Source organism: Nakaseomyces glabratus, chromosome L, assembly GCF_010111755.1.
Source record: "Nakaseomyces glabratus chromosome L, complete sequence".
Classification (NCBI taxonomy): Eukaryota; Fungi; Ascomycota; class Saccharomycetes; order Saccharomycetales; family Saccharomycetaceae; genus Nakaseomyces; species Nakaseomyces glabratus.
Genome location: NC_088962.1, coordinates 463,014 through 738,864, shown reverse-complemented (window position 1 = coordinate 738,864; position 275,851 = coordinate 463,014). Strand labels below are relative to the sequence as shown.

The 275,851-nt window shown below is 37.8% G+C and overlaps 114 protein-coding genes and 4 non-coding genes across 118 annotated transcripts in view; 59 read left to right on the top strand and 59 right to left on the bottom strand.

Moving 5' to 3' along the window:
* The window catches only part of MRX16 (Mrx16p), a gene marked incomplete at both ends in the record, with an annotated part of 1,680 nt that extends 1,252 nt beyond the window's left edge, over positions 1-428 (bottom strand). The window contains one exon of the mRNA XM_449055.1: positions 1-428. This exon is cut by the window's left edge and continues 1,252 nt beyond it. Within this exon, the coding sequence (XP_449055.1) occupies positions 1-428 (428 nt within the window).
* A 1,754-nt stretch (positions 429-2,182) lies between these two features.
* On the bottom strand, positions 2,183-2,851 carry GVI51_L06303 (uncharacterized protein; the record flags this gene model as incomplete). The annotated part of the gene is made up of 1 exon (XM_449054.1): positions 2,183-2,851. The coding sequence occupies one exon, from the start codon at positions 2,849-2,851 to the stop codon at positions 2,183-2,185; it is 669 nt and encodes a 222-aa protein (XP_449054.1).
* Positions 2,852-5,851: 3,000 nt separating this feature from the next.
* Positions 5,852-10,459, bottom strand: YCF1 (ATP-binding cassette glutathione S-conjugate transporter YCF1; the record flags this gene model as incomplete). The annotated part of the gene is made up of 1 exon (XM_449053.1): positions 5,852-10,459. One exon carries the CDS (start codon positions 10,457-10,459, stop codon positions 5,852-5,854), a length of 4,608 nt encoding a protein of 1,535 aa, XP_449053.1.
* A 1,056-nt stretch (positions 10,460-11,515) lies between these two features.
* tI(AAU)6 lies at positions 11,516-11,589 on the top strand. The gene has a single exon. It is a non-coding gene; the product is annotated as a tRNA-Ile (tRNA).
* Positions 11,590-11,922: 333 nt separating this feature from the next.
* Positions 11,923-12,129, top strand: SLO1 (Slo1p; the record flags this gene model as incomplete). Its single annotated transcript, XM_002999546.1, has 1 exon — positions 11,923-12,129. The coding sequence occupies one exon, from the start codon at positions 11,923-11,925 to the stop codon at positions 12,127-12,129; it is 207 nt and encodes a 68-aa protein (XP_002999592.1).
* Positions 12,130-12,718: 589 nt separating this feature from the next.
* Positions 12,719-14,152, top strand: TMS1 (Tms1p; the record flags this gene model as incomplete). The annotated part of the gene is made up of 1 exon (XM_449052.1): positions 12,719-14,152. The coding sequence occupies one exon, from the start codon at positions 12,719-12,721 to the stop codon at positions 14,150-14,152; it is 1,434 nt and encodes a 477-aa protein (XP_449052.1).
* A 171-nt stretch (positions 14,153-14,323) lies between these two features.
* STE5 (Ste5p) lies at positions 14,324-16,126 on the bottom strand (the record flags this gene model as incomplete). Its single annotated transcript, XM_449051.1, has 1 exon — positions 14,324-16,126. One exon carries the CDS (start codon positions 16,124-16,126, stop codon positions 14,324-14,326), a length of 1,803 nt encoding a protein of 600 aa, XP_449051.1.
* An 887-nt stretch (positions 16,127-17,013) lies between these two features.
* On the top strand, positions 17,014-18,780 carry ARX1 (putative hydrolase; the record flags this gene model as incomplete). Its single annotated transcript, XM_449050.1, has 1 exon — positions 17,014-18,780. The coding sequence occupies one exon, from the start codon at positions 17,014-17,016 to the stop codon at positions 18,778-18,780; it is 1,767 nt and encodes a 588-aa protein (XP_449050.1).
* A 295-nt stretch (positions 18,781-19,075) lies between these two features.
* On the bottom strand, positions 19,076-19,501 carry TVP15 (Tvp15p; the record flags this gene model as incomplete). The annotated part of the gene is made up of 1 exon (XM_449049.1): positions 19,076-19,501. The coding sequence occupies one exon, from the start codon at positions 19,499-19,501 to the stop codon at positions 19,076-19,078; it is 426 nt and encodes a 141-aa protein (XP_449049.1).
* Positions 19,502-20,425: 924 nt separating this feature from the next.
* BMH2 (14-3-3 family protein BMH2) lies at positions 20,426-21,175 on the bottom strand (the record flags this gene model as incomplete). Its single annotated transcript, XM_449048.1, has 1 exon — positions 20,426-21,175. The coding sequence occupies one exon, from the start codon at positions 21,173-21,175 to the stop codon at positions 20,426-20,428; it is 750 nt and encodes a 249-aa protein (XP_449048.1).
* Positions 21,176-22,100: 925 nt separating this feature from the next.
* Positions 22,101-22,367, top strand: GVI51_L06105 (uncharacterized protein; the record flags this gene model as incomplete). The annotated part of the gene is made up of 1 exon (XM_449047.1): positions 22,101-22,367. One exon carries the CDS (start codon positions 22,101-22,103, stop codon positions 22,365-22,367), a length of 267 nt encoding a protein of 88 aa, XP_449047.1.
* A 1,770-nt stretch (positions 22,368-24,137) lies between these two features.
* On the top strand, positions 24,138-25,583 carry GVI51_L06083 (KH domain-containing protein; the record flags this gene model as incomplete). The annotated part of the gene is made up of 1 exon (XM_449046.1): positions 24,138-25,583. One exon carries the CDS (start codon positions 24,138-24,140, stop codon positions 25,581-25,583), a length of 1,446 nt encoding a protein of 481 aa, XP_449046.1.
* Positions 25,584-26,268: 685 nt separating this feature from the next.
* On the top strand, positions 26,269-26,655 carry COX13 (cytochrome c oxidase subunit VIa; the record flags this gene model as incomplete). The annotated part of the gene is made up of 1 exon (XM_449045.1): positions 26,269-26,655. The coding sequence occupies one exon, from the start codon at positions 26,269-26,271 to the stop codon at positions 26,653-26,655; it is 387 nt and encodes a 128-aa protein (XP_449045.1).
* Positions 26,656-27,233: 578 nt separating this feature from the next.
* On the bottom strand, positions 27,234-28,721 carry CDC55 (protein phosphatase 2A regulatory subunit CDC55; the record flags this gene model as incomplete). The annotated part of the gene is made up of 1 exon (XM_449044.1): positions 27,234-28,721. The coding sequence occupies one exon, from the start codon at positions 28,719-28,721 to the stop codon at positions 27,234-27,236; it is 1,488 nt and encodes a 495-aa protein (XP_449044.1).
* An 810-nt stretch (positions 28,722-29,531) lies between these two features.
* COX4 (cytochrome c oxidase subunit IV) lies at positions 29,532-29,996 on the bottom strand (the record flags this gene model as incomplete). The annotated part of the gene is made up of 1 exon (XM_449043.1): positions 29,532-29,996. The coding sequence occupies one exon, from the start codon at positions 29,994-29,996 to the stop codon at positions 29,532-29,534; it is 465 nt and encodes a 154-aa protein (XP_449043.1).
* A 1,727-nt stretch (positions 29,997-31,723) lies between these two features.
* TPN1 (Tpn1p) lies at positions 31,724-33,619 on the bottom strand (the record flags this gene model as incomplete). Its single annotated transcript, XM_449042.1, has 1 exon — positions 31,724-33,619. One exon carries the CDS (start codon positions 33,617-33,619, stop codon positions 31,724-31,726), a length of 1,896 nt encoding a protein of 631 aa, XP_449042.1.
* Positions 33,620-34,873: 1,254 nt separating this feature from the next.
* Positions 34,874-36,052, bottom strand: GVI51_L05973 (putative hydroxyacid dehydrogenase; the record flags this gene model as incomplete). Its single annotated transcript, XM_449041.1, has 1 exon — positions 34,874-36,052. One exon carries the CDS (start codon positions 36,050-36,052, stop codon positions 34,874-34,876), a length of 1,179 nt encoding a protein of 392 aa, XP_449041.1.
* Positions 36,053-36,579: 527 nt separating this feature from the next.
* Positions 36,580-37,932, bottom strand: STR3 (cystathionine beta-lyase STR3; the record flags this gene model as incomplete). The annotated part of the gene is made up of 1 exon (XM_449040.1): positions 36,580-37,932. The coding sequence occupies one exon, from the start codon at positions 37,930-37,932 to the stop codon at positions 36,580-36,582; it is 1,353 nt and encodes a 450-aa protein (XP_449040.1).
* Positions 37,933-48,358: 10,426 nt separating this feature from the next.
* GVI51_L05929 (C2H2-type zinc finger protein) lies at positions 48,359-49,261 on the top strand (the record flags this gene model as incomplete). Its single annotated transcript, XM_449039.1, has 1 exon — positions 48,359-49,261. One exon carries the CDS (start codon positions 48,359-48,361, stop codon positions 49,259-49,261), a length of 903 nt encoding a protein of 300 aa, XP_449039.1.
* Positions 49,262-50,118: 857 nt separating this feature from the next.
* On the bottom strand, positions 50,119-50,937 carry MND1 (Mnd1p; the record flags this gene model as incomplete). Its single annotated transcript, XM_449038.1, has 2 exons — positions 50,119-50,784; positions 50,935-50,937. The coding sequence occupies 2 exons, from the start codon at positions 50,935-50,937 to the stop codon at positions 50,119-50,121; spliced, it is 669 nt and encodes a 222-aa protein (XP_449038.1).
* Positions 50,938-52,083: 1,146 nt separating this feature from the next.
* GTS1 (Gts1p) lies at positions 52,084-53,601 on the top strand (the record flags this gene model as incomplete). The annotated part of the gene is made up of 1 exon (XM_449037.1): positions 52,084-53,601. One exon carries the CDS (start codon positions 52,084-52,086, stop codon positions 53,599-53,601), a length of 1,518 nt encoding a protein of 505 aa, XP_449037.1.
* Positions 53,602-55,634: 2,033 nt separating this feature from the next.
* Positions 55,635-58,478, top strand: ATG1 (serine/threonine protein kinase ATG1; the record flags this gene model as incomplete). The annotated part of the gene is made up of 1 exon (XM_449036.2): positions 55,635-58,478. One exon carries the CDS (start codon positions 55,635-55,637, stop codon positions 58,476-58,478), a length of 2,844 nt encoding a protein of 947 aa, XP_449036.2.
* A 3,176-nt stretch (positions 58,479-61,654) lies between these two features.
* On the top strand, positions 61,655-62,032 carry GVI51_L05841 (uncharacterized protein; the record flags this gene model as incomplete). Its single annotated transcript, XM_449035.1, has 1 exon — positions 61,655-62,032. The coding sequence occupies one exon, from the start codon at positions 61,655-61,657 to the stop codon at positions 62,030-62,032; it is 378 nt and encodes a 125-aa protein (XP_449035.1).
* A 2,161-nt stretch (positions 62,033-64,193) lies between these two features.
* Positions 64,194-66,887, top strand: MPT5 (Mpt5p; the record flags this gene model as incomplete). Its single annotated transcript, XM_449034.1, has 1 exon — positions 64,194-66,887. One exon carries the CDS (start codon positions 64,194-64,196, stop codon positions 66,885-66,887), a length of 2,694 nt encoding a protein of 897 aa, XP_449034.1.
* Positions 66,888-67,483: 596 nt separating this feature from the next.
* GVI51_L05797 (uncharacterized protein) lies at positions 67,484-68,932 on the bottom strand (the record flags this gene model as incomplete). Its single annotated transcript, XM_449033.1, has 1 exon — positions 67,484-68,932. The coding sequence occupies one exon, from the start codon at positions 68,930-68,932 to the stop codon at positions 67,484-67,486; it is 1,449 nt and encodes a 482-aa protein (XP_449033.1).
* A 395-nt stretch (positions 68,933-69,327) lies between these two features.
* On the bottom strand, positions 69,328-70,359 carry SAE2 (ssDNA endodeoxyribonuclease SAE2; the record flags this gene model as incomplete). Its single annotated transcript, XM_449032.1, has 1 exon — positions 69,328-70,359. One exon carries the CDS (start codon positions 70,357-70,359, stop codon positions 69,328-69,330), a length of 1,032 nt encoding a protein of 343 aa, XP_449032.1.
* A 492-nt stretch (positions 70,360-70,851) lies between these two features.
* Positions 70,852-71,559, top strand: BUD13 (Bud13p; the record flags this gene model as incomplete). The annotated part of the gene is made up of 1 exon (XM_449031.1): positions 70,852-71,559. One exon carries the CDS (start codon positions 70,852-70,854, stop codon positions 71,557-71,559), a length of 708 nt encoding a protein of 235 aa, XP_449031.1.
* Positions 71,560-71,676: 117 nt separating this feature from the next.
* XRN1 (chromatin-binding exonuclease XRN1) lies at positions 71,677-76,245 on the bottom strand (the record flags this gene model as incomplete). The annotated part of the gene is made up of 1 exon (XM_449030.1): positions 71,677-76,245. One exon carries the CDS (start codon positions 76,243-76,245, stop codon positions 71,677-71,679), a length of 4,569 nt encoding a protein of 1,522 aa, XP_449030.1.
* Positions 76,246-77,280: 1,035 nt separating this feature from the next.
* Positions 77,281-78,795, top strand: NUP49 (FG-nucleoporin NUP49; the record flags this gene model as incomplete). Its single annotated transcript, XM_449029.1, has 1 exon — positions 77,281-78,795. One exon carries the CDS (start codon positions 77,281-77,283, stop codon positions 78,793-78,795), a length of 1,515 nt encoding a protein of 504 aa, XP_449029.1.
* Positions 78,796-79,020: 225 nt separating this feature from the next.
* On the bottom strand, positions 79,021-79,671 carry GVI51_L05687 (uncharacterized protein; the record flags this gene model as incomplete). Its single annotated transcript, XM_449028.1, has 1 exon — positions 79,021-79,671. The coding sequence occupies one exon, from the start codon at positions 79,669-79,671 to the stop codon at positions 79,021-79,023; it is 651 nt and encodes a 216-aa protein (XP_449028.1).
* Positions 79,672-91,962: 12,291 nt separating this feature from the next.
* On the top strand, positions 91,963-93,009 carry GVI51_L05665 (C2H2-type zinc finger protein; the record flags this gene model as incomplete). Its single annotated transcript, XM_449026.1, has 1 exon — positions 91,963-93,009. One exon carries the CDS (start codon positions 91,963-91,965, stop codon positions 93,007-93,009), a length of 1,047 nt encoding a protein of 348 aa, XP_449026.1.
* A 2,360-nt stretch (positions 93,010-95,369) lies between these two features.
* Positions 95,370-95,442, bottom strand: tK(CUU)10. Its single transcript has one exon. It is a non-coding gene; the product is annotated as a tRNA-Lys (tRNA).
* Positions 95,443-97,423: 1,981 nt separating this feature from the next.
* Positions 97,424-98,341, top strand: MRS3 (Fe(2+) transporter; the record flags this gene model as incomplete). Its single annotated transcript, XM_449025.1, has 1 exon — positions 97,424-98,341. The coding sequence occupies one exon, from the start codon at positions 97,424-97,426 to the stop codon at positions 98,339-98,341; it is 918 nt and encodes a 305-aa protein (XP_449025.1).
* Positions 98,342-98,820: 479 nt separating this feature from the next.
* GVI51_L05599 (uncharacterized protein) lies at positions 98,821-101,037 on the top strand (the record flags this gene model as incomplete). The annotated part of the gene is made up of 1 exon (XM_449024.1): positions 98,821-101,037. The coding sequence occupies one exon, from the start codon at positions 98,821-98,823 to the stop codon at positions 101,035-101,037; it is 2,217 nt and encodes a 738-aa protein (XP_449024.1).
* A 169-nt stretch (positions 101,038-101,206) lies between these two features.
* AIM23 (Aim23p) lies at positions 101,207-102,217 on the bottom strand (the record flags this gene model as incomplete). Its single annotated transcript, XM_449023.1, has 1 exon — positions 101,207-102,217. One exon carries the CDS (start codon positions 102,215-102,217, stop codon positions 101,207-101,209), a length of 1,011 nt encoding a protein of 336 aa, XP_449023.1.
* A 598-nt stretch (positions 102,218-102,815) lies between these two features.
* On the bottom strand, positions 102,816-109,451 carry URA2 (bifunctional carbamoylphosphate synthetase/aspartate transcarbamylase; the record flags this gene model as incomplete). The annotated part of the gene is made up of 1 exon (XM_449022.1): positions 102,816-109,451. One exon carries the CDS (start codon positions 109,449-109,451, stop codon positions 102,816-102,818), a length of 6,636 nt encoding a protein of 2,211 aa, XP_449022.1.
* Positions 109,452-111,358: 1,907 nt separating this feature from the next.
* On the bottom strand, positions 111,359-115,417 carry TRK1 (Trk1p; the record flags this gene model as incomplete). Its single annotated transcript, XM_449021.1, has 1 exon — positions 111,359-115,417. One exon carries the CDS (start codon positions 115,415-115,417, stop codon positions 111,359-111,361), a length of 4,059 nt encoding a protein of 1,352 aa, XP_449021.1.
* Positions 115,418-116,670: 1,253 nt separating this feature from the next.
* Positions 116,671-118,749, bottom strand: PBS2 (mitogen-activated protein kinase kinase PBS2; the record flags this gene model as incomplete). The annotated part of the gene is made up of 1 exon (XM_449020.2): positions 116,671-118,749. The coding sequence occupies one exon, from the start codon at positions 118,747-118,749 to the stop codon at positions 116,671-116,673; it is 2,079 nt and encodes a 692-aa protein (XP_449020.2).
* Positions 118,750-119,574: 825 nt separating this feature from the next.
* Positions 119,575-119,733, bottom strand: MCO6 (Mco6p; the record flags this gene model as incomplete). The annotated part of the gene is made up of 1 exon (XM_002999545.1): positions 119,575-119,733. The coding sequence occupies one exon, from the start codon at positions 119,731-119,733 to the stop codon at positions 119,575-119,577; it is 159 nt and encodes a 52-aa protein (XP_002999591.1).
* A 238-nt stretch (positions 119,734-119,971) lies between these two features.
* SPT10 (Spt10p) lies at positions 119,972-121,567 on the bottom strand (the record flags this gene model as incomplete). Its single annotated transcript, XM_449019.1, has 1 exon — positions 119,972-121,567. One exon carries the CDS (start codon positions 121,565-121,567, stop codon positions 119,972-119,974), a length of 1,596 nt encoding a protein of 531 aa, XP_449019.1.
* Positions 121,568-122,013: 446 nt separating this feature from the next.
* Positions 122,014-122,955, top strand: NIT2 (putative hydrolase; the record flags this gene model as incomplete). Its single annotated transcript, XM_449018.1, has 1 exon — positions 122,014-122,955. The coding sequence occupies one exon, from the start codon at positions 122,014-122,016 to the stop codon at positions 122,953-122,955; it is 942 nt and encodes a 313-aa protein (XP_449018.1).
* Positions 122,956-123,049: 94 nt separating this feature from the next.
* Positions 123,050-124,174, bottom strand: GCD14 (tRNA 1-methyladenosine methyltransferase subunit GCD14; the record flags this gene model as incomplete). The annotated part of the gene is made up of 1 exon (XM_449017.1): positions 123,050-124,174. One exon carries the CDS (start codon positions 124,172-124,174, stop codon positions 123,050-123,052), a length of 1,125 nt encoding a protein of 374 aa, XP_449017.1.
* Positions 124,175-124,635: 461 nt separating this feature from the next.
* LSM1 (Lsm1p) lies at positions 124,636-125,112 on the bottom strand (the record flags this gene model as incomplete). The annotated part of the gene is made up of 1 exon (XM_449016.1): positions 124,636-125,112. The coding sequence occupies one exon, from the start codon at positions 125,110-125,112 to the stop codon at positions 124,636-124,638; it is 477 nt and encodes a 158-aa protein (XP_449016.1).
* Positions 125,113-125,597: 485 nt separating this feature from the next.
* On the bottom strand, positions 125,598-126,926 carry MTC1 (DUF5427 domain-containing protein MTC1; the record flags this gene model as incomplete). The annotated part of the gene is made up of 1 exon (XM_449015.1): positions 125,598-126,926. One exon carries the CDS (start codon positions 126,924-126,926, stop codon positions 125,598-125,600), a length of 1,329 nt encoding a protein of 442 aa, XP_449015.1.
* A 306-nt stretch (positions 126,927-127,232) lies between these two features.
* ALB1 (Alb1p) lies at positions 127,233-127,721 on the top strand (the record flags this gene model as incomplete). The annotated part of the gene is made up of 1 exon (XM_449014.1): positions 127,233-127,721. The coding sequence occupies one exon, from the start codon at positions 127,233-127,235 to the stop codon at positions 127,719-127,721; it is 489 nt and encodes a 162-aa protein (XP_449014.1).
* A 512-nt stretch (positions 127,722-128,233) lies between these two features.
* On the bottom strand, positions 128,234-128,974 carry RPE1 (ribulose-phosphate 3-epimerase RPE1; the record flags this gene model as incomplete). Its single annotated transcript, XM_449013.1, has 1 exon — positions 128,234-128,974. One exon carries the CDS (start codon positions 128,972-128,974, stop codon positions 128,234-128,236), a length of 741 nt encoding a protein of 246 aa, XP_449013.1.
* A 629-nt stretch (positions 128,975-129,603) lies between these two features.
* Positions 129,604-130,524, top strand: PHO86 (Pho86p; the record flags this gene model as incomplete). Its single annotated transcript, XM_449012.1, has 1 exon — positions 129,604-130,524. The coding sequence occupies one exon, from the start codon at positions 129,604-129,606 to the stop codon at positions 130,522-130,524; it is 921 nt and encodes a 306-aa protein (XP_449012.1).
* Positions 130,525-131,111: 587 nt separating this feature from the next.
* NCA3 (SUN family protein NCA3) lies at positions 131,112-132,152 on the bottom strand (the record flags this gene model as incomplete). The annotated part of the gene is made up of 1 exon (XM_449011.1): positions 131,112-132,152. The coding sequence occupies one exon, from the start codon at positions 132,150-132,152 to the stop codon at positions 131,112-131,114; it is 1,041 nt and encodes a 346-aa protein (XP_449011.1).
* Positions 132,153-133,730: 1,578 nt separating this feature from the next.
* Positions 133,731-134,648, top strand: ASF1 (nucleosome assembly factor ASF1; the record flags this gene model as incomplete). Its single annotated transcript, XM_449010.1, has 1 exon — positions 133,731-134,648. The coding sequence occupies one exon, from the start codon at positions 133,731-133,733 to the stop codon at positions 134,646-134,648; it is 918 nt and encodes a 305-aa protein (XP_449010.1).
* Positions 134,649-134,997: 349 nt separating this feature from the next.
* On the bottom strand, positions 134,998-135,513 carry ARC19 (Arc19p; the record flags this gene model as incomplete). The annotated part of the gene is made up of 1 exon (XM_449009.1): positions 134,998-135,513. One exon carries the CDS (start codon positions 135,511-135,513, stop codon positions 134,998-135,000), a length of 516 nt encoding a protein of 171 aa, XP_449009.1.
* A 349-nt stretch (positions 135,514-135,862) lies between these two features.
* PRP40 (snoRNA-splicing protein PRP40) lies at positions 135,863-137,635 on the top strand (the record flags this gene model as incomplete). Its single annotated transcript, XM_449008.1, has 1 exon — positions 135,863-137,635. The coding sequence occupies one exon, from the start codon at positions 135,863-135,865 to the stop codon at positions 137,633-137,635; it is 1,773 nt and encodes a 590-aa protein (XP_449008.1).
* Positions 137,636-137,670: 35 nt separating this feature from the next.
* CCE1 (cruciform cutting endonuclease) lies at positions 137,671-138,666 on the bottom strand (the record flags this gene model as incomplete). Its single annotated transcript, XM_449007.1, has 1 exon — positions 137,671-138,666. The coding sequence occupies one exon, from the start codon at positions 138,664-138,666 to the stop codon at positions 137,671-137,673; it is 996 nt and encodes a 331-aa protein (XP_449007.1).
* Positions 138,667-138,964: 298 nt separating this feature from the next.
* Positions 138,965-139,279, top strand: GVI51_L05181 (uncharacterized protein; the record flags this gene model as incomplete). Its single annotated transcript, XM_449006.1, has 1 exon — positions 138,965-139,279. The coding sequence occupies one exon, from the start codon at positions 138,965-138,967 to the stop codon at positions 139,277-139,279; it is 315 nt and encodes a 104-aa protein (XP_449006.1).
* A 90-nt stretch (positions 139,280-139,369) lies between these two features.
* CAB3 (phosphopantothenoylcysteine decarboxylase complex subunit CAB3) lies at positions 139,370-141,004 on the top strand (the record flags this gene model as incomplete). Its single annotated transcript, XM_449005.1, has 1 exon — positions 139,370-141,004. The coding sequence occupies one exon, from the start codon at positions 139,370-139,372 to the stop codon at positions 141,002-141,004; it is 1,635 nt and encodes a 544-aa protein (XP_449005.1).
* Positions 141,005-141,425: 421 nt separating this feature from the next.
* On the bottom strand, positions 141,426-142,169 carry CYT2 (cytochrome c1 heme lyase CYT2; the record flags this gene model as incomplete). The annotated part of the gene is made up of 1 exon (XM_449004.1): positions 141,426-142,169. One exon carries the CDS (start codon positions 142,167-142,169, stop codon positions 141,426-141,428), a length of 744 nt encoding a protein of 247 aa, XP_449004.1.
* A 726-nt stretch (positions 142,170-142,895) lies between these two features.
* On the top strand, positions 142,896-143,312 carry SRX1 (sulfiredoxin; the record flags this gene model as incomplete). The annotated part of the gene is made up of 1 exon (XM_449003.1): positions 142,896-143,312. The coding sequence occupies one exon, from the start codon at positions 142,896-142,898 to the stop codon at positions 143,310-143,312; it is 417 nt and encodes a 138-aa protein (XP_449003.1).
* Positions 143,313-143,971: 659 nt separating this feature from the next.
* Positions 143,972-144,982, top strand: MDH1 (malate dehydrogenase MDH1; the record flags this gene model as incomplete). Its single annotated transcript, XM_449002.1, has 1 exon — positions 143,972-144,982. One exon carries the CDS (start codon positions 143,972-143,974, stop codon positions 144,980-144,982), a length of 1,011 nt encoding a protein of 336 aa, XP_449002.1.
* Positions 144,983-145,798: 816 nt separating this feature from the next.
* Positions 145,799-146,116, bottom strand: GVI51_L05071 (uncharacterized protein; the record flags this gene model as incomplete). Its single annotated transcript, XM_449000.1, has 1 exon — positions 145,799-146,116. The coding sequence occupies one exon, from the start codon at positions 146,114-146,116 to the stop codon at positions 145,799-145,801; it is 318 nt and encodes a 105-aa protein (XP_449000.1).
* Positions 146,117-146,529: 413 nt separating this feature from the next.
* RRP14 (ribosome biosynthesis protein RRP14) lies at positions 146,530-147,891 on the bottom strand (the record flags this gene model as incomplete). The annotated part of the gene is made up of 1 exon (XM_448999.1): positions 146,530-147,891. The coding sequence occupies one exon, from the start codon at positions 147,889-147,891 to the stop codon at positions 146,530-146,532; it is 1,362 nt and encodes a 453-aa protein (XP_448999.1).
* Positions 147,892-148,675: 784 nt separating this feature from the next.
* Positions 148,676-149,908, top strand: TEF4 (translation elongation factor EF1B gamma; the record flags this gene model as incomplete). The annotated part of the gene is made up of 1 exon (XM_448998.1): positions 148,676-149,908. One exon carries the CDS (start codon positions 148,676-148,678, stop codon positions 149,906-149,908), a length of 1,233 nt encoding a protein of 410 aa, XP_448998.1.
* Positions 149,909-150,428: 520 nt separating this feature from the next.
* On the top strand, positions 150,429-151,604 carry VMA5 (H(+)-transporting V1 sector ATPase subunit C; the record flags this gene model as incomplete). Its single annotated transcript, XM_448997.1, has 1 exon — positions 150,429-151,604. One exon carries the CDS (start codon positions 150,429-150,431, stop codon positions 151,602-151,604), a length of 1,176 nt encoding a protein of 391 aa, XP_448997.1.
* Positions 151,605-152,125: 521 nt separating this feature from the next.
* SMY1 (Smy1p) lies at positions 152,126-154,159 on the top strand (the record flags this gene model as incomplete). Its single annotated transcript, XM_448996.2, has 1 exon — positions 152,126-154,159. The coding sequence occupies one exon, from the start codon at positions 152,126-152,128 to the stop codon at positions 154,157-154,159; it is 2,034 nt and encodes a 677-aa protein (XP_448996.2).
* Positions 154,160-154,541: 382 nt separating this feature from the next.
* On the top strand, positions 154,542-155,705 carry PSG1 (Psg1p; the record flags this gene model as incomplete). The annotated part of the gene is made up of 1 exon (XM_448995.1): positions 154,542-155,705. One exon carries the CDS (start codon positions 154,542-154,544, stop codon positions 155,703-155,705), a length of 1,164 nt encoding a protein of 387 aa, XP_448995.1.
* A 245-nt stretch (positions 155,706-155,950) lies between these two features.
* Positions 155,951-157,378, bottom strand: AAN1 (Aan1p; the record flags this gene model as incomplete). The annotated part of the gene is made up of 1 exon (XM_448994.1): positions 155,951-157,378. The coding sequence occupies one exon, from the start codon at positions 157,376-157,378 to the stop codon at positions 155,951-155,953; it is 1,428 nt and encodes a 475-aa protein (XP_448994.1).
* Positions 157,379-157,864: 486 nt separating this feature from the next.
* Positions 157,865-159,406, bottom strand: MUD2 (Mud2p; the record flags this gene model as incomplete). The annotated part of the gene is made up of 1 exon (XM_448993.1): positions 157,865-159,406. The coding sequence occupies one exon, from the start codon at positions 159,404-159,406 to the stop codon at positions 157,865-157,867; it is 1,542 nt and encodes a 513-aa protein (XP_448993.1).
* A 475-nt stretch (positions 159,407-159,881) lies between these two features.
* Positions 159,882-162,296, top strand: STB6 (Stb6p; the record flags this gene model as incomplete). Its single annotated transcript, XM_448992.1, has 1 exon — positions 159,882-162,296. The coding sequence occupies one exon, from the start codon at positions 159,882-159,884 to the stop codon at positions 162,294-162,296; it is 2,415 nt and encodes an 804-aa protein (XP_448992.1).
* Positions 162,297-162,503: 207 nt separating this feature from the next.
* FAR3 (Far3p) lies at positions 162,504-163,112 on the bottom strand (the record flags this gene model as incomplete). The annotated part of the gene is made up of 1 exon (XM_448991.1): positions 162,504-163,112. The coding sequence occupies one exon, from the start codon at positions 163,110-163,112 to the stop codon at positions 162,504-162,506; it is 609 nt and encodes a 202-aa protein (XP_448991.1).
* Positions 163,113-163,520: 408 nt separating this feature from the next.
* On the bottom strand, positions 163,521-163,592 carry tR(UCU)7. The gene has a single exon. It is a non-coding gene; the product is annotated as a tRNA-Arg (tRNA).
* Positions 163,593-164,276: 684 nt separating this feature from the next.
* On the top strand, positions 164,277-166,694 carry ERB1 (ribosome biogenesis protein ERB1; the record flags this gene model as incomplete). The annotated part of the gene is made up of 1 exon (XM_448990.1): positions 164,277-166,694. One exon carries the CDS (start codon positions 164,277-164,279, stop codon positions 166,692-166,694), a length of 2,418 nt encoding a protein of 805 aa, XP_448990.1.
* A 501-nt stretch (positions 166,695-167,195) lies between these two features.
* GVI51_L04807 (uncharacterized protein) lies at positions 167,196-170,336 on the top strand (the record flags this gene model as incomplete). Its single annotated transcript, XM_448989.2, has 1 exon — positions 167,196-170,336. One exon carries the CDS (start codon positions 167,196-167,198, stop codon positions 170,334-170,336), a length of 3,141 nt encoding a protein of 1,046 aa, XP_448989.2.
* Positions 170,337-170,609: 273 nt separating this feature from the next.
* tH(GUG)6 lies at positions 170,610-170,681 on the bottom strand. Its single transcript has one exon. It is a non-coding gene; the product is annotated as a tRNA-His (tRNA).
* Positions 170,682-171,136: 455 nt separating this feature from the next.
* COG2 (Golgi transport complex subunit COG2) lies at positions 171,137-171,952 on the top strand (the record flags this gene model as incomplete). The annotated part of the gene is made up of 1 exon (XM_448988.1): positions 171,137-171,952. The coding sequence occupies one exon, from the start codon at positions 171,137-171,139 to the stop codon at positions 171,950-171,952; it is 816 nt and encodes a 271-aa protein (XP_448988.1).
* Positions 171,953-172,489: 537 nt separating this feature from the next.
* Positions 172,490-174,301, top strand: NUP57 (FG-nucleoporin NUP57; the record flags this gene model as incomplete). The annotated part of the gene is made up of 1 exon (XM_448987.1): positions 172,490-174,301. One exon carries the CDS (start codon positions 172,490-172,492, stop codon positions 174,299-174,301), a length of 1,812 nt encoding a protein of 603 aa, XP_448987.1.
* A 580-nt stretch (positions 174,302-174,881) lies between these two features.
* RPS23A (40S ribosomal protein uS12) lies at positions 174,882-176,095 on the bottom strand (the record flags this gene model as incomplete). Its single annotated transcript, XM_448986.1, has 2 exons — positions 174,882-175,254; positions 176,031-176,095. 2 exons carry the CDS (start codon positions 176,093-176,095, stop codon positions 174,882-174,884), a joined length of 438 nt encoding a protein of 145 aa, XP_448986.1.
* A 384-nt stretch (positions 176,096-176,479) lies between these two features.
* Positions 176,480-176,674, top strand: GVI51_L04697 (uncharacterized protein; the record flags this gene model as incomplete). The annotated part of the gene is made up of 1 exon (XM_002999544.1): positions 176,480-176,674. The coding sequence occupies one exon, from the start codon at positions 176,480-176,482 to the stop codon at positions 176,672-176,674; it is 195 nt and encodes a 64-aa protein (XP_002999590.1).
* A 29-nt stretch (positions 176,675-176,703) lies between these two features.
* On the top strand, positions 176,704-176,898 carry GVI51_L04675 (uncharacterized protein; the record flags this gene model as incomplete). The annotated part of the gene is made up of 1 exon (XM_002999543.1): positions 176,704-176,898. One exon carries the CDS (start codon positions 176,704-176,706, stop codon positions 176,896-176,898), a length of 195 nt encoding a protein of 64 aa, XP_002999589.1.
* Positions 176,899-177,528: 630 nt separating this feature from the next.
* On the top strand, positions 177,529-178,848 carry GVI51_L04653 (uncharacterized protein; the record flags this gene model as incomplete). Its single annotated transcript, XM_448985.1, has 1 exon — positions 177,529-178,848. The coding sequence occupies one exon, from the start codon at positions 177,529-177,531 to the stop codon at positions 178,846-178,848; it is 1,320 nt and encodes a 439-aa protein (XP_448985.1).
* Positions 178,849-179,218: 370 nt separating this feature from the next.
* SCD6 (Scd6p) lies at positions 179,219-180,244 on the bottom strand (the record flags this gene model as incomplete). Its single annotated transcript, XM_448984.1, has 1 exon — positions 179,219-180,244. One exon carries the CDS (start codon positions 180,242-180,244, stop codon positions 179,219-179,221), a length of 1,026 nt encoding a protein of 341 aa, XP_448984.1.
* A 571-nt stretch (positions 180,245-180,815) lies between these two features.
* On the bottom strand, positions 180,816-185,165 carry SPT6 (chromatin-remodeling histone chaperone SPT6; the record flags this gene model as incomplete). The annotated part of the gene is made up of 1 exon (XM_448983.1): positions 180,816-185,165. One exon carries the CDS (start codon positions 185,163-185,165, stop codon positions 180,816-180,818), a length of 4,350 nt encoding a protein of 1,449 aa, XP_448983.1.
* Positions 185,166-185,848: 683 nt separating this feature from the next.
* Positions 185,849-186,772, bottom strand: DAM1 (Dam1p; the record flags this gene model as incomplete). The annotated part of the gene is made up of 1 exon (XM_448982.1): positions 185,849-186,772. The coding sequence occupies one exon, from the start codon at positions 186,770-186,772 to the stop codon at positions 185,849-185,851; it is 924 nt and encodes a 307-aa protein (XP_448982.1).
* Positions 186,773-187,208: 436 nt separating this feature from the next.
* On the bottom strand, positions 187,209-188,333 carry SHY1 (cytochrome oxidase assembly protein SHY1; the record flags this gene model as incomplete). Its single annotated transcript, XM_448981.1, has 1 exon — positions 187,209-188,333. The coding sequence occupies one exon, from the start codon at positions 188,331-188,333 to the stop codon at positions 187,209-187,211; it is 1,125 nt and encodes a 374-aa protein (XP_448981.1).
* A 404-nt stretch (positions 188,334-188,737) lies between these two features.
* GVI51_L04543 (uncharacterized protein) lies at positions 188,738-189,997 on the bottom strand (the record flags this gene model as incomplete). The annotated part of the gene is made up of 1 exon (XM_448980.1): positions 188,738-189,997. The coding sequence occupies one exon, from the start codon at positions 189,995-189,997 to the stop codon at positions 188,738-188,740; it is 1,260 nt and encodes a 419-aa protein (XP_448980.1).
* A 626-nt stretch (positions 189,998-190,623) lies between these two features.
* CLD1 (carboxylic ester hydrolase) lies at positions 190,624-191,979 on the bottom strand (the record flags this gene model as incomplete). Its single annotated transcript, XM_448979.1, has 1 exon — positions 190,624-191,979. The coding sequence occupies one exon, from the start codon at positions 191,977-191,979 to the stop codon at positions 190,624-190,626; it is 1,356 nt and encodes a 451-aa protein (XP_448979.1).
* Positions 191,980-192,685: 706 nt separating this feature from the next.
* HEM15 (ferrochelatase HEM15) lies at positions 192,686-193,822 on the bottom strand (the record flags this gene model as incomplete). Its single annotated transcript, XM_448978.1, has 1 exon — positions 192,686-193,822. The coding sequence occupies one exon, from the start codon at positions 193,820-193,822 to the stop codon at positions 192,686-192,688; it is 1,137 nt and encodes a 378-aa protein (XP_448978.1).
* Positions 193,823-194,526: 704 nt separating this feature from the next.
* Positions 194,527-196,395, top strand: ALE1 (lysophospholipid acyltransferase; the record flags this gene model as incomplete). The annotated part of the gene is made up of 1 exon (XM_448977.1): positions 194,527-196,395. The coding sequence occupies one exon, from the start codon at positions 194,527-194,529 to the stop codon at positions 196,393-196,395; it is 1,869 nt and encodes a 622-aa protein (XP_448977.1).
* A 201-nt stretch (positions 196,396-196,596) lies between these two features.
* Positions 196,597-197,391, bottom strand: MED4 (Med4p; the record flags this gene model as incomplete). Its single annotated transcript, XM_448976.1, has 1 exon — positions 196,597-197,391. The coding sequence occupies one exon, from the start codon at positions 197,389-197,391 to the stop codon at positions 196,597-196,599; it is 795 nt and encodes a 264-aa protein (XP_448976.1).
* A 706-nt stretch (positions 197,392-198,097) lies between these two features.
* Positions 198,098-199,264, bottom strand: DCS2 (5'-(N(7)-methyl 5'-triphosphoguanosine)-(mRNA) diphosphatase; the record flags this gene model as incomplete). The annotated part of the gene is made up of 1 exon (XM_448975.1): positions 198,098-199,264. The coding sequence occupies one exon, from the start codon at positions 199,262-199,264 to the stop codon at positions 198,098-198,100; it is 1,167 nt and encodes a 388-aa protein (XP_448975.1).
* A 363-nt stretch (positions 199,265-199,627) lies between these two features.
* On the bottom strand, positions 199,628-202,225 carry YRM1 (Yrm1p; the record flags this gene model as incomplete). The annotated part of the gene is made up of 1 exon (XM_448974.1): positions 199,628-202,225. One exon carries the CDS (start codon positions 202,223-202,225, stop codon positions 199,628-199,630), a length of 2,598 nt encoding a protein of 865 aa, XP_448974.1.
* Positions 202,226-202,764: 539 nt separating this feature from the next.
* Positions 202,765-204,447, top strand: LCB4 (sphinganine kinase LCB4; the record flags this gene model as incomplete). The annotated part of the gene is made up of 1 exon (XM_448973.1): positions 202,765-204,447. The coding sequence occupies one exon, from the start codon at positions 202,765-202,767 to the stop codon at positions 204,445-204,447; it is 1,683 nt and encodes a 560-aa protein (XP_448973.1).
* A 259-nt stretch (positions 204,448-204,706) lies between these two features.
* Positions 204,707-207,094, bottom strand: GLN4 (glutamine--tRNA ligase; the record flags this gene model as incomplete). The annotated part of the gene is made up of 1 exon (XM_448972.1): positions 204,707-207,094. The coding sequence occupies one exon, from the start codon at positions 207,092-207,094 to the stop codon at positions 204,707-204,709; it is 2,388 nt and encodes a 795-aa protein (XP_448972.1).
* A 323-nt stretch (positions 207,095-207,417) lies between these two features.
* Positions 207,418-207,621, top strand: RPS28A (40S ribosomal protein eS28; the record flags this gene model as incomplete). Its single annotated transcript, XM_448971.1, has 1 exon — positions 207,418-207,621. One exon carries the CDS (start codon positions 207,418-207,420, stop codon positions 207,619-207,621), a length of 204 nt encoding a protein of 67 aa, XP_448971.1.
* A 470-nt stretch (positions 207,622-208,091) lies between these two features.
* SWT1 (mRNA-processing endoribonuclease) lies at positions 208,092-209,336 on the top strand (the record flags this gene model as incomplete). The annotated part of the gene is made up of 1 exon (XM_448970.1): positions 208,092-209,336. The coding sequence occupies one exon, from the start codon at positions 208,092-208,094 to the stop codon at positions 209,334-209,336; it is 1,245 nt and encodes a 414-aa protein (XP_448970.1).
* A 202-nt stretch (positions 209,337-209,538) lies between these two features.
* On the bottom strand, positions 209,539-211,890 carry SEY1 (dynamin-like GTPase SEY1; the record flags this gene model as incomplete). The annotated part of the gene is made up of 1 exon (XM_448969.1): positions 209,539-211,890. The coding sequence occupies one exon, from the start codon at positions 211,888-211,890 to the stop codon at positions 209,539-209,541; it is 2,352 nt and encodes a 783-aa protein (XP_448969.1).
* Positions 211,891-212,203: 313 nt separating this feature from the next.
* GET4 lies at positions 212,204-213,127 on the top strand (the record flags this gene model as incomplete). Its single annotated transcript, XM_448968.1, has 1 exon — positions 212,204-213,127. The coding sequence occupies one exon, from the start codon at positions 212,204-212,206 to the stop codon at positions 213,125-213,127; it is 924 nt and encodes a 307-aa protein (XP_448968.1).
* A 152-nt stretch (positions 213,128-213,279) lies between these two features.
* On the bottom strand, positions 213,280-213,810 carry DDP1 (polyphosphatase DDP1; the record flags this gene model as incomplete). Its single annotated transcript, XM_448967.1, has 1 exon — positions 213,280-213,810. The coding sequence occupies one exon, from the start codon at positions 213,808-213,810 to the stop codon at positions 213,280-213,282; it is 531 nt and encodes a 176-aa protein (XP_448967.1).
* Positions 213,811-214,459: 649 nt separating this feature from the next.
* On the top strand, positions 214,460-217,423 carry YRR1 (Yrr1p; the record flags this gene model as incomplete). Its single annotated transcript, XM_448966.1, has 1 exon — positions 214,460-217,423. One exon carries the CDS (start codon positions 214,460-214,462, stop codon positions 217,421-217,423), a length of 2,964 nt encoding a protein of 987 aa, XP_448966.1.
* A 1,178-nt stretch (positions 217,424-218,601) lies between these two features.
* On the top strand, positions 218,602-220,275 carry PNS1 (Pns1p; the record flags this gene model as incomplete). The annotated part of the gene is made up of 1 exon (XM_448965.1): positions 218,602-220,275. The coding sequence occupies one exon, from the start codon at positions 218,602-218,604 to the stop codon at positions 220,273-220,275; it is 1,674 nt and encodes a 557-aa protein (XP_448965.1).
* A 223-nt stretch (positions 220,276-220,498) lies between these two features.
* On the bottom strand, positions 220,499-223,390 carry MTR10 (mRNA transport regulator MTR10; the record flags this gene model as incomplete). The annotated part of the gene is made up of 1 exon (XM_448964.1): positions 220,499-223,390. The coding sequence occupies one exon, from the start codon at positions 223,388-223,390 to the stop codon at positions 220,499-220,501; it is 2,892 nt and encodes a 963-aa protein (XP_448964.1).
* A 462-nt stretch (positions 223,391-223,852) lies between these two features.
* Positions 223,853-224,137, top strand: SME1 (mRNA splicing protein SME1; the record flags this gene model as incomplete). The annotated part of the gene is made up of 1 exon (XM_002999542.1): positions 223,853-224,137. The coding sequence occupies one exon, from the start codon at positions 223,853-223,855 to the stop codon at positions 224,135-224,137; it is 285 nt and encodes a 94-aa protein (XP_002999588.1).
* Positions 224,138-224,354: 217 nt separating this feature from the next.
* On the bottom strand, positions 224,355-225,272 carry PET123 (mitochondrial 37S ribosomal protein PET123; the record flags this gene model as incomplete). The annotated part of the gene is made up of 1 exon (XM_448963.1): positions 224,355-225,272. The coding sequence occupies one exon, from the start codon at positions 225,270-225,272 to the stop codon at positions 224,355-224,357; it is 918 nt and encodes a 305-aa protein (XP_448963.1).
* A 659-nt stretch (positions 225,273-225,931) lies between these two features.
* Positions 225,932-226,717, top strand: PUP1 (proteasome core particle subunit beta 2; the record flags this gene model as incomplete). Its single annotated transcript, XM_448962.1, has 1 exon — positions 225,932-226,717. One exon carries the CDS (start codon positions 225,932-225,934, stop codon positions 226,715-226,717), a length of 786 nt encoding a protein of 261 aa, XP_448962.1.
* Positions 226,718-227,406: 689 nt separating this feature from the next.
* Positions 227,407-229,671, top strand: NFI1 (SUMO ligase NFI1; the record flags this gene model as incomplete). Its single annotated transcript, XM_448961.1, has 1 exon — positions 227,407-229,671. One exon carries the CDS (start codon positions 227,407-227,409, stop codon positions 229,669-229,671), a length of 2,265 nt encoding a protein of 754 aa, XP_448961.1.
* Positions 229,672-230,171: 500 nt separating this feature from the next.
* On the top strand, positions 230,172-231,515 carry ISN1 (IMP 5'-nucleotidase; the record flags this gene model as incomplete). The annotated part of the gene is made up of 1 exon (XM_448960.1): positions 230,172-231,515. The coding sequence occupies one exon, from the start codon at positions 230,172-230,174 to the stop codon at positions 231,513-231,515; it is 1,344 nt and encodes a 447-aa protein (XP_448960.1).
* A 972-nt stretch (positions 231,516-232,487) lies between these two features.
* On the top strand, positions 232,488-236,159 carry RPB2 (DNA-directed RNA polymerase II subunit RPB2; the record flags this gene model as incomplete). The annotated part of the gene is made up of 1 exon (XM_448959.1): positions 232,488-236,159. The coding sequence occupies one exon, from the start codon at positions 232,488-232,490 to the stop codon at positions 236,157-236,159; it is 3,672 nt and encodes a 1,223-aa protein (XP_448959.1).
* A 678-nt stretch (positions 236,160-236,837) lies between these two features.
* Positions 236,838-237,341, bottom strand: MRPL23 (mitochondrial 54S ribosomal protein uL13m; the record flags this gene model as incomplete). The annotated part of the gene is made up of 1 exon (XM_448958.1): positions 236,838-237,341. One exon carries the CDS (start codon positions 237,339-237,341, stop codon positions 236,838-236,840), a length of 504 nt encoding a protein of 167 aa, XP_448958.1.
* A 350-nt stretch (positions 237,342-237,691) lies between these two features.
* NRK1 (ribosylnicotinamide kinase) lies at positions 237,692-238,423 on the top strand (the record flags this gene model as incomplete). The annotated part of the gene is made up of 1 exon (XM_448957.1): positions 237,692-238,423. The coding sequence occupies one exon, from the start codon at positions 237,692-237,694 to the stop codon at positions 238,421-238,423; it is 732 nt and encodes a 243-aa protein (XP_448957.1).
* A 281-nt stretch (positions 238,424-238,704) lies between these two features.
* Positions 238,705-239,997, top strand: TEP1 (putative phosphatidylinositol-3,4,5-trisphosphate 3-phosphatase; the record flags this gene model as incomplete). Its single annotated transcript, XM_448956.1, has 1 exon — positions 238,705-239,997. One exon carries the CDS (start codon positions 238,705-238,707, stop codon positions 239,995-239,997), a length of 1,293 nt encoding a protein of 430 aa, XP_448956.1.
* Positions 239,998-240,518: 521 nt separating this feature from the next.
* On the top strand, positions 240,519-243,317 carry FAR11 (Far11p; the record flags this gene model as incomplete). The annotated part of the gene is made up of 1 exon (XM_448955.1): positions 240,519-243,317. One exon carries the CDS (start codon positions 240,519-240,521, stop codon positions 243,315-243,317), a length of 2,799 nt encoding a protein of 932 aa, XP_448955.1.
* A 552-nt stretch (positions 243,318-243,869) lies between these two features.
* SPC98 (Spc98p) lies at positions 243,870-246,359 on the top strand (the record flags this gene model as incomplete). Its single annotated transcript, XM_448954.1, has 1 exon — positions 243,870-246,359. One exon carries the CDS (start codon positions 243,870-243,872, stop codon positions 246,357-246,359), a length of 2,490 nt encoding a protein of 829 aa, XP_448954.1.
* Positions 246,360-246,734: 375 nt separating this feature from the next.
* On the top strand, positions 246,735-248,477 carry NAF1 (RNA-binding snoRNP assembly protein; the record flags this gene model as incomplete). Its single annotated transcript, XM_448953.1, has 1 exon — positions 246,735-248,477. One exon carries the CDS (start codon positions 246,735-246,737, stop codon positions 248,475-248,477), a length of 1,743 nt encoding a protein of 580 aa, XP_448953.1.
* Positions 248,478-248,955: 478 nt separating this feature from the next.
* Positions 248,956-251,895, top strand: NMA111 (Nma111p; the record flags this gene model as incomplete). Its single annotated transcript, XM_448952.1, has 1 exon — positions 248,956-251,895. The coding sequence occupies one exon, from the start codon at positions 248,956-248,958 to the stop codon at positions 251,893-251,895; it is 2,940 nt and encodes a 979-aa protein (XP_448952.1).
* A 313-nt stretch (positions 251,896-252,208) lies between these two features.
* On the bottom strand, positions 252,209-252,496 carry MRP35 (mitochondrial 54S ribosomal protein bL35m MRP35; the record flags this gene model as incomplete). The annotated part of the gene is made up of 1 exon (XM_448951.1): positions 252,209-252,496. The coding sequence occupies one exon, from the start codon at positions 252,494-252,496 to the stop codon at positions 252,209-252,211; it is 288 nt and encodes a 95-aa protein (XP_448951.1).
* Positions 252,497-253,011: 515 nt separating this feature from the next.
* Positions 253,012-254,775, bottom strand: TOM70 (protein channel TOM70; the record flags this gene model as incomplete). Its single annotated transcript, XM_448950.1, has 1 exon — positions 253,012-254,775. One exon carries the CDS (start codon positions 254,773-254,775, stop codon positions 253,012-253,014), a length of 1,764 nt encoding a protein of 587 aa, XP_448950.1.
* Positions 254,776-255,495: 720 nt separating this feature from the next.
* Positions 255,496-256,905, top strand: NCS2 (Ncs2p; the record flags this gene model as incomplete). The annotated part of the gene is made up of 1 exon (XM_448949.1): positions 255,496-256,905. The coding sequence occupies one exon, from the start codon at positions 255,496-255,498 to the stop codon at positions 256,903-256,905; it is 1,410 nt and encodes a 469-aa protein (XP_448949.1).
* A 125-nt stretch (positions 256,906-257,030) lies between these two features.
* On the bottom strand, positions 257,031-259,937 carry DCP2 (decapping enzyme complex catalytic subunit; the record flags this gene model as incomplete). The annotated part of the gene is made up of 1 exon (XM_448948.1): positions 257,031-259,937. One exon carries the CDS (start codon positions 259,935-259,937, stop codon positions 257,031-257,033), a length of 2,907 nt encoding a protein of 968 aa, XP_448948.1.
* A 2,683-nt stretch (positions 259,938-262,620) lies between these two features.
* On the top strand, positions 262,621-264,285 carry MLS1 (malate synthase MLS1; the record flags this gene model as incomplete). Its single annotated transcript, XM_448947.1, has 1 exon — positions 262,621-264,285. One exon carries the CDS (start codon positions 262,621-262,623, stop codon positions 264,283-264,285), a length of 1,665 nt encoding a protein of 554 aa, XP_448947.1.
* Positions 264,286-265,619: 1,334 nt separating this feature from the next.
* Positions 265,620-267,431, top strand: DMA2 (ubiquitin-conjugating protein DMA2; the record flags this gene model as incomplete). Its single annotated transcript, XM_448946.1, has 1 exon — positions 265,620-267,431. The coding sequence occupies one exon, from the start codon at positions 265,620-265,622 to the stop codon at positions 267,429-267,431; it is 1,812 nt and encodes a 603-aa protein (XP_448946.1).
* A 318-nt stretch (positions 267,432-267,749) lies between these two features.
* GVI51_L03751 (uncharacterized protein) lies at positions 267,750-269,663 on the bottom strand (the record flags this gene model as incomplete). The annotated part of the gene is made up of 1 exon (XM_448945.1): positions 267,750-269,663. One exon carries the CDS (start codon positions 269,661-269,663, stop codon positions 267,750-267,752), a length of 1,914 nt encoding a protein of 637 aa, XP_448945.1.
* Between the last annotated feature and the right edge of the window lie 6,188 nt (positions 269,664-275,851).

The following is a 275,851-nucleotide window of genomic DNA, read 5'->3' as shown; positions in this document are numbered from 1 at the left end:
AAGAGCATCGTGTATTGAACTTCGTCTTGGATTTCGATGAAGTAACCCTGTAGGTGCTGATATATGAGTTCGAATATGTCGGCTGATCTGTCAATAAATAGCACTTCATTGTCTGAGCCGTGGTAACTACCGCCAGATGGAGGACTGTTGGTGCTGTTTACAGAGGATGGGGAGAAGGCATTGTTATTGTTAGCTGCGGCGTTATTTGCGTTGTTACCTGCATTGTTATTATTAGAGGTTGCTCTGTTTGTCCTTTTCAGAAAGTAGTTGGTGAAAAAACTTGGTCCATCCGAATTCAAGGACGCACCACTAATCTTAAAGAGCTGCTTACCCACTTGTATTCTGTACATTTTTTCATGTGGTAATATCTCTGGGATATTGGGGTCAAACTGTTCAGGCGATAGAGCACTGCCAGATGTTACGCTCATGTTGTATTCTATGAATGAGTTTCTTTACAACGAGCACTAGTGCCTTAATAAATAGAACTATCCTTAAAAAATGGTAATGTCAACAAATATGATGAACAGAAAGATATGGAAAATTATTATCAGTTTGAAAACGACTGAAATACAATAACTAGAATGTGTAGACTTAGTAAATTCCCCGGAGTTTTATTCTCTTAACCTTCTATATGATATGCCTCGTAACCTAGTTTGATGGATTTTTTTTTTTCAGGTGGAATTAACAGCTGATGGCATACAAGTACAGTCTATGATGAGTCGAAGTAGTTTTAGTACGATTGTTTTTTGAGGGTATTATTCTAGAGAAAAGCTAGATAATAATTTAACAATATGCTTTAAGGCATTCTATGTATAAGAACGTAACCAGCATATGCCATTGTGAATTGTCTTTCCCATTATTAATTTTTTTCTATGTCATCTCTTCCTTCGCTGGTTTCTCTTTTTTTTCCCTGAGCTCGCCATAGTTAAAAAGGTGTTCAATGGGTATTAGAGACTAAACCCCGTGAGCAATTTGAGAACCATTGCCTGTGGCTGAATATAGCAAAGTTAGTAAAGCCATATATACCCTTGGGATGGAACTATAAGCTCACTAAGCTCTTAAAGCTAGCACCATTTTTTATGGTAACATAAGGTTTTTCGTTATGTTATTGGAATAGAAAAAATATGGGATGTAGTAGAATTGTTTTTGTTATTTTAAGAACATAGGGTATTTATTTGCGAAAGTATAAATGATATAGACAAGGGTAGTATTATTACTCCCTTCTCATTAAGAACTTGATTGAAACTATTCACATAACATTTTAATAGTCTTCGATAATACAAAGAAACAAAATATCAATTATCCATGATAAAACTTTATGTAAAAAAAAGATTTACTTAGATCAATCAATTCATTCTGAATGAATATCGAAGACTATTTAAAATTCAAAATAGAGTCGCTTGAGTAAAGGTTAACTTTATAGTGCACACCTTGTCCCCTTTGCAGCAATCCATTTTTTTAGAATGTCTTTTCTCAAAAATTTCCATGTCATCTATGTCTATCAGAAACCCTAGTAATGTAATGTTACAACTTTTCTCTTTATAAAAAAAACCCCCGGATAATAGAAAAATTTTCGAAAGTAGTGTGTGTAAGTGTTTCCTTTATTAAATTAAAAAAGCATAGAGTTCTTCGAAAGAGAAAATAGGTGACAGGAAAGAAAAGAAAATAAGCAACCAAAAGAAGAAGGGACACCAATAAAAGTTAGAAGCCTTAACAACTCTAAATTGGATTTAGAATAATCGTGGAAGTTCAATAAAGCAGATTGGAAAGATCAGTAAATCACTTTTTTCTACATTTCTTTTAGAAATTGTAATTCAGATCCACTTCGTGAGAAATGGATCTCAAAAGTGTTGAAAAAGAAAACAGTTTATCATTAATAACAGAATATTTTTTCTTTATATTAGAGTAATAAAAACCATAATGAATGCGACAGCCGTAAAATAAAAAATTTAGATATTAAGATCGTGATGAATAATAAAAACGATTCAAAATATAAATGGATCAAAACGAACTGTAAAAAAGAAGCGATATTCTTTTTACTTTTTTGTTGTTTTTTCTGTATACCATAGAATTATTGAATCAAAATGTGGGGTGTAAAAAATCAAAATACAGATTTTGATATTAAAGTTGGGAAAGGGTTAAAAAAGAATTTATCAAAAAGAAATTTTTTATTTTAAGTTGCTTACAACAACAAAGCGGCAGCACCGGCAATCAAAGCACCAGCAGCTGGTAGAGCCTTAGCGGCAGCACCAGTGTAAGAGGAGACAGCGTGGGTAGATGGAGCAGCCTTGGAAGAAGAAGTCAAAGTGGTGGTTTGAACGAACTTGGTGGTGGTGGTAGTGTCAGCCTTGGAAGATGGAGCTGGCTTAGCAGAAGATGGAGCTGGAGCTGGCTTAGCAGAAGATGGAGCTGGAGCTGGCTTAGCAGAAGATGGAGCTGGAGCTGGCTTAGCAGAAGATGGAGCTGGAGCTGGCTTAGCAGAAGATGGAGCTGGAGCTGGCTTGACAGTAGAGTTGGTAACTGGCTTTGGAGCTGGAGCTGGAGCTGGCTTAGCAGAAGATGGAGCTGGAGCTGGCTTAGCGGTGGTTGGAGCTGGAGCTGGCTTGGTGGTGTTGTGAACAGTGGTTTCAATTGGGCACCAGGTGGTGGTCAAAGTAACGACGTCGTTGACAGTAACGGTGGCAGTAGAAACCCAAGCTGGGGAGACCTTTTCGGAACAGATGTGTTCTTCACAGTCAGTGATGGTAACCAAAGTGGTGGTGTGTTGAGTAGCAGTAGCGGTGGTAACGTTAGCTTGAGCGGAAGCGACAGCGGCGACAGCAGCAACGGAAGCGACAGTAGAGAATTGCATTTCTGATTAGTATTAAGCGAATGTAAGGGTTATTTGTTTCTAGTTATAAAACTCGATGGTTCTTTTTTTCTTCTGTATAGGAAGGTAAGGATCAAATACTCTTGTTTTCTAAAATCCGAGATCTTTATATAGTTTTTTTTTTCCTTTTCTCTGGATAGAAATTTTTTTTTTGTCCTTTCCCTCCCGGGTATCTGAGTTTGTTTTGTTTTGTTTTGTTTTGCTTTGCTCATTGCTCATTGCTCAGTGCTTTTAGACTTTGTACTTTTGGTCTTTGGGCTTTTGGGCTTTTTGGGCTTTTTGGGCATTTCCCGCTGCGTGCTTCCTGCGCTTGTATCTTGCCATTTGGTTTGTATTGGTGTTGTGGTTTGTCCCTGGTTTTCCCAATTCCCAATTCCCAGTTGTTTATGTTTTTCTCGATTCTTCCTTTTTCATTTCCCATGGGTCAGATTAGATCTATACAGCGTCTTCTGTGTACTTTCTTTTTTTTCCCACCAGAATTTACTCTTTCTTCTATCCACTTTCCTTTCTTTTTTCTTGCTTTTGTCGGCTTTTGTGCGTCTATCCTCTGTGGGGGGATGGGAGTTATCGAGTTTCACTGCCTCTCCCCTTCTTGTCCCGCTCTTTCTCTTAGATTTCGAGTGTCTTTTTCCCAGTCGCACTGGCTTTTCAACACAGACAAGTGGAAGTAGCAGTATTGCATCTATTGCCGCGGGTTTTGTCTGTGTGTAGTTTTTTTGAACCTGTGCTATCTTCTTCCTCTGGAAGTACCGTTTCCCTGGCTTACCCTTTTGAAACTTGGGAATACACCCCGGCGAGGAGACAGAGGGCGTGTTTGTCTTGGTGCTGCGCTTCTTCTCTTCGAGTTCTTCAAGTTCTTCAACTTTCTTCTATTGTTAGCAAGCAACTTCCTTATCCAAAAAAAGAAGTCCTTTTCGCTCTTATCTTGTGCAGCTGTTTCTTCCCTGTGTATACACTGTGGCTGCAAAAACAAAATTCCTTCTTGTTTACCTTTCCCACTTTCTTTGTCCCGATTTGGCCTTTCCTCGGTTCGCTCTCCTGCTGCAACTCGCGTCGCTAACCCTTCGCCTATCTTTTCTTTTCCGTTGGGCACTATGGAAGTCAAAAACAAAAAGCGATACATACCAGTTCTACAATTCCTTTTTCTTCTCAGAAATGAAGGTAGCTGTATTTCTTAACCATGGCGAGGACTAGTTATTCCGTTTTTTCCTCTTTGGGACATTTGGGGGGGTGGAACGCACACTCTGATAACCCTCCACTCTTACATTTCTTACTGAACTACCAAATTTAGTATTGTTTTGGTAGTGTTAGTGAAAGAAAAGGGGAAGTGTGAGTGAAGAGATGCGGGAATGTTTCACTCTCTTTTCTTTCCTCTTCTATCCAACAATGAAGCTTGCCCTTCTTTTTTTGGTACCTTTCAGACCATTTTTCGATTGCTTTTGCGTCTGACTAGAGATTCTGAAGCAACCACGGATCTACGCAGGAAGAAATCCCACCCATATACTTTTTTGCCCAGAACGGGACGGAAGAGAGATCCACTAGCCCCTCCTATCCCCCCTCCCCTTCAGTTGAGCAGAATAACCTACGTACAACCTGAAAGCTGTTATTGTATGGAATCGAAATTCCACTTTTAGTTGCAAGATTTGTGATGCCTCATTGCACATCTCCCATACCTACATATTCTGAGTACTTCTCTGATCATGGAAGCAGAAGCTTACACAGCATATTCTAAGTAATCTACTTTCTTAGTATCATTCGTCATTTTTCGAGTTCTCTGTTATCAGTATCAACTCGCATATCCTCTAAGCCCTAGGCCCCCCCCTCCCCCCTCGATCCTTCCTTTGTTAAGGATTACCAAATGTTGAGTTTAATGTTACTCAGTGGAACACGCTCCTCGTTCTCAGATGTCTTTTGCCCCCCTACTATCCCAAATAGGAAATGGGTCGATACGTGGGAGACTACACGGTATCGTGCTCCTCTTGCGACGACTCTTGGCTCGCTGCCCCCCCCCAATGGTGGGGGCACCCGCAATTGCGTTTATAGGAGTCACGCTGGATATATCGATGTCCCACTGTACTCCCAATTAGGAAATGTCTTGTTTACCATTTTGTGAAGTCATGCCTCCTCGTGACATTCCTCTATGGCAGATGCCCTATTCTGTTCCATAGTCGTGTTTGATAGTGGTCGGGTGGGAGGTCAAGCGTCAAGCGTCAAGCGTCAAGCGTCGGGATAGAGTGACGATACCCAAGACTCACGTGGTAACCTCCGTAAACATAGGGGTCCTCTGTATATTTCCTAATCGAGTAAGACCAGCATGAAACTGGGAGTTGAATCCAGGACCAGCGGGGTGCAACAAACGCAACAAGAGTCATGATATACGTATTTTAAGTTTCTGCCCTTATGTCTTAATTAGGAATTGTGGCAACAGTAGATGCGGTGCAGAGAGAGAGTCACAACCCGCACAATCAGTGCCAACGTCTGTCTTACCCTTCGTAGCCTTTCAGGAGTCACCGGACATTTAGTGCCCACGTACGTACTATTGATCTTTTAATGTTTAGGTTTCTGTAGTGAGTGTTATATCGTTGCATTAGCCACGCAAAGGTACTAGTAAACAAATAAACATGTGGTGGTTTGTGATTGATAATTTTCATAAACAAAAACTTAATTAATATTAAGTGCCATTATTTACTGTTAATTCAGCGAACAATGGAATCTACTTTAAAGCAAACATAAACTATCTCCCGTCTCATACGGCTATTTGCTTTCCATGAGTGGTGCCTGTTCCTTGCTTTCCTTTCCACCATTGAACAGAAGTACCAAAGTGCTATCCCCAAGATAAACAATGGGAAGCATTGTTGTTAGCAATCTTTTGCCCTAAATAGGTAAATATTGGCATATATATTTGGTTTATTTTTTTAAAACTAATTAGTACATTTTTCTGCGTTGTTTCTATATATCATTTGCGGTATTATACACATTTCTTTAATGCTGCAAACCAGCTTCTTTACTCAATGAGTAGAAGATGGAGTTTGTGTTCTTCAGTAGAGCCTCTGGAGTGTCGAACTCTACAACTTTACCTTTGTCCAACACAATAATACGGTCATTGTCCATAATGGTGTTGATTCTGTGGGCAATAGTCAAGATTGTTCTGTCTTTGAAACTGGTACGTATAGTCTCTTGTATAACCTTGTCTGTCTCAACATCAACTGCAGCAGTGGCTTCATCAAGAACAAGAACCTTAGATGGAACTAACAGCGCTCTGGCTAGACACATTAGCTGTCTTTGACCAACACTCAGGTTACTACCACCCTCAGTCATCATAGTCATTAGACCATCACCACCCATCTGCATTATATGCTCCTTCAAGTGTGATAGCTCTAGCGCTCTCCATATATCGGCATCGGTGAACTGATTGGTTGGGTCAATGTTCTCACGGATTGTTCCTTCAAACACTTGCGAGTCCTGTGGGATAATAGACAGATGATGTCTCAAATCGTGTAAACCAATCTCGTTGATGTGGACACCATCAATTAGAATACCACCAGAAGTCGCTTCAATAATTCTAAATAGTGCCAAGGTCAATGACGATTTACCTGCACCAGTACGGCCAACGATACCGATCTTCTCCCTTGGCTTAATCTCCAAGTTGATATCCTTTAGAACATAGTCAAGATCCTCTCTGTAACGTGTGTAATAGTGCTCGAACTTAATTTCACCAGCGACTGGCCACTCCTTTGGAGGTCTATTGCTTTCGATAACAAGTGGTGCCTCACTCTTTAACTCACTGTATTCCTTGATTCTTTCTACAGAGACAATATTAGTTTCAACTTCAACAGTCATTCTAACAATCCAGTTCAATGTCTGTGTTATTTGTAGAGCATAACTTAGAGACAAACCGATCATACCAGCAGTCATTGTACCTGCTCTCAACTTGAAGATAGAAAGCGTGGCAGCACCCAAGATAATAACCGAACCGATAAATTCCAACCTGTAAGCTAACCAACGATTGGCATTGATAGATGGATAGAATGCACTCATGTTATTGTCAACACGACATTCATTAATATGTTCAAACCTCTTCTGTTGGCCATAGCCTCTAATGGTAGCAAGGCCACCAAGAGTTTCTTGGAAATGAGAAAAGATTGGAGATCTTGTCACAGATTCCAGACGACGTAGCTCTCTAGAGGTTCTTAGGTAGTATTGTTGATAGTAAATGTAGAATATACCAAGTGGCACGATAACAAAAACAAATTGCCATGTAGTGTAAGCAATAACACCGATAGTGAATAAAACCTTAACAGTGTTGACAAAGAATTGAGAGAAAGTTCTACCCAAAATTGAATCAACCTTGTAAATATCGTTGGAGAATCTGTTCAAGATACGACCAATTGGTGTAGTTTCAAAGAAAGACATTGGGGCTCTAAAAACAGCATTTGTCATTAGATTATGTAGATAGGTGGAGCCATGGATGGTACAGAAAATCCAGAGAATGACTGTTTGAATCAAAGTTGAGAATGCGGACCCTACACCTAAAGCAAAGTAGATTGCCAAGTAACGAATAGCATGTGGGTTATCTCCGTGGGCAGTATTAACTTCAGACCAGTGCTTCAACCAAATATTACCTGCAACAGACAAGAACATTGAAAGAATAATGAAAACAATGAAAACACATACGTATTTTGGATTACAGGCCTTAGCATATTCCAAATAAATGTTCCACTTGACTTTACCTTGTTCACGATGTTCCCTGGTATTCACGTTCTCCTCATCATCAAAATCAATACTGGTCAAAGTTGCATCACTAGCCTTTCTTAAACTACCGGCATCATTTTCGTTGTACACACACTTATCCAACTTCTTTAGCTCTTCAAGCTCATCTTCCAATGGAACAGTAGGTTCCTTATCACTGATTGAGACAGCAGAAGAACTAGATGTAATAGTGTCATCATTCTTGGATTCCTTGCGGCCAAATTCCTTCAAAAGTTTACCCAGTGCAGACTCCTCATCCTTTCTGCAATCAGCGTATGTGCCTTGTTGAGTGATTTCACCGTTTTCAAGTAACGTGATAGAATCAGCAGCAGATAACACTGATATTTTATTGGTGGCTAAAATTCTAGTTTTAGAGTGAAGCAAACCGTTTGGACCCAAGACGTGTTCAACCAAATGTCTGGAGACATGTTCATCAACAGCAGCCAGTGGATCATCCAACAAATATGTATCTGCTCTCGCATATACTGCTCTTGCTAAAGATAAACGAGCCTTTTGACCACCAGATAAAGAAATACCCTTTTCACCGACAAGAGTTTGATCACCATCAACTAATGTAGCCAAGTCTATTGTTAGTGCACACGCCTTAATTGTCTTTTCGTAAAACTCAGGGTCATACTTATGTCCAAACAAGACATTATCCCTCACAGTACCATTCATAATCCATGCCACTTGAGATACATATGCAACAGAACCATGAATTGTAGCAAATCCTTTAACTCTAAACAAATCACCAAGTAAAGATTGCAAAAATGCACTCTTACCACTTCCAACTTTACCAACAATACAAGAAAGTTCACCCTTCTTTGCTTGGTAGTTGATGTTCTTCAGAGCGACCTTATACTCAGGCTTACGTTTCCACAAGAAAGTAGCGTTGTCACCCACATTAACTGCAACATCACCAATCTCCTTAACCTTTGGCAAACGCTGAACTGCATCCTTTTGAAGTTCTTCGTTGGTCAAAAAGTTAAACAATCTGGATACAGAAACAGATGATTCAATGATGGCTGTAATCACATTTGGAATGACCATTAATGGGAATGATAACAAGTTGAACAGAGTCAAAGCAGGGAAAACTAAATCAGTTGTTAGAGCCTTGTCCTCAGTGTATACAAAAACAGCGAATGTAGAACATGAGACCAAAAATGGAACGATATTGAATTGGAAACTAGTACAAGCCATGTACACACCTAATTTTTTCAGATTTTTCAATTCCTTCTCGTTTCTAACATACTCCAGTTTTTCTTTATATGGTTGTTCCCAGGCATACAATTTCAATGACTTCATGTTGTTAAGGATTTCACTAATTACTCTAGTTCTTTCATCCTTGAACTTCATCTGAGATTTTTGAAGATTTTTCTGAATTTTCATTAGGAATGAGTTCACTGGAATCATAATAGTCAAAATCAGAACACCAACCCACATAGAATGACCTAAAAGCTTATATAAAGAAATCAAACACAATACAATTTGTAATGGACCAGACCAGATTAAGTGAATCCACTGTGTTAAATCTTGTAGTTTCTGAACATCCACACTCATTAAATTCACAATATCACCAGTAGAAGAGGTATTTGATGCTTCATTTGATAATACTAATGCCTTTTGATAGATAATAGAGGTTAAAGCACTCTTCACATTCATACCGGTATTAAAAGTGTTCAAGAAATATTGATGAAGAACTGAAGTTTGTGTGAAACCGACCAAAAACATCGAGACAGCAATGTAGAAACCCTTTACAATTGGAAGTTGCCTCTGCATATCCATCATAACATTCTCTTCTTCCCTTTCCTTGTTATACATCGTCACAAATCTGATCAAAATCTTCAATAGTTGTGGTTGTGTGAAGGCTAGAACATCATGAATAATCTTCAGGAAACCAGCTAATAACATCCTACCACCAAAGGTTCTTATCATAGCCCAAACCAGGGATGGATTGGCTTTATGTTTCAATTGGTTTTCCCATTGTGCATTCAGTTTTCCTGAAAGTTCTGTACTGTTAAAGCTCTCTGGCAACTTGTATAGGTCAGTTTCAGTTAGGTACTTTTCATAACCGGTCTTCATCAACCCACTCATCCATGTAAATGATATTCTTGAGAAAATGTTAGCTGTATCGTAAGGATTTTCCTTTCTTCTACTTACATGACCTTGAATATCATGTAGTGACTTCATTGGCTTACTTGGGAGGGCTTCCAGTAACAGAATTGCTAGCGCATTAATGGCCTGGAACATTGTTAGAATAAAGACCTTGTGGCCTAGTTCCCAACCTCCTTCATAGTTATGTCTCACAATAAAATTTAAAGTCTTCATCAAATTACCTGCAAAGGTGAACAACCAGTAGAAAAGAACAACACTGTTGGCCACTCTACATCTGTGATACTCAATCCAGTGCAGCGATACTGCTACGAATAGAGATAACAATGTCAAGGTGTATTGGGTAATAATTGTGTAATCAACAGTCTTTTGTTTGGGTATAGAGAGACTAGCCACTGCCAAAAATACAATTTGGAGTAAAACCAGGGCGATTCTTGAGATGATCAACCAATTTCTTCTGTACTTAATTCCTGGATGTTTCATAACACATAGTCTCCACAGATCTCTGGTACCAAATATGAGCATAAAGAGTGCAACTACATTAAGTAACACTCCATCTATGAAGCAAAGTGTAAAATCACCATAGAAAGAAATGGGACCAAAACCTTCCGGCGATTTGCACATTGTACAAGCCCAATCCAGCAGCGTACCATTATTCGTATGATTGTGGCCGCCATAGGTTGAATTAGAAGATAGCAGGTTATAACCCTGCATGGAAAAATGCTCCATTGTTAAAACCCAATAGGAATATATTAAGCTCTATGCTGTTTTTAAGCTTCTCCTTGCTGGAACAAAGATCCAACCGCACGCAATTGTTATTGTAATGTACCGCACTAATCCTTTCCGGCCTGTAATATTATTCTTCAGGGCCAATAAAGGGAACGCAATGAAAAGTGAAGAATCCAGCAATTGATAATTTGAATCAAATTAAGGTATATTGCAAATTACACTAAAATCTTGATATATGGAGTAGCCTATTACTTCTTTTTTTATTTTTTTGCAATCTATGAGTATATTATCTAACCACTTTATTTTCTACTCCTCCTATATATGGATTTCTACGGTCGAAGTATTTAATTAAAAAGAAGACTTCCAATCAGAGTTCTAATTGCTTAAATGCTCAAGTGAAATAGTTAATCCATCACTTTTGGGAATGGTAATTAGTAATGATAAATTGTGGGAAGTGATTACGAAGCTCATCGCCACTTTCTGATTGTCTCTTAACTTCGCCACACGAAAGAGACCTCATAGTTAAAGGTAACTACTACGCACCCATTCGATAAAGAGTGGAATTTCAATGGCAACTTGGAAAAGCTATTGAAGAGAAAAAGAAAAAAAATACATACAGTGGGATATTTCTCACTCTTCGGTCTCTGAACGGTTCAAGAGGTTATGCTGAAGAAAGGTTGGATTGAACTGTGGGAAGCACCTCTCACGCTGCTTAGTCAGCTGCTTTCTGCTTCAAAGTCAATTGCCACTAATGATTGGACTCTACACCTTTACAAGATAAACATTATATGCCAAATACTTACATGGACATCCCGACCAATTCCTGAAAATAATATGTGGTTTACCAAACAAGCACATATAAGTTCCTCGGCTGTCCTAGTTATCATATTAGTCCTCTTATAGAGATTTAACTTTGTAGACGGTCAACATCCCACTACCCACTACTGGTTCTTGAAAGCGCAATTGTACGATCTCACTCAATACGTTGTACATTCCGTGATTAAATACGCTCGTAATAGCTGATCTGTATGTTCCGAAAAACCATCAAATAACAATGGTCTCTTGGCCCAGTTGGTTAAGGCACCGTGCTAATAACGCGGGGATCAGCGGTTCGATCCCGCTAGAGACCATTTACTTTTTTTTTTGGGGACTCCGAGCCCTATTTTTTTGTCGTCCTTTGCCATCACTAAAGAAGAGCCCAGCGTTCAGTCGTTATTGATGCTTTTGGAACATCCTCTAGGGGTGTTTCTCTGGTAACTCTCGTATGTGAGATGAGCTGGGCTTCAAATTACAATTGAATGGGGTTGGCTTGTGCGTATAAGCAGAGGCTATGCTATGGCATTGCTGAAATAAATCATCACTGCTAAAATTGCAAAAGATAACTGTCATAACTCTGTTTTCAGTAGAGTATCTTTGGTGATCATTGAGGAGATAAAATAACAGCGAAAGTTATAGATTTTAAAATGGATAGTCAAGACACAACCAAGAGTAATTCTGAAATATCAAAGGAACAATACCAGGAGACTAAACTGCTTCGGGATACTCTGGATCTGCTTTGGAACAAGACGTTGGAGCAGCGGAAACTATGTAACCAGTTGGAACAAGAAAATGAGAACTTGAAGGATTACATAAATAATCTCATGACCTCAAGCAATGTCCTAGACAAGTGAAAAACTCCTACAAAGTTATGTGAATTTCTTACTATTATAACGAATACGAACCAAAGCTCCAAGATTGGTATGTGCTTATATCATTCAGGCATAATAAAACCAGGCTGACAAATAATAATTTGCAGTACTTCACACAGTAATTCATGATTATCAAGCATTACTAGTGGTTAATATACCAGGCTTGTGAAAAAAAAAGGGTTTACTCATGCTCGAACAACGCAATGCAGTGTCCAGATGTTTCTTACTGTGTTAGAATAGCTGATGAGCATGCCCTTAGAGTTACATATGACTATACTTTTATACTTGATGGCTATCGGCCCTTTGTTCGGATAAACCAAAGGGCGAAGTGATAAAGGTTAAGCCATACTTCAGGAAAAAAAATGCAAGTATGAAGGTCTGACTCTAGTAGTTTGGTAGTGTAGGCTATATAAATCTAAGCTATATAACGAATAATCAAAACAATAACACAACGAACTGATAAAACCAAAAGAGGACTATACTTCTATTTGATACTAATTAGCAACAACTTGACCTTAACTGAATTCAAAACATTTGTGAATTCATCGGTTTAATAAACAGTGTTTACAAAATGGGGGCCATTATTTCTCTTCCAATATCGGCTGCGAGCACCTTCACATTCTCAATGCTCAGTGGATGCTGCTTCAATTTGTTATCCAATATTGCTTCAAAAGTAGGCTCTTCTTCGCTAGGGGTGAGATTGCTCTATGCCATTTGGTTGTTAATGAACTCACTTCTGTCGTGGATTACACTCTCGGCAAACAAGTCGCTGCTATTCCCTGGCAAATCATGTACGAGCACAGGAGAATGTGGGTTTTTTACCGTGCACAGATTGAACTTTGCTCTCGGTATGCTACATTTGATCTTAGCCGGAGCCCTGATAAAAGTGAAAAGCACTAAAGATGCAAGAGCTACTATTCAAAATTCTTGGTGGTCATTGAAATTCCTGACTTACATCCTATTGATAGTGGCCTCATTCCTTATTCCAAATGAGTTTTACATATTCTTTTCTAAATGGGTATCTGTACCTAGTGGTGTAATATTCATTCTGGTTGGATTAATATTGCTGGTCGATTTTGCACATGAATGGGCTGAGACGTGTATCTTCCATGTAGAACAAGAAGATGAAAATTCAAATTTTTGGAAGAACTTTTTGGTGGCAGGAACGGCTTCCATGTATACAGGAGCTATCGCTATGACTATCGCTATGTATATCGTGTTTTGCAGAGATAACTGCAATATGAACAAAGTGGCGGTCAATATGAATTTAGTGCTGATTCTAATAACTTTAATAATTGCTATCCACCCAAGGGTACAACAATCTAACCCCAAGAGTGGGTTGGCACAGAGCAGTATGGTCGCATTCTACTGCACTTACCTAACAATGAGCGCAATGGCATCGGAACCTGATGATAAAATGTGTAATCCTTTGGTAAGGAGTAATGGTACTAGGAAAGCCAGTGTTATTTTAGGATCCTTGTTCACATTTGTTGCTATTGCTTATACTACTACAAGAGCTGCAGCAAATAGCGCGTTTCAAGGGTCAGCTGCTGAAGGACCCATCTACTTACCTGATGATATCGAATATGAAGGTTTAGGGGGACAATCTAGGAATCAATTAAGATATGAAGCTATTAAACAAGCGGTTGAAGAGGGATCACTTCCGGAAAGTGCTCTATATGATCATAGCTGGATGGGTGCCTCACCATCCCTAAATAATAGAAATGAAACAGAGTTAGATATTAATGATGATGAAGTTAATGGAACACAGTATAACTACTCACTTTTTCATGTAATATTCTTTTTGGCAACACAATGGATAGCAATTTTATTAACAATAAATGTTACACATGATGATGTTGGTAACTTCGTACCTGTCGGTAGAACATATTTTTATTCATGGGTCAAAATTGTTAGTGCATGGATATGTTACGGACTTTACAGCTGGACAGTGCTTGCTCCTGTCTTTATGCCTTACCGCTTTGATTACGAGGATTATTATTAGTTTTTTGAATAAATTTATGCAAGAAAAGTAATAAAACTACAATCTTTGGGTATACATAACTGACTATACTCTTTTGCTATTGCCTGACAAATTTCCAGCAGAACCTGGACCCCACTGAATTGGAGAATTACTCACATAAATACATTCATTGTTAATCCTACAATCATCATCCTAGATATTCTCTGACGAGTGGTTGCCGACATTAGTATACAAATGGTCATATTTGAAGGGTGATTCTATTTCTAACGTTGTAACTGAATCTGCTTCTAGACTATTTATATCATAAGAAGTTTCATATGATGTGTAATCGTCATCATAATCCAAGCTAAAAGTATGGCATAGCGCCTCTAATAAGTAATCCCAACTTTCAATTTCTACCAATTCACTTACGACGTCGGAATAGTCGTTATTAGAATATCCAACTTTAATCCGTATCTCATTTGGACGAAGCCGCCCTTTAGAAATTAGAGGACTAAAGTTTTTGAATAATATAGACGTTGTTTCCACCATTGCTGAATTTGACACAGCTACAATGGCCAAATTTTCTAATATTGAAGTGCCATAGACATGCGTCCTGATTGATGAAATCTCTAACCGGAATGGATTTTTTGGCTCTTCACCAGAAAGGAGTTGGTTATCAAGATTTAACCTGTCTATTGAATCCATTAATAACACCTCCCCAGTTGCGGATAAAATCACTAAGAAATACTCTGGATATTTCAATTTGAGAGCCATTAAAGTGTTTTTGATAACTTGCTTGATTTGATCTTTTTGATCTGTGATCTTTTGTTCATCAATCTGGATCAACAACAGTATATCTGATGGCTTTTCCTTTTTGATAGAAAGAACTGATGAAGTTATGGTATTATATGTACCCATTATGTCAGTTTCCATGCTGTTTCGTAAATAAAAACTTCTCCTAAGGATTATACTATTGTGCACCGAATTTATTGATCCCATCTCTATCAATCGATTGGAGTTGAATAGTCCCAAAATCGTACTTTCATTTTCGAAAATTTGCATCACAGGAAGCTCGAGACAATTTGAAGTGAAATATTTAGCATCAAACATTTGCTTTTTGTCATGAAAACCTCTCAACCAGTTTAGAAGTACCCCATTTTTTTCTGTTTCAATTTCGAACATTCTAAGTGTGGTATTTGATAGAGAAATTCTCAGCTTATTTCCAGTATAATCAGCTTTTCTAATCTGGCAGTTAATATAGTCTATCTTTTGATATTTCAAGTCAGCTCTGGAATTTTCTGTATGATACAGATGTATTGATTCTGCATGAATTTCTGAAAACTCATTGCATTTAATGGACTCTCTTTGGACTTGAACAATGGCCAATATGTTTTCAAACAAAAGACAAACAGCCAATTTTTTTTTGATGAATGGATAATAAGAAATTTCAAATTTATCGACCAAACGCAGTAATCCAAAATTGTGATCTAATTCCCATGGTGTGATGGTTGTGTATTCTTTACTTTGATTAATAAACCAATCGCTGAAAAAAGTTCTCAATAAATGAATAGGATACTCTTCTTTATTTTGAGAAGTGGAACTAGTATATTTCTGGTTGGAATGTTTATCAATTGATTTATGACTTGTTTCATGCACAGGACTATTCATTTTATTATTAACCAAATACTGTGATATGAGCGTATCTTTCAAGCAGTTTTCTTTTGGTATACATTCTTTCGCCCGGTTGTTGAACTTTTTACAATATTTACAGATAGGTAATGCTGTACTATTTACAAATAGCATCAAACAGTCCATATGACACATATGCCCACATTCCAACTCTATGACTTTCTCACCTCCTGACTTATATGCAATTGGTTCGTCACACAGTGTGCAAATGTGATTTATAAAAGAACGTTTATCGCTTCTAATAAACTTATATTCAACCTTTGCCTCAGGTGAAATCTCATGAGAAGAGACTTGCTTCTTTCGTAAATGGAATCTATGGAACATCAAAGGTTTTGACCACCAGTAAGGATATGGCGCTGATCAGTGTATTTCATCTACAAACATCAATAGACACAATTTACCAGTCTCAACAATTGGCCATTAAAGGAATCCAGCTTAATTGATTGATTTTTATACAAATCTACATTAGGACAGCCCCTTTTGTATGAACTAATACTTAGAAGTCTAAATTCGTATTGCGTTGGTTTGACCTCAAAATCAATCAAGAGCATTTAGGTTAAACTTGAAACAAGACATGCATAACTGCCATTCTAGTACCCCAATTCACTTGTCTATTCGCTTAGAGAAGATATAAATAGCCAGGACTGTAAGTAAGACAATGAACAATGTAATAGGCTGGGCTTCTATCTGATCACGTATGGAACTGATATGAATGTTTCACTATCAATTTAATAAGGGTATATAGACATACTAACAGCCAGGCTAAATATAGCCTGCTATTCAAAAAGGAAAAGAAAACATATTCAGGCGTTATATATAATAGACAGGCAGAATGCAATACTATATTATGCAGCTTATCTCAATATGGATTGATGTGGGATAAGTGGTATGATGATGCCCTATATTTAAATGAATATATCACTTTAGAATAGTGTATCATGTGGTTGAGTAAGATCAGTTCCTATTTTCTTGTAACTGCGGGTAACTTTTGAAAAAGTTTTCAAAAAATTTTAGGCGATGAGCTGAACTGGCGATGAGATGAGATGAGATGGGTATACTGTAGTTTCTGTAGCGTAACAGTTATACATTGAGGACTTCAATCTATGGGAGGTATAGCACTTTATTTTGTACTTATATAATTTCTAGATTTAATAGTAGCTTCACTGTATCAAGCCCATTAAAGACCAAGACATCTATCTTTACTTTGCAAAATGGATTTAGCTGTTTCAAATGAAGATTCTCAAATCTTATTAAAAGATAAGAATGTTCTACAAGAGACTGTTTTGGATAAATACAGAACAAGTGGACAGATCACACAAACTGCTTTGAAATTCGTCACTGACCTAATCAATGATGTTTACCACTACAAAAAAGTTCAAACTCCATTGAGTATCTCTGAACTGTGTTTGATGGCCGATTCTTTTATCGTGAACAGACTAGAACAATACTACAAACATAAGGTCAATGAAAGAGGTATTGCCTTACCAACTATGATCGATGTTGATGCAGTTGCTAGTGGTTGGTGCCCAGAAGTCGATGATACCGAAAACATCAAGAAATGGAACAACAACAGTGATGAGACGTCTCCTTTTGCCTCATCAATTACCGGTTACTTGAGACACGGTGACGTTGTGAAGATCTCCTTGGGTTGCCACATCGATGGTTACACATCTCAGGTCACCCATACTATGGTTATTTACCCAACTGACGAAACTAATACCAAACCAACCGGACCATTGCTGGGATCTAAGGCCGATGCTGTTGCTGCAAGCCATATTGCCTCTGAATCTGTTACTGCTCTATTAGCTTGTAGTTTAACTCCCGAAAAGCTACCACAGTCCTTGAGAAATGCCAACACTAACTCTGTCACTGGCCACCAGATCAGAAGTGTTGTTGACACCATAGCAAAAGCCTATAACTGTGCTGTGGTCCCAGGATCAAGGGTTAGAAGGATAAGGAGATTTTTAGCTGGCCAAAATGAAGGTATTGTTGCCGAGAAGGATTACAAGGGTGTTGTCTGGACTGAAGCTCATCAAGAAGCTAACTTACTAGCAAACACTGAAGTTCAAGATATTGTTGTGGCTAATAACCAAAATAAATTAGTGGCCTCATCTGCTATTCCATCAGATGATTTCTCAGTTGATGTTGGTGAAGTTTACTTAATTGATTTGAAGTTCTGCCCCCTCACTGACTGTCAAAAGAAAGGTTTAATAACTTTAGAGACTGTCGATTCTTACACAGGTAAATCTCATAAGAAAAACCAACTAATTGCAAGGTCTGGCGCCTATGTTAGAGACTATGCTCAAAGTTACACTCTAAAGTTAAAGACTGCCAGACAATTACTTACAAAAATTGACAAAAACGGTGTATACCCACTAAAATTGAGTCACTTGTCAACTGATTTTCCTCTAACTGAATTTACCGCAGAAGAATCAGATGCAGTTAAAAAGGATCTAAGATCTTTTAGATTGGGTATGAACGAAATCACAAACAACTTCCTATGTGTTGAAACACCAATTCAAGTGGCAAAGTGGGTGCCATGGGATCACATTTTAAACAGTACAAACAAGAATGGTGCTTTAAGTTATGATGCCTCCGCAGCATTGACACTACCAGGCCATGAGATACCGTTACCCAAGCTTGGTATTTCTGGTATAAAACTAAAATCCTTAATGAATTCAACCAATGAAGTCATGACACTACCTGTTGCACGTGAATGTAGCACAGTTATATTGTGTGGTAGCGATGTTAGTGTCAGCGGTAAACCAGAGCTGTTCAGACTAACTGGTGGTTCCAAAACAGCTCAACCAAGTTGGGTACACTCTGCCCGTGAATTAAACCCTGCTGACCCAGTCGTTCAAGGTATATTCAACCTAGCAGAACTATCAAAGGACAAGAGATTTGGTTTGACTATGAGAGAAACTCAACCAATGAAGAAGAATATCAACCTAGCTTCAGACACTACTATGGAAATGTAAAATCATCGCATTTGCATCAGAACCTGAAGCCAACTATCAAATATTTCTTACTATCCTTATATTCAGTCTAACTTCTTCTCAAACCAAGTGAAAGCTTTTAAATTCAAAAATTTAGCATCTATATATTAAGAATCATAAAGTAGATATTGTATAATAGTGAATCGGACATCGTTATTCAAAATTGATCATGAATTATATAGAGGAAATGCATCATTGACTATTGTCATTATATAATTACAAATATCGAGGTGAACGGTAACAATGCCAATTGATACATTATGAGAGAGTCCGTACCTTAGATAATGTCTTCCTCATCATCAATATCGTCATTGAGTGCAATAGATGCATTTTGACCCTTGAAGTTTTCTGGTTCATCAATTATGGAAGAGGCATGCAGGAATAGATAAACAAGCCCAGTTAGCATTAGGAGTACTGCATTCAGTTTATTAAATAGAGAACCGTACATTGTCATTGCACTAAGCAGCAGATATATTATAGCTCTCCCCAGGAAGCTGAAATATGTCGAAGCATACTTATACAGCTTTGGAGGTACACGGAACTCTAACCAAATAATAGGGATTGTTAACGCTAAGGCATACAGTCCTAATAGGAATAACCCAAATTGTTGGAAAACGTAAGACAGTTGACCAATTGCTGCCAATGAAGTAGTAGCTCCAAAGAATAAGTTAGAATACTTTATAAGTTTTTGCGGTAAATCCATAATGAGTAAGTGATATATTTGTCACTAATGCCTTTATACTAATCAATTTAACCAGTGTATTAAGTGAGACCAGCTCTCGCGTATACAATAGTGCTCAAAAAATGGAAGCTTTCACCAATTAATACTAACTTTAGCCTTGAGTTTGTTTTCAAACAATTCAATTGCGACCACTAGCACTATTTTGAACTGCCTGTGAATCTTTTCTCCTAGTAGCATTTCATGACTTCGAGGTCCCTTTTTCTTCTACGGAGGGGCTTTTATCGTACGGTAGCTTCGACCCTTTGAAGCATATAACGGTCTTTCAAGTCGATACCGATGATAAGCACACTATTTAGTATGGATTATCTCGGTAAAGGACTAGAAATACTTCATCGAATAAGATAGTTCTTGCATGGCAAAGTTTCTGTAGATCAATATATAGTTTGCTCTGATTGAAGCTTGCTTTCAAGGAAATACGTACAAATAGTAACTATAATAGGTAGAGAAACCATGCCCAATTAGTCCTTGATGTAGCCTCTTGAGGGGGGCCATAATGGGACCTCTCTTGATAATAATAACATAACTCTTTACTTTACGATGTAACTGATCTCTAAAAGGAGTTACTTACAAGTGTAGATCGTCACTTGATAGAAGTGAACAGAAAGCAGTATATCTACAGATTCCAACACAAATAATAGTAATGGCAGATACAAAACTGATGAGGAAGTCGAGTATAAAAGAAAGTTATAGTATTGTTATTTTTTTTATATCATTTATTTGCTACTTTCATATTATTTGCCTTTGAGCCTAGCTCAAAGAAGCGGGGGGGAATGGATGAGTTTTGTATATTTAAAGAGTTAATTTGTTTTTTTTTATTGTTTAAAATTGTAATTATAGAATTGAAGATAAAGTTTACACTTAGGAGGGGGTTTTGTGAAACAAATTTCACTTAGATTCTTCATTCTTTTGGTCATCGGCCTCAGACATGTCAGAAGTCCACAAGGTCAAGTTATCTCTTAGTAATTGCATGATCAAAGTACTGTCCTTGTAGGATTCTTCAGACAAAGTATCCAATTCTGCGATAGCGTCGTCGAAAGCCTGCTTGGCCAAATGGCAAGCCTTGTCTGGAGAGTTTTGGATCTCGTAGTAGAACACGGAGAAATTTAGAGCCAAACCCAATCTGATAGGGTGGGTTGGTGGCAATTCAGTGGTGGCGATTTCGGAGGCCTTTTGGTAAGCGTCTAGGGAGGCCTTGGTAGCGTTTTCTCTCACGTCGCCTTGGGAGAACTCAGCCAAGTAACGGTGGTAGTCACCTTTCATCTTGTAGTAGAAGACCTTAGACTCGCCGGAGGAGGCGGATGGGATCAAGTGCTTATCTAGCACCGACAAGATGTCGTCGGAGATCTTAGTTAGCTCTGCCTCGATCTTGGCACGGTAGTCCTTGATCAATTTGATTTGGTGTTCCGAGTTCTCTTTGCTCTCTTCTTTCTGCTCAATGGAAGAGACAATTCTCCAGGAAGCTCTGCGAGCACCAATAACGTTCTTGTATGCAACAGACAACAAGTTTCTCTCCTCGACACTCAACTCCTGTCCAGCAGAGGCAACATCCTTCATGTTCTCCACCATCTCCTCATATCTCTCGGCTTGCTCAGCCAACTTGGTCAAAAACACACTATCCTCACGGCTCAAAGACATTATTTACTTTTATTAATTCCTGGTTTTCCTAGCTATTATATGTTTAGAAGTTAGGTATATTAGTCCTCAATAATTACAGTTTCTTTAAAGAAGCCTTTTTAAAAGTAACAATGGTAATAAGGAGGAAGACACGATTATTTGTTGTAGTCAGTGAGGGGGGGGGTGGAAGATTGTTTATCCTCTCCCAATACAACGAAGCAACTTTTTCCTCCTTCAAAACAGTACATTAATACGATATCACATGTCTACCGTTATCAGTTATTGCCACCAAGAGTAAGAGGACTCTTTGCATGGTGATGTCATTTGAGTAGGCGTGTACATCATCCACATCCCTCTGCACACCTTCGTGTCCTAGGATTCCCCTCCTGTAGAAACTACCTTTCCCCTAGACAGAGCGGGACACCACGCTTGCAAGAGATCGATTGAATCAGCTTTCTCTGGTCCTTCTTCTTATTTCAAAATGACGTCATTCTTCTATTTCCTTCTCTATGCACTCCATACGTTTTGGCATGTCATGTGATGGTAAATGTACATACGCACGGCTTGAGGTTCCGGGTAACTCCATCTCTGCTGGGAGTAATTATACACGTAATACTCCTTTTGTTTCTCTGCTGTGTAGTGTGTAGTGTAGTGTAGTGTAGTGTAGTGTATGTGGCTACTCTTCTAATTGCAGGATTATTAATTCTTTTGGTACGTGTGTTTCTCTGCATTCTGGGTGAAATACCGGGCTTTCCTTCATGATCAAGTATAAAACCCTGTTCCCCCCCCTCCAAGTAGAAGAGGGCTTCCCTTTGATCTATATATAAGAGTCTATTTAGGAGATTATTACAACTATACAAAAGATTGCAAAGATCGCTAGAAGACTAGATTACAAAGATCGCTAGAAGACTAGATTGCAAGATCACATAACATTAGACTGTTTTAAATGTACAAGACTGGTAATAACGACACTACACACTCAACTGGGTCTTTCCTACAGAGTGCCCCAGTAGAGCTGACCACTTTGAAAGGTTACGAGGAGTTCATGGCTAAGCAAGAGAAGCACTACGGTAAGGAGAACATGGGTAAGATCACCACTATCTTGAAAGAAGAGCCCACAGAGCCAGGATACCTGCTTAGAGACGGTGAAGTCGTCGCCACTGTGCAAGGCGAGTTGAAAGCTCACCTGTTAAAGCAAACAGAAGGTATGTAAATGCCGCCTTTAACCGACCCCCCTCACATTCCCACATTCTTTGATCTTTCCTTTCATTCACCTTAACATTCATATTTGCCCAAAGAAGTTTTTTTTTTATTTAAATGTAGCTTTAGTTTTTCAAATAAAGAAACAAAATTGTTTACTATACAAAGATTTTACTATACCTATATACTTCAATTCTTTCCGCCATTTCCCTCTACTGTTTTCACTACCATCAAAGCAATCAATGAATATCCCTAATAATATGCACTTGCTTATTTTATAATGGGGACATAAGAAACGTTCGAAGCTCATCGCATAACCTGGGAAGTGGGGGGGGGATAGCACACGGAACGAGCCATGCAACATGGATCAGAATGACGAATTAAACACGTCGGCCTTTCCAAATCGCCTGTGCAATCCGCAATGAAAAGCCCAGGAAAATTTGTTAACGAAGAGGCCATCTCATGGGAAAAATCGATGCTCTCTAACTCTGAAACAAAATATTCGGTTAATACGTCAATGGCATTGCATTCTTCATAGGCTTTGCCATTAGGGACAAATATCCTCTATTTTTTTTTGATCTTACAAATTATTTCCAACACACTAAGAAACGTCAAGAGCATATTCAAGTATTCATTTCACTCAAGGAAGAAAACAGGCACTGACCTATAGTTAATGTGGCCACGCAAATCATAGTCTACCATCATTAATACTTTTATTCCCCAACCGTTTTAGCCTCTACTCCATTTGCAAATAGACTCTGATCTACACATCACCGACCAGTCCTACTGCCAAAACTTGCTTTTGAAACACCGGTGGCCTTTTCTCAAACAAGATTACATATTATTGTGGAAAGCTTACTCCCTTATTTGTTTTTGAGCACACTCAAATACTGCACTCAGGTTCGATAAAGTGCACCGAAGTTTACGTCCAGAGTTGCATTGATCTACTCCAGAAAGCACATCTACTCTATCTTCCTGCACTACAAGTATTCGCTTTTTTCTTTTTTTTAGGCGAAGATCAATATAAGTTTTGCAATTAAAAAATTTGCCCGTGCGGTTCTTTCTCCATATCTTGAAAAGCTTATATCCATTACAACTGGAAAACACCATTTTTTTTGATCTGTACGCATTTTTAGCTTTCATTGCGTATTACGTCTGGTCCTTAATAGTATAGAGATCGTGACACAGCTCCAGCAATACCCACAAATCAAATTAATAAACCGGATCAAGAAAAGCATAAACTATAAAACGCAAAAAATACTTTTGGTTTAAACAGGTGTACTTAATAGTTTTTTTCCCCTACACTGAAGCCTGGCCTTATTTTAAAACAAACCGCTCCCATTATAAGTGCAGTCCAGGGTTCAAAATACCTGTGCGAATAAAGCTTAATCGTAAAAGAAAAAAAGGCAAACTTATAGCCGTACTGTGGGGAATAAATAACACCTATAGGAAAGCACCGTGTTTCCCTACAAATCCTCAAAAACAAAATAAGCCCGAGGAACACTGCGTCAAACGTTGTAGTTATAGCAAAAATATTGACCAGAAAACATATCGTATCAATTTCTGGTATTTGCAATCAAGTAGACAAAACTATCCTAACAAACCGCGCTAGTTTTACGCCTTGGCCTTTAGTCTCGTACTATTCACAATAAACTCATTACAATCACACTCTTTCTTTTCTAGCCTAGTAGTCATAATAGCATCACAGAAAGAAAAAAGAAAAGAAAGATATTTTATCATTGAGAATTGAATCCGCACTATACTCTATATTTGTTGTACAGATATGGATCTTGAGTCTCAAGTGCGATTGAGGTGTCTTTACTCAAAGGAAGAGTTCTATGCACTAAAGATCATATACCCAGATTGGAGGAATAGGATCAATAATATACCAAAATTTGACAATAGATCAAGGACTGCCAAACCAAACAGTATACAGACAGCCAAGAGAAACCATGAAGTACCTAATGGTAATTCTGTTGTGAAGAAGAAGTTTGCTTCTGCTGTCACTGTGAAGAATACCAAAGAAGATGAGTATCTTCGTGACTATGTCATTACTTTAACTGGATCAATAAATGACGTGTCCTTGGGACTTCTAAATCTTCTTATAATGGTCAACAATCCTAAAGTTACAAGAATAATAGATTCTGTTGAAAAACCCTTTTTAAAAAGACTTTTAATAAGAGCAGATCCAACTTTCTTCAATAATGTCAATGATATCAAGAAATTGAGCTTTATAAGGATGCTGGTTTCAAATACAAATTTATCGAAGGTTCTGGGATCAGAAGGACACAGGATAGCCGACCTACGTGATAAATATGACCTGAGAATGAAAGCTTCAAAATATAAGCTCTCTCAAAGTACAGATCGTGTTTTCGAGATTGAAGGTCTCGCACAAAACATAATCGAAGCGCTTGTTGAAATTAACAATATTATTTTGAGAGAGAAAACGACGAATTCTGAACAGGTATCGCAGGTAGAATATGAACCTACCCCTATAAAGCCCAATAAGAAGAAGAAAAGATCCAAGAAGAAGACCAAGAAACCGAATGGTGATTCGATACAAGGTAAGAGCTCAACACAGGAAGGTGTTGATCGATCGGAGTCAAACTTATCCGAGAAGAAAAGAGATAACTCTAACCAAAATAAAAACGATACCGGTAGTGATAGCGCTAGTATGAGCAAGACCATAATATCCCCCAAGGAAGCACATGATCAGAACAATACACCTGAGTTGCAAACTTCTAATCATAGCAAACGTGCGGTATCTAATGAACAAACTCAAGAACATAATACACTACAGAAGGTGTCCTCACAAAGATCGCTTAACTCTAATCATTCAAGGAAGACCTCTGACTCATCTACAGCTTCAAAAACACTCTTATTACATACTTCTGGTACCGATACTATAATATCTTCAGATCAACAGATGTTTGTGGATATAATATTGATCCCCGAAGGCTATGTAGGCAGACTTGTTGGTAAAGGTGGTAGCAGGTTAGCCAATCTGCGGAAATTTACAAGGACCAAGATACTTATAGATGAACGAGGTAGTAAAGACGAGAGCAAGTATAGGAAATTCACTATCACTAGCTCCGACGAAAAGAATGTACAAAGAGCTAAAGCGCTACTACAGGCAAACCTGGTTGAAGAGCAAAGAAGGGACAGAGAAAAGCTTGAAAACAAGATCAAGAAACACCTTCTCAACGAAAACAATGAAGAACACTTGTAACAGTACAGAATAACCTTGCTATAGATAAGAGTAAAATAATTTTTTTTATAAGCCACTGGCTTTTACTAAAGTCACATTACTTTAGTTGACCAGTAGATAGTACAATATATTGCATACATTTTCTTTAAAATCAACTGTTTGACACGGGAAGCCGGGCAGCTATATATGATCCTTGACCACCTGAGCATTCATCAGAATATATAGCACAGGTATCCGAAATCAATACATACGACTTCTGATTTAATTCCGTCGTACGCGATTTACCGCAGTTTTCGGCTGAACAGCCCTATCCCACCCGCTTCGCATCCCAAGTTTTTCGTCTTCCCTCCGCTTCTCACCACTGTTTCTTAGTGGGTTTGCTATCGGCGAATGAGATGGAGTCCCTTCCTCGAGTCGCACCAGCTTAGGGATTGGACAATCCACAACGAAGTGATGGCCTAGCAAATAATCATCAATCTTTCACTTCAATGGGAACAATGTCTGACCTATTATGCACTGGGGATTCTTGCTAGTGGTTTCACCGATATACTAGACAGAGAACTGGGAAAAGGAAGAAGAAGAGGGAAAAAAAAAACCTTGAAGTAATATATAATCGAAATAAACAACATTTCTGGCACTATATTTCATTATTTGTAGTTAACAACTTCAGTATAACAGACAAACAAACGATACAAACTATTTAATAATGTACAGACAAGCTTTGAGAAGATACGCAACTTTACCACCACATGCTTTGAAGCCAGCATTCGGAAAGCCAAATGAAGCTGCCGCAAAGGCTTTCAAGCAATCTCTAGAGGCTACCGAAAAGCATGCTGTTGGCACCACCAGCGTATGGGTTAAGATTTCTTTATTCGTTGCTTTGCCAGCTATTGCTTTGACCGCCGTAAATACCTACTTTGTGGAGAAGGAGCACGCTGACCACAGGGAACATTTGAAACACGTCCCAGACAGCGAATGGCCAAGAGACTACGAATTCCAAAACATAAGATCGAAGCCATTCTTCTGGGGTAATGGTGACAAGACTTTGTTCTGGAACCCAGTTATCAACAGACATATTAACCACGATGAATAAATGAACTGACCATATTTACCAAAAATGATATATTACGTTTAACTAAATCTTACCATAACCAGGTTATGAGCTTTTATAAAAAGGCCTGGTCAGTTTTTTTTTCATAAGAGGCTAGTTTACTCATCCTGTTTCCCCATGATTCTTTATTTCAAATTCTATTTCTATTCTTAACAATTACATTATTTTTCTGTCACAGAAAGTACACATTCTAATTGATATTCAAATAAGATAACAAATATATTTATTCTTTATCCTCACAATCTAATCAATATTCAATTATACTATATAAGACCTTTATTTAGTAAAATACATTAACAACAAATGAAAAGACTTCTGGTATGTCAGTTTAAACTTATTAGTTAATATAACAAATAAACGATCATTCTGAAAGTGTCTAAAGAATGCCACTCTGAACAATGCTACAACTTTAGCCAAACTAGACAACTCAGTGCAAATAAGCTATGCGTCTCAATTATTTAATAAGGGAAAAGATCAATTATGTAAAGAATCACAAAAGATTATTAATAAGTCAAGGAAATTTTGTCAAACAAAAATGTCACCTAACAAAGCTATAAAAGTTACAATGCAGAAAATATGAATAAGTTATTTGTTGCTGCTATAGCAATGCTGTTCTCTTTAGGATGCCATGAGAAGTGTAATATACTCTTCTTAAAATCAATGTCATCATCCCATTCCTTGTTTTTTATTGCTGCGGAGCTATTCATAGATGCAAATCTCTTGTTCCTGAAGGCGGATTTGTCTGCTTGTAAAACTATCTCATCAGTGTGCTCATTATTGATAGCCTGGTCGCGTAACCCGCTGTTGTTGCTATCATTTCTTCTTGTTATCGAGTTCTTGCTCTTCTGTGTGTCGAATGGCCTCTCATTATTCTTCACTTGTGATTCTGTGCCCTTAGCTGAATCCTGCATAGCATCATCATAACTAGTAACAACATTAGGGTATATCATAAAGTTGTTATTGTATGAACCAGTCATAACACTAGAACTATCACCGCTAAAACAGACTTCGAATTTATCAAAAATAGCATCATTTTCATAAGTATCACTTAATCTTTCCTTTAGTTGATCGTGGATGTTTATTGTCTTAATTGGCTTTGTATCCATATTGATATCCCATATCTTTACAGTCAGGTAATCTCTTGAAGCAATGTATCTTCCGTTCGGACTAAACTTTATATCTGAAATAGAGGACGTTATTTCGGTAAAGAAGTTGTGATTCATTGGATCCAGGTATTCTTCGAATATTTTACTCTTATTATCACACAATGCATTTTGTCTCATATCACATAACTTGATGGTACCCTTCGAACTTGAATACATAAATAAGTTACACTGTTGTGGATGAAACTCAGCGCTTGTAATGACTTCTGTTAACTCTTCCATATTAGCTGGTTTGATATCAACGACGTTAAAACTTTGGTCCGGTATATCCAAATTCCATAGGTTGACTCTCAAATCATCTGCACTTATAAACGTCTCTTGGTCCGAGTTTGGAGATATGGAATTAATGTGATAAGTATGTGCATTACCGTAGATACGTTTTGGTGCGGCAGCAATTATCTTATCATGTTGGGACAATTGTGGAAGTTTCAAACTTTGCAACATCAAGGAGTTGTTGCTACTCAGGCCTGCACCCGATCTCCTCCTCGAGTTCTCTGACAGATTGTTGGATGACACTAGCTTGATGTTCTTCTCGTACACTTTCCACAACTTAATCGTCTTGTCATTGGTGCTTAGCAAGAAGTGCGACTTATTTGTGGGCTTCAACCACTTGATTTGATTTATCTTCTCCTCGATCTCCAGGGACTTCAAGTAATCGAATTCGGCATCGTGACTCTGGAACTCAGTCAGAAACTTGTACTCACAATGCTTGGTATCATTCCCCCGCTCAAACAGCACTACACGCCCACCACGATCACCAGTAGCCAGAAAATCACCAGTGTGATCGAACTCCACAGCAGTGATAATGTCCGCCTCCGTCACCACAATATCCGCCTTGTCACCGAAACACTGACTAAACTTGAAATCAAAATTATCCTGCGCCATTCTTTCTTTCTCTTTTGCTCTCTTGCTCTTAGCCCGCCTCAGTAAAGTCTATCTCTCTCTCTTTTCACAGAACTTTATCGTCCTTTGCCGGCTCTAATTTTTTTTTTTCTCCTACTCTGTAGAACCCAGGTGCTACAATCTGTATTCCACCTTGTACTTTACAAGTTCCACTAGCGGCTCTCTAACAACAACCTTAAATACTAAGCTTCCCAATCCCTTCCCTTACAAATAATTTTCTCCCAAAAGATTCCCTCGTTGTCTTTAAAAGCTTGTCGTCCTTTCCTTTAAACAAATTTTTTCTTGTCCCTCCCTTCTCGCCCTTTATTTTTCCCTTTGGGCTCTTCACACAGCAGACTGATGCCCTTATACTGATCTTGTGATGGGAGGAGGTCATGTGATTTACCATATATATACTAAAATGCATAGTTCTGTGCTACTCTATTCTGTTTGCAAAGGAATATTTGTATTCTTGTAGATATTAAATAGGAATAGGTAGATAAGTAGTTAAAAAATAAAATAGACAGTGGGTCTCAGGAAATAAAAAAAAGATAAAACTAACAGTGGGTTGTAAACATAAAAATAATACTTGAGAACACTCCTTGAAAACACTGTGTAAGTCTATCACTGCTGAGAAAGCACTTGCACAGTAATGTATGAAAGACAAATGGTTCATTAGAGTTGGATTTTGTAAATGACCAATGGAGGGAAAAAAAAAACACAAACACAAAATCCTTAGACATGAATAATAATATATAAATTTTCTCTTACTGGTGGCTCACCATCTAGTTCTTCTTTTCATGGGGTGTGGATTTAGTGGTGGTCGTGCTCGTTAGGGACACCGACTGGGTTCAACTTGTAGACGGAGCCACATTCCCAGCATCTTGCTACTTGATTCACGGTTGGCTTCAACCACATGATTGTGTGGGAACCAGCTGGGGAACCTGTGCAGCCGACGTAACGGTAGTCGTCATATGAGTCGACCACGATTGGGTCTTGCATGGTACCTTTCCTGGAGGCGTCTAATGGCTTGGTGTCGAAGACATCAATACCTTCTAGCTTACCCAAAAGTTCCAATCTGGCTAGACCGGTAGCTTGTTCCAGTTCAGTTGGAATCTCACCTTCTTTACCACCTGGACCCAGCAAACTCTCTGGACCGTTGACGTCTGCTAACGACTGTGCGGTCTTGGTCACTGGCTTACTGTTGAATAGTACACGGGATGTCCATAGGGATCTGGTTGCTGGTCTGGCAAATCTGAAAGTGCTGCGTAACATCATCTTTATCTTCTGTTAATCTATGTCTTGTAGTTGTTAAAGTACTGGGTTTTATTAATTCTAAATTGTTGGTTCAAGTTAGCAAAACTGAGAGGGGAAATGCAGTATTGCTCTTAATCTGAAATAAATAAATGAAAAAAAATCAGTCTTTGGAATGTTATTAAGTCCTTTCTCAGTATATTTGTGATATGTATGAAAACAACAAAATACTTGGAATATTATGGTAGCTTCTTCTGTTCTTGAAAATCTAATAGAGAAACACACTCTTTCTTGGGTTGAGAATATGCTCGTATTTTTCTTTCTTTTCCTTGTTCAGCAAGTACTTTGAAGAGTTAGATACTATCTAGAAATGGATGGTTAAAGTATAACGGAAACTAAATAAAAACTTATATAACAGCGACTTGATAGAAAAATATTCTGCTGAGATTAACCAAAAACATAAGAACAAAGCTTCATCTTTAACAATATATATATGTTTTACGTACTCTGCCAATGAGAGCTGAAGGATTCCCATACAATGAAAAGCTATGAAAAAAACAAAGAACGAACAAGATATCAAAATTAATTGGATGTCTGTTGTTGCAACAATGAAAACCAGTACTAAGTGTATCAAAGAAAGGACTACATATCTCCCTCAGTCAGCTCCTGGCACGTCTACTTTGCAAGGAAGGTTGTGTCTGTTCACTTCTACTGTCTAATTCGCTGAAATTTCTCCATCCCGCAAACGCAGCTCAGTTACATTACCCGAGAAATCCAGAGGACTGCTGAATGGCTAAACCAACTCACTACTGCGATTGCAATGGGCTTCCAGGCATGTAACTCCCAACACATCCCAAGGGTTAGTCTCTACCCTTCCACCCTCAGTGATAGACACCATTCTACCCAATAACTGTCGAGAGTTTCTTTGTCATTAGACAGACATTAGAGATAATCTTCCCAATGCCTCGAGAAAGTTGAACGGCCTTGTCGGTGATTAGCATTTTAGGAACTTTCAACATAACAGAATCCCCTACTACAAGACAAGTAGATATATCCTACACAAAGGAACACTAGTCCCTTCCCTACCTTTCTTCTGTGACTTAAACCAAATGGCAGAAGGTGCAGAGACTCCTCTCACAATGGGTGATGTACATGAAAATCCAGCTCTTCCGTTTTCATTGTTCTGATTGGTCAGTGATCATGTGATGCGATATTGACTAGTACAAGACGATATCGTAACTTTTGACAATCACATGCTCAATTTGACTCGGAAGCGATGATTTTGAGAATCACGTTACTTATGACTCTTATTTCTGCTATCGCTTTGTGAACGTACGCTCTTGCTACACTTGAGATAGCTATCATACACCGCAACATTGTAGATTCTGTGATATATACTATATCTTTTTTAATTTGCAAAACTGGGCGAAATAATACTAACATATTCAAGGATTTATCGATTTCCTTATAAAATAAAATACAATAATAGTTAAAAAATATTTTTAAAGTTTAATAATGTATAAGAATGTGCATTAGGCATAATTCCGAATATTTGATCTATAATAACAAAAACATGGAAAAGAAGTAATTAAATAATAACAAAGCAATGAAAGTTAGATGTAATGAGAAAAAAAATTTTTTAAGGGAAAGTAAAATTTAAATCTAACCTTAACGAAAACAAAAAAGAAGGGCAATGTTTTTTAATCCGTAATGTAAGTACGGCACAATTGCCAGAGTCATAGTGAATTAACTCATCTACCATATCTAACCAATTCCCAGTATCTGAGCCATGGGTACACAATACCGCTGAATCCCATACTTAGCCACATGGCAATATCACCACCATATGGTCCACCTAGCTTTCTGGCAATTGGACCAACCCAATAGGTTTGAGCCATACCAACAACAACACCGGCCACACCACATAGGAAAGCAAATGTGGCAGCGTAACCGTGAGTTAAAACATCTGGATTGTCCCATTCATCCCAATTGTATCTGTGCTTAGTGTGGATATGCTTACGCTTTAGAGTATGTATATTAGTAGCCTTTTCACGCATCTTCATCTTCTCTCTTAACACTTGTGCGGTCTTAGAAGTCGTACCCTTAAATTTCAGTTCAGTATCTGAGCCTGTATCCTCCTTATGCAATACATTGATCTCTTCTGAGGATTGGTCTGATAACTGATCCGGTGACTGCTGCAAAAACTCCGGAAATTCCTTAGTGTATAGGTGCAAGAAATATCTTCTAAAGATGACATTCTCTTCAAATAATAAGATGAAGTACATACTAATCCAATAACCGATCATAGGCAAGAAGTTACCCAAAATTGTAGCAAAGTGATTACGACCAACTAAAGCGCAAACCAGATAGACGATGGTACAAACAATACACCAAAACCAACGTGGGACTCTAGCAGCCCAAACTGCAGATAGTTGAATACCAAATGCCGCAGAGTATGTGTTAATAATATTGTTAGAGATCAAACTCAAAATCAAAACCACAACCAAGAACTTACCAAATCCGTTCCAGCGTGAGAAACCAGCCCACAATAGACCACCCATACCATGCGTGTCATACTCCTCACCGTATGGCTGGTAACTTTTAGCGATGGAGGCAAGCGTCAAACCAAGGATACCAACAAACGTAGTTGGAATTAATGTACCAGCCAAAGTCAGTAAGAACACTTGGTAATGTGGTGTGTCTTCTGGGAACAAGATATAATAATCAGCAGTGATAGAACCCCAAGTAGATGTGATACTGTAACACAGGGAAAAGAAACTGATCCAGTTACCCTTTATTGTCTTGCTAGGAACGTCGATTGGCTTGTATTCACGGACCAGGTAATCTCTGTTCCCGGAAGAGATGTATAGTAACAAGAAAGATGTCAAAACGGGGACACTGATGTAAGTCTCGATTCTCAGCACTTGCTTGATACCAAAAATGGCAACAACGAAAGAGCAAACTGTGACGATAACGATACCGACCCATAATGGCACTCTGTCATTGGAAATAGCTGCCAACATCTCACCACCAACAACTGAGTTGGTAACAGACCAACCCATAACACCAATGATAGCAGCCAATGCCACAAATTTCACAAACCACCAGCCGAACAAGTATCTTGCGGTGACCATTTGTCTACAACCAGATTGTGGACCCATAATCGAACAGTAAGCGGCTACCAGACAGCCAACAGTCACAGAGATCATAGAGGATGTTAGAGCTTGCTGGAAACTCAATTCAAATAGTAAAGGCCCCAGTAGGAAAGAAGACATTGATGACAAACCACCGGTGGCACTCAACCACAACCCTGCCACATGTAAGAATTGCTTCTTTGTACCACGCTCATATGGCGGAACTCTTTCAATACCCGATGTTTCAACACCGAAAGAGTCCAGCTTATCGGAGAGCCATAACAAGTAGGCCAAACCTTTCATGAATATGTTCAAATTGGGGTCATGTCTGTCCAAGTCGAATAGCTTCTTGTTTCTTCTGTTTGTACGGGAATCTGGATCTGTCTTATGTGTGCTGCGCTTCTCCAAGTCGTAATCACTGTTGTCTACAGACTGGACTTCAAATTGCTGTACCACATTTTGCAAGTCTTTGCTGTCTTCATTCTTTGAAGACCCCAACCCAGCATCAACCATCAGTAATTTGTCTTTTTTTTTTAAAAGATACTTTGGTCGGTGCTTCGAAATTTCAAGTCTCTGATGTTAGAAAGCAGTCCAATTATCTAGGTTAGTCGAATAATTAAAATCTACTTCGAAAAGGTGTGCTTTTAGATCAATCCAAACCAATCTAATTATCAATTTTTTTTTTTAGCTGGGCTACCGATGACTAAGATGAAAAAAAATTGCAACTGTGATGATGAAAAGTGCTAAAAATTAGAAATAGTGAAGAGATAAGTAAAACAGCATAAGTAAAGACTTCAATACCTTATTATATATAAGAATTTCTTGGTTTATTTCAGAAAGAAAAAAAAGGTTTTTCATTATAGATTAATACTGATGGCTGCAAATACAAATGCTACCTAGAGACCAGATGACACATACAACACGCTCTTGTCAGTATAGCTCTTTTCTAATCTCCAACACCGGATGAGGTGCCGTATCTAGGCTGCATTAGCCATTGAGTGCTTCCCAATACCGTTGCAATCAATACAAGACTCAACAGTCCAAATTACTCATTACTCGGTTGCCCATCACGGCGCTATCCCTTTGGGCTCATCGCCAGCTATCTGAAAAAAAAAACACCGAGAAGCGTTGTCTTAACTCCTCGCTGTCTTATCTATGGGTAGGCTGTCAATTGCGTTTTGGCATACAAATAAACTGTGGGTGTAAGGTGCCAGGTTTTGCAGCGTTGGGGGTTGTGCGTGTGTATGCTGTTCTGCGATGCCTGTGTCTTGCACAAAAGACACCACCACCTGTCTTAACGCTTTCACATTGACTCCTTCCCTCCTCACACCACTGCGATTACACATAAGAATATGGGAGAAGTCAAACTTCCATCTCTTTGCTGTCTCTTCCCCTCCCAAAAGACTATCAAGTTTAGCTTTGTTGAGAATGTCCAGGGCAGACACCTAAAGTGCTCTCTGCCAAGCAGAAGGAGCTTCACACACAAAACGTGGCAGCGTTGTGCTTTTACTTTGATTGTGGTACAGTTTCGTGTGATCTAATCGTACAATGATATATAAAAGATACTTTATGCATTATATGGCAATCTGTAGACATCCGCATAGAAGTATTTGAGTCATGGTGGGATGACTCGCATGCTAGTGAAAAAAGTTTTACTGTATCTATACCTTGAACCATGGAAGACCAATAACTGATTCTATTTCCACTATATATTTTTGAGCTAAAGTTTATAAACGGTTCATGGCTTTTATAAATAACCTAGCTGCACTATAGCACACGGCAATGGTTCTTGGCTTCCTCGCCGTTTATACATTTGATGATATTAGTCAATGCCAGTTCACAACTTTGTTCAAAGACTTGTCTTGTGGCACTGCCCAGGTGTGGAGTAATGGTGGTGTTATGGTGTGATTCACGTAGTAAGTCGTCTACAATCGGCTCCTTGGGGAAAACATCCACTGCCAAATGTCTGATCTTGTTCTGTTTCAACAGTTCGTCTATATACTCCATGTCAAGAATGAAGCCACGTCCCAAGTTCACCAAGATCAAATTATGCTCTTTACAATGACTTAGAAACTTCTCATTGATAAGGCCCTTCGTCTCTGGTGTGCCAGGTAAAGCTATCACTATGGCGTCAAACTGCTTCAACACCGGGAACAACAAATCCTCGTCCATGCTATGATATACCCACTCTGGGTGCTCCCGAATGAGTTGCTCATCCTTAGTTCGCTTGCAGTAATGGATCTCCATCCCCAACCCATATTGTAGCTTGAAAGCAATTCTTTTCCCAATACTACCAAACCCTAAAATCAATACTTTTTTACCTCTTGGTGATTCGACATAAAGTGGCACAGATGACCCATCATGTGCTTGTATCATGCCAAGCTCATGACCAAATGCAAACTTATGAGGCTTATTGGCAGCTATCTGTCTCGCTTGGATACTATGCCCGACATCTCTCAACAGTTTCTGCTGATATGAGAACTTTCTAAAGCCTTCGAGAACATGCCATAGCGCACAATCAGCTACATCGTTACCAACTTCCCCAAGCTGGAAGTCATCGATATATTCAGAGATGCCCTCCTCTTCGATATCGTCCTGATAGTTGTACAGCTGTATACCGTGATCCTCCAAGGCGTCAAGGTCAAGCGCATTATATCCACGAGAGCACACAGAAATACACTTCAATGTGTCCAATGGAAAGTCAGGATGCTCAATGATCTCTCGAGTCAGACCATGAATAGTGTGGAATGCTGGATATCCTGCATATATACCTGCAATATTATCCTCTTTGTGATCGTGCAAAAATTGCATGAACTTATCCTTGTCTTCCAAAATATGATAAAGCACGTTGAATTTACCCTTCACATAAGTGGACTGTAAGAGCTTGGATGCCTCATTTGGTGCAGCAATGAAGAGAATGCTAGGTAGTGAATTAGCTGAGGCCATTGTCCTGTATTAGCTACGCTGAAATCGAAGCAGATGTATATTACACATCCCTACGTGTTGAAAAAGAATGAATTGAACAATACAAATGAAACGTATATACAAGTAGGGCCCATTGAAGCTGTTAAATGAAAGTATACACAATATGTGTCAAATAGTTTCGATATCTTTATTACGATGCATCTTCTCGACGAGAACCCTCAATTTTAGATTTTCTTTCTTTTTTAAACACGCATTGTCACTATACTAGTCCAAAGACATAGCATAGGTTTGAATAATGTCTCTGATATGTATTATTAGAGTAATTACATGAATAGGTAGGCTCTTTAGTATTCCAAGGACGTTTTAAGAAAAGTAATTACTCTCTCTACAGTAAAAGTAGGGTCATATTAAGATCAGTAACATAATTGTTAACATTCTTCAAACATGCAAATCTAATAAAATATACGAGAATGACCTAATTACAGATGGCAATTTTGGTATCTATGCATTAATGAAAACTAATGAAAAACTACAATTTCCAACTTCTGTCAAAGCTTTGAGAGTCTTTGCTTTGCTAGTAGGTTTTTTTCAATATAATTTTGGTAACTAAAGAATTGATCGTAGACATTCTTATGTTCCAATTCACTGTAGATGAAATGCTCACCAATGTGACCGTTCAAATTGTTGATCAAGTATGTTCTTCCGTCATGCTTTTTAATTGTTATCACACCTGCCTCCACGAATGCTCCTAAGAGATCTTCTTGTAAGGCCTTTACATCTTCAATACCACAACAAAGACGAATCAGATCTTCTGGAAACTGTCTTTCTTTCCTCAGTTCTGGGTCAATAGATGCATGGGACATTAAACATGGCATGGAGATCAAAGAGTTTACACAGCCAAATGAAACAGTGACATTCCACAGTTTCAGTAGCTTTGAGGCAACGATTTTCTTTGATATTGGTATGGAGCCTGTTTGTAAACTGATAACTGCACCAGGGCCTTTGTTGAAACTTCTATGCAACTCATAATCTGGATGTGATTTTAGACCAATATATCTTGTCTTTAGATTGTTGTTGTTATTATGGGTTTTGAAACCACATCCTTCCTCCAACCAGTGACTGATGGCCAAGGCGTTCAATTGTTGTTTGTGCAGCCTAATTGACAATGTCTTTAAACCTCTAATTAATAACCATGAATCCATAGGATTTAACCCAGAACCTGTTGAATTGATCAGAAAGTATATCTTTTCTGCCAATAACTTATTCTTTGCTATTATCACACCGGCCATAATATCATGGTGACCATTTAGATATTTGGTTGCAGATTCATAAACCACATCTGCACCAAATTTTAATGGATTGCAATTTAGCCCACTCATCATGGTGTTGTCTATCACAATTAGGGTTTCTGGAGAGTACTTTCTGATAAATTTAATCAAATGAGGAATGTCTATAATTTTGCAAAGTGGGTTTGTTGGCGACTCAAGCACTATTATATCCACAATTGTCTTCTTTATAGTGACCAAGTCATAGAATTTGGCTTTAAAATTTTCTGTATGAGAGAGATCAAAATGCATAGTATCTATGGAAATCTTCAGAAGGTTTAGTAGTCTCTGAGTACCACCATAAAGGTCATCACCTGCAATAATGCAGTGATTGTTGGTCTCAGAAGGTAGAAAAGACCTCAGTACAACGTCTAGAGCAGTCATACCACTGGAAACAGCAAAAACGAAGTTTGGATCGATATCATCATATAGTTTGGCAACTTGTTGTTGCAGGAGCGTTCTCGTAGGGTTACCTGACCTGGAATAGTCATATTGGTTGTTTTCATTTTCTAGATCAACTTTAAAAGTAGTAGACAAGTATAGAGGCGCTACAGATGCACCATAATGCTGTGACATTGTTGTAGACTTTTCCAAATGGTTAGAACTAGCGGATTGTGGTTTTTATGTATCTTTAATTTGATAGTATTTAGGTCTCTGTCAAGCAACCAGAACAATATATTCTAATACTAATATTGCACATTTATATATGTGACAATAATTATATTTTCTCATAATAGCTATTGACTCATAGTTGCCAATCCACAGTTTATTATTTGTCTATACAGAAAAGGATTAGAATGAGCATTACATTCAAAATAACATCACTTACCGTCTTTTCCAATACATAACTACAATGAGTTAGACTCAATTTCGCAAGTCAGTAGGGTCTTCTTCTTCACTCAAGCTCAGCATCCTACATATGTGACTAAAATTGTCAACTTTTTTTAAGGGAGGTGTATCCCTTCCTCATCGCAAAAAAGCACATCCCACCACATACACACTTGTACACATTGCACAACCAAATAATATGTAAAATGTGATAGCGAACACGAGTGTAAGTGTGTGTTCAACTGTGAGCGTACTGAAGAACGTTATCATGGCAGATCATTTCTACAAGAGCAAATTATATTTACATCCTATCTATACAGTAGTGTAGTGTGTAAAACTTCCAACAATGAAATGAACAAGGTATGGAGCTCCAAACACAGTTTATCAGCACTGGTACCACGAAATGGGATATAGGATCTTAGTATCATTTGAGACTGAGAATCCTGAACAGAGAACATCGCTCCGAGTCCCCCCGCACACACACACACAATACACACATCATACAAATCAAGTTGAAATGCGATTGTAGATAGCTAGATAATCAAATTGTGCAGTATGTACACATCACACAGTAGTATCACAGCATACAATCCACAGCGTGAGATTGCAAACTCTTTCACATAAAAAACTGTGTACATAGTATACTCTCACCCCACTGCGAAGGAAAAAAAAAGAGTCATCCGTTGTGACAGAGACTTGCGCACAAAATCTCTACTATGATTTCGCCAATGACATTTCTTTCATCTCATTCACTCACGATTGAGCCGAATTTTGGCACATGCAATACGTTAAATATGATACCCAAGGTCTGACTAGGTAAAACAGAATTGGCGGTTTAACGCTTTGATATACTACCAGACCTCTATTCCATGCTTTGTGGATGATCATTACCATTTGGTCAACAAGATTTGAGGTACTAAAGAAATGCTATTGTGAGCCACATAACTTATCTTGATGTCTCTAAAGGATTCACTAAAAATATTGGCAAGAGGCTTAGGCTAGTGTAAAATGTGATTGTAACTGAATATTCACATGACGGAAAGATAAAAATAGCTCAATTAGGTACTCTAAGATGAATTGAAGGCTTATTCAACACACGCAATACATAAGCCTCTGAAAACGAGCATGAATTTTATTGCCTTGAGTCATTTGGCTTTGCTCTGCTCGAGAAATAACAAAAAGGGCCACTCATATATGCACACAGATTATCATGAAGAAAGAGGATCTCAAATCCATCTATCCATGCTTAATGCATTTGCTAGACAAATTCAATCGGTACCTTACATATATGATTTACGTTTTTAGTCTTTATATTTTACTCCCCTGCAGCTGTTTTTTGTCCTTTTGCTTAAAGAGTGTACCAAAATCTACGCTACAGGACATCTCACTGAAAAAGGCGGACATTCTAAAAAAATATTTAAAGTGCCCAAAAAACGAATCGAGTCCATCAAAGAAAGGACAATTTTTCTGCTAGATTGCATCCCAGACATTTCAGTTTATAATGGAATACCGATTGTGAATAATATGAGTGTTTTACCCAAAGGCCCTCAAATAAAGTAATAATTACATCACCGACTCTCTAGTTTTACAATGTACCAAGTCTTTACTTTAGCAAGTGGGCTTTAGATACTGCTCACACAAGCATATTTTGCATTGAGGGTGAACTACAGCACGATTATTACCTTGCAATTGACGCGACCATCCAGGTTATAAATACCTCCTGAATCAAATTTTTGCGTCATTCCATTATAAAGCACAGGGGTTATTCTTTCATGCACATTAAGGGCATAGAAGTCCATTACACCTCAATGATGATCACTTCAATGCGTTTTAACGCTATCCTTAAACACTATTAATGAGCTTTCAAGTAATTGCTCAGTAGTAGTTTTCTTTGATGCGCTACATACTAACTCTTTACCATATGATTATTATTTTTAAAACCCTTTTTAAAGCTTCTTATGATCAGTAGAACTATTCTGAGGAAAAACACATCCCTTTGGATTGCTTGACTTCTGGAAAATCAATTCTTTACCCAATATATATAAAAACAGAATAGGGTAGTGAGATGGTCCAGCGACTCTAAACTAGGCTTAATGGGCAAAGCAAAATTTTGCCATTTCATATTAAAATAAACTATACGTCTCTAGTTTATTATTTGGCTTTTAATACTCTGTTATCACAATTTTCCCAAACTCCTTAAAATCTATTAGAAATATTGACAAATTCTTGCCCTTATATCAATTAATCAATTCTAAGCTAAGGACTATTCGAAAGACTTAAATTATGATTCTCCTCTTGATAGCTGCTATCAGCAACATTTAATGCATAATGTGCTTTTTCTGCTTTGTTTATCAAATATTTACCACTTATTCTTGTTGGAAGATTAGAGTATATGCTTTCCCAATATTTATATAACTATAACTAACACTCTCACTTCAACAAATAAAAACATTAATGCTTCTCATAGTTACTCAATTACAGTTTGAGCTAAGAAACACTGCGCTTACCACTCTCTCATTTACACAATCACATATAAATGAATAACCTATTTGAGAGTCCCATCGCATGATTATTTGTAAACAGACTCTCTCCTCATCAGCCAGACATGAGCTATAGTCAAATATATACCTGATAGAAAAGTCGTTCTTAGGACTATACATCCTAAAACTATTTTATGATTATCTACAAAAGTGACGGCTTAAGTTGAAGCTTCTTACGTGTTGAGTAACGCAGTACCACGTACAACTACAAGTTTCGTAATTCACCTACAGCGATTCATCATTCAATGCCAATGACGTGATACCAAAAATTCATTAGTCCAGCATAAACACCTGTTTAAACGAAAGTCATAAGTGCTAACCATGCAATATCAAAATGTGAAAGATGTACCGAAAACATCACTGAGAAAGTACATCAGCGTGAACAGTGTTCAAAGTTAACAAAATTTTCAAGCTTGCTGCTCAGACGGCTGTGCAGCCGAGAGATGATTTCCATTGTTCTAATTTTTTACTTTCGTATATCAAAATTATGTAAAAATTACATTATATCGAGTCCCAACTTCAAAGGCACCACGACTGTACGAACAGAGATCAATGATGCTCAAAATCCTATTCCGGTTTCTCCAACAGCAATAATATCAATTGCTAGGTTCTGCCTCGTTGTCGTAGCATATTTTGTTCGTGATGCTAACGCTCTATAATTAGAGAAACCGGATAAGTTACATAATTTTTATATAAGAGAACATAGTTCAATAATATTGGACCTTGTTCTACGCAGGTAATAGATTCTTTTAAGGACATGCGCGTAAACATGGGAAAAGAGTGGTTGACTAGACTACAGTATTAAGTAATACAACTTTCACATTATACATGCATAACATACATTAACTCATCTAGGAAAGGGTCAGCTATTAATGTATTCTTGTTGGAAAGGGTCCATTTAGTTTTAATGATCAGTTTATTTCCAAATGTAATTCAGTGGAGGATCAAGAGTAGATTGGTCTAGAATCTTCTCATCATAATCGGCGTTTGAATAACTTTCGTATTATTACAAAAATTTACGAGTAATCTTAATTACTAAATATAGGAACATTTATAATGTCCAGATTCCTTGATTACTAGCAGTTTTGATTTCACTTATTGCTTGGTTGAGCTAAGAAAATAGGCTTATACCACATCTACATACGTAAGATTAACATAATAACGACGTTCAGCTCCATTTGAATCTTTTTGCCTTGCTCATTACATTTAGAAACATGAAATCAGAAGACAGTTCAATATGATCAACCACTCTTAGCTTGTCACACACAACAGAAAATGAAAAAAAAACCAAACTATAAGCCATGGCTAGTGAGATGGCCAAATCAATGCCGACCAAAACGTGTCTACTTCTGATAGTTGCGAGCAATGTGTAACAGACCCAGTCATAACTTACATTGTATATTAGGCTCTAGAGACCAATGTGAAAAGATTTGAAGAAGTAAGATACATTGAGTAAAGGTAAGCTAAGAAGAGTTGGCGGCTTTAATTTAACAGTAACACTATGCTAAAAACATACACAATGGCTATAGTTTAGAAACTGGATACCTTAGCAGGGAGACATGTACTTATATTACTTCTACTTCTACAATTAAATGCAAGTCCAATACAATATTCCATGACTTGGGATGTTCTCGCGTTTTTTTCCTATTTCATACAAGCACCTGAGCAAATATTCCTCCCGTTGACCTCATTGAGATAAAGTCAACAAGTGTCTCACACATATACCATTGGACGTGTCCCGAGCGGGTTATTCTGTGTACCGAACACCTTTGTGGTAGTAGACTAATAATATCTGGGCCGGCAATTTCCCTTAGAGCATGCCGTTGAGGTCAGAACAATCGTTTATTCTTACAAGTTTTTGTATCTTTGTATATAGAAGAGCAATGCGTGACATTTGGCAAATCGCCACACTAGTAAATTGAAATTTCCAGTAAACCGAAATCCACCGCAATTTATGACTCCATGTAACGCCATAAACGCACTAACACCAAGAGACTTCCACGCTAGGATGCGTTTTCCCAAAAATTTGAAATCGCGTTTCGACAGCAAGATTAATCGGCTTTTTTTCACTAGTAACAAATAGTGCACAACATATCATATGTACCCATAAGTATAATGACAAAGGTCTAGAAACTCTGAATATTTATAATGCACTTTCTTATAACCTTAAGCTAATGACCGATAAGATACAACTTAAACCATAAATCGTAACAACATTCTTTTTGAGAAAAACAAGCACCTCTTCACTCACTGAATTCCTACAACACACATCCCACTTCACTAAGAAGTTCGGCAGCATTATGAAAATTGACTGAAATATGGGACAATTAGGACATTAGAAAAGGCAAAGGAAACTACTGAGTAGACACTTACCAATACTTGACAAACAGGCACTGATGTAACAATGATATCATCATTAAGGTTAGTGAAGATCCATAGGAAAAAAACAAGAAAATCACGTAAAACTAATAATTACGTAGTGTACATTTGTCAGTAACTTTTCTTTAAGTTTTCTGCACTGAATTCTTACGAAAAAAGTCTGATTTACGAGATGAGGGTAAGCATCCCTTTTCAAAATAGGTATTGACAATCGACGCAGCAATGCTTGACAAAAATAAGCTTTTTCTTTTTGTGCTGTAAGAATCATTTGTGTGTGGGTTAGTGTGGGAGAAGGTTTTTCGTTTGTTCACAAACAAATGCTACAGGAAAACAAAAGTCACATAAGTCCTGAGCTATGCTGTTGTTTCTCTTGAAGTCCCAGGTAGTTTGTTTCCTCACATGAGGTTCTTTATTCACGGAGCTGCATTCCGAGATGTCCTACAATATGCCTTGAGAACAACGCGCTTGTCGCTTTTCTATGTTCCAGTAGACAATAAATATGCACATCCATACAAATAAGTTACTCCTCAAAATGCAAGAAACGTGGCAAAAAACAATAACCTAGTTACACAAAGTTTTAGAGGCTCTATATACGATGTGAATCAGATAAGATATCAAGCGATAAAAGATAGCATTCAATCTCAATAGTTTGGTCATAAAATTGTGAATGTAAGTGGAGATAGACATCCGATATAATGTAGGTTGGCTATTGTACAGCTCTTAACAGCTATAATGAGCATACACCATTTCCTGTACCTCACGAGTTAACAACGCGAATTTGATTTTGGGGTCACATTATTTCATTTTGGCTATTTATTACGTCAATGATCTTGAGAACTAATGATGCTATATTGGCTGACTTGAACCTCTAACCAATACCCTAACGTCTATTGATTCGATTCAAGTATGGTTTGTAGTTTTATTATTATCTCAAACCATTTTCATCTGGTGTAAAATATCAACAGAATGGGTATAGCTCATCCGGAAAACCCTCATTCAGTGAATTAGACAACTAGTTTGTATAAGGTTTTTCTTCTTACCGACTAGTATTGAACTGTAGTTGAGTTATTTTCTTACCTCTAAGTAGGTCAAAGACCATAGACATGCAAATTACCTCTTCCCGGCACACTTCTTTTTACCTCACGTTATGCAGTAGTACCGCGCACACAACCTTGTACCAACACCCAGTTGAAAAGTGGGCTCAATAACAATTCAGGATAGGGAGTCTAAACATAAAAGTGAAATGCCTAGTTTTTACTCATGTATACCATAGATAGTCAGAACAGATGCTACAAGATATGTGATCCCCTAAGCTTAAGCTTTAAGGATCTGTCTTACATTGCATAGAGTGCTGAAAAAAGGACAAGAATGGTCTAAATCAATAAGATTGGACAATTTTCATAAAAAACTTGAGCGTGAATCCCCCCGATTCACTAAGGAGATAGTAATTTCAGTTTCTTTGAAAAGAACCGTAGATACCTTACTGATCAATCATGAAACTAGTTTTCCTGCTATAGTGCTACTTGTATATTCGAGTTGCGTGGAACTTCTATTTTAATGATAAAGGTTAAACTTGTTCTGTGCATAATTTCTGTAGATACAATTGTCGCTTCCACTCTCTATTCTGTGTATAGCATAAGCTGGATGCGACCCTTACTTGTTAACTCATAGGATGAGGACAATGCAACCGATAAAATTCTACTACAAGAATAAAGAAGAAAAGAGGTACTCCCCCCAAGGTGTTAACGGTTTAACGTAGTGAAAACGTTCGAGAACCGTAAACGTTATAATGACGCCACATGCTTAATATTTTTTTTGTTCATGGACCCTTTCAAGTTGTAGTAGAATTCTTCCGCACGTAAACTGAGCTTGTTACATCGTGGAAAGAATTTAAACACCGTTCGTGGAGAAAAAGCCTATATTTTGGTAAAAAGAATAATATGATAGGACCGCCCCAGTCCCCGCGGATGCATGCAAGTGCAATGTGTATAAACGGAGCCCTGCGCTTTTTGCCTTGGCTTGAAGAGGAAAAATAGACACTCAATGATTTGTGGAAAGCAATGCGAAGAATGAAGTAATGAAGTTATGGCGAAGAAACGTATCCTGGAATGCACTTCTTGACACTTTAAAGGGCAAAAAACAGGTAAAAATAAATCTTGAACACTTTGGAAATACACAGAGCACACAGAATACAGCGTACAAATGTGCCCTACACTAAAAGCCCTCGTCCGTCTTCCCTCTTGCTTTTCTGTGCCGAAGCTTCTATACCAGCGACAGATCATCAACATATCCTGTCAGATGTGAGCACTACCCCTCTTTCTATGAACATCAACATTGACGAGACCTTGCCTACATTACCTAACTGAAGCCATTTTTTTAGTCAACAGAGCTGGCACCAAGTGCTCGAAAGGAAAGTCGCTTTGTGTCTTGGGTTTTTCACGGTTAAAAGCGACAGAAGAGGCAGCACACAATGGTTAGGGCCTCTCCCCCCCCTCCCAAGAGTAGTACAGACCAAAGAAGGGCCTATACGAAGAAAATAGTACAGCACTCATCCAAAGAGAGAAAAGCTGCGCAGACCAACGTGTACAAATGTAACATTTCCCATGTTATTACTGTGTTTAGTGTACAAGATTGCTTGGATTTACGTGAAGTACACCTGTAAAATTTATTTCAATTGCTCGCATTTTTGTCCAGCTCATCACGCGTGGAATTCTTCGAAGAGGAAAGCAAATATTTCCGCACAGCCCCATACTAAAAACAAGTTTCTCACCACCAGTGAGCGTTCTTTTCTTTTCACTGGAAAGAGCAACCTTACGAAATATGGACATAATATCGAGAAGAGATAGTTCACCCGTAAATTGAACTGAAGCATGGAACGAGGTAAAGCAGCATCTTTTTTTATCCATCCAATGCTCGTTCTGGCTAGTCTCTGTATGCGGGTGTGCATACCTACATAGGAATTGTATAGAGCCAGAACAGCCAAAGGGGATGAAGAGCGTGATTTTGAGCCATATATGTCAATATATTTTCTAATGCATTCAACATGTCAAGGTTTTAAGGAATATGATATGAAACCCTTTGTTTCAAAAAAATTTGTACTGACTGAAGTGTTGAAAATGAAAATAGAAACATGTTACGCCTGGCCTAAGTGCAAAATATTACAACAAAAAAAAAAAGGGTCGATCCTTCACGCCCAAAATTATATGTTGAAACCAAAAACACCAACATCTCAAATTGCGGACAAAAGAAACATGCATCTGTAGTTTTATTGGGAGAAAGACAGCCACTAAGGGAATTGAAAAACCCAAAAAAGAGTCCATCAAAATAGCTAACATCTAAGCTAATTCTTACAAAAACAAAGTACAAGTAGAGAATCAGAAAAAAAGCCAAAAGAAAAACCGGGAGAAAATCATTTAGAGCAGAGAAAGATTTGGTAATAATCACGGCAGGACCTGTAGAGAAGGGCTTTGTTTTTCTTTTCAAATGCAATGATCTCATCATCAGCTTGACTTACCTAAAATAGTACACGCAATAAAAAAACCAGCACAGAATATTCCGTAGAGTTAGAGTGACTGCTTGCAAAATGAAAGTCGAACGAAGTGGGGGGGGACTTCTAAAAGAAGAAAAAGGATTCAGAAAGTGGAGAACAAGATCGAGCAAGGGCTAGGGAAGTGCTTTTAGGTCAATCTTCCCTCTCTCTCTCTTGCGTATTTCCCTTTTAATACGAGGTGTTATTTTTATAGACGCTACGTAATATTCTGTGGAGCATCGACTGGCTCTCTTATTTTTTTGTCTTTCATCATATTTAAATTACTATCGTTCTCTGTACGCATCCAGTTCCGAAAGAAATAGCGTGATGAGATAATGCTGCCCTTCTCTATGAAAACGCAGTGTTCCTCAGAAGACCATGAACACCCAATTACGTATGACAGACCAAAAGCATCGGTAATATATCTTTGTAGGAAATCTCTGGAGAGAACTTCGAAGGAAAGCTTAAGATTGTTCCCTTTGCTAGGATTTTCCATTTCCACTCAAAAGCCAGAGAGCAAGGAAAGCAAGCCCAAAAACTGGAAGAAAAATAGCCATGAACGTTATGGGCCAGCTGTTTATTCTTCCATCTGGCTGTAAAAACTTTTCTGGCAAAAAAGAGAGCTCCTTTCTTTTTCTCTCCTCACTTGGGTAAAGAATGGTGCGAGGAAATAGCACAAATAGAAATTGAGATTTGCTAGTCTCCTCATTGTATTGATCTTCGCAAAAATAGCAAAGAAAAGAAGAATTCAAAATTAAAAGGAAAGTACGTGGATTTGTACTTCTTTTTTTCGGTTCTTCTGTTCTAATCTCGCACACAATATTAATAATTGTGTAATAGTTGAAGACAAAGAATTCTGTGCGAAAATCCTTATAATTTGTACAAAATTTGGTAATAATTGTAAGTCCTCTTTTCCCTTTGAACCTCTAGGATTAGTACACACATACACAAACTATACACACACAGACATACACAGACACACCAACACACATGCCGATTTTCTATTGATTTCACAGGAAACTTTAAAGAAAATAAGGAGCATCGAAAATGGGAAATGTAAGAAACACCAGTGAAAATAAACTATATGTGACTTGAAAAGATGTGTAATAGTAAAGGAAAGAAAATTTACGAAAATAAAACATATATATATTACACAAACATTTCAAGTTTTCCTCTCTTGATATTAAAGTTTCCTTTAGAAAAATTAATAATTTGTAACTGCAAAAATTGATAGATTACTTTATCCATAACCTATAAGGAAAACATACACTCCCTTTAAAAATTATCATTTTTTTTGATAGGCTTTTTTTTTTCTCGAAGACAATAGCGAATTCATACCGGGGATATCTGCCATTGTTAATCAACTCAATTTTACTTCACCATTGTTTTCCAAGTTTTGCGAATAATAAGTACTCTAAACTGGTGCAGATACTACTATATGCATCCTTATTGCATTCAACCTATAATAGCAAAAGATTAATCGAAGGTGAATACACTGAAACTGATCTTCCCACCTCCACTTTTAACCACTATTTCTATTCTAATATAAAAAGGAAAAACACACTCTAATTTGACTAATATTTTTTACTCCACTGTTATTTTTTTACCTATTAGTTCCGCTTATTATAATTTAATTTCGGTACTATATCATAAAAAAAATAAGTTGTATTCTAAGGTTCCGAAGTGATTTTTTATCGTCTAAGAAACAGAAATAATAAAAACAAATATGTCTACAGAATTAGATTTGCAAATGATGCTATTTGATCAATTTCTAAACAGTTCAGAAGCCACATTGGCCATTCAAGACACGAGTATTACGTCAGGGGATGAATACGAACAAGCGAAGGACTCATTTTCCTCACCTCCACTATTTGCATCAGACATGCTGGATATGTCGTCGCTAAATATGGACTTGTCCTCGACCGACACTACCGCTACAAACACAACTGTCACGACCCCAAGTCAAGACAATATACTATTTAATGAAAAGTTTCTGGAGTTCAATTTCACACAATTTGACTTCAGCAACAATAGCAACTATAAAAAGAACAGCTCCCTACAAAATGCAACACCTTCACCACTACATATAAATGAAGAGGTGAGCAGCCAAATTCAGAATGCTGATCCTATCGATCTGAATAATCTATTAAATTTGAACCCAGACATGTTTGTGCCTTCACCAACCTCGGGCTCGATGAACGCTTCACCTCTTTCCACTAACAACAACAGCAACAACTATGCGTCGAGTGCTGCCACACCGATCTCTAGCTTATCTAAGAAGAGATCAAAATCGCTAACGGCTACACAAAACAATAGAGGCTCCATTCCTAAAATTAGAGGTAGGAAGCCATCTCTGCTTTTTGATGACGCCAAAATCTTCAAGTGTGATATGTGCGAAAGACGATTTAAGAGACAAGAACACTTAAAGAGACATGTAAGCTCTTTACACATGGGGGAGCGCCCATACTCATGTGACATCTGTTTGAAGTCTTTCAGCAGAAGTGACAACCTTAATCAACACAAAAGAACACACAACAACCCACACCCAAATAAAAGACGTACTTCCTCTTCTGCAACAGCACCTGAGAAAACTACACCAGCTCACTCTAATGAAGATGACTTAAAATAGGCATTTGAATGAATTATTAAATCGTTTAAATGTTCTTTGTGTTTGCATCAATTGCTTCCAAATATTCAATCCTACATGAGGGAAAATCCTCAATACTGGTTTCACTTTTTTTTTTCAATATTTTTTTTTTTATTTCATCTATTCATTGGATATCAATGAATAATTGAAATATATTTAACAAATGGAGTACAATTATTCCTTTTATTGCTTCTCAGGGGACAACGTTTTTTACTTTTTTTATTTCAATTTTTTTGGGCTATTTTTTTCTTCTTTCAGTTTACTTTTAATTTGCAAAAATTATCAAAGATGGTTTGGTTATATTCATATTACTTATTGATACCTTACAGTACAATCAGTTCAAATTATGATGATCAAATGGTTACAATTTTATCGGAAATTTCAAAAAGCGCTTGCCACACTTTATTGTGCTGGCTCGCTGTTTTTTTAGACCTGAAGGTAGGGTCCTTCTCAATGCAGCTTATTGCTATATCATACTAAAAGTTTATTTATTAATAAATATTCGATTAGTAGCTTAAAACCTTTAATATATTAATTTTTTACTGTTCACACTATTCCAGTTATTACATTTTATAGATAAAAATATATCAGTGCAAAAATAAAAGTATTGGCTAACTTTAGATTAAGGTGCGCGATAGTATCACTAACAAACATAAAGAGATTCATAAAAAATGAATATATATGACATAGTATGCCTTAACGCGTATAAGAGCGATCTGCATTCAGCAAATGAACTAAAGTAGAGAATACATATGGAGTTAGTGCAGATATTTTAGCAAGGCGTATGTTAATAATCAGCATATAAACAAAAAAGTGATAGGGCCAACTTATTTTTGGCTTTACAATGCTATCATTTCATACTGTTGAAACTCACTGGGGATGGAAAGCTCCTGTCTTATCTGAGAAGACTCTAAACAACTTCTTTTGGATAAATACACAACGAGGAGTTCCATATTATCTGTTGCTATATCAATCATTGAGATGAGACTATTTATCTCCCTTTTTTTATCAATGATTTTATGTGAATCCCATCTTATATCCTCCAAATCCTCTAACTTTCTTTGTTTTTGTATTATCGCTTTTTCTAATAATCTTTTCGATTCTAGGAGTCTGTTTCTGTTAAAGTTTTCTCCATCCACTTCAAATTCTTCCTGTCTTGTAGTAGCAATAGTAATATTTAAGATATCATTCGTTGAATAGATCTCCCCCTGAATTTTTAATTTATCTGCTTTGAGATGTTCAGCGGCATTATAAATCTTGTTAACAACTTGATTTTTAAAGCACCAGTACACGTTAATTTGGCCGCATTTTTCACAGGAAATAACACCATCTTCTTCAATCATTGCAGTAACTAGCTCTTTAACAATTACTGGAGATACGCCAGCACACTTCTTTGGTATCAGTTTCTCCAAATCTTTCATGCTATAGAATGCGAAATCATCCTGGAAGAATTTGAGGATGGAAGCTTTTTTCTGCTCAATTGTAATAACTTGCCTCTTAGGAGCCTATTGAAAATCCATTTCTTTTCATTTCAAAAGATTGAAAAGTTTCATGAAATGAAAACTTTAAATTGGAGAAATGTGTTTTGTTTGGCTAAGTTAGTAAAGAACGGTTCTAAAAAGGGTAATCACATCTTCACGGATATAAACACATACCATATTGCACCACTACTAGTTTAATAGAGCCTCAGTTAAAAAATTCATCAAACATTAGCAGGGAAGAAAGCAGCCTTGCTCTTTTATCTGGAAACCTACCAGCCCGCCCAGCAGAGTATTAACAAAATACTATATAATAAATAACGAAACCTAAAAAAGTCACATGCTTGAGTAGAAGGCTACCTATCACGGCTGGTACGGCTCGAAAGCTGTTTTTATCAGAAATAGAGATCGAAATACAAAGAAGATATAAATGCTGCTGAGGCAAACGGTAGAGATGCTGGTAATGACCTGGATCTGTGGTTTTATCAAGAAATGGCCAGGGCTGTAACTGACTTACGCTGTGCCTCTCTTCCAAGGTGATAGGTTATATAATCTGCGTCTTTTTTACTCATTATCACTTCCAAAGATGACAGCCTGTATTATGTACTGAGGTGTTGTTCCCGTTCCAGTGGCAAGAATATTGAGAGTTTTTGCAAATTTGGTAAGTTCAGACGGAGATAGCGAGCAAAGGGGAATACACTCAAGCTCTGTCTGACTGACCTTGCGAGCTATGTGCTGCTCTCGGAGATGGTTCACAATACAACTCCTTTTTCTATCTTTCAAAAATATGCTAGGCTGACCCACACAGAGTGTATAAATAACGTAATTCCGTTCTTGGTTAGTAGTTGTCCGGTGGCCATCTCTTGTTCATATATCCTTGTAGAGTTTTGACTGCTCAATTGAGAGTAGATAAATCCTGGGTCCCACGAAGAAGGGAGAGGACTGAACGAAGCGTATATTGTTATTCTTCTGTAAGAAAAATTTACATACGTGGGATGCCTAGGGCAGAGGCGTCCCTAGTCTGTTGGGGGGGGGGGGGGGGAGAACGGAGGAAATCGAATCGCACTGCGTTAATGCGTGAATAAAGGGCAAACTTTATATCCTGGAGTTTTGACATCTACTGTAGTATATATATTGAATTCGTAATGACGCTTGTAAATCTTCTTTTGTGAAGTAAATCAAGGAACATACAGTTGCATGCACTGAACTTTTTTCCAAAATATTGGAGGAACAGAATTCGAACATATAGTTTAGAAGTGCATTGTGAAGCTTAAGGTCTAGGGCAGACATTATAGATACATCATAATAAAAAATAGCAACAAAGTAATGAGATTTAAGAGATCGGGTTCGAGGTCTGCTTTTGATGCGAATATTGATGGAGAACTGAAAGATATTGTCAATGCGCCTGAAAATGGCAATAGGTGTGGTGAGTGTGGCTCAGCCGTGCCCACATGGTGTTCTACAAACCTAGGCGTGTTCTTATGCGGCAGATGTGCTTCTGTTCATAGAAAGATTCTAGGGACTGACCCAGATGAGGAGAGTGGTATCTTCTCCAACGTGAAATCGTTGTCCATGGAGAGGTGGGAAGCGGAGGACATAGACTCTGTGGCCTCTTCTGGAGGTAATAAAGGAAACATGAGGAAATGGAACCCAAAGAATGAACCTTTTCCTTTCGATGGAGATGAGGATAAAAGTGCTGTCGAAAGATTTGTTAGAGAGAAATACATCATAGGTAAGTACAGAAACGATCAAATAATGCCCTCAGATTATGGGTCTCGGAGTAATGGTAGAAGAAAATCTACTGCTAGATTTGATAACGATGATTATGATGATTATGGTATGCCCCGTCATCGTAGTAGAAGCAGAAGTAGGAGTGTAAGTGGTCGCAGCCGCACCTCCTCATTTTATAGGAGTGGTTCTTCTGCCCATATCTCGGAGCATGATTTCGCTTATAGCAAATATGGTAGGGAACTAAGACAACTGCGGGAGTTAGGTTTTACAAACGAACAGAAAAATATTGATGCTATAACATATAGTCACGGGGATGTTAACGGTGCTCTTGATTATCTGAATAGACGCGAACAAGATCGGCCTCTATCAAGAGCAACAAGTAGATCCAACGTACACAGCCCTGTTAATAACATGTCAGGCTCTAGTAGTCAAATGGCCAGCAACCCACCATTGCCTTCAAGACCTCAGCAGACTGGTCCCAAGCCTGCCGTATTTGACGGTACTGGTGTGGTAAACCCCACATCACAACAGGAACCACAACCAGCCATATTTGATGGGTCAGTTCAGCAATATTATGACCCAGCTACAAACATGATTTATGTTGACCAGCAGCAGTACATGGCTGCAGTCCAAGGTCAAGGCCAACAATTCCAACAACAATCACAACCTCAAATGGGAATGCCTATACAACAGACAATAGGTGTACAACCAACAATGACCGGGATCGGATCTCAAGTACCGATGCAATTCAATGCCACTGGGTCAGTTAACATGATACCAACCCAGGTTCAAACTATGACTGGGAGTGTCCCAATGATGCAACCTGCTGGCATGCAAACCACTGGGTTTGCTCAGCAATCTGTTCAACCACAGATCGATAAGAATGCAATTATGAACCTGTATAGTAAGCCTGACCAGTACACAACACCTGTTGAAATAACGCCAAATACGCCACAGTACCAACAGGTTCTACAACAGCAGCAACTACAACAACAGCAATTACAACAACAGCAACTACAACAGCAGCAGTTACAACAACAGCAGTTACAGCAGCAGCAATTACAGCAGCAGCCTACTTATCCAAATCAATACAACCCGGGATTTTATATGTAGTTTTCATTTAGTAAATTACTATTAGCCTTATTCCCTCCACCCTCAAAAAAAAATAATATATATAAAAACTTTTAATAACTAATGTCAATCATATGTTAATATTCTATTCTAGGCACATTAAAACATGCTGTTTCTTAATTAATAGTTGAATTCTGATACGCTGATCGATAATCAAAACAGCATGTACGAAATGCATCATATGCACGGTATGAATTTGCACGGTGATATGGTGCGCTGTGTCGTAGTGAAATGCGAAAGCAACATTGTGCCCCTTAAAAACACGACATTCAAAAAGTGATTCTACTATGAGAAACTGATAAGAGAAGGAATCATTATCACGAAACGTAGAAACTTCTCCAAGTCCGCATGAGGCAAGTTACATGCGATTGCACCGATCAATAGAGCATTCCTTGTATCGTTGTGATAGATGTGAATGGTAGGTCTCTTTTTTGTTTGGCACCTACACCCTTGTCTCTTTCGCTTGCATGGGTTTTTGCACAGTGTCTTTGTGCCCTTGCTTGTTTCTGGGTTTCTGATTTCAGTTTCTTCTACTTCTTTGATGTACTTGTAAACCACGAGGTTTCCTAGAGAGGTTAGTGTGGCATATGCACCGATGACTCAATATCTCTCCCTGAACTATAGGATAGGAATGCCATTATCCTGCAGAAACAAGAGAGTACGTAGCTGGACCCGGTAGTTCATTATTTGCTAAGTCGTGTTGCCTCCGGAGTACAGTGATCCGCCCTTATTCTTGTGAAATCATCGAAACCAAAACTGCCTGTAGGATGGCACGATAGTGGGGCTATTTGAATGTGAACAGTAGAATGAACGAGTTTCAGTGAACAGTTTGTACAAAATAGTAACATATACGTTATGTCATTCTGAAAATTAGCAAGAACGCCACCATTGTAACCCTAGATCATTTTTGTTCTGTTTCTCTTCCCAGAAAATGCCTGTGAGTCAAACTCATGTTTCTCTCAATGCTGCTATCATTGTATTTTCCGATAAACCAAATAACAAAAGCACGCATACATAATAGAATATCATCTCAGAAGGGTGTATAACCTATTAAATAAAGGTGCCATCAAGTATATATACGTTTGCAAAAACAGATTAGACCAACCCCATCTGTTTATTTTCAAACGTAAAGCAGTAACGTGTATGTGAGAGTTAATACCGGAATAGTGTTTTCAGGGACAAGCGTGTTTGCTGAAGAGCCTAAAAAGGCAAATAAATAAGATAAATACGGTAAACTTTTTTATACACAACCTTTTGAGTAGTTCTGTTTACGATACTGGATTCGTTTTAGAGACACAACTTTGCTAGCTATTACACCAGGTACATATTATAAGGCTCATCGGCGTTCGTTTTCTCGCTCTACAAACTCTACTGGTTTGTTTTTCCGTGATAGAGCGAAAAGCGAAGATACGGCATTTCTAACATTTCAGGAACCCATCAGGTTAGCAGGTGTCAAAAACAGTTTTGAGAAGAGATAGCCGGTCAGACATATAAAAACTAAGAGCGTTTGAGTTTCAGTAAACGTGCCACTTTGATTATCAACGCGACTTTAATATTAAAGAAGTATCCCACAAAAGAGTTCGACGGAGAGCACGCTTAAGGACATCTCAAAAGAAAAAAAAAGGGTACTGCTCATAGTTAATATACATCATAGGTTTGGTGTTTGAGATTCAGTTTTGTTATTGATCTTTTAAAAAAGCACCCACAGAAAAATCAATAAATATCAATAAACATCATTGATCAAGGTAACCAAGACTTTAAGAAGACAGCTAGATATTGTATATGTGATTCTACTAAGAGCTCGATTACTACAGTGGCTTTTAATTAAAACACAGCATTCAGGAACATCTTACTGGCTTGATAGCAGCAGGAATTATATTGTTGTAAATAAAGTTGAAGGATTTTCATCCGCATACGAGAGGCAAGATATTGTTATCCAAAAGCAATATAGCATAAAGTTCACAATTTGAATTATAACGGATTTGCTAGTTAGGTCTTAAAAATTAGTACTCGAGATGAGCTCCCAAAAGATGGATAGATTTCGCATACAGGACGGTAAATATGTGGTCGAGAAAGAAATAGGGAAGGGATCCTTTGCCACCGTTTACCGAGGGCATGTTACAACTGATCCCAAAAGCCACATAGCGGTCAAAGCAGTGGCAAGAAGTAAATTAAAGAACAAAAAGCTTCTTGAAAATTTGGAGATAGAGATAGCCATTTTAAAAAAGATAAAGCATCCACATATAGTAGGTCTGATAGATTGTGAAAGAACTACCACTGACTTTTATTTGGTGATGGACTATTGTGCTTTAGGAGATCTAACATTTTTAATAAAAAAGAGAAAAGAATTAGAGAATAATCACCCATTGCTACAAACCGTTTTCAATAAATATCCACCTCCGAGCAAAGAGCATAACGGACTTAATAGGGCTTTCGTGGTATGCTACTTGCAACAGCTTGCATCAGCGCTAAAGTTTCTTCGGTCAAAAAATCTTGTCCATAGAGATATAAAACCCCAAAATCTGTTGCTGGCAACACCATTAACTAATTACCGTGACTCCAAAACTTTTCATGAGCTTGGGTATGTTGGGATATACAATCTGCCGATACTAAAGATAGCAGACTTTGGGTTTGCAAGATTTCTGCCAAGTACCTCACTTGCTGAAACCTTGTGTGGCTCTCCATTATATATGGCGCCAGAGATATTAAACTATCAGAAATATAATGCAAAAGCTGATCTCTGGTCTGTTGGAACTGTCCTATTTGAAATGTGTTGTGGTGTTCCACCTTTCACTGCTTCTAATCATTTGGAACTGTTCAAAAAAATCAAACGAGCACATGATGAAATTAATTTTCCCGAAGTTTGCGAAGTTGAGGATGGGTTAAAGGAGCTGATTTGCTCATTGTTAACTTTTGACCCTGCGAAGAGAATAGGGTTTGAAGAGTTTTTCAATAATAAAATTGTTACAGAGGATTTATCTCACTACGAAGTAGACGAAAATACAGAGCTTGAGTCGAAATCAAAAGACTTACAAGAAAGTAATATGTTTGTATCCGAGTTTTTAATAAAAAAACGAAATCAAAAGGGTGTATCCTCTAGGAAAGATACTGAATTTATTCCAAAATCTAAGCAGGAGCCAATGTTAGACCAAGCTTATAAGGATGAAACAGAAATGGAAACAGGAGTGAAGTATGGCGTTAATATTGCACCTGAAGTCTATCAAAATGAAATGATAGATCCAGAAAAACTTGCAGCAAAGCTGATTGCAGCAAAGCAACTCGGCAGTGATGAAAAATTAACAAACAAAAACATAAGCCATTTATTGAGTTCAAATTCATCTAGGGTTAATAAATTGGATAAAAGCAATCTCTCAGGAAAATCTGATTCCAGTCTAGATCGTGATTATGTTGTTGTTGAAAAAAAAGCAGTGGAGGTAAATTCATTGGCAGACGATCTTGCGCAGGCAAATGTCGGGAATAATGACGAAGCGGTAAAGGATCAAAATATTAAAACTTTAGAACAGCCGCATATTCAGGTTCATCAACCTCATAATGATATTCAAAATTTACAAAGAGCACCATCAACTACGAGTGGGGGAACAAGCTCGCGAAGAGCATCCCTAGTTGAAAGGAGACTATCTATTTCTTCTTTGAATCCTTCAAATGCGTTATCAAGAGCCCTTGGTCTTGCATCTACTAGGATTTTTGGATCCTCAGCACAAACCAACAAGAATCAAACTTCTAATTCCACGTCACCGAATTACACTCAACCTTTGCTAAACTCGCAAATTTTTTACGACCTTACTGAAAATCTGATTTTGCATACAGAAACATTGAATCAACCAGCACTTATTAATGTAGATCATGCCAAAGGAATTAATGAAGTGATAAGGATTTTAGAATCCCTTTCAGCTAAGGCATTTGTTGTGTATTCTTATGCCGAGGTAAAGTATGCTCAAATCATTCCTCTACCACAGGCGGTAATACGAGCCTCACCTGCGCTTCAATTTGAAAAGCGTTTAAGTGATGATAGTAATCCAGTCATTGATGAGGATTCCGATGAGGAGTTAGATGTTCAAAAAAATCTGTCTAACACTCTTCTTTCTGAGACAGTTAATACTAGATATAGGTTAAGAAATGACAGTAGCCGCAACAGTTATAACAAGAGAAACTCGTTTAATAAGGAGAGATTCTCCTTTTCTTCACAAGGCTCAAATAATTCTAAAAGAACGAACTCTTATTCATCAACTCTACTTCCAGCTGAAATTATTTCCATATCCAAAGAGGCAATTGTTTTGTATATGAAGGCATTACAGATTCTTGCGCAGTCTATGAAAATTACATCAAAGTGGTGGTATAGCTGTCAGGAAAAGATTTGTTCACTGAGGCTAAATATTCTTGTTCAATGGATCAGAGAAAAATTCAACGAATGCCTAGATAAAACAGACTTTTTAAGGATGAAACTGGAAGAATATGAGAATAGTAAGCCTGGAACGCATAATCAAAGTCCGAAGTCCAAAATTAGTAATGATTCAAATGAAGATAATGTAGCCGAGAAAGTATACCTTGAAAAATTGCTATATGATAGAGCTCTTGAAATATCCAAATATGCAGCCAACTTGGAGTTACAAGGTCAAAATCTGCACATATGTGAATTAGCATATGCGACAAGCTTATGGATGCTGACTATATCACTCGAAAACTCTCCCTATACAGACCAAGGAGAAGACGAATATGATGAATTTTTGAAAGATACCAACGATGTTCTAGATTCTGAGGATAAGATAATTATTGGAAAGTACATCAAAAGCATATCTCATAGACTGAAAATGTTACGCCAAAAAATGGCAAAATATTAAGATTCATCCAAAAGGGATGCATTAATTGGTTGTTTTACAATAACCTAAAAATAGACTTATTCTCTGATAATAGTTACTAGTTGTCAATTTTTTTGATCTTCGAATAATGCTATTTGAAAGCCCAATGTACATCCAATAGCGTATAAAGTAATTTCTAGCCTTTGACTAATCTATATATATAATTATCAAGGTATATAATGATATAAAAATTTTACGAATTCCATTTTTTAAAAGACGGAAAAAACAACATTAAGGCGTTTAAGTACGGTATTAAGCTCGTAACGTTACATAAAGACTGACCAAAACATGAAAGGTATGAGTTCTGAATGTTTCTTTGCCTACGACCACTTGATGACATACATACTCTATAATCCCAACTACTGTAGAATTATGAATTTAAAGTACAAGCGAAATAAGTAAAAGATTAAAAATATTCAATAGAAAAGTTATTTAAATACTTTTAACTAATAGTTCAAAGATAGTTATGACAAGGTCACCCATATCCTCAAACACTCCTTTAAGGTTTTAATAACTAGATATTTATCTGATTTTCAAATAGGCTGTAGTACTTAATTGTTATAGTAATAAAAAGATCTCTTTAAATACAATGATTTGAACTGATAATCCCAAAGGTATATACGTAAATCATTCAAAGATTCTTTTCTTTTTAATGCCGTTAAATCTCATGTACCGTATTAGATGTCCTCATGTGACTAAAGGGTTTGAAAATGAGTATTTATCTGGAACAATTGGACACTAATACATGATAATTGTGGTAATATTTTTTTCAAAACCTCTACGTCCAATGTCATACTACATATGATTAGGTTAACTCTCTCGTAACTAGTACAACTTTTGATATCAATAACAGTCATCCCAGAATACGCGTTAGTGGACGTACTTTGGTCGTGCTTGTAAACTTATAACTCCATAGGACACACAAATAATGTTTTAGTTTCGCTTGAATAAAAATATCAATCAAATTTATCTCATTCATATGTAAGATATTTTTGGGATTTTATGTTGAAATAAACCTTGTACCAATAAGTCAGTGCTTTTAAAAGATACCAAAGAGGTCAACACTAAAAGATTCGAATTAGCGACGTCTTATGCAAATTAATTCATCTTAAAATAATTCCACAAATTACTTTCAACCTACTCTGTCATCTATTTTGGGGTAAAATCTAATGAATCTCTCAATCAGCCGAATTATTATTGATTGTATATCACACTGTTAGTTGCCTGTGTTCCATATATTCCTATAAAAATAAAAAAACCATAATGTTACCAATTGTCCTTTGATTTTAGCTTTATAATTGTATACTTTTTAATGACAGTCCAAAACCCTCGTAATGTCTCTATATGTGACATAAAAAGCCTGGTACTATTTCCATCAAAAATTGCTGATCATGTTTCCAACAATAACAATACGGAAGTCATTGTGTATAATAGAAGTTTCTTAAAAATCATAGTTTAAAAATAAAGAACTCTTTTATGTCTGGTAGATTCAATGACCATAAGATCTGATCTTTAGTTGTTCTTTCTTATCATTGAATGTATTATTCTACATAAAATTTATAGAACTGTACTAAAATCAACCAAACCTTGATTTTTGAAAGTGCCTTTTTTACTAACCTAGTGAATTCTTTAGGTTCTTAAGCATTTAATAGGGTTAGGTTATTTTTTAGACCCTAAATTTAGCTGGCGTTAGGGTTAAATGACGTACATCATCTAACTGTAAACGAAATCATACACCTCTGTTTTCACACCTTTAATGATTCCATGAATAGCTCGGAGCAACACCTATAAAAATAGACAGGCCCATCATTAGGGCTTAACATTATATGATAAGACCTAACGACATGTACGAAACCAATAGCTTTGATCCTGGATTATATGGGTGGCTAATTACTGTAATGATCGGCTCTAGTGCAAGATAAGATACTACAATCAAAACACAAGTTTTCATCATCTTTGAGCAGAAAATGAATTGCTTTGAATTATTGCCAGGCGCAGCTACTGCGAAATAGTCATCTATAAGTAAAAATTAGAAATTTGTCCATACTTGCCAGATACAGAAATCACCTTCATCCAAAGAGAGTGACTTTAAAATGTGACATTTGTATTTGTATATATATATTACTGTTAAAGTTGCTCTTGCGTGTCAATTATTTGAGAATTTTGTCTATGATGCAGGGGCTTATTCGTATCATTTGATTTATAAGGGACTCCCCGCGGAAGCAATGCATACCCTCCCCTCATTTCCGTCGTTGGCCGGTCATTCCACATTAAGAACGGATACCGAAGATATACGTTGTCGTTCCGATTTACAGTTGTATGGGCTTAACTAGGCTATGAGGTTTATATTCCATACTTATAGCGACCAGCTCTTATACCGATATTATGATACTGTGCAGCTGTGGATGTACTCTTTAAGAATACTTTGCTGACTTTTCAAAGATTTCCAAAATTTTTTACATCACAATTGCGAATACCTTAATAATAATATACAGTCTATGAAACCATATAGTTGAATTCTTTTGTGTGGTAAACTTGTAAACCACATTATAGCACGGGATCAGACTACTCCACCCAGCACTGAGTATGAAAAACTGAAATTTTAATACTAAGAGCCATTAAAACCCTAAAGTTACTCCTGCAAGGCAGTGACTTGAAATTTTAGGGCTTCAAAAGTTTTTGCTCAACTCTCTCAGCAGCATTAGAATCATGCACCAGGGAGATCATTATTTCTAGGGTACGGTTAGCTTTCTATTTCCTACAAAAAGCTGTCCTTAACATGTGGTGGTAGAGCTTAAAGCTCAACAGCTACCCTTAGCAGTCTACTTTCTCAGCTGTAATGTGATATTAGGGCCATGTACATAAAAACTTTGTCCACAGTACTAATTGCACGCAAAAAAGTCCAGTTTTACTTTTTCTTTTCTTGTTGGGATAATATAGTATCTTTCTTTTTTTTCCTGTGCACTCCCTGAGAAAATTGGGAAGGAAAACTGTTTCCTGCGGACTCTCGTCATATTTTATTTTATTTCTTTGATTCCTTCCATACGGATCCTTCAGGAATCTTCACAATATGAATCAACTACTATTATTATGCTATTTTGTACACCTACACTTTCACATTTCAAAAAGCCCTCTCCCTCTTTGTTCGTTCACAAGCCATGGAAGTAAGTAGGAGATGCCGGAAGTTAGAAGAAAAAGGCGCATTAGTCCCTCCCACAACAGCACTTCCACTAACAATTACGCATTTGTGGATTACTTGGATCATTACTATGCTCCCACTATTAAAAGAAACGAGCCCTATTCAATTGAATAGGAGTGCTGAGAATACTAGGCATCAGCGAAAGGCTCTTCTTAACTGCTCTCGTCCACTAATGATTTTTTGGATAGTGTTAATTTTTTTCCGTTTGGTAGCAAGACCTAAAGTCCAGATATTTAATTTGACCCTCGCACCTATAGTTCCTATACAGTATCATTTCATATACGTAGTTTTGAAACGGTATGGCAGCCTCTTTATTTCGTCCTTGCTCGCTGCCTAGCCTTTTGATCTGTTTGGTACTCTGTGCTAGGGATGTCCCACCCACTGTTGGATCTTAGCCAACACGAATTTTATTTTTGTAGAATCTTGCTTTTTTTTCTCTTCTTGCTCAGACATTGGGAAAAGAGGTTTTTATTTGCCTTGGGTCTCTTTACATCTGATCATCCCGTTTTCAACCCTTGCCTCTATCTGCTAGCTTTGTGACCTTCTCTATCTGGGATTCCTCCCCCTTCCCTTCCATGCTTTTTCAAGACCTCCCACTCATTCTCTCCCTTACCTATTCTCCTAACCCTAACACAGCATCACATTTTATCATAGTTTCAGCTCAGTAGAATTATTCTGATCTCTGTCTATGAGGGCAAGCTCTTTAGGCCATCGATGCCAAAACTAATCTCACACTATTCGTACTGACAAAATTACTGGATTTAGTATATGCTCTGGCCCACAGCCAATTTCTCCCTCTCTTGCTCTCACAAAACTACTTATGAATTTCTTACTATTGCAATTACAAATGGATCCAGGTTTTTTCTTACTGTGCGGTATTATACTGTGCGCCCTATCCAATGATCCATCTATCCCAAATTTATATATGGCAAATATTGTAAAAGATCATTTATAAGAACTGTTTTAGTTACAAAACTATATACTTTCTTTCGTAGTATATATATTTTCACCCCAATTCATGAAAGTTCACTATCTGTTATGGAGATCATCATCGTTCTAAGAAAGTATTAGATTGAGATCATAAATTTAAAGAGTTACCATTAAGATATTTTCTGAAAAGGGAGGGTTATTCATTAGAGCTCTTCTAAGTTGAAGCTAATACCAAAAAAAAAAAACACAATTACAATCTAGTACTGGAAAGATATCTAACAACTCCTATTCACAAAAGATCTAACAAAAAAATCATTGAGAGAGTTAGGAAGTCTGACAAAAGTTTTATCTTTCCTTCTAACACACTTCTTCTATTGCCAATAGCTGAAGAAAAAAAGGTCCTAGGAGAATCAAGGAAGTAGGACAAAGATCATATTTTGCATACCGATACCTTTAGATCACTGTCTTATTCCGTCTGTAACTGATTTAAAATTCTCCGCTGCTTTTCATTAGTCTTTCTACCATACAACAACTGATTTGCAAGATTTGATCTACTTGCAGTTATATCTACTAAGAAGTTTACAATCGTTGGAATATAATCTACAGTGGGTCCGTTCGTGCCGTACTTGTCTCGATCGATTAACAACTTTTTTGTTGAAAGGACAGAAGCTATCAGGCCATAGTAATCAATTAACACAATATTTGCTATAGTGTTTTTGGTCTACAGATATTCATAGTTAGCCCAAGCCAAAACATTTTAAGTGAGCATTGAGTTCTTTTTTGATCATAACTTAATTGCCTTTGCTCTCCTGTATTTCAATTTGAATATCAATTATAAATTACACGATTTACGATCTAGCTAAGAATCGATAAATTAGAGTTGAATTCACAGTAAGGCGTAGTGACCCTAAATTAAAAAAGTTACATTGCTTCCTTCAAATTCTAAGTTTTACTTACATCCTCCTAGTTTTAAAATTAAATTATTCTTCAAAAATTTGCATTATTCGTGGCATTTGCACTTGTACTTTTCTTTGTTTCAATTACATTAAATCAACTCAACTTCTATAAATTGGGGTTTTTCGAACTATACGGCACTCTATTTGGTTTTATTATTTTTTTTAGTTTCTGAGATATTTCAAACCTAATATCACAGCGACTTATTACTGCATATTCCGTGTAACAACTACATTTTTCCAGTGAGAAGTTCATACAATTCGTTATTATTGGAGAATAATAATATTACTCGCTATAAAGTATCGAAAAGAACCAAGGCTATAGCTTTACTACAATTGACAACTTTTCAAATTCAGTCTGCTTCATTCAACTTCAAAAACAGTCTGATTGCTACTTGTTGTATTAGTCAGACACCTTTCGATATTTACAAGAGTTTATACTTAAAAGTCATCGAAGTTTTTTTAACATTTTCAAACTAACTCTACGAACAAGAGTTTAGAATATTATTTTATCACCACAGGCTTTGCTATTTTTGGTCAATTGACGCTAATAAAACCTGTAAGGTAATTATCATTTCTTGATCCACAAAATACACGTCGTAAACTATTAAAGGAATGTCGTCAAATCACCAACCTCATCTATCGATTAATTCGATACAATCCCTGATAGAACCGGTTACACCGCCTTCACTAGGACAGATGAACAATAAGAAAAATCATCAAAAAACGCACTCTTTAGATCTGTCGGTGTTTAATCAATTCATCACATCCAATACACCCATAGATTCATTAGGAACATCTAGCTCTTCAACTCAAACCTCTCCCTTAGGTTTACTTCAAAAAGATTTACAGCAAAAGCAACAATTACAAGGATATTCCCAAGCAGCGTCTCTCGGACTTTTGAATGGTCATTCCCATAATATAACACCAAACTTACCTCTGATTGATGAATTTGATATATCTTTTGATGTTACTAATGCTGTCGATAATTTAGCAGATAACTCAAATGTTCTAGAACCACATCTTAATTCAGTGGCCCCGGTAAACCAAGTTAATATAACTGTATCACCACTTGTACCTGAAATGGAATCAATGACACTTGCTGATAACAAAAAATTAAACAGTTCTAGTATGGATAAACAGAGAACCGTTTCACATAGCAGGCAAGGGAAGGATGAAAAAATGAAAGGTAAGAAAACGCCTCAAAATAATAGATCAAATAACCAAACTAAAGCCAAATATACCAATAAATTGAATGATGTAGAAACTGATTCAATTAATATGACAGATATATCAAATACACCACTTAAGGAGCTTGATTATGTTAAATTGGCAACAGATCAATTTGGGTGTAGGTTTTTGCAAAAGAAGTTGGAGACTCCGTCAGAATCAAATTTAGTCAGAGATCTTATGTATGATCAAATCAAACCTTATTTTCTTGAGCTCATTCTAGATCCGTTCGGAAACTATTTGATTCAAAAACTTTGTGATTTTCTAACTCCTGATCAAAGAACGGCTTTGATCGAGGCAATTTATCCTAATGTGTTCCAAATATCCATAAATCAATATGGTACGAGATCTCTTCAAAAAATTATCGACACTGTAGATGATGAACAGCAAATTAACCTGATTGTGAAGGGGTTTTCGAACGAATACACATCGATCAGACAAGTAGTCACACTGATCAACGATTTAAATGGGAACCATGTAATTCAAAAGTGTATTTTCAAGTTTCCTGCTTCCAAATTTGATTTTATTATTGCGGCCATCATTGATCAGAATAATATAATTGCTATCTCTACTCACAAACATGGCTGCTGTGTGCTACAGAAGCTTCTCAGTGTCTGTACTCTTCAACAAACTTTCAAAATATCTGTTAAGATTGTACAGTTTTTGCCAAATCTAATTAACGATCAGTTTGGTAATTACATTATCCAATTCCTGCTAGATATTGAAGAACTTGACTTCTATATGTTGGCTGAATTCTATAACAGACTTTCTGGGGAAATATGCCAATTGTCATGTTTAAAATTCTCTTCGAACGTAGTAGAGAAATTCATGAAAAAATTATTCTCAATCATTTCCAAGGTTATTGATTTGTACACCGAAAATACCGAAAAATATAGAAACTCTGGTGTGTTAGAGAGCTTGATTTTACCTCCTACTATAACAGAAGATATATTTAATGCCGCAGTGTGCATTTTGATAAAAATGGTTGATGTTTTTACTATGAAGCTGAATCTTCTTATTAGAGACAACTTTGGGAATTACGCTCTTCAAACATTACTTGATATCAAGAATTATGGAAAGATTATATCTTTCTATAGCACAATTAATAAAGAGAAGTTTCAATTGGAAAGTGACTTTAACAAGAATATCTGCAACAATTTGTCTCAACTTTCTACTGATTTTGGAAGTAAGATAAGCAACCTTGTCATACTGACCAAAGAATTGTTACCTAGCATTAAAACAACATCATATGCAAAGAAAATCAAGCTTAAAGTGAAAGCATATGCTGAGTTTACAGGGGTTCCTTTTACTGAACTAACATCTAAAAAGCAGTTACACTCAGATGCTCAAAGCTCAAAAACCCCACCAAACAATAGAAGTAACAGAGTTTACTCTTCAGATGTCAATAATATTGATAGCAAAAGTTCTGTCTACGCCAAACAACATGCCAGACATTATTCTTTACCATCCAACACATTCAATGGAAGATCTACAAATACCTTACCTAATACTCTCTACAATTATCCACCTCCAACTATGCTGCAAAATATGAATGAAAATCCATATAACAATGACATGTTTGGTAAGCAACATAATATTCAAAGTGCAACTGGGTATGGCTCAAATAGATATGTTGGTGGCCCCCTCTTAGGAAATATTTCCCAGTACCCTCAGATACCGTTTATACCACCAATTGAACAGTCTCAGCAAAATATCCCAACAAGCTTTAACACTATGACTCCTACAATCCCAGGCATGGTAGGTAGACAAGGAAGTTCATCACAATCCTCAGTTTATATGATGAATGATAATTGTGCCAGTGGAGGAAGTAGCAGCAGCACGTTATATCCTAATGGTATGATTGGGTCTTTTAGTGATGTAAACCCAAATCAACAGCCTGTTAGGTTCAAAGGTTCTGTTTATCCCTCCGAAGTTATAGATAATAGTCGCCAACAGCGAATCGTAAGTAGCCCTTATCCACAATACGGTTTTGCTAATGAAGCTTTGGGAAATCAAAAAAACTTTGGAAACACAAATGACAACAACGATGAAGCAAAGTTTGGTTTTGGCTTTCATTGAGAATTGATAAGAACATCTACAATTGTTGAACCTTCTACAGGACACAACAACCGCTAATCGTATGCAAAAAATGGTAGAAAATTCTATATTAAGGGTACGAAAATGCTACCCTGAGACACATATTGCTTTGCTTTATAGCAAAAACCGAACTTATAATTTGTTGAAACAACTTTTAATTAATCAAATTTGAAAAAAATGGTAGTTAATGGTATGTTGATGTATTTAAAGTAGCCACACACACATCGGAGATGTGGATAATGTAAAAAATGAAAAATACTAAAGAAAAGGGTTTGAGTTTTAGTTATAAATAAATTTTGAACCGTTGTATTCTAAGAGAGTTCTTTTTGTGAGCATTGGGATTCATGTGTATATTAATGAGGCACAGGAAGTAATTTTTTTTATGATGTATTACGATTATCGTGGAAATGATGATTTGCCTTGTATGGGAATTCTTTGTATTAAAAGTATTGATAGGTTATGTTGTATATTATTGTATAAAAAATAAATACATGTCAAAATGTAAAACCAAGATACAACATGAAGAACAATTAAGTCATATATGTTTACATCGACATCAATGTAGTTGAAAATTAAATCTATAACTTTACTATAATCATGCATGTCTGATTATGATGGCTGACTTTGGCAAAGACTTTAATTAATAATCTTTTAATGAAAATGCGATCATCTATATTTTTTTTGACATTCTGTTCCCCAATTTCGCCCACAATCTGAATAAGTTCGAATGGGGACGTAAAATATTTCTTATCAAGCAATGAGCTAAATTTGAGATTTGGCAAAATATGATGTGATTTATCATTGATGGGGGAATTACTGTCAAGTTTAAAAATTTCAAAATCAGGCTCTACTCTAACACCTCTTTTACATCCATATAATAAGATATTTTCGTGCTGATTTAGCAAAAATATTTCCGTACTTTGAGTTACATTTCGAAAGTGAGATTTAAGAGTTAGCATATGGGTTAGATTTGGCAATAAGGATTTGGTGTTAAGAGCAATTATGGTCTGCGAGTGATCCTTCTTATTAGTCAACCCTGAAACAAATATTATTCCATCTATATTAGTACTCAGCATTGACACTATTGTTATTAAATTCCCCGGACGGTCCCATGTCTGTACGCTCTTTGGCATAACTCCGTATTTGACTGAAAATATAAAGGAAGTCAAAATCCCATTTCTTGAGCCAGCATATATCCTATAAGTTTCGTTATCAATGGGATTGAATTTTACACATGTAATTTGACCTTTTAATCGCCAATAACTTCTTTCCTTTGGATATAAAGTTAATTTATTGTCAAAAGAGAAGTTCTCAGAAGACACAAAATGGAGCTTGTTTCCTAATAGATAAAATATGTGATTGGGGTCTAATAAGGTCACATATGTCATGTATTTGTTTTCTATTACTTTAGATCTAAAGTTAATAGTTTCATTTCTGTTCTGCACAGACCAGAATAGAATATTTTTTCCATGAGAGCCTACCATATGAACTAAAACTAAACCTAAATAGTATTGGCTTACTTCAAAATTTGCGAGGTCTATGGTAGATTCTTCTGTATCTTCGGGACGAAAAAGTAGAATAGCAGTATTTGGGGGTGAATCTATCCTAGTTTCTAAAATCTGACCAGCACTAGTAATGTATAACGTTTTAGTTCGATGTAGTCCATCTTCGATGTAATTAACGTCTTGAGCAGCAATGATCTTATCCGAATAGGGAAATGTGATATTATTTGTGCTCACAATAGATGCACTACTCTCACTCTGTTTGAATATTTGGCCTTTAGATAGCACATTATTATCCACCATATACCGAATTGATCTATCTTTCAAATATTCATCTTGAATCTTATAAGGATCTGTATAAGCTTTTTTGGATTGCTGACCCAATAAATTGACCTTCACATTGTTTAGCACATCCCGGCTATATTTGTTGCCACTCAATTCTATTGAAGCATTAATGCTATTAGTTATCTTAAAATATCTTCTCTTTTCTGTGTCATAAAAGTACCCAGGAAGTTCCACAGCCATAATATAGCGTAGTAGGTCTCTATTAGTACTGTTATGTTGTTAAGTCAGGAATGTGTTATAACCAAAATTCATGTCAATAAACTTATGCCACGCATTTGTCTTGAAACATTTAACAGTATCCTGTGGTTAAGTTCTACAACCACTTTTAACTCAAAGCCGTTACTTCTCTACAAGTTGATCATGATTTTGATGACACTATGAATTATGCATTGTGTTTGCTCATTGGCGAGATTCGAAGAAAATTGTCAACTTGAGTTCCAGGTACTTGATGTCACGTGATTATCGGTCGCTTGATTGCTTTCTATACTGTCTTATAATAAAAGGCACATTTGAGTTTGCAGGCCTATTCAATCATAATCATTTAATACTTGCAAAATTGCTCCATTTTAAGGGCATTATCTTGAAAAGATTTCGAGGCTTTCTTCTGTCCAATCGAAGTTACCATCATCAACAACATCATTCAATTCCCTTTTCTTGAATAAGAATTCTCTTTTCATAGGTGGGACCCTATTGTTGGTTGCTTCCAAGAACCTGTATAATGTTTTATCTCTTATAATACTTTGAGCTTTTGACTTGTCGTCAGCGCGTTCTTGTGTACTTGGGAAGTCTAGCCGACCATATCCTGGAGGTGAGGGTGACCTATTTCGCATGTTATCAAAATGGATGTTTCTCAACCTACCTTCATATTTAGCACATTCTATATCGCTTTCTTTCGCGTTATTAGTTTTATTCTCTATGAAATTGCTAACCTTCTTTTGAAACTTTTCAAAATCAATTTCATGTTTTTTTTTTGCAATTGCATTTGAATTTGGACAAAAATCTTCTAAAATCCAAGGTCGTTTTGAGAAAGGGTTTTTATTAAAATCTAATATAGATTGTTTATTATTTTGTACTTTATCATTATGATGAGACCACTTCCAATCATATTCTTTGATGTTTTCCAGGTCTAGTCTTCTTTTGAATGGAATAGTTTTTTCAATACTCAAGTGATCCCCACCATTGGCATGACATACTTCTTTAGGTAGCGGGTTGTCTGCCTTACTATCATTTGAAACCTGTGAAAATTTTAGCGGTGAACTAAATTCCGGTTTGATAGAGCTTTTTTCAAATTGGCTTTGTTTCTTGGCAGAGCCAACATCTTGGCTATCGAATTGTGTTAGGATAAAATCATCAGAATCTTGACTATCTTCTCTTTTCACTTGTAGAACAGTAACTAAATTTCCGTTTTTCGGCTTTCCATCTACTTTCCCTTCTTCTTGTATTTCATTTGGTAGTAATACTTCTTTAGGTTGATCCTCAGTTGACTTCAAATCGTTCGACGGATTGATGAGCCTTTCACGTAACGTCTTTGTGATAAAATCTTGCAAGTCAAGCAATTGCGTCACATTCATTGCGGTTACAGTTTTTATGATTTCATCGTTAGGCATGTTTGGTATATTGATATACTGAAAGAAGATGAATGACAGACAATCCGATTGTTTTTTTTAAAGCATCAATAATTTACCTTGACGTGTCAGTACTATATCGTTCTCTCTCTCTCTCTCTACTTGCATTCATTCAAGTTCCACACATTTACCGACCTTTTATTTATGAAAGGCTATTCATTGATGCCACAAGATATAATTTTGAACTCAAATGGCCGATGCAACGATTTATAGTCAAATCTAAATGACCATCAATGGTACTACACTTGTAGTTGTGAACCAATTCTTTCACAGATATCAATTTCGGGTCATCGAATTTTGGTGAAAAATTAATTGAATCAAATTGGAAACAATGGCGAACTGTAGCAATTGCGCAGTTGCTCATCTCATATATACCCCGGCTATGTTTGTACAGTTCTATAGATAAATAGCACCCGTTTATCAGATACATTATTCATACATTTCATTTTACAAGTGAACATATTTCTCATTATTATGTCACTGCATGACTATTTATTGAAGGAGTATGGGCCATCCGATAGGAAAAAGAAGAGTAAGAAAGTAGATAGTAAATCAACAGCTCAAAAACCAAATAATGAAGATGTCAATAGCAATGCTAATAATCCCTTGAGAGATAACTCTGAGAAATCCCTATGGTTAAGTCATGGTGTAAATAATATTCCTGGAGCACCGCTATCGGACAATTTGACGAATAAACAGAAGAATGGCATCAATATCGAACCACCTTCCAGAACAGTATTAGAACCAAAGACCCACAATATCGAGACAGTATTTAGAAATGCGCAGGGTCATAAGATAGATGTCGAAGCTAAAACGCTTGACAGTGACTCTGGCAAAAGAAATAGCCAAGAAGAAAGGATACGAATATTGAATATGGGCGAAATACAGCTAGCTGGGCTAGATGGTGTTTCAACTATCAGTAGTAAGTACACGGCTGAAATACGAGATAATGACCCAGCGACTGAGTTTGATCATAATAAAGGCGTGAATCATCAAAAGATATCACCTTTAGGTAGGAAGCTATACGCAGGTACTGCTACAGAAAATAGGTTTGGGATACTACCAGGTAATAAGTGGGATGGGGTTGATAGATCAAATGGTTATGAAAAAAAGTGGTTTAAAAGACAGGGCGAACTTGCGGAGTCAAAAATTCAAGAGTTTACTAATAGTGAAGACTATTAACATTCACAGAGCAAAGAAGCTGTAATCTTTTCACAGTAAATATACAAGCATCAAATGTAAAAATATATATAACATTACATATAAAAAAATAAACTGATCAAACAAGTATATCGTTGTTTAAAATTCAGCTCTAGTGTCAGGTTCATTTTTCTTAGATTCAAAACCTGAAGCTATTTTCTTACCAGGTTTTCTTGGCTTACCAGATGATTTTTTAGGCGCATTGGTGTCAGTTTTCCTGTTGGATTTCGACCCGAAATGGCCACTTTTATTCTCATTTCTACCAGAATTATTATCTTTGTTTCTTTGATCTGGCTTCCTTCTTACTGATTTCAATAAGTCTTTACTTCCTTCTTTATCAATTGCAATTGAAATGTTGCTGGTTGGTGGCAGAGGATTCATGTGCATGTTTGGATTCGCGAACTGAGGTGGAGGCATCATTCCATTTGGCATAGGTGGTCCTTGCATTGGAACACCCATCGGGAACATTGGAGGATTTGGTGGTACACCGTATGGAATCTGTCCATTAGGGACAAAATACGGTAGACTAACACCAGGGGCTGCACCAGTGTTGGACATTGGAATTATTGGATTACCGGTGCTTGAATCATACTGGTTTGTCACTGCACTATAAAGATTAGCTGCGTTGGCCAATGTAGGTTCGGCTTGGTTTTCGGTCAAATTTAGCTGTTCTATTTCGACAACTTCAGTGTTATTTTTGGCTTGAGGGTCCTTGAAAGATTTTTCAGATGTCTTTCGTTCAGTTGAATTTTTTTGAGTTTTGTCACCCTTCTTGATGTAGGACAATAATTCCTTGGCGGCAGGATCCTCAGGCTTTTCTCTTCTTGGTTGCTTTGCCTGCTTTGTCTCTGGCTTTGGCTTAGCATTGGTATTCTTCTGTTGTTTAGCAGATTTTGAATTATCAACTTGTGAAACCTTCTTTGAAGCCTTAGAATGGTATATAAATTGTCTGTTTGTAATATTCAATAGGAATGAGGCATCTAGACCGATACCACGCTTTGTCCTCAATCTTCCACCAAATTTGTTACCGGCAACTATTTCATGGTCAAAAAGAACTTGAATTGATAATGATAAACCTAATGTGGTGTATCCAACAACAGTACCCTTTGAAAACAAAGGCACTTTACCAGAGTCTTGTATATAAACTACACGATCACCCAAATCAAACTTTTGTGCTCTTAGTTGGGAGAATGAAACTCTTGGTGATAAAACAGCTTCCCTTGGAACCTTTGCAAGTTGTTTTGTCTCATGTTGCTCGATACTGCTAGAATATTTTTCAATGTAATCTTCACATGCCCTAATTGAAGCCTTTGTTAGCGAATTACTTTCCAATGATACAACCACAAAGTTTTCGGTACTGAACTTAATCCATTGTTTGATATCATCCAGCATACTCATAATAGCACGACTAGATAAATCAGGGAACAGGTCTTGCATAACTGGTATATCACCGGATGTCTTAGACAGTTTAGCAAAGAAAGCAGGAAACATTTCTCTGTACCTTTTAATTAAGGCAACAGCAACGTTGGAGTAATCCCAGCCCTTAATGTTCCTCCTAGCGTAGCCTAAAACTTTTTGGTGGCGAGCTTCAAACTTAATTGGAATTCCAACATTTACATGGCTACCATTACAATCGGTAACCAAAAACTTCGATGTAATCTTTGATAAAAATAGTGGATGTAGTTGCAATTCCTTACTTATAACGTATGAAGGATAATACTTTATCATACTTTCGTCCATTTTTAGTCTGTCTTTTCCTATGGTTGGTTCAGTTTTCAAAAACCTCTTTTTCACAGTTATCTTTAATCTACTTTCACTACTATATCCGTCAACAGTGGCTTCACCACCATAAGCATAATCACCAAGGAAAATCACCTTCGAATTGATTGGAAATTCTTTCTCAATTGGCTTTGGTGGACGCTCGATATATCTTTCATCATGGTTAGATACGTTTTCTACTACTAATTGCATTGGATAATAATCAGGTTGGGATGCATAGGTTTTAACGTATGCACCATTTGGTTTTCTTACCAAGCCGGTAACAGCCAAAACTTGAACAATGATGTCAATTTTTTTCAAAATCACAGCTTTCTGCTTACCATAACTTCTAAGCATGGAATTCTTAGTACTATTAAACTGTTTGCGCTCGTTGTTCTCAAGTGGTCTGGTAATGATTTTAACAGTATTTTTAGCTGGGTTTGGAATACATTCATGTATAGTTTCACCATCAGTGATTGATATTAGCTTAGATTCACGCAAATATGGCCATCTGGTATAGACAATTTTGTTTAAATATCTATCAGCAATGTCTTTCATGGTCAAGTTATTTTCCTTGTATATATCAGTTATTCTTAATACCATAGATTGCTGTCTAGATGGTTGTTGGAAAACATAACTTTCGTTATATTCCAGACTGTTGGTAAATGGCAAAGAATATAATGTTGGGAAACCAGCTAGTAATTGAGTCTTCAGTTTGGCATTTGGTAGAAGACCGTAACGAAATTGCTTACCTTCCATTGGTTTAGGTTGATATTCTAGTGCAACACAGTGATTATGTTGAATATCTGAGAAAATACCCTTCAGAGTTGTCCTATAGACATTATCCACTTGAGGATTGTACATGAAGGTAAGGTTCTTACCAAATGAGTTTCTTTGTTTCTCCTCAGGTGATAACTTTGCCAAGCAATGATTGGTTGCTTCAATCAACCTATTTTCATCAACAAATGGCAACAAAACCACGGCTTCCCAATCAGCTGTTTTACCGTTTTTATCTAACTGAACCTCAGATGGATAGAAATCCAAGATTGGTGATTTAGGATCATACATCAATGGTCTATAAGCAGCTGGAAGAAGATTCTTTGATCTCTCAGGTAAAACAGCCATCAGTTGTTGGAATGGGGTTAGTGGAGAACCTTGTTCAAATTTAATAATTTGATCTAGACCTTTAGCTAGGTCAGATATACGAGGTGCATAATGGAAATGGTAATACCAACTCCATGATGGACAACCCTGGTAATAATAGTACAAGACCCATTGCAAACCCTCCACATAGTTGTTTGCAATTTCTACGATCCTTTCAGGTTCATCTCTTTTAATGCCAAATTTGGACCTGTAATACTCCGCTTTCCAGTTTTCAAATCTTTCGTTGTAGATATCTTTTTCCTCTTCGAGCTCTTCTTTGTCTTCGACAATTATAGCACTCTGGTATTTCTTGATTGTCTTTCTTGTTTCATTAATCCTATTTTGACGCTGTTCATCAGTTTCTGAAGGATTAATAGCATCAATATCCAATTTTAAGGAGTACGTATCCTTAGATTTCGAATGTACTATAATTAGACCGAGATCTAAAGCGAATTTCTTCAAGAAATCCAAATTTTCTTTTAGGGTTTCAGTATCAACGCTCAAAGGTAATTGTGGAATATCAGAATCTTCCAAGTTAGCGGGAATTTCTTTATTGATTTCCTTTAATAGCCATGGCTTCACCATACCTACCAGTTTTTTTTGTTGCTTGATCAGTAGTTTCTTACCCATTCTCTGACGTTTCCTTTCACCTTCAAGAGAAATATTTTCCAATTGCTGATTGAACCATGCAACATCAATATCATCATTTTCAAAATTCATTAGCTCGAATTGAGATAGGTAATCTAGCCACACCTTCAATCTTTTGAAGTTAATTTGACCACGTTCATTAATATAGCCGTCAACATGTAGCAAAGCCTCCTTGAACGTCTGTAATAACACAGGGAAAGCACCTTTGTTCAAGTGTAAATCCGGTAAGTTTGGAAGGAAATCATTACCAATAACAAACATAACTAGAATAAAATCATCAAGAATATTTTCGAAATCAAATTCAAATTGTAAATCATCACCTATTTCCTTAAATTCTAATTCAAGATACTCTCTTAGCAAAGATAAATGGAGGAGGTAAAAATTTTGTTCTTCCAAGTTTTTATTCCTTGAATTATTTCTTCTACCAAAAGTGACTTCCTCTCTAAGCAAGGCAAAGTGTGGAGCGTGAGTGGATAAACCAAGCATGATCAGGTCTGCATCTAGACCATATATACAGTGCCTCGTGTTAACATCATAGTCTTCTTGTGCTGTGATGTTCCTAATGAAATCCATGATCTTGTGTTCACCTTCACCTGGAACTTCGTGGCCAGATAAAATGACTTCAATATCCCTCCAGTTAGCATCATTCGTTACCTTATCATGAATATAATAGTTCAAGTTCCGTGTCAATTGAGCCATAAATTCGGTACCTGGTGTGATACAATTTGAGTCAAAAGCGTCACCTTTTGGAATTTCTTCACCTTCATCCATAGCCTTCTGCAAAGCCTTCTCCGTATCCATAGCGGTTCTGAATCTTCTCGATCTCTGTTGATTCATCTTAGCTCTTGGAGCGACACCATCAATGGACATGTAGAACACTTTTTTTGGTTTGATCATCAGGAACAAATGGTCGATATATGTGAAAATTCTAGAGTACAATTCTTCGTCAGACATTTTCTGAGTAACACCTTCATCATCATTACCATGCGTACATGTGTGGATAAATGAATTCATATCTAAATACAAGTTGTCAAATTCCGGAATTTGAGTTCCTTCAATTAATTGAAGGATCATAGGCCATCTCTCAGAGATATACCTGAAAAACTTAGGAATACCCATTTCTTTATTCTTATCCTATTAATCCGCAGAAGTAAAAAAATATTGTTATATCCTTTCTTGTATAATAAAACAAGGCAGTATCAATTGAGAAAAAAAAAATAGCCCTCAGATAAAAATGAATGCTGATATTAGTCCCAATAGCAGATGTAAAAAGTATGAGAAAAAAGAATTACAACTAATCTCTCTTTCTCTTCTCCTTTTAATCACTGCAAATAATAAAAACCCTCGTGTAAATGATTAAAGAAGTTTCAACAGATTAATGAAAATCTTCTTTTAGCGTTCAGGGTGGTTTCGGAAGGAATGTAATTCAATTTATAAGCAGTAGTTAGCAAAAGAAAAAATATTCAACGACTGACTTTGGCGTTACTTCTATATTTCCTGTATTCCTTGCTACACTAATTCTTCGAATTGTTCAAGTTATCTCTTGTCCTTTCCATATTGTTTTTTTTTTGGTTTTCGTCTGTTTTTTTTTTTTTTTTCAAATTCCCCTTTGGCCACACAGATTGCCAAACTTGCGAAACTTCGAAGACAAGTGAAAAGGGACCCACAAGAAATGATGTTATACGTAATTGGTCATATGATATTTCGTATATATGTATTACATCACATGTTTATCGTATATTAGGATAGTAGTATATCTTAGTACGGCAATATCATATGGTGGTTCGTAGTATGCTACTTCTAGTTTCCTAATTTTTTTTTTTTCTTCGCAAAGAATTTCTGCCTTCATTCAGCTGTCACAATCCAGTTTCTACAATAATATGGGCATCACTCCCTCTGTTAATGTCATTGATTGCCATCATACACTACATATAAGCAAAAATTGTATTTCCTTAGATTTCTATGTTTCTAACGTTGTATATCCTGGTACAAATAAGTATAATAGTGTCTAAAAGGAACTAAGCGATCAGGCGTACTTTCACACTTTTCAGAATTCGGGATTTTGATTCGATTGTTTATTTGTGAGTTAGAAAGTACTTTCCCAATTGGTTTAATAACAGCTATAAGGATTACCCCTTCTTTGGTATACAGGATATGTTTGGGCTAAATAAACCTTCTACAGGGTTGTTTGGTAATAATAACGCCGGTGCGAACACCGGATCAGGGTTCGGTAGCAATGCTGGCCAGTCTAGTGGTGGAGGGCTTTTTGGAAGCACTTCTAATAATAACACCGGTTTGTTTGGTGGTGCAAACTCGAACAATATGGCGGGACAAAATAATACGACTACGGGAGGTGGACTATTTGGTAATTCCAATGCAACTGGTGCAGGTGGTGGTCTTTTTGGTAACAGTAACAGCAACACAACAGGCAATGCTGCCTCAAGTGGTGGACTCTTTGGCAATAATAATACAAACACAGCAACAGGGACAACCACGGGAGGCGGCTTGTTTGGAAACAACACAAGTACTGGAGGTCTATTTGGTACAAACAATAATGCTGGCAGTACATCGACTGGTGGAGGTCTCTTTGGTACAAACAATAATACTGGTAATACGTCAACTGGTGGAGGTTTATTTGGTGCTAGCAAACCAGCTACAGGAGGCCTTTTTGGTAATAACAGTAACAACACGGCCACTACGAATTCGGCAAGTACAGGCGGTGGCCTATTTGGTAATTCTTCTAACACTATGAATGCTACAGGAGGAATGGGTGGACTATTTGGGAATAAGCCTGCACAAGGAATAGGGTCCACTGGGACTAGTCTGTTTGGTAACAATCAGAATAGCGCTGGAACCACATCAGGTCTTGGTGGTGGTGGATTGTTTGGTTCAAAGCCCACCACAGGATCGAGTTTGTTTGGGGGTAATAGTAGTAATACAGGTTTTGGCTCCAACACTAATGGAGGTTTATTTGGTGCTGTTCAGCAACAGCAACAACCACAGAGTGCTTTGGAGAGCATCAATCAGCTGGCCATTACACCACTTACAAGGATATCTGACCTACCCCCTCAGATAAGGGCAGAAGTTGAACAATTAGATCAGTATATCCAAAAACAAGTACAAATATCGGAGCACTTGAAAGCAGATGATAAAGATCATGACGAACTGGTGTCGTCTATACCTAGAGACATAGCATATCTAACAAAGGTGCAATCAATGACTATGCAATCACTACAAATGGATTTAAAAAGAATTTCAAAGAGTAAAGAGCTCACTGACAACAATCTATCTGACACACAGATGTTTGCTATAATACTACAGCAAATTCTGACTCCTGGTTCCAAGATATCATCTCTTGAACTAGAGAAGTTTTTCCAAGCAAAGATTGCTATGTATCAAAGTAAACTGGACGATTATTTCAGAGTCTTGTCAGATATCGAGAGCGCTGTCAATGGTATACATTGTGATATTTTCGGTGGTTCACACGAGATCAGTGGATCGGATGGTTTGTCAAATAATGACAATGCTCAAGAAGATCTCTACGCTATGAAAACTGGTCTAAACGCTATCATATCCACCGTAATCGAAGAATTCAAACTGTTCATGAGCACAGCTGATCAAATTGCATCTTTGCATCAAAAAGTGAAACTTTTGACTAGTACCAAGTAGACCTCTCAATGTTCAATAGTGTAAACAATAATGCATTTCTGAATTATTAAACTAAGTATTCTGGTATATGGAATATTTAATTTTGTAATAATAATAAGATCCTTCCCTGAGTAATGGTGTTATATGGTCATACCACGATAAATATAACCCTTTTAAGTGATTGTTCAATCTACAGAAGAATTTGAGCCAAGAAAAGTAAATTCCAAATAATGGCAGTTGTCGTTACTATTTAAATTCAGATTTGAATAGCTCCAGCAATACGTTAAACATTTCCAATCGTAAAGATTTGACATGATCTGATTCTTTCAAGCCATAACTTTTGGGATCTATGAAAATTGAGTACAAAATATCCAATTGGTAATTCGTTTTTAAAGAATTGTGCTTATTGTTGTATGCATTCAGGAGCTGGGTCTGTAGAATTAGTATTGTGTCCAATATTTCAAAAAGCTTAGTCATATTGCCATTGTGATATTCGTACCACTCATTTTTATTAACAACTTCGGTTCCAACTAAATCTTTCGTTTGAGTTGTGTTATGGCTAAATTTACAAACAGGTGAGAATGTCATAGACTTTCTGAATTGACTAAACTGAAAGTCAAGCTGCTCAACATCATTAATATGTTCATAAAATGAATAAAAGCTTTTGATTAGGCTGTTTAAAAACGGTAGAAGGTAATGGACTATTTCACTGTTTTGTTTCATTGTGAAGGTAGTTGTAGTCGCAGTCGTTATCGATTCCCCAACAGATTTGCTCTCTATATGGGTAATTTCTGATTCAACCAAGCTTTCGTTGATATCATCTGTTGTTTTCAAAATTTCATCATTAAGGCATCGCAAGTGATGTAGCTGTTCTGTAAACGTTCTGGAATGAGCCATTTGGTAACTATCTAAAATTAATACATTAGTTGTTGATGTGGGCGCCGAAAATCAAATAGGATGGTTCCTAATAGTGGGAATGTTTTAAACTGTAATACAATTTTTAGCATGTCCTTTTTTTGTATAATATTTAGTTAAAACATTTTATACAGTTGTGTACAACAATCACAGTTAAGGACACAAAAACAAAGATATCATGGGCGGGTATCAAATTGAAATTTGAGAGAGCTAACTAATACTAAATTCATCTCATGTCAAATGAAGAAGTATACTTGAATTTGACACACCAGAGCTCTTCTAAATCCGTTTTTGTGATTAATGCTTGAATTGGGTCTAAGGATGAATACGATTTGTAATTTAAATAGCAAAGTTGATTTTTACGATAAGTATTACCATTTTACTTTTTAACTGAAGGTAACTATTGAACTTGTCTGAATGCGGCAATATACTTGTTCATACTAAAAACTACTTACTAAACAAAATTAATTTTACATTAGAGATTGCTGTTATATCAAGATAGATATATTAAACATTCAACGTTTTTTATCCGCGGAAAATAAAATAAAGTCTATATAATCACTATTTAATTGGGTAAGAAACATTCTTGTGCGACAAATACAAACTCGTTCCCTTCGGCTCATTGTTAATATCTTCTTGAAATAATTAAATAGCTATATATCAATATAAAAACCCCGCGGCCTATCAGTTTTGAATTTCCTCCTTTTATTTGATATGGGGACCCTCGTCATACAATTTTTTTTGTTCTACTACACAACTATTATTATCAATTTAACAATAATGAATTCAGTGAAACTGTTCCAAAAAATTGAATGACCAAGACAGTCGGTGTTTAATCATCGCACTCATCACAAATCGCATTACTATCTGCATATCGAAAGTCTCGACAAACTCATCTTTGCCTTTACTACATTCTCTAATACTCTCCATAGTTTAACTGAAATGTTTACGTCAGAGAATGAACTCTCCAAGATGCGGACATTTCCGATGTGAAAAATTCAGTCTTACTATTAGGGCGTGGATGATTACTGTAAATGGAAGTGTATCTCAATGTGGGTAACTTTGTATTTAGAATGCTGAGGTGTTTTGTGTCTTAAAATGGACTGCAATGTAAGAAATATAGCGAATAAACACATATAATTATTCTATTCAAAAGGTAATATTGTCCATGTGAGATGGTTTGTCTGAAAAGCGTACTAACCAATTTCGATGTGCTATTCAATTGCATGCCGAATAACACCAAGTTAGGAAAAGCAGGACCTCTCAAGGTTAACTTGAAGAATGTATCTTTGTAGCTTTACTCTAAACATAATGTTTGAAATTCATGGTGAACCATTAGAACTTGCGGCTTCGTTGACCTCTCTAGATTTTTGAAGTTGTTATTCATCGATATTCAAGTTTTAGAAAATAGATCAAAAGCTGCCAAAAAATGGTAATTCAGTTTTTATAGGTCTTTATTAATACTAAATATTCCATTGTTCATATTCATTAAGATAAGACTAAGGGTGTGTAGCGCTAAAGCCATTATTAGAGGTATAAAAGCTTTTACATGTACACACAATATAGAAAATGAACTGAGGTAAATTTACTTTCTGAACTATAAGTGATTTGCGGCCTTCACTACATCTCTATCAATAAAAACATGGTATACAAATTAGTAGTAATAGTAACTAATAGTATCATTTTTTGTCTGTAGTGGAACTTTTAATTCCAAGATCGTTCCATTGCTGTAGCATAGTCTAACAAGAAAGTGTTAAACACCAAACTAAATAGTAAAGCAGTTTTTTAGTGAGATGATGAAAAGAAAACTTGGCACTAATAATTGCACAATAACATAAAAACAATTATAAACTGTGTAAGAAACTTTACAGCTATTCCAAAAGAGTTAGTATTCATAATAGTATTAGTGTATTTGCATCCATCCAGGAAATTGATGGACTGTTCAGTATTGGAATAGCTATACGAGTTCGCTAAGTCGAATTAAATCAGGTAATGGCAGTTATTTTTAACAGTATTGAAATTTACTGAAGAGGGTGAACTTAAATAGTACTCAAACTTAGCATAAATTAGTTTAGAAATTTGGTAAAGTCGAAAATATACGCGATTTTCATCCCGCGTTCTAGACTATGTTAACATTCTAACTTATTATAGGATCATTACTTGTTCTATATTCTGTACGGTAACATGAGTATACATAAAACACCCATAGAATTCATGTCGGATTGAGAATTATGCCCGAAAAGATCATAGATTTACATAATATTTAGTAAAACTGTAAGTCGCATCATTCTGGTCAGTCTACGGTCATTCTTTCGTTGTGGTTTTCAAATTGGTAGATCCGTGAAGAGTTTCCGCAACTTCATGTGAAAAATAGATAATAGGAAAATCTTGAACAGCAAAAAAAATAGTAAATCAGTCTATTGTGTATTTATGGTTGGCCACCTGTGTCAAACAGAAAACGTCGCAGTAAGTGGGAAATAATAATATGGGTCCACGTTAGAGGTTTTGTACTTCTTACTCTTACTACATGTTAAAACTATATTTGCCAATTTTACTCGTTCATCCTTTGTATATTCTTGATTAGAAAAGAAGGTAGAGGATGAAACCTATTTGGCGGCTCATATTTACATAAATTTACAGAACAATCTCCCTAGGATGAAAAGTATAAAGATGAATTCAGGATAGCCCAATTATATCTTGTGAACTTAATGTTTATTCTTTGTTGAACATATTCAATGTTCTCGGATCAATGGTTGAATACTATACTGTGAAAATATCTCTCTTGAAAGCCGTCTAATTCAATACTAGAGCAAAAAACTAGCGTGATTTTTAGGTCAGCATTCATTTTGTTGTGAAATTAGTGTATAAGAATAACGAGATTAATATACATATGGATTTAGGATATATTGGTTATTATCTTCTATAGTTGTTCTTGGTAAAAGGTTTGCATGCAACAATACTACAGCTCTTCCTGATGTTGTTTACAATGAAACCGATGCTTCCTTGAGCAAATATTAAGCAGACTATTTGCGGTCTTATCTTTATTTTCAATTAGAAACTACAGGAGTTATAATTCCAAAAAACCCGAAGACAAAAAGAGAAAGATTAATGGTACAACAGTTCTTTTTGGTATTATCTAACCAGCTGTTTTATTTTATTGTAATCTGGATAGAGTGGGGGGGGGGTTAGAAGAGAAAATTCATGCTTCAACAAACTAACTGTAATTGGATATAATACTGCAGTACTGTTTCTGTTTAGCGATTGTAGTAAAACATCTGTAGTTCAAAACAGTAACATTTTTGTATGTTATTATCCTTATTTACAAAGTACTAATTAGGTTTTGAGTAACATAGTACCATAATTCCAAGTTACTTTGGGAATCACATGCTTTTAAAAAGTCTGTTCCAAATTCCTCGTAATTGTACGAAGGAAATGGTTTAATCTCATTATTTTATTTGAACATCGGTCTGAAATCTTCCGAATATGGAATTTGACAAGTAGTTGGAACTTACTAATATCCGCCTCACCTAATTTGTATCTACACTACGATAAAAGTACAGTAGTATCATTACATAGAAGTGAAGGTAAGGTATAGACATGCACAGATGAAATCATTGTCGGTTTTAATTTCAATTTCCGCTTGCGTATCAAAACCCTCAACTCGTTCTTTGCCAAGCATCGACGTATTGTAGTGAGAGAGAAAATCTCGGTTGGTATAATACACATTTTAAAAATAACTGTTATAAAACATTGTAGGGAATTCTTTTTCTATAAAGTGCTCGTAGAAGGATTAAAATCCCGCTCTGATTTGCGAGGTTGTTATTTTTACCTAGTTTAGCTCTCAGCTGCATTCACTCCACGGAAACAATTTAGGCAGGAACAGCGTACATCTAATGACCAGTATTTGGATATGTTACTGTGTGAGAGTTCATACTTCTTGTTTGCCAGTGTGCTCCCTATTGTTAGAAGGAGGGCCCAATTCCGGCATGAACATGAAAACTAAAAGTTCAGTTCTTCAGTTTACTATCATCTGTAAGATGGTAACAATAAGTTTTTTTAAACTCAAGTTAAAAAGTTGATTTAACATTATTATTTCGAAGTTCAACTTATATTCGATACTTGAAAACTGACAGTAACTAAAATTCAAAAGTCACCGCCATTTCATTTAATATGAACATTGAATACTCAATCGAGAACAACTGCACATAAAGTCGTGTTAGGCATATTATTCTATTTATTTTGTTTAGCTTTGAATTACTCCCTTAGTAAAAGTGTTCAAAGTCTCTTTAATTATCGTCAAATTTATCTCCAGAAATTCTTAGTTAACTATTTCAAAATAATAAGGTGAGAGATTATTGAATGGTTTCTGTAATTTCTGTGCCAGTATTGTCATTAATTCATTGCTCTAAAGGTTTGTTACTGTAATAGATATTTGTTAACATTTCTTATCGGGAAACCACTTAGTCATTGTTTGGCAAATGTAGTTCGGTTGTCAACGGTCCTAAACAGTTAGAGAATACGATCTGGACTAAAATAGATTCTACATACGGTCAACTCGATAGATAAATAATTTTAAGGGTCACAATAAAATTATATGGTATTTCTCTGAAGTTTATGTTGATTAAACAAGGAGCAACATGTTCTAGAGTTTGAGAGATTACAGTGCACTAACTACATTGGGGAATACTCATTAAAGCGCACGCTGCCATGAGTGTTATTGGAAATTTTAAGTTATTCTACAATAAATATACAGACGTTATTTGACGAATATAATACTGGCTCTAACACAGAAAGTGCTAGAATATCATATAATTTGCTCACTACGAAATGGGATTCCAATTAATTGAAATGATTCTATCATTTCTATATTGCAACGCAGAAAAGGTTTGTATGAGCGTTGCATAGAAATAATTTCGTTAAAATGTTAAAAATAGAAAGTGAGAATACTTTAAGCACATTCGAGAAATAAATGTTTTCGAAATCACTTGGTTTTAACTGATGGTAGTAAATAAAAGTTTTTTCTCACTTTTTGTTCCCAAAGACTATAGATTCTCAAGGAAGTAAAGTAGTAGTAGTAGTCCTTTGCAATATTTAATTTGGACAGTGTTATCGATTTTTCTTTTTGTTTAGCAAAAATCAATACTGTTTACATTATTGCAACAGTTGTTTTAAATATTCTGATATGAGAAGTTGTAAGTTCCTGAATTTTTTCTTTATTCTCATAAGTCTTCGGAACAAGACCCTTATGATAATTGTCTTAAGTTAGGTGGAAAGTGTGTGTAAATAAATTCAGTCTTTAAAAACAGTTTTAGCAATTCGTCCGGAGGATATTGTTTCAAAAAAGAAGATGGTGACAGCTTTTGCATGAAGTTATAGTAATTATTGAATAGTTAAGTGACCTTACTATTCGATGAAGTCTTTGTTACGGAAAGGAGAGCTATGGAATATGTTTCCATAAGTAGCCCATTAGTTACAAGGATCGATGTACTAGAAATCAGATGTTTCTCAATTGCAAAATAAAAAAGCTGAAAGAGGGCTATGAGAAATCAAACCATCTTTACAATTTTAATATTTTGTTGTAGAGTACATTATTCAAGAACTCTTGAAAATGGAAGCCACCATTAAAAAAGAAAGGGCAGGAATTTATATCGTATATTTTTAACTTGATGAGGCATTGCAGAGGAGAACTAATAATGTAACTCTTTCTTTATTGTCTAGCATTACAATTGAAAAAACAATTTTTGGTTCATTGTAAAATAATATTGTTGGTATCCTTAGTTGTTAAGTTAATCTGTAGCACTAGCAACTTTTGCATGTTCTGGTTAAATATACTTGCACAGGGCCATCTTCCTATTTTTACAAAATGAAGTTATGGTGGAATGTTACTGACTAAACCTAGTAGGAGAATGCCAGCAAATGTTATATATCCATCTTGTGAAATTGGGAAACGTTACAGTACAGGAACCTTGTATAATAAATTAGTAAAAGAAGAAGGCAAAATGGACAGAACTTTACCTGAGATAATATTCTAAGAAAACTGCGCAAAATCAATTTAGTAGGGATTGGACAATCTCGGTCCTGTCCTATAATGTCGGTGCTACTCTCATCGTAAACGTAATATATGTTCTTGCTTTCTGTTACGAACGAACTCTGAGAAACAGAACACTGCTCTGTATCATCCCTTAATATCTACTAGTATTTGTTTTCTTAACCTCTCATTGTTTTCTTAATCTCTAGTTGTTTTCTTAACCTCTCATTATTTCCTAACCTGAGATCGGGTGAGAGCGTATTTTTTAGGGTGGCTACACCAAAATTAAAGTCAAGAGTAAGTCAATCATTACTGACCCAATATAGAAATAGTGCCGTCATCAATAGTGCGGATATAGCATATGTGTCTTGAGAGAGAGGAGAAAGTTACAAAGTTTCTGAAACGATAATTTTGGCAATCCAATGTTATTGATTTAGCGCAAATTCTAATATATCGCTTCTATGCTAAGCGGTGATAGCATTAGTTTACCCGCGAACAGAAAAAATAACTCAAAGACGGCAAAAAATAGCTACTTTATTCGATCAATTCCCTCAAAAACGTTACTCTTAAAGAGAAAATTTCCTATTCTCAATGCTGAGGTAGCGAAACTTAATTGAAAAAAAAAAGCCCATCCCACCGCATCCCACGCTCTTGGTTATTCTGTCCCCGTTTTCTCAGCGTGCCTCAAGGGGTTTCTAACGACAACTGCACAACTGCGGTATGTGATACTCAGCTGTCAAAATTCGATTGACGAATTACGGATTCCAGCAAAAAAAAAAAATAGTAACGATGGACTTTAACCCACTCACGGTGGTAAACTTACAAACTCCTTGCAGCATCCGAGCAATAATATAAACGGCCAAAACCCCTACATTGTTTTCTATGTGAGACCCTGAGTAATCTGCCATCTAAACCTTTAGCCTTGTTTCCCTCCCTGAACCCCTCCCCCCACCCTCTCTCAATCCCTCCTACATGTTTCTCTGGGTAGTGTTTTCTTTCTTTTTTTTATTATTTAGTATCGTTTTTAATTAAATCAGTCCCTTTGCCCAGCATTGTATTTCATTTTATTTTATTTTTTTTCTGTTTTTTTTTTCACTTTCATGTCGCCCTTTTCTGCCGCATTAATTTCACGCACGGGTTTTTGGTATATCAAGCAAACTACAAGGTTTTTAACTCCTCTGTGGATATTATCTCTAGTAACTGCTACCTATATTGTTGTTCCCGAGTATTCATCCCTACTAAAAATACATTGGGTTTGCAGATGCTACCCATTGGTACTGCAGTTTCTCCTCATGATTTGGTGGGTGAAAACGATGTAATCTATTGTGAGAATACTAAGAATAATTGTTGTTCAGAGCTTTTCCTAGAACATCTCTATTTCAAAGGATCGGTGACCTATCTCTCTGCTTTCAATCGTGCCATAAAAAAAATAAAAAATACAAAGAACCAAAAGGATGCCATTTTGGTTATGCAAAGTTTTCATTGTGATTTTGGTATTTAAATTTTTGTGATTTATTTCGTTTCACAGGTTTTTATTATTCGATGGTTTTACAGTGAAAATTTGTTTTTGCTACGTAGTCAGCACTCTTTTCTTAGCAAATTGGCATCAGCTCTTTCTTAACAAGCGATTTTTGAACTTGTATAGTATTTAGCACAAATTTATGTCCACTTTTCTTTTTAGTGAACTGCACAAAGCTCACTGATCTTTTTGCAAGGTTTTGAGCAGAGATGATCCACCGGGGTCCCCTAGAACTTCTACTTGCCACCCATTAAAATAGCTCTATATCATTAGTTAATGGACTATGCAGTAAGGAGACGTAAAAAAAAACTCTTATGAAGTTACTGGGTAAGTTTAGTGTACCAGAGAGTCGCGGATTACTTTCTCTTATTATAACTTACATTTTGAGCTCTGAAGACTAAGCAGGACGGCCAAATGGAGAACAGAGTGGCACAATTATCAATAAAATCGTTTTGAATGTCAATTTTTTTGGCCGCGGGAGTACTGGTATCCATTACCCCTCTCCACTTTTAAATCTGTCTCCCTTTCATCCCCCCCCCATTGAAAATGACCACAAAAAATGAAAAAAGGATCATCAAAGTATGTATGAGCATTTGAAGAACGGGAGTCGGATGTATTTTGGCGATCCATTTTTTTTTTGATCACGGTGATATGAAATAGGGATAGACAACAAGAAATTCAGATAGTCTACAAATCTGCAATCCAACGTTTTATGTTTGAATTCGATCCGTGGTCTTTTTAAAGAGGTTGAGGGAGAATATGTATTAGTTACTATCGTTCTTCCTCATTAGTTACATGGTTTAAGATCTTTCTCTCCCAGAAATGTCAATAAACACTATGCTACTTGAAAGGGCAATAAAGAGGATTTATCTGATCGTTGGTCATTTATTTTATGTTATTATCCTTCTCTTTCTCCTCCCCCGTAGTAATTTTAAAGGGTAAATATATTAGTATGTTTTAGTTGATCAGTTTTGATTATCTATCCCACTTTTAGAGGTTCATTAGTTCCTTTCTTTTTCCATTTTGCCTTACGCACTTTACATCCATTTGATTATCTCCTTTCTAGCTCAGATAGAAACGTAGGGTAAAGAAGCATGCTGCATAACGTTCTGGAGATGTTGAGAGATGCTAGTTGCAAAAAAAAAAAAAAAACATCTCACCACTTCTTCATTTCGGTGACAATTCTCATAAACAGAGGATATGGATTTGAAATTGTACAATTGTTGCATTTCTAAGATAAAAAAAAGACATATCTCGTTAGTGCAATTGAAGTTGCTTTCTCCGGCGATACTGTTGCCATTTTGGTCCTGCCCGCTCTTCAACAGATTGGTAGCCACAATACTTTCTCTTTGTCTTTCGTACTTATCTAATATCCTTCAGATAATTTCCGTGCTTTAAACTACTTAACTCCTTCTAATGTTACTGCAGGCTGTTAAGGGGATATCCTTAAGTTTGGTTATCTTTATTGTGCTAATTTTTTTTACCAGTTGCTTTCTCTGTGTTCAAGTATCGTTCGGTAATCCCCAAAATCATTTCAATTATATTACTCTTAGAAACAGACGTAGTCTCCCTAAAATGTGTAAGCTAGTTCCTGAGGAAGCAAAGTGTTACAATGTCCAGGGTCACGTCAGTTCTTAGACTTTTTATTGTATATCACTGTGCGGAAATAGTTTCTTAAAAGACGAGTGCTTTTATTTTTTGCTTTTCTTTGCGTAAGTGATCTTCAGTTTTTACTTTTTCTTTTCTTCCCTACATCCGTTCCGAGGATATTCTCAATTTCATCCCACAATAACAGCCAGTAGAGAGGGTTGTGCTACCTTTTTTTTCCTCAAGTAGTTGTCCACTATACTTTGTTAGTAATATGACGTTTGCAAAAAAGCAAAAAGTGATATACGATATTTGGTATTTTCTATACGTCACATCATGGTTTCCTAAGATAGAAAGACAACACAAAGTATCAATCTCCTTTCTTACATCTACAATGATTTTTGTGTGGCGGTTTTATTTGTACGTCGCCTCCTTACAACCTCTGTTCATTGTTTAAACTGCACCCTCCCAGTGAAATGAGCGCAAAGATTAGCAGGAAACAAAGCAAATCAGCAATCAGAGATCAAGGCCAAGATAAGAGGAATCCGGTAGATGACAAACGATTACCTGCATTTCAAAACACACAGATGAAAAGATTGGTCTCTCCACTCGAAATACTATCTATTTTCTATGATCAGCTTTCTTTTTCTTTTTCTTTTTGTTCTTCAAGTTTCTAGTAGAATTCATGGATCTCTTCCTCACCTTGTTTAGTTTTTACTAACTACAACAAATGAATATTGAATTCAGAATTAATAGTTCTTACTATACAAGATGTTTTAGTATCGAATATAGACATAAAAAAATTCACAGATTGTGCTATCGATGGGGGAGTATAGGTTTAGGAATATACTTATCTTCCTATAACTCCTTGGTGGTCAATGTCGGTATTATTGTCACTTTCCATCTCTAGTTCTTTCTTGCTTTTTTGTTACTTTTTACTTTCTTAATATGCATATCCTAACTCTCCAGAGGATTTCTACTGAAAGCTGCGGTATTTTGTTCATCACACGTAGCAGTATCGCTACTACCATCTACCATTGCTTTTTTTTTTCTTCCTTAATTTTCTTCTCTATCCTGAAATATGGTCTTCCCTATTATTCCCAGTACCAAGATGTCAATTTTATTTTATTTATTTTTTTTTTGGTTTTTCTACTATCTTGTCTTCCTTTCATCAGTGACTTTTGTTTTTCTCCGTCGCTCGCTTTGCATTTGCAAGTATTTGAGGGATATGATTAGAAAAGAAAAGTTGTTGAATTGTTTCTATTTATTGCCTAACTACTCGTATTAGCCTCTCTAAGCTTTATTTTTGTTGGTCATCCTACATTTTCCTATCTTAACTGAACCTCGATGCTTTTCCTCTAGTGTTTGCTCTCTTCCTGCCTCTACGTTTCCCCTTTAGCCACCCCCCATCCTAAGAAAACGACGGAGAAACACGTTATATTTGAGAGAGAAACAATCAAAATTCCAAGAGACGCACAACCGCAGAAAAGGAATGGAAAATCGAGGAAGAGACCCATTAGACCTCTACGTATGTTTATGACCCCATGCTTACAACACTATTCCTCCACAGCAGTTTCTAGAGGATCAGCCTTTTTTTTTTAGATTCTGTTTCTCTAAGTCAAAAGAAAAAAGCAACAGGTGGTGAATATCTTTTTTTTTTGTATTTTCGTTACTCTTTTTTATTAGAGTGGCAAAGTCAAGTGTGCAGAGAAGATGGCGAGTGGCTATGTCTTACATAGTTCATCTCCCTTTAATTTTTTTGTATCCCTCGCACTCTTACCCAAAGCGAAGAGATGATCGATGCCCGTAGGTTCTTTCTCCACCACTTTCTAAATCTTGCGTGATAATCCTTGATCTCTCTTTTTTTTTGTTTGTTTTTCGCTCTTCTACTTTATTATCTTTGGGCCAATCTCCCTTGCAGTTTCTGTGTCAAAAGGTAGGGGGAGGTTATCTCCTATTGTAGTTCCCTGCACTGGCCTCTCTTAGCTGTCGTCCTTCCTCAATTTATTGTGGTTCTGTCTTAGTCATAATCTACCCTTGCCTCAAAAAGATTTATCCCCGTCCTCAGCAGAGAAGCATGCACATAACAAATTTCCCTTGCTCTCCCTCTATTGGATTCCTGCCCTAACGACTTCACTCAAAATAGATCGCTTCGGCATCCTCCATTACACACATCGGACCAGCATCCTCACAGAAAGCCGTACAAAAGTTGTGAAGGCTTCCCTTCCCTGTCCTCCTGTGCTAACTCAAAAACATCCCTCCCCATTACACAGCAGAGACAACTTAATGAGCTCTCACTTGGGAAGGGAGTTGGGTCAATAATTAGACGGACCATCCAAAATGGGGGATAAAAGATAAAACCCGATCTCACTGTAATGAGATCCTTTTAGGTATAATTGTAATTAAAACAGAATCACAACTATTTTAAAATTATTAAAAGAAAAGAAACGAATAAGAACATGAACATGAACATGAACATTAACAAGAACAAGAACAAGAACAAAGACAAAAGACACAATAATTTTTCTTTTTTTCCTAAATGAACTCTCTCTTCTCTATTCCACCGTTGCATAGTGGCGTAGAGACTGGGAACAGAGAAAATTCCTGGATTACGCTTTTTTTTAAATCGATATTCATCCAATTCCTTGAAGGAAACTTATTTTATTTTGGACAAGTAAATTGATTTGATTACTTATGGTCCAAGAAAAGGGAAAAAAAAATTAGTATATATTAGATAGAATAAGTCATGGTTTCTTTAAAAAAAAAAAGAGGAATACTTGTATTGTGTAGATTGTGAAAGATAGAAAAAAAAAAGATCTTGTTGCTGTAGTTATTTCTATTTTCTTTTGGATCTTGTTTTAGCGTCTTATTTTTTATTACTTATTGTTTCAAGCTATCAACGACCATACGCTGCTGTTATAATATACACGTTAAGAACCATTCACTGGCACTATAACAATATACATAACTAAAAAAAAAAATAATAATAATAATAATAATAAAGGGTAATAACACCAATCAAGAACAAAAAAGTTATACACTAGTCCTTTATATTTTATCAAGTACCTTTTGAGGAAAGGATTAGCATTTAATTATTCAATAAACAGAGGAACTTTAATAAAAAAAAAATATATTGGTAATGAACAACTACATGTTAATGCACCAGAACAATTATCAATACCCAGTGCAGGTTCAGACACCAGTTCCCATGCCAAATCATCAACACCAACAAGCTGGCGCAGCTCAGCCGGCAAACCATATATTACCACTTACTTCTAACGCTAATGCTGGGTACCACAACACAAATGTAGTAAACAGCCAAGAGAGGGGAAACATAACCTTACCACCTATCTCGTCGATTGTAGGAAACTGTGTCCCACCGCAAGCACAACAACAGGATGTGTGCGTCCAGGCTCACGTCGCCGAACCATACCCACAATACCAGAGCATTACGCATAACAATGGTATGATCAAAGGTGGTCAGCAATATCACTACTACGTTCCTCCACCAAGGGCGATCACACCATGTTTGTCTTCTCAGGGAAGTCCAAGCTTCTCACATTCAAACCTAGTCATGGTACCAAAGCTGGATAAGCAAACTAGCTACCTAAACGCCAACGGTACAGTGGTAATGGATCGTACACCATCAAATTACTCCAACAGCTCACTGGTGTCTTACAACTCCCAGAATGCAGAATCTCCAGGTATGACAACACCAATGTCTACACCACCTTCCGCATTCTCATCTAGATCAGCATCGGCATCCGGCATGCCTATGCCAACTGTATTTGAAGGGCGTACAACTGACATCAGTAGAACTGCCTCTACATCTCCAAAGACACCATCGCTACCGGACTCCTCAAAGAGTATAAGGAAGAGCACAGAAGGTATTAAGAAGAGCAAGAGCAAGAGCCAATCACCAAAGACAAAGTCGAAGGTTACACCAACAAGCATTACTGTTAGCGCCATTGATGAGCTCTCGAAACTGAGAAAACAATGTCCTGTCTGTGGCAAAGTTTGTTCACGACCATCAACACTAAAGACACACTACTTGATCCATACTGGTGACACTCCATTCAAGTGTCCATGGAAGGATTGTAAGAAGGCATTCAATGTCAAGAGTAATATGCTGAGACATTTGAAGTGTCATGAGAGGAAGAAACAAGCAAAAGCTCAGGCAGCCTGATTTACATCAGACTCCAAATTGTTACGAACATTATTTTTATTTTCATATTATTTTCTCAATTAATGTTGACCATTTTTTTTTAAAAGATCAAAATCAAACTACTCACAAACTAGACTAAACCTTACGATGCTTTTAAGTTGCTTTTCCCTTTCTACTGTTTGTATGTGGTATCTCTGCCAGCAGTTTTCTTCAATTTCCTTAATGTTTAGGTAATGGAACTTCGGATGGAAATATATTTAAGGAAACGCACTAGGTACTACAAAATCGGAAATGTTTAGGAACGCTGCTTAAACCAATATTATTAGTATATTTACTATCACTATCATATTCATTACTGTTCATTTCTTTGCTGTTTTGTTATATTCATTGAATTTTCTGCTTCATTATTATGCTGACGCTACTGGCTATCCACCAAGATTTAAAACGGCTATTTATTACAGCTCCAGTACTATAAAAACTTACGAACTTGTACACTCTTTGTTATTGCTTGAAGATAAGAGCATCTTCTAAGGCACTAAAAACTATAATATTTTATATTTTTTACTCCTATTTTGCCAATACTTATAGATAAATGACCCCAATATTTGTTATACGGTTACGTTAAGAGGTGGTTTCCAGCGTATATAGCGGAAACACTTCGAATTTTACGTCGCTCCCAATTAATTGTATTTAAACACATGCTATTATACTTCTGTAATTCTTCATAGTATTATAATATTTCTTCTCAAGATATATTCTACAATAGCAGTCAATAGATTATACCTGACTGTATAATGATGGTTATGTGACGAACTGTGACTGTGTCTTTATGATCTATTTCTTATTAATGGTAAGTACTCAATCTCACTTAAATGAAGAAAAATTTGCTATTCAAACAAAAAACAATTTCATCGATTTGTGAAATTTGGTTGATTGAACTCCCATGAATATTTGAAATCGAAGCTGAGCTATATAGTGTAATCACATATCTTGAGCTAAAAATAACTCTGGCTGCAATCAAACTATAACTTTTATCGCTCTTAAAGTTATCACATGGAAGAACGCCTGGTTTTATAAATTAATCAGTATCTTTATCGGGCCTAATGGTTACATAATCATTACAGCGTCGAAAGAGCATGTTACTTAGTCAACGCATGTACAGAGCAAAAAGGAATGGCAACTCTTGGCTCTTTCTGTAATGATGTTTATCCTTTATGCCGTTCATCATCTCCTTTACTTTCTTAGCAATATGTCCTGCCAAGCTCATTAGACAGTAGGATCTTCACCTCATTCTACTGAGAAACCTGAAGAATTTTTCTCCTTTTGCATTACAAATTTCTTTTGTTTAAAGCTGTTACGCCCGAAAAACATTTTTGTTAGCAAGTTTACCTTCCCAACAGAACGTTGCGCGGGCAGGGAAGCTGCGGAAGGAAACAGTTGCCTCACCAAAAGACAAAGGGAAAAAATGTTAATCGACTGGTGGACATTTTAAACTTATCGGTGATAGTAAATCAGTGACGTAGAGTTCGGTAAGTTTTAAGCTTTGAGTTTTGTGTTGTTGTGTGTTGAGCCGATATAACCCAAATACTAACTAAGTTTAGGACATCCTTATCTTAAAATAAGATAGCAGGTCTACTTTCTTCACATGATGGACAATATTGTTTAATCTAATTGTTATCACCTATCATCATTATTCTCCACTGACGTCCCCAACCACTAATTATGATACGGCTTGACAACATTGAGATTATAGCATATAATTCTAAAGAATGATGGGCTGGTATTATCGATTACAATATTCAAGTAACTTATAAAAATTTGTACAGGTCGAAAGACCTGTATTATGCTTTGTACAACATAAAAAGCCCTTTTAGAATGTAGTTGGATGATATCAAATGCCGGCGGACACTGGATTGTATCGAATAGGAGGTGGAGGTATTAATTAACACAATGGATGCAAACCTATTTTGCAAGTACATTGATCAGACTGAATTATAAGTTACAACTGGCACTTTTTTAAACTCATTTGATGATACAACTCCTATATAGTCGATACATGTTCTATTTGAGTCATAGCCGAGTATACAGAATAGAGATTGGGTCATATTTGAACTAGTTATCTATAAGGTATACACAGATGAAGCTCCTATCTAAGAGCTGAAGAGTGGGTCCATAAGATCTTTGGTATCATTCAAAGTCTGAAAGAACTATTATCAAAGTAAAAATCTTATGAGATGGTTGAACATAAATATTAAGAGAACTGTGTTGCTGGTATACTTGTTCAGTAGTGTGTATTATGAGACAGAGTAATGTTTCACTCAATGCGAGTAGCAACAACTTTGCACGAATCATTACTTCAATCAAGGCAAAAAAAATAAATAAGCCCTGTAGGGGGCTCGAACCCCTAACCTTATGATTAAGAGTCATACGCGCTACCGATTGCGCCAACAAGGCTTATTAATTGCGTTGTGATGTAAAATATAACTTGAGACCTTATTGACTGTATAAAAGTTTTTTGAAAATTTATTATCTTACGCAGAATATCTGGATGCTACCATATTTTTATTTGATTAGAATGCATTTTATTTTCAAAACTTTTCCCAATACATTTGTTTTCTTTGTCATTCCTAACAAAAGAAAAAGATGGTATTATAACGAGTTCCTTTGGCATACTTTAACCTTACTGGTTACTGCAACACCAAGATATTCCCAAAATAGTTCTATATACATTTAGACAGTATCTGTATTATGTAACTGTTATCATAGTAGTTCTAGGTACCTGCATATATCAAGTAAAGAGATTTACGTAATGCAGCGGAAGGAAAAAATTGAAAAACGTATGATTCACAATACGTCACAGACCTCCTCCTTAGCTGTGTGACGACATCGATATACAGTAGTCACAACAAGTTTTGCATTTAAGTTGACAGTTTTGTTGATTGCTCAGTATGCTTTACAAATGTGACATTGGCGCTATCCTGTCTTGACCGTTGAATTAGGTATACAGGCCAACTACACATTACTGTACTACAATACGAATTGATCACGGTACCCTCAAATAAGAGAATCTTCCTGATTAAAGTCACACACACCCAACACACAGTTAGTTTAGTTTCGAGGGCTTATTCAGACACCTGTACGACTTCCACCACACACCCCATATTCATATCCTTATACTACTAACGAGTCATTTCTTATCTCCTACAATGCTCCTACACAGTAAAGACGCCAGATGGGAGACACCCCCCCCCCCGTCTCTTCAAGATCCTTGCGCATTTTCCTTTAAAACATCTGCCAGATTTCTCAGGTGGACGACAAGTGTGTAGAGGATTTTAGCCAGAGAGAACTGGGTTTTCACACATCTACGGGCCGACTGCCAGCCTTGTTCTGCTCGGATTACAAAGATTTCAAGGGGTCCACATTTTATCTGCATCTCTACTCTGAGAGGGAAAACGGGATAATTTCCGAGATCAAGGGACATCCACTACAGTCATTTCTCTGCGAATATGTCGTCATACATATTTCATGGTAGTAGTTTTTCCTAAGTCTAGTACAGACTTTTCTGTGAAAGATCTTAAAACTTTCTGGTTTTCATAGTTTTCGCGGTAATTGTTCCGTTTTTCCGTTTTTCCGTTTTTCCATCTACTTGCGGAATACATGTCTGTGCAGGATTCTCTTCCACTGCAAAAGTAGCGACAGTAAAATTTCGTAGCGACTTTTTATTTTGGGTTTTTGCTGTTTTCCTACTAAAGGCCTCGAATCCCACTGGAATCCCAGATTTTGACTTCTAGACACCTGATCTGATTATTAATTGTACTATGTCTTTCAGCTTTTCAGCTACCAAACGATCAAATTCATCTTACATGTTGAAAAGGCAGACACCTCTTGCTGTCGATGTGAAATATACTTCCAACGCTATGCAATGGACACACTTCTCGATCCTCCATCCCCACACACACTATTGTATCCTCGTAGTACTCACAGTTATCTTTTTCTTATAATCGGTGATGATTTGGATATCCTCTCCCATCTCCATATTGAATTAGTAATACTAGTTCTCGGATATAGGAAGTGAAGTGAGCCACCCCTACTACCCCATACTTGTTAAAGTATATATATATATATATATATCGATATAGAGCATGTCCGTTTCAAGTTTTATATATTCATCAAGGATTAACTACATCGTTACAATTAGTCTCTTCTTTTATATCGTGAGCTTATAGAGTGCACCTAGAAATTAGTCATTACTTGTAAGAAGACTAAATTTTTTAATTGTTAAAGATAGGATAATATTCACTTTTTTAAACAAACTATAAGCCAGGGTTTGTATTGTTAACAGTCACCTGGGTATAATATTCTTTGCAAAAGCTTAACTTACTTAGAGAGCGAAAATCCTATAGAAACACAGGGATTACTACACAAAACACATTAAATGGAATCATCAGACGTTATAGATTATGAGGCTTTGCCTGATCATGCACCATTGGCACATCAACTTATGGCCGGTGCTTTTGCCGGTATAGCTGAGCACTCGGTTATATTCCCTCTCGATGCTCTGAAGACAAGACTTCAAGCAATGCACGCTATAAGCACAACCGGTGGCCAGCCTATCCCATCTACAATGCTAAGACAATTGTCTAGCATATCAGCACAAGAGGGTTCCATGGTCCTGTGGAAAGGTGTCCAATCTGTATTGCTGGGTGCTGGTCCTGCGCATGCTGTGTATTTCGCAACTTATGAGATGGTCAAATCATTCCTTATAGATGAAGCTACTAGTACTTCAAAATACCACTTCTTCAAGACCGCATTCTCCGGTGCAACAGCAACTATCGCAGCAGATGCTTTAATGAACCCATTTGATGTTATTAAACAGAGAATTCAGTTAAACACAAATATATCGGTGTGGGACACAGCCAAGAGAATATATTCCAAAGAAGGTTTCCAGGCTTTCTACTCATCATATCCTACAACTCTAGCTATAAATATACCGTTTGCTGCATTCAACTTCGGTATATATGACACAGCTACAAGGTATTTCAATCCAAGTGGTGTTTACAATCCCTTCATACATTGTTTATGTGGTGGTATCAGTGGTGCGGCATGTGCGGGGTTGACTACCCCATTGGACTGTATAAAGACGGCCTTACAAGTACGAGGCAGCGAAAAGGTGTCTATGGAGGTGTTTAAGCAAGCTGATACTTTCAAGAAGGCCACAAGAGCTATATATCAAGTTTATGGCTGGAGGGGTTTTTGGAGTGGTGTCAAACCAAGAATTTTGGCTAACATGCCTGCGACTGCCATTTCCTGGACTGCATATGAGTTCGCAAAGCACTTCTTGTTCCATTATTAGGCATATTGGTTTATTAAGTTGGACTTTGAAAGCGTCCCATGATAGACATTCTTAACTTAATCTTTTATTATAATTGATCACACAATCGTTTGCATGTGAAATACCTGCTCTTCATTAATTTTTTTCTATTATACTAAGCATAGGTTCTCGACAATAGGGGGCCCCCGAAAACTAGTTTAATGCGTTCGCTTTAATTTATTTTATATTATTAATTCCTGTTATTTAATTAATTCTTTATGTACATTAATTGGTAAAATACAAGTTGTCTCTGATCAATTTGGCATTATCTTTTACATTGACAATATTACTTGAGAGAGCGCAATTTTGAATCATCTGGGATGACGTCATTTCATTTTAGGCATAGAAAATTAAGGCTTGGGTACTTAATATGGGAGATGAGCTCTAATATCGATATTAAAAGGCATTGGGTTATTGTTAAACAGACCACTTAAAGAAAGCTGTACAGGCAGTAGCACAAAATGAGAGTAGTATACATTAACACTCTCATTCTTGTTACTTATTGTACCTTTAGTTATGCTGCTGGAGTTGGTAGTCATCTTACATTTCTTTTGAGAGTTATAAGTGATCCATCAGTTTTCGAAGAAACACAATTGAATATTAATTCTCAGTATTATTTTCCGTGGCTGAAGTCCGGTGCCTTTTTCCCAGATGCCTTGTATTCTTGTTCTTTGAATAACAAGAAATGGCATGATTTCGCAGAATATACCCATTGGTCACCATTTCTCGAACTCGCAATAAATTATTGGAGGGATACATATGGTGATAAGAAAAATGACATTATGTCTGAGGAATCACAGAAGCTGGCCGCTTTTTTGTTAGGTATATTCACTCATCAAGTGGTGGATGTTCCATGGCATGCATTAGGTGAAGGGTATAGAGATCATGGACTATTGAAAGTGCTAGCTGAACTGGAGTTTAATAGCGATCTGAACAAAGCACATTCATATTTAGATATTATAGGTGATTTTCTTATTATGGCAGATATGTTGGAAGGTGTTGATAATGAAGCCGACAATTTAATATGGAAGTTTTTCAACTCCTTAGATTGGGCGCTTCCATCACCTAGGGATATAAGCGCCCTGGTCTCATTATCTGGGTTTTCTGAAGTAGACATTAACTACAGGGATATAGAGAAATGTGTAACTCGTGGTATGACAGCCTTGAATAGCGAGGTCAGATTGATAGCTACAGATAAATTGCCATATCTCCTGCTGGCTTATAATTCCTCTCCGAAAGCAAGAGAGCTTATAAAGTATAATAAAGTTGGCGGGGAATTTGACTTAATATTGACATTAAAGCGCAAGGTCAAAGGTTTTTTAAGGAAGTTTAAAAACAATGAGATGGTTTCATATCTTGGAGATGGAGATACAGGATACGATTCTATTGATATAATAGAGAGAAGTATGCCCAACAGAGTTGTGCCTCTTCATAGTAAAAGTTTTGGCAGTTTCAAAAAGTATTGGATTGGTAGGAAAGACTCCCATTTGGGTGAGAATATGTTATTTGTTAAACTAAACGATACCAAATTTTACTTGATATCATGTTCCTCATTTACAGATCGTTATGGTCAGGTATATATAATACCTATCTGCAAGGATAATAAGCAGCTAATCTATGACTCAACAATTTCACCAGTGCTAAAAATTAAGGGTAGTTCTATAGGAAAAATTGAAATTTCATATAATGACTCTCACGCATTAATTGTAATAGATTCATTTTCCCGTGTTATTAAAATTTACCACTCCGCTAGTGAACATTATTCTTATCAAATTGATGATTGTGATATGAATAACCTGAAAATTGTTTCAATTATTTATGATAGATCTACAGATATGAATACAATATTTTTAGCGGACAAGCTCTATGGCAAAAATGAAAAAGGGAAGGTTATTTCTTTTGAGATTGATGGTTCAGGTAGACCAATAAAGAATACTGGTACTGGTAAAGTACTACTGCAAACAGTGATGGATCCATCCACTTTTAAGTTAGGAAACTATGTCCATACTGCATCATCTGTTCTTATTTCCGGGAAGTCTATGTATATTGCTGCAGCGGGGGCTGGTGTGGTCATGAGATGTCACGTAAGCGCTGTTCCTTTATCTGAAGAATCTTGTTCAATTGTCAATATCCCAAATAATCCTGAAAACTCCGATATTAGTGAAATTGTGCCTTTACCTTCAAGAATACATGGGGATTTTGGAAAGACATTGTTGTCAATTTTTCATCAAGATGAAATCTACATTCTGATTTCTCAGCCTCTACACAATTTTGTCCATGTTTACAAAGAAATTTTTGGAAATTTACGGTATCTAACAAAACTTACAGTTCCAATCAGGTTAGATGAGATACCGCAACTTGTTGGGTTTGGAACATCAATGGTTTTTGACAAAGTTGAAGGTGTTTTACATATTGCCTCACCTGGTATAAATGGCGGTAAAGGAGCTATTTGGACTGTTTCTTTTTCGGAGATTGTAGAGGCAGCTCATAGAAATACCATAGAGCTTAATCCCAATAATCATGTAAAATATACCAATCCGCTTTCATCTATCCATGCTCGTAGCTTTGGTTTTTCTTTAGCTTGGTGTGATGAAGGTCAGTTAGCAGTGGGGGTCCCAGAATTTGGATATAATAGCATAGGGTTGGAAGAAGTTGCAGGAGCTATTTTAATTTATTAATGCATTTTATACAGGAGAGCCTATATTTATTTAATCTATAATTCATCGGGTTTCAATGCCATATTAATTCATGTAATCTTATCTATGGAAGCAATTGAAATTTGCCCTTGTAATCGGCTAGAATATTTTTTAGTATATACAGAGTTCCAGTAACTTTTCTATTTACAAGTTAATCATCTTGCAGCTCCCTCTCTTTTTTTCTTTGTAATTTTTTATTTAGCTTTTCTATTCGTTGCTGCTTTTTTAGTTCTTTCAAAGATCTCTTATCAATACTGTCATCTTTATTTACTTTTGGAGTGAGTCTTATAATCATTTTACCGTTTGCTCTACCTTCAATAATAGGATCGGTAGATATATCAGAAACCAAGAGTTTTAATTGCTCAATTATTGATTCTCTCCTCTCAATCTCGGATGGTCTTAATCGTTTCTTAGAAGGAGGTTTTTCTTCTTCTACATTTTCAAAGTTTTCCATCCACTTAGAACCACCAAGGTCTTCTTTATCTGCTATATATAAATTAACTTTGTTTCCCTTTTTCAGCATCGACGTAATATCATGAGCCTTTTGTTTTGCTAGGTCATCCTCTTTTATACTCCACGAGATCTTGATGTGTTTAAGGTTGTCCTCGTTTGTTTTAGAATTTTCGAAGAACTTTCTTGGTAACAGACCCATCGATTTCAGCTCTTCTTCCTTCTTTTCTGCCAAATAGTCAGAGTATTTCTTTAGAGCTGTCTTAGTATCTACAAGTTTAACAAATGGTAGTTGTTCAGTTTCAGTATTAATGATATTAACAATGTTTATCCCATGTTGACTTAAATCAATTCCTTTAGCAAATTCCCTGATATTAGAGTCCTCAACTTTACCAGAAATTTGATTAAAAAACCTTATGTTACCTTTAGAGTTTGTCTCAAAAACCTTTGATAGCATGTGGTTAGCAGCTTCTTTTGCCCTTTCAGTACCTGAACTCCATCTAACAGCCATCGGTTTCTTTCGCCTCCGATTTTCACCGTTGTGGTGATGATCATATTTCTTTCTGTTCTTGATATTTGATTTCGCAGTGCCTCTCTTGAGCCAGGCATCAATTGCTATACCTGCATTTAATGCCGGTGATGCGCTATTGAGGCTTAGGAAACTGCTATGGAACTGTCGCACTGGCCTGCAGCACAATATTGATCTTATCATAGCAATAGAAGTAGAAAATTTGTGGCTGTTTGTAGTAATTCCACTCGCGTTGCAGCATTGTATAACCGAAATTACAACTGTACATGACTTTATTTTTTTGTACTTTTGCTACAATTTAAGGAAATTTTTCATGTTTAAGGCGCAAGGCAGACGGAAAGAATATGTCAGTTCCGAGATTCGAAAAAACTTTTAGATATTTGATATAATTAAAACAAATAAGAATGAATTGTAAGAAATATTAATTAAAATGAATATATTAAAATAAAATGCGAAATACTGTAAATTGTGTAATAGCTTGCGACATAAGCTTGATATTATATAATGAAAAGAAATACTAAATGATATTATATGATAATAATGATGGTGGTAGATAAATAAAAAGCAAATGTAATGATTGCTTCTGTGAGACTACATTATCTTAGCCATGACGACATAATTTCATTTCAAGGAAGACAAGGAAAAGACGGAGTGTGGTAGTATGTCTTTAGAATGTCTTACTAGTTAATTGAGATTTAGCGCATGCAACTAAGTAGTATTAGTCATTGTGTATGTCAATCATTGAGAGGCACTAACTAACTTATCTCTTGGTAAATCTAAATTAGTTATTGACACCAAGAACCATAGCTAACAAGGCCATTCTGACGTACAGACCATATTTCATTTCTCTAAAGTATGCAGCACGATGGTCATAGTCAACTTCTTCCTTAATTTCGTTTACACGAGGTAGAGGGTGCATAACGGCCATGTTTTGTTTGGCATGGGATAAGATCTTGTTGTCGACAATATAGAAGTCCTTTAGACGTTCGTATTCTTCAGTACTCTTGAATCTTTCTTCTTGCACACGAGTACAATACAAGACATCAGACTTGGAAATTATTTCTGGAGTCAAAGCAACACTCTCGACACCTAGTTGGCCCTTACTGTTCAATTCTTCTCTTAAAGATTCAGGAAGTCTTAACTCGGGAGGAGAGACAAGATTGATTCTGATTTGGTAATGCATTAGTAGACGACATAGAGAATGAACAGTTCTACCATGTTTCAAGTCACCCATAAATGTTACTGTGATACCATTAACTGTACCAATTTCTTCACGAATAGTAAACAGGTCAAGGAATGCCTGAGTAGGATGTTCACGAGAACCATTACCACCATTGATAATTGGTACTGGCGAGTATTTAGCGGCTATGTGAACTGACATCTCTTCAGAATGACGCATCACAATAGCATCAGTATAGCACGCTAATGTTCTAATAGTGTCTTGTAAGGTTTCACCCTTCTTTACCGATGATACATTTGGATTGATGTTCACAACTCTACCACCCAAACGTTCCATGGCGGCAATAAAAGAAGAGCATGTACGAGTGGATGGTTCATAGAAGATGGTTGTGATAATGTGACCCTTCATCAAGTCCAAAACACCTTCACGTGCAACAGCAGCTCTTAATTCCTGGGCAACAGCAAACAAAGCATGGAAATCAGCACGAGAGAATTGTTTGATAGATAAGATATGTCTACCCTGGAAAGGATTATTTCCTCTGATTAGGTTTTGTAGTGCACTTGGGGCAGTTAATTCTCTTGGAGGTTTAGAAGACATTAGTTTCTGCTGGATAGGAGCATCAGGGATGGAGTTTTCAGCAGAGTCTACATCCATTAGTTTGTCGTCATGAATTGTCATTCTTCTACCGGTAGATTGAATGGCTGGGGCATTCTCAACTGAAGCTTGAACCAATTCACTCTTCATTTTTAGGGTACCCTTGGGCTCTGTGGCAACAAGTTCACCACTTAAAACTAGTGTTTCATCATTCACAACAACTCTTTCAATACCACCTCTTAAGGAAGTGTTAGAATGAGGAGTCCATCTCTTCTTACTTGCAAAGGAGAAATCAAGATCTAATTCCACAAGAGAGTTTTGAGTTGGAATGTTGAATATTTTGGCTGGATTATCATGTAATTTTTCAACAATATCATCAACAGTTAGCTTACCTTCTTCAACAGCAGATAGTAATAATGGTAGAGCATCTTTGATACCTAAACCAACCTCAACCTTGTTGCCAGTTATTTCAGCCAATTGAGTAGGAACAGAGCCAATACTAAATGCATCAATAGCACTCAAATTCTTCCAGAAAAATTCTTGGTCTTCCTCAGTTGGTAAGAACATAGCTTCTGGCCATTGCTCCTGTGTAACAAATAGAGAGTACACATTAATGTCACAAGTGACCTTAGGATCTTTTTCTTTGACAGTCATAATCAAAGACAAGTCTTCCTTTTTGGAGACACCGGTTATATGAATTGAACGGTTCTGCAATGATGCTAACAAAAGAACAGAAGCTAGATCTGAGGTCTTGGCCTCAGTAATGACTTGCTTGTTAGAAGGCCAGTTACTTAGAAGCTCAGATATAGTTGAAACCTTGTTCTTCAATTCATGCAGAGGTAGGTATAAGGCATTTGCTTTATCAGCAGATTGTGCTATTTGTTGGGCGTTATGCGCAGTCCCAGCTATAGTAAATGCAAAGTCAGTGTGACAGCTATTATTTGAGACAGAGGTAGCTACTTTGATAGATGCTGCGTCATTGATAACAGGGCCCCTTGACGCTCTTGGCATAATTTGACAATATGAGAAACCAGATTCCAAGAATAAACGAGTAGTTTCCTTTAGTTCTGCAGGTCCTTCCACAACATTGGTAATGTTTGGTACATATGTGGTAATATTGATCAAACCAGGGATTGTTACAGTTCTATGAGAAGTTTGGGCATCACGTTCAGAAACATTTAAGGAAATGTTTTGTGCTAAAGCTTCGACTAGCAGCTTTGCACACTTAACGTTAGTAACCAAAGGAACAGAGTAATCAACAGCCATACGACGGGTTCTGTAACCTTTAGAAACATAAGACGCAGGACGACGGAATCTGTTTGCAGATGGGAGGTTGATATATAGATCGATTTCATTATTAGCCAAATGTTGAGTTAAGGAGTATTCTTTCTTTTCAGGTTCATCTTCATTCAAGACTTCTAAATACTGTACTGACAAACCATGTTCTGTCAAGAAATCAGCTGTACCAGCAGTGGCGAATAGTTTGTAACCCATATTATACAGCTTTTGAACAGAGGGCAATAATTCAATCTTTTCCTTGTAGGACCCGACTGATAACAAGATATTCTTCTTTGGTAGTTTAAATCCTGTTGCTAGTAAAGATTTTAGGTAAGCTTCGTGCTTTGAATGACCAAAAGTAGCAACTTCACCAGTGGATGCCATTTCAACACCCAAAACTGGATCAGCACCAGCCAATCTTGGGAAAGAGAATTGTGGTACCTTAACAGCAACATAGTCATCAGGTAGCTTTTCAACTGGGTATGGAGCAAAAGGCAAGCCCATGATGGCTTTTGTTGCAAGTTCGATCAAGTTTACGCCTACAACCTTAGAGATAAATGGGAAAGAACGTGAAGCACGCACATTACATTCGATGACCTTAATTTCATTGTCCTTAGCAATAAATTGAATGTTGTATGGACCTGTGATCTTCAGAGCTTTACCAATCTTTGCGGTAGCAACAACAATTCTGTCGACTGTTTCGGGTGCCAGATCTTGAGGTGGAACAATCAAGGTAGCATCACCTGAATGAACACCAGCGTTCTCAACGTGTTCGGAAACAACATGCATAACCAGTTCACCATTACGGGCAACCGCATCCATTTCGATTTCCTTAGCATTTTCAATATACTTCGTAATGACAACAGGATAATCACGAGAAACTTCTACAGCTTGGTTCAAGTAAGATTCCAAATCGTTCTTTGAGTAGACAGTGTTCATGGCAGCACCAGATAGCACGTATGAAGGACGGACTAAAACTGGGTAACCCACTTTCTCGGCAAAATCTTCAGCTTCATCCATTGAGGTTAGTTCTTTCCAAGCTGGTTGATCAACACCAATCTGATCCAACATACGTGAGAATTTGTAACGGTTTTCTGCAGAATCAATCATATCTGGAGAAGTACCTAGAATCTTTACATTTTCACGGTGCAATGACATGGCAATGTTATTGGAGGTTTGACCACCCATTGAAACAACAACACCGTTTGATGCTTCAGCTTCGTAGATATCCAAAACCCTTTCAAGGTTGATTGTTTCAAAGTAAAGCCTGTCAGCCTCGTCATAATCAGTTGAAACAGTTTCTGGGTTGTAGTTGATCATAATAGTCTTAATGTTGTTTGCGCGTAGTGTTCTTACCGCGGTAACAGCACACCAATCAAATTCAACTGAAGAACCAATACGGTATACACCAGAACCTAGAACCATAACACCATGGTCGTTAAATTCGACATCGTGCTCAGCAGCATTGTAAGTCATGTACAAATAATTTGTGTAAGCTGGGAACTCAGCAGCAACTGTGTCGATTTGCTTTACAAATGGAATTATACCATAGTCCTTTCTTAGACGACGGATAGCAACTTCGTTAGAACTAGTGAAAGAGGCAATTTGTCTATCATCAAAACCAAGTTGCTTAGCCTGTCTCAAAACAGTTGGGCTTAAACCCTCAATTCCGCCACATGAGCTGACCTTAGAGGCAAATTTAACCAGATCGTATAGCTTGTTCAAGAACCATTTGTCAATGTTGGTCATTTCCCATACCTTTTCAACTGAGTAACCCAACTTATCGAATGCGTTCGCAATAGCAAAAATACGTAAATCGGATGGATTTTGTAATTCGTAGTCGATGTCTATTTCTAGGTCGGTAGCATTGAAACCCAAATTAGAATACTCAGTTGATCTGATAGCTTTTTGGATGGCTTCTTCAAAGGTTCTACCAATACTCATAACCTCACCAACAGATTTCATAGAAGAAGACAACTCGGTGGATACTCTTGTAAATTTCTTCAAATCCCATCTTGGCATTTTAACAACACAGTAATCTAAGGAAGGTTCAAAACAAGCACAAGTAGACTTTGTGACGGAGTTTTTTACCTCATTCAAAGGAATATTCAAACCTAACTTGGCAGCTGTGTAAGCTAATGGGTAACCAGTTGCCTTAGAGGCAAGAGCAGAAGAACGAGATAAACGTGCATTAACTTCAATAATACAGTACTCTTTAGAGAACGGATTTAGGGCATATTGAATGTTACATTCACCAACAACACCCAAGTGTCTAATAACATTAACAGCAGTGGTTCTTAGCATATTGTAATCTTCATCAGAAAGAGTCTGGGATGGTGCAACAACGATAGAATCACCAGTGTGAATACCCAGAGGATCGAAGTTTTCCATGTTACAGACAGTGATACAGTTATCAAATGCATCACGAACAACTTCATATTCAACTTCTTTCCAACCCTTCATCGATCTTTCGACAAGAACTTGAGGAGAAGAAGCAAAAGCAACATTACATAGGTCAATCAATTCTTGTTCGTTGTTGGCAAAACCAGAACCTAAACCACCAAGTGCATAAGCGGCACGCACAATAACTGGGAATCCAATATCTTTGACAGCAGCCAAAGCTTCTTCTACAGAGTTTGCAGCCTGAGATTTGGCACACTTTTCATCGATTTCATCGATTGCATTAGCAAACAATTCACGATCTTCAGTAGTGATGATGGTATCAATTGGGGTACCTAAAACTTTAACACCTAAGCTTTCAAATTCATCCTTCATTTCGATACCGACAGATAAAGCTGTTTGACCACCGAAAGTAACGTAAATAGCGTCCGGCCTTTCATGAAGAATAACTTTTCTGACAAACTCGGCAGTGACAGGCAAGAAGTAAACTTTGTCGGCAAGACCCTTAGAGGTTTGAATGGTAGCAATATTTGGGTTAATCAATATAGTGTAGATACCTTCTTCCTTCAAGGCTTTGATGGCTTGAGAACCAGAGTAGTCAAATTCACCTGCTTGACCAATAGACAGACCACCAGAACCCAAAACCAAAACTTTCTTGGCTTCGACCCTAGGGTTTTCTTTTCTATTGTTCTCAATTTTTCCGCCTGGAAATTCAACTGGCTTCAAAACACCGGAATTCTTGTGTTCTAAAACGGCATTAATGAAGACGTCGAATAAAAATTCGGTATCTCTTGGACCTGGAGTAGATTCAGGGTGGAATTGCACCGAAAAATATGGTAACTCAGTGTGATAAATACCTTCATTAGAATCATCATTTGCGTTAACAAATAATGGTTTCCAACCTGGCGTTAGTGTATCAACATCAACAGCATAACCATGGTTTTGTGAAGTAATATAACAACGACCACTGATTGTAGAAGTACATGGAATATTGTGGCCACGGTTACCGAATTTCAATTTCAATGTTGAAGCACCAGAAGCTCTAGCCAAAAGTTGATGACCTAAACAAATACCAAAAATTGGAGTTTTCTTCTTCTCCAATGCCTTGGACAGTCTGTTTGCTAAATCATTCAACACAGATGGATCACCTGGACCATTAGAAATGAATAAACCATCGTAGTCTTCTTTTGTGAAATCGTAATCCCAAGGAACAACTAATAATTCCACACCTCTCTTGACGAAACACCTGATTTGGTTATATTTCATACCAACATCAATAGCAAGAATTCTAATAGTCTTACCATCCGCACCTTTTTTAACTTCAACGTATTTGTTGTCAGATGGTGGTGTGAAAAGTTTTGGTTCCTTCAAAGAAACCTTAGCAACCAAGTTTTCCACGTTAGGGTTGACCCATTCAGGGACATCAAATACGGATTTCCATGATTCAGAAGTAGCAACCTCTAGCTTGGCAGAAGCTTCCTGCAAAGCTAGTCTACCAAGCATGGAACCACAGTTTCTCAAGTGTTTGGTCAAAGCTCTGGTGTCAATACCATAGACGGCTGGGACACCTTCTCTCTTCAACCACTGTCCTAGAGAAGATTCTGCAAGGTAATGAGAGTAGTCTTCAGTATAATGAGAAATCACCAAACCTGCAACATGAATTCTGTTACTTTCAAAGTATCTTGGAAGAGATTCAATAAATTCGTCCCTCAAGTTGAAATCTGGGACACCATAATTACCGACTAAAGGGTAAGTAATGACTAAGATTTGACCTTCATAAGAAGGATCAGTGATGGACTCTGGGTAACCGACCATACCAGTTTGGAAAACCAATTCACCGGCAACTGGTTTCTCGGCACCAAAGGAGTAACCTTGTAAGGTGGTACCATCCTTTAATTCCAACGTTACTAGACGATCACCAGTGGTCTCCATAGGAGGAGTAATTGGTGCAACAGGAGTAGTCATAATTATTATATTCTTGTATGTTTTCCTTTTTTTTTATTCTTTTTGTATACTTGCAATAACTATCAGAAAACTAGGTCCTAATAGATTGTTGGATTTTGATTAACTTATTGTTTTTTACTACTTTTCTCTACCACCAGAAAAGAAGTTTGTGCAATAAGATTTTGTTTTTAATAGAAAGAGTAGTTTATCTTGATCGATAAAGTCTATTGATAATTGAAAGGCTTCTTATTTTGAATATAATCAGTCTTTAATAATGTCTGTATGAAAAGAATGTTAGTAAAAAGCTGGCCGAAAAAGAGAGAAAGTATCAGTTTTTCCTTCTAGTGTTTCCAACTATCAACCACACTTCCCAAGTTCCTACTATTTACAATACCAATCTCGACCCAGTATACCTGACAATATTCTCTTATAGTTGCAGATATAGTCTCAGAATATATATTCCAAATCCAGAGGTTACTCGATTGCCAATAATGCTGCTGATTATTGCTTTTTTTTTCAATTATAAGGTAGACTCTTCCTCGAGACAATGAAAAAGAAGCTACTAGCGAGAGAAAAAAGAAATTAGGGACCCTTTGATGATTATCTTCAGAAACCCCCGTACAACGGAGATGACTATCCACTCACATAGACGGTAATTTCGATTTGCTTGATTAGGACCAACGAAAGAGTCCCTCATTAAGGTCATTGTAGTTTAACGTTGTAATCGTTTTCAGGACGGTATAGTGGTTCGTGTGTACTTGCATTCAACCGTGGGGGTGGTGGGTAGCTAGAAATTGACCTTTGGTAAAACTTAAACTGGAAGGAAATGCAATAGAGTTAGAAATATAGTGAAAAATAGAAACATACTTTTTTTTCTTGTGAGCTATTGTGTAATAATGCGATAGCTTACAAGTGTTTGACCTGACAAGGAAGGATTTAAAAAAAGATATCTGCTGAGGAGTTGTATCCGAGTAAAGTAATTGTAATTGAATTCAAAGTAAGAAAAAACTTGATGTCGCCAATGTTTCTTCTATCCTAGTTGTCTATATGTATAGCTGTAGATACTTTCAAAAACTTCCTTATGAAACAGAGTCAAAATGGATGAGGTTTGCTTTGGTGTTATTATGCAAGAATAGGAAACAAGAAAAATACATAGAATAAGTGATAGAAAATAAAATAATAGTATACCTTCCAGTAACAACGAATAAAACAAGTAAACGATACTTCTTTTTAATTTTTGAATAGGAAATACAATAGAGTGAAATAACAATATGATAAAGAATTAGAACAGGTAAAAAATAGTTTCTTTTCTACCATTGACTAAAAGAGAATACTAAAAAGTTTGGAAACAAGGTCTAAACATCCTGATTATTTGACTAGTATTTATACATTTGAAAAAATCGATGAGCTCAGTCTGTTTTCTTTTTCCAACGGCGAATGAAAAATTTTCCGGCGGACAATTTCTTTAGAAAAGTGAAAAATTTTCATGCGAAGAGGGACAAACTACCATATATAGAAATTTGTCCTTTTCGTTGGAACCCTAAGTAAGACATTGTCAGTGTTTGTTAAGACTATTGAGTATCGGTGACATCATTCCATTAGTTGTAGTCGTACTGATGACTTCTGTTCTTGTTCCTGTATAGTCATCCATCTCATTGTAATGATGTCTTCATCTAATAGCCGCATAGTTACATAGTAGATTTCCTGAAAGCAATTGCGCTGTAGTATGGCTACTATTTCGGTTACTCTATTATAATATCGTACACACTTGAGTAGTCGGAACCAAATTTTTATAATTTGAGAGTAAAGTTAAAGAATATGCTATTTTTTTATTAGTGTATGCATGTTGGTATATAGTAGAAACGAAAAAATTTAACAAATGCTGTGTAAACTAGAAAGCGGCTCAAAAAACCAAATATTCGGGAAATTTATAACAATTTGCTTGGGTATAATAAACCTTTGCCACCTTTTTTGATATATTTGAAACTTTTCTTTGCTATTGATTTCTTCCTCTCGTCTTCGGGCCTTGGTTGATGCCTTGCATGTAGGCCTGCAGTCCGTTTTAACTTCAAATCTTCAATATGATCAATACGTTCAAGTCTGTCACTTGGTAATATAATGGCTCTGTCAAGAGTGTATGGCAGACCTCTGTTTCTTCCTCTAATTAGCATAGCAATGATCACAAGCTTAGAGAGAGTAGTAAATTGTCCTGACAGTGACTGCGAAGTATTTGGATATCCGAGAGATAGGCCGACAGTACCATAGGCACTCACGATCTCAAAGAGAATAGGAAACACATTAAATGCAGGTCTCGCAACGTCTTTAATCTTCCCGTTTTCACAAATACAGATAACAAAAAGACCTAAAAATAAAAACCATAAATCAAAGGATAATTGGCGCCGTAAATGTGCACCAATAAACGATTTAGATTTCTTTTCAGACACTCTTCTTTTCTTCTTTTTACCTTTGGAGGATTCTTTTTTGGCTGTCCTTTTTCTCTTCTTTGCTGAAGAGTTACTACCTCCTTCATTAGAAGAGCTTTCATCGCTATCATTTCTACCGCGTATGGATTTCGAATAATATTGTGAGTCTAGCGTTTCTTCGTCATCGTCGTTATCTCCATTTTTAGCTAATAGTTCTTCCTCCGAACTTAAATGGTCTTCATAATCTGAATCACTTGAGTCATCATCTTCTACATTCCCGTACAAACCCAAAGATTGCTCTTCGTAAACATTAGTTCTACGAATAGAAATAGCCAAAGGCAAAACAGACACGTACATCATAATCATATATGACACTTGCACTGCAGAATTAAGTTGGCTTAGATCGACAACAGAAAACCCAGCGGTTCTTGTGCTAACTGCTTGAAACAATCCCATTAAAACTCTATAACCTTTGGGATTCGGCTTCACAACGACATTATTAAAGTCCAGAATGATAAACAAAATCCAATCTGTAATGTTTAGACCTACCAAAATTCCAAATAACCACCATGTAGCGGTGCTAGGAAATAATAGCGTGAAACAACGACGAGGATGGTCCAGCAAGAAGGCCAGACTCTCCCTCAGTTGTGACAAATCTGACGATAAGTGATACATCACCCATATTATGAATCTCAATAATACAGGAAATCCAGTGTTACCTATAATTATGAACCAAATCATTACAATAAGTGGATAGGCTGCCCGATTGAAAGAGCTCATTGAATCAGGAGTTAGTGTCAAACCCAAGTCATTAAAAGCACTCATAGCTGTAAAAAAACCCCACCAACCTGGAGATACACCATCATCCCTTACAATATGTTTATATTTTGTCTTATGAGTAATCCAAGGAAGTAGCATTGTGAATGACATGATATGAAAGCCCAGGTAATAGATAACAAGAATTTTGCATAATAATTTAATCGATCTATATTCAACACCACCTAATTCTTCCTTCTGTGCTCTACTTAGATCGACAAATAAAGAATTACGTCCAACTGTAGGCTCCCAAGACAGATAGTTGGCACTCATTGTCCGAGAAAAAGGATGACGACTAAAATTGTAGTCATTATTAAAAGAAACGCCAAAATAGCCCTCCTCATTCATGTCGGGATCAATTTGGTAACCATCGTTGTAGTCAATCGTGTTATACCTGTCAATATTACCATTTCTAATGTCTTCGTTATCTTCATCATTAGACATCGTCCTTTGATGGCCCTCATTATGACTGTCAAAAACGGTGGGTAGTGTGTCCTCAAAATCAAATTTTTTATTCCATCCTAATTTTCTATTCTTCTTGTTTTTCCTGTGTTTTCTTTTCCAATTTTTGTATACCATTTTTTGGAAGTCAGGTTTTTGAGCTAACTTATTGAGATCCTCAGGTGTTATATTATCCATAGTCATCGCTCTCTCCATAGTAAGTCTTACCGGGTCAGGCTTTCTATCCTCAGTGTTGTTATATGATACAGTTTTGGATAGCCCATTGTAGTCAGAACTGGCTGGATTATTATCATCGTCATCACTCTCATTGTCTGCAAAGTAATCTTCACCGTTGTCTTGATTAGTCTCTTTCTGAGAACCTTTCTGCTTGTTCACATTTTTTATTGAAGGATTAAATGGCGATTCATTTTTCTCAAATGGTCCACTAGAAAGTCTCCTTTTAAGATTATGCCGTATCCGCTTACCTTTGGACAATTGCTTGAGAAATAAATTACTTGATGTTCTTTTATGTGCATTATGTGGTATGTTGGGTCTTGTGGCTTCCATAATATGAAAATTTTGTGTTCTTCTCTTCCTAGGAGGTTCTGTAATGTTGAATTGAATTTTCGGCTCACCTCCTTTGTTGGGAGTTCTAGCATTTCTATCATTTGTATTTTCACCATTACTTTCGGAATCATCGCTTGCAGCGTTCTCACTATTAATTGAATCGTTATTATGGCGTTCGATATTATCCTGTGTGATAGATGCTTCCGACTCATAATTTAGGTTCCGTTCCTGATCAGTTCTTCTTCTATATAAACGATTATTTCCACTTTGTATATCCTGAATTGAATCTGAATCTTCATTCACTTCTGTATTCTCATATTCATGGGAATCACCGTCAGAATAAGCATCATCTGAATCTAAGGGACTTACTTCCTCTGTTGATTGGGTTGCATTCTCACCCTCTAATCCTTCTTCAGAATTGTAATTACCAGCACTATTCAAGTCATCAGAAGAGTTATCATAATTCCTACCTGTAGGATGCTTATTTAGTTTGATTTTTCGAGAATTAGTGTAAGGAGAAAAATTTTCCTCTTCATCATTCTCATTCGGAAATGCATTCTCGCTAGAGGGCGATTGACTTCCACTTCTGCGACTTGGGCCTTGATTACCATGTTTATCCTTTACTTTCATTCCCATATTTATTTCATTTGCGTCTACATGTTTTGGACTTACTTCTTTGTCTGAAATTGAATGCACAGGTGTAAGTGCATTGTGACCCATTGACTGTGATTGTACAGTTGGTTTTATGTTCTGTCTATCTTGTGGTGAACCTATTACCAATGCTGGACCTTCCTCGTTATCATCTATATTAGAATGTTTATCCTGTAGCATCATAATTGAACGGTACATATCCTGAGGAGATATATCTCTCGACCTTCTCCTTTTAAACCGTTCTACGGGAACAGTAAGGTTTGGGTTTGAGTTAGGTATAGTGTAGTCAATTGGCTGCTCATATGGCGTTCTACTTTCACCATCTTCAAGAACAGACCCAGATGGTAGAGTTGAATTTAGTGATCTTGGACTAGCTGTTTTTTGAATTTTACTTGGACCAAGGCCTTTGAATGTTGGTAAACTGTTTTGTGTACTTTGGGAATCCATGGCGTCCTGTTGGCTCTCGATTGAGTTTTGTTCATCTCTATTAACAAACTCACCACTAAACAACTTCTCTTGGAAATTTGATCTTTGGGAATTTTCTTGATTTGATTTATGTATAGGTATAGTTGTATTCGTTCGTAGCCTAGAAAGAGTTCTCGCAGTTTTTTCTCTCTCTAAGATTGTTTTTGTCCTTCTCATTTTATAATTCCTCTTGGATGTATCTCTAATATTGTCAAAGTATCGCTCGAACCAATATAATCTCACAAATGCGAGTGTGCCGTGAATTGCAATGGGAGTGCAAAGACAGCATATAATGTATATTATCATCTGTTGATATAAAGTAAGTTCATTGATATTAACCGTATTCAAACCACCTTGAGTGGTAGCCCCAGCTGCCAAAAACAAAATATCGATATAACTGAAATTTTTAACAGGATAAAGTAAAATAGACGCCAGAATTGTCATGAATATTATGTAAAAATAATGGACAGCAATAAAATTGGGAAAGATATACTTTTGAATTGGCTTTACATGGTGGCCACTTTTTGCTATGAAATCTCTGAATTTATGACCAAAACTCTTGTTGTATGAGAAGTTGAATTGAGTAAGAGTTTGCACTCTACTCAGTCTTCGCCTCAGTTCCATATGATTCTTTTTATGCCTGCCTTAGATATTGCAAATATAATAATTAGAAAAAGTTTCTTCCCAGATTCTATCTGTTTTTGATATGGAAAGTCTTAGTTGAGATTAGTCAAAGAGCAAAACCTTAGGGATAATATCTATCGCTTAGTAAATCCTAATTGTTTTGTACCCGGAGGAAATTGGCTGAGATCTCAACTAATCGTTCTTGTATCTGAACAATAAAGAAGTGAGTTTGAAAACAAAAAGGTATCCACGACTTTTTGACTCTTGTGTATGGAATCCGTTTCCACAGAGATCAACTGCAAATGTAGACAAGAGGATGGAGAGCAGTGGGTGTCCTCTGCTAGATATTCACTCCCTCAACGACTCTTTAACTCAAAAGAATAACCTATTTAATTGTTATACTAAGACTTCCGATCAAGAAAATGGTATGGCATTAATATATTAAAATGTCATGTTCATTAAATTTGATAAATAGTAAATTACCCCGGTATGCCATCACTGGTTTTCACTTCGTCAGTTTTTTTGCAGTGCGATAAATTGTTTGTATCAATGGACCGAAAAATGTTGTTTATCACAGCACTAGTTGCTAACTGATGCGCATCGTGTTCCACACCAAAACATTAAAATAACAACAACTCGTATGGAAGTGATGCGATACTATCAGTGGACCAAGCCTCGTTATGACGTCTGTATACCTGTTGCTATTCATGCCTTGTGTGCCATCGTCAATGCATTTCTCTAACTCCTTATTGCTGATCAACTTCCATCAGTGGAAATCAATTATTGCTGAATATCAATTATCAGACTGCCCAAAAATTGCTGTAAAATGCTTACACAAGACCTATAATTTAAGGATAGCTAAATTCTTACTATGAGGTAAGATTGCCCTTCTAGTACAACCGAATTAAAAAAACAGTTGGAAATATGAATAGATTGCATGTATAAGTATAAAAAATTATAAAAAAAAATTGAACAAGGCATACATAAATTAAATAATTTCTCTGTGCTAAACAATGCTTTGATCATAATCAATAGTATGCACAAAAGATAAATGACATGATTATCGAGATACAAACATCTTTAGTTTGAAGTATAATCCATAAAACCACATGTATTTCGAACTTGATAGAACAATTTAATTGGAGTTGGTCAGCATACAAGCTAGTTGCTGATGTCCATGACTTGTCCCCTGTTCTATCACCTAGAATTGACCCTTTTGTAAATTTGTCTGTCGTTCGATAACTTACAGTTTATTACAAACCACCTTTATGCAATGCAGGTACTGTCCTGTGAAGACCGTCCTCACCCTTTTCAGCTAGTATTCTTTTCCGGATTTCTAATCTTTTAGTAATGTATGGCCCCATTTGGACGTCGATGCTACGATATTTTGCTAGCCATGGATGCTCATACAGATTAGAATAATTGGGTCTTCTATCAGGGATCTTTTGCAGACACAACGACACGAAGTCTTGGGCCTCATCACTGAACTTATCTGCTGGCAGTTTAGGGGGTGGTCCATCTACGATTGCACTTAGTTGCGAGAATATATTATCGAATGTTTCTGGAGGATAAGGATATCTACCTAATGCCATCTCTAGTATACTTAGACCCAATGACCATATGTCTGACTGCACTGTATATGTTCCTCTATCAGGGTTCAGAGATTTTATTCTCTCAGGAGCCATATATGATTGACAACCTATATTTGTCTTCGCTAAGGAAGCTACCAGATTACCAGAAACACCAAAATCACACAATTTCACAGTTCCTTGCTTGGCAGAACACAGAATGTTGGTTGGCTTTACGTCTCGATGTATCACGTTATGAACCTCTTTTAGCTCCCTCAAACCTTGAATGACAGCGTTAGTGATAAATGCAAGTTGTGGCTCATCAATACCACCCATTTCGGGGTTTTCATCGTATATTTTATCTAATGATCCACCATCCATATATTCCATGCACATATAAACAGCACCCTCTATAAAAAATGCACCATAGAAGTCCACGATAAATGGTGAGTTACATTTATGAAGCACTTCTAATTCCATTAAAATTTGCCTAAATTTAGACTCATCTAATTCAAGTCTAACTTCTTTCATTGCCATCAAAACATTATTTGGCTTATGTAAAACTTTTGACACAGTACCATAATTACCATGTCCCAGTTCCTCTATAAATTGAAGCTCATCAAGTGTTATCCTTGAACTAGAACCATTGCTAAAATCAATACCTCTTGAGGAAAGTGAAAGCTTACCAGCAAAATTTAAAGAGCCCGACTTAATATCCACATATCGCGAAAAGTTTGCAAACAGACCAGTACCATTAGAGTTGCTTTTTGGTTCAGTTCCTTCCGTATCCTGCTGATCATTAGCTGATGAAATAGATGTAGTTTGAACTGCGTTCACTAAGGAACCTGGATTTGACCTCTTACCCTCAGTGCTTCCGTTATTATTCTTTATGTGATTCTTATTTGATGGAGTGGCGGCAAATTCTTGATGAACAACCGGTTTCACTGATGAAGCTGCAGGAACTGTACTTGGCATAGATGCTGGCGCGTCACCTTTTGAAGGTAGTTTCAGTTTCATTCCACCGGGCGGTAATTTCAGACCTCTTCTTGAACTCAGACTTTGCATAGGTTTTGCTGGTATCACAGTATTATGAGGAATTTGGGGAGGTCTTGGTGCCTTTCTATTTGGATTAAAAGCAGGCATATTAGGAGCCGAGGCTGTTACTGCGGGACTTGTAGAACCATAAAGATTTTGCCCGTCATTTCTTCTTACATTGCCCCCCATAGCTTCCTTAAATCCTGGAACAGGTGAAATATTATTGAGTGGACCATCTGGTGCCTGTTGAGAAGCATTGCTAATCATATTGATTGTTTCCTGGGAAGGTGTAAGCGAGGAACTATTCTGACCCGGCAATGGCGGTAGTGGTTTATTTACAATTTTTTGAATCGCTGGTACTGGCTCGTCTTTCATAGATCCGAGGCTAGGAGAAGGATTTATACTTGTACCTACGTTTCCAATGTTCTCTTCCGAATCTCCTTTCCCCAAACTGCTAGACCTATGTAGACCTCTTTGTTCTTGGAATGCTTTCACACGCGCATGTAAAGAGGCATTTATGTTACTGTAGTTTGATGACATTGAACTAGCTCTTTTCACAGTACCATTATTGCCACTAGTGGGGGCAACACCAATACCTGATCCTCCACTTCTGCTAGTAGATTCTCCTCCCAGACTATGATTGCTGTCATTACTGCTCTTTCTGTCCAATCGCACCCTCTCCATTGCCTCATTAACACTCGCTACACTATGCCTGTTGACTCTATCCATCTTCTTAATAGGAGTCCCTCCGTGAATGAAAGTCAGCCCCTTTTATATACCAAAAGCAAATATCAGAAGACTTAACAACGGCAATAAAATGTATCTCACCACTTGAAAAGACCTGTATATTTCTACTTGTACTCTATCAAATGCAATATTGCAGGTACCTGTCAAAAAATACAAAAACCTGCGCCTCTTTATCTCCACTTCAAATGGGCAAAAAAAAATGTGTCAAACACTAAAACAATAACAATAGGAATTCGATAGACAATATCAATATATTAGTTTGGCAGGAATCAGTTAACTATTGCAAATCCTCAAATCAAAATAAATTCCAAAAGTTGATTAACAAAAAACGCTTTTCCAACCCCTTCTCGTCTCCTGCGTTTACTATTATTCTTGGCACTTGCCTAGGTTGATTATCAGTGACAGCTGAGACTAAAGATCAAATAAAAAACCTACTGCTTGTAACTGATTTGCCTTTCCCAAGTTTATATCCTTCCTATATCCTTTTTGGGCTTCAAGATTCTAGAAATTGCTCTAAAAACAATTTTTTTTTTGGCTTTCTAATTTCCTCTGTTTTGCCCGGCCCACCCCCCAGTGATTGCAATTACGTGATTTTGATTAAGAAGATGAGTATAGAGTATGTCGTTTGATAAATGTATAACAATATAAAAGGTTTGTTGAACCATGAAACCGATTGCTATGTAGTTATATACCTTGGGAGGCACTGCTCCAATGGATAAGAGTTAGCTGGGAAATAGAAATCAAACAGAACTGTGTATTAAAATCCTTTACATACTATACATTTATCGCTGTGCCACCTTTCATCTTTCACTGCAGATAGTTAGACTGGGCTGCTAACGAGATCACCACACAACTGCCTAGGAATCCCAAAAGCTGAAAGAATGCCCGTCTTGACAACTGTATTTGTCTTTTGGTCGAGTGGGAGTGTGTGAAAATGGCCCGTATCTGCTGGTAGAAAAAAATCATTGCCCTTTCTATTCCAATCGGTTACAACTCGTACAACTTACTATATAATAACTCAGCCAAATTATCACATAACAACCTTATAAAAACTTGTACTCTATGAACTGATTTCCCTTTATTATTCCTCTCGATGTCTAACACTCAGTAGCACATTGCACTCCGGGAATTTGAAAATTCTCTTGTGTCGTGTCGTGACATTCATGAAAAGTATATATTGTAGTACATCTTTATAAATGGGGTCCTAGTGATAGTAATGGTCTTCGTCGCGTTGTTCCTTTCGTACTATCTCTAGAGCGGCGATTACATTGTCTTCCAGACTGAGCATTGCCGCATCCATTATGTTGCTGTCGTCGTCTTTATGGGCAGCCATGTCTATGTCTTGCCTATGTAGAGACATTTCTCTGCCCTTGTGATCATGATCATCATGCATGTCGATATTTGGCACCGCTGTAGAGCTGTCAAGACCTATATTTGCAGCCAATTTCTCCGCCCATGTATTTGCCGTTAAGTTGAATACATTGTTGTCCGGTGGTGTAGGGTCCGGCAAGTGCTTATTCTCGAGTTTTTGAACATGGAGTTTCTGTTTCTTCGGCAGAGGTTCTTCTTCAATTTCAGGCTTGGAGGTCTTATCTACTACCTGTATCCTATGTGTTGGCAGCATGTGCGCTTGTGGCACATTTTCATCCTGCGTAACGACAACTCCCATACCATCAGGGTATCGTATCTTACATTTGGGACATTTAGCTATTACTTCTGTCACTGTATTTTTAATACCTTTCCAATGATACTTCTCTGCTATTTTTGTGGTAACTTTATTTATACCTTGGTGCTCTACTTGATGCGTCTCATACGCAATCTGATGTTGTCTGTCAGGCTCATATACAACTTCTTTACCACTACCATTCATCAACTTGTTATTCATTACTGAGTGAGATCGAGCACTAACTCTTAATCGGGCTTTCTCATTCCGATCGCAGTTTGCTGGATATGTGCCTGACTCTAGATAGTATTTTAACCTTTCATACTTCCCGATATCATCTGATTTTTGAGTATCTCTTAACATGTCAATACTTTTGGTGATATGTGTAAATTCTTTCCCATACATGAATGAGTCGACAGGAACATCAAACCCCTTCAATATACCGGATTCAGGCAATTTCCCAATTTTTCTAAAATTTAGATCCTCCAATATCCTTCTCATTCCAACATTGGTGCCATATATGAGTGGAAAAAACGATGAAGTATAACCAAGTAGTTTTGACCAGTCTATAAAGGTCTCTACCAGCGTTCTCCCAATACCTTTACCACGAATACCAGCGTTCACCAAAAACGTACCCGTAGCTACGTGCGCCGACCTACCTGGAAACGCTGATTGTAATGAGAATATACCTAAACATTGTTTCTCCCATTGTATATGCAAATTTAAGTTCTTACGCTCTTTTCGCCTCTTGTATTGCGGTGTAAATCTCATTAATTCCGAGTCACCTGGTCTATTTTTGCCGCCTGCCTTACCATTCGTTCTTGACTGCATACCATCCTCAGCACTGTAGTCAAGTTCTGGTATTTCTCCCAGAACCATGACACATATATGTCCTTCTGCAACAAACATCAGTTTCTCAAATTCATCGACTGTGAGCGTGTTATAAAATGGCAGACTGTCACCTTTCTCTATTTCCATGTTAAACTCTTCAACTAAAAAAGACATAAGGCCGTCAGGAATAAGCTTCGGTACACTTGGTATAGGATACATCGTAGCAATAGTCTCTCCATCCTTCAACAATATAGTCTTCGGTTGCAACGGGCTCTCGTGAGCATCAAAACTTTCCCCTCGAGCCATTTTCGAAGTTCGAAACGAAATCTCTTAATAATCCTGTCTTAATTAAGTTTTATAGTTCCCTTTCCTTGAAATATAAAAAAACTTCACACTATTACTTCAAATTCAGACGTCGATCTTCAAATTCAGACGTTGATCCAGCAGTAACCGTAAGTCAACTTGTATGCTAGCAACTTGCAACTCTTATTTGGCCTGCTATACTCAAGTAAGATAAGTATCTTCGAGTTCTTTACAACTTGCAATTCTTTATATTTTTAACTATCTAGAACTTATCATTTCATTCTACTGTAACACACCTTTCTAATAATGATTTTTTTATATTTCACGCGTATAAGAGCTCATCGCAAAACAATCGAGCTCCGGAAAACACTGAAGACAGCAACAATGCAAAACTCTCCATATATGAGGAGATCAATTTCCATATAAAATTCAGAGGTTAACCATTAGGTATGTCAGTCAAGATTGCTATAGGACAACTGTGCTCCTCTTCTCAGCATGCGCAGAATTTGTCTATAGTAGCGTCCTTAATAGAACGAGCCATCAAACTGGATGCTAGAGTAATATTCTTCCCTGAAGCCACTGATTACCTATCTCAAAACGCCACGCACTCAAGAGTTCTGGCTAAATCAAGTCCTACATTTGTAGATGATCTACAGCTAAAGATCAAGGACATTAATGAGAGATATAAATCGGAGAAGAGGGCTATAGATGTTTCCATAGGGGTACATCTTCCACCTTCCGAGCAGGATATATTGAAAGGTGACGACAGAGTTAAGAATGTTCTACTCTATATAGACAGCTCTGGGGTTATCAGATCTAGCTACACAAAGCTACACTTATTTGATGTTGATGTGCCAAACGGCCCAATCTTAAAAGAATCACAATCTGTTCAACCAGGAGACCAAATTCCTTCAATAATAGATACCCCTGCAGGGAAATTAGGGTGCTCCATTTGCTATGACATTAGATTTCCCGAACTTGCTCTAAGATTGAGGAGTATGGGGGCCCAAATATTATGTTATCCTAGTGCCTTTACAATGAAAACTGGTCAGGCCCACTGGGAACTGTTGGGTAGGGCTCGAGCTATAGATACACAGTGCTATGTAGTAATGCCAGGGCAATCTGGTACCCATAATGTAACTGAAGATACCTGGAGTAAAACTGCTGATTCCAAAACAAACCCCAATAGTGTAACTAGAATGTCCTGGGGCCACTCAATGATCATCAATCCATGGGGTGACGTGATTGCAAGAAGCGATGAAACAAACAATGAACCTCAGCTAGTCGTGTCCGATATTGATCTAAAATCAATGGAGAGAGTAAGGGTAAATATGCCGCTCTGGCAACAGAGAAGGTTGGATTTATTCGACAATAATTACTCAATCACATAACATCGCCCTAAGGAGATTCGATTTTTAAATGACAAATATATTTTAAATCCAAGTATTATTTTTTTAAACGATGCTAATCTAAATCTATATGCATTTAATTCTTGTCCAAGTTTTCATCCTCATTTCTCTTGATTTTGTATGCAAATGTTAAGTAAGAGGTGTGGGACTTTATTTCGGATTCTACTTTCGTGACTTCTTTCCATTGGAAGTTGGCATCACCTTCTTTCACTCTATAACCCTTACCAAATGGATTGAATTTCGATTTCTCAATTGACTTAGGTGGTAGCTCAGGCAAGTTCTTCTCATTAGCTTCAATTTTCTTTTCCAGCTCTTCCTCAGCTTTTTGACGTCTCTCTACCATTGCCAGTTTTCTCTTTTTTATATCTGACAGTCTTTCAAGAGCATCATCAAGACTTCTAACCATCTGTCTACGGCTCTCATATTGACGGCCTTGTATTTCGACCATTTCTACATTAAACCACCCATGCTTCTCCAAGACTTCTAGAGTTTTATCAACTTGTTCTATACATGGCGAGAAGCAACATAGCCCGACCTTTTCATCATTATCAATGACAGAGTCAATATGCGGTATAGCTTCCCAAGGAGCAGGTAAATCTAAGAAGATCACATCTGCCTTAATTTGTAACTGTTCCTCATCTGCTTTAAATTGATAAGATGTTTCATCCGTTTTTTTAATGGTGAAACCGTCTTTACACACATCTCTATGGGTAATAATAGTGTTCTTGTCTAGCAATCCATGCTCTTTAAATTCTTCTGTAGCTTGCTCGTATCTAACAGGATGAAATTCGTAGGAGTACAGTTGACCCACGCTTCTTGCAAATGCATGTGAGAAAGAACCGGAACCTGTTCCCGCCTCAATAACCCTAGAGTTTGGCGAACAATTCAACCTTTGCATAATATATGATGAGTCCGGAGTGTATACAATCTGCGTTCTATGAGGTAGAGACAAAGTCCAAAGCTCTGGAGAAGGTTGCATCACATGGACAAAGGCAAACTTCTTAGCAACTTTTGTTCTAATGGCTATTTGTGAACCATATGGCTTACCTATCATGTCCTTGTGAGGAAAAGAACCATATCTGGTATTGAATGTCTCATTGGCATTAATGGTGACAGGTTTGATATTATCCCTAGAGATCCATATCAAAGCTAAATCACCTTCTTGAATCAAGTCCTTATACTTGTCAAAAACTTCAACCATGGTATATCTTAATGTATAGTGGCAGCTTGACGGTATAATTATCTTATACAAACTCCGGTATCGATTCAAAAGTAGTATATTAGAGAAGTTCTCAAAGTTAAACACTGGGTGTATATATCAATTGCTTCATGCTAGTCATAAGGCGATGAGATGCGATGCGATGAGCTTGCAGGTTCATCGACATTTCCAAAATTTTTCAAATCACGAAAAACGTAAGAGTAAGAAGAATAATAAGCTTAACTCTGTTAAATCTCGAACTAGTTAGCTATTGGAAAGAAGCTAATATGGTACATTAATGCTTTGGGGTATATTGTAATCGTTATATTGAATTAAATGCGAACGATAATACTTATGATACAAAAAAAAGATAACGAGGTTGTAGAAAAAAAAATGATGACAAACTTAAAGTTTTTTATAAATGATCTTTTCTTGAACTGTGTTTTCCCAACATCATGCCACTATTAATACAAATCCTGCTTGTGGAAGTCATGGCTCAGACCATAACGAGCCAGCTCCTTGCCTGTAGCAAATTCTTCCTTACATCTTTTCTCTTCCTTCAGTTGCTTTAGCTTCTTGGCCTCTTCAAATGGTATACGTTTCAAGCTCTTCAAGGGTTCGTCTTCCTTGTCAATATCGACCTCTCCCAACATCACAACATTCTCACCACGAATCATGAAAATACCGCGATCCTCCTCAGCATATTCACCGTTCTCTTGCACATATATTCTCTCCACACAATCCTGTAGAATTAAGTTCGCATATTGGTCAAAGGTCCTTAGCACACCGAAGAACAGCTTACCGTCACGAAGAAGCACAAATATCTTGCGGTCAACTGAGCTCACGATAGCAGCTGTGGTAGTGAAGTTATACTGATCTAGGTACAAGTCAGCTTCACCTTCTGTAATCTTAGTCTTAGAGTCTTCCTTTTTCTCAGCCATTTCTAATCACGTAGCGTCTCTTATTGCATAAACTCGCTCCTCCTCTGCTTTAAGTAATGAACTTGAATTTAAATACAATAACCGATATAGCTTAAGTCAAGTCTACTACTTCCCAATTGGTTTATTTTACAGTCCATTGCTATTCCCAGCAACAGATTACTACCCGTCTATGATTTTCGAAGAAAGCCGCAGTTCAATCGGAAACTGACAGAAAATTAGAATACAAGAGTCGTAGCTTATGACAAGTATACGAAGATGGTAAATTGTAATGGATACTTCTCTTTTCAAGACTCATCTTTCCACTGGCAGTAGCTAATTTCACAATGACATTAGAATTTTATCTGAGACTATTATCATATATTGCTAAATACATTACATACAGCTTTTAATTTGCAAATTTATTAGAAGAAAAGAGCAGGTATTATAATATTTTATTGCCAGTAGCTGACTACTCGTTTGACTAAGTTTTGGTAGGTAGTATTAGTTTATAAGCCCATTCTCTTGATCACATATGTTTGAGCTAGAATACCCAGAGATAGACTCAAACCATCCTCAATCCAGTCCTTGACCCATTCACCTGGGTCAACGATGTCATCCTCCTCGTCCTCGTTGTCATCGCCCTTCTTAGATTCTTTGTTCTTCTTAGTCTCGCCTTCTAACCACTCAACCCAGCTTGTTGGGAAAGCTTGGGATCTTGTAATTGCGGTTATATCATTTGATATATCCTTTAATACAACGGTGAAGCTGAAGTTTCCGGCATGATGTGGATCTGTTACGATCATATCCTCCTTCGTGCTGTCGTTTTTGTCTGGGATAGCAACAGGTAGAATCGACACAAATATGTCACTAATTCTGTTTTCACTCTTTTCAGCAGAGGAGCCTTCTTCGCTTTCACCCTCAGCTTCCTTCTGTTGTCTTATGTATTCATCGTGTGCCTTGTTGAAAAGCTTGATTGAGTTGTCAATGTTCGCAAATGCCAGCTTCTCACCATCGCTAACTTTACCGCTAAATAGATTCAGCTTTATTTTTGGCTCAATAGCATCCTTCTCTTCATGTTCCCTCTTTTCAGGGTCAACCACTGTGCTAATGGAGTTGGATCTGTTTGGACGCCCCCATTCATCGACAAATATTCTTATTCCACCTTCCACTTGGGAGCTCATAACCTGGTCAAATCTATTCTCAATATGGTATTGTAAGGAAGGAAACTTCACAAGATCGTGCACCAGGTGAATCCTTAGTACTTCATCAGTTTCACCAACAACTATCTTTTGAATATTTCTGGCCAGGTCAGTGATGGTCTGTGTGTTAAGCTTGGAAGTAATGTCCAATTGCTCTTGCTGTATCCTATTTTTTATCTGAGAGGCATGCTCAGTGGTCTTAGACCACAAACTCGACACCGTTGCAGACCCAGCAGAGGACCACCAACTGGATATAGACGCGATAGGATCTGGATTAGTGCCTTGTTTGCTCGTTTCCTCATTAGCCTCAACCTTAGCATTACTAGCCTCTTCACTTTTCTCCTCAGTATCTTTCTTCACCGCTGGCGCCTCTTGTTTCGTTTCCGATTTGGCTTTGCCATCATTCGACTCTTGTGGATCCAGCTTCTTGGTCTCGGCCACTTTCTTCCCCTTCTTCGCACCAAGATCCATCTTACTCTTCTCCAACTCTTCTAGAAACTCAAACACATCCTCCTCATCTTTCTTCCCGGCACCCTTGGCCTTGCTCTTACCCTCAGCACCTTTCTTGTCCTCAGGCAACGAGTCCAGAAACTCAAACACCTCGTCTGCCTCAGTGGACTTGCGACTCTCAACCATAACGTATGAATCCAACGTGACTAATATTCTGTCGTCGTACCGCGTATTCCAGTACCAGTATACCGCTGACCTACACCAATTGACTCTATTGAAGTAAGACTATGAGTCCCAGTTATCCCTTGAACGTCGCGCCCAATTCCTTCCTGGTTGCTTCGTTCGTGGCACCTGACTGCCAACAAAAAAAATTGTTCGAAATTACAAAAATTTTCTTGCGATGAGCTTGCGATGAGCTGTGGTAGTTATAGAAAGCCCGGTGTAACTTGTTCATATTCACAGCAACAAACTACTACAAACAACTCAACGACAATGCCATCCAGAAACTCTATCAACAGGCCTAAGCTTACGGTTAACTTGAACCGCAAAAACAGCTCGATCAGCAAGAAGAGAGATCAAAGAGAGAGAGCTGGTCTATTGCAACCAGCTAGATCATCTGCTGACTCCAAGTCTGGTAAAGTGAAGTCTGTGCCACTGGACCTGTACTTTGAAGGCCAGAAGGACGATCACGCCAGTGCGAAGGGTATTACCAACAAGACTCTGTCCAAGAAGCGTGCCAAGAAGATCGAGAGAAACATCAAGTACGCCCAGCAGAGGAGACTTCTGACAGATGCCACTGCGAAGTTGGAAGCCGACATGGAGATTGATATTGACCAAAAAAAGACTAAGGATGCCAAGCCAAAGACCGCTCTGGAGCAAGTTAAGGAAGCCTTGTGGAACGCCGTCGAGGATACTTCAAACAGTGGCCTAATAATCGAGAACGGTCAAGGTACCGTACTTGGTGGACCTTACTTCCCATGAAGTTAATCTTTAAAGTTACAAAATCACATTTGTGAACTACCCATTTTTTCTTTTGATAGTCACGACTACAAATTACAAAAACGATATTCAACCCCCACATAACATTCATTTCTTATTGAATCAATCTCTTTTATTTTGCATTTGACAATCTGCCAACATTTTTATTATAATTCTGTTTCTGTTACTCTAGGATATTACCATTTTTTTTGTTGTGAATCTTATAGGAAATATAAAAATAGACATCTGTACATTAGTAACCCAAGCAAATAAATTATTCAGCTACATTTAGAAAAAAACAGGCCTTCTTTATAATATTGTTCGACTCTGTGTCTTACTATTAAATTGGCATAAATAGATTTATAAAGGGTCATTCTGGAAATAATCTTTATTTAAAATGTGAACTGGCTAGAAACACTGTCTAGAAGAGTAGCTCTTATTTATGGCGGATTAATTTGATGTCATGAGAATACTTCCACACAAATGGTTATAGTTTATTTTTGAATTTGTAGCATCTAGTGCTTGGTCTCATCACCTAAAATATGCTTTGCCTTCAACTCCTTTCTCACTTCTTCCTTCATGAAAGAAATAACCTCGTGTGGGTCAGAAGCCGTAAATACACTTGTACCAGCAACGATGACATTGGCACCGGCCTTGGCGGCCACACCGATAGTCTCTTTACCTAAACCACCATCGACTTGAATGTTCATGTGTGGGAATTTAGTTCTTAGGGCTTCAACCTTTGGCATCATGTCTGGCATGAACTTCTGGCCACCGAAACCTGGCTCAACGGTCATAACTAAGGCCATATCCAGGTATGGGGCCAATTCAAATAGAACGTCCACTGGGGTGCCTGGCTTGATGGCACAGGCGGCCTTGATACCGTTCTCCTTAATCAACTTCACCAACGATAGTGGATCTTTAGTGGCCTCGTAGTGGAATGTGAATTGATCAGCACCAGCCTTGGCGAAATCAGCAACCCATTTCTCTGGCTCCTCAACCATCATATGACAGTCGAAAAAGGCAGTGGGTCTAGCGACTTCTCCAGAAGCTTTCTCTTCCTCCTGTGATCTTGGCACGGCACGTCTTAGCGAGGTAACGATAGGCTGTCCCAGCGTAATATTAGGAACGAAATGACCATCCATAACATCGATGTGCAACCATTCAGCACCGGAGTTGATAACTCGGTGACACTCACAACCTAGATTGGCAAAATCAGACGCTAAAATACTTGGGGCAATAATAGGCTTAACCATCTTTCAACACACACTTACGTTTGTGTCCTGGAACAAGCCATTTTGCCAGGAGTACACTAACCTTCCAAGACCCAGATCCTTTTTATAGGGCAGAGCTGAAAGTTTTCGAGGTGATTTACAGCTTGAAGCGGTTTCTCCTTTTTTTTTGGAAATTTTTCAAAACTCGATATTTCTCGAGAGGTATAAGCAGATTGGGTCCAGTTGGTATGCTATAAAAGGAGTATTACATAGAGACAATGGGGGCAGTCACCTACACAAAGTACTGTTGTTACATCATTATTGAAAGCACTCTTGAAAACTTAGCTGCAGGTGAGATTACTGCCTGAGCCGGTGGGTAATACGGTTTGATCCTTGAGCTATAAGCAGACTGTACTTGCTATTTCTTGTGGAATGGATGTAAATATCGAACTGTACCTGAATTGGTGGTATTATATAATAACAAAGAGTCGAGAATTGCCATGACCTCATCCAACACGTGTTGGGTGTAAGGTCTCTCAAATTTATCTGTTAAACGAACCTGCGAAACCCATCGCAATTATATATACATATATATATGAACTGTACTTCAAGAACTATCTGGGAGGAAATCAGAAACATTAACAAATACCTACAATTACGACAAAGGCAGAATGGTTGGTGATTTGCGCAGAGCTGTTCCTCAGATAGATGCCACTTTGAACGCACCATTGGACAAGGATGCTCCACCTACGATATACGCTAGTTCGTTGACTCCGTCGATGGCCACTGCTGCGCTAAACTTGCCAGCTGATTTCTTGAAGCAGAAGCAAGGTTTGGCTAACAAGACATTGATCTGCCACCCCGTGGTTATATCGGCAATAGGGCTCTTTCTGTCCACGTACTTGGCCATCCAGATCAATGTTCCCAAGAACACTTCCAGTTCCATCGCAGGCTACTTGTACCAGATATTTCTGATGAACAAGAAGGAAGTCATCACAGCATTATTGTTCACTTTGATTGCAGCATCTTTCGTGTTCACACTGTTATCCAGAGTCTCCGATTTGTACTTCCGTGCTGTGATCGACAACGTTGTCGAATCCAAGGGTGAGCAACTATACGGTGTTAACTTGAATGACATCAGTGTGCTCACGAAGAAAGAAGTAGAGCAGAAACCAAAGGAGTTCCGTGAGAACTTGGAAAACACACACATCATTATCTACCGTGAAACTCCGATTGCTTTAGTGTCTATCGCAAAGAACAACGTGCTAAGCACAAAGGACTCCTTGGTGATGAGTATTTCCACCATCGGTAGTCGTCGTGTCTACATCAGAAGTGGTATCATTGAAGATTTGCTGGACTGGGCCATGATCCGCACCAGGAAAATCGGTGCTGCTGGAAACTACGGTAAGTCCATGAAAATCATTTGTGAGATTTACTCGTTCGACCAAGACATGAAGAAGATCCTTAAGTCGAAAGGTTTCGTCAAAGTACAAAGCGCCAGGATCAAGGAGAATCGTTTGCTAGGTGGACTGTTCGGGATTAAGAAAGAGCTGTGGGGGGTCCAGTTCCACTACGAGAAGAAGGATGAATGATTCGACAAACCTGAGAGACACCATCAAAATTTTCAAAAGCTGTCTATCACTGTGTGCGTTTTAGCCATTGACGCCGTTTGTATTTCTTTATATATAAAGTTGCATTTTAAGAGTTAAACCCTCAATATACAGAGCACGAATATAGAATTGTATAATAAAAGCATGAACATTTCGTACAGCGGACCTGGCATTCATGGCGTTAGATGTAGGGCTACATGATCTCAAAAGTGATTCATCACAATAAACAACTATTTTTATTTCAAAACTTGTTTATATATAAAAGGGTATTTACGAACTTTAATTTTCTTTTTGCATAGTTGAAACTTTGTACTACCGTCAGCACTGGGAGTTTGAAGTGCATAAAGAATTACGAGCCTCCTCACTTAAGGGCGCTCTAGCATATAGTAGAATAAAAACTAAAAGTAAAACCATTGCTATTGATATTAATGTCTTGTTATCAAATGTTATGGTGGTATCGTTAAGCCAGCAGGTATTAACCTGAAAAAAGTGGGAAAAAATGAAGTTTATCTCCGTGATCTATAATGTATAAGACAAAAGGAAAGATGGGACTGTCATGGCCAGCATGTCTAGTAGAAGATGAAGTTAGCGACACCTGACTTGACAGCGACGGTGCACCCGTCGGAGCCTGAGGAGAACTGGCCATTTTCGTAGACACACGTACCGCCGACATCGGCGCCGTCGGCACCTTCGATCTTGACGTTGAAGTTAGCAGCGCTGTTGCTGTTTGGATTCTTGGTGATGGACAAGTAAGTGACACCGTTGCTCTTACCGGAGCCGAAGATCAATGGAGCGTAGTTACCGTTGCCGCTGGCAGCATCACCCCAGACACAACCTTGCTCCTTGGAGACACCGGCGTTGTTGACGTAGTACTGAGCGGAGGTCTTCTTGCCTTGCCATTGGTAGTAAGAGTCACTGTCGATCACTGACATAGGCTGGCTAGAGCCGGCGTCCACGACAGTTGGGACGACCATGTTCTCAGAGCCCGGGTAGTCGGTTCTACATAGCGCGACAGACTTACCTAGGGTGTTCTTGGCGTTAGCGGATTGGATGTCCTGCTGACATAGGGAGTCAGCGTTGGTGTTGGTACGGTACAAGTAACCGTTCTTACACAGCAGACCACCGATGGCTTTACCGTCGGAAGGTTGTTCGGAAGGCCACTGGGTCTTGGAGTAACCGGGCTTACAAGCATAAGAGCAGTATAAGCCGTCGGAACAGGACTGGCCGTAGGAGCCGTCGAAGTTCATGACGGAGGCCCAGCCACCCAGGCCGACCCAGTCGACAGCGACAACGTTGTCCACGTTTGGGAACTGGGAGCATGGGATGGTACCGTCTTTGAAAGAACCGCTACCACCGTTGCTAGAGGAAGAGGAAGAGGAGGAGGAGGAGGAAGGCTGCAGAGTCTTTCTGGTAGAAGTGGCGACGCTGGATGGTTGGGCCTTAGTGGATGTCTTGACATCGAAACCGTTACCGTCATCGGCACCGACATACTCAACGACGGTGACCACATCGACGTCTCTCTTGATGGCGTGTCTGTCCTCATGGTCATGTTTAGGGGAAGGAGCGGCAGCGACCATGAAAGCGGCTAATAGAACACAGTTAAATTTCATAGTTAAAAGTATTGTAGCGAATAAAGGAGCGTATTAGTTTAAGTTAAAAAAAAACAGGATAGAAATGAATGACTATTGATTTATTTTTTTTTATTTTTGATCCAAAAATATGTTAGGTTTTGGTCTTGTTTATAACAATAAAAGGAGTGAATTGATTTAATTATATCTTTGGTATTTTCTATATAATGAATATATCTAGCAAGAATTGTTTCATTTGGAATTGGCTTCTTATATAAAAAAATATATAGCTAAGTATTCAGTTTATTCGACTGCAAAAAAAATATATATGTTCATTTCCTATGACTTGCGATAGACTAAAAAGAAAGATTATTTGTGTTAAGGTGCTGATTTGCTTTGCTTCATATAGGCAAAAAGAAAGGAAAGCGCTACAACCCAGAGCAAGGAAGTTCCAGACTCTTGCATCTTGTTACCCGGATGGGAATAAGTCGAACAAAAGCATAGAAGGCTGAGCAGCAAGATCTTTGATCCGGGCGATCGGGGCGGACATCTATATAGGCTTCCACCAACGCCACTCTCTGTCGACACCATGAAGCTGAATTCTTTGTGAGACAGTGAGAGACTGTGTCTCTTCACTGCGAAACGCTGCAAAACGCTTTTGACGTGCATCGAATCATCAGTGATTCACACAAGATTCCTTTTTTCATGCGCAACGGGATCTCTCTCGCCCTTCCCTAAGAGGAATGTAAGCAGCCTCCCCCACCTTGTTCTCGCCACCCCACCACTCATCATATCTTTCTTCTTTTGGGAAATTAAGAGGATGTGCTGCCCAAGTCATGAGAGACGGGTTTTTTCTTTTTTTTTTGGATTCTCTTTCTCTGATTCTAGAACCCCACTAAGACTTCCTAAAGCGGGAATCTTGGCTCTTCACTTCTAACTAATTATAGCGCTAACAACGCTAAACAATGAGATGAAGTTGAGCCACGTCAGCACTTGTGATAGGGTTCGCTACAAATATGCCCTGATTGGGTAAAACATCTACCTGTGCTACACACATGAAAGGGGGCTGGTAGATGCGACATACAGCCCAGAAAAAACAGCCAAAACCTGCACACCACACACACACCTGTCAATTATGTGTTGCATCTAATATAATCCATACACAGACACACCTACACCCCGGGTCTCAACTAAAGATGTAGACTTAAAACGTTAAAGCCGGGGGGAAAGCCCGTCTGGGAAAAGACAATTCACCTGATACACGTATAAAGTGTTGAACACTTTCAAAAATCACTTGGTACAAAACTATCATGTGTTCCCGTAGTCTTGGATATGTCTGTGTGTATATGTAGCCGGGTAATTCCCATTTTTAACTTGGCACCATTCACACAGTGGTGATGTGATGAACTTAAAGTACGAAAATGTCGTTTGGGAAGCCAAACTTAGACGCGTCTTACAAATGAAAATTGTTTTACTATTGAGACTTGCATCGCGTAAAGGGCATTAAGTTATATTAACTGTTATTGCACATAGGTATTTGCCATAAATAGGTTTTTAGCTATAAGACAGCAAGTTGCTTAATATACCGGATCTAGCAAGGAAGTAAGGACTAAGAAAAAAATGTCAATTGTATCGCTATTGGGTATAAAAGTGCTGAACAACCCGGCTAAGTTCACTGATCCTTACGAGTTTGAGATCACTTTCGAGTGTTTGGAGCCATTGAAGAATGATCTGGAGTGGAAACTGACCTACGTCGGGTCCTCGCGGTCGCTCGAGCACGACCAGGAGCTGGACTCTATCCTGGTGGGCCCCGTCCCTGTCGGTGTGAATAAGTTCGTGTTCACGGCGGACCCGCCTTCCGCTGAGCTGATCCCGGCCAGCGAGCTGGTCAGCGTTACTGTGATCCTGCTGAGCTGCTCTTACGACGGCAGGGAGTTTGTGAGAGTAGGCTACTATGTGAATAACGAGTATGACAGCGAAGAGCTGAGGGAGAACCCTCCACAGAAGGTGCAAGTGGACCACATCGTGAGAAACATATTGGCAGAGAAGCCAAGGGTGACGAGATTCAACATTGTATGGGATAATGAAAATGAAGCTGACATATACCCACCTGAGCAACCAGGCGTAGATGAAGAAGACGAGGCCGAGGAAGAAGAAGAAGAGGAAGAAGAAGAAGAAGAAGAAGAAGAGGCTGAAGACGAAGAAGAAGAAGTCGAAGTCGATGTAGACGGAGAAGTCGATCTGGAAAACGAAGATGACAAGACCGACAAAATAATAGATGGCGAAGAGGCAGAAGATGACGATGATGGCGAAGAGATCGGCGATGAAGAGGACGAGGATGATGAGGACGACGAAGAAGGTGACGCCCAGACGGAAACTGCCGCCCCAAATGATAAAACTACAGACACCGAAAAGGAAGTACGATTGCATGATAGAGATGAAGACGAAAAAGCTGATTCTTCAAAGAAGCTGAAAACTGAGAACGATACAGCAAAAGAGCCGGACACTGCTCCAACACCACAGGACTCTACCAATTAGGTTATAACTACTGTATAACCCACAGATGTAATTTTGCATAGGAACGATATAGACAAATCTTCTTAACACTACGCCTATCTTGTCATCGCAGGCTCACGAGATGCCATATAATTCGAACAGTTTCGTAGAGCACTTTTAGTTTAGAGAGCAGTACACACCGTCCCTGAACTGACATCGTTTCCAATTGAGTTGGATTCATCGTCTAGTTCTGCCTCCGGTAAATAAATAACTATAGTTATATTTATTCGTAGTTATTTGGTAAAAACAATCTTTTATATCATTATACAAGTCATACCACATAGGTGTGATATAACACAACACTGAGCATGTCAGAAACGGCTGCCCACTTTCAATATACAAATTCACTCAAGTATGCTTCAGCAACAAATCTTGCTCTAGCGTTCAAGAACAGCTTCATCTCACTGATCTCCTTGTCAACTTCTTCCATGAACTCAACAATGAAATCAACCAGCTTGTTGGTCTTCATAGATTCTGTGTGCTTGTTTGTAATCAAAAATGATATACTATATCCTGGAATTGGCACTCTTCTCAGAATGTAGAAAGCCTCTGCACGCTGTTCCAAGAATCTAGTGAACTTGTGCACCAGGATTTGTTCTATCTCATCTGCCTGCTTTACTTTCAAACTCACACGTACACTATTCACACTAGGCTCGATCAAAACTTGCTCGTGCTCATTACGAGAAATATGCATTGGCTGTAACAACAATTCAGCACTGGTGTTAGGTACCTCAACCTCAGGTCTGTTATGTCTTTCAACTTCCAAGGATGAGAAATCCGATAATGTTAATGCTGCTTGCAACGAGTAACGGACAGCGTTCAAGTAAGGACGTAATGACTGGGACATGGCTTTATGATATGATGGATTGGCAAATTATGAACACTGATGCTATTGAATAACTGCTTAAACAATTGTGTGGATTTAATCTACAAGAGTTGCTACTATTCTATGATCTCCCTTTCGGAAACTCCTTTAAAATTCCAACATTTCAAGAGAAGTCCCTTCAGACAACGTGAAAATTGAAAAATATCACATAGCTATTCTAAGTCAGCAAGAAGGTTTAGACCTCATCGGATACTTGATTTCAGCATTGAAGCATATATCTGAGCCAGTACTGTTACAGTTTATGCGTTTTATTGATCTTTTATAGCAGGCAATCCTATATTAGAGCATCCGGTATAGTTGGCAGTTATAGATGGCGGGCCAATGGAAAAAAGCCACGGATAGTAATGGGAAGGTGTACTATTACAATACCGTTACCAAGGAGTCTCGATGGGACAAACCTGTTGAGGATACAACAGACTTGAAACAGAAACTAAGAGATGCTGGCTGGAATGTTGCCAAGACCAAAGAAGGTAAAGTCTATTACTACAATGTGAAGACAAAAGAATCAAGATGGGATAATCCACTTGCGGAAAAGGCTACTGAAAAGAAAACTAAAACAGGTCAAATCAAGAAGACTACGATAGATCAAGTCAAGAACACAGCTAACACTAACGAGCATAGCAAAGGAAATACAGTTGCTTTAGCCACTACTAATAACACAGAAAAATACGCAAACACTTCCAAAATCTTAAACGTGAAAAGTCTAACGAAAGATGAAGCTGAAAAGGCCTTCATGGATATGCTATCAGAACACCAGGTGGATTCCTCTTGGTCTTTTCATAAAATGGTTGTCGATTTGGGCTTAAAAGATGAAAGGTTTTGGATAGTAGATGATGATCCGCTTTGGAAACAAAACATTTTGGACAAATATCTATCGAATAGATCAGAAGAGCAGTTAATTAAAGACCATGCTCAGGCAAGTAAGTTTTTGGAGGCATTTGGTAACTTACTAAAGAGCAATAAAAACATACATTATTACACTAGGTGGACAACGGTAAAAAAAATGCTCGCCAATGAATCGATATTTAAACATGCTGTAGTACCTGAGAAAGAGATGAAAAGAAAGTTTAACGATTACATAAGAAGACTAAGAGAAGAAAAGGATAAGAAAGATGAAAGTATTAAAGAATTAGCTTTAAGGGAGGTAAATGAATATCTGAGGAGCATATTGATAGCCCCACCAAATACCATTGAAAGTACAATCGAAGTTAAAATGACTTGGTCACAACTGCAACGTGAATACATCACAGGAAACAAAAGATTTGCTGCTAATAAACATTTTCGATTATTGTCACAGCATGATATTTTGAACCAATACATCGAATTAGTAAAAATAATTCAGGGTAACCTTGCATCGAAGGTGAGTGATATCGAGAAGAAGAACTATAGTAGAAATAGAATGGCAAGAGATCAATTTAAGGTGATGCTGAAGCAACCAAAGCTGGATATACGAGCTGACTCGAAGTGGTCCGAACTCTATCCCAAGATAAAATCCGAGAAAGCCTTTCTGCAACTAGTTGGTAGGAATGGATCATCACCATTAGATCTATTTTATGATTATACTAATGAGAAAAAAGCTGCTATTAATGGCTATGCTTCTGTTGCACAACAGATTTTAATTGATAATAGTTATGTTTGGGCAGGTATTGAAGACTCTACAAGGATATCAAAAAATATAACTGAATTTGAAAAGGCGAACTTTCAAAACATTTCTGGTATCATACACGAGGATGGCAAACTAGCTCTTTTAGATGAGAAGGACACACAGCTAGTTGTCAAACAGGCAATTGCTGTAAAATACGATACGGTGAAAGAAATAGAGCAGAGGAATTTGAACATGACAAGAATTAAAAAAAATAACTTGGTAGCACTTTTTCATCGAACTTTTGTTACCAAACCCGGTAGATTTGAAGACGCTGTTGCCATTATTCAGAATAAACCAGAATATAAAGCATTAGAAAATGAGCCTGATATAATCAAGGAATTATTCAGTTCGTTTGTGCCCAGTAAACAGCCGCAAGCTAATACTCAAAACTTAAGCCGAAAAAGAAAGGCCACTGCTTTAGTTCAGATGGATTACTGATTTACCATATCCTAAACGCATATCAATAAAAAAATTTACAGTATTTTAGGAATTTGTATATTTTTAATCAACTCCAGCACACCCGTTTCGAAGTCATTGAATGGCTTATTATCTATCTCGTAAACTAAGGTCTCATAATTATTCAGCCATTTTGACCACATCAAAGCGTGTAAGAATGAATCAGCTAGATCATCATCTTTCTTTGTGCCCAAGTTTGTATCGCTATTTTCAATCAGCGTATATAATTTCAAGTCGCTAGTTTTTTTATTTTGAGCCTTTGCTATCCTTCTTCTCCATATGCTTGTCAATTCCACGCCAAAATCCCAATCATCATGCACTGAATTACACAGAATATCACTAACTAGTGCTATCCTGTATTTCTTACTATTTTTATCAAGAATGAGTTCCTGGTACTTAGTATTTGAGCTTCCAACTGTAACCCAATAATTAACCATTCTCTGAGGGTCAGAAGAGATGATCTCATAGTCTTTAGTTCCACGTCCAGTTTCCTTAGCGTTTGCCAAAGTGGAGAAAAGAAGGTACTCCAAAATATTTGATCTAAGGACCGGCTCTAGAACAAACTTGGAGGACATTGACCGTGCTCTTTGTCTTTCAATGGCATAGAGTTGAGTGGCATACGGCAGCGCCAGCAGGTACTGTGACAACTTTGTGGCCAATCTCGAGAAATTCTCAGGGTTTAGTGCCAGCTTATCCCCATCCATGTGGCCATCCACAAACTTACTCTCGAGTTGAAACTTCTCCCACCCCACCAGCAGTGGCTTACGATCCTTTCTTAACTGCAGACTGCAATACGCGAAATTAGAGACTCCCGCATCGATTGCAGTAACCACTAGATCCCCGGCATCTCGTCGGCACCGCAACCTGTCCAGCACGGCACACTGACTAATAATACTGCTGATCCGCGCACTCTTGGTGGCTTCTATCCTAGCTCCCAGCAGCACCGATACATGCTTCAAGGTTGTGCTCTTCAGTGGTCTCAATACCCGCTCCGCCACTTCAGCGTTCATCATACATATCTGCCTCTGCACACCAATATAACCTGACAAGATTTCACCAGTTGTATTTATAATAAGATCACTGCAGCAATGTCCTATGACACACTATAATGGCGATGAGCAGCAGGCGATGAGCAGCAGGGCTATTTGCCCTAACAGAAAAATGTAAACAAAGGAAACGTGAAATCAGAGAAGAACCCTAAAACATACGAAATTCGCCAAAAAAAGAAAGAAAAATGGAAAAAAAGAAAGAGAGGAATTAGGGTTTAGGGCTAACTGACGCGGTCAAACCCTAATTATCGTTCACAAATATATGAAGCCACGTGATCACAGACATCCCATAACACGAATACATACTATCTGTGAAAGACAAAAAAAAGCCGAAAAAATCTCGGAAATTCCGTCAGTTTCCGGCACTTCCGCAGAGCAATGCCGCAGAGAAGCACCTCGTTCGGTGCCAACTGCACAACGTTTCTTGCCGAGACAACCGAATCCACACGGCAGGCAAGCTTCTAATGGGCGTGAAGCTATACAAACAATAAAAAATAAGGTAATAAAATGGGCATCGATGAGTAAGTTGTTGGCCCCGCTATATTGGTATTGCTGCCCAAAGAAACTGTGTATTTGAGTGTTTGGCAGTCTACTACTTGTGAGTTACATTTAGAATAAGCAGAAAGGAAAGGGTGTTTATAAGGTCATAGTAAAAGGGATTAGTACCATGGGGTCCGATGATGATAGGGATATGCGAAAGGATGTGCAGATGGAGCAAGTGCCTGTGTCGATACTGACCAACAAGTTACATATATCTGGTACTGGGCCTGTGCCCGTGCGTGACCTGCGGTCTTCAGAGAAGAAAGTTGGTGGCGGAATACTGAATACAAGCGCGAAGGAGAACAGCTCGGTGCCGATGGACAACGAGTTTCTCAGTCAGAACAAGAGTGTGGATGGGAACGGGCTGGTGTCTATGTCGTCTGGTGACGGGAGAGTGATCGGTTCTCGGAATATATCTTTCTCTTCGGGGATAATACAGTTTCCCAACGGTAACGATGACGGCGCATCGATCATTTCGGATGCTAACGGGATCACAGTGGAGCGGAAAGCTTCGATTACTTCACCAAAATCTACTATATCATTCACAGTTGATGAAAATGAAAAGACATCCCATCATAGGTATTCCATCTCTAGCAAGCCCGGGAAGTCCACGACATCCATAGACAGTTTAGCTATTGAGGGTAAGAACAACAGTATAGATGCAAAGGATTCGGTAAAAGGTAATACAAAGGATGAAGTTGAGGCCGTGCCCGAACAGAAAAACTCTATAGTGAATATGCCTGGTGACTTCATATTCTTTGAGTCTAGGAAGCATGAACATAATTCTAACGAGACAGATGGCAAAGAAAAGAGCTTGAAAAGTAAGAAAAGTGGCATTTCAGGTGCTAGCGGTTCAAAAGAGGTTATTGGATCCACTTCTGGCCCTCAAATTCCCTTTTCTGAGTATTTCCTAAGACAAGATGATAAGAAATTTCATATCCTTATAGGTGCTACTGGATCTGTTGCAACTATAAAGGTGCCCTTGATTATAGATAAGCTGCTCAAATTATACACACCAGATAAAATTTCGATACAACTAATTGTAACCAAGCCAGCTGAACATTTCTTGAATGGTTTAAAGATTTCTACCCATGTCAAGATCTGGAGAGAAGAGGATGTGTGGTCGGATTGCAAAAAGATGGGAGATATGATACTGCATCATGAACTTAGGAAATGGGCTGATATATTTCTGATAGTCCCATTGTCAGCTAACAGTCTAGCAAAAATTGCAAACGGTATCAGCAATAACTTACTAACAGCAGTACTGAGAGATTGGTCTCCTAATACACCAATATACGCAGCACCTGCAATGAATACTTTCATGTATATCAATCCCATGACCAAAAAACATCTCAATATACTAGCATCTGATATGCCATATATCACAGTCTTGAAGCCTGTCGAGAAAGTCCTAATTTGCGGCGATATTGGTATGGGTGGTATGAGAGAATGGTCCGATATAGTTGAAATTGTAAGGAAGAAGATTAATGAAATCAAAAAAGCTAGGGATGAGGATACTACAACACCAGAAAAAGATGAAGATGAAGACGAGGAGGAGGATGAAGATGAAGATGAAGATGAAGATGAGGATGAGGATGAGGATGATAGCTTTAGAAAGAATGAGACTGATTCAGAGGATGATGATGACGATGACGAAGAAGAAGAAGATGATGATGATGACGACGAAGATGATGAAGATGGGCATAATGTTGACAAAGATAGAATGATATTAAAAGAAGAATCTGAATCCAAACCTATATGAATATATTTTGTTCTGGAATGACTTGAATTTAATTGCCAGTTATGGCGTCTATGCATACAGATAATACCATTCAATTGTAATATTCGGGTGAATTCTAGCTTGTTTGTAATATTTTTTTCAAAACTACATGCATTTAATGAGCTACTCTAATAATTGACATCATTTATCTAGAGGATTCACCGATCAAAATTAATAGTAAATTTTTGCAAGCTTATACACTTTCTACTATTTAGAATATTGTAGTATAGTTGGAGAAGAAGCATATTTTGCCTCAAGATAGAGGATTTCTAAAATACTAGAGGTGTGTATTTTTCTCAGAGAATAAATATTTACATTTTTCTATACGTCAGGAATAAATTATAAACATCAATATGTATATACAAGTTGCAGCAAAGAGTTAGAAAGATCAGGGGGGGTCAGCTTATAAGAGACCTACACTTTTGAGTATTCTCATTTTGATACCTTCAAAAGAGTTTAGCTTTGGTCTGACGTCAAGATATATCTGCGGTTCAGTTGCAATATTGTCCTTGCTAGTCTTGACCTCCTCAGAGTAAAAGTCAATTACGTAGTCAACTGTCTTCCCACATCTATCTATTGTCCAATCGTGTCTGTCAAAAGGTTTAGCCATACCCAATATTGTGGACCTGAACCATGCCCTTGGGGTAAGTTTTTTTGACTGGCCTTTAAAGTTAGTCAATTTGATTCCACCGCAGCTGTCCCCTCCTAGACCATTCTCCCACATATTAATATATCTCCACACTCTTTCGTTAACATAATTATGTAATGGCACGATGGTCTTCATATCTTCAGGTTGGGGGTCCCAGTTCTTCCTTTTCATGGCGTCAAAAAACTGCTTTTCCGATGGATATACCCAGTTCCCCTCAGAACCTGTTCTGGGTATACTGCTGACATCACGCTCGGAAGCCAGACCGACGTCATTTGCCGCTTCCCCATGCTTCTTGCCTGATTTCAGCCATACATCCTTAGAATGGTCATCGACTGGACATTTAGGCTGATCCTGTTGCTGTGCTAGTTTCTGCTGTGCTAGTTTCTGCTGTGCTAGTTTCTGCTCTTGTTGAGCTTGCTGCGCTTGCTGGCTATGCTTCAGCCATACATCTCTTTGATCATGTGGAACTGGACACTTGGACTCATCTCCGTCTGTCATTGCTTCTTTGTCTTATAACTTATCACAGGCTACCTGTAATTACGTATAACTCCGCGCCGCTTTTAACTCTTGACCTTGCCGGTTTTTGGCACTGGTATGATTATGCAATCCCCGATTTACCAGAGTTTTGCCTTTATGCGATTTCCAACAAACTATTGTTCCTGGTGCACCGTTGAAGCCTTTTAGAAGTAACCATTAGTAGGGATTAGTACCCATTCAGATCGCAATCTGGAAATCATTCTAGAATCAATTATCACTTACTAAGGGAACCCGGATCGCCTGGTGGGTCTCGATTGTCATGGGGTTGATGATTAGGCTTTTTGACATTTTATTATTAATGTTATCTTTGGTAATGGAATGGGCCATGAGGAAAGTGGCCAGCAATGGGTGGAGGGTGCATGGTGGTGCAATATCCCAACTACAGTGTGCAAGAGACAATGGGGGAGGGGGGTCTTGCAGAAGTTCAAGTGAGAAGGTCCAGAGGGTGTAATTCATTACTTGAGCCCGGTTACTATATCTCAATTAGTTAAGTGCTAACCAGTAAATTGTAAACACTCTTATCAAGGGAATGTGTTTATTAGAAAAGTATATAAGGGCCCATCGGCATCGCGTATGTAGCTCTCTTGTGTATAGGCTACCTTGACAGAAAACAAAATCAACAACAAACTATAAGTACAAGTTGCAAATACAAGTTACAAATATAAATACAATTTACACCAGTTGAATATGTCGCTACAGAGTGGAAACCTACACAAAGTCTCCGAGATCCCATTGTCCCAGATCCACAGGCCTATTGTCCCAGTGCTGGACTACCAGAAGATCGATGCGATGGTGTCGACTATGAAGGGTAAGCCCATGGCCAGCAAGACGTGTTCCTTGGAAGGTGCCACTGAGCTCAACGGGCAGCTCCCACCCATCGATGTGATGTGCGTGCGTGAGAATGGCGAGAGCTATTACTTTGCGTTCGGTGGGTGCCACAGGTTCCAAGCCTACGACCGCCTGGCTCAGGAACAGAATGACCCACATATCCCAGTGAGGGCCAAGGTGTTGCCTGCCACAAGACACCAGTTGAAACTATATGTGGGTGAGTCGCTGGACACCATGTTCGAGAAAGCGGACATGCAAAGACAGCTCGAAGCCTGAAGCCTGAAGCCTGAAGCCTGAAACGTTTTTATGAATCTTTACGTCATTTTTTTTTTGTATGTGTTTTATGTCTAATGTTATGTACCAATAAGATTACAATGTTTAAGTCAGCGTTAACCATGTTATGCAACACACATCAAGTGCGTTGTGTTGCATACTGCAGCTATATTGCACTTCGATACAGGTATGAGCATATCATATTACGTATTTACCATTTATAACCCCGCCGTCGGTGTTATAACCAGATACCAACATACGATCCAGAACCTTGTACATAGTGACAATAACTCATCACGCACAACGTTTACGGTCTCATTGGTCAGAAGCCCTTGCCTCGAAGACCTCGAACTGCAGCGCTGACTAGAGAGCCCGCAGAGCCCGCAGAGCCTTTTGGTGTCAAAGGGGGGGGGATGTGAGCTACTTTGTGAAAAGCGCAGAAACTGCTGTACAGATGGGAGGGAATCGGTTCAATAAACCGCGCACTCCGACAAATCGGTGATTCTGCGGGCAGGGGGGACCTGTCCTTCACTGGTATAAATAGCTGGCAGTTCTTTCTTCTTTTCAGCGTAAGCGCTTATGTCTTTATGGTACTGATTTGTACTGCACTCATAGCATTACTCTACTAAAATATAGTCTAAAATAAAAAATAATTACACAGCATGTTGTCTAGAATTAGCAGAAGGGCATTTTCCTCTACACGTATCAATCCATACAAGGTTACAGTTCTCGGTGCCAATGGTGGTATTGGGCAGCCATTGTCGTTGCTGTTGAAGTTGAACCAGAAGGTTACTGATCTGAGGTTGTACGATCTTAGAGGTGCTCCTGGTGTTGCCAGTGACTTGTCGCACATCCCAACGAACTCTACTGTGAAGGGTTTCACTCCCGAGGAGGCCGATGGTTTGAAGAATGCTTTGAAGGACACCGACCTGGTGTTGATTCCTGCTGGTGTGCCTAGAAAGCCAGGTATGACTCGTGATGACTTGTTTGCCATCAATGCCGGTATCGTGCGTGACTTGGCCACCGCTGCTGCCGAGTCTGCTCCAAACGCTGCCATCCTGGTGATCTCTAACCCAGTTAACTCTACCGTGCCAATTGTCGCCGAGGTCTTGCAAAAGAAAGGTGTGTACAACCCTAAGAAGTTGTTCGGTGTCACCACATTGGACTCCATCAGAGCTTCCAGATTCATCTCCGAAGTTGTCGGCACTGACCCAACCCAGGAGAAAGTAAACGTTGTTGGTGGTCACTCTGGTATCACAATTATCCCACTTCTATCTCAGACCAAGTACGGTGATAAATTGGACAAGGACCAAAAGGACGCCTTGATCAAGAGAATCCAGTTCGGTGGTGACGAAGTCGTCAAGGCCAAGAACGGTGCTGGTTCCGCTACTCTATCCATGGCCCAGGCCGGTGCTTTGTTCGCCAACGCTGTCCTATCCGGTTTCGCCGGTGAACAAAACGTCGTCGAACCATCTTTCGTCGACTCCCCTCTATACAAGGGCGAAGGTATCGAGTTCTTTGCTTCCCCAGTTACTCTAGGAAAGGAAGGTGTTGTTAAGATCCACCCAATTGGTACCATCTCCGCTGAAGAGGAAGAGATGTTGGCCACTTGTAAGGAGACCTTGAAGAAGAACATCGAAAAGGGTATCAACTTCGTCAAGTCCAGCAATTAAGTCGGGATCATCACATGATAAATAATGATTAAAGGATGAATGGAATCCCTCTTCGATGTCTTTATGTCCTTCACAAGATCATAAACAGAATTTCGGACACTATTTATTTCTTTCATTTTGCTTGCATTTGCTTATAGCTGGCAGTACTAGATCGAATCATTTCTTATCCGTTCATCTTTTAGCTATTTGCCTGCTATTACACACAAAGAAACCCCATTTACAATCACATGCTTTTTTTAACTATTCATTTATTTCATTACTTTTTTTTGACTTTGAGAATTCCAATTTGTGTGTTACAGTGATTCAGACGACTTATGTTTATTGTGCTTGTTATTATTTACTATTTTATCGAGGTTTTCATCTCTTCGATTTTCTGTTACTAATAGATATTATTCATGTAATTATAGTCAATATTGACTACACATTTTTCCCTTTACTATTTTTTCCCATTGTTTAAATTTATTCTGCTTTATTATTTTAGAAAACCTCTTGTATGTAAATGAAGCATTACATTACATAGTTTATAAAGTAAATGCCAATATTCTGATAGCTTATCCTGTGTAAATGGTAGTAGGTTTTTGCTCATGTCTTACCCTCCCAACCTTGAGTCACCTTTTCATGACTAGAACAACCTAGCGAAACCGGATGTATATTTTTGAATGAGCGAAAAAATCGCAAAAATCAGAAAACCAGGCCATAAAATATTACACCATACAAAATTCACCAACATATATAAAAACCAGACTAATGTGTCAAATTACAGTTTATAATAAAAGACCATGATCTTAAATGTACATTAACTAATGTAGAACAGAATTATAAAATTGCAATATGACAGAAATCTTGCTGAAAGGAAAACTTGTCGACAATCACACACGTTGTGAGCATTGGCACTCGGAGCTCGACATCATCGCATTGAAATTTAAATGCTGCGAGACATTCTACCCATGCTATGAGTGTCATAAGGAATCTACAAGCCATGAAGTACTCCGCTATCATTCCAATACTGAAGAGAAAGTTGTCCTGTGTGGAAATTGTAACACTACAATGACGTTTGCTGAGTACAAGACAAGTAAGGAGCCTCTGCGATGCCCTTACTGTGAGTCTAAATTCAATCCTGGATGCAGTAATCATTATGACCTCTATTTTGAGTTCGATAAATAATTCTCATTGGCTTGGAAGCTCTATTTAGCATTTATGTAACTCCTTCGTTAATATAAAATGCAGGTTTATTTTTTAAGTATTTTGAATAATAGCTACAGAATTATTCTATTATAATTATCATAATGCCACCATTACCAAGGTGAATAAAAAAAATCTGATTTAACCCCAATGGCCTGATGTTGGTTTTCCGGAGAAATATAATCAAGCCAATAACAAATAGATTAAGTTTCAAATAAGTACACGCCTTTCAAAGATTATGCAGAAAAAAATCAAAAGTAACAAAATTTAGTGAGAGCAAAAAAAATGGCAATTGCTTGCTATGCGATTAAAATATTCAGCAAAATACCTGAAAATTATACCTTCGACTGGTAAAGATATTGTTTCTATTTCTTTTTGCCAGATTTTAGACGACCTTCAAAACCAGCTCTCTTTTTAGGAACAATAGAACCTGTGAATTTCCTCTTCATTTTCTGCTGCTTATTTTTCTTCTGACCCTTGTTTTGCTTCCTTATCTGCAAGTTTTCCTCTCTTCTCTTTTGCTTTTCTGCTATATTAGTTGCAACCGTTCTCTTTCTTTCTTGCCATTCTAGAGCAGATTTTCTTTTCTTGGCCTCCTTCCTTTTAAGTGCTTTCTTAAGAAGTTTCTCGTCGTCTTTTAGTCTTATACCTTCCGCTTGAAGCATAGCTTTTTGCCATTTTTCCTTTTCTTTTAGTTTGATTTGCTCTAGTTCATCTTTGTTTTGAATTTTGTTCTGTTTAGTTTCCAGTAGTTTTAAATGGGCTTTAATGTCGTTCTTTGCGGGTCCCTTCTTTTTACCGTTTGGCTGTTTCCTGAGCCTTTGCAAATCAGAGGTCGTTCTATCACCATCATCAAAGATAATATTTTGGAACATGACATCCTTGGCGGAGACACCATTCTTCTTTTGCTTCTTCTTTGGATTTTCTTCCAAGTCATCCTCGTTTTCCGATTCACTTGAGTGGTCTTCGTCGTCGTCGTCATCGTCGTCATCACTGTCACCACCATTTGCATGCTCAAGTTTCCTCTTCTTTCTGGCTTCTTCTCTTTTCCTCCTTTGCTCAAGGATGGCTTCTCTAGAACTAGCAGCACCTTGAACATTGGTACCTGGAGCTTTACGTTTCTCCTTTAAAGCTTGTATCTTCTGTTGAAGCTTGGATCTTAGCTCCTCAACATTTTTCAGTTTTTTAGCCTTCTCATTTGATTTCTTAGTAACTTCTTTAGTTGACTTTTCTCCATTTACTTCGTCATTATCATCTTCTCCTTCTTCAGCGTCCGCTGGCTCATCACGTTGTTCACGTTGCTTGTCGCCCAGTTTGATCTCATTACCTTCATCATCAAATATAACCTTTATGTCCTCATCTTCTTCATCCTCATCATCGTCTTCAGCTTCTTCTACCACCTCGCCTCCTAAGGCCTTGTGTTTGCCATCTACATCCGCTACCGGTTTCTTATTCAGCTTATTCAGCTTCGCACCAGGAAGCTCTACAGGAACAGCATTCTGCTCCCGCTTCTTCATCACATCCAAAGCGCTCGAGACCTCATCCCCCTGCTGTTCGGGGTCCAGCTTCTTCAACTTGTCATCGCGGACTTGCGACTTATCCTTCTTCTTCATCTTCCATTGGTCCTGCGTCTTCTCATCGTAATAGTACTTCGCAGGAATCAACGCCATCAGCCCATCAAAAGCCGACGAGTTCGCACGCAACCTCTCTTCTAGTAAATCACTCATGGTCGTCACCGTATTACCCTTCTGTTACAAATATACACCATATTAGCACTATATAACATAAATAATTTACATATATTATAGCTCATCGCGACTCCCACTCCAGTGCTCTCTAAGCTCATCACCGCCCCCACTGGGCTCATCGCTTTTTTTCACTTTTTTCACAGAAAATCGATGCCCTGCAAATTTTTCAGTTCATATATACGAAAAAGTCACATGATTATAAATAATACGCTTCCTTGTATATATACTAAGAAGTAAATACGCTACTTGGGATAGTATTCAGCATGTTATCATCTATTTTGTATTACCTATAGATAGTAGTTGGTCCGGCAGGGTTTTATTTGGGGATGTGTAATGTAACTAGGGAGGGGTGTTCAACGTTATCACCATTTCTCATGTGACTATGTCACTCATATGCTTCTATTGGTGTGAAATCAATTTTTATGGATTGAAATCACTACCCTGGCCATTAAACATCAGAGAGACGTCGATGCTCTTTCGGGTGGATGTTGCAACGTTTGCAGTCGATGCCCTTACTGTAGAGAAAATTTTTCCTATCATTTTTTGCAGTTTGTGCAATGAGTATTGTGTAATAACCTAGTAAAAAAAATCAAAAAAAGAAAGTTGGGTATTAGAAGTTTGTTAGAACCATTTGGGTTCTCCTAGTATATAATTTGCATGCATTTCTACCTTTAATTATTTTTTTTGTATACTATTTGTGTTAATTTGTGTGTTTTTAGTTGCATTTTCAGTCGGAACACTAAGCAAGCATACCAAGAAAAAAATGTCCCAAGGTAAATTGTTCATCTACAACACTCCAAGAGCCGCTCCTTCCAAGGCTATCATTGAGCACTTCAAGTTGGACTTCCAAGTTCTTGAAGATCCAAACGAATTGAAGGCCAAGTTCCCAAGACACAGAATCCCATCTTTGTTGCTAAAGAACGGTACTCAAATCACCGAGTCCATTGCCATTGTCAACTACTTGGTTAACCAAATCGATGACGAAAAGGTCAAGGCTGATTTGCTAGGTAAGAACGAGCTTGAGAAGGCTCAAGTCCTACAATGGTTGTCCATGACTACCGTTGACTTGTTCAACCACCTTGGTGCTTTGTACTTGACCTCCATCAAGAAGTTCGCTTACACCAAGCCATCCGTTGACTACCACTTCAGTTTGATCAACGAGGTTGCTGACTTCATGGAACAAAGATTGACCCACTACACTTACTTGGTCGATGAAAGAGCTACTTTGGCTGACGTCTACGCTTACTACATGTGTGTCTTGGCTTTCGGTCTAATCTTCGGCCCTGAATTCCCAAAGGCTCACCCAGCTCTAACTAGATGGTACAAGACTATGATGGACCACCCAATCATCAAGTCCTCTCCATCTCTTTTCCCAGCTTTCGCTGAGAAGGACATCGAATTGACTCCAAAGAAGGAAACTAAGAAGAAGGAAGAAAAGAAGACTGAGAAGAAGGCTGAAAAGAAGGAAGAAAAGCCAGCTGCTGAAGCTCCACAACAAGAAAAGAAGCCAAAGCACCCATTGGAAGCTCTTGGTAGATCCACTTTCGTCCTAGACGAATGGAAGAGAAAGTACTCCAACGAAGACACCAGACCAGTTGCTTTGCCATGGTTCTGGGAACACTACAACCCAGAAGAATACTCCTTGTGGAAGGTCGGTTACAAGTACAACGACGAATTGACCATGACTTTCATGTCCAACAACTTGGTCGGTGGTTTCTTCAACAGACTGTCCGCTTCCACTAAGTACATGTTCGGTTGTCTAGTTGTCTATGGTGAAAACAACAACAACGGTATCGTCGGTGCTGTCATGGTCAGAGGTCAAGACCACGTCCCAGCCTTCGACGTCGCCCCAGACTGGGAATCCTACGAATACACCAAGTTGGACCCAACTAAGGAAGAAGACAAGGAATTTGTCAACAACATGTGGGCTTGGGATAAGCCAGTTGTTGTCAACGGTGAATCTAAGGAAATCGCTGACGGTAAGGTTTTGAAATAAGCTAATTGACTTGGTTTAAGAGCATTTTCACTGGCTCCTTCCTTGTATAATGAACAATTTTCTATATCTTTTTACCATCCCCATATATATTATGTATGTCTAATACCGATTTTATGATATAACCTACGCGACCAACATTAATACAGATCCGAGGTAGCAGACATGTTATTGAAAAGTAGCTACTATTGAACTGTATACGCTGCAAACTATATGACTAATGTGAATATTAATTACACTTACTGTTGTAATGCCCATAGCTTAAGGATACGGTTAACTATGACGTGCGTCGTTATATTCCAACCAGGGCCCATTCAGCTCATAAAGGGTCAGGAAAAATATTGAAAAGAAGTGTAGATAGTGCCAATTATGGATGAATAAATCGTACTAAGCAAGTCAATTATTGCTAGATCGTATAGTTCTCAATAGAACTTTACTGAATTGGTTTTTGATACTAGTACAGGCATTATTCCCACTTCTCCTTTTCCGGTGCATAGGACTAGAAATCAACTACTATAAAGAAATGGCTACTGCGTTGTACACTGCTAATGATTTCTTTCTGGTGTCGTTGCCAGGAAATGCGAAGCCTGCTAGTGGTCAAGCTGATGTAGACACATGGCTGAAGAATAACTTACTTGGAGGCAGGACGTTCGTGTCTGATTTCAAGATACCTGAGTTTAAAATTGGTTCTCTGGACAATTTGCTAGTGGAGTCTGAGGACTTGAGTAAGATAGATAACCAGGTCGGGTCATCGGTTTCCAAGATTGTCGAAATTTTATCTGGTATGAATGAGGCATCTACTAACGATTATAAGACTATACCTATTAACAATATGCCGATTCCGGAGTATCTAGAACATTTTGAATGGCAAACAAGGAAATTCAAGCTTGATAAATCAATCAAGGAATTGATGAGCAATTTGTCAGACGAAGCATCACAGCTAGATCTTGATGTTAGAGCAACTTACACAAACTACACAAACGCAAAGTCCAATCTGGCTGCAGCAGAGAGAAAGAAGACAGGAGACTTGTCGGTAAGATCCCTACACGATATTGTTAAATCTGACGATTTCATCCTAGACTCTGAGTACTTGACCACTGTGTTAATTGCTGTACCAAAGAACTTGAAAGCCGATTTTGAGAAGACCTATGAGACTTTGAGTAAAAATGTAGTTCCGGGATCTGCTGGTATAATTGCAAAGGATGATGACTACATCTTGTACAATGTCCACCTATTCAAGAGAAATGCACAAGAATTTACCACGGCAGCCAGAGAGAAGAAGTTTATACCTAGAGAATTTAACTATAGCGAGGAGCTGATAGATCAATTGAAAAGGGAACATGATTCAGCAGCAAGTTTGGAACAATCTCTACGTATCCAATTGGTAAGATTAGCTAAGACAGCGTTCGTCGACGTATTCGTGATATGGTTCCACATCAAAGCCCTGCGTGTCTACGTGGAGTCTGTGTTGCGTTATGGGCTTCCTCCACATTTCATAATTAAGATCATCGCAGTACCCCCAAAGAATGTAACTAAATGTAAGCAAGAGCTAGTAGATGCGTTTGGATTCCTAGGTGGAAATGCTTTCGCTAGAGACAAGAAGGGTAAGATTAGCAAAGACGACACGTCCTTACACCAATACGCAAACTTGGTGGACGCAGATTATGAACCGTTTGTATTCTATCACATCAAATTGTAGTGATTTACCTCCCCATAGCTTAATTGCGTTTCTGGAGAACATTTCGTAACGCTACCTACCATAGTACATATAATAATCTAAAAGTACATACATAAATGGCAAAAGAACTCAACTTAATATAGTCTATCGCTACCTACCATCAAGCACTCCTACACTCAAACAGTCTCTCAACTTAACAATATATGTTTCATTTTTACAAGAAAATATGACAACAGTTGAACTTCGCTGGCGAGGAAAAATCGTTCACCAGCGAAGGTTTCCATAAAAAGTCAAAAATACGGGGGGAAGACATAAGTGAAAGTTGAAGTACAGTAAATCGCATTGTTTTGGTCAAAACTGTAGCCTCAATAGGTTTATATTTTAGATCGGTTTAGTTCCAAGTATAAATATCCCGTACCATTGCTGGTAATTGATACTTATAGTGAACCAGTGGCGAGTCGGCGGAGTGATTTACACTTAATAAGGGACATTGAATAAGTACTTACAGGGCCCGCATTGATACAAGATCATAGAGAGTTACGATGGTTATGCATTGGAGTTTGGGTTCTAAAGATACTGAAAGGCTTCCGTCGGATCTCATTTCGTTGACTGCGAAGCCTATTGAGCCAAGTCCAGTGACTGCAGTTGTAAGACTGGCCACTGCAAATAAGGAGAAGTTAGCAGAGTTAGAAAAACAGCGTAGCGCTGATACACAGGATGTGGTGAAACAGGTAAGGCATTTCACTTTACAAGAAAATAATACGATTATTCATTACCCGATTACCAATTTTGCAGATGAGAGCATATTCAACTTTGAAAAGGTGTACGACGTAGGAGTACCATTAGTAGACATTCACAAAAGTCTATCAGAATCTGTCTTGAAGGATATATATGATGGCTATGATGTGAGTATAATTAGTTATGGGGAAGCTGGAAGTGGTAAGTCGTTTACACTGTTTGGGAACGAAGATTCTGACGGTATTATTGCACTCACGTTTCAGGACATTATACAAAAAAAGAGAGAATTAGAGAAAGATCAGAATACAATAGTAAATATTCAAATTTCTGCTTTAGAAATCTCTTTGGAGAAGGTGTATGACATGTTACATTCTGCAGATGATAGGAAGCCGTTAAAGTCGCACCACGAAACTAAGAAGTTTGGGCTATATTACCAGGAAGCCAATAATGAATATATAAATAGTATCAAAGAGTTTGATAGAGTAATGAAACTGATACAGGATAATAAGGAAGCGTCTGAAAAGAAGATGGATAGTAAAAGATCGACTTCGCATGTTGTTATCAGATGCTCTGTTGAACAATTAGATAGAGTACACGGGACGATCACTTCATCGAATATAATGTTTGCGGATCTTTGCGGTTCTAACAGATTTGAAAAGGACGTGGACCAGAAGTTAGGTGTAGAGAATATAAAAAAGCTGAATCTCTCGATTTCCAACTTGGAAAGTGTGGTCAATTCTGTGCTTCAAAACCAACAGAAGAACCACCTATATATAGAAAACAAGTTGGTTCCAAGTGTTAATAGTTCAGATTTGCAGCGAGTACCATACAAGGACTCACAGTTAACTGGCTTAATACAAGAAGCTTTGGGTGGTAACTCTCGCACCCGTGTTGTGTTAAATTGTTTCGATGATAAATCGCACCATGAGGAGACTATCGCCACTCTACGATTTGGTGTTCAGTTGCAAAATATTCTAAATTTTGTAAGGGCAGACGTTACCGGTTTGAACTCCAAAAAGACGCTTGATCTTTTGATCGATAATATGAAGGTTATAGAAAATAATTATGATCAAAAGATAACCCTATTAGAATCTGAGCTTAATAAACTAGCGGACACTGTTAAGAAGGCAAAGGTGACTGAGGAGCTAGAAACCGAGATTGTAGAGAAGAATGATGAGATAAAGAAACTAAGAGAACAATTAGAGACGATGACACAGTTGTTCAATAACATTGATCCCAAGGAGTCTGAGGATACCAAAAAGATCATTCAAACTTTGATGGAGAAATGTGAAAGTGTTGCTCAGTTGCAACTAGAACTGGAGGGTCAATTGCATGAGAACTCTATCTTGAAAGGAGATGGCGAGATCAAAGACGCTAAGATACGAACATTGGAAACAATGAACTCCCGATTAGTCGAACAATTACAAAATCAAGAAAGTTCTACACAAGATATACTGAAGAGTAATGGTATTCTTAAGAAAGAACTCGAAGCGTTATCGAATATATCTAAGTCACAACAAGAAAAGATCAAGATTCTCGAAGCCAAACTAAGAGACTCTGTAGTGATTAGTTCTACTGAGAGCTCACCAAGGAAGGGATCGGTAAGTTCTTCCTCAATAAATACAATGTTGCCCATAGATGAGTCTGACGGCCAATCTAAATCGTGGGGGTTTGTATCATCTTCCTCGAAAACTGGCAACTTTTGGGGAGGTCGCAAAGTCTCTACTAGCAGCATGACCACAATTACTTCCCAGGATTCATTTCAACCAAAGCCGTTAAAGAAAGGGTTTAGTCTAAACACAGTCAAGCCAAAGAACGAACCTGAGGCCGGCTCGTAGGCCTGCCATGCGGCTCACTTCACCATCTCCACTACCAATATAATCTATAATGAACTAATATAGTCCAAAATAACACAATATAATAAGTAATCTGCACTGTTGGCTTCGAAGCTCATCGCATTTGAGTGGTGAACTGGAATGTTGACGTTTTCTGATCAGAAATTCGCTCAAAAGATCCTTCTTCTACGGAGTTTTCTTCGGTATTTGAGAGTGAAAAAAAAGTCAAAACAAAAGAAAAACAATAAAATCCTGAAATTCATAATCTGGTCGATTATCAAAGCTAGTTTTGGTACTTAGAAATAGGAGAAATAAGGATTGGTATTCTGTTAGTGAGCGCTTATTTCTCTATTGAATTTGTTAGGTTAGCAAGCCAAAAAGAACGATGTTAGAATTTGTGTCTTTTTTGCTGTCCCTGTTGCTATTGCAACCGGTTTTAGGTTACAGACCTGTAATCCATCCAAAGGAGAAGGAGACAACGTCTGAGGAACCAAAACCATGGATCCGTACAGTTTACTCGACTAAGGTTGAAATTGTTACACCTACGGTTATTGCTGGTGTTACATTTTCCGCCAAGCCATTGGCTACTCCTGATCCTTTACTGCCTTGGGTTTCTTTACAAAAGGATGGTAGACCAAAAACTATCAAGCCTGAAATCAAGAATGGGCATACCAGAAAGGGTCGCCCTGATTATTCCACCTACTTCAAGACCGCCACCATTCACAAATACACTTATGATGAACTGAAGGCTCATAATATGGATCCAAACGATGTTTATGAAGAAGAAGTCTGGTTGGATGAGGACGATACCTATGTATCCTTGAACCCCGTTATCAGATGTACTCCAAACCGTTATGTCAATAAGAAACAAGATATTGTTGAAGGTCCATTCTGTACTCCTAAGGAAAACTCCAGATTTAAAGTCGGTTCAACATATTTTGTCACTTGGTTTACGAAGTTCTTCGAAGAGCCTACCACAGGAAAAGTGGCTGATAAAGTTCGTCTACATATCTCATATGTTAAGGAAAAGGCCCGCGAGAAAGGTTATCACAGAAGAGCTCTTCCAGCCACTTTTTACACTTCTGAATGGTTCCATAATGTCGATGGTCTTTACGCTATTGAACCCGAAAACGATTGGTTAGGCAAAGAATATGAACGTCGTGTTGTTATCTCTATTCAACCAGACTATATTCCAGATGATGAGTTTGATCCTCTCGAGCACGGTGTATTACTTTATCTCATCAAGGGAACCAAGGTGGCCAAGAAGACCAAGGATGAACTGAGATTGGAAGATGCAGGTATCAGTGATGATACTTGGTACTATGTTGCTTTAACTATTCCAACATTAGTTGTTGTTGCCTTGGTATTCATGTACTTCTTTTTGTATCTGAATAAGGGTAACAGAGATTTCTCGGATATTACAATGCAGGAAATGAAAAAGAAGCACCGTGTTTTAGGTAAAATCTCTGATATGAAGGGATTCAAAAAGTTCAAGAATCATAAATACAGTGAGCTTCCAACCTTCCAAAAGACTGATAAACAGAGTTAGGTCTTTTTTGCATACTAAATACCCAACTAACTTACTTCACGATTTTCAATTTATTGCATTTGTAGTGACTTTGTTTATTTATGAATATATGATAAAATATCTACGCTCCATCGTTCTAAGCTTAAAGTTACTGCTTAGTAGCTTTGAATAATATATGAACAATATAATAATTTAATTTTATATGCAATAATTTAATTTTATATGCAATAATTTAAACTATAAATAGTGCAATTAATTGATATTCATTAAATCCATTTTTGTCGAGCAGCAACTTCGCAAATTTTTTCGAGTGTGATTACCCTAGGATCAGGTTTAAAACTCTGTCTGGCGGGTCCACTAGCACCATCAGTATCAGTGATGTATCTCTCTTCGAACTCATCATCTTCTGTATCTTCATGGCCGTTAACTTCCTCAATATAGTAAAAGAATGGTTCAAGAACAAGCATTATTTTCCAGAAATTATTCGTGCCGCAATTAGCAAATAATACATCCACTAGATTGGGTAGGTATTCAAGTTCGATATACTCTTCAGCACAACACACAAATTCATCTAATTCATAATCTTGTTCATCCGCTGATAACGTGGAGTACATTTCCGATAATAATGTCAACTCTTTGCTGATAGTTTTAGGGATATCTTGTCTAGCTTGCCATAGTAGCTTTTGTGCTCTTTGTAATCTCTCTTGTGCAACAACATTATCGGCGTTGTTGAGATTAATATTCTGCAAGTTTGCACTAAGTTCTTCAATCTCATCAGCAGCTTCTTTCTTCGTTTTTTCTTGGTCTTCTGAATTCTCCGTTTCTAGATCTTCCAATCCATTTGATTTGGGGAGGAAACCATTACGTTCACTTTTTTCCATCAGCTCATTATACTCATTGTATAATGAAATAATCTTCATCATTGGCTTATAAAGCTGTTGACAAACTTTCATTTCGGAATGTGGAACAATGACTTTCTCCAGATAATAATTTATTAAGCCTTCCATGAAATTGGCCCATATAGATGAAAATATGTAATTTTCATCATAGGTTTCCTCAGTGAATTCAAGGTTGATATTTTGTTGCATGATTTGTTCAGTTAAAGTTGGTAGTAGTTTCATTTTAGTTTTTTTATTGATTAATTTTTTTGTATCATCTTTTGATTTACCTGACGTAGCATTATCTATTTTCGATTTATTTTCCTCATTTTGACCTTCAGTCTGATCATTATTGCCTTCTGCTTCAGGACTTCCATCCTTCTCCGTATCTTTCTGATCTTTGTCGGCTTCATTTTTATCAAACCAATATTCGGGTCCTCCTCTTTCTGATAATGTTACCAATAGAAGGAATAATTTGATTTTGACCCATGGACTTAACATTTCGACAATCTCATCGCTTATTCTACTAACATCCTCGTTGATCTTCCTATGAATGCATCTAACAAATTTCTTGATGTAATGAGACTTCCTTAGTCCATATTTGAAATTAAGATATTCTATAGAGGTGATGGTATCATAAACAGTACCAGAAACAGCCATCTCTTTCACAAAATTAAACCGTGGTCTTCTTCTTCTGCTACGTCTCCTTCTCCTCTCTCCAATATTATCTCCTTTTGCGCCCGCACTTCCATCAGAAATTGGCTGGGCTGATTGTTCTGGACTATGGTTTGCATGTTCTGCTGTAGCAACGCTCATATCTGTTGTCAATGTTCACTAACTTATTCACCGTGTTATGATTATGAAGTAAATTGGAATGTCTAAATTGCACAGATTATATTATCTTATGCTCTGTAATCATAAATAGTTCAGCAATGCTTAGACTCTTAAAGTTATGGGCCTTCTTGACAAAGTTACTGTCTTGTTACTGCTTGAAACTGCTTTTAATAGGGCCCTCATTGCTATTTTTCAAAATTTCAGTTTCGCTGTGTGAGCGTGAAAAAGTAACAAAAAAAGTTGATGATATATGCAATAGATTTCAACAAATAGATGTAGTAATAATGTAAATGTTATAGTACATACACACCAACTTTGCATTTATATAGTAGCAAGAGGTAATTGCAATTGCAATGTAAATTATAGTATACAACAATCTTATTGATTCGATTTAGGTTATGTTTAATAACAAACTGTGCCTGCACTTTAAATGCGTTTGTCGTAATAACAATCCAGTAGTGATCCCTTTTACTCAATGTGTAGTCCAGGTGTCTCAATATCTGATTGCATAGCATAGGTTCCTAGAATAGTTCGGCCATTAAATTTTTTGCCTGAGAGTTCGTTTAGAGCACTAGTGGCATCGCCTTCGTTTTGAAACTTGATAAAAACAGTTCCGGCTAATTCTTTAATATGGTCAATGTTAATACGGTAGTCTACACTTGGTATAGCTACCTGCAATTCATAGTTTTCAAAGTTAAGTATCTCTTTTAGTGATTCCTTTAGTTCAGCTATATTTTTTTTCTCTTTCAGTTCCATAGGGTCTATGCAGTTTAACAATATTATTGTTTCATTCGGTTTCCTGCCTTCACTTGTAGCTAATTTTGGTAAGGTATCAAATTGCAGTTCTTCAATTGGTTGAAATAATCCCCTATTGTCGTTGATCTTATAAGTTTCAACACTCTGGCCGTTCAGTTTCCAATCAATAGTGGACTCAGAACCACTATTTTTGAGTAAAACCAATATAAGTTTGGTAAATTTAATATCATCATTATCGCTATCTTTATAAAATATTGGCTCCATGAAATCAAAGTCACCAGATTTTGGTGCTTTCAAGTTCGCGAGTATCTCTTGCTTTGTGCTTCCACCAGTTTCAACGTTCTCAACGCACAAGGTATCTTTGTTACATATTTTGTTGATTCTGTCATTTGTAGCAATGTAGTTTTCTGGTCTAGTAATTGTTATAGTCTGTTGTTCATTTAATTGACTGACGAGGAATTTGTGGCACGCTATAATTAAAGACGCTTGTTCTGGCTCTGAGGTCTCTAGGTGCAAAACTGCCTTGGACTCCAGTTCTTCTATATCATGAAAAGAAACAGGTTTCAAAAAAAAATCTTTGAGGAAGTCTTGAGACTCTAATAACTGTTCAATCTTTGTTAGCAAAAGCTTCTGCAACGTTATGATCTTTTCTATGTCTTGTTTCCCATCTATTTCAATAACAATGTGGCATGCAGCTCTGTTCTTTGTAATATTCCTGAAAATGGGGTCATCCAGGTTTGCTACCTTTTTGGTTTGATGGTGGGGTGGTTTGTGCACACTGTTGGGTTGTGGATTACCATTGTTATACCTATTTCTCTGGTTTTGGTTGGTGTATTGTTGTGGTTGGTTCTGGTACCTGTAGTTTTGGTTATGGTTTGGGTTCTGACCGTGGTTTTGCGTTTGTCTATATCCACCGTATTGATGGATAGGATTCCTTTGCGCATTCCTACTATATCTCTGGGTCTGGTAGTAGTCATCACGGCTCATATTATTGTTATACTGTGCCGCATTCTGGTAGTTTCCCCTCCTCTCGTTGCTATACCGCGTACTTCTCCCATGATCCTGTCGAGACATGTCAGAGCGACCACCCTTGTCCCGCTCCATCCGCGACTCACCAGTTCCACTCCCAGTACCAGCACCAGTTCCAGCACCGGTACCAGCACCAGTACCAGTTCCAGCACCAGAGGGCTTACCACCCATCGACTGAATGATCTTAGCTCGCAAATCTTCCAGCGTCTTCTCCGTCTCAGACATAGCCTCTACCACTCTCAAGCAATGCAAGTTTCTCAATAAAAAAAGAACAGCCCCAAGTTATCAGGGTCCCAACCTACAAAATACTTCTCTTGATGCCTTTGGCTAAGCCGTATTATGGTTTTCAGCCCAAGGACCGCTCGAGAGAACAGCAACAAAGTGACAATAGAAAAAAGCAATTCAAAAAATTGATGTATCTTGTACGGAATGTTCTGTGCAAGTGCAATCAAAGGAAAAATTTGCCAGATGCATCGTGCAGACCCTTCGAGGATACAATGGGGGGAACAGAATGACGTAATTTCTCTCAGTAAAATTTCTTGAAATCTGTAAATCGGAATCTTGCATCAAACAGGATTCTTTATTCTTGATTAGATATATAGGAGAGGTGGGAGGGCGTTCTAGCTGTTTGAATCGTGTTTTAGGTTTGTATTTTAGTCGGAGTTGGTAGCGGGTAATGGAATCTCAGACACTAGCGCCTATGGACGTGCGTGCGAAGTCCTACGAGAGTTTGCAGAGTCACAACTCGCTGACGTCGGAGGCCAAGCATGAGCTGGTGAGTTTCATCTTCCCTGACTGCAGGGCTCTTTACAAGTTACACATCGACCGGTGCCGTGAGCTGAACTACTCAGAGATTCAGCTGGAAGGCTTTGATATATACATTGTTGAGCAGTGGGCCGCTGTGCGGAAGCTTTCCACGCTGATAACCACGTACACTGGTAACTCTCAGGACTCTATATTTGCCGTGCGGGTGCTGCTTCCCAGGGAGCCCAGCCTGTGGCCCCCCGAATTCAAGGCTTACCATGACCAATTATTGAAATTCTGTAAGCCCATGGTGCGAGATAAAGGCATAGTCTTTGTTACAGAGCTGTCTACCATCCCGTCTAACCTGAATATACTGCACGTTGACACGGGTGACCAGCGGGAGGCGTGGAAGAACTTCAAAGTCAACTACGATCTTAAACGGTTACACTGTGGCGGAAGGTCAGCCCTGCTCTTGCGCGGTCCCTCCAGTGCTGCAGTGGGTAAATTCGCCCAGCTGTTTAAGATATCTATGGACCATTTCCCACAAGATAGTGCGCCAGGTTCAAGCGATACAACTCCACAGAATGGTGCCGCAGATAGCAGCCATCATAATGATAAGAAGACCCTGGGACAAGCACTGCATTTGGTGAAGATGGCTTCTCACTACGACCAACATATGTACTGTCCTGTCGCAGAACTAATAACCCTGGTACAGATATCTTTAAACTACTTCAACATGTTCGAAGGTTGCCCTTATAAAGATGGTTTACTATGTGAAGAAACGAAGAAAGCCATAGAAAATTGGTGGGATAGTTATGGTAAGATATATCTGGGTATTGAAAAACCTAAAAATGAGGCAATATTAGGACCCACTACTGTAGCGTCTTTGTTCAGCTTTGTGCTTTGTTGTTTCTTCAAACTAATGCTTGAAGATTGTATTTCCTCTAAGGATCCCTTTGATGAAGAAGAATTTTTCACTGGTATTTACACATTTCAAAAGAAGTACAATCTTGTCAGAGAAGAAGAGCGTACGTATCTCGATTTGCTGACTATACAAAAATTATTTGCTGTGACAAACAAAGAAACGAACAGAGATTTGTTTAAGTTCCACAAAGTGGTCAAATCTGCTGTTCATGACATTAAGGGTAACGGTAATTTTAGGCAGCTCTCAAATGATGTGTTAACAACCGATTTAGACAACCTTATCAAAAACGTACATTGTGGTTCTCTTGGCTGGCTCTGGAAAACCAAAAATGGAAAGAGAGATAATAGCTATCTCTGGAAGAGAAATGAGTTTGCTAATTTCACATATGAGAATGGTGATTTAGAGACAGAACTAGAGAAACAAACAGCATTATGCAAACAAAGAAGGGAGCTTAAAGAGGAGTTGAAGAAACAGAAAAAGGAGTCTGATATAATATTTGTGGAAGAAAGAGAGTGGATAGATGATGAAAAAATCCCAGATATACCACAAGTAACGGAAATCGCAAGTTCAAATGAATCTATATCGTCAATGTTATGCAATTATGATGTTGGAAAGTTTATGCGCATGAATGATACCAATCAAAGTTATAGAAATGAGTACTTCAGAAGGAATTCCTTTCCCTTCATGAAAGCTGAGACATATCAAAAATATCACACATTTGCTGTTGGATACGAACCTCTGGCTTCCGTGAGACACAGAGCTGGTTCAATAAGTTGTATTCAGGATGGATTAGAAGTATGGGACTTACCATTTGATTCATCGGCGGTTAAAATTGCTCGGGATATAATGAGAACTGAAAGATTAGAAGATCCAAATGGCCCTCAGCTGGAAAGCTTTTCAGAAAATGTGATTGAAGAGGATATCTGCTATGAAGATGAGGAGTTAATGAGAGAGTGTTCCAAGTTCAGTGATAAATTCAAATCGATATTGCAAGAGCATAAGACTTACTATTCAAATCTGAAAACGCTAGATGATGCTAAGTGGAAAGTCGGTCATGATCAAGCTTTACTAGAGAACGATATGGAAGAAATTAACTCTTTGAGTTCAAAACTGGCTTATAATGTTAAGGTTCTTGAAAGAAGAGTAAGAGATGTAGAGCGGAGCATAAATAGATTTCAAGATAAAATAAGCACAGTGCAGGATAGTATACTTGAAGGTGGTTGTGGAATTAAAGATTCGCTATTTGCGACTTGTGATGAGAAAGAATTGCAGGAGATTATATTGGGGATGATGAATAAAGAGAAAACTAAATATCAAGCTTTGTGTCTAAAGGTTATTAGCATGGAGGTATTTAGTCAGTTTAAGGATGATTTGATGGGATGGTGCAAATGGTTATTCGGCGAATTTTCTTTCCACAAAGGGATAAAGAAAAATGCCAATGATTAGGGACTTTTAGTCGACATACTCGATGAAGTATGATTTACTTTTTATAGATTAGGATCAATATGATATCCTATGTTTTGCTAATTTTATACATATTCAAATTATATGCTTATAGATTTTGTTTTAGAATATATTAAAGAATTACTCTGGTATATCATGCATAAGCAATCTTAAACACATACATTGACGATATGATTTAACTAACCTCAGCTATAAATCAAGTTTATACGTTTCCTTGATATGTTTGATTTTCTCCTTCACCTGTATGATATCAGGTAGATTACTAGGTAGTGTATCCCAATCTATCTCAGCATATAGCTTTTTGAATTTCTCCACCACCACCTCTGTATTGGTTCGAGAGCATTGTTCCCTAGCTTTCAGTAGTTCTGTACTATTCTTGAGTAGGTTTTCTCGTACTGTGAAGTTCTCATGCATGTATATCTCGTTATTTTGATCTCTAGCCAGTTTCTGCTCTATGATGAAGTTTCTGATGGATATTAGATGCTCATTTATGCTATTTACAAGAGCGATGATTCTCTTATTGATGTACTCCTGTTGCTCAATTTCATACATCAATTGGTAATTCTCTCTTATCAACTGCTCTGTTGTGGTGGGTTCTGATAATTTTTTATACGCATCTAGGGTCTCTTCACTAGGTCTTTGGCTGAACTCTTCATATGAAACTACAGATTGTTTAGATAACCGTTTCAATAACAGTTCTATTTTATCTGTCTCTTTCCTGCTATCTCGGCAACCAACGCTCAGGTTCTTCGCCAGCAAGTTCAAGTATTCGAAGTTATCATAGCTTCCTTCGTTCATCTGTGGAATTGGTTCTGGTTATACAGCTCTGGTAGCGGTATCCTGTACTAGTTGTTTGACTATTGGGTAGAATTATGTAACTGGTAAATTACTGAGATTTTTGTTTATATTCTTAGGCCGTATTTCAAAAGGGTACTCTGATTTATTTAATAGGTAATGCCTATCCTATAATTTTGGTGACCGTGTAGTCAACCTAAACATTAAAATGTTGGTAATTCCAATACAACAAACGATTGCCTGTCTTTGGAAATAAAAAAAATAAAAATTTCGAATCCCAGTCTTCAAACAATAAATTTAAGTTACGCAGTAATGGTATTGTTAGCTCATACCATCAATTAATATCGTTTGTAGCAGCGTGAGTGTAATGTTTATTAACATTACTACATTTAAGTAGGAAAAAAAAATAAGCACTCACGATGGGGGTCGAACCCATAATCTTCTGATTAGAAGTCAGACGCGTTGCCATTACGCCACGCGAGCTTACTATTTGTTGATGTTTGAACGAATCCTGTTAGTATCATATCAAACAGTGAATAATCATGTGATCTTACCACATAGTTGTATAACTCAACTTGATTCCAATATGGAGAGGCACTTTATCTCTAGTTCCCTTAACGGTAGAAGGCTATTACAAGAAAACAATCTAAGTAAATTGGTATATAGATACTTGAACCAATAAGATAAGGTGGGTAGCTATATTAGTATTTCTTGACATTTCTCCGTATAGTATTTATGCTATTGTGATCGATCCAAATGCAGTTTTATGGTTGTCATCAATAAAGTACATGGAAAAGCAGAAACATACACTTTCACACATCAATAAACACAATAAAATATGTAGTACACACATGTACAACATAAATATTCAAGACCTGATTGCCTAGTCAACTTTCTTTATGTAGCGAGGCCAGGTGCTCATACCCGCTGCTGAAATAAGGTACTTCCGGGTAAGTTTTGGAAAATTTTCTTGGAATTTTTTTTCAGAAAATTTCATTCAAAATTGAAAAATTTGCGATGAGCATCGCATATGCTGTGTGATAATAGTGAAAAGGTGAATGATTTATTATAAAACACATAGGTTGTTCACTGTTTTTGATTTTGTTTTTGGTTTTTCACAGTATATTGAGAGGCTAATTTGAAAGGAGTGACACACTACTTGGAAGAATGGTTAAGGGCAGGAAGAGCCAGAAGGCGGATAAAGTTACGAAGGCCAAGAAGAGAGTTGCTGATGAGGTCGACGAGTCAGAGTCAGAGCCTGAGTTGCAAGTCGAGGGACTAATAGATGCTGAGGCTGAGAGTGAGGATGATGAGTCCTTCGAATCTGCTGAAGAAAATGCTTCCGCTGAAGAGGACGAGGAGGATGAGGAGGATGAAGAGGACTCCGATGCGGAATTGAACAAGCTATTGGCTGAGGAAGAAGGCGATGATTCTGAAAGTGAGTACAATACATCTGACTTCTCTGAGGACGACACTAAATCAATGACCGATAAGCTATCAGGCGTTAAGTTGACTACAATTGCAGAGCCAATTATTAAAACTAAATTTTCTGATGGGACACCAAGAGTAATAAAACCAGAAATCAATCCAGTTTACGATAGCGATGACAGTGACATCGAATCGAAGAACACTATTGGTAATATCCCACTATCAGTCTACGATGAAATGCCACATATTGGTTACGACGTCAATGGTAAAAGAATCATGAGACCAGCCAGAGCCTCCGCTTTGGATCAACTGTTAGACACCATTGAGCTTCCTGAAGGATGGACTGGTCTGTTGGACAAGGAATCAGGTGCCAGTCTGAATATCAGTAAAGAAGAACTTGAATTGATCTCCAAAATACAAAGAAATGAGCAAACTGACGAAAGCACAAATCCATACGAACCATTGATTGATTGGTTTACTAGACATGAAGAAGTGATGCCTCTATCTGCTGCTCCAGAACCAAAGAGAAGATTTGTTCCATCCAAGAATGAAGCTAAGAGAATCATGAAGATTGTTAAGGCTATCAGAGAAGGCCGTATCATCCCACCTAAGAAAATGAAGGAATTAAGAGAGAAGGAAAAGAGTGAAGACTTCAATTACGATCTATGGGGTGACTCAACAGAAACAAATGATCACATAATGAACTTAAGAGCACCAAAGTTGCCTCCTCCAACAAATGAAGAAAGTTACAACCCACCCGCTGAATATCTACCAACAGAAGAAGAAATAAAGGAATGGGAAAATACTGAATATAGTGAAAGAGAGAGGAACTTTGTTCCTAAGAAGTATGATTCTTTAAGAAAGGTCCCAGGTTATACAGAATCTGTGAGAGAGAGATTCGAGAGATCTCTAGATCTTTACTTAGCACCAAGAATGCGTAAAAACAAGCTTAACATTGATCCTGAATCATTAATTCCTGAGTTACCATCTCCAAAGGACTTGAGACCATTCCCAATTCGCTGTTCCACCATCTATTCTGGTCATGAAGGTAAAATTCGTACATTATCCATCGATCCTACTGGTATTTGGCTTGCGACTGGGTCAGATGATGGTTCAGTAAGAATTTGGGAAATTTTAACAGGCAGAGAGGTTTATAGGGTTCAATTAGTGAATAAAGAAGATAATCCTGAAGATAACATACACAGTGTAGAGTGGAATCCAGATGGGTCTGTTGGTATATTAGCTGTTGCAGTCGGTAACAATATTTTCTTAATCGTCCCACCAATTTTTGGTTATGACATTGAGAATGCCGGTAAAGTTAGAATTGAGCATGGTTTTGGTTACGATACTTTCGGCTCAACAAAGAAAGCTAATCTAGAGGTTAATGGATCTGATTTAGAATCCGATGATGAAGCAGCAAATGCAAATACAGCCGTAAAGAAACAAGTTGCGCAATGGCATAAACCTACCCAGAGACAAATGGAACAAGATATCTGTATTGTCATTGTATGTAAGAAGCCTGTCAAGAAGCTATCATGGCATAGAAAGGGTGACTACTTCGTCACAGTTCAACCAGACTCTGGTAATACATCCGTATTGATCCATCAACTATCGAAGCATTTAACACAATCCCCTTTCAGAAAATCAAAGGGTATTATAATGGATGCCAAGTTCCATCCTTTCAAGCCGCAGCTATTTGTTTGTTCACAAAGATATGTTAGAATCTATGACTTATCACAACAAGTATTGGTCAAGAAACTTTTGCCAGGCGCTCGTTGGTTATCTAATATAGATATCCATCCAAGAGGTGACAACTTGATAGCATCCTCATATGATAAGAGAGTTCTATGGCATGATCTGGACTTGGCTGCTACCCCATATAAGACTCTGAGATACCACGATAAAGCCGTTAGAAGTACGACTTTCCACAAAAAACTACCACTATTCTGCTCTGCTGCAGATGATGGTTTCATCCATATCTTCCATGCTACAGTCTATGATGACATGATGAAAAACCCAATGATTGTGCCGTTAAAGAAACTAACAGGTCATAAAGTGCAAGGCCATCTGGGTGTTCTTGATACTATTTGGCATCCTAAGGAAGCTTGGTTATTCTCCGCTGGTGCTGATAACACAGCCAGAATGTGGACTACCTGAGAAGATAGAGACGGAAAAGGAACTTTTAAATTCTGCATATATATACTCTGCATAAGAAACAAGTCTATACATATTCAAATTATGTACAGCCCATCAAAATAGAAAACTGTATACTTAAAACTATTTCATTTTTAATGCAGTGCCAGGTCATGATGTCCCAACCCGATTTTTTTCACAGGGCATCGCATCGCATCGGAAAGAAAAACAACAAATTCTCAAAAGCTTTGAAATTTTTTTCATAATGTATAATTTTTGATCCTAACTATTGATGTTGCCATATTTGTTCTATTAAGAACCCTTAGATGACCAAATACTAAGCATATAGACAATTTCAGAGTTTATCTTATTTGAAAGATTCTTTGAATTTGTGCTCCTTGATTCGAAATCATAGAACAACAATTTCTTAGGAATTAAGAACAGTGACAGAAAAAGAACTATTGCACTTTATTTGAAAAAGTATAAGGCATTGTTTGCTAATCCTCTAAACAAAATTTAGCAAACATGTTCGGAAACACCAATTCTATGTTTGGGAACAACTCGCAAACGTTTGGTGCTGCAAATACTGGAATGAATAGTAATACTAATGCATTTGGCGCAAATAGCAATGCGTTTGGTACTTCTACACAAACTGGTTTTGGTAATAACACATCAAATGCTTTCAATACTGGTGCAAATACGGGTCTCAACGCCGGTGGAGGGTTATTTGGCTCTCAGAATACGCAAGGTAACACCGGAAATGCATTCAACCAGGGAAACACCGCTCAAAATAGCCCATTTGGTGCAGCGGGTGGCTCAAATAATACACCAGGATTCGGAATTAACTCAAACCAACCTCAAAATGTTTTTGGTGCCCAGAGTTCGCCCTTCGGCAATAGCAAACCAGTGGGTTCTACCGGTTTATTTGGAAGCCAACCAGCAAATACTAATAATGCCTTTGGTAATGCAAATTCTACCAATAACGCCTTTGGATCAACCAATAATATGCAAAACAATTCTCCATTTGGTACAAATTCTTTTGGAAATAATACAAGTAACACCAATACAGGTCTCTTTGGCCAACAGAACACTTCAGGTGGTGGATTGTTTGGTAATAACCAAAATCAAACTAATGCTTTTGGAGGTCCTCAAAACAATAACGCTAATAATTTCACGCAAAACAAGCCTGCCAACGCGTTTGGACAACCAAATACTATGAATAACGCTTTCGGCAATAATTCTACTGGTGGCCTGTTCGGTAGCACAGGGACGTCTTCGACTGGTGGATTATTTGGACAAAATGCTTCGAATTCTTTTGGAAATAATAACAGCACTACTACTGGTGGTGTATTTGGTCAAAATTCCAACCCAACTAATCAGTTTGGATCTCAAAACACCGGATTATTTGGATCTCAAAACAATCAACAACAGAGTGGATTATTTGGACAAAACCAACAAAACCAACAAAACCAACAAAACAGTACCGGACTCTTCGGATCAAATAATACCAGTAATGCAATGACAGGAGGTTTATTTGGTCAGAAACAACAGAGTAACACCAACACTTCAACAGGCCTGTTTGGACAACAAAACAAGCCAGCAACAGGTGGTTTATTTGGCCAGAGCAACTCAACGGGCCTTTTTGGAAACAGCAACCTCGGTAATAATACGCAATCCACTACCGGTGGCTTGTTTGGTACCTCTAATACAGCAAACAATGCTTTTGGCTCATCATCAACTCCAACAACTGGTCTTTTCGGGCAAAATAATAATCAAAATAACTCCAGTGGTTTGAATCAAAATGTGTTGCAAAATAATAATACACAAGGACAGAACAGTTTTGGACAAGCCACTAACACTGGCATTGGTTTTGGAAATAATACTGCGACTGGTTTTAACCAAAATCAACAAACCTCTACTTCTGGATTATTTGGTAACAAAACTCCAGCTAGCGGTGGAGGCGGATTATTTGGTACACAAAACACAACTAATGGCACGAACACTCTTTCTGGAGGTTTTGGAAACACTCAAGCAAATCAGGCATCCGGTTCATTATTCGGCAGTAAACCCCCTGGGTCGGCTAATACTTCGGGAACAACAGGCTTATTTGGAGCATCACAACAATCAGGTCAGACCTCGCAACCTGGAGGACTATTTGGATCTAAACCCACAGTGGGAGGTTTGGGAGCACCTCAAACCACCGGCACTTCTCTTTTTGGTCAAAACAATGCTCAATCAACACCCGGAGGATTGTTCGGTAATAAACAACCTACTGTAACTGGTGTTGGTAGTGCCAATACCACAACACCAACTGCAAATACACTCGGTACTGGATCTACATCATTATTTGGAAATAAATCTTCAACTGGTAGCACGGGAAGTACTTTTGGAAATTCATTAGGAAATAATACTTCTGCGACAACTTCCTCAACTGGAGGTCTTTTTGGTAGCAAATCTCAAAATAACAATAGTTCAATAGCTTTTGGAACTCAAACACCATCCACACTCGCACCTTCTACTGCACCGGCTCTAACATCCCTGAATCACAGTGCTCAAGCGCCTAACACTGTGAAAACAACTTCTCTTGGTACAGGATCTTCAATAAACACTACTAACCCAACTCTACCACTGGCCAACAGCACTAATAGTGAACAGAAGTTACCGAACTCACTAACTCAGCCAGTCAAAATTCCACCTTCAACCATGAAGGCAGCTTCCAAGAAGGATTCAAGCTTAACATCAGCTTACCGCTTAGCCCCAAGAGCCTTGTTTATGTCATCTGATGATAAGACGACCAGTACATTAAGAAGCCATTCTGCTAGCAAAGACAGCAAAAATAGTACAGAAATTACTCATTTGCCATTGGAAAACATAACAAATACTAGTAGATCACTAGGTGACCAACTTTTGTTCAACCCAGATAAAAAATCATTCAGAAGCTTGATTATAAAAAATAAAAAGGTCCCCGAGAAAATAGCAAATAGTGAATATAAGCGAATTACCTTCGAAGCAAAAAATAAGAATCAAGGTGTTGACGAGTCAGAATTAGAATCTCCAAGAAATGACACACCTTCTCCTTATGTTAACACGAGTGGAAGGATTAGCACACCGTCAAAAGCAATGGCTGCTATGGAATTTAATACAACATCTGTGAACAAGAGTAGTGCAATAGATTCTAACAATACCAAGAAAGAACAATTATCTGATGTAAATGATATTTCATTCACGGATCATGGCTATTACATTATTCCTTCACTTGATACCTTAAACGGAATGCCTTTAGTCGAGCTAAGAAGTGTGAATGGATTGGTTGTAGGCCATAAGGATTACGGTAAAGTTGAATTCTTAGAGCCTGTTGATTTGGTTAACGTTCCATTGAATAGCATCTGTGATAAACTTATTCACTTTGAACCAAAAACCTGCATTCTATATCCAAATTCTCCAATAAAACCAAAGAAAGGAGAGGGTATGAATGTGCCTGCCAAAATTACTTGTTTTGATTGCTTTCCTATAAATAAGTCAACAAGGGAACCTATTTTGGATGCCAACAGCACACTGCTCAAAAAACACATTGATAAACTGAAAAAAGTTCCCGGAACGAAATTTGTATCATATGAAGAAAAGACCGGTAAATATGTTTTTACTGTCGATGAACCAATATTATGAAACGAATTATGAAATGTTGTAAACCATCAAAATTGCATGACCATGTTACAATATCGCTACCTGGTTTCATTAATGCTTTAAAATATAGACATAATAAAATTGAGTAAGACACTGTAAAAATATAACACCTAGCATATAATAAGTAATAAATATACCTGCTTATCATCTGCTTATCATATTATTAACTTTTTATAACATCTATATGGATAAGAGGCTGACTATTATTTTCATTTATTGTTGAATATCATCTATTTGTAATGGATGCAAAAAAAATGCCATTTCCTAGAATCGAACCAGGGTTTCATCGGCCACAACGATGTGTACTAACCACTATACTAAAATGGCAAAGATGCTTATACATGACATTCCGGCCTTTGACTACCATATCTGATTAAGCATGAAACCTGAGCATTCATAAAAGTATTCTCAACCGCGCCACACAATAGCTACATAAACCAAATATATAATGTATCTAACTGCAATGATAGTTTTGAAACAACCGTAGAGACTCAACTAAGTCATATGCAAATTATTGCGACCTTTTTTTTTGTCACTGGAATCAGGACTTCAGCTGGATATCACGCAGGACAAGCCCAATGTCCATAAATCCGTAGCTTGACTCTATAATCTCATTGATATGGTAAGCTACTTGCACTATCTTATCATATTATGAGTATTTACATTGGAAGATATAATACTTATTACCAATTCGATTTAGATTAATTTTACTGTGTATTCTCAGGATACAAGAGGGATCAGCATTTAAAAATTGAGCATACTACTTCCATTAAAGTGCAAAGATGGGTCTGGATATAAACGATGCCGAGACTTTACGCAAAGATGAATTGGAATTACCAACTGTGACTGAAGTTTCACGGGACTTGTTTGCCGAGGAGACTGAAGGTATTCAGGATGTAAAGCTTAATCGAGATAGCACAATAGTCCCCTTCGATGTTGATCATTTCCTTATAAAGAATAATTTCCAATATATTTCATTGGACATGCTGACAAGGCAGCTGAAGGACCTGTCTGACGAAATGATGACTGTTTTACTAGACCGTGTCGCTGCGAATTATGACTCCTATCTCAATTTTTGCAAAGTATACCAAGGCGGAAATAACAATGACACATTGTTTGAGCTACAAAAGATTCTTCCCGACCTGGATAGTTTTATGAACCAGCTAAGGATTCTAACTGAGAAAGAGATGCCGAGAACCCAAGAGACTGTACAAGATACTCTCGATTACCTCGAGAAACTTGAGGAAATAAAAGCGTTGCTTAATAATCACATAACAATTTCCGAGGATATGACCGTTCTAAAACAACTAAGTAAATCTCTTCATACATTATGTGACACAGAACCACTAGAGGAAGAGTTATGCATTGCGGTAACGCAAAAACTATTTAGATTGTTCCAGAAGATTCACACATTGCTAGAGACACTTTCAGAACTAGACTCACAGTCTCTCCATCACATAAGGAACGACTTCCTAGGCATATCACAAGAGTTTCAAATATCCTTGAAACTGTTAACGGATATCACATTGCAACACACTACGGATTACCCTAAACTGGCGTCATTATTGACTGACATATTTCACCAAATAAAGATATAAACTACGCATTTGGACTGGTCAGAAATACTTCTTGAGAGATAGATTTGAAGTAGAAGTGAATATCTTATTAGCATTATATATATTATCTAATTATTATTATCCTAAACTCATTTACAACATTGTTAATAGCATTCACTGTGCCAACACCAATCAATATGTATATACATCACTAATAACGTCGAAGCAGTTGTAAAGTAAAATTTCTGGAGAGCTGATGACAATACAAAACAATTTTAGGTGAGATTCCTAAAGCTTAATGAGATTGGAAAAGAGGGCATCGCCATTGATCTAGCAGCTTCGGAAAGGGTCAATTGGAACATCTTAAACTAGCATACCAAACAACCTCTAACTGTTTCAGTTCCTATCAGAACAGTATAGCCATTTATCGCAGCAACAATTTCTGATTCTGTACTGTGAAAATTGCTTATAAGAGTGCCATCATTAGTGAGGAACTTAACTGAACAACAGTTGCAGTCATTTTTCATCTAGAAGAACGGGACTCTGAGATTTATTAAAGAATTTTAACCAATTTTCAAGATGTTTCAGATGAACAGAAGTAATACCGGTGGATTTGGGACACAAAACACCGGATCCACATCACTTTTTGGTCAAAATAACACAAACCAAGCTACTAGCGCATTATCGTTTGGCGCACAGAATAACCAACAGGCACAGGGAAATACTGGTGGTCTTTTTGGAACCCAACAGAACAATCAGCAACAACAACCAGGCGGTGGATTGTTTGGCCAAAACCAAAACCAAAACCAAAACCAAAACCAAAATCAACAGCCTGGTGGTGGTTTATTCGGTCAAAATCAGACTCAAAACCAAAACCAACAGCAAGCAGGAGGATTATTTGGCCAGAATAACCAGTCAGGTACAAGTGGCGGACTATTTGGAAGCTCATCATCCCAACCTCAACAAGGGTCTACTGGCCTCTTTGGTAACAAACCAGCTGGTAGTACCACTGGAGGACTATTTGGTCAATCACAGACACAACAAACACAACCTGGCCAGACAGGCGGTCTTTTTGGAAACAGTAACACCCAAACTGGTGCCACAAATACTACTGGCAGTTTGTTTGGTTCAAAGCCTGCTGCAAGTGGTGGCTTATTTGGTAATCAAGGAGCGAGTAATACAGCCCCTGCAGCTTCAGGTGGACTCTTTGGGAGTGCACCAACTGCGGCTTCAAACACTGGAGGTGGCCTTTTTGGAAATAATCAACAACCTGGTGCTTCTACATCTACTGGAGGAGGCCTTTTTGGATCAAAGCCTGCTGGTACTACAACATCCGGGGGGCTTTTTGGAGCAAAACCAACGGGCACATCCACTGGTGGCCTCTTTGGAAACACTGCAACCCAACCACAAACTTCTGGGGGCCTCTTTGGAAACAATAACCAACAAAACACATTTAGCGGTGGATCTTTGTCACAACCATCTTTTGGGCTATCAAATACAGCAACACAAGGTACGCTTGGGCAACAGTCATTGGTTCAACCCCAAAACCAACAGCCTCAATTGGCCGCACAACAATTACAATCCCAACAGCTCTCTCGTTATCCACAACTAATACAAGAGCAGATTTTAAAGTGTAAAGAATCATGGGATTCCAACTCTTATAAAACTAGCCTCAGATCTTTTGTTTACAATAAGGTGAATGAGACTGATGCGATCCTTTATACCAAACCAACTAATGTATCTCAGGAAGAATGGGACAAGGCGATTGAGAACAAACCAAGTTCAGACTTGATTCCTATCCAAGTATTTGGATTTGAAGGCTTGAACAATAGAAATCAAATACAGGTCGAAAATGTTGCACAAGCTCGGGTAATACTGAATCAAATTCTTGATAAAACCAAACAACTGCAACAGAGCCATAGCTTTGAAACCTCGGCTAGAATAATGAAAGTACAGGCGCGGAATGCTCAGATAGAGAAAAGAATATTGAAATTAGGAACCCAATTGGCTATACTAAAGAACAGAAGGTTACCATTAACTATTTCGGAAGAGAAAATGTGGGGTCAATTCCAGGAATTACTGAAATCTAGTAACGACCCTGCCGGACTTGGTAAGACCAATGAACTATGGGCAAGACTAGCTGTCTTGAGAGAACGTGCTAAGACAATCTCGGAGCAACTAGATAGCAAGTTGGTAATAATAGGTGAGAACGGCGGTCAAACAGGAAAGCCAAGCGCATCAGGCGATAATAATAGAGTGTCAGACGAAGTTTACGATAGAATTGACAAGATTGCCGAGATATTAAAGAACCAACAATCAGGTATTGCATACCTGAATGATGTACTCGAGAAAGATAACAAAGCACTTGATTCTGTCGTAGAGCTAAAGTAATAGACGTTTACGAATTATATATCATAGTAGTATAACTAACACGTTTTACTGGTTAACCTACACTTTTTGATAGTTTTATAAAATTTTGCATTTTCACTTTTTTGTATATATGTACTAGCTTCAACGCCATCTTACAAGCTCTTAATTATATCAGGAAGGTATTCCCGTCCTAAGCGAGAACATGTTTGATGTACGAATAGATGCATCTGTTATTGTAATATTATGTATGCCCATATGGAGCTCTTTTCATGTGTATATGATCAACAAACACATCACTAAACAAAAATGTAACCCTACTTATGTCAGAACATGAAAGATCCATAAGATGATCGGCATTTAATTTAAGAAATTTGAAAATTGTTATGATACACACTTCTTTTATATTTAGTTTTAAGTACAAAGAAACGTTATTTTTGATAATAGAGTATATTTTTTGTATAAATTTTTTTATTATGTTCAATAACAAAAAGAACTTATTATATTATTTGTGAGATGCGTAAAAAAAACCTGTAAATAATTTTTTTTTGAGAAAAGATGACAGAAAAAGTATTTTTTTGATATATCCTTTTGTCGAGATAACTTAGGATCTTGGCTTTTCCTTCTTCTCCTTCCACAAAGCCAACAAGGAGACACCAGAGACCTTGACGACCTTGAATCTAACACCTGGAATATCACCCTTAGCCTTACCCTTTCTACCGAAACCAGCCAACAAGACTTCGTCGTTTTCGTCAACAAAGTTCAAACAACCATCGTTTGGAACGAAAGCGGTAACCTTCTTACCGTTCTTGATCAATTGGACTCTGACACACTTTCTAATGGCGGAGTTTGGTTGCTTGGATTCAATACCTAGCTTTTCCAAAACAATACCCTTAGCGTGGGAAGAACCACCGAATGGAGAGGACTTGAAGGCAGTACCCAAAAGTCTCTTCTTATAGTTGTTTTCGGCCCAACGGCTACACGAATAGGAGGTTTTTCATTATACTACTGTATTAATACTACTTCAACAATCCCAACCCATATTCACATCCATTCAAGGTTACTAATCTATCTAGATAAGACTTTCATATTTGGAAATAGTTCATGAAACGGCAATCAAATTGTCTTACAATAAATATAGTTTGCTGCAACACAAAAAGAAACATCCAAGTGTAACACTTCGTGGTATTAACATCTATAACAAATAAAGATGCCTTTCGCTTAATGTAACTGCAGTAACACATATCAATCCGAAACAACTACTCAAATATCCTGTAACAGATGTTTGATATCTCGTCCGTTTGCTTATCCAATCCATAGAAAGGTCTCAACTGTAGAAAAGTAAATTCAGATGCTTGAAATGGGAGTATTATTGAAATTATAATTAGTACACTAATGGTAGTGAATAACAAAAACACAATTACTGTTAGTATTAAAATCCTAATAATTTTGTTGGAGGTGAAAATACTGGAGGGCTGGAAATAATGCAAATGTAAAAATAGATCATAGTTCTCAAGCTTATATCTCGACAAATCAAAGCAGTTCCTCTATCATCCTTGATACTGCCATTCGATTCTCTTATTTGCAAACTTAATCATAACACTATCTTTGATTTTTTATTGCTACGACGAGACAGTCCAAGCATATCAAGATAGATTTGCTACCATAAAATCTCATGAACTGAACTAGTTACCATTGCCTTGTATTTCCTTCCTCCTCAGGCCGCTGATCGCTTAATATTCAAATAACATACTTGTTTCTTCTGTGGACACGTAACTTTCTTGCAGAGTTCAAACCTCTTGGCTTACCCTTACCCATTGTTGTCTATAGTCTTATCGATGTACTCTTTATGAATTGAAAATGACCCAAATACAAACTCAAAATGTAATATACTGTTTTAAATAATAACTAAGATGAAATTATGTTATAGTGTTCTAGCTGAAAAAAAAAAATTGAACGAAGTGTAACCCATTCAATGATGCCTGCCATCTGTGGGAGCATTACGCACACAATGAGCAATGTGTGGAACCCATCAGTACCCCCACCTGTAGATAGAGCTCTTCTCCCTGTCCCTGTCCTACAGGAAGCCCACTTCGAAGCTCTCACTAGGGAGTGTTGACTTAGGCTGGCAGAGATCGTTCTGCACCGGGACTGGCCAGCCTAGACAGAGTTACTGGCCCTAATGGGCTGGATTGTAGAAGGATGGGAATAGAAGGATCACAAGGTTCAGGCCAGAGAAAGGAACTGGCCTGCCCAGCCAATGCCTCTCTACCAGGAAGTTCACTACTGACTATCCCAAGCACACTGGGCCCCTACCACAAGCCAGTGCTGCATGGGATGGGGACAGAGGTATCGCACTGTAAGGCCCTTCGCTTCTTTCGTTCAGAAGTTGGATAGAAGATCCCCTACACTGACCACGTAGGGCCATGAAACAGACCCACGACGACACCCAGTGCCTTGCTTACTCAGGTGAGGATAACCGTACCATTGCCATGCTACTGTCACTGGCGTTTGGAAGGGTACCAGGTGGGGATTTCACTGCCCACCTACTGTACATTGTGTCACCCCCAAGGGGAGGTTCTCCCCGACGCGCAACAAAACGCCTCCGCCACAAAAGATAAACCACAACCAGATAATATGCCTAAAGATCACGATATGTCTGGATGTTGTAAAAGATGTACGGGTGTAGATTTGAAAAGCACAAGTCACAAAATCTAAGTAATAGAGTACGGTTAGCAAAATTTATAATAAACATGTGATACATCAGAAGACACGATATTTTCATCGAGTCTTCCCTACTAATCTGCCACTGGGGATAAGGTACAGAGCATTAGTAAAGTCCTTATGGTCCTATTTCAAACAACCTTTACCGAACCAACTGTGTAGGACAACTACAGTACATTAGTCTATGGGTATACATTTATAAATATATTCTACTGTTAAGGCTTGGTGCACCTTGTGTTGGATAAAGCGCAAACAGAGTCCACCTGATTACCTGCGTAAGATGTACATCACAATTAAATAAAACGTAAATTTTTAAGGGTTAAGTGCCTCTGCAGGAGTTTTAGTGGGCATCACCTATTTCTTAAGAACTTTCTGTCAATAATTAGCCAAAAAAAATGAGTGTCTATGAATGCTCATCGCATCGTTACTTTACAACTTGGCTCAATTACTGCTTATAAAATTTAGAAAGCCAAAGCTGCACCCTTGAGACTATAGAAATCAACAGTGAAAATCTTCAACTATCAGCGATGTCGCCGGACTACACCAAATTACTAGTAGCAAGATACCTGGAGGAGAATGGATTCACCAATACGCTTAGTGCTTTCCTTGATGAGACAGACTTATCTCTGGTAGACTTGAACAATGTAGCATTGAGTGGTGAACGGATGAAGTTGACAGAATTGGTGAAGGATAGAATCAAGTTCGATGAGCAATTGCTATTGAAGAAGGAGCGTAATCGTGCCGATAATGAGTTCCCTCTTACAAAATGGAATTATAGGAACACCTTTAAATGTGAAGAGTTGGAGCAATCAAAGTCTTTGCCCGTCACAGCAAAACTTGTCTTGCTACCAACGAAGGAACTTTACTTGCTTATATCAAAGGCCAACAAGACAACTACAGTAATGAAGTTCAGCTCTGACTGTAAATGGGAATCCAATAACATCATACAGCATGATAACATCTGCAAAGAAATTGGATATTTTGAAGGTACTAATTGCTGCTACTTTATTAGCATAGATGGGAAACTGGTAACATATGATATTCTGAACACGACAATGTTGCAGACCTTCCCACTCAATACAAGAATGGTATCACATGCTAAAATAATACCGTCAAACATTAAGGGCAGATGGTATCTTTCATATTGTGGATTAGACTCTAAATTGAGAGTTGCAGAAATCATACTCAAACAGGATGATACTTTTGACTTAAATATTCTGAACCAGGTCCAATTACTATCCAAGTGTACCGCAATAGAAGCCACATTACATCCAGAGACTGGTGACCCAGTAATATTTGTATCTAGGTTTGAATACTCATCCATTTTAGTATTTTGCATGACACAGGCCAATACAATATTACATTTAAGTAACATAGCACTCAATGATGCACAGTTCATGTCCCATTCATTCCATGGACTTGACATGACTATCAATGAAAATGCTTCAAACCCCAAAAAGAGCCAGATTGTAGTGGCAACATCACACACACCTTTTATGAGACTAATAGTAATCAACTTGGGGGATATTTGGAAGGAAATACCTTCGATGCTTTCTGAAGAAACATTCACCTCATACAATAGTATCATTTTAAATATGCTGACCAATATTCCGCAAGATTCATACTCTCAACCCATTCTTGAATGGTCTGATAGAGAAAAGGGTTTAATAGTAGGATCAAATGATGGATTATACGCAGTTGATTTGAGCAAAAATGACAGCTGGCAATTGTCTACTTATTTTGCTAACCGCCGTATAAAGCTTCTGACTAGTGATCATAGGGGCCTTTTAGTGGTCGGCACTGCAGATAAAGCACTATTTTCGTGCAGTTTTGTAAAAATGAGTTGAGTAAAACGAGTCCCTCAGTTGCTAGCAAATTTGCTTAAGCAAAACTTTATTTATGAATTAATATTATATTCTTGCTATAAAAAGTGAAAAAAAAATAGAATTTATATATGTAGGTGACAAACCAGACAACGAAGATTATAAACTTTATCCATATTCAGAAACATCGAGGAAAAAGTATAAGATGTTACCAAACTAAAACGTAAAGTACCTCGCAACAATCATCCTATCCTCAAAATTATTACACGAATAACTCCCTGCCAGGGAAATGATTTAGATCAAATTCCAGTTTGACCATATTTTTAAGTATTGTACAGTGATGACTAAACGAAAGGTGTTAATAATAGTACTTTTAGATTAACCTTTATCGTGATTAAAATTCCAATTTCTCATTATGAGCATTTGAGGCAGCCTGGAATTGGTTGAAATGCTGGCGGTTTTGATAATTATCGTGACCGTAATTATTGAAAGAACCTCTACCTCCTCTGCCGCGCCCTCTGCCGCGACCTCTACCTCTACCTCTACCACCTCTACCACCTCTGCCGTTCTGGAATCTAGGTCTTACTGAAGCTTGGCCAAATGTGTCCAAATTTAGTTCCTTCTCTTCACTCCATCTCATATTTGTATTTTCCTCAGCGGATGTGGATATAGAATCGAAGAAGGATGACTTCTTGTCGTAAAATTTATCTTGGTCAGGCAACTCAGGTTTTTCTTCAAGAACTTCTTCTTCAGTCTTACTGAATTTGGCATTGTTGGTTGCAAAATCAAAGTCACTGTCTGGGATTTCAACTTTATGTGGGGCAGCATGCTGATGAGATGGCTTTCTATGTTGCTGTCTGGAACCTTGAGATGATTTGTTGAAGTCATCAGAATTAGCATTACCAGATTGAGTCGAGGAAGCAATGCTGTCACTAAATGTTGCTGTACCAACAGCAGTGCTATCAGAAGCTGATGGTGCATAGACACCATATCCTGACACAGCAGCTGGTACATCAGGCTTAGGTGCCTGTTGTGCCTGTTGTTGTGGAACAGGGGCTTGGTCAGATGGTGTCTGAGCCGGGAAGGAACCCTCATTTGCATTTGAGTTAGGCTCAACTTGCTGCTGTTGCTGCTGTTGTAACACATGTGGTGGCGGCATAACAGGCTGAACTTCATGCAATTTAACTTCTAAGATGCTCAAATCCTTCACATCGTTACCGTTGAACTTAACCGATTGGTAGACAGTAGGATTTGGGTAAACCTCATCGGGACCCCAGTTCTTACGACCCTCAGTACCAAAACAGCGCACCTCATTCAAAGTAACAGTACCCTTTTCAGAGTCAATGTTCTGTAACAAACCGACATACCTGTTATCAGTGACAGAGATCAACGAAATGGTCTTACCAAAATATTGAGACATCCTTTTCTTTTATCTATCAGTCTAGTTCCTGATTTACAACAAATCTCTTATATTTTTAACTAATTCGTCTTTTGCCTTCAAGCAAGTCTTGTCTCTTCTTCAGATACTTCTCCGAAACAATAAACTACCAAAACTTGTACCTCTTAAAAACAAAACCAGTCACACTAACGAGATATTAAGCGCCCAGATGTTACTTTATTGTTGGTAAGCTACTGAAGACCCAAACTAGTGGCCTCCCATTCAGGTACTATCTTGCTCATTTATGCAATCATAGGCTTCCCTGGTGGGGCGACGCAGGAAAGTTTCAAGCTGCTTGCAAATTGCTGAAAATCTAGAGATACCATCATACGACGTGTACATTTCTTCCAAGAGTGATAGTATCTCTTAGAGCTGGTATCACTTGAGCAATGGAAATTGGCATATCGTTATCACAAATGGTAATGTATTAATATATAGTTTTTTTTTACTTAAAGAAAAAGGGAATGAGTGTTTCTATATTACAAGCTGTTAGATTTTAGTCTTCCAGCTGATGGGGAAATAGGAAAAGCGAAATTTAAAAGAAATTTTAAAATTATCTGTAACCTGATCTGTTTCTTGTATTGCTTGATTTCAACAACGTCTTGAAACCATTACACAGTTGGATGACAGTTGGATAGTTATAGTTGACCAAGAAGAAACCAGTGTGGGTTAGTTTGACATTCCAAATGTATAACTTACTCTCTGCGTTCAACTTGAAGATCAAGTAGAACCAGCCTGGATTCTCATAGTTCAAGCTGAAGTAGTAGACTGATTTCTTTGGGTTAACCTTTGAGTAATCCTCAATAAACTTAACTACTTCCTTCTTGGTACCTGCCTTGAACTTTTCATTAGAGGTTAGCTCGTTCAGTAGTCTAATCTTGTTTTGTAAATATTCAACGATAATTTGATCGAGATCGTGGTATCTTTGGCCTTCGACAACCAAGACTTTACCCAGGGCAAGTGGATTTTCCTTTTCCAGTTCTTGAATATCAACATGCTGGAACAAGTCTTTATCAAGTTTCCAAGTAATAGCCAAATGATCATCACCCCTACTCGATTGTCTGATGACGAAATCACCCCTTTCTTTACTTCTCAAATAATCCTCGGCTTGCTTACCATTGAATGGGAAGTAGTATGGATGGTTGATAACTCTATGTGTTCTCTTAGCTCTTGATTCTGCCATAGTTACCTTCTTTTCTTCTTCAGAGTCCTCCAATTCTTGCTTCAAGTCCCAGATAGCCGGATCTTTACTGTACGTCAATGGATTATATTCATTCTTGACATCATGCTCAAGTAAAGATACTTCAGCAGTAATGTTTGGATAATCAATGAAAATAACCTTTGCTGGGTAAGTTTTATTCAACTCATAAATTTCATTTGGAGGCCTGCGTACTTGAGCACCCAAATGTCTTTGTGCATTAACAATACATTCCACCTCCGAGTTAGTGACACAGACAATATCATTATGCCAGAATCTCTCCACCCTGACTGGTATAACGCAACCCTTGAATAATGTTTTATCAGTTTCACCAGTCAATGAGCTGAAAACTTCTTCGCTTTGCATAATATGGAAATCATTTCTTAGCTCTTCGAATCCATCTAGTAATTCCAAGACAATAGTGTTTAAATTATTCAGCTTCCTTTGTCCAGTATTCTTTTCTAACTCTTCAGCGTATGATTCTAAGTTCAAAGATTCTAATTTACTCCTACGATTTGGATCCTCACGCAAGAACTCAATGAATTCACTCATTGTGCCATTTTCTTCCTTTTCTGCAATTGTATCTGGATCATATTCTAATGCATCTGCAGCAACCTTGGTAGCTAAGTGATAATCTTCGGGATGAATTCTAGTACTATCAAGCTGATCATGCTCTAGATCCTCATATCTCTGCCTCTTCTTACTCCATGATATATACAAGAAACCTGCCGAATTCATGAAAATGACCTTATGAAGAATGTTATGAGTAATTAATTGCTGACGGGCTAAAAGTGGCTCATTTAGTCTCTGTAGTGATTCAAGGAAATCAATAGCCTTACGCTTACCAAAACCTGACACAAATCTTAAAACCGAAGCATAATATGAGTTATCTGTGGCCTTATTCACTTCGACACCAACCAAATTAACGATATCTACAAATGCTGTTTCTATGGCTCTGTTCAAGTACTCTGGAGATAAAAACGATTGGAAAGGATGTATAGAAAGTGATTTTAACTCTTCTGGAGACAGGTTAGCGTATTCCATTAAAGGTGAGTGCATGTACCTTGCCAGTGCAATACAGTACTTAACGTATGGTGGTTTGTTAGGGAATTCCTGAGCGGCCCTCTCAGAGTTTTGATATCTAATAGCGATCTCATCCTCAACATATATTATTGGTATGTGTGTTCCTTTTGAGTCAACCAAATTCTTCTTATGAATAACTTCGATAAGTTTTTTAAATAATTTTTGAGTTTTAGGGTTAGGACCATTAATACCAATTGCAGTAATTTGACATGTTTGAACAATATCTTCGAATACTTCTTCGAATTTATCTGGATTAGACCTATCAAACGGATTTTCAGTAATCTTGAAATCTCTTACGAATTCGCCCTTCCGGTTGACATAAGCCGCTATAATAGCATCAGAGCCAAATCTACCTTGACCACAGGTTAGTGTCAAAATTTTTGGTAGTTTTGGATCTTTCAAATCTGGAACATAAGGCGCTTGATCTAGTTTAGTCATAAATTTATGGCGAACAACTTTGCAGACTAGCTTTTGACATGTTTTTTCTAAATCATCCTTGATTTCTTGAGCAATGTCATTGAAGATTTTTTCAATAGCTTGTGTAAAGGCAGCTTTACGGAAGTTGTTCCACTCGATGGCGAGATCAGAAGTGTTCGTTGTTTCTAATGCAATTTGGAATAAATGGTCAACATATTGTTTTTGAGAGGACATATGAAGTTTTAAAGTCATCAAATTCAATGACTCAGCTTCCAACATCTTCAAGAAAATTTCCGGTTCACGACGGAAATGCAGAGGCGTTCTGTTAATTGCATATTTTATATCCTCATAAAGAGAACCTCTTTGAATTTCCCTCTTACCTTTAGTAGTTAAAACTACATCAACCAAATAATATCTGTAAAAATCGGCTCTCACTTTTTCTCTCACTTTGGTGTTCTTTGAAATTTCCCAAGAGTAATACTTCTGTATCGTATCCATTGCCAACTTAATGTTCGACAGAAATACTTGAAGATCACCGGCATTCTCATTCAAAACCAGTTCAATAAGTTCCAGTGGTTTCAAAGCTTCATGGTCCTTAGGGATGTGAATTTGATGCTGAGAGCTAATATTGTTACCAATTTGATCTGCTGAAACTCCTACTGCTTCGATAACTTTGTACAAAGCGCTACTCTTAAATTTCTCATAATTGGAGTTTTTCAAATGCTTCTTTCCCGATTTATCAGATTCCTTTTGCAAGTTGTCATTAATCTCCTGTGCATATTTAAATTCAAGATAATTATAGATATCTTGTAAGGAATTTAACTCTGCAACAGATCCAGTACTTTGATTTTTAAAGTACTCGTCAACAAGAGGGTCACTAATACCAAGCTCGCTGTAAAATCTCTTCACATAATCTCTCTTATTGATAATACTTTGGAACTCAATATCAAGGTGAACAATCTCCCATAAGTCGTCCTCAGTTAGAAGAAAACCATCACGTTCTCTAGAAGAAATGTAGTTCCTACGGTAAGCATATATGAATGGAACTTCAAGGTTTTCCTTAGTAATAAACTTGATTGCGTTTCCTACAGCTTCCTTAAACTCAGTAAGATCATAATCAGCAGAGAAATTCTTGTCAACAGCAATTTTCTCACTTATCCAATTCTTCTCAAGTTCTTGGTCGTTATCACTTAAATTACCATGATTTACTAGGCCTGATCTTAGTTCTTGATACCTTTCAGGTATATCTGTTTTACGGATTAGCATATCTTCATCAGTCATCAAGTTTTTTTTCAGATCTTGTAAATCATAGATATCTTGTAAACTGATTTTCTTCTTTGAACTCTTGGTCATTCCTGTTTCCTCATCAAATTCCTCAGACTGTTCATTGATATCACCACCTTCAAGCTCCTCATTTTCGATTTCTAGCGCCCAATCATAATCATGGCCGTCACCAAAAACGTCGTACATTTCATCAATCTTATCAGATGAAAGACCTGTGATCTTAGTTGGAGCTTTCATTCTTTGCTCTCTCATCATTTTTCTCTCGAGCAACCTCTGTTGACGGGTTTCCTCATCCTCATCGGAGAATTCATCTTCTTCAATGAAGTCATCTAACTCGTCTAACATACCTGATTTACGGTTATCACCTTGATGATTCGATTCACCTCTATCGTATTCACGAGAACCTCTAGATCTTTCACGATTTTCTTCATCATATGGCTCCTCATCTTCATCATCAGAGAAGAAGTCATTCAAACGTGATGATTCTTTCTCTTGACTAGATTCTTGCTCTCTATCTGCAGCGCCAGATTCAACTTCATCTCCTACTCTTTTCAATCTTTTTAGTTTTCCTCCACTCGAACCTTCAGTGGTAGGGCGTTTGACACCAGCATTTTCCATTAACAGGTCCAAATCATCCTCAGAAAGCCTATCATCCTCTTCTTCTCTTGCCCTTCTCTTATGTCTCCTCTTTTTCTTTTTGTCAGCTACATTTTCGTCATCCTCATCCTCATCTTCGTCTTCATCATTTACAATAAAACCTTCACTAATCTTTCTAGCTTCATCTTCATCGTCCTCCTCCTCTTCTTCCGATGAATCAAAGACATCTTCTCCTTCTTCTTCATCACTTGGAGCTCCTGAACCCATGCCATTGATTATTTCATTCTTTTCCTCTCTCAGAGAGGCGCTCTCTTGGTCACTCATGCTCCTCCAACTAGCCAAATAATTCTCTCTGGGTTTATGTTAGCAAACTATCGAGGAATTGGAATTGCTGTAGATTATCTCCTTTCTTATTTTCCTTACAGCTATGTTGGAAATAACCGTCGAACAAAAAAGATCTGAGCAAGAAAACTGAATCAAAATCACCAATTCTTTCGGGAATCAATGAAAGAACAGTCTCAATTTCAGAACAAAGCTATCGAGTTCTTGCGCCTTATCAATCCTCCAACAAAAAAACTGATATATAGTCGGAATTCAATACAGTCAATAGTATATAAATTTGAGCTTGATATTGGGCCTTGTTTTCCAACTTTCCAGCATTTTTTTTCTTTCTTTAAAAGACAAATTTTGTCAAAATATTTACCCGGCTATTAGAACACTAGCGACATATTTACAGTGATACATGAAAGAACAAGGTATGTCTTGCTCATACATGAAGTTTAACTAATGCTTAATAGTATATTGGTCAGTATCTAAATAATATATTAGCTTCAATCCTATGCAAATTATAATATTACAATTTCCATCCCTATTCTGATACAAGTCCAGTATTTATGAAAGGGAGGGTTCATTTCTTTTTTTTGTTGTGTGTACCTTTTCTTAGAGATGCTATATTAAATGCCAATGTACTTGTCTTACTGCAATTGGCATGTTCTCATATATATATCTCACTTGAAAGGCGGCCTCTTTTTCACTACCCTGTTCGGTATGCCAGTGGTTGAGTGTCTCGTAGTGCGCTGTTGCTCAAACATATTTCTGCCGCTCACCACTCTTGCGGCACCACCACCCAACGATACTCTTCCCATCTGTATACCTTGTTGTTTCTTCCTATCATATGCGTCTGAAGTTGAAGCAATGCTATTACGTATCGTGTGCAGAATTGATTTTCTTCTTAGTCGACTCTTTGGATCGTTATTGGAACTGCCATTTGCAAATAGCTGCATATCTTTACTGTTAGCAGGATTTGAAACAAATGATGCCTCACTATTGGTGTCCTCATCCGCTTCTCTTTTATCATCGTAGACTGGTGGGTTTTCCCTGTTAAATTTGTGCAAGTTTTCGTCATTGAGTGCATTTCTTGGTCTTCTTACATTTGGTTTTTGAAAGATAGGTTGGCTTATACCGCTAGGCTTCTTCATCTTCTCATCTGACGTTTGTGCATTTGGCTTTTCTCTTAGTGAATTTAATCGGCTCTTCAGTTTACTTTTCTCTGCACTTAATTCTTCGATTTCATTCATTAACCTAATCTCCTTATCAAACCGTGTTGGCGCATTAGGGAACTCAACACACCACGAATTACACATCAAACCGTATAATAGGGAACCAAAAGATTCATTCAGATCAACTAGATTATCATGAATGAAGTTAAGTCGCGTCATATTGCTGTCCAAGGTAACCACAGAGTCAGTAAGATCTTTGATCTGTGGCAGCAAATATTCCCTGAGAACATCATTCTTCAGGACCATATTATCGTCATTAAATGACTCAGCATCTGCCATAGAGGATCTCCGAGATCCAGGGTTGCTACTCATCGACAACTTATATTCCGTTGCAGATCGCACACCATCTTCTTTTCTAATATCTTGACTCATATCACCAATCTACCCTCGCAATTACAACTCTCAGAGATAGGTAGTGAGGAACTATTTAACAATAGTTATTGTCAAATCCAACGCAAATATTGTACAATACTTTAACCATCTGTAAAAAGATGCCATAACCATGGCGATTGTGACCTTATTTGTTTATTTGCGCTCTTCTATTACTGCGAAAATGTGGTAAATGCAGTATATAGTGACATACGAGCTTGTAACCAGTAGTTAAGAAGTCTATAGGATGATTCTTCTTAATAAGAGTACACATCTATTATTCCATTTTATTTGATTGAATATCTAATTTATATTGAGAGATGGCGGTTTCGTTTTCCCAAACTTTCTCATAATTACTCTCTCTGGGAAAGAGCTCTATTTACATAATATGATTGAAAGAAAACCAAGAAATTTGTTCGGACTTGGAAAATTACCTCTTTTACATGTACTTTTTAGCATGCTTTAGTTTATCACTCTTCAACTGGTCTGGTGCTATGGCAGTACCTTTATTGTATTTCCTCAGGGCAACAATTAAAAAGATAGAACTTAATAGTGAAAGACCATACCAAGTGACCAGGTACTGCAAATGATTGTTTCTTAGATCTATTTTTGGTTGCTTTCCGATAGGTACACCTGCTCTGGCAAATTGTAATTCGTCAAACTCTTTCTCAAATGTTGGCCGTTTAACTGGTTGTTTCACGGGTTGTTTATCAGCTTCATTTTTTTGCCAAAACTTCCAAGATGACTTACCATTACTAGCTGTACTTTGCTCATCGTTTGTATCCCAATGGTGATCTTTCATATCGTATAGGGCTTGGAAGTGGATGGGTGTACAGCCCACTTTTGCAGCCATGTCGTAAATGTCAGCCACCTGCCATAACCTCGACTGCTTATCCTCTTGCTCCCATTGTAAACTGCCTCTCTCCTTAGGTGGTCTAATCAAACAAACAACTTCAACATTGTTCCCTTCAGGCATAGATAAATGGTGAAGGGTTCTATTCTCAGGTGGTACTTTCTCTTCTGCTATCCACCCTCTTTCGATTAGTAATTTTTCCCCAGTATCGTTTCTGATAAATGGTGTAATTAGATAATATCCCTTATGACCATTTCTAACTCTAGGTCCCACAAACATCTCCTGTTCATGTAAGAACTTACCCTTCAATAAAACTTTACGATATTCCCAGTCTTCGCACATATCGACAGTAAAATTCTTGGGGAGTTTTATGGGGTCATAAGTAAGTTTCGTTTCACATTCCGCTATCAGTTGTGTTTTCCATGCTAATCTCTTCAATTGCCATGTCCCTAGTCCAAACGCAATTACAGGCATTGCGATCATCAAGCCTAAGGCAATCTTTTTCCCCAGTGTACTCTTGTTTTGGGATTCCTCATTGGGTGTTTTTTCTGTCTTAATGGGCTTCCAGTCTACAGTAGAAGTAATCAATCCCCTCGATAACAGCAATTTATGACTGATCCCATTCACAACTCTGTAGTTGGATTGCCCTGATGTGTTTAACAAGTTGCAGAACCTTCTCGAAGGTATCCTTAGATATAAACTCAATGCCATCTTTGATCTTTTATACCAAATGTATCGACCTAATTAGCGATTGGCTCGACGCTTGATCTGAACCCTATGATATACAGCGGCGATTAATATTTCTAACAAAATCAGGATGACTCAGCAGTTGGGACTAAGATGACTAGCAATATAGCACTCCCATACGTTTTCTTGACATATTTCAGCAATAAAATGAGGGATAGGTATCCTACATAACGTCTAAAATGATAATATTAATTGACTAGTATAACAAAATATCTGATCGGTTCCATTAGTATGCACTTAACTCGGTTATTGCAGGTGTTGTAAGGGGATTATTGCAATAATAAATAAATTTATATAAAATGACTTTACATGTATGTTATTAGGATCGTAAAACAGAAGAGAAATTGTGAAGCACAGATAATGTTGTTCTAAAACCAGCAGAATTTTGTGTTGTTATCCCATCTTACCAACTCTGGATGAATACCATGTGGAGGCCTGACTGCACTCAAGGATCCGTTGCTCAGGAAAGTCTTGGACTCGTGCTTACTCATATTCTCTAGTACAGTAAATAACTCAGGGAATTTGTTTGCGGGAATCTCCTCATCCCAGAATTCTAATTTGGTCAAGCCAAACTTCTTTGCTTCTTTTATGGCTTCCCCAAATAGGATTTTAGCTATATCATCGGCATTTTGCTGTCTATCTTCAGGAATGTAGATCTTAGTTATGATTAGTTCGTTTCCATTCCAACTGTGGTGCCAAATAATATGAGCATCTTTATACTCACCATCAGTAATAGCGTAGCCGTACCGTAGATCATCAACGGTAAATGGAGACTTCTTCTTCTCAAGTAACTTGCTGAAAATGAAAATATCACGGTCTTCGAACCACTTGAAGATGTCGATGTCAGCATCTACTGTGAATGTGAAACCTTCTGGATTATCTTTCGCTAATCTTACCAATGAATTCTTGAATTGCTTGCTTTGTAAGTCGATCATATCAGTGTAGTCATCGTACTTGAACATTCTTCCAGCTGTTGGAGTCACAGTCGCAGTTTTACAGTACTCTTCATTTAATGTGTCAAGTCCTGGAATGTCATGAATTGGAACGTGCTTACTGACATAGCCCATCTTGGAGTAATATTCACCAACTTCACTGTACAGATTGATTACCATGTTACGAACCAATGTTCTAGATAGCTCATGAGTAATTGTACTAGCTTTGTCATAGATGTCATCATAGTAGCTATTCAATTTCTCAATCATTATCTTTGCGTAGCCTTTCCCTCTGTACTCAATTGGTGTAAAAACACCACCAATACAAATTGTGAGAGAGGGCTCAATTTTGCCTTTACTGTTGGGGGTAATACAACTACCTAGTCTGTTCAAAGTCTCGCATCTAGAGACAATTTGAGACATCTTGTCGGTACTTGGCAAAGAAGTATCCTTCAACACAAAGTACTTAATTCCAAGTAAATTATGTGATTCTGGAAAACGCTTAGCATATTCGGACCCTGAAGTGTATTTTGTGCAAATATCGCTAGAGCCTAGTACAAGTTCTCTATCGACATACTCGTCATTCGTTAATACACCCTTCCAGGCTTCACTGTTTACATGTAATGTGAATCTGATAACCTCTGGGTCGAAAACTTCCTCGAAGATAAGGTTAGGTGGATGCGATTGAACAGTCATAACTTAAGCGTACAATAAATCAATGGAATACCAGTGCAGGTTGATTCACGAGAATGATGATTACTTTAAACTACAACAATGGATATATATTAGCACAATGATGAATGGCCATGAACTAGCTACCTTTTATATAGCATGTGTGAGTAATAATGAGCTCGAATAAAAAAGAAAGAAAATAGCTTGTGTGCATCGGAGGACAAGCTATCCCTTCATTAGATTTCGAAGGTGTTGGAATAAAGTATCCAAGCTTAAAATTTATGGTGAATTCCTATGGAATTATTTTTATTCAACGATAGGATCATTGAAGCAAAACTAGAATTTTTCACAAGCTCATCGCAGTGATATGTGTCAAAATGAAAAAAGTTGCAAACAATGCAATCCTTTTGGGAGGCCCTCCAGGTAATTCTAAGAGTGGTAGAACCTCTGACCCCCCACACTTAAATACGTAATCCCCTTGGAATAATTGCACTTCATTAACAAAACATGAATATATTATAACTTTTATGAATATTAACTTAATATGTATAGCATACCGCAGGAGAAAAATGGGGTTTAGAGGATATAGTCCTTTAAAAAAAAAAAAAGAAACAACGTACAAATCCAATGCGTTGCAATGAGAATATTGCTTACTGCAAAGATTTCATTTCGTCAATCAACAATGAATTGAACATGGGGTAGTTATCAAAATAGAGGTGATGTCCCGATTCTGGAATTGTCACCACTCTACTTTTCTTGCGATTGTTCATAAGGAAATCTTTTGTGACCCTCTCTGCTCCATGGATATCCATCCAATCATTTGCACCGTAAACCCACACCCATTCACAAGAGCTGTTTTTGATACCTGCATTATCGATGCCAAATTTATTGGCATCACTGGAAAATAAACTATTCTCCAAAGGTGACCTGGGGTCTCCTCCGCACTCGAGAACAAAACTGAGGAGGTACTCCCCCGAGCCCTTCATATTGAATATGGCAAATGAATATCTGTGCAATTTTTCAAATTGCTCATAATTATTCTCTTTATTCAATAATATCGGTTTAAATCTTCTGTAGGTCCAGCCTGAAGTAATCTTAGAACCTAATATTCCTGTCTTTCTTACCAGCACAAATGGTGAAATGTTGCGATCCCATAGCTTTGTGTACCACCAAGGCACCTTCTTTATTTTTAGTTTGATTTCCTCTTTCCCAGAGGAAATATCTTCAGTGATATTGTTGTTAATACTATACTGACTTCGTGAGATACCAGCAGGCGAACACATTACCATCTTTTTCACTGAGTCTGGGTATTTATTCAAATAGAAAGCCATAAGATATGCACCCATTGAGTGAGCCATCACGATATTATCAGATTTATCAAATCCTCTTTTCTCAAACAAAGTTCGTAGCCTACTTATAAACCAGTCGCACACCACTGATGTATCATCTCTTGGGAACTGGAAAGGAAAATCCATTCTTGACGAGAAGCCATAACCGGGCAGATCAATAGCATGTATAGACCAAGAATCATCCAGCAATGGTAGGTGTTCATAATTTTTCAAATAGAAACCAAGCCCAGCCCCATATCCGTGTACAAAAATCAGTCTTTTCCTCTTCTTATTCGGGTCCACATTCGCAGGTTCAATAACAAGCTCATTGATATAGTTGCCATCACTATCTATCTCAGTTTTCCTCAAATATGCTCTTTTGTTGTAACCTGTCCTTTCAAAGAAAGGCAACGTTCGGAGCAACTCCAACTGCATTAAGTCAACATTACTGTGAAAGGTAGCGTAATCACGCTTTGACTCAGCTAATGAGCGAGGAAATAATCTCGGCAGGTCCCTCACAATCTCATATAGTGGCTTTGCAGTAGGGGCAGTAGCATGTATAATAGCACTTCCATCTTTACCTACAACCTCAGAACTCTTTTCACCCAATGAGGATAACCTCAGCAACTTGCTAGCAACATTTCTAAAAGATCTTTTCCCAAACTTTGAAATCGACATGTAAATAACAAATGTATTTTTAAATTACACTCAATATTTTTAACCAATAAGTAGACTTAGTCCCTATGACAGGTGCATGAGCTATTCCTAGGCAACCTGAAATAATTTGTATCTTTGACGCAATGAAACAAGGCCAGTCTTAGAACCAAACAAAAGGTATGGAACACGATCGCTATTACAAACCTCTTCTACTGCATACAGTCGGTGTCAAAGAAACAATAATGGATGACTTATGTACCGGTTTCTATAGTACCTGACTCAAGTTGATTTTTGGTTCCTGAAAATTCCTTCAGCTATCGGACTTTATCATTATTGCGGGGGTGAAAAGCCGAGCGAGAAAGATGATAGGCCATCGCTAAGGTAACCATGAGGCAGTTGATATATGCCGATAATAGAGTCTTGCGAAGGTGTTGTATATTTAAAAAATAATTATAATCCTGAATATCGAAAGGTAAAGGAGAGGCTGTGATCTATAATCATCATTTTATAAAGTTGGGTTAGTCATCTTTAATAAATATTATTGAAATAAATAAATATATACGTTAAAATATTGAGAAAGAAAATCAGAATATTAGATTGTAACTCTATCAGATGGATAGAATCTACCAGTTCTGTTGTAATACTCATCTCTATCAATAAATAAAATAGTCTGAAAAATAAAATAGCGTCGAATGAAAAGAATAAAAATTCGTTAGCGGGTCATCAATTAGTTTTGCTTACCAAACATCTTTGAGAAATCGGTAACCGGGTCGTTAGACTTCCCTAGTTTAAAATCTAGTGGTAATTGCTTAGAATACAACTGGTTACTCTTGAGATGGTCCTTGACTAGATCGGCCATACCTTTAATAAATACAGGACTTCCGTTCAATGATTCACATCTTCTAAACTTGTCCTTATACTTGGATTCGCCGATGACCTCCTTACCAATTTCATATAGAGTCTCGATGTGGTCAGATGTGAAAGCAATAGGGATAAATATAACACCTTCAGCTCTTTCGCCCAAGTACTCAGCCATCTGTGCAGTCTGGGCACCCAACCAAGGCTTTGGACCCACTTGTGATTGCCAGGTAAGTCTATAAGGGTTGCAGAAGTTCAATTTCTCCATAACCTTTTGAACTGTGGCGCCTACTTCTTGTGGGTATGCATCACCTGTGTTCACCACGTCCATAGGCAAAGAGTGAGCTGAAAACAAGAGCACAACCTTGTCTCTAATATCCTTTGGATAAGTCTCAAGAGACTTCTTGATATTTTCAGCAAATGCAGTGGTTAGACCGTCATTGGTTGGCCATCTGTCAATGCATGACCAGTTAACTTTTCTCTCAGGATCAAGTTTCTTGATCTGCCTCCATAACTCGTTAATAGAAGAACCAGTGGTAGAATAGGAAAATTGAGGGTACTGGGAGAATGCTACAGCCCTAGTAACACCATCTTGCAACATCTGCTTGTAGGTTTCATCAGTGAGCGGTCTTGCATAGCGGAAGGCTACATATGGCTTGTGAGGGGCAGTGTCGGGACATGTCTCATCTAAGATCTTGCAAACCTCCGCAGCTTGGTACTCTGACCACTTACGGATAGGCGAACCGCCACCAATCTCCTTGTATTGCTTCTCGATCTTGGGAGTACGGAACTTCGCAATGTACTTGGCAATCTGAGGCTGGTATTTCTTACTTATGGGAATCAAATCGTTATCGGCAAACAATTCATACAGGAAGTCGTGTGTCTCCTCAATAGTAGAGGGCCCACCCATGTTCATAAGCACAATACCAGTGGTGCGTCTGCTACATGTATGTGAAAAGTGTCTGACAAATCCAAGTCCAGGTCTAGCTATCGATTTCATGATCATTGAAGTCTGTTTCGGTATGTGATAGCTCCTGCACTTGTAAGAATTTATTCTGCAATGACAGTTTAGCAAGCTACTAGTTTATATACTCTGCATCCTTCTCTTTCTTGCCCCATGAAATGCTCCAAGAAATGCAGCTGTGCCTTATACGTCAAATAATTTTTCACTTCGAGGAGGTCTCTAATTACTAAGAGTGACATTTACGAGGGTCTCGTCTAGACTTCGCATCCCAGTTCATTTTATTGCAAAAGGGCCCTTGACATACCGATGACGTTAACTCTACTGATGACGTTAACCTCCTTATACAAATACAACGGGTCATTTAATTAGCGCAAAGTTCAAGACAGGAAAGTACCCTGTGAGAGTCTTGCCCTTGTAGTCACTTATCTTTCGCACTTCGGTAGAAGAATGGAGTGGGGAAGTTCAGCGTGTAATAATCAAAATCAATAATGCATATAATATAACTGTAATCTGAATCAAACCTGTGAGATGCTAATATCTTGTTAAATATATCTCTGCCAAATAATTTTGGTACCCATTTCTATAAGCTCAACAGATTCCAATTGGATCAACAAAGCGACGCCCGAAAATTCAACTGTGACTTTCCTGGCAGACATTTATAAATACCAGACCACAATGATGTGATTTTAGCAGCTGTTTTTGACACTGGAAATCAGCCCAGCGCCGAAGATCAGATAATCACAACTATGTATAATCCCATTGATGCTGGTATTCTGCGGATTTCGCAGACATATGGCGTTGATGACTTTATGATCAGGTTCGCGCTGTGCCTGCTAGGTTCATTCCCTTTGAATGCGGTGCTGAAGAGATTGCCTAATGACAAGAAAAACCTGAAGTGTGTGTATATCATTAGCATGTGTATGCTGTACTTGGTCGGTATCATGAACTTGATAGGTGGAGTAAGGACGCTGCTGATCAGCTCCCTATTCACCTATGCGACTTCTAGGTTTTACAAGTCTAGTCTGATGCCTCATTTGGTGTTTGTGTTTGTAATGGGTCACTTAGCATTGAACCACTCCTACATACAATTCTTTGTGGAGAAAGCACCTGGCCAGAACTCTGTTGACATTACCAGCGCCCAAATGGTTCTAGCTATGAAATTGACATCTTTCGCATGGTCGTATTACGATGGTACGTATCTAAAGGACCATAGCTATGAAGAGTTGTCTAGCTACCAGAAGTCGAAAGCGATCAGAAAACACCCCAGTCTATTGAGATTTATGGCTTACACGTTCTTCTACTCTACAATCCTAACAGGCCCAAGTTTTGAATACGCTGATTTCGAAAGCTGGCTAGATTGTGAAATGTTTCATGACTTACCAGACCAAAAACAAGGAAGTAATAAGTACTATAGAACAATTCCAAAAAACGGTACTTTGGCAGGCTGGAAAGTTATCCAAGGTATATTTTGGATTGTATTGAGTACCTTAGGACCAAAATATTTCCCAGTTTCATACGTACTAAACAGAGAAACATTCATGAAGCGCTCTTTCATATACAGAATTCATTACATGTCTTTACTAGGTTTCATTCAAAGACTCAAATATTACGCTGCCTGGACAATAGCCGAAGGCGCATGCATTCTTTGTGGATTAGGATACAACGGCTATGACCCAAAGACTAAAAAGATCAAATGGAATAGGGTTCAAAATATTGATGTATACCACGTTGAGTTTGCTCAAAGTACAAAGGAATGCCTAGAGGCCTGGAATATGAATACAAATAAATGGCTGAAATACTATATCTATCTACGTGTGGCGAAGAAGGGGAAGAAACCAGGTTTCCGTTCTACTTTATTTACATTCCTAACATCAGCATTCTGGCATGGAACTAGACCTGGCTATTATATGACTTTTGCAACAGGTGCCCTATATCAAACATGTGGTAAATTCTACAGAAGAAATTTCAGACCAATTTTTCTGCAAGCAGATGGTAAAACAGCTGCTGCATCAAAATGGCTGTATGATTTGATTTGCTTTTATGTTATCAAGTTGTCATTCGGATATCTAGTTATCCCATTCATAATCTTAGATTTTAAAACTTCAATGCAAGCATGGAGTACAGTCTACTTTTACGGTCATATTATTGTTGCTTTGTCCTTCTTTGCCTTTAGAGGTCCTTATGCTAAGAAGGTGGTAAATGCATGCAAATCATTGCAACCACTGCAAGTAGAAGCCAAGCAACAAAAAGAGGTCGAAAAGAAGATTGCTGCCTCTTCTGGAACTTTGGGTGATATCTTGAAAGAAAAGCATGCCTACGAAGAAACCAGGCAAAAATCAGAGGAACCTTCCATCACTTTGGGTATTCCTACAATCGATATCCAGGACGGCCAATGGTCTAATGCCAAACACGAATGGGAAGAATTCCAAAAGGATTACTTTGAATGGAGGGAACAAAAAGGTCTTGAAATAGAAGAAGAAAACTTAACAAAAGCCTTCCAAAAGTTCAAAGAAGAATTAGTAGGTGCAAAGGATGACTCAGGTCAAAGACTAAGACGTATGAGTTTCAGTGATTATTCCACTGATGCTTTAGTCCAAGAAAAGGAAAATAAGTAAAAGCATACAGTTTCATCAATGACAACCATCAATATATGAGATAAAAAGATTGCCCTCAAGAAGTACAACAGAGCATAGTTGATAAAATAGTATATATATGTAAATAATTGATGTAAATTGCTATATGAACACCACGAATTTCATTCCACGCCCGTCTGCATTGGAATCTGAACGTCATATATGAACGGTTCAATCGAATAACTAAAACTCATCTGGATTAAATAAATCTAAATCAGAGTCCATGGCTTCATCTTCATCCTCTCCAGCATTCTTATCTTCGTCACCTTCAGCGTCATTGGCATTTGCACCGAAGACAAATGAATCATCTTCCTTTTTATCATCTTGCCGTATTTCACCCTCAGCACCCTCAGCATCTTTCACAATATTCTTATCCTCATTGGCTGTGCTGCCATCTTCTTCACCATCCTCCTGTCCTGGTAGTTTTGTAAGTTCCTTGCCATGTAATGAAGCCATGGCCAACATACCTTTTCTCAAAGCATCTTCTGCAGGCCAGATAAAATTGTTAGGACCAATTGTACCTTTATCGAATGTAGGCGGTATTTTCGTAAATTTGGCCAGCTTCGTTGCATACTCCAACAGTACGTTAGATTTTATCTTTTCGCGCTGCTTTAGAATCATCTTCTTTTCAAACTCTACTTCTTCCAATAGCGGCAAAGCATTTAAATCATCATGACACTCATTCAGAATTGATAGTATATTTTTGGTTTGTTGGTCGACCTTTGATATTTCGTCGTCCAATGTCCTTAGCCTCGTGAACACAGAATCATATTGAGGTAACAGGTCCAGCGTGCTGTACAGTTTCTTATCGGCTTCTATCAGTTGCTTACCAATTTCCAGCTGTGGTTTAAAATTATCAACACTATCCACTAGTTTTGTCAGTGCCTCCTCATACAAACACAGATCAGAATATAGCTGCACTTTGTCCAGTTCCTGCTCACTTATGGTGCCACTGTTCGATTCTGCCACGAGCGACATACTTGTATATCCACCTTGTCTATAATATATTGCACTACCAAGTGCGCTGAAAACTATGATATAGAGTCAATTGCTTTGCTAAACTTCTATAGTTGACTCAACCAGTCCTGTTAACTCTGTCTTTAGCATGACCTGCAGTGTCTGTCTTATTTTTTCGAGAAATTATCAAGAGCTGCTTTCCGGGTGAGACAATTTTCAGAGAACAATGATGATTGCCAAGTAGGTAGTATAACGGATGCAGTATAACCATCCGGCAGATATATGAGGTATATGAAATAGAATCTATTAATATATACTTGACTAAAGAAGAGGAGGAAAATTGTAAATAGAGAAAGAGTAAAATCCGTAGAAGGGTCGTGAATTATATAAGGTTAAGATCGTCTTTAAGATGGTAATTACAGACCTATCAAAACGGTGAGTGACACTCGTAACATTATGACTTCGAAAACAAGAGTAACCAGACTAATGTTTCGGGAAAAGCCATCCCATATGCCGAGCAGTGGGAATACTAGTATGTTGTGCTGGAATAGGAAAAATAAAATGGAATGAATAAGATAATTAGGAAAAAAAAAAAGGGTAAACGAATTTATATCATAAGGTGGGATTTGGCAACGTCACTTATATCAGGCATAAAATAAATATCCCAATCTATTGGCGTGTATGTTCAAGAAACATATCATGCCTTCAAGGCCGATATGCTAGCAATTCACTGAATTGCATTACTGATGCTTCTAGGGATTCTTGGAATACCGTCTTCTTTCAACTGATTATCCAGTTCTCTGTCAAAGCCGTGTCTCCACAAGGAATGGTTTTCACCAATGACGTAAGTCAAGTCTCTGTTCATGTAGCCCTCTGGACCCAAGTAGTTCAAAGTTTCAATAATGTCATCCAGCAACACTGTCTTACCTTGACCCATTTCTTCGCCAATACCTGGGTGCTTAACGTTAACAATATGAACATGGAAATGGTAGAAAGAAGGGTGGTAATGGACGAATATTCTCAACTCATCGGGGCGAATGGAGTAATTGAAGCACGCTGGCACGATTGTCCTCAATGTTGTATTCAGCTTCTTCAACCATTCCTGATGAGAGGAGTTCAAGTCTCTCAACGACTTGATGTCCTCCCTGTAGACTATTGCCATCAAGTACAATGCGTCCAGGTTGACACCGTCCCATTTCATATCTGGGAAGATCAGGAACCCGTCCTCATCGTGCGGATCCAAATGCTTGTAGACAATCCTGTGGTCCTCGGCACCGTTGTACAGGATATTGTTCACCCACTTCATCATCTCGCTCGTAGTCATCTTCTTGATGTAAGGTATGACGTATTTCTTGTACATCTCGGGGGTCTCCCTGACCATATGCAATTCCTGCTGGTCGTAACGCCTGATGTGGATATTTGTCGCCGGGTATATCAGATTCAACTTCGCCGTGGGATTCTTCTGCAAGTGCTGCTTGATGACAGACAAACCCCAGTAGTAGATATCATTCGAGCTGATCTCTTGCACACCTTCAATACCCGTCAGGCAGGAGTACTGGTTCTCCCTGTGGTAGAAAACGGGCGTGCTCCTCCCGTCCGCAGAGGGCCTCCTGACCGTCTCCTCAAACATGAAATGCGTCTTCTCACAGGTCAAAATCGCATCCTCCCCGCCAATCTTCCCAAGCAAAGAGATCTTCTTCGTCTGTGGATCGCTGTCAAGCACACGCTCAAACCGAAACTCGTTAATCAGCTTCGCCAGATTCTTAGACCCAGCATCGGGAACCCACTTCTCCTCCTCAACCTCAATCGTGGGAACGCCCCCGGCCTCCTGCCGAAATATCTTGTTCTTGTAAACCTCCGAAGAGCTAGGTGGTGTATTCATAGCTGTAGGCATCTAGTTATATCGCTGACCTCTAGCCGCCCAAACAAGTACCATCCAGATTCCTTCCCCCCCACCAGAAACCACCGCCTTTATATACTCTTCCTCCAAAACGGTTTACGCCCTTTTCCAGGTTCCCCTTAATCCCCCTGCGAACTAATAAATTAAATTATAAAAAACCCCTTGGGAATCTCCGTTGTACGGCTGTTTCTTAGTAATTACGTATCCAATAACGTTAATGCATGTGAGCTTCTGCGTAGTATGGCATATATAGTATTATTCTTATATTATACTGGTGTTATATTATATTAAATTTGCATGGTATGTGGTTCTGTAGTGTAACTGTGCTTTTTAAACGTAAAATGTATGCATGTAAACTCACTCAAACAAGGTGTTGTAGTCTATGCGGTCGACTATGTCCGGGAAGCCCGAGTTGTAGTTGGTCCAGAACTCGTCTGCTAGCATCTGCGCGAGCTTGTTTGAGTTTTCGTCCTCTGGCTCTGTGCTGTCCATGTCCAGGAACGAGTCCGCGGCGATGTCAACGTTCGGCACGTTGAGTATCTCGTCCGCGTACATGCTGCTGATGTCTGAGCCGGCGATGCTGCCGTTGGCACTCTTGTCCCTCGTGATCACGGGCGACACCATAGACAGCGGGGTCTCGACGTCCATTATACGCGACGGACACCCGTTGCCCTGCATACCAACACTCGTTCCCTGGCTGGTCCCCTGGCTGGTCCCGGAGCTGTGCGTTCTCGTCGACGCGCCGCTGCCGTTAGTCGATCCCTCATGTGCATGTGCCATATGTGTGTGCGGTTGCACTTGCGTTTGCTGCGCTTGCTGTGGTTGCACTTGCTGTGGTTCATGTTGTATCTGAGCTGGAGGTGCCATCGAGCCAGACGTGGCAGCGACACCGTTCTCCATCTCTTCCAGCGGGATCCACACATCCTCCGCTTTGGTACGGTACTCGATGATCTTGGCAAGCAACGTCCTGTTCACACGCTCCAGCGCCAAACTGACGATGAAGGTGTGCGACCGCACAACGACTTCCATCATACCTTTGCTGGCGTTGCCGTTGTGCCACCTGTCAAATAGATCAGAGTACACTCTGAACGAGCTGATCAAGGAGATGTTGCGTCCCGGCGCCACTCGCAGCGTCGTCAGATCATGCTGGTCAATGTCCTTCAGCTCTTTCTTCAGGAACTTACCTCTCTCAAATAACGTCAGCTTGTAATACAACATCGCACAGAACAGGGTGATGGCCTTCTGGAACAACGTGTTTGTAGCTGAAAGCGAAAAGGACAGGTATGGTGTTATGTATTTCGATGTTCCCACAGCATCCGGATAGTAGTGGAGATCCTGCGTGTAGCAATATAAGGTCAAATTGACTACCATAGAGACACCAATCAAACTTTGCTGCAAGATGTTATTCTTCAACTCCAATGACCTCTCCTTGGTCACAATAAACCTCAAGGAATAATAGGTGATCGATAAATTCATGGCCAAAGTCAGCACACGGTAATCAGAGGCAGATTGCGCATCAATACCTTCATAGGTAGTGTATCTGTACAACTCTGGAAACTCCTTCTCAATATATTGTGCAATATCTTCAGAGTATTGCACCAGATTAGGAATAACCCTCCTATTATAAATACCATGGATATGCCTTCTGGCTATCTTCAACAGCCTCTTTAGTTTCCAATAATAACTCCCAGGCTTATCAGTATCATTGTCAAGGACACTTGGTAAACTATCGTCTAATAAATCTCTGTTAATTAAGAGCGGCCTACCAACATGCAGGGATGTGTTAACATCAGCGTAAATGACCCATATCCACAAGTTTTCCATGGCCTTCATACTGCCGATACTGGCCTCTTGACCTTCATAAATAGAATGATTCAAATGCAAACCTATGTTAGTGGCTGAAGTGCACAACGTATCCACAAGATTTAGCATATGAATCTCATCACCGCAAGGGGCGTAAAGCTCTCTATAGTAATATCTGAGTAAAAGGAACTGTGTACGTTCCAGGTATAGAATTTTTGAAGTAGTAGTACCCGATAGCGCGATGTGGAACCTCTGAATAGCAATAGGAACTCCTTCATTATAGTGCTGGAGACAGACAATCATAACGATGACTGCCATCTTATAAAAGTTTCTCTTCTGAGAAACCTTTACACCTGCTATCCGTCTTTCCTTTCCATCATTAATGTATTCACCAGGTTCAAATTCTTGATAAAAATCGTTCATAACTTTGCTGAAGTCCAGCGTAGAGCTTATTTCATGAAATAATGTATTGTCGAAGAACTGTTGAATCGCTCTGCGGGTTGCCTCATATGATGGCAACGCCGCCACTGCTTGAGTGAATAATGACCTCGTGTCACCAAGTTCAAACTCACCATCTATGACTTCTAATTCCTTTAATACAGACAATTTATTCTTGGACTTCCATTTGTTTCGCTCTTCTTTGACCTTGGCGTACAATTGTTTGAATCGATCTAAGAAATCCTGACTTTGAAGACGTATATATGTTCTGCTCGATGTAGGGCCATACAATATCTTCCTCCCAGATCCCTTGGATTGTAAAAAGAATATATCAGCAACAGGGTTCACCACGCTGTTTTCCTGATGGCTAATCTTGGCGGCTGTATCTGGATCAACCGCCTGCAAGGCCTTCTCCAACTCTTCTACTTTCTTCAACAGCGTCAAATTCGGCACAGAATCAAAAACCTCTTCCAACTTTACTTTTCGGGTGTCCACAGTGTCCTCATATATACAAGTACTGAACTTCCTGCTCACACAGGTTGAACACATCGGTCTAGCATTATCACACTTAAGCTTCCGTCTCCTACAAAAAGCACACGTCCGTATAACTTTCTTCTTCACCCTCTTACTCCTCTTCTTCACATTCCCATTTAGGATAGACTTTGTGTCCACACTGGGCTCCACGCTTTGCCCCTCAGAAGTGCTCACCAACATCTTATCCGCAGCCACTCTATCTCAATGTAAGTGGCAATTTAAAAATCAACCAACAGCCTCTTTAAATAATCACCTCCTAGCCATAAAGTCCAAGCCGCCTTCTCTCTCTCTCTCCAATAATGACCTTATCAATCCAGTGATAGCTGTCCCTATAGGCTGAAAAGTGGAAAATTTAGCTCATCGCAACCATAGAAAGCAAGAGTTTATCTGAAAATTAGACTAAATTTAGACCAGGAAAGTGTAAAAAGTAATCAAGAGGATGCTGCAATTCCGACTCAACTAATTAGCAACGAAGTAGAGCCCTCAGAAGTCAGGGTCCGGTAATCAGTGGAGATGGCTTCCCCGGAGCTTGTCCCTGGATTGCCCTGATGGTTGCTCAATTGGGCCTCTGCCACGCAAGTGCTATGTTAGCTGATCAGCTGGTACTGTTGTATGTAATCATAACAATATTTCAAGAGTAAGCATCCCAACTTATATTTTGGCAGTGGGTCACAGTTCTGTTTCGGAGTATTAATAGGAGACGTGTTGCCAGTAGCGTTATGAGACATGAAGTTGCTGTGAGGGCCACAGTCACTGATGCCGGTATAAAGATTAAGTCTCAGACCAGAGGGTTTTGCTGTCCTGAAGTGGTTCATAAACCACAGGGGTTATCCTCCATTCTCGGTGGGTGTTTCTTATCTTGCTGTGCACCGTTGGGAGTCAATGACGCAGAACTCTCTTTAGACCCGGACAATTCCACCTTCTCCATGGATGAGGACATCGCTGAAGCACCGACAGTTTCCGATACTATTCCCTTTGGCAGGATTCTGGGTGCCCGCTACAGGGATTCAAGCGCTAATTCACAGACTCACGAAACTGAGGGGTTGCTGCACGGTATAGGGCATCAACGGTACATTGACTTGACTTACGCATGCATGAAGGACCACCATGTGGTTCCTTGCACAGTGCCGTTACAGATTGATTATGTACCAATGGCTCATGAGAACCCAGACTTGGTGGAATTGATAATAGAGAAAAGTTATCAAAATGTCAAGAGAAATAGATCAATTCTTGTCATAATTAATCCACACGGTGGTAAAGGCAAAGCAATGCATATATTCAAAAAGAGAATTGAACCAATATTGATCGCTAGTGAATGCTCCTTTGAATTAATGGAGACTAAGTACTCCAGGCATGCAACTGATATTGCACGAGAGATAGACCTAGAGGAATTCGACACTATTGCTTGCGCTTCAGGGGATGGTGTACCATATGAAGTTATTAACGGATTATACATGAGAGAAGATAAAGTGGATGCTTTTAATAAAATTACAGTAACACAATTGCCTTGTGGATCAGGTAACGCCATGAGTATATCTTGTCATTGGACAGACAACCCATCGTTTGCCGCGCTATGCCTTGTGAAGTCTGTCGAGTCCAGGATTGATTTAATGCTATGTACTCAACCTGACTCCGAAGATCCTGAACCTAAATTGTCGTTTCTAAGCCAAACATATGGTGTGATCGCTGAATCTGATATTAATACTGAGTTTATAAGATGGATGGGCCCTCTAAGGTTTGACATTGGCGTGGCATTTAACGTTCTACAGAAGAAATGCTATCCATGCGATATCTATGTAAAATATGCGGCTCAATCCAAAAGAGAACTGTCTGTACATTACACCAAAAATAAAACCACACAATATTTGGAGTTCGAAAATCTCATTACAGAAACGGATACTGAGAGCTCCGATTCTGGTATACCGGTGGAGAATATTACAGAAGAAAATCTCAGGATCAAGTATCCTGTTGAAGATGGCATCCCTAATGATTGGGTCAAACTTGATGACGAAATAGGTAATAATTTGTCAGTTTTTTACACTGGAAAGATGCCTTACGTAGCTGCAAACACAAAGTTCTTCCCCGCCGCACTACCAGCGGATGGTACATTCGATATGATCATAATGAAAGCCAACTTACCTGTTGCTAAATCCTTTCCTATATTGTTGTCGATTGATAAAGGAGAGCATGTTCTCGATTCAGAAGTTATTCACAGTAAAGTTTTGGCCTATAAGATTATTCCAAAGATAGAAAACAGTCTAATCTCAATAGATGGTGAGAGATTCCCTTGTAAACCACTACAGGTTGAAGTATTACCAAAGCTGTGTAAAACATTACTGAGGAATGGTAAATATATTGATACTGACTTCGATATGCTATGTGCTGATACGAAACTACCATAAAGATGCACATAAGAATCTACACTGGCTCCCCATTTTACATATTCTAGCATGATACTCCCTATTTGAGTTCCACTACATACATTCCTTTTATATTGGGCTGATTTAAATTTCCTTTATGCACGACATATTAGATTTACTGAACAAATATATTTAACGCATGTATATATACAGAGTAGTCTAAATTATAGTCTATACTTAACATGATCATATTTATGCAATAGTACGTTACTCGTAATGCTAGCTTATATTACAAGACTAATTATTTAGTGTTGTCTTTTAGGGAGACAATTCTATTTAGAATGATCTTATCATCAGTGCTCTCCTTGTCAAGAGTGAAGTAACCAACTCTCATAGCCTGGAATCTACAAATTTCCTTTCCGGACTTATCTTCTTTAACATAAAATTCAGAATTCTTAACGGAATCAACAACCCATGGGGAGTTCTTGATAACGTGGTCGAAATTATGTTCAATGACAGACTTATCATAAATGACCTCACTTTCAGGGTTGATGTCTTTCAAATAACCATCTGGATGAGCGGATGGATTTTCAGACTTGAAGAGTTGGTTATAAACTCTGGTTTCAGAAACACGTACTGGGGAGTTGTACTTCTTGGAGATAGGAACCCATTGGATGTAAGTTCTTGGCTTCACTGGCTTGTCTTCATTATCGTACTTAACATGAATTCTAGTGATCTTACCATCAGCATCCTTCTCAACACTCTTGAAAGAAACAGTGTATGGAACTTTAATCAAACCAACCGGTTGGTTTGGAGTAAGTCTGAAGAATTCCTTGTCTTCTGTATTTTCGGAGAAATCTGCCCTTTCAATGTAAAACTTATTAGTGAATGGGACATTTCTGTCACCGAATTCTTTGGTACCAGCTCTGTATGGAATAGTAACAAGTTCTTCATAGTCCTCTGGTAGGTTTTCAACAACGACCTCAATTGGATCAAGAATCATCATCAATCTTGGAGTAGAATCTTCCAAGTACTTTCTGATTGCGCTCTCAAATCTAACAACTTGAATATTGGTTGTGCTTGTTGTGACACCAAGTGTATTGATGAAAGATAAGATTGCACCTGGTGGAACACCACGTCTACGAATGGCTTCCAAAGTAAATAATCTTGGGTCATCCCAACCTCTAACGAAATGTTCATCAACAAGCTTAGCAATCTTACGCTTGGATAAAACCGTACCGGTGATGTTTAGACGACCATACTCTCTCTGTGCTGGTCTAAAGACGTGAACCTGGTCACATAGCCATTCATAACTCTCCCTCGATAAGTAAAATTCAGTAGTACATAGAGAGTGTGTGATGTTTTCGAAAGAATCAACCAAACAGTGTGTGAAATCGTATGTTGGGTAAATCTTCCATTTGGTACCAGTTCTTGGATGTGGAGCGTTTAGCACTCTGTAGGCAATCAAATCCCACATCTGTGGAGATGGAGATTCTAGGTTTTGCTTCATTCTCAGAATAGCTTCACCTGGCTTGTACTTACCATCTCTCATAGCTCTGAATTCTTCCAAGTTCTTTTCTACACTCTGATCTCTGTGTTTGCAGGCATGTCTTTCACCACCTGGAGTACCATCCTCTTTGATACCACGACCACGCTTGATTTCTTCAGCAGTACAGTGACAAACGTAACCCTTGCCATTCTTTATTAAAACCTCAGCCAATTCGTACAGCTTATCGAAGTAATCACTGGAGTACGTAACCTTCCATGGCTTAAAGCCCAGCCACGAAACCATTCTCTTAATGGACTCAAAGTACTCTGGGGCTTCAGCTTCTGGATTGGTATCGTCAAATCTCAAGTAGCACACACCGTCGTGGTACTTGGCGTAACCGAAGTTGACCATGATAGCCTTGGAATGACCGATATGTAAGTAACCATTTGGCTCAGGTGGGAATCTGGTGTGGACTTTGCCACCAGTGGCTTTCAAGTGTTCTGCCATCAACTCAGGGTAAGCTTGTGGGTTCTCACCGACTTTGTGCAGGTCACCTAGGAAACCTTCAGTGAACATGGTTCTCTTCTCACCCTTTGAATCAGAGCTCTTGTCGCCACTGTCATCCTTCTTGGCATTCTTCTTTGCCTTAGGCTGCTTCTTGACCACATCTCTCTCGTCCTTAGGACCAATGGCCTTCAGGATCTCTTCATCAATGATAGGCTTGAACAAACGTGGTTCAGCCCACTTCAACTCTGGCATCTTCTTGACATCCGCCATGATCCCTGGCACAAGCTTGTATCTCTGCTCTTCAATCTTGCTCTTGTTGCTCTCGATATACTCCACAACTTTGCGTCTGACATCCTCCTCGCCGACATGCACACCAATACCAGCCTCGGCGGCCAGCGTCTCCTGGTCCACATCCGGGTGTGCCACCACATACTTGAACGCAGCGTCTATCTGCAAGTTGGTCTTGATACCACCGTTCACAACATTCTCCACAACCAGAGCAGTGCTCACCTCACCGGCATCCTTCCGCTTGGCCAGTAGCGTCGCAAACTGGTGCAATATAGCCCTCTGCGTCTTGTCCAACTCCCCGACCTGGACCTCGCCCAAAAGCTTCTCCAACTCACTCAGAATCTTCTGATTCTTGGTAATCTCCTTGATCTTCGCCTCCTCGTACCCAAACTTCTCCAAAGACATCGCTGATGCCCCTGTATCCAAGCCAAAGACAACAGCTACCACCCCAAATAGTCCCAACAACTACAGTTAATGCCCTAATAAGCCCATCTCATCGACCCGCCAAATTTTTTTTTTGGGAAATTTTTCAGACACAACTGACGAAACCGACGCAAACTTTTTTCAATTGGGAAAAAGTATATAAAGCGATGCGTTCGCTGGAAGTGAAAAATTTTACTTTCTCATGGGCGGTACAAGACGCCGTCCTCTAACTGATCTTCTTTGACACCGCCAAGGAAATATTTGTTAGACACTTGACAATAGATTAAAAGAAAAGGAACGAAAAGATGGATAACAAGACTCCTGTTACTTTGGCCAGAGTTATTAAGGTTCTAGGTAGAACTGGCTCTCGTGGTGGTGTTACCCAGGTCCGTGTTGAGTTCTTGGAAGACACCTCTCGTACCATTGTCAGAAACGTCAAGGGTCCAGTTAGAGAGAACGACATCTTGGTTCTAATGGAATCCGAACGTGAAGCTCGTCGTTTGCGTTAAGAATGGGAACTGGGTCCACGTCAGTTTCTTCTATGTATGGGGAGATCTTTGCTCCGCGTTCTATGTGTTCTATGTGTTTTATGTGTTCTACGTGTTCTGCTTTCCTTTTAATGGTTATGGCCTACTGGGATCTCTGCTTTTGGATGGCGGGCTGAATGGGTAAAGAAGAAAGGGGAGGTCTTGCGAATGACGCTCTAGCATTCTTCTTCTTTATATTCGCCGCACAACCTCGATTACATACCTGGCATCCCAAGTGATGGAAAAGGACAAAACACACTATACAAACTAATTTTTTTAATTTATATATATTAGAAATGCATGTAACTGTATAAGGACGTACTTAACAATCGATATCTTCCCCATCCCACAATTCCCATTTTTCAGCTCATACCAAACTAGCAAGGTATTTCACTACAATAGCTGAAATTTGATACAAAACCGGCCACAAAGTAGTCTCAGGACAACACCAAATGCTCAAGTCAAAACACGGCAATGCTAAGTACACAGTTGCAGATATAGAGAGGCAAGCAGGCCTCGAGCCCACACCACAAAACAGACAAGAGAGGCAGGGACCTGAAAGGCAGGGACCTGAAAGGCAGGGACCTGCTACACCACACCCAGAGGACAATGCTGTACCAGAACAACTTATACTTGATACAGATGGCGACCAGGACTTCGAGATGTCTGATGTGGTAAGTGAAGTTCAAATAGAGTCCATTTCTAACTACTTGGCCGAACAAAGAATGGCTGTTGACCCCATATCACCGCAGAGCTACACTATTCCACAGTCGATGCTCAGCGAACAGGATGTTTCTACCGACAAGACCGTGTTTGTAGTGGACACCAATTTCCTGATATCCCATCTGAATACATTAGAAGAGCTGAGGAAGCTTGCTGGCCAGTTCAATCACATTATAGTAGCGCCTATCACCACCGTGAGAGAACTGGATGGTCTGAAACTGGCGTCTGACAAGAGTATTGCCAAGCTTGCAAGACACGCTAACGAATGGCTGTTTAAGAATTTGGGTGATAGATCATCTGGGCTGGTAGGCCAAAGATTAAAGGAGCGTATTAACCCAAGTGCCTCGAAAGATGACGCTATCTTAGACTGCTGCCTTTATCTACAACAGAAGCTTAATCACAAACTTGTAATCCTTTTATCGAATGACAAAAACTTGTGTGCGAAAGCACTAAGCGAAGGTATGTTGACAGTATCATACAGACCAGGTATGACAGCACAATTGATCTCTCAAATGGCTTACTCAGAAAGCATCTCCCTTGGAAATGCTACCCCGTCCCCTCAATTCTCTAAATTGGACTTTCATGAAGTGGCTAATAAGATATTTAATGATATACAGGCAATGGTGATTACAATCGTAGACCACATTATGAATAAATCATATGGCGAAGATATAATAGCAATAAATTATGACCCTAAGAACATGAAAGACTTGAATGACGTTGCAAGAGTAATATCAAAATTCTGGTTGTCCGTATTTTCCGATTATTTTGATAGAAACTCAATGAGAAAAGAGGATTGGAAAGAATTGCCAAGTCAAATGGTAACAGTACCTAACAGTAGCTCAGATTTGAACACTTTTCTTGGTTTTTGGGAAGGAATTCTTTTAAAGCTGAACAGAGATCTTGGTGAAAATGACCAACATGTTGTGCAAGCTGCAATAGCTGAATGGAAACAATATATAGACTTGGTCTAGATTAAAGCATGCATAGATGCAAGTAGAGTTGTAATCGAAATGGTACTAGAAACAAACCGTGGTTAATAACGTTCATTGATAAATATGATATAGAACCTGTATATGGCTAAACTAGAACAACCTTATAAAAATTTACGAATTTTGCATAGTGCCTAATATATTCGTAAGCATTATTTTCAGATATTGTCTTAAATGATTTTAATTAGTCAGAGTCCTCGTTCCCTGAACTAGAACTGTTTTTACTCAAATCTTGTAATTCTATCTCCTCCTCAACTTTCGCGGTTTTCTTCAATTCATGCTCTTCAAGAACAAATTGTCTTAGTTTTTCCTTAATAGTGGTTCTGCTCTCTCCTAATGCAGTGTTAACCACATTCATTACTGGACCCCACAAACCAAATTTTTGAATGAAATAAAATGACACTATGGACAGCAAGGCAAGAGTGACAAATAATGGATTCCTAATGACAATCATGAATTCATTCCATCCCAACACTACTATAACAGCATAAATCCATATAGGAATATGAGTAGAAGAAGTTACAATTGATCTCTTGCAATCTAATACAGTAACGTTTATTTGTCTTCTAAACTGTTGTTGTACCTTTTCCTTTTGCGTTTCATTAAGAATATGAGCAAATCGATTACTGTGATAAACATCGTGGCTGTCATCATAAATCAAACCTTCGTTTGGCTCATCTTCAAATGCATCAGGGATAACTTCAGTACCATCAGTCTTAACAGCAAGAGTTAAGATATCTAGTATCTCTAATGCATGCTCTTTGGCTACTCTGAAGGATTGATCAATCTCATCTTCGTTCTTCCATAACCTAGGAACATCATTAGAATCATATCTGAACTTGGATTCAAATCTATCTCTGAGAAGACTAACAATAGTATCTTCCTTCAAATAATCATGTACAACAGTTTCTAGCAACGTCCATGCAAATGCTCTTATAGCATGGTATTGCTTCTTGTTTTCATCTTCTGACAAACCCATTTTGAACTCATATTCTCCTTCACCAGTAGCAAACCTAGATAAGGTCTTCTTCATAATATTTTCAAAAGTGTCAGTAACTTTGTCCCACAGATCAGGAGTAGGTTTCGATAATAATTCAATTTCTTCATCCTTTATCCTTAAAGTAAGTTGCTTCTTTATTTTCGAAAGAAGTGCGTTCAGTTCTGACTCTCTTAACTGCAATTTCTTTTCGTGAACATCTGCGGCAAATTTTAATTCAAAGTCTTTAATTTTAGTTAAAAGATCCTTTGAAAAAAATTCAGTTATAGCCGCATCAAACTCAGCCTCAATGTCTTTGAATAGCTTTAAATACCTGTCTTCAAATGGAAGCTTTATGTTTTCTTTTTCTTTCATACCATTCTCCAATTTAGTGAGCAATACTGCAGTTAGCATATCCAAGTATTTCGATGCAGTTGTGAAAAGCCTTTCGTTCACTTTATCAACAAGCTCGATTCTCTTCTCTTCGTAAACAGCTTTCGCATATCTTGAAGCATGCTCATCATATTCTCCCAAGCACTCATCCTTTATTTTCTTCAAATACGAAACTAGCTCAGTTTTATCATTGATGCGTTTCTCAGTCTCTGTTTCATATTCCTCTGTAAACTTAGCATATGCCTCATTTGCAATATCTTCAGTTTTAAATCTGGCTACCAGTATTTGTTGTGTTGGTAAATCCAAATCCCTGTTATTTTCTATTTGCTCCCAGCACTGTTCGGCATACATGTTCCAACCATCAATAGGTAACTTGTGGTGGTAATTTGGTTTCAAGAGATACTCATTAGATTCGGAATCAATAAAAGAATCACCTAAAGACTTGACGTCATCATAAAATTGCTCTTCCTGTAGCAACTTATGGCCCAAACCTTTAAACTCCAGATCAAAGAAATCGTATAACGTAGTTTCCTCACATCCAGTAGGTTTATTCAGTTCACTCCAAATTTGTTCTAGTTCAGTGATCAAAGATTCTTGTAAGCTCTTCAATGGTGTGACACCAACATGGTCTCTTATGACAAACAATAGTAAAACTTTGTGGTCATTACCACGCTTGCCAAATAACGATAGGTTGACCTCAAAAACAGTCTTCAGGAGACCCATGTTATTGCCTTGGTATAGACCAATTTGCTGTTCCCACATATTTACAATCAGAACTTCAGATACAGAGATGGCGAATAGCGCCGCTTTCCTTTCAAAATCCTGATCCTCACCTCTTTCGGCACCATCAGAACCTTCCACATCCAATATGAAATAGTCAGAATCAGTATCAGTGGTGGACTTGTGGTTATTGACATTCTGCGTATGTGCAAGCCAAATACCCTTAGTGGTCTGCTGTCTCTTAACCTGCGCATCCATAGTGTCAAACTGAGTATTGAAAAGTATATTTAACAGAGTCGACTTACCACTCGATTGAGATCCAAACACTGAAATTACATGGTAGTTAAACCCAACATCCCTAGTGCCAACACATTGCTTGAAATACTCAAGACTCTCCTTATTGTATTCTTTGTTAACGTCTATCAACTGAATTGCTTGAGACGTCATAGTGCTAGTTGATCGTAAGCCTACTACCAATTTAGCTCCACCAAGGTATAAATTGCAGCTAGTATTTCTTCCCACTATAAGTTGTTCAAATGAAGGTTCGTCCCGCTATATTGTTTGTTTCCTTAATATTCGTTTATGGCCTGTTCGCTGAGTTTTGTTTTCGCCCGTTAAGCTGGAGCTCCCACAGCGAACCGATGAAAAATCACTAAAACTCAAAAACGTATTTGAAGCCTATTCTGATTGTTCAACTATTTAAAAACTGGTCTACCAATACAACAATTCAGTGCAAACTTTACTACACAGACTTTCGAAAATGGATTCAGCTGTAGGTGCGAAATTGGCGAAGACCCTACAAAGATTTGAGAGCAGGATTGCTGCAGGTGACTACTACGAGGCGCACCAGACTCTGAGGACCATTGCTAACCGTTATGTGAGAAGCAAGTCCTATGACCATGCCATTGAGCTGATTAATCAAGGTGCTCTCTCATTTCTGAAGGCTAAGCAAGGTGGGTCTGCTTCTGATCTAATCTTTTACCTGTTAGAGGTCTACGATGTGGCCGATATCAAAGTCTCCGAAACTTCTGTGGGTAGATTGGCACAGTTGCTAGTTCTTGTCGATGATCAGGAGCCTAACTTGAAAGATATTGTCACTGGTATGAACAACTGGTCCATCAAACACAGTGAATTCAAGTTTGGCGATCCTACTCTGCATAATGTAATTGGTAATAAGCTCGTTGCAGGAGGACTTGTATATGAAGCCGAAAGATATTATATGCTGGGAACACATGAGTCAGTAGGGAAGTATGTTGACTTATTGTGGAGTTGGTTTACACAGGCAAACGACAATAGTTCTGTAGCTGATTATTTCAGCAGGTTAGTGATGAACTACTTATTTATACAGAACATTGCTTATGCCTACGAAGCAAAGGAACTGTTCTTGAAGAAATTTATTGACCACGTATCACCAAAAGTACAAACAGTTGACAAGAACAGTTTTAAACTGAACTATTTTAATGATTACTCCGATCTAAACTTCCTACAATTATTATTACTTACATGCCAAACAGGGAACAAAGACCTTTTCCAAAACTTGAAAGAGCATTACTCTGAATCAGCAAGTAAGTATAAGAATGAGTTATCTTACTTAGGACAAGAATATTTTGGCATCACTGCGCCAAAGCAATCCAATTTCTTGCAAGATATGATGTCTGGATTCCTTGGTGGTCCAGGTAAATAAGCCATAAATGGCACAACAGAACACCTTTCGTCGCATTTCTCTTTGTATAGATTAAACTTATAATTCCAGAATAGTATTACTAATTTTTTTTAAAAGTATAGACATTTTAAGTGCCATCTCAACAAGCGGCTCATAAAACCCTAATGATATTGTTAATCCTTGATGATGCTAGACCTTGTGAGAGCCTCCAGGAGTTCTGGTCTCTTTGCCTCTACTAGATTCTGTTTAGCCTCACGGTATGTAAACAGCTTGCGATCTCGTTTATGCATCTCTGGAAAATTGTCCTCTAGTTTTCCTATTATCAATTCATAGAAATGAAATTCCGACCTAGGCGGATTCTTGTTCACTTCGGCATCGCTCTTCGCCCTTTCAAAAGTAGCTCTGTCCATCGTCTTAGCCTTTGGTGGTCTCATATCCTTTACTACACCCAGCGAGGAAACTATCTCCCCGGTACACCCTGCTTCTTCCCAGGTTTCACGGATCGCAGTCTGTTTATAGTCTGGCTCATCAGTTTCAATACCACCTTTAGGAAGTATCCACTTATTTCTGTTGGCAGAAGAGCTGATCATAAGAACATGATGTCTATCACTCGTCAAACACACACAGCCCGCAACCAGCCTAGCACCATCTTCACCATAGACCTGGTTAGCACGACCGCTTCTGGCCTCCATTGACAGAGACATTTGGGTAATTAAGGATACGTCTAGCTGGAGCTTCAACGAACTTTTGATGACAGTTAGAATCGGGAGCCAGGTCGCATATAATACTCAATTGGGCTCACTATATAACCATATACCATGACCTTCATGAGCGTTGCGATCCATTCAAACGATTATGGAGCTTGTTTAATTTTCTACTGCTGCTTCACAAAATCACACTTCTTTGCATCTGCTTCCTTGGAAACACTAAGCCGAACGTTACCTGCAGTATTTGTTACATTCTAATAACAAGCTTTTGACTCTTTTTGGGATACTACCTTTTCTTCTTCAGTGTGCCCCCCTTCTCCCATTCAAGCCCAAGTCCCAGAGTATCTCCATACAAGTCACACCACTGTAGAAAGACCTGACATGTTCCTTTTTTACTACTGAAGTATGAAAGCACAGGAGCCACTTGTAAGTTCCTTGACGTTGTTGATCCCTTCTGGTGCACAAACTCACCAGTTTCCACTAGGATTTTCACATTCAAACCTTTTTATAATTAATTTTTTTCTTACTGGACTTGATAATCTTCTCTGCAGCTGTGTAATATTATGCAAGAAAATTAATATATAAGTAGGGTCTCAACTAATATACTCTGTTGTGAAGGAGCAAGAGGAAGTGTAGAAGCACAAGGATGTCGACTAGTCCGCCAGTGGAAGAAGAGCCTGTGCAGTCGCCCCGCGACAATGACAAAAACTCAGACTGCAAGCGTCCCAAGAAGCGGTTTAAGCCCTTGAAGTCGTGTGCTTTCTGCAGGAAGCGGAAGTTGAAGTGTGATAAGCAGAAGCCGCGGTGCTCTTCCTGTGCGAGGAGGAACTTGCCCGTGTGTGTATACATTGAGAATGCGTTTACTGCTGAGATGGTACAAAACGGTACTGTCTCTAGCTTACAGCTCCTGGAGAGGATACGAACGTTGGAAAAACAATTAGCGGATAAGGAGACGAAGAATATGCTGAAGAGTATAAACGAGTCACGATCTAATGACTACGGTCTTAATATGATGAGCGACGCATCTAAATCTCCCTTGGGCATTCCAGGAAGTATAGATACTTTGTCGCCAGACAGTGTTTCTGGTAGGTCTTCATACTCCGTGAATCCGTACCTAAATCATAGCTACTTGCAGGCCAAGAGTTATGGTAGAGTGACCCTATATGGGCCTACATCGCTACGAACATACATCTTAAATCAGAACTCTGATTTCGCAAAAAAATATCAATCATTATGGGTAAAAATCAAGGAGGAAAGACAAAAATACAAGAAGAAGCATGAAATTTCTCTGTTAAGAGAGCTCAAAACTGTAGAGACATTGCCAATCAGTGATCATGGCTCTCTTTTGGCTGATATATGTAAAGAACTACCTTCCTATGCTCAAATAGCACAGATTGTTTCTTCTTTCTTTGACACCGAAGAAACAAATGAACTTAATCAGATATTGGATAAACAGAAGGTTATGAAGGATTTTGCTGATTATTTTATCACAGGAAATAGAAAGAATGATGATGGTGAGCTATTAATTGAAAAGCTTGTTCCAGATAACAAGTACAATTTATACAAACTTGGGATCATCCTCATGATTTTGTGCATAAAGCATTTTTTTGAAGAAATGCCAGCTTCTATTGAGAAGTATTTTATCTTCATTGCAGGGTTAACCTCAGGGAAAACAATGTATATTGAAAAGGCTCAGTTTCTGGTAATGTATTGCTACTACAGAACAATTTACTCATCTAGAGGAGATACAACACATTTATTAAATCTTTTGTTTTCTCTTACAGGATTGGTTCAGACATTGGCGCTAAATACTGATCTGGAACATACTTACGGAAATATGCAAAACTTGGTTGGAAGCATTGACAGCCTTAAAAAACTGTACGTATGGATACTATATCTTGATTATTGGGTCTGTTTTGAAGCGGGACGACCCTTACTTTTGCAATATAAACCAAATGAATTGAAGCAAATCAAACCGTCAAAAAATCAATATGATTCTTATTATAAGCGCATGATTGGCTTTTTATCATTAGCAAGACCAATGATGAATGTGTTATTTAATTCTGCTGTTGATCCGCCACTAAATGCATATTGTAAACTGATTTATCAGTTTATAGAAGATGAATTTAGATCCATAGGTAACTGTCGAAATTTGTCACTAGTTGAAAGCTTTCCATTAAATGACCTAAGAGTTTTAACATTGGCATTGGCAACGCTAGAAACCTTCTACTCAATGAGAATTAAATATAGAAATGAAGATGACGTCGATTTGAAGGATGATAGTGTTCATTGTTTAACTGTGTCACTATCTCTGACAATAAGCTTGCTTGTACGATGCTTCAATATTGATAAAATCAAAAACAAAGAATTTTTTAGTCCGAATTGCCCTCATTTACCTCCTTATATGGCACTATCAATTTCAATATCTAATAATTTATTTGCTCGGTCCATTTCAATTTTATCAGTGTTCTTATACTTCAAAGTAACATTGTTTGAAGATAATCCACGGCTACTATCCCGACCAGAGGAAGTAGGTTTTGTAAGCCCAGGTTTGAGACGAGGCAAAGGTAAGTCAATTTCAGTATTACATGCATTTCAAGAATATTCTGATGTGTTTGATAATTTCCTAAGTATGGAAAATAATTCAATGAAAAATATCATGTTAAGATCCTATATCTTTTTCATTCAAATCTCTTTGGAGAAGGTTAATCGTAAAATTATTGATAAAGTTATCGAATATAGGAAGAAAACTGAAGAAACTATGTTAAGGAATGAAACTCGTCCAACAGCAAACGAGTATGTCAAAGACAATGCGGTAATGCATGATTCGGCAACCTTAAATCAATCAATAACAACGGGAAGTAATGAACTTAATAATTCGAAGGTAATGCTTCCCTCAATTGTTGGAAAAGATTATAATAATAATACATATTATAAGCAGGGAATGCCAAATATCATGGGTCAAAATACGAATGCCAATGTTGGCCAATACGTTACCAATAGATTTCCTAATAATATAGATCAGGTGGATATGATGTCAAACGTATATCAATCTGCAATGCTATCACCCAATAACGGCTCACCGTATCCACGATCTCCTTCTGTGCATAGCCCATATAATGGGAGACTTCCTGGGGCACAAGGCGATGGATACCGTCAATATGAACAATCCACTAGAAATATCCAATATGAGGCGTATCCAAGTCAAATGCAACTCCCTAATCGTACCATCCCACAAATCGCCGATCGTTCTCCATATTCCCTATCTTCCCACTCAGGTGTGGGTAGTCCTCAGGCAATAATTCCTACGGTAAAATACACTCAAGAACCAAAATCCATCGGCTTACCACCACTAGCTTATAAGAACGACAGCCCGTTTGGTGAACGTCCGAAACCACCTAGCTTAGACAAGTATGATGAAGCACAATTCCCAAGCGGGCATGCGATGGCAAAGGGAATCCCAATAGCCAATATTGCCAATCCAGCGCAAATGCCTAAAGTAATGTCAACTAACCCATTATCTCAGGCCATGGCAGAGGAGTTCTGGCAGAACTACAACCTTGGATGGGAGAAACTTGTCAGCCAGACAGACCCCAGCTCATTCATCTAGTAGTTAATGCATCCCAATTAAACAGAAAAAAATACAGTTACGTCCACGTCACACGACTTAATAGATATCTTACAAATAATATAATTTAATCACGCATAATGGCATGCATTTAACGTGCCATAAAATATATAGAAATGCATATACGCAAAGAACATATTACCTAATAGTTTTTAATTAGTGCCGAGTAGAGCTACAGGCAAGCGATTTGCTTACAGCACAAAGTTTGCCGCCAAGAATCATTTCCAATTTGCCTTACTTCTTCAGAAAAGCTCGTAGGCATATATTTTCTGTTTTTCATTTGCACAATTAAAGGTCTGGAACTCGATTAAGTTTCGTGGATTTTTATTAAGTTTATCTTGTCCACCCGTGCTACGCATGGCCATCCCCTTCTGTGTTCCTCTTAGGGTTGGGATCTGGTACGTAGTGACGCAACAGAAGTGCCAAGTAGCGGAGATGAAAGGCCCTCTAACCCAATTCCCTTAAAAATGCCCAGAACCCCCAGCAGAAACCAAATTTGTAGGAGATTGTGATCCGAAAGCTAAGATTCCCCCGTAGTAACTTTATAGCTTCTCTGCATCCGTGTATTGCCCCTCCTTCTTCCGCAATATTATCCCAGCACACAAACAGCGCACAACAGAAAGAGCCAACAATGAAGTACGGACTTCCCGTAGCCCTTAGGCAAGTGGAAGCCAAATGAAGAAAGTCTTCTCAATTAGAGGGAACAGATAGCAGGCCACTGTACGGGGAGTTGTGTGTCGCTGCTAAATTATATAAATTGAATTAATGAAATTACTGTGGGCGTCCTAACATAATGACGTAGTATATCTCTTCTATATCAGTTGCTCAGTAACAACAACCGCAGGGGCAACACAAATTAAATTAGATTAAATTAAATTAGTATTCATAATTTTAGAATGTCCGTGAAGGCAGTATTAGGAATTTAAGGGTTTAAAGTGTCTTTGATTAAATTTTTTAAAATTAGCAGTAGTAGGCACAATAATATGGATTTTGTGGGAGACCAAGTAGTCAAGTTGTGGATAATAAAGAGATGTCCGGGGAGTATATATAACAGGAATAGGACAAGTAAAATAAAAACGATTGATAAAAAATACTAATTTCTTTTGTGTATTTTTATGTAACCGAGAAAGTCGCAAACAACAGTATATAAATAAAACTCGATGTCGACAGAAAAACAGTATCAACCACAACAGCCTCCACCGGCTTACACAGGACAAGGACCAGATAATGGCAACGCATATGGCTACCCTGAAAGTTATGGGAAAACCGAGACACATTCTGGGGACTCCTGTTCTGGAGACACTTCTATGAATCCTCAACAGCAAGGGCAGCAGTACCAATTCAGAAAAGACGATGAATTTTACAATTTGAACCATGAGGGAGCAGGTGCACCAATAGGCTCATACGCGGAGGTATTTCCTACAGAAGATAACAACAAGCCAAAATTTAACGACTGGCCATTCATTATTGTGTTCCTTTTAACCTTGTGTGGGTTTATTGTAGTCGCCTCTCTAACACTTCGAGCATGGTCTCAAACTTATTCTTCAACAGGTTCCGGAATCTATCATGATTTTGACACAGGTACGCTGAATACTAACTCTGTGATTCTATTGGTATTCTCTGTGGTCATTGCGATCTTCTTTGCCTTCATAGGTATCGTACTTTGCAGAGCTTATCCAAAATTCTTCATTTATGCAGGTATGATAGTCAATATTTTGGCTGCATTGGGAACCGCTATAATGTATATGTCCCTAAAATATTGGTCTGCCGGTATAGTATTCTTAATTTTCACATTTATGACTGCATGGTGTTACTGGGGTATGAGATCCAGAATTCCACTAACAGTTGCCATTCTAAGGGTAATAGTCTTAGCAATGAAGAATTGCCCCCAGTCCTTATTTGTTTCATTCTTTGGTACTATTGTGGCCTCTGCGTTTGCCATGCTATTCTCAACTGTTGTCGTTGCAACATATATGAAATACGATCCAAGTAATACAAACTCTGGTTGTAACGTATCCGGTGGTGATTGTTCACATGCAAAGTTGATTGGTGTGTTGGTAGTGGTCTTCTTTTGTGGGTACTATATTTCAGAAGTTATTCGTAATGTCATGCACTGTACTGTTTCTGGTGTGTTTGGATCTTGGTATTATAGATACAAATCTGACCAAGGAATGCCAAAGTGGCCAGCTATGGGAGCTTTCAAACGTGCTATGACATACTCATTTGGATCGATTTGTTTTGGGTCTTTGATTGTTTCGATTATCGAAACATTTAGACAGCTACTGCAATTGGGTAAACAAGCGGCAATTGCAAGTACTGACAATGCGAATTGGATTAGAATAATATTTTGGTTAATTGACATGTTAGTAGGTTTTATTCAATGGATTGCCCAGTATTTCAACCACTATGCCTACTGTATAATTGCACTTTATGGTAAACCATATTTGAAAGCGGCAAAACAAACCTGGTATATGTTCAGAGAGAAGGGTATTGACGCATTAATTAATGACAACTTAGTTAATGTAGCTCTTGGATTTTACTCCCTATTTGCAAGTTACATGTCCTGTTTGTTTGCATTCCTCTACTTACGTTTCACTAAGCCAGGTTACAATTCAGACGGAGACTTTAACGCGCCATTGATGGCTTTCGCATTTGTGATTGCTTTGCAATTGACAAACATAGCAAATGAAACGATCAGATCCGGCTGTGCTACATTCTTCACAGCACTTGGCCATGACCCCGAGGTATTCCAAGCTCAGTATCCAGATCGCTTTGATGAAATATTCAGGAGTTATCCACAAGTTTTGAATAAACTTACCCATCAAGATGTCTAGACATTTCGACCTTCTAGTAAATCATTAATAATTTTATTTCATTGATATATATTCACATGCCTAATATTTTAATTAATTTTCCACAAACAAATATATTATAATAAGTTTTATTTATTATATCAAAAAGAGTGATTTGAATTAAATATTCTCAAAAACTTAAAATGCTATAATTCTTACCAGATATCAATTCACTTTTTCTGAAGCGTCATTCCCAGTTTAAATCTTATCCTAATCTAGAATTTACATTCTTTCTCAAATACCATTCTACAAAGAATCTCACTCCTTCTCTCACTTTTCTGAAATCCCTTCTATTTAATCCACGAACGACTTCGGTCAATAATCTTTCCTTTTCCTTCAGATCAACGTTACCAAGAGTTAGGCATGCATGTTCTAGCCATCCGACTATTACATCAGGTTGGTTATTACTGCCCTCAAACGCCAACCTGAGACATTTCACAATAGTGCTTATTGCGTCTGAATGAGCACTTGAATCAAATTTGTAAATAATTCCCACAAAAAATGAATCTATTAGTGTGGAACCATTCTTAACAATTACAGTCTCAAGAATGCTCTTTCGCCATTCGTCTGGAACAAGTTCAATAGCCAGTGTAGAAATGGGTGGAGTCTTGAAGCCCCAGGAAATCAGATCATCAATGAAACGAATAATTAAAATATACGTGTCATACTGTTCAATATTTGTTAAGCTCAATTCAGCAACCTTGAGAATTTGTTGTATCAATTCTGTTGAGAAAATGAAATTTTCTGGGTAAAACATCAGCAAGTCAGATATCATAGAGAAAAAATCCATAACCAAATCATGATAATTTTTTAATTCTCTCTGATTAATTTTATTGAAGTTGACCATAAACGTTTGACATTGTGATAGAGCAAAATTCCATACTGAATCTTTCAATTGTGGGCTAACCGGGAAAGATTCGTCATCTCCAAAAATAACAATCACAGAACCAGAGCACCAAAGATATGAGCCAAATCCAGTAGAAGAATAACCCTGGACTAGAACTTCAGCAACAGAAGGCAAAATAGATTCACAGAAGATATGATAATTTTCAAACAGTCTCCTTAAAAACTTACTCGTTCTTTCGGCAATCTGCTCGTCGGTTAGTGCACCATGCTCAATCAGAAGTGATCTTAGTGTTGTCCATATTAATTCTATTTGTGGTAAGAGTGGATCAGCACCTTGAGCAGGATAGTGGAATTTGGGTTTCAGTTCTTCAAATAAGGCATACAATAGGTCGATTTGGTCAGCAATCAATCTACTAAATTCACTTGGATTTTGTTTCCATTTTGGAATTAAGGAGTTTGTCTTATTTAAATTCTGGTCAAGAAGCTTCTGGAACGTAGTAATCAATATGGGCCCATCTTGCTTATTTATAACAGCACTTAAACCTTGGCATAACTCAAATTGAGACTCTATGTCAATTGACTCTTGGACGTTAAAGAAGAATTCTATCAGTTGGTCAACAAAAGAGCTCAGTAATTCGGCACAGTCAGAACAAAAATACATTAAAGCATGAGCAGAGGCTGGTATTAATTCTTTGTCACCTGCACTTGCCTGTTGGAATCCATTTAGAATATATTGTATTTGTAGTTCCAGTGTTTCTGGGTGTTTTGAAGTCCATTCCGTGTACCTACCAAGAACTAATGTGGATGCATAACGAACTTTTGGGTGTTCTGGTAGTGTACATATTATTTGCATGATTTGAGGAAGTAGTTTATTTTCCGTTAAAGATATTTCTTGAGCCATTGTTCTCATAGAAAATAAGGGTGCTTCAATATATTGCCAGCTTGAATTAGAAGAGATTGCAATATTCAAAGCGTCAAGCGGCTGTGTTAGGGCCTTGGAGGTCCCTACGACAGCAGTACAGTCTTTCAGAACATCACCCATATGGTATCTAAAATCCTTGAACTTGTCTTCTTCTTCTTTTGAAGAAAATTGCTCATCAGGGTACCTCAAATGTAGAATGATCCCATTTATTAAGTCTAAGTATAAGTCTGTGTATGCAAGTTTGGACTTCTGATATCTGGGCAAAACCAAATTTTGTCTAAGAGTAAACCAAAATTGAAAGGTGTAAGCAACCACATCAAGATCTGTATTTTTGCATGAAAGCAAAAGTATTACCTTAACTAAAGGTCTGAAAATTTCTGGAGACTTTGATACAAATACAGACCACGCTTCACCTGCTTCTACAAACAAACGCGTTAGTCCTTCGAGTAGATCCGGATCCCAGCTATCATTATCAGCTGAGACAGATTCCAAATCTGGAAGCAGCTTCTGCTGTAATTCTATCAACTTTTCATACAATGCTAAAACCATTTGATCATTTGATGCATCTCTGCTTTCTTTTAGCACAACACACAGGCAATCGACCGCGGCGTCAAATATATCAGGATGATCTTCATTACCATTCAGTAAAGCATCAAAAATTAGGTTCATTAATGGTGTAACGCTTACCAACTGATCAACTGAAAACTCAAAGGACCAAGAACTTATGCACTTTAATACATGATCCAATTTGATATTAGAGTTTCCAGATCTAATATTTTCAGCACAAGTAATCAAGAACTGTAAAACATCTTGTGCAATTGTGTTAATCAGCTCATGTATGCGTGAATTGAATTCATCCTCGGTTAATGGTGTGGAATCTATATCTAGCGTTTCTTCTGGTAAAACTCTCAAAAACCCTAACAATGCTACGGGATATGGGTTTAGCACAGTGATTATTTCTTGAATTGGGTTCTTCCAGTTCAAATATTGGATAGACAATCTAGCCAACGCGACGTTTAATTGTGTAATAACTAGATTATTGTTATGGGAAGTTAGCATCTGAAGTACTGAATCCTTGAAACTTGACAGGTTGTCTCCAAGTTGTGTCAGATCATATGTAACCTTGTTTCTAAGTGTCTGCGCAGCAAAGATTTGTAGTTCCAAAGATTGCTCTGTAGAGTTATTATTCAATATATCGTGACATATCATCCATGCTTCTGAGGATCTTTGAAACTGCTCCAAATATTGCAAAGCTTTGTTCTTCTCATCCTGACTATTATTAGATGATATACATTGTAGTGCCCCAACGACGTTGTTCACTGTTGCCATTGTCGAAAAAACTAGGCGATGAGCTTGTCTGTTATGAATCTTCTATCAATTCTTCAATTCATAAAACCTTCAGTGGGAAGTGTGCTCCTTTGAGTTAACAAGTTTGGCACGCACAGTAGGGAGATGTAGTATAGTAATAGAGTTACTAATATGGTTCTTCGTCGCAATTGTTGGACTAATTGTAACACTTTTTTAGTGTTTGTAACAATATATAGTATTCAATTTCTGTAAATTTTTCAGAATTTTTCAGTTTCTGTGAGCTAGGTTGAAGTGTGATAAAATAGTTAAAAATTGCAAGTAACTAGGATTGTAATCCATTTGATGGGCATCTTAATTTGTTGCAACTGGCTACGTAGTAACTCTCAGACAAGAAAGTGAACAAGTTGGTGGTAAACTATATAGCAGCCGAGAAATTGGTATTGAATTGAGAGATAGGCAATCTATATAACGTGAAGGAGCGTAATGTCCGGCAAAAGTAAAGGTAAGGCTATTGTTCCACCTATAAATTGTATATTCAACCATTTACAGCAACAAACACCTGTGACATTTTGGTTATATGAACAGGTTGGGATTAGGATACGGGGCACTATTCGCGGGTTTGATGAGTTTATGAATGTTGTTATTGATGACGCTGTGGAAGTGCCGATTGAGGCGAAGTCGGGTAGAGAGCTTGTTGATCAAGGCACTAAACTGGGTAGGATTTTATTGAAAGGTGACAATATAACACTTATAACACCGATAGAGTGAAATAGCGCCTGCTGGCGGTAATGTTTGTATATTAGAATATAAAAAAATAATATCTATTTTTCAGAAAGAATAAAGGAATCAGTATATTAATATGAAAGTGCAGTGTGACTATTTACAAAATAAAAGGACTTATAGTAATCAGCAGTGTATGAATTGATATGCGGGTTACTAGTTTTTTTTACAGTTGTCATCCATTTTAGCCTCATCGAGATAATTATTACAAGTCAATTTTAGAGCTGTTTTTCTGTTGTTCCAGTTGAACTTCAAGATTTTCCTTAGCCTTAGTATGTAGTCTGTTTAGTTCACCACTAATGAAATCTTGTACCATGGGTAATCCTACTTCGGATGTGTCATTCCTGGTGTTTGTACCGAAGAATAGATCCTGAGCAAATGCATTATTACCCTTAGTGATGGAGTTCTTAGGTAGCGATTTGATGGAGTCAAAGCTTGATGTTGCAGTTCTGGTGGAGAAAACGTTTTCAATAGTTGCCAATAATTGTTCCTCCGTTGTGATGAATTCACTGGACATGTGATACAGATTCAACAGCTTCTTCAACTTGTTTTCTTGGATCCGCAGTTCCTGTGTTTCTCTGTTATACCTACGTTTCATCTCAAGCAATTCTTTCTCTTCTGGTGTTCGGTCCCTCATTAGTTTTCCTGAAACCATTTCATTCAATGAAGGTATGGTTAGGTCACTTGACCTGGGTTCGTTTAATTCCTCCATTTCACGCTGTCTCTGTTCCTGTACCAACTGCTCGCGTTTCTGGATGAGCTCATGCATCTTAATCAGCCTTTCTTCCTCTTTCCTGAAGGATTCTGCAAGATACTGCCTTCTTAGCTCAGCTTTATTCAGTTTATCCTTAGCCTGTTGCGATCTGGCCTCTGTATCTTTACTAGGAGTGCGGACAGTGCTATCGATCAATTTCTCGACATCGACAAATTCCACCGGTGGAGAAATTCTATGAGAACCACGAGGTTGCAGCACACCAGCCGCGTACCCTACACCTTTCATACCCTTTGGCTTAGGTTTCTTCAATTCATCCAGCAGGTATTTCTGGCCAGTGGTTGGCTTCTTCAGTATCTGTCTCGTCACTGGAAGAGTACCACTCTTCCTATACACACCTTTGCCACTCATTGTCACAAGTATATGCGCTTGGCTTGTTATTATCGAAAAGGTGCACCAAATAGTCTCCCAATTTTAGGAGCTTGCCAAAATAGTCCTGATCAAAACTTGCTATTGAAAGATTACAGTTTCTGAATCTTCGAAGAGGGAATCCCGACTTGGTTCTCGTGATTGTCACTAAGGGAATGATATGATATTTAACCCATAATACCATATGGCTATCAATGTTGCTGATTCCCCTAGGCAAGGTACTGATATATATTGACAGGAGTCTCTGAACTTTGTACTATTATTACAGTGATCTTTCAGTAGGCAGTATCCCACTTTTGGGTCATGATTAAGAAAGTATCTGGCCTCCAAAGTTACAAGCTACCGCGTAGGCATCCGTATCTCTGTTATGCACATCCACAATAGGCACCAACTGAATGTACGTGGACTGGCAGCAGGATTATACAACTACAACGAAATACTATGGTAATATTGGCGAACTGGTTATACTATTCACCTTTGGGCTTAGAGATCACATGGTACGTTATGGTGGCAATAAGGAGGAGTGGAATTTCCCCTTCGAAGCGCAGAGTAGATGAATATAAAGAGGATGAGCGTTGGTAGTCAATTGGAGGGGGTTGTCTGGCAAAGATGGAGTCAGGGCAAGTGAACACGAGGCTAAGATGGCAGGTTTATCTTTTGACAATTACCAGAGGAATGCTCATGTGAGCAAAGTTTCAGGTGCTGATGTGAAGGCTACTTCTACAGGTACTACTATTGTTGGTGTTAAGTTTGCTGGTGGTGTAGTTATTGCTGCGGATACGCGTTCAACGCAGGGACCAATTGTCGCGGACAAGAATTGTGCGAAGCTGCACAGGATATCTCCACGTATATGGTGTGCAGGTGCAGGTACAGCCGCTGACACTGAGGCGGTCACACAGCTGATCGGGTCGAATATCGAGCTGCACTCGCTGTACACCAACCGTTCACCTCGTGTTGTGTCGGCTCTGCAGATGTTGAAGCAGCATTTGTTCAAATACCAAGGCCATATTGGTGCATACTTGATTGTGGCTGGTGTGGACCCTACTGGTGCACATCTGTTCTCCATACATGCGCACGGTTCCACCGACGTGGGTTACTATCAGTCTCTAGGGTCTGGTTCGCTGGCGGCCATGGCAGTTCTTGAATCACATTGGAAACCAGACATGACAAAGGAAGAGGCTATCCAGCTGGCCGCAGATGCCATCGAGGCCGGTATCTGGAACGACTTGGGTTCAGGTTCTAATGTAGATGTGTGTGTGATGGAGATAGGTAAGGACGCTGAGTATCTAAGGAACTACAGAACTCCAAACGTCAGAGAGGCCAAACAGAAATCTTATAAGTTCGAAAGAGGTACCACTGCAGTGCTAAAAGAAAGCATAGTGACGATTTGCGACATTGAAGAGCACGCCGTAGATATTACCGCCTGATGAATTTCTATGATCCACTTTGAATCTAAAGACATATAAAAATTTAAAAAATAAATGGTGGGAAGGATTCCATTTTCTGCATTGAACATCCTTTGTTGATCGATTAGTTTATCAACCCGAATGATTGAATTTTCTAGATATAGAGTATTGGGCATGTACAACAGCAAGGTATTTTGCCAAAGAAGTATAAGAGTATATACTCTCAAAATAAATTACGAAAAGACTAAAATTATATTTCCACTGTACCATATTCTTAAAGCATGTCTTTAGGATATAAATTTAAATATCAAGTAATTTTTATAAGACACGACAAAATAGTGTTAGTCGTTACATAGGCATTGTTGCCACTTACAATAACTAATCGTAAGACTACATTTTTTTCATCCTCTTTCTTATTCTGCGACAGCAACTTCAAGCTCTCTTTTCTTTAATCTGATCGAATGTGCGTAAACTGAAAAAAATTGATCGAAATCATCTAAATTGTGCAAAATGCAGCTTTTGTACCTGAAATCCTTTGGACCATAATAGATTCTTGGAGCATTTTAAGCAATATTCTCAAGAGGCATTATATTGTCGGCACTGATTCAGTGGCTGTAGAAGCATGGCTAGTAGTTGTTAAGAATATTGGAATTTATATTAGGTAAACGGAAGCAATATAGAGTATTTGGAATATTATAGAGGTAACGGAGATGGCGACGTCTGGTGGTTTGCAACGGGAGATGGAGGATGCAGCTAATTCGATAGAATCTCTCCGAGTGAGTGATTTGAAAGCTATCTGTAGGAGTATCTCCTTGGGCGTCACCGGTAGAAAGGTGGAGTTACAAGATAGAATTAAACAGTTTATAAAGCAATCTATGGCAAAAGGTCACATAGATCCATGGAGACCTAAAGCAATAAAAATATTAGCGCAGAAGGCAATATTAAATGAAGACTTGCCTCAGTATGAGCAACTGTGGTTGTCGCTGAGGACAGGTGCTTTTGCACATCCTGTTGCGACTGGTCACGCTCCGGCGGAAACCTTAGGAAGAGGAGCTACTAACATAATGGGTGCGAGTGCAGTACGACCTAGTGATGTCAATCCATATCAGATCAGCGCTAGTCATACTGCTGCGACTCGCAGCACTACTGCTAAGAGTCGGAACCCGAATTTAAAAGATCCATTTACATGTCGTGCATCTATATTCTACAAGATAAAGAAGATGATACCTGGATCGGGACTAAGATTGAAACAACATAACGGTCGAGAGAGAAAGATTACCAGTTTCAAACTAAATGCGTCTGATTATGATTATATAAAGCAAAATCCGAATCATAAAGTATATTTGTTCTGTGGATTATTTGCATCACTGGAGTCAGGTGGTGATAAATCCATTGAGTTCCCACTCCCGAATGAGATAACTATTAACAACACTGTTCTAAGGGAAAACTTGAAAGGTCTTAAAAATAAAAAAGGTACTGTTAAACCGGTTGATATCACTGAACATATTCGTCCTGCTGGTCAGCATAATGTGTTGGAGATAATATATGTTTATGCAAAGGTGGATTACTACATGTATTGTTGCACTGTAGAAGAGAAGACGCCTGAATTTCTAATTGATTCGATTAAAGATAGACAAGTAATACCAAAACTAGAAACGCTACAGTATATTGATAAAATGATGAATGATGAAGATGACGAGTTTGTAACAACATCTACAATTATGAGTCTACAATGTCCAATATCTTATACAAGGATGAAACTGCCTGTAAAAACAAGAAAATGTGATCATTTACAATGCTTCGATGCTTATTGGTTTCTACATTCACAAAAACAAGTACCAACATGGGAATGCCCAGTGTGCTCAAAGGAAGTTGATTTGAATTCACTTGCAACGTCAGAATATGTACTAGAGATTTTGAAAAACACAGATGATGAGGTGGAACAAGTAGAAATTTCAGCTGATGGGTCGTGGAAACCAATTCAAGAGGAAGAAGAAGATCATCGACCTCAGTCTGGTGCTGTAGGAATGAAAAGGTCAGCAAGTGATAACGATGAAGATGAGAATCTATTACATCCAAAAAAGAAACATACTGAAGAGCCGGTTGTGATAAGTCTTGACAGTTCTGATGAAGAGGACCTTCCATTAAACGAGACAATTAGAGCAAACTCTACAAGGGATTCGGAGACTAATCGGTTACCTAACGAATCCGTTTCCAGAAGTTCTACAGTATCTAATAGCAATTCTGTTGTAATGAACGGTGACTCTGTTCTTCCTGGCACAGAGATAGGACAAACATCAGGTGATGATAGTGCCAGAACTACCACAGGCAATCATATTAATAGCACGGTTATTGAAAATACGACTGTTAGTAATGGGGAAGACGTAACTGTAACCGCTCTAGCATCTAACCAACCACAAACTCCTGTGTCAGAGCCTCCTGTTGTGAATAATGTTGCCGGTAGTACTTCTGGGGACTCTGTGGGGTCTTCGCCTCCAAGGAGAGCCTCTAGACTTGAGAGAAGGGGTTCGGTCATTTCCACAACGGAAAACCTCTTAGGATTATCCGGCTCACCAGTACAACTAAATAGTATTACTACTAGCACACAGGATCAAACAGAAACAACACAGCAGGCCAAAGATACAGAGCAAGAAAAAACTCACCAACAAAAAGCTAACAAGTCGATATCAGCGCCAACTCCAACAACAGAACCTAGTCCAGCACTTCGTGATATACCAGTTGTTGAGAGGAACATATTTAGCAAGAGAACAAATGAACCTCAGTTAGTCTCTCCATTCATACCAAAGAAACCCTATGCATATCTAGCAAGAAGAAGACAACAACCTCCGGCAGCATCCCAGCCAGAAAAAATGAACACCTCCAGTTCCAGCACGGGACCATCTGCAAGCTTTAATTCATCCACGCATGCATCTACCTCGGTATCAGATATAATAGATCTCACCTCAGATGATTAATGGCAAACGGTAGACTTGTTCAGGCATATGAAAGAAAGTCAATATCCACAACAAAGATAAACCTGATCTTTTGTAACAATCACGAAATTCTACACTTGAAAGATGTACTCATTCATGTTCTCTAAATAATGAACGTAATAGTGTAGTTTGCATATAGAAATAGCATTAAATTACAAATGTTAATGTACTAATTTAGACCGCGGACAATGCTATATATAAAGGAAGCCTTATTTGAACAAACGTACATTGCTCGTTATTCAAAATCATACTTTACGTAAGTGGGGAGGGGCCATTTCTCCCCTTAATCATCCTTAATCTACGTAGATCACAAGAAGTGCATATTACGGCTAGCAATATCGAATACCTAATGCTTGGCGATCAAAAGTAGTTTATACAGCGTTTATGCATTGATTCAACAGTACATTAGGTTGCAAATTGTTCAGTTTTGATTGGACGGTATTTAGGTTGAGATAGCGAAGTAAGCAAGCAAAGCATATAAGATGTCATCGAGGTATAGAGTTGAATATCATTTGAAAAGCCATCGTAAGGATGGGTTCATTGACTGGATTAAAGGTTTATTGGCAGCACCATTTGTGTTGCATGCTGTCTCACATGATGGTGATGATAATGATGAATTGGCCACTACTCAGCGTGTGAGATCGCAGTACGCAGAGATTTTCAAAGACATTGAATCTCTGGTTTCTGATAAGATCTTATTTGATGAGAGAAACGACCAATATAGACAATATATTGAATCCAATGACGTTGAAGAAGTCATTCCACTTGGTCAACCAAGGTTGGACTTGCTGGTACCTACAATCGGTACTTTTTTCACTCAGTTGCCTTTGGAAAAGGCATTCTTATGGGAAGACGCTAGAAAAGCTATCTCTTCTAGAAGAATGGTAGCACCTAGCTTTAATGATATCCGTCACATTCTTAATACGGCACAAGTGTTCCATTTCATCAAGCAGCGTAAATTAAAGAGCAAAGACCAATTGAGAATGTGTACATTCGATGGTGACGTTACACTTTATGAAGATGGTGGTTCAATTGTAAATACTAATCCAGTTATCCCGTTATTGGTTAAGCTATTAAGTGAAGGTGTGTGTATTGGTATTGTCACAGCAGCTGGTTATGATGAGGCAAAGACATATGAAAGTAGACTAAACGGGTTGATTACCGCTCTAAATGGATCAGATCTACCATATGCCAAAAAAAGAAACTTATGTGTTATGGGTGGTGAATCAAACTATCTCTTTAGATACTATGAAGATGGTGAAAGTTTTGGATTTGAAGCCATCGATAAGGAGGGGTGGTTACTACCTCGCATGTGTACATGGTCTCAAGATGATCTCACTCAAACATTAGACTTCGCCGAAAAAACTTTATACAGGTTAAAGAAAAGGTTGAATTTGCCGGAGGAGGCTATTATCATGAGGAAGGCCAGGGCTGTTGGTATCGTCCCAGGTCATTTCAAGGATCCTGAGACTGGCAATATGGTTAAGATACAGCTAGATAGGGAGCAATTAGAAGAAGTGGTTCTGACTCTGCAAAACTCACTTGAAGGATTTGCACCTGCACAAAGAATTCAGTACAGTTGTTTTGATGGTGGTAGCGATGTTTGGTGTGACATTGGTGGTAAAGATTTAGGTGTGAGAGCACTTCAGCATTACTATGATCCAGAAAATCCAATAAAGCCCTCACAGACACTACACGTTGGTGACCAATTTGCTCCAGTTGGATCGGCAAATGACTTCAAAGCTAGACTTGCTGGTTGCACTCTGTGGATTTCCTCACCAAAGGAAACTGTTGAATACTTGCGCCGCCTGATTCATGATGAGTAATATTTATCATACATATATGGCGTCTGATAATATAATATTGTATATATGATGACTTTTGTAATACGAGTACTAATTTTAAGAGATACTAGCTAAGTGAAGCCAAATTTTATGTTTTGTGCACAAAATCTCATATTAAGTCTCACAAAGTGTACTTATCAGTGGTATAGAAGATTCAGTCAAGTTGTGTCATAGTACTACAAATATTGATCACTATGCATGAAACGTATGAATACACTAATTTGCTCCTATAGTCTTCCGTAAACAGAGGTAGTACCAGCATAGCATTTAGCTTTGTATACACCTATTTAATGTGGATCTCCTTTATCACAATATTAATCAATCAAAATAGCTACAGAAATCACTGATTTATTGTAATATTGTAACATCTGTATTTTGGGAAATAAAAGGATACCATTTAAATACTAAATATATTTGAATGGTATATACGCTAGCCGTATTACCATCTCCGTCGTATTATCATCATCCCACACGTTAAACTTGAGCACTGTCTCGCAAAAATTTTTGAATGAAGACAATGAAAAACAAGCAAAATAGGAAGCTGAAAGAGAGACTTTGTCAAATTTAGTTTTAGATTGTATTCCTTGAAACTTAGCGGCACGAAGAGATTCCAGGAGATAAACCCACTAGTTATTCAGTAAAAATATCGGTTGGGACCATACATTCTTTTGTTTTATCTCTCCGTCCTGAATACATCGTTGGCTTGCCTGTTCAAAAGAGAAGGAAAAACAGAAAGAAAAATTTGCCTCTCAGCTTTCCACTCGGATTATTAAAGTATTTGAGCCATTAAATTCCCATAATAGTGGTTAGATCCAATATTTGATTGCTTATACATTGACTTTGTCGATTTTATCGAATTTATTTTATTGAAGACAGTGTCATTTATCAGTTGCTTCTTTTAGAAGAAAATAAAAAACAGAACAAAACTTAAAAGCAACTCGAAAGAAATCAATCATGTCAGCCGACAACGAAGACTATTATGATGAAGATCCTTATGGATTTGAGGAAGAGAATGCCCCAATCACAGCAGAGGATACTTGGGCAGTCATCTCTGCTTTCTTCAGAGAGAAAGGTCTGGTGTCACAACAGTTGGATTCATTCAACCAATTTGTTGATTATACTCTACAGGATATTATCTCAGAGGATTCCACTTTGATTTTGGAACAATTAGCCCAACATACCACTGAACAAGATAACATTAGTAGAAAATATGAAATAAGTTTTGGTAAGATATACGTTACGAAACCTATGGTGAACGAATCTGATGGTGTTACACACGCATTATATCCACAAGAAGCAAGACTGAGAAACCTGACATACTCTTCTGGTTTGTTTGTAGATGTTACTAAGAGAACTTACGAAGCAGTGGATGTCCCTGGTAGAGATTTAAACTATCAACTAATTGCCGAAGAATCTGAAGAGGACAGTGAGAGTGGTAAAGTCTTTATTGGCCGTCTACCAATCATGTTGAGGTCCAAGAATTGTTATTTAAGTGATGCCACCGAATCTGATCTATATAAATTAAAGGAGTGTCCATTTGATATGGGAGGGTACTTTATTATCAATGGTTCCGAGAAAGTTTTAATCGCACAAGAACGTTCTGCAGGTAACATTGTTCAAGTTTTCAAGAAAGCAGCCCCATCTCCAATATCACATGTTGCCGAAATCAGATCTGCTCTTGAAAAGGGTTCCAGATTTATCAGTACATTGCAAGTTAAACTGTATGGTCGTGAAAGCAGTTCAGCTCGTACCATTAAAGCAACTCTTCCATACATTAAGCAGGATATCCCAATCGTTATCATTTTTAGAGCACTAGGTATTATTCCGGATGGTGAAATTTTAGAACATATTTGTTACGATGTCAATGATTGGCAAATGCTGGAAATGTTAAAGCCATGTGTAGAAGATGGTTTTGTTATTCAAGATCGTGAAACAGCTCTTGATTTCATTGGTCGTCGTGGTACTGCGTTGGGTATCAAGAAAGAAAAGAGAATTCAATACGCCAAAGACATTTTGCAAAAGGAATTTCTACCTCATATTACCCAGTTAGAAGGTTTTGAGTCCAGAAAAGCCTTTTTCTTGGGTTACATGATTAATAGACTGCTATTATGTGCTCTTGACCGTAAAGATCAAGATGATCGTGACCATTTCGGTAAGAAGAGATTAGACTTAGCAGGTCCATTACTTGCCCAGCTTTTCAAGACGCTGTTCAGGAAACTAACCAAAGATATCTTCCGTTACATGCAGAGAACAGTCGAAGAAGCCAATGATTTCAACATGAAATTAGCTATTAATGCGAAGACCATCACGTCAGGTCTTAAGTATGCTTTGGCTACTGGTAATTGGGGTGAACAAAAGAAAGCTATGTCTTCAAGAGCCGGTGTGTCACAAGTTTTGAATCGTTATACATATTCCTCAACACTATCACATTTAAGAAGAACAAATACACCTATAGGTCGTGATGGTAAACTGGCAAAGCCACGTCAACTTCACAACACTCATTGGGGTTTGGTTTGTCCCGCCGAGACTCCTGAAGGTCAAGCTTGTGGTCTAGTGAAGAACTTATCACTTATGTCTTGTATCTCTGTTGGTGCCGACCCTATGCCTATTATCACATTTTTAAGCGAATGGGGTATGGAACCTTTGGAAGATTATGTTCCACATCAATCTCCGGATGCCACTAGAGTGTTTGTTAATGGTGTCTGGCACGGTGTTCACAGAAACCCTGCTAGATTAATGGAAACACTAAGAACACTAAGAAGAAAGGGTGATATCAATCCAGAAGTTTCTATGATCAGAGATATTAGAGAACAGGAATTGAAAATTTTTACCGATGCCGGTAGGGTATATAGACCATTGTTTATTGTTGAAGATGACGAAGAATTAGGTCGTAAGGAATTGAAAGTTAGAAAAGGTCATGTCGCCAAGTTAATGGCTACTGAATACCAAGATATTGAGGGTGGATTTGAGGACGCTGAAGATTACACATGGTCTTCCCTATTAAACGAAGGTCTTGTAGAGTATATTGATGCCGAAGAAGAAGAATCTATTTTGATTGCCATGCAACCAGAAGATCTTGAACCAACTGCAGTTGAGCAAGATATACCTAAAGAAAATGTCGATCTTGCTAAACGTATTAAGGTCACTCATCATGCCACAACATTCACCCACTGTGAAATCCATCCATCAATGATCCTTGGTGTCGCAGCATCTATTATTCCATTCCCTGATCACAATCAATCTCCTCGTAATACTTACCAATCTGCGATGGGTAAGCAAGCTATGGGTGTCTTCTTAACAAACTACAATTTCCGTATGGATACTATGGCTAACATTCTATATTACCCTCAGAAACCATTAGGTACTACTCGTGCAATGGAATACCTAAAATTCAGAGAATTGCCTGCCGGTCAGAACGCTATTGTTGCCATTGCATGTTATTCGGGGTATAACCAAGAAGATTCCATGATTATGAACCAATCATCTATTGACCGTGGTTTATTTAGATCTCTGTTCTTTAGATCGTATATGGATCAAGAGAAAAAATATGGTATGTCCATTACTGAAACTTTTGAGAAACCTCAACGTACTAATACATTAAGAATGAAGCATGGTACATACGATAAGTTAGATGAAGATGGTTTGATTGCACCAGGTGTCAGAGTGTCTGGAGAAGATATAATTATCGGTAAGACAACACCTATTGCACCGGATGAAGAAGAACTAGGTCAAAGAACTGCTTACCATTCGAAGAGAGATGCTTCTACTCCTTTGAGAAGTACAGAAAATGGTATTGTCGATCAAGTTCTAATAACAACGAACCAAGATGGTCTTAAGTTTGTCAAAGTACGTGTTAGAACAACTAAGGTTCCTCAGATTGGTGACAAGTTTGCTTCTCGTCACGGTCAAAAGGGTACAATCGGTATAACTTACAGAAGAGAAGACATGCCTTTTACAGCCGAAGGTATTGTCCCTGATCTGATTATCAATCCACACGCTATTCCATCTCGTATGACTGTGGCGCACTTGATTGAATGTTTACTAAGTAAAGTTGCTGCATTGTCTGGTAATGAAGGTGATGCTTCTCCTTTTACTGATATTACTGTTGAAGGTATTTCCAAACTACTAAGAGAACACGGCTACCAATCTCGTGGTTTCGAAGTCATGTATAATGGTCACACTGGTAAGAAGTTGATGGCTCAAATTTTCTTTGGCCCAACATACTATCAGCGTTTGAGACACATGGTCGACGATAAGATTCATGCCAGAGCTCGTGGTCCTATGCAAGTACTAACTAGACAACCAGTAGAAGGTAGATCAAGAGATGGTGGTCTAAGATTCGGTGAAATGGAACGTGACTGTATGATCGCTCATGGTGCCGCAGCTTTCTTGAAGGAAAGATTAATGGAAGCTTCCGATGCTTTCAGAGTACATATCTGTGGTATTTGTGGTTTGATGTCTGTTATTGCAAAACTAAACCATAATCAATTTGAATGTAAGGGTTGTGACAATAAGATCGATATCTACCAAATTCATATACCATATGCTGCCAAATTACTATTTCAAGAATTGATGGCTATGAATATCACACCTCGTCTCTACACCGACCGCTCAAGAGATTTTTAATCAAGGTAAGTGATATTAACCAGAGGATATGGCATAATTCTCTAAATTTTAACTTATGATTACCACATTTAAAACATCATTTAATACCTTATCAGGCTACCACAACGTCCTGAAGACTGCATAGAATTTTGATAGATGCATTTGCATGCTCGCAATAGTACATATATACCCTCATAACACCGAGTTGCTTACATCACTATCAAAAACATTACTGATGAGCTATTTCAGGAGTTGAAACTATAACAGTTTTTACTCATCTTTACTCCAAATGACCCGTATATTTAATATATTAGCTCAAAACGATATTGCGCCGTTTCAAGTATTATTTGGAAAGAAGTTCCAGTCTGTTAAAGCATGAACTAGATTTATCTGTCTGCTTAATATTTTCTATATAATTTCATTATAGAAACTTATTCTGTAATATAACGAAAAAATCAATAATATCATTACTTAAGATCTGGGTTTCACCAAATTATCTAATAAGCAAAATCATAATCATTTTATATATGTACAAGTTTATTTAAATGATGGAGGAACACCCAAAGAATGTGAGAAAAAGACCTCATTTTTATTTAAGCTTGGTGTAATCACACCTTTCTTTGTTGGTGATATCAAATTGGAATATGTTAGGATGGTATATCAACAATAAGAGTATATCATAAGTCTGGCTTATCATTATCAAGCTTCTTGTGAAACCTGTGTACGCTCTTGCCTAGATTCTATTAATTTCTGCACCTTTGGCTGTTTCAAGGCATATGCAGTAAAATTGTCACCGTAAGGATGCTCAGCACCATCAAATACTTTCAGTCTTGCTAGTCTTACTTTTCTAAGTCTATTTTTGGGTAACATACCAGATACAGCTTTCTTCAAAAGTTCACCGTAGCCTTTATTCTCAGCCATGGTCTTCATTGTTGTTAACTTTAAATTACCTGGTTTAGTTGAATGCGACCAATAAGTCTTTTGCTCAAACTTCTTACCAGTTATACGCACTTTCTGACAATTAGTCACAACAACGTAATCACCACAATCCTGAGATGGATGATATACTGGCTTGTGCTTACCTATAAGTGTCACCGCGATAGAAGAGGCAACCCTACCTAATGTTCTCTTATCCTTAGCCAAATCAACATGGTGCCATAGCCTGGCAAACGCTAGCCCTGTGTGTCCAACTTTCTGAGACATAGTCCTAACTTATCTTATTACCTTAGTATGAGCAGTAGAAATATGACGTATCCCAAGCAGCAGCACAGCTATGTTCGATGCTATTCTTATATGGGTAATTCATTACAGTTCACACACTTAATGTATTGAATAGCACTTAGTCGTTGTCTTCGAGGGCCATCCTAATGCTAAGAAACATCGAGGACTTACTAATCGTTACATATGATTTTGATTTTTCAAGTTATAGAGAAGAACAAAAGTAGCCAGTTTTACATAATTCAAACGGGACCTATGAGATTACTTTATACTACATTTGAATAGTTCAGATTTTTTTGTTCAGTTAATTATAAGAGACTACTGCATTTTAAATCATGACAAATTCCGACTCCACACAGGTTGTATTGGTAAGTTTGAGTGGGTGTTCAAGTAGTGGGAAGACCACGATAGCGAAGCTGTTGGCCCGAATTGTGCCTGATTTGACTTTGATTCATGAGGATGATTTCTTCAAGCATGACAAGGATATTCCTGTCAACAGTAAATATGGCATTCAGGACTGGGATTGTGTTGGTGCCTTAGACTTTGATTCATTCAGAGCAGAGTTAGATAATATACGACACACTGGCAGAATTGATGCAAAGCTTATACACAACAATAATGTTGATAGCTTAGATAAGTTTAATCTAAATGAGGCGTCTTTACAACCTATCAGAGAAAAGTTTGAGTCACTACCTGACAATCTAAGGATCGTTTTAGTCGATGGGTTTTTAATATACCACGATAAGAGTGTAGCTTCTAAGTTTGACGTCAGGTTATTGATACGTGCTCCTTATGAGACATTAAAGAAAAGGCGAGCAGCTAGACCTGGATATCAGACATTGGACTCCTTTTGGGTAGACCCACCATACTATTTTGATGATTTTGTATACAAGAACTATAAAGAGGCCCATGCACATCTTTTTATCGATAATAATGTGGAGGGGCAATTGAAGTATGAGCTAAATGATTCTATCAAGGACTTCAATAATGATGAGGATGTGCAAATATCAACTGCTCTCACCTGGGTATCAGATCAAATCGTTAACTACTGTTCGAGTCTTAGATAAGAGCTCTTAACTATAACCGCTAGCATATCTCTGAATCATAAACATTCTTAACTAGGCTTATCTAGTAATTTAATTTGACCGTTTACACATAGAGCAAATGCCACCCACTTCACTGCTCTGTTTTCTTTCACAATAATATTCTTTGTGGCAGATTGTCATAGGGCGGTTCATGCGCCTGCTTTTTGTTCCCAATTATCAAAAAGGAAATAATATCATGACACGTTACTTTATTTCCGCAAATCAAGTGTTAGATTGAAATATGAATTTGGTACTAGCACCAAATGCCGACGATCAATCGTAGCACTGATTATACCATTCGTGGTCCTATGGGAAATTTGCATCTCAATCCTAAAAAGTTTGTGAGAACACTTTATGCTATTCCCTTCAATGTTGAGAATAGCAGTTCTGAATCATCTTTAGACATTTCTTACATCACTCCTAACCTATTAGTTTGCTCATATCCTGTTACCAAGTATCCAAAATTGCTTTACCGTAATGGTTTGGATGAAATTGTTGAATATTTGAATAAACACCACGGAAAGGGAACTTGGAAAATATTTAACTTCAAAGTCGAAAAGAACGGTTCTGACTATGACGATATTGACATTAAAAATGCTGATGATAAGACATTATATTTTCCAAATTACCAAAGGCCAAGCTCAACAAGCTGTAGGGGACAAAGAACCACAACTTTAAATGGGATTAATTCTCTAATCTGTAGGAAGGGATGGTTGGATCATTGCCCTCCACCATTTCTGTTATTACAGGAAATAATCGATGACATGAATCTACATATTTCGCAATCTGAAAGCAATGTCGCTATTCTTCATTGTCGTATGGGGAAAGGAAGATCAGGAACAATCAGCATTGCTTACATGATGAAATACATGAACTGTCCATTCGAAGAGGCCAAAGAACTCTTTATGGAAAAACGATTTAGAATGGGATTAAGCAAAGGGGTGACTATTAACTCTCAAATTAGATACATAAGATATCATGAATTGTCTCTGTACTACGGTATAAATTGCAATAGCATGATAGTAGATCAAATAAAGATGTCACGGTTCCAACTTGAGTCCATAACGCTGCAAGCAATGTCGGGAATACTCTTCTCTCATCCGTATTATACTGCCGTGAAGATTTCAAAGTATAATAATAACAGAGACGGCTTAATAGACCTTATTTCAGTGCAAACACCCGAACAAGTATCAACCACCAAGGCATTATATTTTAAGAATAGTAAGAATATTACCATAGATATCAATGTGCCTGTTGAAGTGAGTGATATCAAAATAGAATTTTCACTAGTAGCTCGATCCCATGCAATGTCTCACAGAATAACCACATTAGCATCAAACTCGAATTGCTGGCTCAACCTTTACTGGGAAACAGTGAGATGTAGTAAGACAAACTCAACAAATAACTTCTTACTGAATGAACTGCGCCATGAACAAAACAATGGCCTGAAATTTATTTTTATAATCCGTTGGAATGAATTAGATGGCACTTCTGGAACCCGGAGTAAAGGCTTACGCCTCTTCTCATCGTGCATTCTGAAATGGTCTTTATTGTGACAGTAAAACCACAATACCTGTAAACTGATATTTCTTATACCAATGTTATGTCTTTTCTATAGGTTTATTTCATGAATAAACACTTTCAAGAGTTTATTTCACTAATAGTATATGTAACTGCGATTGTCTTGAGATTGCACAAACAACTAAAGAGATATATAATTACCATTAAAACATACTCATGCTTTAAGGTATGCCTCTTGAATAAGAACCAGATTCGCTAAACTTCAGCATCTAACCTTTATAATAGTATATCTGAATTCTAACTTTTTTCATGTTAAAGCTGCTAAAATCACTTTCGCAGGAATTATAGATCAGAAGATACAAGGTGCCAAAATCTGAAGTAAAATCGCTTTAAATTACAGATTCGGTTGGCTACTCTGAACTAACGGGAACCACTTTAGTCTTTTATACTGGTTCTTTCAAGGAGCACACTCTGTGTAGCGTATACATATTACTTTAATTATACTCGCTATCGGTGTTCAGCTGCTAACTGTGGCAGTTTAAATATACACACTAATATGACAAAGAAGGCTAAGGTGCATCTACTAGATCGAGATAGTGAAGCAATTGGAAGATCACAGTCCCTGGAAGATCTCAAGTATGCAAGGAAAACTGGCGGAACTGATACATCTTTTCAGCATTTTATAGATGATATACCTACTGAAAACAGGGGAGCATCAAGTTACCCATCTTCACCTCGAGCTAAAGGTGCTATAGACAAAGGAATATCAGATTTAGATAAAATGCTGAGGAAAAAGCTTGATATTGTGAGTTCGGTTCTTAATGTACACAATGAGGAGAGTTCAATCAGTAATTTAGAAAATGCCAATCGATCACCTTATTTAAACAGGTCCCTAATAGATACTGATTTGTCAAATATCGAATTAAGTCCGTTAGATTTCGGTCAGTACAATTCTAATCCTATATCTGGCGATCAGTTTGGCGACTCTGACTCAATTGATGATGACAATGATGATGAAGAATTTCAGAATGTTGACGAAATCGACGGACCTATAGTATCTAATCCATCGAGTGATTCCGACTCAGATTCTGAGATTATAGACTACAATATGCCTGTCAATGCTGCATACAGAAGAAGTTTAGAAGAATGTGCTGAAAAGATTACCAATGAATGTGGATTCAAACCAAGTCTTCAGCCAAGAGTTGAGTGGTACCTGGAGGATTCAATTAGTTTGGATGATGAGATATCCGACTGGTTTACGTTAGCCGACTATTCCAGTTTTACACATATACACAATGCATTTATTAAGCATATTAACAATGCCGAGGCTTTTCTAACTGACGAAACTATAGCTCAATTACACATTCAAAAACTACTCAGTAATATGAATGATAATGATGAATCTATCGTCATGTGCGTTGCGTACATTTCATTTGGCTTATTTGCTTTTGTTGAAGGAAAAGACGATCATTTGAAATATATTAAAAGGAATAATATGCTCCTGGCTGAACACCTTCCAGAAATACTTAAAAAATTTATAGAAATTGCAGATTGCTGTAAAGACTCCTCCACTAATTTAAATTGTTATTCGAAGTCACTTTTGTATTTGTCTTCGGTAATATACTTGATAACATTGCAATGCATAGTATTTAGGTGCAACAAAGAACAACAACATATTGTGGACAAAGTCATAGGTAACTTTGATGATGCAGGCATACTTAGTTACTTAACAAAATATATCGAAGCTTGGCGCTGGAACAGTCGTCTATCAATGAGAATAAGAAATATAATAATGCTTCTTTCAAAAGTTATACTACTCCAGTTTGGTGATATTAGGACTTATAAGAAAACCAAAAAAGACCTTTACAAATATCATGGCTTGAGAAAAATAGAAAATCGAAAAAACAAATGGACAATATCACCCTTACAATACGAGGCGTTCACCTCGGATATTGTCACAAGATACCCGTCCTGTAAACTACCTACTACTAATCTGCCAAAGGAGTTTGACAAATCGAATTCGCTTTCACAATTTTTAGAAATCCCAAGACCAAAATCTAAGAATGCTATAAATATTACTCTCAATGTTCCAGAACAACATATTGCCACACCTGCTCCTTCACCGCCTTCATCACCTCAACTCCTACATTTTAATGAAACATCAAAAGGTAGGAAATCGTTTCAAACAAATCTACTGTACCCTTGCTTATACCCATCAGACAACGAAGAGGATATTGATGAGTTAGATAGGCGTTTACACTCAGAGCTTACTCCGAAACAGACCTCTGAATCAAAAATACCATTCAGCATTGAAGAAGCCGCAACAATTCTGGCGGAAAATTTACAAATTAAATTGACTACAAAACAACTTTGGCATGAGAGAGATCTTTTTATGGCAACGGAGCGTGGATGGGAGGAGGATAATCTTACCGATCCTTATGATTATTCATCACTTACCGGTACAGCTAATGAATCCCTGAAGAGAATGATTCGGGTGGATAATTTTTACAAAGAATGCTTTACAAGTTTAAACTCTTTAGTGTTTGTCCTGTTACAGACCATTGAACTAAACTTAACTAACCAATTTACCTCCAACGCTGAAGATGTAGATGAGAATACTCTGCTTCCCCAATTGGAATTAACTAAGGCTAAGGAAAGCTCACTGAAGAGCTCTGTTGAGCTATTGTTCATGCTTATGAAGTGGTTTAAGTTAAGCCACATTTTGAAATTTGAACAACTAGGTGTGATATTGTATGATTCACAATTCATAAATATCTGTAGTGCAGTACTAGGCAAATACTCTGACATCTATGGGGACAGGATTTTCAATAGAATAATAACATCGAATAAATCGTTTTGGTCTGAGTGTTCAAAATATAATTTTGAATACAAGAACTCCTTTAGATATGTTCATCAGGTACAGAAGGCGGTGAATCTTGATTTTTTGCCATCGCTGGCATACTTGCTGCGGATTCTCCAGAAAGTAGTTGGAAACAAAACACAGAGAATCAAAGAACTACCCCAATCTATTGGAACCATAGTTAAAAAATACTATCACATCTTCAATCTGGATATTTATCACCCGCTCCTTAAAATCATCAAAGAACTAACTCCATTCAAGAACAAACGTTGGAAATCTGAACATATGGAGCTAATTTCAGGAGTATTCCTTTACGAAAAGTTGGAACTAATAGATAACTGGGTAGCTGGTAAGGACATCACTGGCGAATTAAGTGATGCATATGGACAAGAAATTGCCTTAAGAGCCCTGCTACAATTTTATAACTTCGAACATTACCAAGTAGCGATGGAAGATCTAGGTTATCAAAAGAAAAATAATTCAATCGCTAGTTAGGAGAATTTCATGCACATACCATATTAGCAGTAGTATAAATCCAATTTAGAGGATAGCTCATCCTAATATAACTTTTGCATTTTTCTAATTCTATAATTTCATATTTCAGGTATTCCTAATATTACAATCTTACTCGTTAATCTAGTGTGTGTTCTGCTCATTATTCACGATACTTCTTTTTGTGTGTCGCGTAAAATCAGGAAATGTTAGCTCTTGACGAAATGGTAAACAAATGGATCGGGATCAGTGAGATGAGCCATGCATTTTTAGCTAATTGAGCACCACAGTTACGGTAACAGTCGACCAGCGGCAATCACCATAGAATAAGCAAACATATCATTGACCAGAACCTTTCTGTTATTATTGAAGGTCTCTCACATTTGAGCATAACTCGGTTCACTTGTATTGTATGACCATATTCATATCACAAATAGGATTTTAAAGGTACCCCGATAGCCCTAGCTTGGATTTAAATTTTGTCACTATTGAAAGTATAATAGTAGAGGGTCCAATTACTCATTTGAATTATATTTGGTGAATCAGCATTGTTGCATGGAATTGGGAAATAGCTTGTCTCTGCTACTGGAGACATATTTACCTCCAGAGTTTCCTGACACTGTCATACAGCTATTTGCAAAAGATGTTTTGTTTTTACTATCATCACCCTATAAGAATAAACAACAGCTGAGTAAATTAATTGAAAACTTTCAATCAAAAATACCAGTAACCCTTCGGCATAGAAATACATTGCCAAAACTATTATCATCTTTGGAACCATTATTTTCCATGTCAAATGAACAAGAGATGCTCAATTATGTAAATGAGTTACAAATGGAATACTCAGATAATCCTAATGATCAATTTATATTAAACAGGCTCAACATCAGTCCATATGATGGAAACCTGAATATGGGCAGGCCTGGAAGTCAATATTCCGAATCCTTTGAAAACCTTGATCGCTATTCCGAAAGGTCAATGCTATCTTCTCAAGCTTACAATAATATAGGAAAATCTCCTAACAGATTACCATTAAGATCTTTATTAGAACCTTACATGAAAAACATGATAGATGAGCAGGAAATCATGAAATCAATACCATTTGTTCTGCTAGGTACTACATCTGAACTATTTGATATTGAATATGACAAAATAATCATACCGTCTAACATCCCGAATTCTGAAAGTGGTATTCTTCATTTGATTTTTGAAGCTGGACTTTTGTACAAAGAGCTAGGGAATTTGTGCGATAAATATAGACGAATGCCAATATCTCCAATGAAGAAAGCATTCATAATAGCAGTGGGATCGGAACTGAATACATACAACGGTTTAATAAATCAACTTGCATCAAATGATAAAATAAGTACGAACAATGGTGTCTATGTTTCCATTTATGATAGCATTAATAAGCTAAGAGTCTTCTATTCTATCATGCTAAAATTTGAGGGTTTGACTGGAGATCAACTGCTATCTTTGTTAGAACAACTGCGACACCATGGTGACTTAACAATAGAAAACATAGCAGACAAACTGTTTAGCACATTGCTAACTTTGTACTACGACTATTTGTCTCAGTGGCTTACATTAGGATCGATAGACAATACTAATAATGAACTCTTTATCGAAGTAGAGCAAGAAAATACAGATGGTGAAGTAATCTTTAAATTGAATACAGATAAGATTCCTTCATTTCTAACATACATGCAAGCGAGACAGATATTCGTAATTGGTAAATCTTACATTTTTGTCCAAAAATACTGTAAGGAACTTGAATACTCCAATGAATTTTCGAACAGATACAAACAAATATACGACGGTCTTAGAAAGAACGGCATATCCATCGAATTTATTGAAGCAGTTAATACACAGTTTAAAGAAATTGTTAGTTACATTGATACCATTATATGCACAAAGTTTCATTATCATGATGTTTTGAAGACGCTAAGAAATATTCTTTTAATGGGTAGAGGAGATCTGATCAATACATTAATAACAAAATTAAGTTCAGCACTAACCTCCTCATCAGATCTACTTTCTGACTATTCTTTGACAAGGATTCTTCAAGAATCAGTACAACAATCGTCTTTAAGAAGCTTAATTAATCGTGGTGACAACAACTATATTATAAACAAGTTAGATGCACGTCTCCTCGATCTGGGCCACGGCGCCATAGGTTGGGATGTTTTTACCTTAGACTTCATTGTCGATAGGCCATTGTCATTTGTACTGAATGTTAATCGTACCAATGGCAGAAAGGAATACTTAAGAATATTTAACTTTTTATGGAAGTTGAAAAAGAATCAATTCTATTTCGAAAAGGAGTCTAAGCGGACAAAAGAAATTTTGCGAACATTTAGAAAGTTTCCTGAATTCAGTCCTGTAATGGGAGATATCACGAAACACATATCAAAATGCTCAATTCTTCTGACGCAGTTGCAAATATTTCACACAAAATTAGACAATTACTACCTTCAATATGTCATTAATGAAAGATATCTGGATTTAGAAAATGAATTAAGTGTGATATTTGACAAAGAAAAAACTGACAATATCAAGGTGAAGATCAATAAACATGGTGAGAAAAGGGTAAATGGAGTATTGAAGCCGGATATTAATATTCTTAACGAAGGAAGAAAGCACCTAGGTAATCAAAATCTTCGGGACATTGAGCAGTTAGATAACACTCATAATCAATTCCTTGGAAGGATTTTGGCACACAAATTATTATCGACAAATTCCGGAAACAATCTTGGAGAACGCTCTAACAAACCATACCCAGCAACTGTGATTGTAATATTGAACAGCATTGCTGAGTTTCTTGTAAAGTACAACGAATTAAATGAAATTTCATACAAGATCTATATGCAATTAAGTTTGGAGCATCATCCAGAAATATCTGTACATCTTCAAAGCCTAGTCCACACAATCAAATTGTTGTCCAAACAGTACAGTCATTGTAAGGAGCAGATTTCTACACTTTGTGATGACTTAAGGGCGGATGGAGACGAGGAACTAATGAGATTGAGTAGGCATTTACGTTGATACAACTATGCTCTCTATCATTTGAACCGGTTTTTATTTCCTTTTTTGAGATCCATACAATTTTGCATTGTGATATTGCCTGACATTGTACCAAATATAAATTTTCAACTATCTCATATATAAGTTGAGTTGTAATAATAATATTGTCATTATAAGTGTATATACTATCTATTCGGGCTTTTTGCACTTAAAATTTTCAGTACACAGATATTTTGCGAAAAGACGAAAATCTGTCTAAATAATTTTAACATGCTCATCGCAAATTTTAGAATCAATAAATTTGACGTAGATAGTTGACATAGACCTCGCATATTGATTATACAGGACTAACTAGAAGTCTGGCAGCTTGGTTAAACATAACAGGAGAAGCTAAGAATGTCAGAAGATCTATTTACAAAGGCGTTACAGAATCCTGATGAAAAGGTAGATGGGCATCTAAGCGATGACATACGCATCGAGTCGAAGAGTGAAAACATAACCAAGCTCGAAGAAAAGCTTGATAATGCAACCGAACAAGAGAATGATAATGTAAGCGTGGAGGAGTCTCCAACTTTCAACAGCAAACTACATGAGAATGATCATGGACTGGAAACGGAACAGTCGGATGAGAAAACAGAGAATACAGAGGTCACTCTCAATAAAGACGAAACAACAATAAGTAGTACTAACAGGGGTGAAATAGAACAGAATATTACATCATCTGCTGAGAAACCTACTGAAGATCAACAACAAGAAGTAAGCGATCATTCTCAAGAAGACTCAAACTCAAATTTGAACGAAGACTCTGACACCTCAAGTTTAGACTCGTCATCATCACAATCATCATCATCATCATCTGATGAAGAAGACATAAACGTAGATGTTGAGAATGAGTCTGACCTTGAAGATAATGGCACATCTGCCCCAATTGTTTCCAAAAATGAAGTTTTGGAAGATCAGACTGCCGATCTACCAGAATCTTATGTGATCGATGAAAAAACTAACATTTCATCCATAGGTACCGTAAAATCAGTTCTAGACAATAACCTAATTATAACAGCAGATATATCAGGCGAAAAGCGTGTTTTAGAGGAAGGTTCAATTTTTTGCTTAGAAGATAGGACCCCATTGGGCGTTTTAAGAGAAGTATTTGGCCCACTACAAGCTCCTTTTTATAGAGTTGGTGTGTCTGAATCGTACAAGAAAAACAATGATTTAAAGTCTCTAATAGGAATAAAAGTTTTTATTGTCCTGAAAGATGTTCATTGGATAGACACTTTTCAAATCAAAATGATTAAAGGAACCGATGCTTCAAATATGTTTGATGAGGAGTTGCCAGAAGAAGAACAAGAGTTTTCTGATGATGAGAAGGAAGCAATGTATAAGAAGCAAAAGAAACAAAAGAAAAGAAAACCAGAAAAGACAGGAAGAGCCGACACAAATGACAGTAATACTAAAAAAGTTAGGAGCGATAATTTCCCTGTTGTTCAGAAAATGAGACCACCTATTGGTATGTCTAGGCCAAAGAATTATACCTCAAGAAGCTCAAGAGAGAAGACGAAAATATTGGATTATGATGACGGCAATGCCTCAATTAGATCTCACGCAGTTGATCAAAGCAAGGGTGTGCAGGTGTCGCAGCTTCAACCTTCGATCAATCTACCAAGCACTTCTTCTTATATCCCTCCAAATGATGGAAACTTTCACAATCCATCCGGTTTTCCAACTGGAAATCCAACTGGATTTATACCAAACATGCCCCAAAATCAATTTATACCTCCAGTATTTCCATACCCAACCAACTTCAACCCTCAATACAGTCAATATAATGCTCCACCAATGCAGGGTTCATTTCCCAATTTTCAACCACAACCAATGTCTTCTCAAGGCATGTATCCTCCACCAACAAACAATGGCTACCCTTATCTACCAAACATGCCTTTCAATGGCCAGCAACAATTCCAAAACCAGCAACAAATAATGCAGCAAAACCCGCAGTCATATCAATCCTCACAACAAGCATATCAATTACACCAACTTTTAATGCAACAGCAACAGTCACCTCATCACACAGAACAAAATCAGGGACAATCAAACAGCCCTACAAATCAAGGCAATCAATCATTCTTTCATCAGTAAATAACTATAATCATTGGGTGAAAATGCATCTAACACAAACTATAAACTACAATTTGAACATTGACTCAGGCCCTTATTTTTTTATGATTTTTATAGCATACTGTTTCATTCTAATGTAAGAGCTTGATATGATATACATAGGATTGAGCTCTACTTGAGATTTGTAATAGATAATTTGGAGACCCCATATTTATATATATTTATATATATATATATATATATTGACATTAACAAATTGCATATGTAAAAAGAAAATCAGCATTTCCTATGCGATGAGCATGTCCCAAAACGGAAAAATCTTAAAATTTTCAAAAGTCAAAAAACCATGAACCTGATGGTGATCATAATGCAGAGTGCCCCATCATACAATGATATGAGTTATAGAAGTACAATATTTCTCGTAAAATTCTATAGATACTTTCTAATTATTGCATCTTTCCCATTTTACTTAAAAAAGAGATAATTAAAATAACCAGCCATGACTATTATGAACGAGGGCAAGAAACGAAGCCATTCCTCCAGTTCAGATGACCATTTAGCTAAAAGACAATACGTTGAGCATGGAAATGAATGTATAATGGCTGATGAAGATATAGACACGGCTATCTTTGAAGATGGAATAAAGAACAATATGCAGTGGCAAGATACTATCTCTAAAGTTGTCAAAGCTGTTGTATCCATTCACTTTGCTCAAGTGGCGCCGTTCGATTGCGATCCCGCACTTGTGTCTGAGGCAACGGGCTTTGTTGTTGACTCAGAGTTAGGTATTATTTTGACAAATAGACATGTTGTTGGAGCTGGTCCATTTGTGGGCTATGTAGTTTTTGATAATCATGAAGAATGTGACGTTATTCCTATTTACAGAGACCCTGTGCACGATTTTGGTTTCCTGAAATTTGATCCTAAGAAGATTAAATACACCAAAATACATGCCCTTGAATTAAAACCATCTTTGGCCAAAGTTGGTTCAGAAATCAGAGTTGTTGGTAATGATGCTGGTGAGAAGCTAAGTATTTTAGCTGGTTTCATTAGCAGAATTGATAGAAATGCACCAGATTATGGTGAACTAACTTATAATGATTTCAACACAGAATATATTCAAGCTGCTGCTTCTGCTTCTGGTGGGTCTAGTGGTTCCCCTGTCGTTAATGTTGATGGTTATGCCGTTGCACTACAAGCCGGAGGGTCTACTGAGGCTTCAACTGACTTCTTTCTTCCGCTGGATAGAATCCTCCGTGCTCTTAAATGTATACAAGCCGATCAACCTATCACTAGGGGTACTATTCAAACTCAATGGTTATTGAAACCATATGATGAATGTAAGAGATTGGGTCTGACACCTGAACACGAGTCTACGTCTAGGGCTTTATTCCCTGATAGAATTGGATTATTAGTGGCAGAAACTATTTTAAGAGAGGGTCCATCGGATGGCAAAATTAAAGAAGGTGATATTTTAATTGCTATAAATGGCCAGAGAATATCCACATTTATTCAAGTTGATGATATTCTAGACTCAAATGTTGGTAACAACGTTGAGTTTACTGTTCAAAGAGGCGGTACTGACATCAATGTGACTTGTACAATTGGCGATTTACATGCCATCACACCATCAAAATATGTCGAAGTATGTGGCGCTACTTTCAATGAGTTGTCTTATCAAATGGCAAGATTCTATGCTCTACCAATCAGAGGTGTATTTTTGAGTAGTGCCTCAGGATCATTTAATTTTGATAATAAAGAAAAGATAGGCTGGATTGTAGACTCAGTAAACTATCAAGACACACCAAATCTTGACGCATTTGTTGAAGTTATGAAAACAATCCCTGATAAATCAAGAGTGACTGTGAGATATCACCATTTGACTGATCAACACTCTCCTAATGTTACTTCTATCTATATTGATCGTCACTGGTGTAGTGAGTTCAGAATATATGAGCGTAATGATAAAACTGGTATTTGGGACTACACTAATGTTGCTGATCCTATTTCTGAAGAACCTTTGAAACCACACACAGCCAAATTTATACCAATACCTTCCACTAATCCTGAAATTGCCAAACTTTCCAGCTCCTTATGTATGGTTCATACTGTTGCAGCTATTCCAATTGATTCCCTTTCTGCCGAAACTTTAAAAACCTCAGGTTTAATTATTGATGCCGAACAGGGTTATGTAATTGTTTCTAGAAGAGCAGTTCCACATGATTGTTTAGATGTATTTGTCACTATTGCGGATTCTATCGTCATACCAGCTACCATTGAATTTCTACACCCAATGCAAAACTATGCTATTGTGAAATACGATCCAAATCTAGTAAAGGCACCAGTGGTAACTCCAAAGCTTTCGAATAGAAGGATGAAAAGGGGCGAAAGCGCACAATTTATTGGTTATACACATAATAATAGATTGATAACCTCTGAAACATCTGTGACGGATATTTCCTCCGTCAGTATTCCAAGTAACTTAATACCAAGATATAGAGCTACCAACCTAGAAGCTATTTCTATTGATAGTAACATTAGCCCTAGATGCAATTTTGGTATTATGACAGATCAAGATGGTACAGTCAGAGCTCTATGGCTATCCTTCCTCGGCGAAAGACAAGAAAACAAAGAAAAGGTATATTTGATGGGGCTAGATATCATGGATTGTAAGAATGTTATCAATATATTAAAGTCAGGGAAGAAACCTCAAGTTCATATAATTGATGCTGGTTTTGGGTCTATCTCTATATTGCATGCCAGAATTAGAGGTGTTCCTGAGGAATGGATCCAAAAAATGGAAGCCGAGTCTAATAATAGACTCCAGTTCATTACCGTCTCCAGAGTTTCATACACCGAAGAAACAGTTAAATTACAGACAGGTGATGTTATATTATCTGTTAATGATAAACTTGTTACTGAAATGGATCAGTTATCAGGTATCGTTCATGCTTCTGATGAAAATATCGACTCCCATGTCTTACATTTCAAGGTTGTCAGAGATGGTAAAATAGTCGATTTAGACATGAAAACAGTTCAAGTAGATGAGACTGACCAGATTGTTATCTTTGCTGGTTGTATACTTCAAAAGCCTCATCATGCGGTAAGACAAGCTATGTCTGACATTCCAAAGGGGGTGTATTGTACATTTAGGGGAGAATCTTCACCAGCCATTCAGTATGGTATATCAGCCACTAATTTCATTACTCATGTTAATGAAATCCCAACTCCTGACCTTGATAAATTTTTAGAGGTAGTACGCCAAATACCCGATAACACATACTGTAAGATCCGGATGATGACCTTTGATAATGTGCCTTTTGCTATTTCACTAAAAACAAATTACCATTACTTCCCAACCGCTGAATTGAAGAAGAATAAGGACACAGGAAAATGGATTGAGAAAGAATATAATAACTCCCAAGAGATCCCCAAATAATTCTACTGCATAACAGTTGTGTAATGAATATAAGTGGCATTTACATTTGGTCACCCAAATTTCATTTACATAGCTATTAATATTAATTTCATTTAATTTAATCATTAGATATTTATAGTAATGAATTTTGATTGTTTATACGCAAATATTTACTAATTCTTGCTAATGCTTGCATAGTTACTGTTATATATACATGAGATATGACAAAGCCTAATTATTTAAATGCTTTTTTGTAGTATTGACTGGAATATCGATAAACTTATCGATAAACTTATCAAATAACTGTCTTTCGTGAAACCAATTCAAGACAGTTTTATTTATAAGGCATTAGCCTTCTCAAACGTTTCATTTGTGTAGGATGAGCATCAGTTCTACCTGTAAGACTTTTTAAAGACCGATGTGACCACCCAATATTACCATGCTTTCTACCTGCAATACCCCTCTTGAAACCAGTACTAGTTTGACGCCATCTTTTTAAAGCACCCCTATGAGTCTTCATCAGCGTTCTGCAAAATACCATTCCAAAAGAAGATACCCCCATAGTTTTCATACTCAACAATCGAGATGTGCACGCTGTTATAGCATTATTGAATAGAGTCATTGTAAAAGTTGATCGTCGCTTTTTCTCCAAATTAAAGAAGAAATCTAGAAGTTAAAGATAGGATATAACGTGTGATATATTTATCCTTCAAAAGTATTAAGCTCAAGGTTCTCTAAATATTAGGTACTAACAGCACTACACTTCCCTACAATTTGTATTCCACCTCTATTATGATGATTTAAAACAACTTAGCGTTCAAGGCAGATTCCTACTTTTCGTAAAACGAGATTGATATGCTAGAGGATTAATATTCTTCAAATGCAACTGCGATTTATTGTTATGTACAAAAATAATATTTACAGAGATAAACAAAGTCAAATAAATGTATTTGTATTCCAAACTCTTCAGAAGGCAAGCAGTTAAATATCTCAAATCATTTAACAAATTATTATAATAACAACCTAATAATTTGGGTATGAAAGGATGCCTGAATATTGCAAAATTAGTGTCTTTATCATAATGTGTGGGCATAAGTAGATAAATAAGAGTAGAGTCTGGTTTAGGAGCTCGCTTATTCAAAATCCTTGTCCACCATTACGACGAATTTCATCCAAAGCTTTCATGGTTTTGGCTTGTAACCTTTCATCCGCCCTAACTCTCATTTGAACTTTGGTAGCTTCAGCAAAAGTAGTTGCCTGGAGCTTCTCATCCAATGTTCTACATAATATAGCAGCTTCTTCAAACAGACGAATAGCATCATCTAAGTCTTCTTGTTGTAATTTGCATTGAGCTAGGCCCATCTTCGCCTTTTCGGAACGTGGGTCTTCATTGTTAGCTTGTTCAAATAGATCGTCAGCTTCAATGAAGTTCTCCACTGTAGGATATTTCAGTAATGTGGTGGCCTTACCAACCAATGGTGCTATACCGACATGAATGTTTTCTGATTTACTTTCTAGTTCAATTGCCTTGTCATATTCAGCAGCCGCCTTCTCGATTTCTCCCTTATCGGAGAGAATCTCAGCAAAGAAATTAGGGACTTCTGGTGCATCAGGGAATTTTCTTCTAGCTTCACTGAAGAGTGTTTCACAATCATCAAAATGTCCTTCACGATAAGACATACAAGCTAATTGGATGTAAGGAAAAATATTGGTTGGATCACATTCCTTAGCCTTGTCGAAGTCTTCCCCAGCCTTTTCATACTTTTGAATTATGAAATTCATTTGACCGCGATGATAATAGATAGCTGCCATATTTGGATCTAGATCTATAGCTTTCTGGAAGTTACTATAGTATTCTTCATCCAAGCCCTTGTCAGCCATTAACAATCCAAGGTAGATATAAGATTTTGGTCTTGGATGCAACTTGATTGCTTCATCAACCAATTCTCTTGCAGTTAAAGGATCGTTTTTCAAAAAGCTCAGGATAGCAGTATGTTCAAAAGCAATAGCAGCCTTTTCATTAGTAACACTATTTGTTCTGTCATTCTCAAGTTTTGCTTTATACAATTCAGTTGCTTTTGTAAATTCACTGTCGCATCTGTCATATCCTTCTTTTGTTTGACTATATAAATGTGTCAAGGCGTCCGATAATATTTTGTCCGACTCTTCAGTAGCATCATGTCCTGGAATATCAGTTTCCGCATCGAATACACCGAAAAAGGCAGCCATGGATGTGTATGAAGGTAGCACTTTGTTCTTTTCAGAAGCTTCAAGGTGATCCTTCAATGCCATCATTGCTTGCTTATTCAAAACACGTTCGACAATAGGTTGTATGGTAGCATCATTGTAATCACCATTTAGCGACACTGCAGTTAAATCCAACAAAGCGTCAGCGAACTTCCCGATATTTTCATAGACTGCGGCTCTCTTCAAGAGAACTTTAGAGTAGTCAGGGTTGAGTTCCAAAGCCTTGCTACATGCCTCAATAGCTTCTTTATTATGCTCTAATGATATATAACAAGCTGCCATATTTGAGTAGAAAACAGGATCGTTTTTCAACTGGAGAGCAAACTTATAGTAGTTTATAGCGTTTTCATAATCCTTGACCTTAAAATAGGCATTACCTCTCTTTTTTAATTCAGAAGCATATTCATTCTTTTCGGCAGTCTCTGCTAATTTCATCAACTCAATATCTGGCTCATCATTTATCATAAGATACTTGTACTCGACTTTAGATGATGCTGTACCAACATCATTGCCATCATCCAATGATTTCTTCAGCTCCTGTACTTGCTTATAATAGAAATAAGCCGCCACAACGGCAGAAACGGTAGCAACAGATGCGACCACTGCTTTCTTATTTTTTACCCAAAACCCAACGGTGTTACTGTCAGAACTCATATTTTCACCCTTTTGTTTTCAATTATTCTCTGCCAGATACGAGACCTTTTGAAATACTATTCAACTGATGCTTAAATTATAATTCACTTAGAACGTGTGTCTAGTCAAATGGGAACAGGAAGACTTATCCAGGAGTTGAAATCAGATTTCTCGAAACAATTTGAATGAATAACCTGACAGTACCTCTTTTTTTTCCTAGGTTATCTAAGGTTCCACAAATATGAATCCTCAGATAATTCTTGATAAAACCATCTGCTAGATATACCAATTCAAACTTCAATCACCGATACCAAGTTGCATTTGGTACATGATTCAGCTACTTCGGATTGCGACTGGTGGGCACAAGAACAGAAAATGTGAGTGTACGAGGATGTAATCAGATGATTGACTTACTCTTGTGGTCTGTGAAAAAAAACATGCGGGTAACGTATTTGTAAGTGAGCTACCAAGAAAAAAAAAAAATTGAAGCTCATCGCGATGAGCTAGTGACAGAAGTGATGATTATTAATTCAGAAAAGAATCATTGAATCAAATCTGAATAGGACCCTTTCATAAGTTATAGTTGTTATTGGAATGTGTCAGTTCCACTTTGTCAACATCAGGTAAAGCAGGTCCTTATATAGTATTGAAAAAGGCCAGACCAAACGATAAAAACGCATTAATAATTAAAGATTTTGAATAGCAGCAAATATTTGCTTATCATAAGAATATAAAAAAAAAATGACTGCCGAACAGTGCCAACGTTGTAATAAGAATGCGGTGGAAGTTATTTCTAGAAAGGAACTATTTTGTGCTGAGTGCTTTAGGGTATTTGTCATGCAGAAGCAAAGAAAGCAAATGATGTCCGATGATTATTACAGAGACATTTTTAAAGTAATGTATAAGGACAAAATAAGATCAGCGGAAGAAGCTGAACAACAGAATAAGAATTCAACTATTCTGATTCCACTTTCCTTTGGATCGTCCTCACTAATGATGTTAGATATTGTGCATTTGACTCTATTGGAACAAAAGATGCAGCATCAAAAGACAGGGTTTAATGTTGATGTGCTTATATGTTACAGAGAGTCTAATGACGAGCTACTAACAAATATCCAGTCAAACATAAAGGAACTATCAACTGTTAGATATTCAGAGAATAAAGATAATATTAGGTTCCACACATTATGTTTGGACAGCATGTTTGAGATTGATAAGGAGCTAATCGATCAGGTTGTCTTACATAACGTCGAGTTCACAGGAAGACAAGTATCTATTAATGAGTCCGAGCACGCAAATCTCTCATTGCAAACAGTACTGACTAGTTGTCCAAATCGTTCTACAAAAGAGGATATAATTGATTTTGTAACTAAGCATCTGGTGAAGAAATATGCATACCAAAATGGTCAGAAGGCAATTCTGTGGGGCCATTCGATGACAAGACTTGCGGATGAAATTATTTCCTGCGTTGTTAAAGGAAGAGGTGCGCAAATATCATCAAAGCTAAATACTACCAATTTAGACGTCAATTATGGATCAAGATTCAAAAATTTGTATCCACTAAAGGATATCCTCCTGACAGAAGTTGATGCTTACTGTGCTTTATTTGACTTATCAAAATATTTAATAAAGTATGAATTACAGGATAGTTTGCTTGTCAATAAATTAAAGAAAGAAAAGCATATTGGAAATCAGAGATTAGCTAAAAATATGACCATCAATGAACTTGCCCGTAAATATTTCAATGATATTGAAGGCGAATATTCTAATGTCATTGCCACTGTTTTGAGGACTGGTGATAAATTAGATGAACCGCTAGCTACTCTCGGAGAAAAACACTGCCGTATATGTAAGTCAACTGTTCATGATGATGTTTCTAAATGGCTCCGAGACATTACAGTGAATGTAGGGCAACCTCTAGAATCTCAATTGGAAAGGGATTTGCATGAAAAATGGGCAACTTCTCATATTGGGCTCGAAACTACAGCATATTATCAACTGCGTGATAGAGTGTGGGAACAGGGGGATGACGTTGATCTATGCTATGGGTGTATAGTAACTATGCAAGGCGTAAAAAATTTGAATGTGCCGTGGCCAAAGAATAATGAACAAGAACTTAATGAAGTTCTAGCAGAGTACAGTTTGGAATAAATTAAGTTATAACTTAATTAAAAATGTCTTTATATTATTTATCCTATATTTATTATTGATAGTTCGTTCAACATCACTACTAAACATGAAATAACGTCCAACAAATTTGCTTTAGCAAATCATCATCATAAACCTCTATGCAAAATATTGAGGAGGTTCTTCGACGCAGATTCATTTACTGGAGTTCCGGATTGTTGATGTTGGGGTAAGCTATTTGTGGATGGGTTCATATAGCTATCCTTTTGCGCATCTGTATGTCCAATGGTTGGGCTCTTTAACATATTTAGGAGATCATGGGACGCTGTTTGATTTTCATATGGTTCACGATTATTATGCTGAGATGGATCTAATGAGAATTCAGCAGATGCATTATTCATTTCTTTTCTTCCATGTAGAATATTAAGGAGTGTGGCTGATGACTGGTTTTTGTTTTCAACTGGGGTAGCCAAAATATCCCTATTGATCGGAGAAAAGTTCTTGAAATCGCTATCAGAGTTCATGTTTGAAGTGTTCAACACAGAATTCCTTCTTAACATATTGATCAATTCTTCATTAGCATCGGTGTCATGAGTACCTTTCAAAGATAAGCTATGCTCTGAAAGTTGTTCTTGGTATTGGCTATTCATAGGGTAGTTGTTGCTATTTAAAGTCTCGACAGGAGTGGCAGTTTGTGTTGAAAGAGACTCATGACTTTTTTGGCCCCTGTGAAGTAAATCTAACAGCGGGTTACTATTCTTCGGTTCATTAGTAGAGTTATTAGACTCGATATTCTGACTTGACGTTTTTAGTAAATTCAATAAGTCAGTTGAATCGTGTGATAACTGAGGTGAGCTCAAGAATTGCGAATAATTAGCTTGCGACTCAGCCTTTGTCGAGTGGGGTTGTTTTAAAATGTCAAGTAGGGCCTTAGAATCGTCGGTATTCTTACCTGATGAGTTCAATGGTGACGAGTAATTATCATCATGATCACCCTTGAAAGATTCATCTGCCTTAAGTGTTTCTCTCTGACCTTTATTTTGAGGATTCTTCAGCATTTCAAGCAATGGGTTACCTTGATTTGATGCTATATCATTAGTTTGAGTATTAGCTCCATTAAATTGAGTATGAGCTCCAGTAAATTGAGTATTAGCGGGAGAAGGTGAGTTCAGAATTTCTCCACGCTTTAAGATTTTGACTTTTGGCTTCGGCCCTGCTACTTGAGTGGTAACACTGCTTGATTCATTAACAGAGCGTGTACTTTCCGAATTAGGAATTACCGAAGGAATCTCGTTATTAACTCCAAAATTATTTCCCTTTAGTACTTCAGATTCTGAAGAGCTAATATTGTCTTCTTCATCTCTGCCAATTTTCTTGAGTTCAGCTTCTTCGACATCGGATTTCTCAAATTCTGAACATTCATCACTTTCAGCTGAGCTAATGGTACCTTCGCTACTGCTTTCAAAATCTTCATATATACTTTCTGATGACTCGTCCGGCAAATTATCGTCATCTGAATGAGAGGATGCGCCATTACTGTTATTATCAAAATGTTTATTCGAAGCAAAAACTCCTGGTGAGTTGTTGTTCCCATGTTGTGTATTCCCAGAATCTTCAAATTTAAAATTTTTCAATGAATTGATCATTTGATTGCTATCATTTTGTGGGTGGTTGTTTAATGATAAGTTTTCGCCTCTTTTCAAAATTTTAATTTTTGGCTTTGCTGTTATTGTTTCTTTAGGTTTGCCTTGTTCCTTCGGTTTTGATCTCAATAAGTTCAGCAACTCTTTGGAATTTTCAGCTTGGTTGTCTAAATCATTCGATTGAGATTCCTGACTTTTACCATTGATATTGGCAAACATCGCTGGCGGGTTTGACCCTACCAAGGGTTGAGAATGTTGAGGGATATTAGCATGCTGAAATTGCGATGGCATGAATGGCAAAGGACCGTTAATAAATGGTAATACTCCTCTTTGCTGGTTTGGAATATTCATCAAGTGCGGAGGGAGTATAGGAAATTGGGAAGGGTAGCCACTGCCATTAACTGGCATGGGAAACCCTTGAAAAACTGATGGTGGAAGGCTTTGTTGTTGTTGCTGTTGGAAATTGTTGATAGGGATTGTACTTGTCTCTGTATTATCAAATCTTGGTGAATCATCAGTACCTTCATTACTATTATGTTCATCGCTGTCGGTGGAATTTGTGGAGAAATGTACAGAAGATTGAAGCATATTTAATAATTCTCTTCCAGGATCTATATTCTCTTCTTTGGTAATTCCCAGCATTAATTTCAGCTGTTCTTCGGCATATTTCTTTGATTGATCTTCGTTTCTAATCTGCTTTTGTCTTCTTACCCAAAGAGACAAAGGTCTCATCATTGAATTCACTAAATAATACTTGACATTTGTTTTGTGCATTGTCCTTGTAATGTTTTTAAAATCCCTCCATTCAATCTTCTCAATTTCATTTCTAACATGTGGCTTAAAATCAAAATCTTCAGGTATACCATAAACTAAAAATATTTTATAGTTTTTGCCTTGAATATTTCTCTCAATGAACTGTGATTCATCAACATAATCTGTCAAATCGAAGCCTGTTTCCTCTTTTACTTCTCTAATACAACAATCTATATCATTTTCATCTTTAGAGATCTTACCCCTAGGAAACGACCACGAATCCGATTCGGTACCTTTTACTAAGAGAATCTTCGACAATTTTTCGTTGAATATAGCAGCTCCTCTAACAGGAATGGTTTTCTTATATTTCGAAAATTTTTGCAATGCCTGATCTGCTTTAATATCCCATTTCCAAACCAGTGGACATAGTCTTATTATTAGTTGGGCAAATGCCTTGATCTTGAATGAAGGTAGTGAAGGATTCATTAGCTTTACAAAATCAGTATAAAACCATGATGCTTCTTCAAAATGGAAAAGCTCCCTTTCAACACTAGAAAGGTCTTCAGGTGGACAATTTATGATGAAACGTACCAATAAATCCTCTAGTACTCTTTCAGGAGATGTCACATTCTCCAATGCGTGTCGTAAAGGTAATGACATGTCTTCAATATATTATATATATATCTGCCTTTATCTTTTTTTTTCAGTCCTATATCTATTCCAGATTTCTTTATCTGTCTCGGTCTCTGTCTCTCTTACTGAATCTCTTCAATTCTCACAAAACAAGGATATATCGCTCAAGAAATTTCTTATTATATTGTCTATCAGGAGAAAATTCTTGACAAAAAAATAGCAAATAAAAAAAAATCAACTTTGTTATTTCTAGAATGTAAATGAGTGTAATATAACTTTTGCTCTTCCTCTTAAAACTTTGAAAGTTGATCTAGCGATTCAAATGTCTCTTTGATTATTGTATCTTGAGATGGACCAATATATTATATCTTTTCCCACTATGATTTAGCTAAGGTCTAGTTTTATCTGGTTAAATTTTCACAGATATCCTCTAAGAAATTCAATGTAACAATAATTGTAATGGTATCCCCAGAAACACAATACAAAACTCAATTAGCTAAATGGTTCTGACTTCTTGAGTTATCAATCTGATATAAAGAACAATATATTCCATGTCATTGTGAAGTGCAGTATTGAGAAGAAGTAAGGCCAACCCTTCCCCTCGTTCTTTGTTTTTTTTGTTGTTTTTTTTTGTCTTTTGGTCCAGAGTGTAAGAAAGTCTACCATATCGTCCAACACGTTAAAGCATGAGTATCGTATATTATTATACCGCTCCAAAAGTATCTTACGTTTAAATAATAAATGTTGATACTGTGCGGCATTAGTGGCAATGCATAGTATAACTAAAATAATGGCCCAAGCACAGACCGTTTATGACCGGTATTTTTACTTTTAATGAAATCGTTTAAAAAAGAAAAAAAATTTTAAAATGTTTTAGTGTGTCATATGTTAGTAAATATATTTCCTCTTAGTGGATAAGTATCTATATATATGACTTACCAATCAAAGCGTTGTTATTATATAATGCAATTTGGCTATTACAAATTTTTGAATGCAGCGAAGAAAAAAAACCAAAATTAAAAAAAAAAGATTAGCCGCCGAAATTTATCTGTGAAAGGAAAAAGTTGCAAAAAAATCGGGGAGATCTTGTGGCTATTTATACTTTTTTCCACCTTAAGGTTGCTGTAAAGAAAGAAAAATTTTGTCGAAATATTCTTTCGTTAGTGCACCCCCCCCTCCCCCCTTCTTTTTTTCCATTTTGAGCTACATAAAAGTGGCAGAAGCTGAGTGGTAATTCCAGAAAAGATCTAGATTTCCACAATTTGAGATGAAAAAACAAATAATCCGCTGACAATTGACGCAGGAACTGCAAACTTTTGTAATACAAGAAAAGAAATTAGCCGCCCATCGATATAAGAAAAAGAGGTAAAACCCCTTTCGTACCCTGAGATAAACTGAGAGTTACGTACAATATTACTTTGGCTATTTTATGTTTTCACTTGTCATTATATCCCTATCTACGAGAATCAGAAATAAAGGGATCTAGCCACTAATCCAAAGACATTGCGAATCACAAAGTTTCCTTTCAACCGACATCCTCCCCTACCCCTTACCCTACACCTGTTGCACGAGGGGAAAGCCCAAAAACAAAATATACCAAATTTCCCCTTAGAGATTAAGGTGGGAGAGTTACTCTTGAGATGAGAATCGAAGAGAAGAGAAATATCTCGGATGAATGGGGGACTATAGATAGGCAGAATACCACTAAACTTGATTGTGCGTTCAAGATCACAGAGGGAAAAGGAAAGAGAATATCAATATCAAAAGGTACATTCACGTAGAGACTCAAGTAATAGTCATACCCTGACCCCGGAGTAAAGGAAATTTTTTGTGCTACGATGCCCCATGTAATCATACTTTCTAATACAATTGAAGTGCATTATAGTATTTTGAGTAGTCAAGTTCACTTGTAATAGGAGTCCCGAGGATAGTCCTAAATGGAGGCACAGATGACTTCGTCCCAGTGTGTCCACCAGTTGCTTAACTCCGAATTCGCGGGCTAACCGCCAAAAATTGACAGGCAAAAGAAAGCTGCAGCTGTGCGAAAGACATCTTGTACCTCTCTATGGTCCATGACTATTAAACCATCTTAAAGTAGTGACTAAGCTGAAACAGAGTCAAAGTTCTGAGCTTTAGGCGTAAGGTAGCTTTCAGCATGAGCATCAATACGAAAAGTACTGGTGGGGCGGGGAGTAAGTCGTAACTCTCCTGGTTAGAGCGTGTAGGAGAATGCTCTATTACCGAACGGGAAGGAGATGGTGATCGCTTCTACGGATATAATTCCGAGAACCGTGATGGCTATTTGGAAGACTAAGACAAAACCTCTCTTTTTTTAAGGGGAAAGAAGCTGCAGGACAATAGTAGCGCAATAGCATAGGCAAGATGATGGGGCCGGGCTCGGGAATCCTTGTATAGGTTGGTAAGACACTGCTACTGTCTGAAAGAAAGAGAAAAAAAAATTGGTATATAAAGGTTGTTATATTTTTTGTGGAATATGTTAGTCTATTGAGCATTATTCGTTTTGTATGCAAATAGAGAGGGAAAGCAATTGATTGATATTACAAGTTGCAATATATTTTTTCAGCAAGAACAAAAGAATAACATTACTTGTATTTTGATTGCTTTTTGTTAAAATAAAATATATCAGATAGACTACAGGTACAATAAGTTATAAAAACCAAAATTAACATAAAGATAGCAAACTAAAAAAATGGTTAAGATTTCATTGGACAACGTTAAGTTGTTGGTTGACATTGATGACAAGCCACAATTCGAGCCATCCAAGACTACTGTCAAGACTATCTTGACTAAGGAAGCCCTGGAGTTCATTGTCTTGTTGCACAGAACATTCAATGCTAGAAGAAAGCAATTGCTTGAGAACAGGCAAGAGGTCCAAAAGAAATTAGACAGCGGCAACTTCAAGCTGGACTTTTTGCCAGAGACAGCTAACATTAGAAATGACCCTACATGGCAGGGACCTACATTAGCTCCAGGTTTAATTGACAGATCTACTGAGATCACTGGTCCCCCATTGAGAAACATGTTGATTAATGCTTTGAACGCCGATGTCAAGACTTATATGACTGATTTTGAAGATTCTGCTTCACCAACTTGGCTAAACCAAATATACGGTCAAGTCAACCTGTATGATGCTGTGAGGAACCAAATTGATTTTAAGACTCCAAGAAAGGAATATAAATTAAGAGACAGATTTGAAAACCTTCCAACAATAATTGTCAGACCTCGTGGCTGGCATATGGTTGAAAAGCACTTATACGTGGATGACGAACCTATCAGTGCTTCTATCTTTGATTTCGGTTTGTTCTTTTTCCACAATGCAAAGGAGTTGATCAAGCTAGGAAAAGGTCCATACTTTTACTTGCCAAAGATGGAGCATCACTTGGAGGCCAAACTATGGAATGATATCTTCAATGTTTCTCAAGACTACATCGCTATTCCACGTGGTACCATTAGAGCAACTGTGTTGATTGAGACTTTGCCTGCTGCTTTCCAAATGGAAGAGATTATTTACCAATTGAGACAACATTCCAGTGGTTTGAACTGTGGTCGTTGGGACTACATCTTTTCTACTATCAAGAGGTTGAGAAACCTACCTGAACATGTCTTACCAAATAGAGATTTGGTTACGATGACCTCACCATTTATGGATGCATATGTCAAGAGATTGATCAATACTTGTCATCGTAGAGGTGTTCATGCCATGGGTGGTATGGCTGCCCAAATTCCAATTAAGGATGATCCAGTTGCAAATGAAAAGGCTCTAGCTAAAGTCCGTAACGATAAAATCAGAGAATTGACCAATGGGCATGATGGTTCATGGGTTGCCCATCCAGCTTTAGCTCCAATTTGTAACGAAGTCTTTATTAACATGGGCACTCCTAACCAAATTCATTTTGTGCCTGAAAATGAAGTTACCGCTCAAGATTTGGTTAACACCAATATCACTGATGCTGCAGTTACACTGGACGGTATTAGACAAAACCTGGACATTGGTCTACAATACATGGAAGCTTGGATCAGAGGATCTGGTTGTGTCCCTATCAACAACTTAATGGAAGATGCAGCTACAGCAGAAGTTTCCCGTTGTCAATTATACCAATGGGTTCACCATGGTGTAAAGCTAAGTGATACTGGTGACAAGGTTACACCAGATCTAACTCAAAAGATTCTAGAGGAGCGTGTTCAAAAACTGTCCAAGGAGTCTCCATTGGGTGATAAGAATAAATTTGCACTTGCTGCCAAATACTTCCTACCTGAAATTAGAGGTGAAAAGTTCAGTGAATTCTTAACCACGCTTCTATATGATGAAATTGTTACTGCTAACTCATCTGCAACTGATCTAAGTAAGTTGTGAGTTGTGAGTTGTGAGTTGTGAACATTACTTGATAATTATTTTAAAAATATTCCACAACAACATCATAGGCATTATTTAGTAGTATGGTTTCCGTCCATTTATTTTACACCTCATTGTTATTCACTGGTATTGATATTGCTTTAGATTTTACGTTTCTGGTAAACGATAAAATTGAAATTTGATACCTCAATGAAACTTTGCTTTAATAGAAATTGCATCAATACCTGTTGATCACGATATATTTTATCAGTCTTCAAAGTTTTGTTGAACCAATTTCTTTAGTAGTGTTATTTTTTTTAATCATTTTGTTTATAGTTGTAATATTTGTTTTTATATATTCAGGGGCTAATATATACAATTATTCATATTCCTATTAAAATATATTCATATTCATATTAGTATTATGTTACACTATGTTCATAAAATAATTTATTATACTATTTTATATAATGAATTATTGTAATGAACGCGCACAAGACAACGTGACATGATAGAGTCGATAGAGAAGATAAATTTATTTCTCTATTATTCTAAGCAATAAAAATCGAACAAACAAAAGCCAACCAACATTGAACTACGAAGAACGACATAAAGATCGCACACTTATAAGGTCTATTATACTAGATAATTACTATTATCATGCATAACGACATTCCACGCCTTACTTATTTTTCAAGTGCCCTTGGAGTTTGAGTAACGGATTGGAATAGGAGCCACAAGATCTTCAACGAGATGACGAGTTAGACCAAGAATGGGAAATCTTGACAATTTGCCAAATTTACTAATAGTAACGATGGACTGAAGCAGCAATCGACGAGAAGATTCATCTAGTTTGTATAATAATTCGTAAAGGAGTTGCTCTTAACTTTTGAATATTAAATTCTAGTATAGAGATTTCTACTTTAGAAGTGGTTTTTTTTCAGGAGCTTTTATTTTTGTGTATTGTTTGCTCTTATTTTATTCCAAACAAAGTACTCCTGGGTCTGCAGAAACAATATAACTAGGAAAAAAAAATAGAAGAGCCGCAGGTAAAAACACTCAATAGCAGAGCTTTAGTCGATCTAGAACTGATTTAAGATAGTAGTTGTATTGTGGTTACGGTATCAAGGTAGCAAGGCATAACAAACTTAGTTTTATTTACTACTACGTTATTTCGATTTCTATCCTAGACTGTATACTAAAAAATTAAACTTTAAGAAGGCGAAAATAAAGAGGAGGTTGATCTTAATTGCAGCTTATATTAGGCATTTTATTTACAGTACAAGTTTATTCTGACTTTTTACCCTCATACTTAGTTGCACATTTATTTGAAGCACTCATACAGAAGCAATTAGATGTATACTCCAGTTCAGATTGGTACACCAACCAGTTCGGGTAGTAACAGATCTAGACAACAAAGATCGGGATCTAATAACCAAAACACACTGTTTGGCAGTAATAGTTCAAATCAAGATACTGGTAGAAGCCAGTCTAATCCTAACTCAGCTAATCGGAACGGTTCAACACATAATAATAGCAATATGAGTAGTGGTCCAAGCGGTTTCAGCTCTTTGCTAACATCTTTTGGTATTAGGCATAACAGTAACAATAATAGCAATAATGCCAGTACTAATACGGTCAATAACAATAACATGAGTAACAGTAATCAAGGAACGGTAAACCCAACTACTTCTTCTTCCAATGTAGTCACACAAACAGCAGGCAACGCTAGAAGATTAACAGGTGATCTTAACAATGGCAGGTCAAGAACTGCTAGTAATGAAGGCACCAGCATTACTTTAACTTCTAGGCAACAACAACATCAACAACAGGTACAACTACAAAGACAAATACAAAACAACATGAGCAATAATAATGTTGCATCAAGTTTAAGAACACGAAATCATGACAACTGCCATCTTCCAATATCACTTTCCTTATCATCCCAACGCGAACAAGCTCAGGATGCCACAAATGCAAATTTGGACGGTCATCCTGAGACAGAATCTTCTAACAATGCTGAAGATAACATGGTAATAGATTTAACTGAACCTGCAAATGAGGACTTAATACAAGGACCTGGCAATAATAACAACCCGTTTTTCCAACACTCGAATGATCCCGCAAGACATGATACTAATGTTGAGAGCACAAGTAATAGTTTTCAAAATATGAGAAATACTGTTCACAATGGTGAACAAAATGCTTCACTTAATGTCAACACAAGTATCAACAATCATAACAAAAACTTAAGGCATTATGTTTATGGAGCAGATCAAGTAAATGCCGACGAGTTGTTGAATCTACAGCTTCCTACTGATAAACCTGGACCTGAAGCTGTAGATGAAGAAACTGTTAGGAAGAGAAAAGATAAGAATGGCTTTTTTAGCCTTCGACTAACACCTTTTGTTGATTCATCATCAGGTACAAATCAAGGATTATTTTTTGAACCTGTAATTAGAAAGGCTGGCCCTGGTTCACAACTAGTAATAGGACGTTATACTGAACGGGTTCATGAAGCCATATCTAAGATTCCCGAACAGTATCATCCTGTAGTATTCAAGTCAAAGGTGGTGTCTAGAACACATGGCTGCTTCAAGGTTGACTCTCAAGGTAACTGGTTCATACAAGATATTAAGTCCTCCAGTGGTACTTTCTTGAATCATCAAAGATTGTCTCAGGCATCCACTTTATCCAAAGACGTGCTATTGCATGACGGTGATATACTTCAATTGGGTATGGATTTCAGAGGTGGTACCGAAGAAATATATCGTTGCGTGCGTATGAGAGTTGAATTAAACAGATCATGGAAATTAAAAGCTAATGCATTTAATAAGGAAGCTTTGCAAAAGATGAGAAAACTACAGAAGATGACAACTGGTTCAGATGAAGAAGATTGCTCTATTTGTCTATCAAAAATTAAGCCATGTCAAGCTATTTTTATATCACCCTGTGCACACACATGGCATTTCCGTTGTGTGAGAAGGTTAGTCATGTTAGCTTACCCTCAATTTGTTTGTCCAAACTGCCGGTCAACATGTGATTTGGAAGCATCCTTAGATAATAGTGATTCAGAATCAGAGAGTGATTTAGATAGTGAAGGTGATGAGCTAGTTGATCAACTAAACGGATTACTGGATCAACAAAAAGATATCAGCATCACTTAACCTTATCATATTTTAGTATATTGTTAGATTTATTTTAATACTTATTCGGCATTTATTTAAAATGGTTAAATTAGCTTTTACAGAATAAATTCATTTTTGTTGAGTATAAATGAACCTTTATGTATTGTCAATTTTTTTTAAAATACTACCAATAATTATCTCATTTAAAACCACGAGACGAACTTAAGTAATATGATAAGTCAAAGATGAATGAAGAAAAAGTTCGCTGGAACAAAATAAAACAAAATCAACAAAGAGCTGTCTTGGCTTAAAATGGAGAGAAATACCACCTCAATAAAGAAAAGAAAATATAGACATCTAATACCTGTCTTTCTCACCAACTAACCTTAACAGCACATCTTGTGTCTGTTGCTTACCTAGATTGTATTTATAAACTTCATGACCGCCGTCAACAACTTTCCATTCTTGGGTTTTTCTGGAAATCTTAGTGAGCTCACGTTGCCAGTTACCCCATCTGTATGATTTCTTAACCATGTCTTTAGAGCTTACAATACTAGTCTTAACATCTATGAGACGGTCATTGCTATTGATAACATCCCTATAACTCAAAATAGAGCTCGTAATGCTCTCTAGGAATTTGGCCCTTAAGAACCTTCCTTGATATGGAAGGTCTCTACCAAATATACGATCTCTAGATCCATGATGTGCTACCAGCCATGATGATTGCAGACGCAGTCCCAAAGTTGACCACAATCCTTGCCACCATAATTTGAATTCATTATGTCTACCAATTTCCTGAGGAAGCCAGCTTCTATCATCAGGGTTACGGCTTGGATCGTCATCATCTACTGGTGGCAGCATTCTTTTCAGATAATTTTTCAATAATAGGTCTTCATGCCAGGCATCAACTAGCATCATACCTTGTACTATATCAATATTTTTCGCTGTGAATACCCTTGTGAACAACCCACCCATATCATAACCAACTGTTACAAAGGGTCCCTTAATTTTTGCTTCGTTGAGTAAAGCATACTTCAACCCTTCAGCGACCATTGAGATAGAGATAGGTGCTGGTGGAGAATCACTTAGACCGTAGCCGGGTCTTTCGTACATACAAAAGCGCTTTATCCTATTCAAATGATACAATTCCTGGATCCATGTACCAGATCTATAACCGGTATCATACCCACCGTGTTCAAATAGGACAATGGCTTGGTTGTTATCGTTGTCTAGGTCTGTGTTATTGAAGATATCTCCATAACATGTAATGTGAATTTTGTAAGTATGGTTGTCATCAACCCAGTGGTAGTTTTCATATGAAGCAGCTTCTGTAAATACCATTTGCGAAGGGTATGAACTTACCACAGTGTTTGAAGTACGACTTATGTCCCAAGCAGTAAGTAGTGTATTGAGTGTATAAAATGCCATAAAAATCAAAAGGCCTAGCTTAGCCACACTTCTGATGGCAATATACAGCCATTCTCTCAGCGTATGTTTATTATCATACTGTTCATGACCTTGTGTTTCCCTCTCTGCGATAATGTTATTATTTTTATACAGTTCATCGTTAAATTTTAGCAAATAAAAATCTAGCACTGATCCAATAACAAACGCAAATGCTGTCCATAGATAAGTAAAGATAGCAATAGAACCAATTCTCTCTCGTGTATATTTCACAATTAATAAAAGGAACAGATTGAAAAGTGTCAATAGACATAAGGAGATGTTCTGTACCACGTCAAGAGAAGAATAGAGGCCTAATTGATTGAACCATAGGTTTAGTGAATTAGCAACAATGGCGACAAAAATCAAACACAAATCGTTAAAGGATCCATACCTGTTGGAATAACCAAACAAGCTCATATTGAAAAAGAAATCATTAATAAATGTTATAACAAGCCATATCGTGTTTAATAGGATCATCAAGTTTAAGATCCATTTTGAGTTATGTATAAAGACTCTATAATCCTTATGCATTTGGTAAAGTTTATCCTGAATATTATGAGCAACAGCAAGTGCTGGATTGTCATTGTCGTGAGCCTCCCTGTTCACACATTCATTTGAACTATATCTACCACCAATGTTCCTCTTTGACTCAGGAACATTAATCAAGGGTTCCCTTTCATTTTCAACAGTGGTATTAGTAGACACAGCCAGTTGACGCTCGTCAACTTGCTCGTTGGAATAGTCACCATTCATTTCAGATTGATTAAGACTGGTTTGAGGCAAGCTTTTGACCGACTTATCGCTTGCTATAATAGAAGTAGGCATAAAATATGATCTATGCTAGAATGCTATGATTTATTGTCAGCAACAAAAACTCTTTTGATGAATTGCTCCAGAATAGCGGTATTTCTAGCTTGTATTTTCACTTGTAGGCTCCTGTGATTTCCTCTTGTGAAAAAGAAAAAGATCCTATCTGGACTGTATTTATTATATTTAACTTTAGTTAATTGCTGAACCCTTACTACTTACATTTTGCTCTTGAAATATTAAGCTAAAAAATGGGTTATCAATAGTCATTGACATATCCGATGCCCATTATCCATCAAAAGGTACCTCCTTCCTAGGTATTAATATTGTTCAATACGGAATGTACAGAAAATTCAGTAGAAGGGGTGACAGTTTACGATCCAGTTTATAATTTATTTTGAAAGTAAACATAGCAGTAGCTTAATTTTAAGGGTCTGCTCTGTCCCTTCCTGTTGCTCATCCCAGAGTACCCACTTTCTAACGAACCACTTTCGGTGGGGGGAGACAAACTAGCAGACAAGCAGCCAGTTCATTCAGAATGACTACTCTCGCACACCCCGTTTACACAGCCACCTTTGTACTAATTCTGACATGCAAAGTACAAACACTACACATGAGTCCTGAAGTCTACCACAGTATCTTGACGGCTTAGCCAGCTCATTATTATTCAGTTACAATTATGGTAAGTGCTCTCTTCGTCATGTAAAAAACTATAGGTGTTGTAATCACGTGAGTGACTATTTCTACAATCTTTCAGTTTCTCTTTGTGTCATTTGTTTGGGCGATGATTTTCCTTTCGAATATGTAGTCATGCAGGCAGCGTTTGTGCGGAATAGAGTATAATAACAAATGGTGGGATTGTAAATTCTGTAGAAAATGTTATTGGTTAGCACCTTGTTTAATTTCATCTTCTAAAAAAAATTATGACTGTACTTTGAGGTAATAGTAACATCAAAGTGATAACTGATTCAATTCCATAAAACATAAATAGAATATTCCGTTCCTCTCAGTCAGAAAAAAAAAAGAATTAAAGATATGGTTTTGACACTGGGCATTTTTGTTATTTTACGATTATAGCTACGATAAGTTATCACATTAATGCTATACAAAATCTTGATGTCTATATTTACTGTCATTTTAATGTATGTAAGTTCTAAAAATTGATTTCAAGAATCTGGGTATCACATATGTACAGTACATTTTGGGGGGAAACCAGTCTTACCAAGAATAAATGAGCAATATAATTTGACAGCTTTCACTATCGTTTGAGAAAGTATATTGTGAAACATTTAACGATGACCTTTCTGACAAATTTAGTTCAGTCATTTATAACAGTAATATGTTTAAACGCAAAATAGTCCTAACCTTGAAATATACAGTGGCTTAATACTATTCTCTCAAATGTAAAAGAAGAAAAGAACATATTGAAGATATACCAAAAAGACAACCATCTTTTCATTCTAAGATTTTGAGGAATACTATATGTTAAGAGCGAAAATAGAACAAAAATAAGAAAAGTGACAGCTCCAAATGTGTTGCAAAAAGAAAAATATTAGAAAAACTGAAAAGCATTTAGGAATCCCACATTTAAGAGATCTTTAGAGGTATTTGGTTGTTTCCATGAACACTATCTCCTATAAATGATAAAATACTGACCTTTTCTTTTTTATTGAAGTTGGAAGGTTTAAGCCAAACTATCTGATGGTCTTCTTGTTTCTTGCCAATTTAAAAATGTAATATCCATGTTTAAAGTAGGCGATTATATAACAAATTCAGATAGTGAAAATATTTCTGAAACGGGGCAGCTAAAGATCCGATCTCTTCATATCAATTCTTAGTGATGGCTTAACTGGTCAAATACTTTCCTAATGAACAGCATTAGTGGCTAAGTAATATACTGTCAATACTATAGGAGGCAGCCGGTTTAAAATGACCTTCCAAAAAAATTAAAATGCTGCTCAAATTTGAATCAAGAACAAATAAATGCAATGAGTGTGGAATATAAATGGCGTTAAATTCATTCGGTTTGGTCTAGAAAGTGAAAGTTGAAGTATCTGTCTTGGAGGCATAACTTTAGACTTGATCAGCTCTGATTTCTGGCCTACTTCGTTACAATATGAAGAGAACATTCTACCTCCAATATCGTAATATCAATTCCTTAAAATGTCGATAATAGTGTCTAAATCGATCATCTGTTCTGCTGAACCAAATCAGTTCGTAACAAATCTTTATCAATATGCTGGATAATAGATTTTAAATGAAGACGTTGTATTCTACTGAAAAATGGTGATTAGAATAAGGGATGCCTATCGAGAAGCAGTGTCCTGAAGTACTAGAAGGTAGAGTAAAATACATCAAAGCCGCTATTGTAATTACTATTCTGTATTAGCTTTACACTTTCAGCAAAGGATTATGTTTTGAGCGGAAAAGAACAATCTGAAAATGTAAGTTCTAATTGTGGTTATGATCTAATGGATCTCTCTCCAATGTTAATTACCAGTTAATATGTGCTTCAAATTTGTGTGGTATTTTTAGTAGTCTGAATACAACCGCTCAGAAAATTAGACCAAAATACTGCTAAATTAAAAGAATTATTTCTTTATATTTCTGTTAATTTTTTTTTCAGATCCATAGCAGGATGTTATGGTTGGTTTATCAAGGTTGAATATTAGCCTGCATTCCTTCAGTCAATTGCAACTTTTGGGTTTTCCTGTTCCTTTACCGTTATAACTTGAAACCCTATCAAATTTATTCAATGATAGTTTGGGTGTTGAATACGAGCATGATTATCGAGCGAGTTTGTATATTTGTTTGGGGTTAAGTGTTGATAATAGGCTAACAGGACTTAAAATGAAAGCATTCGCGGAACTAGGATAGTACTAGCAAGCATGCGTGTTTAGTCAACGATCTTCTGGTGGTAAAACACCATGATGTCACGATCTCTAATGCAACGTAATGGCTATGGCTACTAAGCAGATTGATATTTGTGTCTGATTAATTTTTAATTTATCTCACTTTAAAATCTTTAATTCCAATTCAATTACCTGAGGTTTGTTGGTTTTTTCATCACATAATTATTATATTTCTACCGTATTTGGTCTATGACTGCTCAATTCGAGTATTTGTTGAAACAATGGATTATTTTCGAAGTGTTGACGTTATTGGAGCTAACTTTGAGTTTTTGTTGTAGTCAGTACCATCACTAATCCAATGGGTGCAGGCGGAAAAAGATAAAATGGATATAATATAAGATGTGTGGAAATCTAACATTGCTAGTCTGCTATCTATGCAATGACATTGACCTTAACTTTCTTATCGTTGGCGTTTTTATCGCAGAAAGAAGTTTCATTCTAAAGTAATAGTATGAACATGATAGCGTTATCTCAAGACCAACGTTATCTTGAAAATAGTGATGGAAGAAGTATGCAAGGTATTGTGTTTTGCAAAGGAACCCTAGGCACAACTCATGGAAACTTAATTATGAGCAAGTTAATTAAACTAGGAGTGGTTGTACTTGCTTTCATTTAAGAAGATGTGAAGCTTCTACGAAAGTTTCGAGCCAAGACGAGCTGCATGGTGACCCTCTCGTCCTGTTGTTGAAATCTACTACCTTGCACCGGGACCAATCTAGTTTCTATGCCAGCACTACGTCATTAAGATGTTTTTGAAATTGCTTGCAAACCGGTTGCACGAATGTTTGGAAGACATGTATATTTCGAAGACTCGAATTTTGCATATTACGAAAATAGAAGGCATTGAAAGTTGGAAAAGAAAAAAACAGAAATTATTTCTTGGCACAGCATTTTCAATTAGCGTTGGCACAGATACAAGTGCAGTATCTGGAGCCTCAATAATTCGTATCATTATTATAGAAAGTTTAGATCTGCTATATTTTCGCATCATTAACATGATCTACTGCATCACGATGATATCATAACTATGTTTTTTTTTGTGAATCTTCATTAATTGGTGCTTCTCAGAGTAACTCCTTATTACAATACAATGGGGAAATGAAGATGTTTTACCAAGCGAGTATGGAATTCGTTTGTGTAGTCCGAAACAAAGTTCTTGTTTTGTGATGGTTGCTTGTAATAAAAAATTTTGGTACCGCAATTATCGAATAAGTCATGCAAGCGATACTATAGAAGGCGGAAGAAGTAGATTTCGGAATTTATGATGTTACCAAAACGTCATCTGTGGTAATATCTCTACTTCATGAATCTACATTAGCAGATCAAGGCTAGAAAAATGTAGTTCCTATGAATGCACTAACTGAATTTGATGCTGAGAAACTGATGATTACCAGCCAGTAATTTATCTCATCGGATATTCTGGAATCGGAGTAACATTTAAGGAAGATTGTTTCATACCGACTTTTACATATCGTTTCTCAAGATGTTAGCAGTGGTACTTTCTCAATACCTTTCTTACAGGCCATTCGAGACGGAAATCACAAAATCACTGCCAATAAACTAGTCGATACCTTTGTATTTGAGTATGTGTTTGTATTTTAATTAGAAATCTTGTAAATAATTGGTATTACACGATGTTGTAATTTTGCTGATGCAGTATTTCCTCCGTGTTTTTGTAAAACAATAAGCGTTCGATGCCTAGTAAGATGCAAAATAGCGATGCGTTTCTTTGTTTGCTGGTGATTCAAATGATGAAGGAATATTCAGCTTGGTACATCCCTCTGGGCACCAATTCTTGAATAATAAATAACGCAGTTGCTGTACAATGAATTATGTGTAGTATATTGTACAAATAATATGTACTAATTACTGGCTCTGTATGTCAAAGGAGGGTAGTAACTGATCTTATGATGCTAGTTTTACATATAGGTAGATTTCAAAGCTTACGGGTCAGTAACAAGCCCAATCATTAAAGTGAGGAAGTGCGCACTATTCCTTTCTTTTTGTTAACCACTTTAATATGTGCCATCACTCAAAATACGGTACGTGTGAACTTATTTATTCCTGTTACTTATTCCTATTGCTGTAGTGGAAGGGACTTAGGAGTGGGGGGATGCCTTACGCGCCTCCCCAGTCTCAGACATGCGTTGGACATTCGCAACGGACAATTTCTTTTTCAGGATCCACATACTATGCTGTTGTACAAAAATTTCTGGGTGTCCCTGCATGATGTTACAGAAAGAGCGAATCAAAGATTGTTGACAAACAGATAAAATAGAACAAGAGCATCATTAAATTTCAATTTTAAATACAGTGCATCTCCGCACTACTTTTCCTCAGGATAATTCATAGCAGATTTGTCCAATATTTCCAAGTACATTCTATTCCACGAATTTTGTTAGAAAAAAATTGAGATCCCGGGTAGGTAATAAAAGGTATGGCTCTAGTGGTGTTTCTCTGTAGCCCCCAAAGCACAGTAAATTCTCTCTCAGAGGCAGAGGTTTGTCTCCACGGATGCCTCTCCACAGAGTCTCAGCTTGACTATGGCGTGACATCCTTTTTCTTCATTGTTTCCTGTAGAATTTCGGTTAGGCCATCCTTTGAGAAAAGAGAGGAACCCACCCTGGTGGAAAGAATTACTGGGAAAGAAAACCAAGTGAAATCAAACAAAAGAGAGAAAAAGAAAGAAAGAACATTATAGCCAATAATCAGGCTTCTACGTGGTACGCTCTGCTGGAATATCGATGGCACTATATTTTGTGTTATTTTTCTCTCCTTTTTTTTCCTTTTCCCTTATTACTAATATTATAGTAGTAGGAGAATACTGTAGTTCTCTTAAATAGAAAAAATGAATATTTGTAGGGGGTATTCAGTGTACACAATGGAAGTCCATTCCGGACGGTAAGAATTTTGGGAAGACAAAAAGAAAACTAGGAAACCAGGAAAAATTTCTGTGAGAAGCGCGTACGAGACACTACTCAGAAAGGAAGGGGGAGAAGATAGCGGTACACCACTTGTGCTTCTTCAAGAGACAAGAGAGGGAAAATCGAACAGACAAATATCTTCCTCCATTTTCCGGATATTTGTGGTCTTCCTTTTAGCAATGTTCCCAGCGAATCCTTATGTATTTTAATTGGAACTCGAGTTGTAGCTATTCCATGAGTATTCGGGTTAGCACTCGCTATTGCAATAAATGGAAAGAAGCCAACACATTAATAAAGATCTTCCGATGTTTCTATTTTTACATTTGTGATATTTGACTAGGAAAAAATTTTTCAAAGACACCAAATGAGG